Source organism: Bos taurus, chromosome 17, assembly GCF_002263795.3.
Source record: "Bos taurus isolate L1 Dominette 01449 registration number 42190680 breed Hereford chromosome 17, ARS-UCD2.0, whole genome shotgun sequence".
Taxonomy (NCBI): Eukaryota; Metazoa; Chordata; class Mammalia; order Artiodactyla; family Bovidae; genus Bos; species Bos taurus.
Window position 1 is genome coordinate 551,595 of NC_037344.1, and position 288,358 is coordinate 839,952.

Consider the following 288,358-nt stretch of genomic DNA (forward strand, 5'->3'; position numbering starts at 1 on the left):
GAAGCGATTTAGCATGCACACATAGTTAGATTTTTACCTGGTTTAACAACAAAATACAAATTATCTTGATTAGTGAAAGTTTCTGTGCTGTGACAGGAAACTTGGCAGTGGTATTTTCCTGTTAAACTCATATATCATTCATTTGGATAATACTATTGAAGGCTAACTTATCAAATTATTGATCAAGACAAAGGCAAAAAAGAAAGCTAACACTTTGTTTTACATGACAGACTCAAGAACCAATAATTTTTTTGCTTTCATTTTAAGTTCAGCTGTTCAAATGGAAGCTTAGAGTTACAGACTTAGATAAATAGCAATATATATCTGAAGAATTTATAGAGTTTTAGTAGAGTACAAGCACTAACCTACTCCAATGTTAAAATCTTAAACTGAATTATTGGCAAGCCCAAACTTTGGAGAGAATAATCAGTCACCTCTGACTGCTTGGTTGACAGTACCTGGAACAGTATATCATGATTACTATGGTACATTTTGACTCAAAATGATAACCAGGAAGGGCTTAAGGCCCAGCAATAATGACACCAAAATAGTATGAGTGAATGTAGAGACCTAGTCTAGAGCTGCTTTATCAAGTATGAAAGTGACTGGCTACATGTAGCTACTGATGCAATTGATAGCATAAATTATAGAACATGTTCATCATTACAGAAATTCTTTTAGAAAGCACTGATTGGTGACAAAAGGACTAAATACAAATTTTTCTGTAGAAGAGGCTGAGGCATTCTGTATTGCCTCAGAGAGAAAAACTTTACTAGGAAAGAAAGTTATAGAATTCTTTTTTAATAGCTCAAACTTTGAAAGTACTTTATAGCCATTAGAGTTTGTTGCTTGCTTCTTCCTTGATGGTTTAGGCAGCAGCTGCTGCTGCTGCTAAGTCACTTCAGTCGTATCCGATTCTGTGCGACCCCATAGATAGCAGCCCACCAGGCTCCTCCATCCCTGGGATTCTCCAGGCAAGAACACTGGAGTGGGTTGCCATTTCCTTCTCCAATGCATGCATGCATGCTAAGTCGCTTCAGTTGTGTCCAACTCTGTGCAATCCTATGGACAGCAGCCCACCAGGCTCCTCTGTCCATGAGATTCTCCAGGCAAGAATACTACAGTGGGTTGTCATTTCCTTCTCCAAGGCAGCTGCTATAGGATCATTAATCAGTATTTCACAGAAGAAATCCCTGAGTTGAGGGAAAGTTTGAACAGGGTTGTTTCCAATGATACTTCCAGCTCTGCCCATGATTCTAATGGAGATATTTTAACTTATTGTTATAATCATTTTCATATGGTTACAGGGTTTTATCTCAATTGATCCTACTTGTACCACTCCAATCAGGTCCATACCAAGCTGCTCAGCCCTGCAAAGAACCTTATGCTCTCTTGCCTCTTGGCACTTTAATTTTCTCTTCTTTATCCCTAGAACAGTCTTTCATCTCCAAGATCTGGCTAATTCCCATGCATTCTGTCTCAGATCAGGCATTTCTGATGATCATTTTCTGATCTCTTCTCTCCAAGTCTGATATGGGTACTTTTCTGATGTACTCGACACTGTTCTTTCCCTATCATGCCACTGAGCATATTGCATTGCAAAGGCCAATTTGCTTGTCTTTAAAATTTCCCTCAATGTCTGTTGTAGTGGTTATTTTACTCACAGTAGCCTTCTCAGTTCCTACACAGTGTCTGGGGGTACTAGGAAAGCTAAATAAAATGAAAATATGACTATTTCTCACTGAAACCAGAATAGGTTGACAAAAATGCTAAGAAGAAAACTGATTTCAATGTAAATATTAAGTGGATGAATATTTAGTCATTGTTGAACAAAATGACACCACCCTTATGGCAGAAAGTGAAGAACTAAAGAACCTCTTGATGACAGTGAAAGAGGAGAGTGAAAAAGTTGGCTTAAAGCTCAACATTCAGAAAACTAAAGCCATGGCATTGGGTCCCATCACTTCATGGAAAATAGATGGGGAAACAGTGGCTGACTTTATTTTTTGGGGCTCCAAAATCACTGCAGATGGGTGACTGTAGCCATGAAATTAAAAGACGCTTACTCCTTGGAAGAAAAGTTATGATCAACCTAGACAGTGTATTAAAAAGCAGAGACATTACTTTGCCAACAAAGGTCTGTCTAGTCAAGGCTATGGCTTTTCCAGTAGTCATGTATGGATGTGAGAGTTGGACTATAAAGAAAGCTGAGCACAGAATAATTTATGCTTTTGAACTGTAGTATTGGAGAAGACTCTTGAGAGTCCCTTGGACTGCAAGGAGATCCAACCAGTCCATCCTAAAGGAAATCAGTCCTGAGTGTTCATTGGAAGGACTGATGTTGAAGCTGAAACTCCAATACTTTGGCCACCTGATGTAAAGAACTGACTTATTGGAAAAGACCCTGATGCTGGGAAAGATTGAGGGCAGGAGGAGAAGGGGACGACAAAGGATGAGGTGATTGGATGGCATCACCTACTCAAAGGACATGAGTTTGAGTAAACTCCAGGAGTTGGTGATGGACAGGGAGGCCTGGCATGCTGCAGTCCACGGAGTCGCAAAGAGTTGGAACGACTGAGTGACTTGACTGAAGACGATTTATCCCAGAAATATCAGTTCAGTTCAGTTCAGTCTCTCAGTCATGTCCAACTCTTTGCAACACCAAGGACTACAGCATGTCAGCCTTCCCTGTTCATCACCAACTTCAGGAGCTTGCTCAAACTCATGTCCATCAAGTCGGTGATTCCATCCAACCATCTTATCCTTTGCCATCCCCTTCTCTTCCCACCTTCAATCTTTTCCAATGAGTCGGTTCTTCACATCAGGTGGCCAAAGTATTGAAGTTTCAGCTTCAGCATCAGATCAGTCGCTCAGTCGTGTCTGACTCTTTGCGACCCCATGAATCGCAGCATGCCAGGCCTCCCTGTCCATCACCAACTCCCGGAGTTCACTCAGACTCACATCCTCGAGTCAGTGATGCCATCCAGCCATCTCATCCTCTGTCATCCCCTTCTCCTCCTGCCCCCAATCCCTCCAAGCATCAGAGTCTTTTCCAATGAGTCAACTCTTTGCATGAGGTGGCCAAAGGACTGGAGTTTCAGCTTTAGCATCATTCCTTCCAAAGAAATCCCAGGGCTGATCTCCTTCAGAATGGACTGGTTGGATCTCCTTGCACTCCAAGGGACTCTCAAGAGTCTTCTCCAACACCACAGTTCAAAAGCATCAATTCTTTAGCGCTCAGCCTTCTTCACAGTCCAACTCTCACATCCATACATGACCACAGGAAAAACCATAGCCTTGACTAGATGGACCTTTGTTAGCAAAGTAATGTCTCTGCTTTTGAATATGCTATCTAGGTTGGTCATAACTTTCCTTCCAAGGAGTAAGCATCTTTTAATTTCATGGCTGCAGTCACCATCTGTAGTGATTTTGGAGCCCAGAAAAATAAAGTCTGTCAATGTCTCCATTGTTTCCCCATCTATTTGTTATGAAGTAATGAGACCAGATGCCATGATCTTTTTTTTTTTTTTTTTGAATATTGAGTTTTAAGCTAGCTTTTTCACTCTCTTCTTTCACTTTCATCAAGAAGCTCTTCAGTTCCACTTTGCTTTCTACCATAAGGGTGGTGTCATCTGCATATCTGAGGTTATTGATTTTTCTCCCAGCAATCTTGATTCCAGCTTGGGCTTCATCCAGCCCAGCATTTCACATGATGTACTCTACGGATAAGTTAAATAAGCAGTGTGACAATATACAGCCTTGACATCTTCCTTTTCCAGTTTGAAACTAGTCTGTTATTCTATGTCTGTTTCTAACTGTTGCTTCTTGACCTGCATACAGATTTCTCAAGAGGCAGGTCAGGTGGTCTGGTATCCCCATCTCTTTTAGAATTTTCCACAGTTGCTCCACAACTGTCAAAGGCTTTGGTATAGTCAATAAAGCAGAATTAGATGTTTTTCTGGAACTCTTTTGCTTTTTCTATGATCCAATGGATATTGGTAATTTGATCTCTGGTTTCTCTGCCCTTTCTAAATACAGCTTGAACATGTGGAAGTTCTTGGTTTACGTCCTGTTGGAGCCTGGCCTGAAGAATTTTGAGCATTACTTTGCTAGCGTGTGAGATGAATGCAATTGTGTGGTAGTTTGAGCATTCTTATGCATTGATTTTCTTTGGGCTTGGACTGAAAATTGACCTTTTCCAGTCCTGTGGCCACTGCTGAGTTTTCCAAATTTGCTGGCATATTGACTGCAATACTTTAACAGCATCATCTTTTAGGATTTGAAATAGCTCAGCTGGAGTTTCATCACCTCCACTAGCTTTGTTTGTAGTGATATTTCCTAAGGCCCATCTGACTTTGGACTCCAGGATGTCTGGTTCTGGCTGAATGATCACAGCATCATGGTTATCTGGGTCGTGAAGATCTTTTTTTGTATAGTTCTTCTGTGTATTCTTGCCACCTTTTCTTAATATCTTCTGTGCTTTATTGAGCCCATCTTTGCCTGAAATGTTCACTTGGTATCTGATTTCTTGAAGAGATCTCTAGTCTTTCCCATTCTATTGTTTTCCATAATTTCTTTGCACTGATCCCTGAGGAAGGCTTTCTTATCTTTCCTGGCTGTTCTTTGGAACTTTGCATTCAGATGGGTATATCTTTACTTTTATCATTTGCCTTTAGCTTCTCTTTTCTCAGCTATTTGTAAGGCCTTCTCAGACAGCCACTTGGCACATCCTAGAAATATAAAGCTTAGTTTAACATTCCCAAGCCAATAAACATCATGTTAATAGAATAAAAGAATAAAAACCATCTCAATGGGTGGAGGAAAAGTTATTCTACAAAAATCCAGCAGTATCATGATGAAAAAGCTCAACAAACTAGCACTAGAAGAGAAATACCTCAACCTGATAAAGGGCATCAACACAAACCCTACCAAACATCTACCACAGCTAGCATATTTAATGAGGAAATACTGATGGCTTTTCCTGTAAGATCAGAAACAGAACAAGGATGTCTGCTCTTGTCATTTCTATTTGTCATAGTAATGGAGGCTCTGGACAGGCTAATTGAGCAAGAAAAAAAAAAAAAGGTATCTAGATTGGAAAAGAAGATGTAAATTTACCACCGTTTGCAGATGGGATAATCTTTTATTTTAAAAAAGTCCTCAACTAAAACTAGTTAGAATAACTAATTAGTTATAACTAATAATTATAACTATTAGTCAATTGAAAGTAATCAGAATAACGATCCCATGGACTGTAGCTTGCCAGGCTTCTCTGTCCATGGAATTCTCCAGGCAAGAAAACTAGAGTAGGTAAACCATTCCCTTCTCCAGGGGATCTTCTCAACCCAGGGATCAAAAATGGGTTTCCTTCATTGCAGACTGCTTCTTTACCATCTAAGCCACCAGCAAAACCTTTTAACAAGAACTAAATGGGTTTATCTAGGATTTAGAGTACAAGAACAATATACAAAAATAAATTGTCTTTCTATGCACTAATGAAATCAAGCAGGACCCTGAGGGGCCCTCCCGCATACAAAAGCCCTTATTTGTTCCTTGTTTCTTGTTTGCAGAGAAAGGCTTTAGTCTCCCAGGGGCATCCCCCGAGCTACAAAAGCATAGCTCAAGAATTAATGATTGAAAATATACAGACATATATGACAAAAATAGCAGGCCAAGAGAACTGCTAACAATTTAAACAGTGAATCAATCATACGACAATCACAGAATCTTTAGTTTTCCCACTGAAGGGCGTAGACAACAGTGTCAGATAGATACACATTCCTAAGCTGCTTTGCACAGTTCAAGAGGCTAGAAGCTGAGATCAGGTGTTGCCAGAGCTGATTTCTTCTCAAGTCTGCTCCATGAGCAACATTCTGAGGGAAAGTCTGTTTCACCCCTGTCTCCCAGGTTGTGGGGGATATTCCAGTCTCTGGTGTTCTGTGATGTATATTGATAGATGCATCCCTCAGATCTATGCTTTCACATTCACAGTGTTCTGTGTGTGTGTTTATGTCTTTTTGTCTAAATTTCCCCTTTTTATAAGGACACCAATCCTATTGGATTAGGAAAGTGAAAGCAAAAATGAACATGATAGTGTGGCTCAGTTCTGTCCAACTGTTTGCGACCCCATGGACTGTAGCCCACCAGGCTTCTCTGTCCGTGGAATTCTCCAGGCAAGAATACTGGAGTGAGTAACCATTCCCTTCTCCAGGGGATCTTCCTGACCTAGGAATCAAACCTAGGTCTCCTGCATTGCAGGCAGATTCTTTACCATCTGAGCCACCAGGGAGGCCACTGGACTAGAGACTTACCCTAATGACCTGATCTTAACCTGATCTTCAAATACCCTATTTCCGACTAAGGTCACATTCACAGATCCTGGCGGTTAGAACTCCAAATTCTTTTTTTAGGGGGCGGAGTATTACAATGCAGTAAGAAACAGTTAGGACATTATTATTTTCTTTCTTTTTCTTTCTATTTCTTCTAAATAGAGGCCAAGATGTAAGAATCTTGTTTCCTTCTAAAAAAGTCACTGCATTCTCTTTTTAAGACTTCAAGACTGTAATACAGAGAGAAGATCTTCTCCTTTTTAACCTCCTGTTAGCTTGAATACTTACTTGGAAGACACGGAACTTTTCCAGATGAAATTTCGGAATGTTTCTGTGTCCTTCAATGACCTTAAAAGTAATTTAATTTAGTCACCTTTCTAGACTTGAGTTTCTTTTATGTAATGATAGACATGAAACAGGGCTTGGAACTGGGACCATCCAATTCCAAGAACAATTCAAGTAGCTCCCTTTCCAACTGGTGACAGTATTTTACTTGAAGCCCTGCAGTTTGAGGAAAGGGCATAAGAACTGCAGTGTTCCCTGGTTTGGAGCCAGTTTATTGTGAGGCCTGTCTGTGTCACCTTGGGTGGTTGCTTAACTGAGTCTTTGTTTCTTTGTGTATAAAATGAGACTATTAATGCTTACCTTGCACAGTTAGCTAAAAAAAAAAAAAGCTTTTTTAAAATAGCAAAGTACCCAATACAAAACAGAAACAAGACCAACAAAAAGCTGCAAATTAAACAAAGCAACTGAGATTTGATTTTCCAAATTAATTGACCAATGTTTCTCAAATGCACCATCAAGGAAATTAAAAGTTTGGAACCAATACTTATCCTTTTCATTGCAAGTTCTGTTTTCCCACAGACACACCAACTGAGCTTTTTTTTCTGTTAAGTGGTGGGTAGATATACTCACTAAATTAAATTGATATAAGTATAAAATGCACATTTAAACTAAAAATAGTTATTAGTTCACAATATTATAACTAAGCAGATTTATTAAAAATAAAACCCTGAAAAATTTGTCTTCAACTCTTTTTTACTTCCTTTTCCCCCTGCTTTGGTCTTGCTGTGCAGCACATGAGATCTTTGTTCCCCTAATCAGGGATTGAACCTGAGTCCCCTGAAATGGAAGCAAGGATTTCTAACCACTGAACTGCCAAGAAATTCCTGATATTTCTTCAATTTGACTGGAAATTGTATGCTGCAATGATGTTTTTCAGCCATTTTGTCAGTTTTTCTTATTTTAGTCTAAAGAAATCATTTTTTATTTTTCAGTATCTCTTACAACACTGCAAAAATGAAAGTGATGTTCCTTCTATGCTGAATTGAAAGCATAAAATAAGTCTGAAACTAGATGGTCTAGGTGGCTATTCCCCCAGATGATCGCACTGACAAAAGTGAATAGTCTTCTTAAACTGTGTTCATTCTATTCCACTTTATTTTTACCTTCCCTCTCTCCTTTCTTCTTTCCCTTCCTTTCTATTTACTTATGCTGCTTTTAATTCAGCTTATTTAAATTGCAACAAAGGGGGAACTGATCACTTCACCTACTCAGGACCTTATAGTCAGTGGACTACATTCCAGGTTCCCTTTGGTTTCAGGTGTATTTCTACACAGACTGACTGAAGTGATAGTGAGAACGGGGTCCTTTCTCAAGCTCATAACACTATTCCTCTTGGATCTGCATATGTCCATAACCATGGGCTGCTTCCTGTGGTAATGGAAATGTTACAGCTTAGTGAACATAGATTTTGAACAAGTTAATTTTGAATTGATAAGGCTTAACTTTACTGGTGGTATCCATTATCAACTAAGACACAGAGCTTGATGTTTAAGAATTTATATATTCTTTCAGGAAATTTTTACTTAGTTTTAATTATATATCAAACTCTGCTAGGCACTAGGATAGTCTAGGAGGCATGAGAGAGTGTTTCCTATCTTCATAAAATGTATATATAAGGAAGATTAAGGTTGATTAAACAAACATTAATAATTATGAAGGAGCTCTGAGAAGGAAGAGAGGCACAGGGAAATTTGTTGACACAGAGTAGCAGGATCTTTCTTGCCTGATGAAGGCTGTTAGAGAAGGTTCCCATAGAAAGTAATGTTTACCTGAGACCTGAATGCATGATGGCAAGTTATCCAGGAAGAGGGGGGAGGGAGGGCAGGAGGGGATGAGTCATCCAAATCAGGGGACCTTGTGCTAAGATCTGATGGTGAGACTATGGATTACATTGCCACCCACCGAGAGAAGGATGGAAGCAGTAGGGTGAAGGTCAGAGAGAAAAACCTTGTTTGTGCTTGGGAGGTATTTTAGGCAAGGGAGCTTGCCCTTCCCTGAAGCCAGTAACTAGAAGTCAGGTGAGTGGAAAGATAATTAAGAGATGTGCAGTTCATGTTTCATCAGAGCACCTGTTACCACCACTGATTCCCTCTTTCCTCTCCTATGTAATCCCATCAGTTCAAGGTACCATTTATTTGGTGCTGTCGCCCAGAGCCTTTTGGCTGCCCAGTTGAACCTGGGCAAGTCATAGACATCCAGGGGTAGACATTAAATGGTTAACTAAATAGAAGAGACTGGGAGGCAGCCTAAACAACATAAGGAGATAAAAACTTCTACAAGCTCTGTGTTAATCAGTTTTGTATTCTTCACTGACCGCATTCCACCAAGTAACTACCAAGCACATGGTTCTAAATAAAAGTTTGTCTAGTGAACAAATGAATGTAAAGCCCTTTAGTACTGCATGGAAATAAAGCCATGTTTCTCTACCATCTTGCTTTCATCACTTCCTATACATATAAACTTATACTAATTATTTATAGTCTACACACCTTTGGAAAAGGAAATGGCAACCCACTCCAGTATTCATGCCTGGAAAATTCCATGGACAGAGGAGCCTGGCAGGCTACAGTCCCTGAGTCACAAAGAGTCGAACACGACCGAGCACTTGTCAGCAGCAAACCTTAGTCTTCTTATTTGTAAAATGCAGTAAAATGATGAAAGATTAAAAACAACAATTAGTACAGTGTTTAGTTCAAAGATTTTATATATTGAGACTACTAGAAATCATATTCTTCTTTTACAGGTAAATTGGTTATTTCCCCGAAATCTTTAAAGTCTAAAAGACATAAAGTTTTTGTGGACTTAATTTAAAATGTTAGGACATGTCTTACTTTTCAGCAAATGTTTATCATCTTCTTTACGGATTAGATTTTAGCTGCCATCAAGACGCTCACCTTCTCAAGGGAAAAGAAACAACCCAAGTAAAAAACATCAACTTTTGCTGAGTGTGAAGAGAGAAATGAGCCCAAAGCCTGACAAGTGGTAACAGGAGTGCCTGGGAGATCTAGGAAAGGAGATGGTAGAGAGGAAATAGGGGAAGGAAAGGAGAGGGGGGCAGGGAGAGGTGATGGGGGAGGCGAGACACAGGAGGGATGTGCTGTGCACATCTGTGCATTTTTGATTTCTGAGCAACTTAGCTCACACCATAAAGATCTTATTTATTTACAAGACTGATTAATTTACAATATTTAAAAGTTTATAAGATGGCCAACTTATAAGTGCTGCACTCAATATGCCAGCAAGTTTGGAAAACTCAGCAGTGGCCACAGGACTGGAAAAGGTCAGTTTTCATTCCAATCCCAAAGAAAGGCAATGCCAAAGAATGCTCAAACTACAACACAATTGCACTCATCTCACATGCTAGCAAAGTAATGCTCAAAATTCTCCAAGCCAGGCTTCAACAGTATGTGAACCAACAACTTCCAGATGTACCAGCTGGATTTAGAAAAAGCAGAGGAACCAGAGATCAAATTGCCCACATCCATTGGATCATCGAAAAAGCAAGAAAGTTCCAGAAAAACATCTACTTCTGCTTTACTGACTATGCCAAAGCCTTTGACTGTATAGATCACAACAAACTCTGGAAAATTCTTAAAGAGATAGGAATACCAGACCACCTGACCTACCTCTGTATGCAGGTCAAGAAGCAACAGTTAGAACTGGATATAGGATGATGGACTGGTTCCAAATTGGGAAAGGAGTACCTCAAGGCTGTATATTGTCACCCTGCTTATTTAACTTATACGCAGAGTACATCATGAGAAACGCTAGGCTGGATGAAGTACAAGCTGGGATCAAGATTGCCAGGAGAAACATCAATAACCTCAGATATGCAGATGACACCACCCTTATGGCAGAAAGTGAAGAGGAACTAAAAAGCCTCTTGATGAAAGTGAAAGAGGAGAGTGAAAAAGCTGACTTAAAACTCAGCATTGAGAAAACGAAGATCATGGCATCTGGTCCCATCAGTTCATGGGAAATAGATGGGGAAACAGTGTCAGACTTTATTTTTTTGGGCTCCAAAATCACTGCAAATGGTGACTGCAGTCATGAAATTAAAAGGTGCTTGCTCCTTGGAAGAAAAGTTATGATAAACCTAGACAGCATATTCAAAAGCAGATACATTACTTTGCCAACAAAAGTCTGTTTAGTCAATCTATGGTTTTTCCAGTAGTCATGTTTGGATGTAAGAGTTGGACTATAAAGAAAGCTGAGCACCAAGAATTGGTGCTTCTGAACTGTAGTGTTGGGGAAGACTCTTGAGAGTCCCTTGGACTGCAAGGAGATCCAACTAGTCCATCCTAAAGGAAATCAGTCCTGAATATTCATTGGAAGGACTGATGCCGATGCTGAAACTCCAATACTTTGGCCACCTGATGTGAAGAACTGACTTATTTGAAAAGACCCTGATGCTGGGAAAGATTGAAGGCAAGAGGAGAAGGGGATGACAGAGGATGAGATGGCTGGATGGCATCATGGACTCAATGGACATGAATTTGAGTAAACTCTAGGAGTTGGTGATGGACAGGGAGGCCTGGCATGCTGCAATCCATGGGGTTGCAAAGAGTCGGACATGACTGAATGACTGAAATGAAGATAGCCAACATCTCATCTAAAGAGAAAACCAGTCATCTTTTGTGATACTTGTCTGATGAGAGTGTGGCATTTGATTTTTTTTTTTTTTTGGTAACGTCATTCTCAAACGTAATGGATGTAAAAAATTAGCAGAAAAATTAAGACCTATAAAGCAAAGCATTCCTGTAGCTACTAGGGTCTAGCATAATATTTTATGTTTTTGTTATCTTTTTTATTATATTTCTGGAATGTTGTTTAAAATAGCAGAGTATATCATTTTAAGTTAAAAGTGGTGGCGGCGAACACCATCACCACATTTTATAGTTGTTAAAGACATATCACAATTTATCATTGACAAAGCCTGAGGAACAATTTCTTCATGGAAGGAGAGGAGTAGGCAGAAAAAAAATTCATTCTTGGCTCCAGTAACATATTAAGCCTCTAGATTTATAGTATGTTTTTCTAAAATATAATGATTCAGATCCAAAAGATTAAATGAAGGAGTAACTGTAAAATATATCTTTGAATTATAATAATTCCGTTTGACCCAGTGTACCCTTGCTTTGGAATTTATCCTCCATAAATTTAGGTGACTGGTCTCTAAAATGTGGATAATGAAATGAGGTCATTGTGAGAATCAAGTTAGAAAATGCAGGAGAAACACTTTGTAAATGTTACAGATTTTATTTGTTGTTGTTGTTATGCAACTGTGTATCTCAAATAAGATATATGAAGAGATTCTTCAGTTTGATTTAGGACTAGTCTTCCAAATTTCCCACACTTATCACAAAGTAGATGAAGTTCATTAAACTTCTAAGACCCTTGAATAGAGAAATTACCAGATTTTCACCTGCCTTACATTTTCATGTTTTCTTCCCCTCTTCCTCTTATTTTTTCATTCTCCCCCTTGCCCTCCTCTCTCTCTCACTATTTCTCTCCTCCCACCCCAATCTTTCTCTCTTACACAAATCCCACCTAGGTTCTCAGCTACACTCTTTTCCTTTCGCCATGGGATTTCCCCTAAAGAGGACAGTCTACTAAGGCACTCATAAGAAGATATGACTGGCCAGCAGAGCCTTCTGGGCAGCCACCACTCCAGACCTCCTGGCCCCTCATCTCCTAGTGAATTAGTCTGCCCTCTCCCTCTCTGGATGCAGAGTCATGGAGTAAATCATGCAACTGAGAGAGGAACAAGCCAAACCGTTTTCTTCTTTAACTTGGAGCAAGACTCAACCTATGAGTTACTTTTCAACAAAAAGGCCAACCCCAGTCCTATGTAAGGGGTGTAGGAGAAGTCTGATTTAACTTCAAAGACTGATCAATCCACACCGAGGTGCACAATAACAGTGACTGCAACTGTACCATGTTAAAGTCATAGATGTCTATGAACAGTGTTTGAGCATCCACTTGATGAATGTGCAATACTTTTTTTTTCTCGCAAAAAATGACGTGACTGACTGCTCACCCACCCACAGGATGATGTAAGTCATTCCTTCAGTGGGTTTGTTGTCATTCACAAAGCTTCTTTGAAATTAAAGGTACAGTCTTGGTAATGAGTGACAAATTTGCTTGTTGACTTTCTTGTTTTCCTCTCTGTAGCAGAGTCATCAGTCAGCCTCAATTTCAATCTCATTAGTACCTTGGTCTGTCCCTCTAGAAGCAGAAGCTTCCAAATGTTGGCCAAGGCAGAAGACACCTTAACTTATATGTGTGGGTGCAACATATATTTATTTATATTAATAACTTTGAGTTTACAGGAAAGTGGGCAGCTTCCACATATAAGAGACTGTTTCACTTTGACATTTCACATGTTCTATAAAGGCGTTTTCCTTGTGGTTCAGAAGGTAAAGACTCCACCTGTGATGCAGGAGATCCAGATTCGATCCCTGTGTCAGGAAGATCCCCTGAAGAAGGGAATGGCTACCCACTCCTGTATTCTTGCCTGGAAAATTCCATGAACAGAGGAGGCTGGTGGGCTACAGTCCATGGGGTGGCAAAACTAAGAGGTGAACAACTTTCTTTCTTGGACATTTGAGATTTAAAAAGATACAAAAAATATTATGTAATAGACAAGGCATGTTTATTGTTTGTAATGAGGAGTTTCAGTACTTCTTCATGATCTACATAATGTTTAATATTCCTGAGCTCCATAAAGTTGGCATCCTGTGTATGAAGTTGTTATGAATTATTCATGTTGATTGGCTTCCAGCAGTTGAAGGGAAAACCAATCATTCTTTGAGAGGTTTACATGATGGAAAATGACAATTTGATTTTCATTTCAGTAATTTGGTTTCCAAAGGTAAGAACATCATAGAAAAATCTACCTTTCTCTTCTGCATATTATATGTGAGATGCGGTTGACTTAAACTGACCATATGAACAACAACAATGTTGACAAAGATAGGAACTACGTTGAAGAATTACACAGATAAAATGAGATCACTGGCAAATGTATTGTTACATGCAAGCAACTTAGTGCATGTGGTTGATGAGTGAAGAGAAAACTGGTTGTGTCAAACCAAGGAAGGGAACCTGCAGAAGAATGAAAGAGCCCAGGAATTCAGTGAGTAATCAGAGCATTAAAAACACAGGTATTAGTCTCAGTGCCAAAAGTAGAAGGCAGCTGGAAGCAAGTTAGCAGTTTATCCACTGCCTGCAAGCATGTTGAGTCCCATTGGCCGTGGCTCTCTTTTTGCTGGGCTGTGGAGGCAAACACACAAGCCAGGCTAGTCTCTGTCTCTCAGTGGGAGGGAATGGATAAAGGACTCAACGTTAGGAGTGACAAACGGAGAGGTGATAATTGATACCGTAAGCAAGGATAAGGTCACCCAGACGGAGCATGTGAAGAGGGAGCAGGACAGTACTCCCAAGTGTGGACCTGAGGAAGCACAGGCAAGGCCAGGGGATGTTCAGTCTGGGTTGGGGGCAGAACCCACAGAGGAGAATTCACGTGGGAGAGAGGATGTGCTGTGAGAAAGCTGAGGTGTTTGGATGATAACTAATGGGGAAAGTAAAAAGTGAGAATTTCAGTGCTTTCTAGAGGAGAGAAGAGAGTTGCTCTCTCTTTGCAAGGACAGCAGACAGCTGCAGTTTCAGGAGGCAGGAAGAGTGCTTGGTGGGGAAGTGAGGGCAGGCGTAGGTTAGTAGATCGAGGTTGGACTAGGGAGGAGAAAGGGACAGACAGCACAGGGGTAAAGGAAGAGTAGACATAAATGTGTTGTGGTTTGAGGGGAGATGGTGCAGGAATTTGAGAGAGAAAAGGTGCTAGTGAAAGAAGCAGGAGGAGCACAAAAAGTGAGCTAAGGGAATTCTCTGAGGGAGAGGATCACAGCTTTGGCATTGATCCACTGGGTGATGGACAGGACAGGATGGTGGATGGCATAATCCAGGTGAATGAGGAAAAAGGTGGTTTTGGCAACAAGATTAGAAACTGAGGTTAACCGCTGATAAGAGGAATAATCTTCAGGGGAGGATGTTGCCATAGTCCAGGCAAGGAATAACCAGAGCCTGTGCTAAGGCATTATCTGGGAAGATAAACAGAAAGAATAATTTTAGAAGATAGGAATATAAGAAAAGCAGGATAGCCCACCTGTCCAACATAGCTGTCACCAGCCACTTGTGAGTTGTGAGCTCAGGAAATATGGGTAGTCTGAATTGTGCTGATGTGCTATAATGTAAATTACACAAGCGATTTTGAAGACTTAGAATGAAAAAATTTTATTAATAATTTATGCTATTTTCAAGTTGAAATGATAGCATTTACAATATATTGGGTTAAAATTATTATTAAAATTAATTTCCCCTCTTTCCTTTTTAAGAAACATGGCTACTAACAAGTTCAAAATTACATATATGACTCATAATATGTTTGTGTTGAGTTGTGCTGCTGGGAGATCAAAAATACTGGGGTGGCCACTGGGATACAGAGAAATTGATATAGATAGAGCTGTAGAAGGGGCTTTCCCAGTGGGTCAGTTGTAAAGAATCCACCTGCCAATGCAGGAGACATGAGATGCAGGTTCGATCCCTTAGTCAGGAAGATCCCCTGGAGAAGGACGTGGCAACTCACTCCAGCATTCTTGCCTAGAGAATCCTACAGACAGAGGAGCCTGGTGGGCTACAGTGCATGGGATTGTAAAGAGTCTAACACGACCGAAGCGACTGAGCACTAGAGCTATAGAATGCTTCCCAGGTGGTATTTGCCAAAGCAGGAGATGCAAGAGACAAGAGTTTGATCCTTGGTCTGGAAGATCCCTTGGAGGAGGGCATGGCAACCCACCCCAGTATTCTTGCCTGGAGAATCTCATGGATAGAGGAGCCTGGCAGGCTACAGTCCATAAGATCTCCAAGAGTCAGACAGGACTGAAACAACTTAGCACCCACACATAGATCTGTACAATAACACTGATAAACACTTTGGATTATATTTAATTTGAGCTGGTTATTAGGTTTTAGGCTGTGATATCTGTAAATGGGAGTTTTATCTTGCTGATTCATGTGGTAGGTTCAGAGTGCCCTGGCTGTTACCTGTCTGCGTGGTACATCCACCCACTAAGCTGATACAACTGGAATACGCAGTGGGTATTTAATGAAAGAATCAGGTAAAGAGGAGAGTCATTTTTCAAAAAAAGAAGAAAGCACACTTTAACTTATTTGAGCTTAAAACGTAAGTGTCCAGTTATTCACCTGTTGGTTTTGGTTGTTGGGATGAGAACTCCTCACCATAATGTGTTTTCTACCATTACAGTTTTAGTGTCAGATTTTTGAACAAATCTAAAAGCAGTATCTTTTGAGATTTTTTTTAATCTTTTCCTCAGTCCTTCACTGTTTTCTTATTCATACCCAATTCCATTTTTAAAATTCAAGTGCTTCCAAGGTATTCAACATTTTTCTACTCTTGTATTTATCAGTTTACTCAGTTTTGTTTTGTTTTATTAATTACACAGTGACAAGTAAAAGTGGCATGAATATTTTGGTGACACTTGCCTGATGCTTGTTTGCACACAACCCAATGATGAGAGAAATGAGAAATGGGAAAAATGGGAGACCCATGAGACCAGATGCAGCCCTGGTCAATTCAGGGACACAGGCTTCATGGTGTTGATGGAGAGAAAGTCAAGCAGAGTTTGATCAGAGAATTTCTCCAGGGCTTGCCAGGAAAGCCCTGCAGTGTGTTGGGAGTTCATGGGAAGGAGGAAGGATTCTGAAGTAGGATGACTGAATGGTGCTGCCAGGCCAGTGAGAGTACTGGCCACTGACCATGACTGGAGGCTGTCCTAGCAGGAAGAGAAGGAGCTCAGAAGGCTTCTTTACTGAGCACTCCTCTTGTACCCACCAGCTGGGAGGCAGGGGAGTGAAGTAAAGTCACTCAGTTGTGTCTGACTCTTTGCTACCCGTGGTGTATAGCCCACCAGGCTCCTCTGTCCATGTGACTTTCCAGGCAAGAATACTGGAGTGGGTTTCCATTTCCTTCTCCAGGGGATCTTCCCAACCCAGGGATCGAACCCAGCTCTCCCACATTGCAGGCAGATGCTTTAACCTCTGAGCTACGGAGGATGGCTATAAAGGTGGAGCTCAGCTCTGTGGACCAGAAGCTGAGCTCACTGCAGTCTCTGCTGGCCCAGAGGCCCTTCCCTGAGGTGCTGTCTGGCCTGGGCGCTGTCGAGCTACATGAGGATGAGTGTGGGGACCTGAAACTTGCTGCCCTCCTGATTCATGCCCACCCATGGGGCATCCATGTGCACTCTGTGTCAGAAAGAGAACAGTGTGGTTGTTGAGATCTTTTACAGAAAATGAAGTGAGTTTACATGGAGATAAATTCTTATTTATTCAGCATGGAAGCTAGGGGAGAAAAAGGCTTAGTTCCTTTTCCATCTTCTAGTGCCTGCCAGCATTCCTTGGTTTGGTGGCCTTTTCCTCCATCTTCCAAGCCAGCAGCATACCATCTTCCCTCTTTGACTCTGCTTCCCTCTGCTTGCATTATTATGAGTTCATGAAATGCTGTGTCCCTTATGATAGGGAGAAGTCATGGAGCAGCTTCTAGGAATAAGCAGACCTGGGATTAGAATGCTGTCTGTCAAACCTCAACACTAGTCTCCTTAACTGGACAGTATTCCTCTAATCCTATTATGCACCACAGTCCCCCTGAGAGAATAGGGGTGGGGTGAGCTTGCTCAAATGCAGACTTCTAAGCACCAGCCCCAGAAAATTGTATTCAACTGGTCCAGAATGTGGCCATGCTCACCAGGTGATTCTGATGTGTAAAGTTTATGAACCCTGAAGTTCAATACAACCTTGCCTCTACGGGGAACCACAGAGGAGGGCCAGGCTGGAAGGGGTCCTGTTGAGTGAGGAGTGGAGCTGGAGAGGGAAGAGTTGGAGCCATCCTGTATGGAAGGAAAATCAAACACAGTAGGCACTGCTAGAGGTGCTCTGAAACAAAGCCTCAAGGCCACCGAGGAAGTGATTCTGGATGGAATCTAACATTTTGACCACTTACTGTCTTAATTCGAGCATCCAGAACATCTGCCCAATGTCCCAGAAACTCAAGACGCTTATTGGACCCTTACCCTAAATAATGCAGACATCCTATCCTTTAAGGAAAAATATCTCTTTCTTGCATCGAAGTCCATCATGATTTTTGCCAGAAAACTTTAACAACTTTGTGGCTTTTGCCTTCATACATCCCTGACTCCTACTCTTCCTGTGAACTCTTGGTTTTACCTGAATCCGTGTCTCCAGTATTGCATTTTCTAGGACTTCCAGATAACGCTTTTCTTATTTGCAACTCCTGGGTTTCTTTGTTGACACCTGCAAGAGGCAATGGTAAAACTGAAGGAATCTTATGACTCACTTGTTAAATACAGTCATTATTTATTAAAAAATAAATTATATAAACTTACAATTAAATAAATTATATGAAAAACTTACAGATGTACAAGCTGGCTTTAGAAAAGGCAAAGGAACCAGAGATCAAATTGCCAATATCAGTGGGATCATAGAAAACACAAGGGAATTCCAGAAAAAACATCTACTTCAACTTCATTGACTAGGCTAAGGCCTTTGACTGTGTGGACCACAACAAACTGTGGAAAATTCTTAAAGTGCTGGGAATATGAGACCACCTTACCTGCCTCCTGAGAAATCTGTATGCAGGTCAAGAAGCAACAGTTAGAACTGGACATGGAACAATGAACTGGTTCCAAATTGGGAAAGGAGTACCTCAAAGCTGTATATAATCACCCTGCTTATTTAACTTACCTGCAGAGTACATCATGTGAAATGCCAGGCTGGATAAAGCACAAGCTGGAATCAAGATTGTTGGGAGAAATATCAGTAACCTTAGATATGCCGATGATACCACCCTTATGGCAGAAAGTGATAAGGAACTACTAAAGAGCTTCTTGATGAAGGTGAAAGAGGACAGTGAAAAAGCTGGCTTAAAACTCAACATTCAAAAAAATTAGATCATGGCATCTGGTCCCATCACTTCACAGAAAATAGATGGGGAAACAATGGAAACAGTGACAGACTTTTCTTGGGCTCCAAGATCACTGTTGATGGTGACTGCAGCCATAAAATCAAAAGATGCTTGCTCCTTGGAAGAAAAGCTATGACCAACCTATACAGCATATTAAGTAGCAGAGGTGTTACTTTGCCAAAAAAGGTCTCTATAATCAAACCTATGGTTGTTCCAGTAGTCATGTATGGATGTGAGAGTTGGACCATAAAGAAAGCTGAGCGCAGAAGAATTGATGCTTTTGAACTGTGGTGTTGGAGAAGATTAACGAGAGTCCCTTGGACTACAAGGAGATCCAACCAGTCCATCCTAAAGGAAATCAGTCCTGGGTGCTCATTGGAAGGACTGATGCTGAAGCTGAAATTCCAATACTTTGGCCACCTGATGTGAAGAGCTGACTCATTTGAAAAGACCCTGGTGTTGAGAAAGATTGAAGGCAGGAGGAGCAGGGGACGACAGAGGATGAGATGGTTGGATGGCATCACCCACGCAATGGACATGTGTTTGAGTAAACTCTGGGAGTTGGTGATGGACAGGGAGGCCTGGCGTGCTGTGGTTCATGGAGTCACAAAGAGTTGGACACGACTGAGTGACTGAACTGAATTGAACTGAACTGAATACAAGGTTTCGGATATAGGAAGAGACAGTTTCTGGATTTGAAAATAATAGAAGTGATGCAGGAAGTGAAGCCTCAGGGGGCTTAAATATGCTCATATAGATGTTCAGAAGTGACACAAAAAACAGATCTCTTTCTTCCTTGTGTGTGTGTGCATATATATGAATAATTTAAAATGTGCCTTCACACTAGATTTATCTATGAATGCACAGGGTCAAACATATTAAATGCTTAGCATGCAAGATTTTCTATCTAGCAATCAGGATGGGTATATAACCTTTTACATAATTGCCTATGAAACTACAAAAAATAATTACACTCCAGTGAAGCTGACCTACACCTAAAATTGCCCAGAAATTCAAAAACAAAGTTTTAATTCCTGTGAATTGATTTCTTGTTTTATGTGGTGTGATTCCGTGTTTTGGTAAACAGGAACTTTTCTCAAAAAGAAAACTTCCAGAGTTGCAGTATTTGAGATTTTCAAAGCATGTTCATCAATCAAACATCAAAATAAAAAATACCTGGGTTCTTACGAAAACCTGGAACCTTGTTAATACCTGAATCCCATCTCTGTATTGGTGGGTGCTTAGGAATCTGCACATTGTACAAATTCTCTAGATGACCCTGCTGCACTTGAGTGAATCAAAATATTTCATTTTAATAGATAAAGAAAACAAACTTCTAAGGTTCTTCCAAAAGATCCCTTTCAAGTGAGACCACAGCGCTGGCAGGATCTCACCTGTTTACAAAAAAGCAAAAAACAAAACAAAACAAAACAAAACCCATAAAACTGAGATTTGGGAGAAAATAGAAAATACACCCTTTGTTTGAAGAGAAACTTAAGGTCAACACAGGACTTCACCAAACCATATGCTGTTTACATGTGTTGTCACTAGTATATGACCCATCTCGCCACAAATTAGTGTGGTTACCTTAAATAGCTAACCTGAAAATCTTAACCTTCCACTGCTGAAGTTATTGGTTTTAGCTACACTGTTTTTTTTTTTTTTCTAGGTTTACTAGGTTGTTCTTTTGGGCATGATTTTAGAAATCTAATTATAACTCTGGTTTCAAACTCTTGAACCATGTAATCAAACTGAGATTGGTCACTGAGAAAAATACAGGGTTCTTAGCTCTGCCTAAATTGACAAGGTACGTGGCCAGGTCCAAATTCAACTGAGTGGCATGTCTTTACAGTGTCAGTTCATCCCCCCAAATTCAAAAAGGATCCATGCTGCTGTCAGAAAGTTTTGAAACCAGCACCATTTTTTCTTTTCTTTCTTTTTTATGAATCCATTCCCAGGAGAGAGTTTTTATTCAGTGCAGTGCACTGTTAGGGGGAAAAAGAATGAGTTAAGACAAAAAAAAAAGTCTAACATAAAAAATTACCCATATGATGTCTATTTTTCCTGCTTGGTTGAAATACCCAATGGATTATTTACTTAGATTTGTGCTATTATTGAATCCAAAAGGCAACCTCTTCAGAATAACGTTTGCTCTACTACAAATTCTGTGTAAAGGCTAGGTATCTAAAGCTATAAATGATTTTATATTTTTGCAATAATTATGGGAGGGGAATGGAGATATTATCTTTCATGATCAGAGTTTTCTTTCTGTAACAGTTTTGATCTTTAACTTTTTTTCTTGGAAGAAGATTTTCTAACCCCAGTCAAGCCTTCAGATGACTGCAGTCCTGGCGGCATCTTAGTTACAACCAGGTAAGAGACTGAGCCTGAACCTACCGGAAAAGCTGTTTTGGAAAGATTTAACCTTAATACCCAACTAAATCCCTTGACCATCGCTCGGGCTGTACTCTGCTTTCCCCACAGGAATTACAGAAGGGGGTTGACACAGGCACTGGCAGATGACATTGTCTTACTCTTTTCCTTCCCCGCTGGAAGAACCCAGGTATGTGCATAAATACAATTAAAGACACTATCTGCAAATCGATAGAACGCATTTTCAGTTTCTTAAACCTCTAAATCCAAGTGCCCAGTGTTCTGTTTTTCAGACAGACCATGCAATCAATTAACAGCCAACCTGTGGGTTTGTGTTTGAACTATCAATACAATTATTAAAGACACGTCACAGGCAGAAGGCAAGTGGCTGCCTTTGTGTTTCTTTCTTTTTTTTTTTTTCCTGGAATATTATCTAGTCTTGGGAACATCAAGATGGAAACCTGGTCGTCTTGGAACTGATGGCACGTTTAAAAGACTCTAACAATCTCAGAATGATTTCCCCCCAACAGGCACTGTCACGGGTCTCTCAATGATGACAGCAACGTGCCCACATCCGACCTTAGCTGTCATCTCACCTGGGTCCTAGCGGCGCCATTTGATTCTGACGTGGCTCCAAGCCCACAAACAGCATAGCGGCCCCCGGTTGGCCGCGAATCCGGCCGGCGGCGCCGCCCTCCCTGCCCCGCCCGTGCGCCTCGCCGGGCTCCGCGCCGCCTCCCTTGCGTCCCGCACTCGGCGGCGGTGCGTCCTGCGCTCCTCTCCTGCTTCGCGGTCCCTGCTTAGATCTTCGCTGCCCTCCCCGCTCCAGGCCGCCGGGAGGCGAGTCGAGGGGACCCGCAGGCCGTGCACCCCGAGGTTCCGGGCCCAGAGGAGGCCGCACAGGAGACGCGGTACGCGATGGCCCGGCGAGGGGGCTGCGCGCTGCTGGTGCTGTGCGGCTCGCTGGCCGCCTGTGCCTGGCTGCTGGGCGCCGAGGCCCGGGGGCCTGGGGGCCCTGTGGCGGGCGCAAGGCGGCGCCGGCGGCCCCAGGAGGACGGCATCTCCTTTGAGTACCACCGCTACCCAGAGCTTCGTGAAGCGCTCGTGTCCGTGTGGCTGCAGTGCGCCGCGGTCAGCAGGATCTACACGGTGGGGCGCAGCTTCGAGGGCCGCGAGCTGCTGGTGCTCGAGCTGTCCGACAACCCCGGCGTCCACGAGCCGGGTAAGGGAGCCGCGCGGGGTGGCCCGGCGGTGGGAAAGGAGGGCGAGAGGCACCCGGGGTGGAAAGTGTACGTGGGGGGAGGGCTGGGGCTGGGATTTGCCAAGCCCTGTCGGCTGGCTGTCCTCCCCAGCCTTGCACACCCCTCCCCCTGGGTAAGCCCAGGCCGGAGGGGCTGCCTCTGATGGAGGTGGGAGCGCAGCAAGCAAAGCTGCGCCCCCGCAAACCCGCTGTCACCCCCCACTTCGCTGTGCCTAAGACCGTAGGGAATAGCTGTGAGGCCTCAGGAAGGAGGTCGTCCTTCCTTGCAAGCTGGAGTAGAACGGTAAGGTGGAGAAGGCAGGGTCTGAGGAAATGAGGAAAAGTCATTTATCATTTGTTTCCTAATTTCCAGAGGGCCAGTTTATTGGCCTTGGAGGCTCTAGGTGTCCATCTCTACCTGTATGTGCGTGTTAGGTAACGCGCACTGCTGGGATGTTAAGGATCTTGGTAACGCTGGCGGGTAGAGGGTGATAAAGCCGCCTCTGGCAGGCATTCCGATTTCAAAACTGCACACAGTCTTTCTAAGGAAAAAGGAATATCCCCCCCGCCCCCCGCCCACCCACCTTTTTTTTTTTTTCTGTTCTAGCCCTTGGAGATGAGTAGTTTGCGATCAGGATTTTATTACAACGGATGTTTCCATATGACCATCTTATTCATCTTCCTCTTGAGTGTGTTAGGGCACGTTTTAATTTATGTTAAATGTTACGCAATTGGTATTAATAAAGAGATATCTTGAAAAATGTTTTTGGTTCTTCTTTTTCTTTGCTCTTTGAAAATAACATAACTTTTAAGGCCTGGTCTTCTGACCATAAAGGTTAAAGTAATCTGGGCTAATTACATCAGCATGCTATGCTTTTTTTTTTTTTTTTAATGACAAAGAAAGCAAGAAAACAGGTAAAAACTCTCAAATGTAGGGCCAGAATAGTTTTATAATGATATTTATTATATCATTATATAATAATGGGATTAAAATTGAGATGGGATTAAAATATGTGATCCACGGAGACACTTTGATCTTCAAACGGAAGGAGTATGGTCTGATCAATAGTAAATTTTTAGTAAAATGGGAAACATTTCTTACCTTCAAATAATGTAAATGGAAAGGTTTGTATAATTTTGCCATCAAAACCCTAAAACTAGATCCTGGAAAACATTTTCAGTGGTGCTGTCTGATGCTAGTAACTATTGAAGGTGGGAGAAGAAGGGGAGGACGAAAGATGAGATGGTTGGATGGCATCACCGATGTGATGGACATGAGTTTGAGTAGGTTTCAGGAGTTGGACAGGGAGGCCTGGCCTGCTGCAGTCCATGGGATCGCGAGGAGTGGGACATGACTGAGCGACTTAACTGAACTGAATGCTCTCTAGCAGGATTCAGCATGTAGAATCGGAAATTTGGAAAGTTAGTTTCATATTTGTATCTGAAGATAAAGAAAAATTTTATATGTGAAAACTCATCTTCAGTTATTTTAGATAATTGAAGTCAAGACATCTTAGGTTTAAAGAGAATCTAAATATTTGTGATTCTCCTGCCTATTTAATTGGAACCTTTGGTTATTCTATCATAGATTGCTCCTCAGATTTTGTTGTTTCTTCAAAGAGATCATATGAAAGCAAATGTTAACTATTTGTTGTCTTCAAGTTTAGAAACAAAATTGTAAAGTGATATTACTGTTAAAATGTGATATGCTTTTGAAAATGAAAACCATAATTCTTTTGCTTAAATATCTGAACTGTATAGTCTGTCAAGATCTGCAGGTCCCTTTTCCAGCTCTAGGCTCCTTGGGGTAGATCTGTGTCTCCAGCACCTAGGGCAGGTCTGGGACACAGCAGGCACTCAGGTCACATTAGGGAAAAAGATGAGTCAGTCATTTGCTGAATAACACAATGCCTTCTATGTTTTGTTCCTTTTAAACACAAAATACAGCAACTTAACTCATTTTAAGAAAGCAAATAAATATTTTACATTACCTGCTTTACTGCTTGTTAAATGAAGGAAACTAAGCTCATGGTATTACTTAATAAATAGAATACAAAATGTCTACCAGTTATATTCCTAAAGGTTGCAATAAACTGTTATGAGCCAGCACGAAAAACATGGGGTGATTTCCCCCTCCACCATCTTTTAAGAAGAGATGAACAGGTTGGAAATCTTCAGGGAACTAATTAAAAAAAAATTGAGTAAATTTTAAAGATCTTATTGACTATTTGGTGATTCACGAATTGAACATCATTCAATCTAGCAGATAGAAAGATGTTCCTAAGATTTGTGCAGAATGAAAGACTTATAGGTAGATGGGAGCTGGAACAAGGAAGTTACACTAGGCAAAAAATGGGTTGCTTATTGCAAAGTTACTCCCTTTTACAGGATGTTGTACTGATCACAGGATTCCTAATTGATTGGGTTAAGATTTCATTTCTGAAAGAGCCAAAACTGTAATTTAGTCTTGGTTTGGTCTTGTGAGGCTTTAGCATGAACAACTCCATGTGGTGCCTATTGTCTTTTCTCAACAAATTATTTATATATTTGGCTGCATCTGGTCTTAGTTGGTCAGGTGTGAGTTTGCCCTTTGGCACATGGACTCTCCAGTTGTCGTGTGTGGGTTCCAGTAATTGCAGCATGCAAGTTCTTTAGTTGAGGCACGTGAGCTCAGTTGCCCCAGGGTTGTCCTAGAGCACTGGCTTTGGGTGCAGAGATCTGATCAGTATATGAGCTTAATAGCACTTGTGGGAATTAACTTTTAGGAAGTTTTGAATGAAGGGATGTAGTTACCATTCTTAAACGGCCTTCATATTCCTTTTTAGATTAAAATATTTTAAGGAATGAAAAGGAATTTTCATACTTATTTTGAGATAGAAATGGATTAATTCAGTGTTTTGAACATCCACACACTAGGTGAGCAAACTTACATAGGTTGTATAGTGATACACAGGATGGTCCTTGCCCTGTGAGAGATTGAGAGTTGGGAGGTTGCAGGACAGTTTAAAGGTCATTAGGGCTTCAAGAAGGGAGTGGGAGGCCCAGAGAAAGGAGACTATGGACATTAGGTCAGGGGCATTTGGTTACTGAAGAACAGATGATGAGAAGGCAGGGATATACTGATTACTGAAATTTACCAATTCCAATGTACCTCAACTGTTTTCATATTATAAGTGTTTTGGGGAGAGTTGAAATAATGTTTCTGATGAAGCTACTCAGAAATAATGTTTAACTTAACAAATTTGTTTACTTGACTTAAACATTGATGAAGTTTCCCATATTCATTTTATCTTCCAACATGAGCGAGGTATCACGTGTCTTCTTAATCTAAATTATTTTTCTGAACTTAAAAAAATTGTATATCATGCCCAAATATTTAGTATCACCATAGAAAAACTCTCCCCAAATAAGACATCAAGCCTTTCTCTGTGGTAGAAGTTGACGTGGTTAGATTTGCAGTTATGGACAGAGGGTGTTCTTTCATCCCACCACCTCCATTCCTAAGTGGGAAAAAAATGATCATCAGACTTGTTCGGCACCAGACCATGGGCCGAATTTGAACTGATCTTCTGAAAATGATCTATTCTCTCAGGTATTCTGCATTTGAATTCATCAAAAGGGAAAGTAAATTCTATTTGGAACTGGTGAGGGAGGAATATCAACATCTATTTTGACCAGCTGGATGCTGGATCTCAGTTATCGTTTTCATTACTTTGGAGGACTGAACAAATCTGCTGGAGGAGGGTGATGGGTTTAGCCGTTCTCAGAAGACCTGTACGTGGTCTTGTCCCCAGTCTCATCTCCTCACACGTTGTGAATCTGGACTCCAGACCTGGGACTGGGATAGAGCCTCAGCTAAGATTTAGACTCTGCACTCAGATGTGTTCCCTTGAGATATACCTGCCAAACCTGTTCTTGTTTCCCATTTTTCCTTCTGTTTGCTTATATTTTACACATTTAAAATATTTCTACATATAGGGGCTCATATGCTTGAACCCAAATATATGCTTTCCTAGGCATACATATTCATCATTGCAGTACTCATAAAAGAAACCATTATCAATTTATGTCTAAGCAATGGAATCTGTTTTCCCAGACCACTCCTCTCAGGGCTAAACATGAGTTAAAATTAGTTTGTTTAAAGCTCTTAATTCTTTTACATGTAGTTTAACATTGCTCTTGGGGAGTAAGTCTGATTTATAGCTAAAATGTTATCTTAGAAATGTTCTTTAGGGCATAAACTCTCCCCTCTCCAAGTCTGGAATGATTATTTTGGACTTGTTCCTCCCCAAATCTGTTCAGATTTAAAGTGTATGAATGCCAGTGTGCATTTGCCAAATATTGTGATGGAACATTAAATGCTGTCAAAATTTCTATACAACTCAAAAAAAAGTGGGGATTTTGGTTATTTTGTATGGCCTCTTTTAATACTAGATTGGGGTGAATTAGTGGGAAATGCTTACAGCTGAGAACACCTTACAACTGGTGAATATTGATGTTAGATTCCGGAGAAGGATCTAAATGTACTACATGTGGTCAAGAGTTATTTTTTAGACCCAAGTGAGTCACTGTAGCTCTTGCCAGAAATAATGTATTGGATTGACTTGTGACTGGCTAAAGGAAGAGAGGAAATTGAGCTGGCCCCTAACCTTGTATCAGATAAAATAAGTGTCTTTCTGTGAAAACTGATTTGAGAGGCAGCAAAGGAATCATCTGCCAGCATCTCCCTCATTGTGTAGCACAGAGAATATTCCTATACTCATCTTTATAGTTCTTTAGAAGAGCTATTTTTGACAAATACAAAAACAGTTCCAGAAGTAGTGACACATGACTGGCTTTTCCCAAAGTGTACTCAATGGAATATTAGTTAAGCTTGGTTTGAAAAGGATTAGGTAAACAAAGATGAAAACGTTTGCATGTGGCAAGACTTGAAATATGATAATGTGTGTTTCAAACCTCCAACTGTATACCCTACAGTATTTTCACCATTGAACTTCTTTTTGTCCCCAAGGAGGTTATCTTGTACCTGGTATTACACTACTTTGAAAAGCATAGCACTCAGTCAGTCAGTCAGTTCAGTCACTCAGTCATGTCTGACTCTTTGCGACCCCATGAACCGCAGCACGCCAGGCCTCCCCATCCTGGAGTCCACCCAAACTCATGTCCATTGAGTCAGTGATGCCATCCAACCATCTCATCCTCTGTCGTTCCCTTTTCCTCCTGCCTTCAATCTTTCCCAATATCAGGGTCTTTTCAAGTGAGTCAGCTCTTTGCATCAGGTGGCCAAAATATTGGAGTTTCAGCTTCAACATCAGTTGTTCCAATGAACACCCAGGACTGATTTTCTTTACGATGGACTGGTTGGATCTCCTTGCAGTCCTTATTATTATTCCTTTTCATATTTTGAGGGATTTGCTTGATAATTCTTTAGCAGAGACACTCAAATAAGAAGTTCCTCAGGGATGTGGCAGAGAAGGCAATGGCACCCCACTCCAGTACTCTTGCCTGGAAAATCCCATGGACGGAGGAGCCTGGTGGGCTGCAGTCCATGGGGTCGGTAAGAGTCAGACACGACTAAGCGACTTCCTTTTCACTTTTCACTTTCATGCATTGGAGAAGGAAATGGCAACCCACTTCAGTGTTCTTGTCTGGAGAATCCCAGGGACAGGGGAGCCTGGTGGGCTGCCGTCTATGGGGTCGCACAGAGTCGGACATGACTGAAGCAACTTAGCAGCAGCAGCAGCAAGTGTGACTGATGCTATATTGACACGTAGACTAAAATATCATATAGACATGTAGATTTTGTCTAAGTCTTGATGACAGCGGGATAATCATGAGTGGAGCAGTCATTTTACATTATTTTAAATTTCACTTGCATCTATAGAATCCCTTCATTTTAATTGTTTTTATCTGTAGCTTTTATCAGAAATTAAAGAATTTTCTCTTTTATCTAAGTGGCTTATATGAAAAATCACTTCTCAAAATTTTTTTTTCAGAAAATTTTCTTGGGCTATTATTTTTTTCTTTAAATATGGTCATATATTCCACCAGGATTTTAAATATTTGGCCATATTGCCTTTCCTTTCATGAGGATTCTGCTTAGGTACCCTCTGAGATGAGTTTGGAGACTTAATGGATGGATGTAGCCTTTTCTGTTCTACTCCACCCCCCCCCCCCCCGCCCCCGCTTCCTCCTCTTCTGTGGGTATTAGAATAAGAAAGGGTCATCATCTGGATATCAGCTGGGAGGCTTCCTCTGATAAATGTGGGGCTTCCTTGGTGGCACAGATGGTAAAGAACCTGCCTGCAAACGTGGGAGACCTGGGTCCGATCCCTGGGTCAGGAGGATCCCCTGGAGGAGGGCCTGAAAACCCACTCCAGTGTTCTCGCCTGGAGAGTCCCAGGGACAGAGGGGCCTGGCGGGCTGCAGTCCACAGGGTCACACAGAGTTGGACACAACTGAAGTGACCTAGCATGCACAAACCCACGTTGTCCTGGCTCATTTACTTCATGGCTCCCCATAATAGTCTCCAGTTTGGTCTTAAATAAACAGCTTTTTCATACCTATCACAGGTGAGGAATTAGATAATATTTATCTTCATGGGGACTTAAAGATCCAAGGAGAGTTTGCTGGTTGTTGAAAAGAGGTATTTAAGAGAAAAATTAGAAATGTGGATTGTCTTGTTTTTTAGAGACCTTGTCACAATGATCTTAATTCCCTATTAAAAAGCGCATAAATTGCTGTACTTAAATTTTGAAAAATCTTAGTGAATATAGTAAGAACAGTTACACTGTAAAAAAGGTAACTTCAGGTGTTTATTTTTTAAGGAAGTTATTTTTAACAGCTGTAGAAGGAACAGTTTGAGTCTTAAAATAATGCACATTTTGGTTAAGTCTGTGCAGTCATCCTTCAGTATCCATGGGGAATTGGTTCATCTGTGTATTTTACACATTCTCACGTACTTTTCAAACCCAACTTAGTGCCTAATTTGTCATTCTTCACTGTTGCCTGTGGACGACCTGGAGAAATCTCATTGACAGAATTAATTTCACTCTGTTGTCTACATGAGGTGCTGTATGTTGAGGACAACTCTAGGTCTTGAACTAATGGTAAAAGCCATGAAATATGTGATAAATGTCTTTAATATTTCTGAGACATCTTTTACATTATTTCTAAATCTTTTGGTGTGCTTTTCATAGTTGATTCAAATGGCTGGATGGCACCTTGTATTATTCTAACAAACATTTTCCCTTCTCTTTGGACTCTGTTTCAGTTTGCACAAAGTATATTTTTAAAAATGACACATAACTTTCAGAAACATCAAGCATTTTTCCTGAATAGTTTTAAAACTTGTATTGTTGCTGTTGTTTTTTTAACATTGAGGCTGAATCGTTGGCTGTAGTAATTCTATGCCATGTTTGCACAAGGAGAGGGCATGAATTAAAACGTGTTTCTGAAATGAATCTACAGAGGGTGAGGCTGGATGGTATTTCCCCCAAAATTTATAAAGATAATGTGTTTATAGCCTCTGTAAAGACAGTAGCATAAGCAAACCATTCATACCCTTACCAGCATTTTCAAGAGGCCAAAAAGGCTTTCCTTTGTAGCTAGTTCATGTCAGACTTTCCATGATGTCCTGTTTCCAGACCAAGGTAGTAACACTTTAGTATTTTTATATCATATTAACCTTGCAGGTATCAGTTCAGTTCAGTTCAGTCGCTCAGTCATGTCCGACTCTGCGACCCCATGAATTGCAGCGTGCCAGGCCTCCTGTCCATCACCAACTCCCGGAGTTTACTCAAACTCATGTCCATTGAGTCAGTGACGCCATCTAGCCATCTCATCCTCTGTCCTCCCCTTCTCCTCCTGCCCCCAATCCCTCCCAGCATCAGAGTCTTTTCCAATGAGTCAACTCTTCACATGAGGTGGCCAAAGTATTGGAGTTTCAGCTTTAGCATCATTCCTTCCAAAGAACAACCAGGACTGATCTCCTTTAGAATGGACTGGTTGGATCTCCTTGCAGTCCAAAGGACTCTGAAGAGTCTTCTTCAATACCACAGTTCAAAAGCATCAATTCTTCTGCATTCAGCTTTCTTCACAGTCCCAACTTTCACATCCATACATGACCGCTGGAAAAACCATAGCCTTGACTAGGCAGACCTTTGTTGGCAAAGTAATATCTCTGCTTTTGAATGTGCTGTCTAGGTTGGTCATAACTTTCCTTCCAAGGATTAAGCGTCTTTTAATTTTGTGGCTGCAATCACCATCTGCAGTGATTTTGGAGCCCCCCCAAAATAAAGTCTAACACTGTTTCCACTGTTTCCCCATCTATTTCCCATGAAGTGATGGGACCAGATGCCATGATCTTAGTTTTCTTAATGTTGCAGGTATAAATCACCCTAATTGTACAAATTACCAAGAAAACTCAAGGCATTTATTCACTAGACATTTGGAAATACCAGATAGAAATGCTTCTAAACCAGTTCACATTTAAAACTCAAACTCTTGAATAGTGCAAGGCAGAATGAAGTGCATCTTTCGTTACTGTGTGTGCTATTATATTTGTATCTGTAATGTACTTTACAAGAATAGCCAAGTGCCTGCTGTTTTAGTGCCATTCTGAACACTGAAGAGATACTTAGAAAAGGAGCAGCACACAGCAGTTTTTAACAGGGTACTTAATATGAAGGAATAATTCAAATTCTACGGTAAAGTTGACAGAGATATCAAAGGAAGGTGTTCAGAAGGATGTGGGGATTTGAGCAGGTCTTAAAGGATGAACCACATCTGGAAAGAAGATGAGAGGACTTCATTCTGTGCCAGTATAAGATCATTTTGCATCTTATGTCTTTTTCTCCACTATCCCAATGGTGGTGTCCTAGCTATATTCAGTTAGCATTGTGACATATAATTATATTCCATTAATGTGAAATAATGACACATTCCATTAACTTGAAATTTCTACCTTGTTAGAGATAATATAGTTTTTGGGGTGTTGTCCTTTAGGGTTGATTTCCCTCATCAGGAGGATAAAACTGTTTGAGATGGAGGTTATGATATATATATGCTTCTGAACTATGGTGTTGGAGAAGACTCTTGAGAGTACCTTTATTTCTAGTATTTCAATTTGCGCTGCCTTCTCTTTCCCCCACGGTGCCTGTAAGTCTATTCCCTACGTCTGCATCTCCAGTATCATTTTTCTAGATTTCATATATATGCATTAATATGGATTGCAAGGAGATCCAACCAGTCCATCCTAAAGGAGATCACTCCTGGGTGTTCATTAGAAGGACTGATGTTAAAGCTGAAACTCCAATACTTTGGCTACCTCATGCAAAGAGTTGACTCATTGGAAAAGACCCTGATGCTGGGAGGGACTGGGGGCAGGGGGAGAAGGGTACGACAGAGGGTGAGATGGCTGGATGGCATCACCGACTCGATGTTCATGAGTTTGGATGGGCTCCGGGAGTTGGTGATGGACAGGGAGCCCTGGCGTGCTACAATTCATGGGGTCGCAAAGAGTCTGACATGACTAAGCGACTGAACTGAACTGAACTGAAGTATATACAGAAAATCTTATCTTTCTTGGCAGTAGAATCCTTTCTCAAGGAAGAAACAAGCTTTTGTTGAAAGGCTGTTCTGATGAACTCTTTTGAGATCTGGGTCTTTGGAGCTCAGGAACAGGCTAAGTTGAATAAAAAGAAGAGGCATATTTTCAGAGGCTTGGTGGAGAGTCAGAGAGGGACAGAAAGACAATGTCTCAGGAGAACTTTGGGGAAAACAGACATTGTGAATGGAGACATCACAGAATCTTCTATGCTCTGTGATGCTTTGTATGGTAGGTTGCTTTGGGAGATGGGATGAAGTACTTAATCTTGTTTCATTATCGCCAAAACCAGAGGTTGTCCAAGGAAAGACAATTACACAGCAGTTATGAAACAAGAAATTATTAACCTTATTAACAAAGATCAGATACACACTATACCGCAGTGCTTCCTAGAAGCCATAAAGGCATTTTTTTGGAATGTCAGCCAGATGTCCCCCATTCTACTGATCATTTACCTTATACTTCCAGGTTCCTGAGTTGTGTATTCCAAATTGGAATCCTGATCCCAAGAGAATGCTAGGTGAGAGCCTTTGGGTTATGGTTGTAAGCCAGTTTGAGATTTGTGCAGCAAGCAGAATGAATCATATGTTGTATTAGTGGAGGTTAAGTGCATGGAATATAAATAACTGAAATTGGGTGAGGTTTCCTTTCAGAAAAATAGTACTTGTATTGACCTGTTCAAGTGTCTACATTATATTTTGATGTGAAAAAAGTTGTTTTTACAAAAGAGGATTACATATTTATTGAGAATTTTTCTAACCCATCAGCATACAGTTTCTTAAAGAACTTTATTTCCAGTATTTCAATTTGTCCTGCCTTCTCCCTCCCCCATGGTGCCTATAAGTCTATTCTCTATGTCTGCATCTCCAGTATCATTTTTCTAGATTTCATATATATGCATTAATATGGACTGCAAGGAGATCCAACCAGTCCATTCGAAAGGAGATCAGTCCTGGGTGTTCATTATAAGGACTGATGTTAAAGCTGAAACTGCAATACTTTGACTACCTCATGCGAAGAGCTGACTCATTGGAAAAGACCCTGATGCTGGGAGGGATTGGGGGCAGGAGGAGAAGGGGACGACAGAGGATGAGATGGTTGGATGGCATCACTGACTCGATGGACGTGAGTTTGAGTAAACTTTAGGAGTTGGTGATGGACAGGGAGGCCTGGTATGCTGCGATTCATGGGGTTGCAAAGAGTCGGACACAACTGAGCGACTGAACTGAATTGAACTGATGATATTTATTTTTCTCTTTCGGACTTACTTCACTCTGTATGACATAGGTTCATCCACATCACTACAAATAACCCAATTTTGTTCCCTTTATGGCTGAGTAATAGTCTATTGTATATTTGTACCACATCTTCTTTATTCACTCATCTGTTGATGGATGATTAAGTTGCTTCCATGTCCTGGCTGTTGTAAATAGTGCTGTAGTGAACATTCAGGTACCTATGTCTTTTTGCATTATGCTTTTCTCAGAGTATATGCCCAGTAGTGGAATTTCTGGGTCATATGGTAGTTTTATTTATAGTTTTTTAAGGAACATCCATTCTGTTCCTCATACTGGTTGCATCAATTTGCATTCCTACCAACAGTGCAAGAGGGTTTTCTTTTCTTTTTGGCATTAGATTGGGAAACTACTGTATAGCACAGGGAAGTAAGCTCGGTGCTCTGTGATGACCTAGATGGTTTGGATGGAGAAGGGTGGAAGGGAGGCCTAACAGGAAGGGGATTTATGTATACATATAGCTGATTCACATGTTGTACAGCAGAAACTAACACAACATTGTAAAGCAATTATACTCCAATTAAAAATAAAAAGAACTTTATATCCATATTTGTGAATATTTTATAACACATTACAATGGTGTAAGAATTATTGATATTATGTTGCATATCTAACAAATAGCCTATAGTAAAAGAATAAATATATATAAGAACTATGCTTAGAGTAAAGTGTGTCCTTAAATTATTATTCAGGGAATAGTGGAATTCAAGAATATTTATAAAATATAGTTGGAATTTTTTGTTTTGTTTCTTGCCATTTGAGAAACTCTACCAAGATGAATAGATGATAAAAATTCTGTTGGTAGTTTGTAATCAGGATATGGACAAACAAGAAACATGCCCATATCTTCAGGCTGATGTTTGTATGAGAGGTTGTATTCTCATGAGCAGGAAGGGGGCTAATAACAGTGAAATGACAAGATAGTTTCAGTTAATTTGGGGTAAATAACTTACCTTTTGATGACCGTGTTATTTCAGGTGAAAGTGTTTGGTCTGAATGATTCAGATAATTACTTAAATCTTCTTTTGGTCTGTGTACAGTCATAGCTGTTGGGCATTAGGAGAGTGGGAGCCCAGAGCCTAATCAGGTGCAAGGGCAGGAAGAAGGTTGGGGAGCGACAGTTCTGTGTGTAGTAGGGGTCAGTAAGTAATGCTGGGATCCTTTGGGCAGTTTTATTAGTAGCCATTTCTTTTTGTCAGACTAATAAACAGTGACTTATTACCATCATTTCCAAGTCCTTTTATGTAAATGGATTAGAATAAAGAGAAAAGACTGTGAATCAGGTTTCATTTTTTTCTTTCTGTTAAGTATATATTCAGTTTAGAAGCTAAATAGACACTTAGGATACACCTTGAAATCATAAATGCTGTGCATTCTATGTAGTTCAAAGGTATTAGCTATTGTTTCCCATGTAGGGAATTGTACAGGACCCTTGGGAAATGTTAATTCTAGAAGGTGCTAATCCATTACGTGCAGGACCCATTGGTGCCTGGAGTACTTCAGAAGCAGGATATGACGACTCAGTCACGCATGCATGGGCCAGAGAGTCTGGCTAATTCTGAGATGTGGAATTCTGGCCTTCTCTTAAGTATGATAAATAAAAAATTATATCGACCTCTATCCAGTCAGTTGTTCTAGACCATTTTTTCTCCCCACAAAAAGGAGGCACCTCAGAGATGTTCCATTTACTTTGCTCTTTTCTCCTGCCTTCAAAGGGAAAGTGTGTGTGTGTGAGTGCATGTGTGTGTGCTTGTGTGTGCACATACATATGCGCTCTTATGCGGAAATTTCAAATACAACAGTTTTCATGAAAAAAACTTTTCAGACCACTAGCTGTATTTTTTTGTACGGTGAGGTTTTTGTTTCCTGGGACGAGTTCTGAAGTCATCTTTCGTTAGGGGGAGGTGACAGAGGTGATGTAGGAGCTGTCAGTGTCACAACCATGGTTTGTGGCCTGGCGTCAGTCTGTCTGTTGTAGCTCCTACAACTTGGCTTTGAGGTATCTCCTAGGAAGTGAGCCGTCAAATACAGGAAATCTCAGATAGGAAATTAAGGTAATAAAAGATGGCTAAAAAGATTAAGACAGACTGAAATATAACAAAATAAAAGAAGGAAGTGAGGCAAACGTAAAAAAGAAAAATTAGGAAACAGTAGAAGAAAAAAATCAAATTTAAAGATGAAATAGAAAGATTAAAGAGAAAATTTAAATGTTGCAAAATGTACAATGAATATATTTTCCCCCCTCATAGTTAAGTAATGCTCAGTACATAGCAAGTACTATTTAAAAGCTTAACTCATCTAATCCTCAACCCCTGTGGAGTTGGTACTATTATTATTCCTATTCTATAAATTAGGAAGCTAAAGCACAGAGAGATAAGTGATTTATTCCTTTACCTGAGAGATCACAGGCTTGTAAGTGGCAAAACCAAGATATGAAAAATGTATTTATATATAGCTACATTGTTAGTTAAAAATAAAAATAAGTACATTAGACACCATTTGCTTCATCCTCTTTCCTTCTTCTGAATTATCTCCTTCTTCTCACCTTTCTTTCATTTTGGAAAATTCTTCTTACCATGTGATTTGAGTGGGAGTTGCTGCCATGTTCTAAGATACCCTGTGTCCTTGCTTCCAAAATAAGCCCCCTCTCCACCTCACCATCATATCTTGATTCTACAATGTATTTACAAACATTATTTCAGATTCTCTGCATTTTCATGAGGTAAAATAAGATCATTTTCCTTGGGCAAATTATCATTTCAACTTAAATATGAAGCTCTTTTAAAAATAAGATTTAATTGTTACTTTGAATGTTCATATTAGGTATCTCAAGTAATAATAAGAATGTCATTCTGGTCTTACCACATTATTTATTTCTTTGCTTATTCTCTTTAATCAGATATAATAACAGACTGATAAGAGTATGTACAAGTGAAAATTTTCTAAGGCAGTAACATTTGTCATTATATTTACAACTATTAGCTTGCAAGTATGTGCACATAAATTTATATACACAAAAACACCTTTAAATGGAATGTGTTTATCTAGGAAGTCAATAAAGTTAGAAACTGAGTGTAAATAAATATTTTTAAGTGAAAGGGCAAATGGGTAGGTCTGATTTGAGATGAGTGAGAAAATCTAGGCAGTTCTTTTAGCTGAAGTATGATCATCATAAGCTTGGAGGATACTTAAATTTTAAGATGGGTGGCCCTTTTAACCTGAAAATCCAATATTTTTTCTGAACTAGATGTTGCCATGGTGACAGGATGGCTTAGCAACTGAAGACTAGTTTCATTGGTTGAGTGTCTGCAGACTTGCTTGCTGAGTAGCATTAATATGTTGCCTCCTGCTGTTTTTTATTGAGGAGACCATCTGGCATTAGCTGTTTCAAAAGGTACAGTTCTGTTGGATAATGAATATGGGATGACACACTGAGGTGTTAGAAACAGGTTTTGCCTGCATTAGTTGTTTTAAGAAATAAGTGACTAAGAAATTCTACTTCAAATCACTGCCTATTATAGCCAATTAGTAATTCATAATTCTTGGCTATGAGACTAGAAATTAAAAAGCTTTATTTTTGAGCTTTACATATACTACATAAATAACATATGTTACATATATTTAATTCCCTAAATACACACCTTCACATGGTCACATTAATTTTTATATATCTAAAAATGTACCTATTCAATAAAACATCCTCTCACACGGTATTTTTTAAAATAATGACTGCCGAGGATGCTTAATAGGTTAGAGCATGAATAGTTGGAAGTGGAGGAAGTGTTCTGCTGCAACACTAACCTTTTTGTTACCCATCAATCAAACCGAAGTTCTTGAAAGACTAGTCTTCATCGCACTTTCCTTCTGAACGCCTAACAGTGTGGCTTGCACTGCTTCTCTCTATTGAAACTGTTGGATGAAGGGGACTGGTGACCCCTTAACAGGGTGTCCTTATGTCCTGGTTTGCACAGGACAATATTCCATGATCCTGAGGTATTTGCTACTGGAGCTCTCTTTCACTCTCAAAACTGTCCAGGTTTGGATGACAATTTCTGAGTCACCCTAGCTCTTAACTAAAAATTTCAGTGAGCAGTTTTCATTTTTTATCTTACCTGACCTTATTTAAATTTTTTGCTTTATGAGTTCATCATGATCTTTTACTGTGACTTGAAATTCCTTTTCTTTGACTTGTGCTGAGTACCTCTCCTGGTTCTCCTCATATATTCGCAGTCACTTCCCAGGTCCCTCTTTCTTCTCTTCAGCCTTCAAGTGGTAGCATTGCTCAGAGTTCTGTTCTTGTTTTTTCCTTCTTTCTATTATACACTTTCTCTGTGGATATGCTCATTCTTAGAGATAGGTACAGCTAACCTAAGCCAATGACTGCAAAATATTGATCTGATTTCTCTTTTTAAAATTTCAGGTTTATATATTCATCTGCCTAGTGGACACTTTCACTGTAAGTGAAATTCAACACATGGTAGAGAATTTGAATGTTGGAGTAAGGGAGACATAGGTTGCCAGCTGTCCCATTTAATTGTTTAGAAACCTTGCCGAAGATATTTAAACTCTATGTGACTCAGTGTTCATTCTGTAAAACCAAGAAACCTCTCAAGCATGATTTATGTGGGGAGAGAATGAGATAGCACATGTAATATGCTAATAATGGCTCATGGCACACAATCTTTAATAAGTATTGGGAATTACTATTATTCCTCAAACCTTATTCTCCTCCCATATTTCCCATCTTGATAAGATGCAGAACACCTGCCTATCTGAGTGCAGGCAGGTTCATGTTCGAGAAGACAACTTATTAGAGCTGCATTAAGTAAAAGCTAATGTTTGCATACGGGTGAGGAGGCAGTGTGGAGTGGTATGAAAAATGTTAGAGAAGTTTATTTTTGTAAAATGCACAAGTTGAAATAGACAATCACTAGGGCCCCAGCTCTGAAATGTTGTCATTACTATTAATGTGACAATGATTTAATTTTTGAAAATTTAAATTGCATATATACCATAGGGATGTATTTTCTGACTTGCTAATGACATAAAAAGATAAAGTCAATGGCCCCTTGAACTCACATTTTTAATCTTATTTTCATCTTTTTAAAAATTTCCTTTGATACACTGTAATTAAGAAGAATATAATTGAACTGACATCACAGTTTTGTCCCTGAGATTTCAGTCATATTGTTCTCAAACTCTATCCTAAAACTTGCTTCTTTTATTTTAATGGCTGAAGCCTTACTGTTATTATTATTTTTACTATAGTATATTTATTACAGTAAGTTTTGTTTATTGAGAAAGATATCACACACCAAACAATTCACACAGTGTATTCACAGTTCTGTGCAGCCATCACCACAGGCAATTTTAGAGCATTTTTATTTCCCTAACGAGGAACCCTGTACCCATTAGCAGTCATTTTCCATTTCCTCATTTCCTACAGCCCTTGGCAATCATTAATCTACTTTTTGTCTCTATGGATTTGCCTTTTCTAAGTATTTCATATATATAGTGTCATACAATGTGTGGTCTTTTGTTAACTGGCTTCTTTCATTTAGCATAATATTTTCAAGATTCATCCATGTTGTAGCATGTATTAGTACCTAATTCATTTTTATTGCCAAATGATATTTATTTATGTGAATATTCCACAGTTTAGCCATTCATCAGCTGATAGACTTTTGGATTGCTTTCTACTTTTTGGTGATATGAACAATGCTGCTATGAACATTCATGTACAAGTTTTTGTGTGGACATATGTTGTCATTTTTTTACATACAGTCCTAGCAATGAAATTGCTGGGTCATATTGTAACTTTTAGTTTAACATGTTTAGGAAATGCTTGACTGTTTTCTAAAGTGGCTGTACCATTTTACATTCCTCCCATCAATATATGAAGGTTCTGATTTTCCTATATCAATAGCTGGTTATTTTATGTCATTTTGACATAGTCATTCTACTAGGTATGAAGTGGTATCTCATTGTTATTTGATTTGCATTTCTCTAACAATTAATGATGCTAAGCATCTTTTCATGTGGCTTTGGTATGTCTCTTTTTTCCCCTTCATGGATCACAGCCTTGTTGTGGCGAAGGGGCTTGTGCAACTCAATGAAGCTTTGAGCCATGCCAAGCAGGGGCACCCAAATAGGTCTTAGTGAAGAGTTATGACAAAATGTGATCCACTGGACATAGAAATGGCAACCCACTCCAGTATTCTTGCCTAGAGAACCTCGTACAGTGTGAAAAGGCATAAGATTCAACACCAGATGATGAGCCATGCCCAGGTTGGAAGGAGTACAATATGCTACTGGGGAAGTGCATGTGCGTGCTGTTGCTTCAGTCATGTCTGACTCTGTGAGATGCTATGGACTGTAGCCCACCAGGCTCCTCTGTCCATGGGATTTCCCAGGCAAGAATACTGGAGTGGGTTGCCATTTCCTGCTCCAGGGTTTATTTACTATAAAGTTGGCCCCAAAGTTCGGGTTTTTCATAACATTTTATGGAAACCCAAATGAACTTTCGGGCCAACCAGTATATTTCCAGGAACTGACACATGCTATTCACAAAATGACCTGAACTAGCTGAGAATTTCATCCCTCACTGGCATGGCATCACTTTTCCCAGGAGCTAACTGCATCACATTTAGTACCTCTTTCATACCATACAGCAGTTTGTAAAAAGTAAGAAGGCCTTACTCTTCTTTTCTCAGGAACCTGTCAGGAGCATTAATGACTATCTCCCTCACTGTGATTCTTACCTGAGCACATCTGATTGACAGGAGAGGATAGCACTTGGCTGAGTCTTCCTAGAGACTGCCATGCAAACCAGCTTCCATTCCACCCTTGAAAGCAACTCTTAACTCACACTTTCATCTTTGCTTCATTCAAATACTGGGAATATTAAAGATGGGAGTAGACTTATTGGAGAGTATATTTCAGGGCAAGCCTTCTGCTGAGTTAATGCTACCTGCTAAAATGATGCTTATGCTCAAATGAGGGAGCTTCTTATTGCAAAATTCAACCTTAAAATGAAGAAAGTAGGGAAAACAACTAGGCCTTTCAGGTATGACCTAAATCAAACCCCTTATGATTATACAGTGGAGGTGATGACTAGATTCATGAGATTAGATCTGGTAGAGAGAGGGCCTGAAGAACTATGGACAGAGGTCTATACATTGTATAGGAGGCAGTGACCAAAACCATCCCAAAGAAAAAGAAATGAAAGAAGGCAAAGTGGTTGTCTGAGGAAGCTTTACAAAGAGCTGAGGAAAGAAAAGTGAAAGGCAAGAGAGAAAGGGAAAGATACGCTCAACTGAATCAGAATTCTAGAAAACAGCAAGGAGAGATAAGAAAGCCTTAAATGTAAAGAAACAGAGGAAAACAATAGAATGGGAAAGATGAGAGATCTATTCAAGAAAATTGGAGATATCAAGGGAACATTTCATGCAAGGATGGGCACGATAAAGGACAGAAATGGTAAGGACCTAACAGATATAGAAGAGATTAAGAAGAAGTGGCAAGAATACACAAAAAACTATACAAAAAAGTCTTCATGACCTGGATAACTACGATGGTGTGGTCACAAACCTAGAGCTGGACATCCTGGAGTGTGAAGTCAAGTGAGCCTTAGGAAGCATTACTACGAACAAAGCTAGTGAAAGTGGTGGAATTCCAGTTAAACTATTTAAAATCCTAAAAGATGATGCTGTTAACAAGCTGCAGTCAGTGTGTCAGCAAATTTGGAACACTCAGCAGTGGCCACAGGACTAGAAACTGTCAGTTTGCATTCCAATCCCAAAGAAAGGCAATACCAAAGAAGGTTCAAATTACCATACAATTGTGGTCATTTCACACGCTAGCAAGATAAGATTCAAAATCCTTCAAGCTAGGCTTTAACAGTATGTGAAATGAGAACTTCCAGATATGCAAGCTGGATTTAAGTTGTCAATATTCATTGGATTATGTAGAAATCAAGGGAGTTGCAGGAAAACATCTATTCTAAAGCCTTTGACTGTGTGGATCACAACAAATTGTGGAAAATTCTTAGGAACACCAGATAGCCTTACCTGTCTCCTGAGAAAAGTATGAGGGTCAAAAAGCAACAGTTAGAATCGGATAGGAACTGGTTCAACATTGGGAAAGGAGTATGACAAGGGTGTATATTGTCACCCTGCTTATTTAATATATGCAGAGTACACCATGTGAAATGCTGGGCTGGATGAATCACAATCTGGAATCAAGATTGCCAGGAGAAATATCAATAATCTCAGATATGCAGATGATACTGCTCTAATGGCAGGAAGTGAAGCGGAACTGGGCTTACCTGATGGGTCATCGGTAAAGAATCTGCTTGCAGTGCAGGAGATGCAGGAGACTTGAGTTCGATTCCTGGGTCGGGAAGATCCCCTGGAGCAGTGCATGGCAATTCACTACAGTATTCTTGCCTAGAGAATCCCATGAACAGAAGAGCCTGGTGAGCTACAGTCCATGGGGTCATAGAGAGTCAGACATGACTGAAGCTACTGAGCATGACTGAGCATGCACACATGTGCAAAAAGGAACTAAAGAGCCTCTTGATGAGAGTGAAAAGGCTGACTTGAAATTCAACATTATGAAAACTAAGATCATGACATCTGGTCCCATCACGTCATGGCAAACAGAAGGGGAAGTAGTAGAAGCAATGACAGACTTTATTTTCATGGGCTCCAGATTTTATTTTATAAACCACTGCCCATGGTGAGTGCAGCCATGAAATTAAGAGACACTTGCTCCTTGGAAGGATAGCTATGACAAACCTAGATGGTTTGTCTAGGTTTATTAATTAATGTATTAATAATTATTAATAAAAAGCAGAGACATCACTTTGCTGACAAAGATCTGTATAGTCAAAGCTTTGTTTTTTCCAGTAATCATGAACTGATGTGAAAGTTGGACCATAAAGAAGACTGAGTGCTGAAGAATTGATACTTTTGAATTGTGGTACTGGAGAAGACTCTTGAGTGGTCCTTAGATTGCAAGGAGATCAAACCAGTCAATCCTAAGGGAAATCAAGCCTGAATATTCATTGGAAGGACTGATGCTGAAGCTGAAGCTCCAGTACTTTGGCCACCTGATGGGAAGAGCTGACTCATTGGAAAAGACCCTGATGCTGGGAGAGATTGAGGACAGGAGAAGGGGGGCAACAGATGATGAGATGCTTGGATGGCATCACTGACTTCTCTGGTAGCTCAGACAGTAAAGCGTCTGCCTACAATGTGGGAGGAAGGAAAGAAGGAAAGTTGCTCAGTCGTGTCTGACTCTTTGCGACCCCATGGACTGTAGCCTACCAGGCTCTTCCTTCCATGGGATTCTCCAGGCAAGAGTACTGGAGTGGGTTGCCATTTCCTTCTCCAACAATGCGGGAGACCTGGGTTCAATTCCTGGGTCGGGAAGATCTCCTCGAGAAGGAAATGGCAACCCACTCCAGTATTCTTGCCGGGAAAATCCCATGGACAGAGGAGCCTGGTAGGCTACAGTCCATGCTGTTGCAAAGAGTTGGACATGACTGAGCGACTTCACTTCACTTCACCAACTCAATGGACATGAGTTTGAGCAAACTCGGGGAGATAGTGAAGGACAAGAAAGCCTGGCATGCTGCAGTCCATGGGGTCAGAAAGAGTCGGACATGATTTAGTGACTGAACAATGACAACATGGTGTTTGAAAGTGTTCCCATTTCATTCTTTCACACGTAGCTGTCCAGTTTTCTCAGCACCACTTATATGCAGGCAAGCATACAAGCTGTTTCTTTCTCCAGGCGATCTTCCCAACCTTGGGATTGAACCTGGGTCTCCTGCATTGCAGGCTGATTCTTTACTGTCTGAGCCTCCAGGGAAGCCCACTTACTGAAGAGACTGTCTTTCACCATTGTGTTTTCTTGCCTCCTTGACTCTGCAATTCCACTCTTGGGCACATAATCAGAGATAACTGTAATTAAAAAATATACATGCACCCCAGTGTTAATTGCAGTATTGAATAGATAAAAGGAGGTAGTGTACAAATACAAGGAAGTATTTATTACTCAGCCATAAAAACAATCAAATAATGCCATTTACAGCAACACTGATGGACCTACAGATTATAATAATAAGTGAAGTTAGGGAAAGACATATCATATGATATGGCCTATATGTGGATTCTAGAAAGAACACTGATGAAATTATTTACAAAATAGAAATAGACTCAAGTACATAGAAAACGAACTTATGGTTACATAGGAGTAGGATAAATTAGGAGTTTGGGATTAAAATATACATATGGCAACCTACTCCAGTACTCTTGCCTGGAAAATTGGGTGGACAGAGGAGCCTGGTGGGCTACAGTCCATGGGGTTGCAAAGAGCAACCGAGTGACTTCACTACACTGCTATATATAAAATAGATAACTAAAGAAGTCTACTAAATATCTTATAATAACCTACAATGGCAGGGTATTAAAAAATATATATATGTATGTATAACTGAATCATTTTACTGTACACCTGAAATTGATGCAACATTGTAAATCAACTATATAGCAATACATTTTTTAAAAAAAGTAAAAAAGAAACCCACCTCAAGTCTTTGCTTCCAACTGCTGAAATCACAGAGCAGAAATGTATTTTCTTACATTTGTTTTGTCACAACTTTTCCTACAGCAGGTGAGCTGCTGAGTACATAGGCAATCTCATTGTGGAATGGGTGGTGGTTCAGGAGCAGTTGCTGGAAGAAGTGTAGCGAGAGCAGCTAGACTGTGAATCTGATTCAGGAAAGTAATGTGAGTGAGGCTGATTAGAATCTTCTAACCCACAGTCAGTTTCAGTGAATTGATGCCATTTGTATGACAGACTAAAATTAAATATTGGACTTAATTTGATGATTCTCTTTGGCTTTAAGTCCTTCAAAGTACAAATGAAATCTTGATAAAGAAAATATGAAAAATAGAAGATTTTCTAAGAAGTTTTTTTTGGGGGGGTTATTACTTCTTTTTTTAATTTTTTTTTTTTTATTGAAGGATAATTGTTTTATAGAATTTTGTTGTTTTCTGTCAAACCTCAACATGAATCAGGTGTAGGTATACATGTATCCCCTCCCTTTTGAACCTCCCTCCCATCTCCCACTCCATCCTACCCCTCTAGATTGATACAGAGCCTCTATTTGAGTTTCCTGAGCCATACAGCAAATTCCCGTTAGCTATATTTTACAAATGGTAATGTAAGTTTCCATGTTACTCTTTCCACACATCTCACCCTCTCCTCCCCTCTCCCCATGTCTATAAGTCTATTCTCCATGTCTGTTTCTCCATTGCTGCCCTGTAAATAAATTCTTCAGTGCCATTTTTCTAGATTCCATATATATGCATTAGAATACAATATTTATCTTTCTCTTTCTGACTCCACTCTGTATGATAGGTTCTAGGTTCATCCACCTCATCAGAACTGACTCAAATGTGTTCCTTTTCTAAGAAACTTTGAAATTCTATGATAACCTCATCCTGCAGTAAACATGAATGGACTAGTCTTTATTGTTTTATACTATAGTTTATTTAGATTTTATGCTCACCTAGTAATCTTCATATTGCTGAGTTCTGTAAATTCATTGCAGAAGCAATATTAATGGAATTTATATAATCTCAGGATTGAGTACTGGTTGCCTCTATATCTATCAACCATACAAGGCTTTTTTTAAATTAATTAATTTAAAAAATCAGGGATCTTAGTAGATCAGTCTTGAACTGTATGAATGATCTACTGAGAAGAACAATTTGATAAAAAAAAATGGTCACTGAAGCCAAGAGCTTTGAACTGATTCCTTTTTGATGTAGGCTGATTATTAATGGTCCTATTCACAGTTGTGCCCAAAGAACTCGCATCCCCTCTGGGTGAGTTAATTAAAGAGACCAGTAACTCTGTCAGCTGCCGAAGACCCAGCTATTAATGGAATTTATTTTTTAGTATACATTTGGATGGTTTTTTGTCATCCCAAAAAGTGCTGAAATAGAATCTCAGTACTATTTGATTTAAGAGGCAGAAGTTTTATAAGTTTTAGCTATTGAAAAAAAAGAAAAGATAACTAAAGGAAGTGGATCAAATTTGTTTTCACATTTATTCCTTCCCCAGATGGAGGGTGGAATAATTTATTAGCAGATGTTTGAAAGCCTTAACTAAAAACCTGGGCTTCCCTAGTAGCTCAGATGGTAAACCATTCACTTGCAATGCAGGAGACTTGAGTTTGATACCCGAGTTGGGAAGATCTCCTGGAAAAGGAAATGGAAGCCCACTCCAGTATTCTTTCCTGGAGAATTCCATGGACAGAGGAGCCTGGTGGGCTACAGTCCATGGGACTACAAAGAGTTGGACAAGACTGAGCGACTAACATACAAAACTAAAAACCTGGGATTAATTTAGAGAATGAGAAAATCTTGCTCTAAATTTTTTTCCATTCATGGTGCTACCTTGCCTCTTAGGTACATTGTGTGTGTGTATGTGTGTGTGTGTGTTGGCATTCTCTTTCTGTGGGTGCTACTGTATTTGAGGCTAAATAACAACAGTTCAGGAGGAAGTCTGGTTTGGGGGATGTCAAAGGTAATTTCCTGACTGCACAGGGAGATGAATCCAGGACCAACGAGTGTGTGAATGGAAGCCGTTATAGTCTTTCAGACGTGAAAGATATAGGGAAGTGATTAGGATCTTGACCACACTATCACTTAAGATAAAAATCTAACTCATTGTTTTTGAGAATTGGCCTTTTTCTTCTCTGGAGGAAATATTAACCACCCCCACCTTTTTGTCTTCTGTGAAAATAAATTAAAACAACTGTTATTAGAAAGGAAGCTTTTTTAGCCACATAAGAAAGGCACTGCCAGTGCTTGTTTATTTAAAAAATGACTTTATCAACTCTGCTTCTTTTACTCCATCTTTCCCATCTTTCACACCTTTCCCACTTTCTCCCTCCCTTTCCTCCTTTCCCTCTCTCCCTTCCTCCTAACTCCTTGCTACGTTTCCCCCTCAACTTCCTGTGACCCCTTGTTTCATTGTTTATCTCATTCTGGAGTTCACAAGTCAACCCTCTAGTAGAATCCACTTGATATTCCATACAGTTGGCCAGTCAGTACCACAGAAATTGCTAAATGATTGGCCAACAGTGGCCTCCTTAGTGTCTTTTGAATGAGGATGGACACCAGTGTTCTCCTCTTTTTTAGGTATGGCCACTTGAATTCTAATTCTTTATGGTACACAGTGGAAACCTTGTAATGTGCTTGAAGCCACTTTTTCATGGGTAGCACCTGTCAGGGGATAGGGTACATGGCAAACACATTTTGTTTATATGATCAAATGATTTTTTCAATAATTGTATTCATAGTGAAGTTTGCTCTTATTAGTGTCTTATGAGTTGTTCAGTGGATTCTGGCCCTGCTGGATGAAGCACTACACCTGTTCCTGATGATTGGAGGAGAAAACCTTTCTTTACTGGAAGGAGTGGAGAAAGCAAGTGTGCAGAACAGTAGGGTCTGAGTGTCTAAATTCCTGCATGAGAATGAATCCCTCTCTTCAAATATAAAAGTATTTTCTTTCTATGATGGAACCATCTTTTTTGTACTCATTCACAACTTTTGGCACAGCAAGCAGCTGCCATCATCTGAGCTAGTATGTCTCACCCAAGGGACAGCTCTTCTGGTGAAACAATATCTGTCCACGACCACGGCAGGTGCAGGTGATGCTGGAGGGCATTTGGGTCCGAGCCAGCCTGAAACTGAGGGTTTACAAATACATTCAACAGGTGGGGTTTTGTTTGAAAGAATGGAGCACATAATGGAAAAGTTAAGAAAGAAACGAAAGAGAAGGATGTACCACCCAGAGGGATGGTATGGGGAGGGAGGTCGGGGGCGGTTCAGGATGGGGAACATGTGTATACCTGTGGCGGATGCATGTTGATGTATGGCAAAACCAATACAATATTGTAAAGTAAAAAATAAATAATTAAAAAAACTTATTTCAATAAATATATTCAATGAGTAAAAAAAAAAGAGAAAGATGTAAACTTCCTTTTTATGTTTAACACAATAGATGCGCTATTAACAAACATTGTGGAATTTTTTTAGTATAGTGTTAGTGGGGGAAATTGGAGACATTAAATATATTTCATAGTTACAGTGACTCCTCACAATTACATATGAGTGCTCAGTGATTCAGTTGTGTCTGACTCTTTGTGACCCTATGGACTGTAGCCTGCCAGGCTCCTCTGTCCATGGGGTTCTCTGGGTAAGAATACTGGAATGGGTTTCCATTTCTTCCTCCAGGGGCTATTCTTGACTGGTGGATCTAACCTGTGTCTCCTAAATTGACAGGAAGATTCTTTACCACTGAGCCATCTGGGAAGCTCTCAGATAGCCAAAATCATCTTGTAAAAGAAGAGGAACTCATTACAATTACATAGTCCTTTATAATTTTCAAATTAATTTTAACATTAATAAGCACTTACTAAATACCAGGCACAATTCTAGATACTAGAAATAAGGCCATAAATAAAACAGACATTCTTTCATTAAATCCTCTCAATAAACTGTGAATTAGGCACCAGTATTACCTCTATTTCACATATTAGGAAACCGAGGCACAGAGAGGTGACATAACTTGCCCAGAGTTTCACAGAGGAAGCAGAGAAGACAGTGTTGACACCCAGACTTTTTACCCCAAGTCTGTGCTCCCAGGTGCTGCATACCCAGTTCATGCAGTCAGCCCTGCCACTGTGTGCTGTCTTAGCCATAACAATAGCCCATGAGGCAAGCAGGGCAAGTATTTTTCTTCACATTGAAAACATATGAAAAGATAAAAAAATTAGAAAGTGCTGTATTTGAATTGCTACATCAAGGAGAAGTTCTGGGGCCTGCTCCTTTATCTCTAGCTTGGTTAATGCCCCAGGCTCCTTGTTGGCTTACCAGCCTCCAATCAGCATGACCTCCTTCCCCATTCTCCCCACTGTTGAAGAGTATTTTCTGCCAAACATAGATCTCGACAGTTCCTCTGCTCAAAACCCTCCAGTGATCTGCCTGTACTCTGGTCAGATTCAAACTTCTTAGCAGGCTCTCTATCTCTCAATCTCTGTCTCTTTTAATTGAAATTTAATTGACATATAACATATAATGAGAGTCTGTGGGACTTTGTAATCAGATGTCTCTTAATTGAATCCTGGCTTTATCACTTACTACTTTTGAGACTTTAAGCCAGTTACTTAACCTTTCTGAGATTGTTTTCTCAAATGAAAAAGCAGGGATGACTAAAATGGCTTGGAAACTTTTCTGTGGGAAACTGACTTGTTAACAGATAATTATGGCACATAATGCATATTATAGGATACTGCTGTGGGAACACAGAGGAGCAGCAACCAGTGCAGCCCAGAGTCCAGGAAGCTGCCACTGAAGTCTTCATCTTCCTTAAAGCATCTGGCATAGATATGCCTAGAGATACTAGACATTTATTTTTCTGAAAAGTGTAGTCCAAGGTCTTTCTGAGCATTGGGATAGGGCAAGTGATCTTCCATTCATGCATATTTATGATTCTAAGTTAAATTATTAATAGCACTTGGAGAATACTGTTTCTAATATGGGTAAGAAGATGTTCAGTTTGAAACATTTTCTGAACTTGCTTATAGCTTACTGGGAAAAAAAGTCTTAGCTTTATTATTTCTTGAAAGATTTGTTTACTTTTCCTAGAATAGAATAGCAAAATAAAATCATTAAGGATTTAGAATTTTTAAAAGTGTGTAATTTGCATTTTAAGCTTTTACTCTTTCATTGGTTCTCCTAAAATAACTTGAGGAATTATTCCTTGAAGAGGCTTTATGTATCAAATTGGTCAGATGAACATATTTTGAAAATAGTTCTGCCTTTTTCGGTAATATATATTTTGTTCTAAAGAAAGTTTTTTTTATTATAAATAAAAGCAAAGTTATAAATTTTAAAGAGTCTTGTAATGAATAGGATGACCTGCCTTAAAGAAGGGTGAATTTAAATAATAAGTGTAGTTGTATACAACCTAAAGCCAGATGTTCTTATTTGAAAAACAAAATTTGTTAGGCTTCTAAGAATAGCTTTTATGTAAGAAAAATAACAACAATAATGCAGTCAGGAAGGTAAGAATATTTTTTCTGAATAAATTGTGTGTGTGTTAAAAAGCTGAAAAGTGTTCCTTTGAAGGCTGCCTGGCTCCATCGTTACAGTAGTTTGATAAAAATCCAAATTGGTTTGTACTGTTTATCCAAAGAAATGTTGGCAAAAATAACCTGGGTGGCCATACATACATATATATATATATATATATATATATATATATATGTGTGTGTGTGTGTGTGTGTATGGTAAAGTGAATCAGAAAAATGTACCCAGAAATAAAATTGAGCTTAAAAAGTACCACGTCACATGACTGCACCAATAGTTGATCATTTGCGGATGATAATATTTGCATTTTGAAGTGAATCTTAGTGACTTTTTGAGACACTTTGGACTATAGCCCACCAGGCTCTTCTGTTTATGGGACTTTTCAGGCAGGAATACTGGAATAGGTTGCCATTTCCTCTTCTAGGGGGTCTTCCTGACCCAGGGATGGAACTCGCTTCTCCTGAGTCAGTCAAGTTCAGTTCAGTCGCTTAGTCGTGTCCAACCCCTTGCAGCCCCACGGACTGCAGCACGCCAGGCCTCCCTGTCCATCACCAACTACCAGAGTTTATTCAAACTCATGTCCATTGAGTTCATGATGCCACCCAACCATCTCATCCTCTGTCGTCCCCTTCTCCTCCCGCCTTCAATCTTTCCCAGCATGAGGGTCTTTTCAAATGAGTCAGTTTTTTGAATCAGGTGGCCAAAATATTGGTGTTTCAGCTTCAGCATCAGTCCTTCCAATGAATATTCAGGATTGACTTCCTTTAGGATGGACTGGTTGGATCTCTTTGCTGTCCAAGTGACTCTCAAGAGTCTTCACCAACATCTTTGTTCAAAAGCATCATTTCTTCAACTCTCAGCTTTCTTTATAGTTCAAATCTCACATCCATACATGACTACTGGAAAAACCATAGCTTTGACTAGATGGACCTTTGTTGGCAAAGAAATGTCTCTGTTTTTTAATATGCTGTCTAGGTTGGTGATAACATTTCTTGTAAGTAGCAAGCGTCTTTTAATTTCATGGCTGCAGTCACCATCTGCAGTTATTTTGGAGCCCCAAAATAAAGTCTGTCACTGTTTCCCCATCTCTTTGCCAAGAAATGATGGAACCAGATGCCATGATCTTAGTTTTCTGACTGTTGAGTTTTAAGCCAACTTTTTCACTCTCTTTTTTCACTTTCATCAAGAGGCTCTTTAGCTCTTCTTTGCTTTCTGCCATAAGGATGGTGTCATCTGCATATCTGAGGTTATTGATATTTCTCCCAGAAATCTTGATTCCAGCTTGTGCTTCATCCAGTCCAGCATTTCTCATGATGTACTCTGCATATAAGTTAAATAAGCAGGGTGACAATATACAGCCTTGAGGTACTCCTTTCCCAATTTGGGAACAGTCTATTGTTCCATGTCCAGTTCTAATGTTGCTTCTTGACCTGCATACAGATTTCTCAAGAGGCAGGTCAGGTGGTTTGGTATTCTCATCTTTGTAAGAATTTTCCACAGTTTGTGGTGATTCACATAGTCAAAGACTTTGGCATAGTCAATAAAGCAGAAATAGATGTTTTTCTGGAACTCTCTTGCTTTTTTGATGATCTAGCCAATGTTGGAAATTTGATCTCTTGTTCCTCTGCCTTTTCTAAATCCAGCTTGAACATGTGAAAGTTCACGGTTCATGTATTGTTGAAGCCTGGCTTGGAGTATTTTGAGCATTACTTTACTAGCATGTGAAATGAGTGCAATTGTGTGGTAGTTGGAGCATTCTTTGGCATTGCCCTTCTTAGGGAATGGAATGAAAACTGACCCTTTCCAGTCCTGTGGCCACTGCTGAGTTTTTCAAGTTTGCTGACATATTGAGTGCAGCACTTTGACAGCATCATCTTTTAGGATTTGAAATAGCTCAACTGGAATTCCATCACCTCCACTAGCTTTGTTTGTAGTGAGACTTCCTAAGGCCCACTTGACTTCACATTCCAGGATGTCTGGCTCTAGGTGAGTGATCATACCATAATGATTATCTGGATCGTGAAGGTCTTTTTTGTATAGTTCTTCTGTGTATTCTATCTGGGACCCTCACGTTTAGAGGTCAAGAAAATCAAGAAGAGACAATATAAGAAATTGTGAAGGAATGGAACATGAATCAGGTAGGAGGAAAACCAAAAGAGCATTTTTGCCGTTCTCCAAGGTTATCACGTAATACTATGTCTTGTCAAAAAGTCAAGTAACTACTATATGGTCTTTTTCTCCTCTCCCTTTACAAAAGCTTTCAATACTTAAAGTTGCTAGAACATATCAATACAAAATACAGATCTTTTTGTTTAACTCTCCAATCTTTAGTCCATGGGGTTGCAAAGAGTAAGTGCCAGATTGGAAGGACAGGAAGCCAATTTTTGTAGCAATGTTAATACTAAGATGAGTTTTCCAGTTATTACCTCCATGTTATAAGTTAACTCCAAGTTAATATGTTTGAAGGAAACATTGGTCTAGAATCTTTGTTACATCCTTAGCCTTGCTGATCACAAATCTTTAACAGCTAAAATCAGTGAAAAAGTTAATAGTGCCAAACCTCAAAGTTTCTCTGCATCATTGACTTCCTGACTGGGGAAACCTTTGCAGAAAGTTTTTAACAGGTTTCTGTGGTGGTGAGCTAATCTTCTTCTGATGTGGGGGTAACAGATAGGATTGTATAAGTTGTTCTCTGCTGCTGCTGCTGCTAAGTCGCTTCAGTCGTGTCCGACTCTGTGCGACCTTATGGACTGCAGCCTACCAGGCTCCTCCGTCCATGGGATTTTCCAGGCAAGAATACTGGAGTGGGGTGCCATTGCCTTCTCCAAGTTGTTTTCTAGGGAATGATTATGTAAGAACTGACTTGTTCAGTTCAGTTCAGTCGCTCAGTCGTGTCCGACTCTTTGCGACCCCGTGAACCGCAGCACACCAGGCCTCCCTGTCCATCACTGACTTGAGTAGTCTTTTAAAACTACCCTGCTACCCGGAAGGTAGTTTTAATAAATTATTTTACCACCTGAATTAAATATAGCAAAATGAAAGCATCATTATTTAGGGTAGCTGTCACCACAGTCTTTAATATTTTCTCAGTGTTATTTTCCTTGAAGATATGTTTTGAGGTAATTAACAATAATAATACTTAAATTTTCAGAAGTACAAACTTTTGGGTGAACATTTATAGTCTGTGTCTGTCTCTGGTCCCCTGCGCTGTCTGTGTTTACTCGCTCAGTCATGTCCAACTCTTTGTGACCCCATGGACTGTAGCCCACCAGGATCCTCTGTCCATGGGGATTCTCCAGGGAAGAATACTGTAGGGTGTTGCCATGTCTTCCTCCAGGGGATCTTCCCAATCAAGGGATTGAACCGAGGTCTTCTGTATTGCACTGCAGATTCTTTACCGTCTGAGCCTCCAGGGAAGCCTTCTGGTCCCCCAGCATCACCTAATTATTTCATAACTTGAAAGTACATAATTTCAATTTTGTAGATAATAATGTTGTATAGATCAAAATTGTCATTTTGTCTTCCTTGTAAAGAAAATGGGAGAAATGAACTAAATTTCATTAAAAAGTGAAAATGGAAGTGAGAGTTGCTCAGTGGTGTCCAACTCTTTGCAACCCCATAGACTATATAGTCCATGGAATTCTCCAGGCCAGAATACTGGAGTGGGTAGCCGTTCCCTTCACCAGGGGATCTTCCCAACCTGGGGATCGAACCCAGGTCTCCTGCATTGCTGGTGGATTCTTTACCAGCTGAGCTACAAGGGAAGCCCAAGAATACTGGAGTGAATAGGAGTGCATAGCCTATCCCTTCTCCAGCAGATCTTCCCCACCCAGGAATTGAACCAGGGTCTCCTGCATTGCAGCTGGATTCTTTACCTACAGAGCTATCAGGGAAGACTAGATAAACTTCACCATGCTATTATATATAAGCCCTCAAAGAAGACAGGCTCTTTGGTTGAGTGTGTAGCTTAGTTTGTTTTTTTTTGCTTTTTTTTTTGATCTAGATCCACTAGATTTAAACAGTAGATATAAAATAGAGAGAATATGAACTTGGCTTGAGTTCTCTAGTTCTATGCATGGCACTCATGCTTTTTTGGAGACTTAAGTGCTGGTCCAGGTGAGCACATTCGCATCTGTATTCCCTGCCAGCTTGGCCACCATCCATACTACTGTGCTAGCTCAGCCATAACTTTAATTGAGACCAAGTCAGTGCCTTCCAGTTCAGTGCAGGGAAACTCTGGCCTTTTTAGTACAGCTCAGACTGATCTTCCATGCTGTGTGATGGAGGGAAAAGTGTATCCACGGAAGGTGTAACGAAGCTTGGTCCTGACTCTGCCTGCCTCCCTCCACTTTCCTTCCCTGGTGGCTGTCTGCAGTCTAGCTGTCATCACAGGCCTGGTTCCCGGGGCCTGCTCTCCTCACACTCACTTCCACGTGAGGACACAGAATACGTTTTCCAGTTTTCATTAGCACAGCTCATGGCACGGCGAAGCACTCACACATGGGAAGTTAGAGGCTTTGGGGTAACAGATTGGAAACCAGCGAGAGAAGGAAATGCTATAGGCAGTTTAAGCCCTTCCATATAACTTTGTCTGCACAGCCCCCAAACGCTCCAGTTCCAGGCTTTGCACATGCTGTTTCCCTCTTCACAGTCTACTCTTCCTATCTTTGTCTGACTAGCTTCTTCTTACTCTTTAGATTTCAGAGTAGGTAAGATTCCCCCAGTTCCCAAGGTCTGGCTTAGATTGCCCATAGAGACTCTAGTAAACCCACAGCTGCCTGTTCATCACCCTGTTTTGCAGTCACACATCATATTAGGCCTTCTGCTTGCAGAGGTAGGCATTTTGTCTGTCTTTTCCAGCACTGTATCGTCAGCACCCAGAACTGTGCTTGAGGCACAGTGGGCACTTAAATAATTTATGGTAAACAAGAAAAGTCAGAACTGTAAATCATTTTCTGTTCAGTATTAACAAAGTCCGACTTTTTTAAAAGTCTAAGTGAGTCAAAGTGAATGGGAGTTCAGAAAAACAGAGCTGAAACTCTGCCATCTGGTTTCCTTTCACCTTATTGGATGATGCTTTCTTGATTGTAATGTTTCAGGATAGGGATTGGATTTTATTTGGAAAGCTGGTAGGTTTCTTATAAAAGGTGTAAATTGACCACTGAATTCAAGAGGCAGAGAGATAGGGCATTTTCTCAGACTTGAAGATAATATGGAATGGGGTAGCTGGTGCAGGGTGAGTGGCAGTTGTTGTGTTTATGATTATGAAAATTGGAAAACTGTCCATTCTGTTTAATTTGAACTTTTTTTTAAAATAAGTGAATTTCCTAAAAGGCATATGTAGCCATAGGAAAATGTCTGGACTCAGTCAAATATGGTTCTCTTGATATTATTGGATGACATTTGATTTAGAGACAGTTATATTATTTTTTTCTTATTTTAAAATTTATTTTTAATTGGAGGATAATTGCTTTACAATATTGTGTTGGTTTCTGCCATATATCAACATGAATCAGCTATAGGTATATATGAAAGAAAAGAAAGTGAAGTCACTCAGTTGTGTCCAACTCTTTGCGATCCCATGGACTGTAGCCTACCAGGTTCCTCCGTCCATGGGATTTTCCAGGCAAGAATACTGGAGTGGGTTGCATTTTCTTCTCCATGAGATCTTCCTGACCCAGGGACTGAACCCGAGTCTCTCACACTGTAGGCAGATGCTTTATCATCTGAGCCACCAGGGATAGGTATATATAGAACTATATTATTGAGCAACATTTATGGGCTGGGACTTGATATGGATTATTACCTTCTTTAATACAATAATCTATTGAGGTGTGAATTTTACTTTAGAGATAAGAAAACAAGCTCAGAGGGACCAATTAGCTTTAGAGTTGCAAAACTAATGAACAATAGAGCTGGGCGCTATTCACTTATTCAGTCATAAACAAAATTTGTTGGCAATTAGTTTTTCATCACTGGCTTTATGTTTTTCAATGGCAACAAGTACATTAAATTTAGAACCTCCTAGATTTTATTCCAGAAAAAGCTATGTAGAAAAGAGCACTAAAATAAGTAGATAATGTCAGTATAAGGGAGAAACGTCACGATTTAACTCATCCAAAAGTGTCTAGGGCTGTAAGTTCTGTAACTTCTGTTATAACTTTAATATGTTGTCTCTTTAACAATAACTTTAATATGTTGACTCATCAGCCCCTGGAATAATGCCTGGAACATGGTGGACACTTAATAAGTAATTTATGGTGGAGGAGAAAACTCAAGTCAAGCCCATAAATCATTTTCTACTCAGTATTAACAAAGTCTGATACTTTCCCCCATGGTTCTGTGTAAGGTATTTCACTGAATGTAAGTTATGAAGGACTTTAAGAATCAAATTCATATGATACTGTTACACTTGGGCTTCCCAGGTGGTGCTAATGGTAAAGAACCCACCTATTCTTATGCAGGAGACATAAGACTTGCGTTTGATCCGTGGGTTGGGACGATCCCCCAGAGGAGGGCATGGCAAAACCACTCCATTATTCTTGCCGGGAGAATCCCATGGACAGAGGAACCTGATAGATTACAGTCCACAGGTTTGCAATGAGTCGGACATGACTGAAGCGACTTAGCATACACTCACGTTGTTATACTCACTGTTGGAATAAAATTCTGAGGGGAACTAAGTTTCTTGTTCTCTACACCTTTAAGACAGAGGATACAGATGTAACAGTTGTTTAGAATAATAGATAGAGGAAGTAATACGTATGTTGGCTTAAAACACAAGTATCATCAGCTGGCAGCAAGGCAAACACGTTTTATGTGAATAAGAACTTAGCCCATTGATTGACATACAAGATCCATTGGAAAAACCAGGAACACATGAGTGGGAAGAGCTGAGACTTGATCAGATTGGAGCAGCTCTCCAAAAATACAGAAGGCCAGGAGGTGGTGAGAAAAATGCCAGACAACTGATTGCAGAAATGAAGCAAGCCAAGAAATGTTCTATTTGGCCTTAACAGAGGCATATGGTGACAGGAAGTATTCAGTGAGGGGTAATTGTGCTAAAAATCACAGACTGTAAAATTATTCATCTATATTTTGAGGTTTGGGGAAAAAATTAAAACTTTGGCTAGTGTTTATTAAAAGAAACAGTAATAGTACCAAAACAGACGATTAAGTGTGTATTTGTGTCAGGATAACAGAAATGTGATATATGTTATTCCATTAGAGGTTTTGTTTACTTAGAGACTGTGACCAAAATTATTTTAAAAGTTTTGTTTATCACATTTTTGATGTAATAAACAATTCCTCTAAGAATGGCAATAGGATGGCAATTTTAATTTTTTAACTGAAAGAAAATACAAAATGTTTTTGGACTTTTTTTCTTTAGAAAGGCCTTTGGTATGGGATATAGAAAATGAGAAATAAAAATATTGAGGCTTAAGGTACAGAATTTTAATTAAAAAGTTGAGGGGAAAATATAGCAGGGAGAATGGATCATTTGGCATGGTATTGGGAGAATTTGAAAAAAATTCATTCAATGTTTTAAGATAGACACAGTCAAACACTTAGAATTGGGAATAGGTTTTAAATAAAGGACTTACTTGTCTATGCTTAATTTTTAAAAATTGAAATGTAGTTGATGTACAATATTATTTCAGGTATACTACATAATGATTTGACATCTAAGTACATTATGAAATGATCACTATGATAAGTTCATTAATCATCTGTCCTCATACAAATTTATTAAAATGTTATTGACTATATTACTTATGCTCTATATATCATTTTAGGATTTATATATTATGTAACTGGAGGTTTATACTCTTAATCCCCTTTACCAGTTTCCTCCACCCACTCCCACTGCCTTCCCATTTGGCAACCACATTTGTTCTCTGGATCTATGAGTCTGTTTTCATGTTGTTTTGTTTCCTAGATTTCACATATGAGATCGTACAGTATCTGTCTTTCTCTGACTTATTTCACTTAACATAATGCTCTCTAAATCCATCCATGTTGTCATAAGTGGCAAATTTCATTTTTTATGACTGATTAATATTTAATTGTGTGTGTATATATATATATATATATCAATCACATTTCCATTATCTATTGATGGACACTTAGGTTTCTTCTGTATCTTGGCTTTTAGAAATAATGCTGCATTCTACATAGGGGTGCATATATCTCTTTGAATTAATTAATGTTTTTGCTTTCTTCAGAAAAAGAGCAATTACTAAATTGTGTCATAGTTCTTTTAATTTTTAATGAAAATTTTAATTAAAATAGTTTTTAATTTTTGGAGGAAACTCCATGCTATTTTCCATAGTAAACTGCTGCACCAGTTTACATTCCCACCAGGAATCATTAGGGTTCCCCCCGCCTTTTATTGCATTCTCACCAGCGCTTGTTATTTGTTGTCCTTGAAGATAGATATCAGGTGACATTCTGAAAGTGTGAGATGGTATTTTGTGGTTTTGATTTGTATTTCCTTGTTGGTTAGTGATGTTGAGCTTTTTTTTTTAATGTGCCTGTTGATGATCTGTATGTCTTCTTTGAAAAGTGTCTATTCGGATCCTTGCCCATTTTAAAATCAGATTGGCTGTTTTTTGACATTGAGTTGTAAGGTCTTTGTATATTTTGGATATTAGCCCTTTATCAGGCATATAATTGGCAAATATCTTCTCCCATATACTAGGCTGAGTTTTCATTTTGTTGGTACTTTCCTTCAGTGTGTAGAAGTTTTTTAGTTTGTTGTGTTTCCATTTGTTTATTTTTGCTTTTGTTTCCCTTGCCTCAGGAGAAAAATCCAAAAAGAATATTTTAAGACCAGTGTCAAAGAGTGTACTACCTATGTTTTCTTCTAGGATTTTTATGGTTTTAGGTTTTACATTTAATCCATATTTGAGTTTATTTTTGTACATGGTGTGAGGAAGTTATCCGATTTGATTCTTTTACACTTAGCTGTCCAGTTTTCCCAGTACTGTTTATTGAAGGAGCTGTCTTTTCCCCTTTGTACATTCTTGCTTGCTTTTTTACAGATCAATTGACCATATACATGTGGATTTGTTTCTGGGCTATTCTATTCCATTGATCTATGTGTCTGTTTTTGTGCCAGTACCATAATGGCTTGATTACAATACTGCTGTAGTATAGTTTGAAATCAGAAGTTTAATACCTTCAGCCTGTTTTCACTTCATAAGGTTATTTGGCTATTTGGGATCTTTTGTATTTCCATACAAATTTTAGAATTATTTGTTTTAGTTATGTGAAAAATGACTTAGGTATTTAGATAGGGATTGCATTGAATCTATAGATTGTGTTGGTTAATATGACCATTTTATTTTAATTCTCCCAATCCATGAACACAGTATATCTTTCAATTTGTTTGTGTTGTCTTAAGTTTCTGACTTTAGACAGAAGTTTCTGACTTAAAGTGACTTTAAGACTAAAAGTCATTAGTCTTTTAGTTTTCTGAGTATTGAGTCTTTTACCTCATCAGCTAGATTTATTCCTAGATATTTTATTCTTTTTTATGTAATTGTAAATGAAATTGTTTTCTTAATTTCTCTTTATGATAGCTCATTCTTAATGTATAAAAATGCAATAGACTTCTATATATGGTATATACATATTATATATAATATAATACTGTTTATTATATTGTAATATAATAACACAATATTATTATATACAATATAATACTGTTAATATATATAATATAACACATACTATAATATATATACAGTGTATATTATATATTACTATATAGTATATATATAATTATATAATATATATACTATATATATTATATATAGTATATATATTATTATTAATATTAGAAGTATATGTACTTCTAATTCTATATCCTGCAACTTTACTGAATTCATTGATGAGTTCTAAGGCTTTTGGTAATGCTTTTAGGATTTTCTATATATAGTATCAGTCATGTGCAAACAGTGACAGTTTTACTTCTTTCCAATTTGGATTATTTTTATTTCTTTTTCTTCTCTGAATTATGACTTCTAATATTTTCATTTTTCCCAGATTCATTCTTTGATGCATTTTCAGTCAGTATAAAAGGGGATATTTTTGCTACATGACAAAATGATTCTACAGCCAACATCACAGTCAATGGTAAAAAGCTGAAAGCATTTCTTCAAAGATAAGGAACTAAGAAGTGCTTTCAGCTTTTTACCATTGACTGTGATGTTGGCTGTAGAATCATTTTATCATGTAGCAAAAATATCCCCTTTTATACTGACTGAAAATGCATCAAAGACTGAACCTGGGAAAAATGAAAATATTTTATATCTTTTGTTTCTCAGAAAATTCTAACAGTTTATTAATATTGGTAATATACTTTTTATTATAGTCATTCCTATATAAACAATGCTTTTATTGCTACTGTGGATGAATTGCCTTTCAATAGTATTTTAAAGTTGTTATTGCTGGAGTATAAGAACTGTTAATTTTTATATATGTATCTTGTTTTTGGCCATTTTGCTTACATCTCAAACAACAGTTCAGGTGATCCTTTCATTTTTTCTGAATATACAGTATAATTTGTATATGATGTTTGCATTTTCTTTTTCAGAGTTTACGTATCTTAATTTATTCACATGTGTATAGTAAAAGTTAAGAATTTCTAGTGTATTGTTATATAACAATACCTTTAGGTATCTCTTTCCTCTGACTTTTAAGGGAATGGCTCTGTATCACTGCATGATGGTCCATGTGCCTACTTGAGCGTGTAAATGACTATACTTCTACACTTGCAGATTCAATATGTTAAGCCTTAATTAGCTTTTAATTAGTTTTATCAAATGTTTTGACTTGAAGTAATTTTTTATTTAAAAGATATTGCAAAAAACTCTGACTGGGGTGGGTTGTTCTAATATATTCTGTTTTCTGATGTTTCACTTAGATTTTTATGTCTATTTTCATAAAGGAGATTGGCTTTGTCAATGAAAAATGTTGCCTGCTGTATCAGTCACAAATGGTGTTGTAGCCTTCAAGCCATCACATTACAGCTGCCCTAACAGTGAGCCTTAAGAGAACTCAGGATAGAAACAGGATGCCCCACCATCTAGCAGTCAGGCACTGCAGTTACCCTCCTTCTCACTTGTGGACCTGAGGCGATTCAGGATGGAGAAAAGCAGGATACTGACCCTAGAGAGCTAAGATGCATATCAAAGGAATAATTTAATAAACCCTGAGTCTTGCATCTTCCTATACATAGAAAAAGGTCTTCCCTGGTGGCTCAGTGGTGAAGAATCCACCTGCCAAGGCAGGAGACAGAGGGGACATGAGTTCAATCCTTGTGTAGGGAAGATACCCTGGATAAGGAAATGGCAACCCACTCCAGTATTTTTATCTGGAAAACCCCACTGACAGAGGAGCCAGGTGGTCCACAGTCCATGGGGTTGCAAAGAGAAGGACACGACTTAAGTGACTGAGCATAAGTACGATAACAAAGAAAAGTATTAAATTCATTAACTTGAGATGTCTGATTGTCTTTAATTAACAGTAATCTTTTGATGTTCTGACTACCTGGTCTTGGTTGCAAAAACTCCTATGTATCCTGGATCCTCCCTTCCCTCTTCAGAGCTGTCTCTCAGAGCTACTGAGAGCCTGTATCCCTGGCTTAAGTCCTCATATTGTCCCCAATAATTCTCAGCTTTTAGGTTGTGCATTTTTTTTTTTCAGTTGGCTTTTCTATTTTATATAATTTTTGTCAGATTTGGAATTAGGGTTGTAATTTATTTTCAGAAAATCATTTAAGGAGATCAACATATTTATTAATGTAATAATAAATGTATTTAGGTCTGTATCATATAAGAAAATTACATTTCTTAACACTGTGTGATTATCTACTCTTTCCCTTTAATTGCCTAAGACTGACCAAATTAAGCATGGCAAACACTTAAGTGTTGTAGTAAAGTAAAACGTATTTTACCATCTAAATCTGTTTTTTTTATGCTCCCCTCATAGTTGGATCTGGAGACTTTTCATTGCTGTGCTCTGTAGGCTGATGGTTTCTTTGGGGAAGGAAATAATAGATATATTGAAGGGTTTACTTTCAGGATGTGCATGCCTGACTCCTTGTCCTCCAGTGTGCAGAGAAGGGACTGAATCTTAATGTTTATGTCCCTGTGTGACTGATCAGCAAATAGCCTCTGCCCCATTCCATTTCCTGGACTTGGCAATTTAAAGTTCCTGTCCCTGTGTCTCACTGAAGTAGGGATCATTTCCAGTGGGTGAATTCCCTTTTCTTCTCCAAGTTTGCCCAAAGAACCCCTAACATTTGCATAACAAACCCCCTATCCTTCTCACTTTAAAAAGAGAAACACTTGAAATTTGTCTCTCTTCAAAGAGCCTTTTTTTTTTTTTTTTTCAAACAGCCTGTCTTTTTAGCGGGAGAAAGGATAATATGAATTATAGTTGTGGATCCTCACTTAAAATTTGATTTAGGCTAAATATTTTGTGATTACATTTTCATCCATCTTATAACCCTAATTAATATCACATCCTGATTTAAAACAAAAGTTAAAATGAGAAGGTAGCATTTTCTTATTGTGTTCTCCCATTTTAATTAATGTGTGACTGTGCATAGCATTTCATTTTAGCACATTTTTCTCTATATATTATTTCTATTTTTCTAATTTATTATTTCTGCTTTTTTTCATTAGTAGTTTGCTAGAAGTTTGTCTAGTACAAGATTTTGCAAGCTGTTCTCAGAATACTAAAAAAGAGGGCAAATAAGCTTGGTAAATTGCAGTAAATACCCTCCTTGAGGATTCAAAGTACTTATTAACATAAGAAAAGATCTGAGATGTTTTAAAGTAAAAGAGAAAACTCCTGGTCTATTTAATGTTTTAAAGAACTTAAAAATAAAGAACTTATTTGTGTAGAGGAAGAGTTTCTTGGCACAGTTACTGACTTTTTCTTAACACCAGTTTGGAAAGTGTTAGTCTATTTCATCCCTTGAGAAAGGAATGGCAACCTACTCCAGTATTCTTGCCCGGAGAATCCCATGGACGCAGGAGCCTGGTGGGCCCCGATCCATGGGGTCGCAAATAGTCAGACATGACTGAGCGACTATTTCATCAACATTATTCTTTCTTCAAAAAAGGAGCTTTGGAATTTGTTTATTCAATTCACAGTTTTTCCATCGTATTTGTTTAGTTTTACTTATTTTTAAAGAAAATTTCCATCTTTTTAAATTTTTAAATGGGTTTTTCCATTTATTTTAATATGTAAATATGAAAAAATAACGATAATATCTCTGAATACATATACCTTTGACCAATCCCAACTCACTAAATCCTGAGTTAAAGTTGCTCTGTCCTGTTGGACTCTTTGCAACCTCGTAGATTTTAGCCTGTCAGGCTCCTCTGTCCACGGAATTCTCCAGGCCGGTATACTGGAGTTGGGTAGCTGTTCCCTTCTCCAGGGAATCTTCGCAACCAAGGGATTGAACCCAGATGTCCCACATTGCAGGAGGATTTTTTACTATCTGAGCCACCAGGGAAGCCCAAAAATACTGGAGTGGGTAGCCTGTCTCTTCTCCAAGGAACTTCTTGGCCCAGGAATCGAACTGAGGGTCTCCTGAATTGCGGGTGGATTCTTTACCAGCTGAGCTACCAGGGAAGCCCTAAAGGGACCAATCCTAAAGGTTTTGGTAAAGCAAACTCATTATTGCTATTTTATTTTTAATTTTTTCTTTAAAAAACTTATGCAATTTTTTAGGAAAAAAGTTTCAAACTTTCTAATTTTATTTGTTGCTGTTCAGTTGCTCAGTCTTGTCCGACTTTGTGACCCCATGGACTACAGCATGCCAGGCTTCCCTGTCCTTCATTATCTCCTGGAGTTTACACAAACTTATCTCCATTGAGTTTGTGATGCCATCCAACCATTTCATCCTCTGCATCCTCCTCTCTTCCTGCCCTCAATCTTTCCCAGCAGGGTCTTTTCCAGTGAATCAGCTCTTTGCATCAGGTGGCCAAAGTATTGGAGTTTCAGCTTCAGCCTTGGTCCTTTCAATGAATATTCAGAGTTGATTTCCTTTAGGATTGACTGGTTTGATATCCTTGCTGTCCAAAGGACTCTCAAGAGTCTTCTCCAGCACTGTAATTTGAAAGCATCGGTTCTTTAGCACTCAACCTTCTTTATGGTCCAACTCTCACATCCATGAAAGACTACTGAAAAAAACCACAGCTTTGACTATACAGACCTTTGTCAACAAAGTGATGTCTCTGTTTTTCTTTTTTAAAAAATTGTTATTTATTTTAATTCGAGGCTAATGACTTTACAGTAGGTGGTCGTTTTTGCCATACATCGACATGCATCAGCCACAGGTGATGTCTCTTCTTCTTAATACACTGTCTAGGTTTGTCATAGCTTTCCTTCCAAGGAGCAGCATCTTTTAATTTCATGGCTGCAGTCACCATCTGCAGTAATTTTGGAGCTCAAGAAAATGAAGTCTGTCACCATTTCCATTTTTTTTCCTATTTGCCATGAAGTGGCAAGGGGACTGGATGCCATGATCTTAGATTTTTGAATGTTGAATTTTAAGCCAGCTTTTTCACTCTCCTCTTTCACTTTCATCAAGAGGCTCTTTAGTTCATCTTCGCTTTCTGTCATTAGGATGTTGTCATATGCATATCTGAGGTTATTGATATTTCTCCTGGCAGTCTTGATTCCAGCTTGAGCTTCATTCAGCCTATTTCATGTGATGTACTCTATATATAAGTTAAAAATAAGCAGGGTGACAAGCCTCTTTTCAAACTTTTTATTAATTGCCAGTTTTGTTGTATGGTTATTAGAGAATGTGATCTATAATTTTATTTATACAACTTTGCCTTTTAAAATTACTCAGAAATTTGTCTATGACCAGTTATGTAACTAGTCATTATGTTTCATTTGTATGCTTAGAAGGTGAATTCCTTATTTCTAGATTATCAAGTTGAATATGTTTTCATTAATATTTATCTTTCTTTTTAAAAATCTCTGCTGTTCTTCTTTTTGTCTGCTTGACTTACTGAAAACTGATTAAAGTTGGTTGGTCTCTTTATGTAGTTGTCCTTTGACAGTTTTCTACTTATATCTCCTAAGGTGTTTTTGTATGTACTTTTCTTGATGCGTTATTCAGACTTATATGTACTCAGTAATATTGTGACTTCAAAATATGACTTCCTTTTAGAAAAAGTTAAAGTCAACTCTGCAGACTAGCTTACTTTCTTATTTTTTGATTTGCTTTATATGCATTATACATATTCTTTTAAAAAATATTTCCAAGTCATTTTATTTTAGGTATACTTATCAGAAGTTGTAGAGTTAGTTATTTCTCGTCACATCTTAGGCTTTTTATCATTTTGATATTAAATATAAAAGATTGATATTGATTGCCATAATTATAATGCTTAATCTTGTCATTCTTTTATTTTCTATTGCTATTTGCTTTCTATTCTGCATTTTGCAACAAGGGTCATCATCTTTTAGTTTCTATAATGATTTAAAAAGTAGAAATCTTTTTAATTCCACTGTTGCTGACCATAAAGATAATATAGATTTATAATCTTTTTATTAATATAAAAATATAAATTCTCTTTTAATATTTATTGGTTCTTTGTATTTAACTTATGAGTTTTTACTTTGATTTTTCAGCTTCTATACTTTTTATCTTTTCATACTGTTCTGTTCATGGGGTTCTCAAGGCAAGAATACTGAAGTGGTTTGCCATTCCCTTCTCCAGTGGACCACATTCTGTCAAATCTCTCCACCATGACCCGCCCGTCTTGGGTTGCCCCACGGGCATGGCTTAGTTTCATTGAGTTAGACAAGGCTGTGGTCCTAGTGTGATTAGATTGACTAGTTTTCTGTGAGTATGGTTTCAGTGTGTTTGCCCTCTGATGCCCTCTTGCAACACCTACTGTCTTACTTGGGTTTCTCTTACCTTGGGCGTGGGGTATTTCTTCACGGCTGCTCCAGCAAAGCCCAGCCATTGCTCCTTACCTTGGACAAGGGGTATCTCCCCACTGCTGCCCTTCCTGACCTTCAATGTGGGATACCTCCTCTAGGCCCTCCTGTGCCCGCGCGGCTCTGGGTAACTCCTCTCGTCGCGGCTCCTGGCCTCCGGTGTGGGTTGCTCCTCCGGGCCGCCGCCTCTGGCCTCAGACGTGGGGTAGCTCCTCTCGGCCGTTCCTGCGCCATCACAGTCTGGTACTCTCGGCCTCTGCCCCTGACCTCGGATGCGATGAAATTAAAAGACGCTTACTCCTTGGAAGGAAAGTTATGACCAACCTAGATAGCATATTCAAAAGCAGAGACATTACTTTGCCAACAAAGGTTCATCTAGTCAAGGCTATGGTTTTTCCTGTGGTCATGTATGGATGTGAGAGTTGGACTGTGAAGAAGGATGAGCGCCGAAGAATTGATGCTCTTGAACTGTGGTGTTGGAGAAGACTCTTGAGAGTCCCTTGGACTGCAAGGAGATCCAACTAGTCGGAGATCAGCCCTGGGATTTCTTTGGAAGGAATGATGCTAAAGCTGAAACTCCAGTCCTTTGACCACCTCATGCGAAGAGTTGACTCATTGGAAAAGACTCTGATGCTGGGAGGGATTGGGGGCAGAAGGAGAAGGGGACGACAGAGGGTAAGATGGCTGGATGGCATCACTGACTCGATGGACATGAGTCTGAGTGAACTCTGGGAGTTGGTGATGGACAGGGAGGCCTGGCGTGCTGCTATTCATGGGGTCGAAAAGAGTCAGACACGACTGAGCGACTGATCTGATCTGATTGATCTGATACTTTTATCTCGTTAAGAAACTGCTGCTGCTGCTGCTAAGTTGCTTCCATCATGTCCGACTCTGTGCGACCCCATAGACGGCAGCTCACCAGGCTTCCCTGTCCCTGGGATTCTCCAGGCAAGAACACTGAAGTGGGTTGCCATTTCCTTCTCCAATGCATGAAAGTGAAAAGTGAAAGTGAAGTCGCTCAGTCGTGTCCGACTCGAGCGACCCCATGGACTGCAGCCTAGAGGCTCCTCCGTCCATGGGATTTTCCAGGCAAAAGTACTGGAGTGGGGTGCCTCCGCCTTCTCTGTAAGAAACTGCTACAGTTCCTTTTTTCTTACTGTATTTTCTTGTTCTTGAGTTAATTTCAAGTCTAAGCTATTTATAAAAGTCTGTTCAAGCAATATTTCAGATTAATATTCCCTTATGTGCCTACAGGGTGAAAACTTTGCCTGATTCTTGTTTAGGAAAATATTTAATAGAAAATTTAACCTGCCTGTTTCTTGGATAAAGATGAGCCATAAATGAAAGACAATCTGTCAGAGTTGTTAAGATATCGACAATGTACTTAAAATCGTGCAAAGATTGCTCAAAGTCAGATACTTTTAAAAGTAAAATATTTTTCTAAAAATTTACTTAATACCAATAAGTCTAAGTAGATGTTTTAAATTAGTGGTTTTCAAGGGGAGATTGCTCCCCAGGGAACATTTATGAATGTTTGGAGACATTTTTGGTTGTCACAACTCATGGGGAGGTTTTACTGCCATCTATTGTGTAGAGGCCATCAGTTCATTTCAATTCAGTTCAGTTGCTCAGTTGTGTCAGACTCCACCACCCCATGAGTTGCAGCACCCTAGGCTTCCCTGTCTATCATCAACTCCCGGAGTTCACCCAAACTCATGTCCATCAAGCCGGTGATGCCATCAAGTCATCTCATCCTCTGTCGTCACCTTCTCCTCCTGCCCCCAATCCCTTCCAGCATCAGAGTCTTTTCCAATGAGTCAACTCTTCACATGAGGTGGCCAAAGTACTGGAGTTTCAGCTTCAGCATCAGTCCTTCCAAAGAACACCCAGGGCTGATCTCCTTTAGAATGGACTGGTTGGATCTCCTTGCAGTCCAAGAGACTCTCAAGAGTCTTCTCCAACACCACAGTTCAAAAGCATCAATTCTTCAATGCTCAGCTTTCTTCACAGTCCAACTCTCACATCCATACATGACCACAGGAAAAACCATAGCCTTGACTAGATGGACCTTTGTTGGCAAGTAATGTCTCTGCTTTTGAATATGCTATCTAGGTTGGTCATAACTTTCCTTCTAAGAAGTAAGCATGTTTTAATTTCATGGCTGCAGTCACCATCTGCAGTGATTTTAGAGCCCCTTAAAATAAAGTCTGACACTGTTTCCACTGTTTCCCCATCTACTTGCCATGAAGTGATGGGACCCAATGCCATGATCTTAATTTTCTGAATGTTGAGCTTTAAGACAATTTTTTCACTCGATGATGCTAAACATCCTATGGGGCACAGGACAGCCCTGCAATGATAAATAATCTGATCCCAAAGGGCAATAGTGCCATAGTTATACCTTCTTTAGCTTGCTGCTTCTAAGTTGCTTCAGTCGTGTCTGACTCTGTGCGACCCCATAGATGGCAGCCCACCAGGCTCCCCCATCCATGGGATTTTCCAGGCAAGAGTACTGGAGTGGGGTGCCATTGTCTGGGGTATCTTAAATTAAGTGTTTATGTACAGTAGTAAATTTTTTTATAATGTTGATGTGCATTGTATAATTTTTGTAAGATAGAAGGAGAAATCCAAATACCTATCAGTGCCTGAATGAATTATTTGAAGGCTTTAGCAATAAACTTTCTGTATTATTCTCTGTATTTTGGATTTCCGGGCTCTTACTAGCTATGATCTAGAGTTTTCAGCCAAGTCAAAATAACTGGTAATTTTCCCACACTGAAAAGACTTCTCTTGGGGAATGCCTTTCAAAACTAGAAATTTAAGGCTCTATTTTAGTGGCTCAACCAAAGCCTTTGTAAATCTATCACTTCAGTTCAGTTCAGTTGCTCAGTCATGTCCAACTCTTTGCGACCCCATGAATTGCAGCACGCCAGGCCTCCCTGTCCATCACCAACTCCCGGAGTTCACCCAAACTCACGTCCATCAAGTCGGTGATGCCATCCAGCCATCTCATCCTCTGTCATCCCATTCTCCTCCTGCCCCCGATCCTTCAGAGCATCAGAGACTTTTCTAATGAGTCAGCTCTTCGCATGAGGTGGCCAAAGTACTGGAGTTTCGGCTTTAGCATTAGTCCTTCCAAAGAACACCCAGGACTGATCTCCTTTAAAATGGACTGGTTGGATCTCCTTGCAGTCCAAGGGACTCTCAAGAGTCTTCTCCAACACCACAGTTTAAAAGCTTCAATTCTTCAGTACTCAGCTTTCTTCATAGTCCAACTCTCACATCCATACATGACTACTGTAAAAACCATAGCCTTGACTAGATGGACCTTTGTTGGCAAAGTAATGTCTCTTCTTTTGAATATGCTATCTAGGTTGGTCATAACTTTTCTTCCAAGGAGTAAGCGTCTTTTAATTTCATGGCTGCAATCACCATCTGCAGTGATTTTGGAGTCCGCAAAAGTAAAGTCAGCCACTCTTTCCAGTGTTTCTCCATCTATTTCCCATGAAGTGATGGGACCAGATTCCATGATCTTTGTTTTCTGAATGTTGAGCTTTAAGCCAACTTTTTCACTCTCCTCTTTCACTTTCCTCAAGAGGCTCTTTAGTTCCTCTTCACTTTCTGCCATAAGGGTGGTGTCATCTGCATATCTGAGGTTATTGATATTTCTCCCAGAAATCTTGATTCCAGCTTGTGCTTCTGCCAGCCCAGCGTTTGTAATGATGTACTCTGCATAGAAGTTAAATAAGCAGGGTGACAATATACAGCCTTGACGTACTCCTTTTCCTATTTGGAACCAGTCTGTTTTTCCATGTCCAGTTCTAACTGTTGCTTCCTGACCTGCATACAGATTTCTCAAGAGGCAGGTCAGGTAGTCTGGTATTCCCACAGAATTTTCTACAGTTTATTGTGATCCACACAGTCAAAGGCTTTGGCATAGTCAATAAAGCAGAAATAGATGTTTTTCTGGAACTCTCTTGCTTTCTCAGTGGATGTTGGCAATTTGATCTCTGGTTCCTCTGCCTTTTCTAAAACCAGCTTGAACATCACAAAGTTCACAGTTCACATATTGCTGAAGCCTGGCTTGGAGAATTTTGAGCATTAATTTACTAGCGTGTGAGATGAGTGCAATTGTGCGGTAGTTTGAGCATTCTTTGGCATTGCCTTTCTTTGGGATTGGAATGAAAACTGACCTTTTCCAGTCCTGTGGCCACTGCTGAGTTTTTCAAATTTGCTGGTATATTGAGTGCAGCGCTTTCACAGCATAATCTTTTAGGATTTAAAATAGCTCAACTTGAATTCCACCACCTCCATTAGCTTTGTTTGTAGTGATGCTTTCTAAGGCCCACTTGACTTCACATTCCAGGATATCTGGCTCTAGGTGTGTGATCACACCATCGTGATTATCTTGGTCTTGAAGATCTTTTTTGTACAGTTCTTCTGTGTATGCTTCTGTTAGGTCCATACCATTTCTGTCCTTTATTGAGCCCATCTTTACATGAAATGTTCCCTTAGTATCTCTAATTTTCTTGAAAAGATCTCTAGTCTTCCGCGTTCTGTTGTTTTCCTCTATTTCTTTGCATTGATCACTGAGGAAGGCTTTCTTATCTTTTCTTGCTATTGTTTGGAACTCTGCATTCAGATGTTTATATCTTTCCTTTTCTCCTTTGCTTTTCACTTCTCTTCTTTTCACAGCTATTTGTAAGGCCTCCCCAGACAGCCATTTTGCTTTTGCATTTCTTTTCCACGTGGATAATCTTGATCCCTGTCTCCTGTACAATGTCATGAACCTACGTCCATAGTTCATCAGGCACTCTATCTATCAGATCTAGTCCCTTAAATCTTTCTCACTTCCACTGTATAATCATAAGGAATTTGATTTAGGTCATACCTGAATGGTCTAGTGGTTTCCCCTACTTTCTTCTATTTAAGTCTGAATTTGGCAATAAGGATTCATGATCTGAGCCATAGTCAGCTCCCGGTCTTGTTTTTGCTGACTGTATAGAGCTTCTCCATCTTTGGCTGCAAAGAATATAATCAATCTGATTTCGGTGTTGACCATCTGGTGATGTCCATGAGCCACATTTGTCTGTTACCCCCACGTGTTTCTTGACTTCCTACTTTTGCATTCCAGTTCCCTGTAATGAAAAGGACATCTTATTTGGGTCTTGGAGGTCTTCATAGAACCATTCAACTTCAGCTTCTTTAGCGTTATTGGTTGGGACATAGACTTGGATTACTGTGATATTGAATGGTTTGCCTTGGAAATGAACAGAGATCATTCTGTCATTTTTGAGATTGCATCCAAGTACTGCATTTTGGATTCTTTTGTGGACCATGATGGCTACTCCATTTCTGCTAAGGGATTCCTGCCCACAGTAGTAGATATAATGGTCATCTGAGTTCATTTCACCCATTCCAGTCCATTTTAGTTCGCTGATTTCTAGAATGTCAATGTTCACTCTTGCCATCTCCTGTTTGACTACTTCCAATTTGCCTTGATTCATGGACCTAACATTCATTCTTTCTGAAGTTATTTCTCCACTGATCTCCAGTAGCATATTGGGCACTTACCAACCTGGGGAGTTACTCTTCTAGTATCCCATCATTTTGCCTTTTCATACAGTTCATGGGGTTCTCAAGGCAAGAATACTGAAGTGGTTTGCCATTCCCTTCTCCAGTGGACCACATTCTGTCAGACCTCTCCACCATGACCCACCCATCTTGGATGGCCCCACATGGCATGGCTTAGTTTCACTGAATTAAGACAAGGCTGTGGTCCATGTGATTAGATTGACTAGTTTTCTGTGATTATGGTTTCAATGTGTCTGCCCTCTGATGCCCTCTCACAACACATACCATCTTACTTGGGTTTCTCTTACCTTGGATGAGGGGTATCTCCTCACAGCCGCCCCTCCTGACCTTGAATGTGGAGTAGCTCCTCTCAGCTCTCCTTAGCCTGCCTTGTAAATCTATAAATACTGTTTTTTTTTCAAGAAGTGTGTGCAGCAAACTTCTGTATTTTTTAAAAAATAAAATTTAAGGCCAGGTTTTGGAGAAATTCTTTTTACTAAACTACAGTTTCCAAAGTTAGCCTTTGTTATTTATGGTGATTCATTCTGTTTAAACAAGTAGGAAAAATGCTAAATCCAGCATCTAGTTATATTGAGTATGTCATCTCAGGTGCTCTATGCCACCTGCTCCCTGTTTCTTTCCTTGCTCTCTGAAGTGTGGTGCCCATCCCGCCCTCTCTACCAGCAGCATTGGCAACACCTGCTTTACACGTGCAGTCTCTCAGGTTCCAGACAGACTCACCGCATCAAAGTCTCTGAGTTAACAAGGTCTCAGGTAATTTCTATGCACAGTAAAGTTTGAGACACCTCTTTTGTTGGTCTTGGTTCTACTTTCAATTTCAGTTGTTTAGTTTATGTAAGAGGCTTTCCTGGTGGCTCGGTGGTAAAGACTCTGCCTGCAAATGCAGAGGATGAGGGTTTGATCCCTGGGTCAGCAAGATCCCTGGAGAAGGAAATGGCAAACACTCTGCCTGGGAAATCCCATGGACACAGGAGCCTGGTGACCTGCAGTCCATGGGGTAGCAGAAGAGTCAGGCATGACTTAACTAAACAAAAACAACAGCAGTTTATGTAATGTTAAATTGTGTAAAGTGAAAATGTTAGTCACTTAGTCATGTCTGACTCTGCGACCCCATGGACTGTATCCTACCAGGCTCCTCTGTCCATGGAATTCTTCAGACAAGAATACTGGAGTGGAGGATTCCCTTCTCCGGGGATCTTCCCGACCCAGGGATTGAATCCGGGTCTCCTGCATTGCAGGCAGATCCTTACTGTCTGAGCCACCAAGGAAGCCTCATAATTTCTGTAAGCTGCCTCAAATTCTTTTAGACATAGGAAGAAACAAATATCTGTGTCCATCTTAGGTGGGGCATTTCTGGTTTATAAAAGAAAGACATCAACACAGTTGGGAAAATGAAAAACATAAATAACCACAGCAGTGCTTTGGCATTACTCCTTTTTTGCCCTGTTTCCATGCATATGTGTATATAGATATTATAGTTTTGTCTTGCCTTTTTAAAGCATTTTATCAGAAACATCTCCTCAACCATTTTCTACAGGGATTTGGAAAACATATTAATGGTTGCATAATATTCCATTTTGTGGATGTAGAATAATTGTTTTGTGAAGAATACTTTCTGAATTAAAAAAAAAAATTACATGGACATGGGGTAAGAACCTACAAAATTTTTTGATTTTTTGTTTCTGAATACTAGATCCTCTGAAGTAGACCCTATCTTCTACAATGTGGACAGAACTCCCTACTGATGATGCTTCATCTCTCTAAGACTCTGTCAGGAGTGTCCATTGTCCCTGTCATGTGAATGTACATGAATATAACTCATCTCAGTATTGTTCATGAAATTTCCTCTAGCAGTAGGGGATAGTGATTTAGAATCTCCAACAATCTCAGGGGGCACTCTTAAGCACCCATACCTTGTACATTTGATATTTATTTTAGGTTTAATTTTCTTCAAAAAAATCATATGAATTTATATTGCATTCTCTTGCATTTATTACTTACTAGTGAAATGAACTCTTTCCTTAAGATTTTATGCTTTATGCTGTACTTTCTTACTCCTTGGCCAGTTTGAAGTATCCCAGTGTGAAAACACTCAAAGAATGACCTACTGCTCAAAGAAAAAAGATCTATCTGTAATGGGAGATAATATTTTCTTTGACATCACACATAAAGACAGCTTGTTTCCCATATACATTCATTACCCATTGTATTAGTTTCCTGTGGGTTATGTAACAAATTTGGTGGTTTAAAACAACAGAAATTTATTCTCTACAGTTTTGGAGGCCAGAATTTTGAGATTAGTATTACTGAGCCGTAATAAAGGTGTTGGAAGGGCCAGTGTTCCCTCCGGAAGCTCTAGGGGTGAGCCCCTTCCTTTTCTGTTCCAGAATGTGGTTGCTGCCAGCATTCCTTGGCTTGTGGCCACCTCACTCTAGTATCTGCCTTTGTAGTCACATTGCTTTCTTGTCTTTTGTATGTGGTATCTCTTCTTACAGCATATGGAATCACTCATGCTGAGCCCCACATCACCAAACCAGACTTAATTATAGTTTCAGGTCTCTTGGAAATGGAATCTCTTTTTTTATTCTCTTTTTTAAAAATAATTTTTAATTGAAGGATAATTGCTTTACAGTATTGTGTTGGTTTCTGCCAAACATCAACATGAATCAGCCATAGGTATACATATGTATCCTCCATCTTGAACCTCCATCTTGAACCTGGAGGTTCACCCCTCTAGGTTGTTTCAGAGCCCTGGTTTGAGTACCCTGAGTCATACAGCAGATTTGGAAATGAAATCTTCACCAGTCAATTAGGAAGCACCTGTCAGCACTAGTAGGTAATCTGCCTGATAGATCTCTGCCATTCACTGAAGGAAAGTAATTTTGCATGACTGAGCAACTTCACTTTGACTTTTCACTTTCATGCATTGGAGAAGGAAATGGCAACCCACTCCAGTGTTCTTGCCTGGAGAATCCCAGGGACGGGGGAGCCTGGTCGGCTGCCATCTATGGGGTCACACAGAGTCGGACACAACTGAAGTGACTTAGCAGCAGCAGCAGCAACAGGGTTTAGTGTCCTAGCTATAGTTTGCCGAGAATCCTCCTCAATTAGAAAATCCCGCTCAATCCTCCTCTGGCCTGTGATGCTTAAATGCTGAGTGAATCGTGTCTGACTCCTGCCTAATGCTTTCACAGCTCATGGGAGTAAATTGGAAATGCCTATGTCTTTGGTCTACTTATGATCCCCTTCTTTCTTGATCATTGTAAGCCAGTCCTTTTGGCCTTATGTCAGTGAGATCCTTGAAAGCTCCAAGCTCCTTCCTGACTTGTGATCTTTACATAAGTTGTTTTCCTTTCCATGGAAAACTTAACTTTCTTAACTCCCACTCAACCTTCTGCTCTCAGCTTAAATATCACTTTGCAAGGGAAATTGTCCCTATCCCCCTAGACTAATTTAGGTTCTTTATGCTATGTCCATACTTTTAAAAAATGGTTTTTAGTTGTAGTTTTAATGAAACAACACTTGTGTCATTGTTTGTCTAACATTTAGCCTCTTACTAAGGAGTGAAACCTGAGGGTCAGGAAACATGTCTGGAGTTTCAACTATGAATTCTCAGCATCAAATAGTGTGCCTTTAGATTAGGCAGTTAGCAAGTATTTGCTAAATAAATAAATGTACAATTGTTATCTGTATATGTGAAAATTGATATTAGAGAAACTGTTTCTAGTTTCTAGTATGAAGGTGAAACTTGATATGTAACCATGGAGGACACACAGATTTTTACAACGAAAACATTTTTTTGCAGAGGCTGAACTGTATGAGACTGCCTACATTTGACTATTCTTGACCTGCAAAAAAGGTGGTTTCTTGTGTCTCAACCTAATGTGCCCTCTTTCTCATAGTTCTCTACTTTCAGCACCTATAGATCTCATTGGAACCAACAAACACCAACATGGGATCACAGTGCCCACCTGGACTATGTTGCCATGAACATTGGGTTTAATGAGCTCCTGATGGAGATGAAGCTCTGGAAGTAAGAATGAGGGAATCGGCTAGTAGGGTTTGAGCAGGTAGAAGAGCTGTAGCAACACTTGGTGATTGATGTATGCTAACAAAAGATCTTTGTAGCTAGTTAGTCAAAACTATAGGAAAAAACATGGAAAAGTTATAGTCTCATAACTTTTCTCATAATCTATATAGCCTCTGTGAAATGAAAAGGACCATGATTTTGCACATTATGACTTTCTGGGTGTTGTGCTGAAAGTTTTACTTCCATTTTAGGTTTGAAGGATTCGTTAACAGAACAGAAGAAACCACATGTTACATACATAAACAATTTCAATTTTTTATAGAAGATTTGACCTAATTTCAATATACAATCATTAAAAGAAAAGAAACAATAGAGAGAAGTAACAGTGTACATATCATCAAATTGGGCTTATCTTCAGACTTAAATGGAGAAGGCGATGGCACCCCACTCTAGTACTCTTGCCTGGAGAGTCCCATGGATGCAGGAGCCTGGTAGGCTGCAGTCCATGGGGTCGCTAAGGGTCGGACACGACTGAACGACTTCACTTTCACTTTTCACTTTCATGCATTGGAGAAGGAAATGGCAACCCACTTCAGTGTTCTTGCCTGGAGAATGCCAGGGACAGGGGAGCCTGTTGGGCTGCCATCTATGGGGTCGCACAGAGTCGGACACGACTGAAGTGACTTAGCAGCAGCAGCAGCAGTCAGACTTAAAAACGGTGCTGAGAAGTCCCTTCCTTAATAGCAATCTGGAGTCCCACTTGGGAAAGGGTCCCAGGTTGTGCATCCACCCCCTGGATAAAACTTCAAATTGCAGTTTCAGGGACTCCTGATTATAATCCCAAGCCTCAAACTGATATTATCATCAGTTTGCACACAGAAGTTTCAGCTCTGGGTTTACTTTAACCTTTTTACAAGGCTGTTTTTTTCACCTGGTGATTCATAGGATTTTGTTAGACTTTGAGTATTGGTCAGAACTTCAGGAGATGAGGAATTCCAGGACTCACTCCCTTCTTATCTAAAGTGCCACCTGACTTGCTGTGCTTGTGGGCAGACACGGAATCCAGGCAGTGTCCAGGCACATCAGAGGCCTGCTCTCCTGCTTCTGAAGCCTGAACAGAGCTTCCCCCATTTAAAGTTCCCAAACTCTGGGAGAATTGAAATGCTAATGCTTTTGGGGCTGTAGAAGAGAATACAACTTGGAAAATAATTCAGAGATGCAAAGGAAGAAAGGATGAAAGCTTGAGCTTGGGTTTTTACAAAGACATATATAGTTAATTCATTAGTGGAAGAGGTCATAGGTTGTTTAGTCATAGAAAATGATTATACCTATGATGCAAAATATTAAAAATTACCTAAAGTTTTGGAAATATGAGTACTGTTACCTCTTGTGTGCCCTCTTAGCTTTATGATTCATAAAAGGTACAGAAGGGGAGAGAAAAATAATATGTATAATAATACATTTGAATACATTTTATATGCCATAATTGATACCAAGTGTACTGACATTTTTTCACTTCATTGGTGCCATGCCCCTCACACATTTTGGATATTTATCTGTGCCATTTTACTGGAAGACCTTTGTGTTGGAGTCTTCACTTTCCTTCCTGTTGAATAAATTACAATTAAGTTTTTCTCCTTCAGCCCCACTGAAGGTTACTATCTCTGACTGTGAGACTGTCAGGAGCCATGTTGCTGATACAGTAGTGATTGGATTAGTAGTTGCTCTTGCTGGTCATTTCTTCCTTCTTAAAACAAACACTTTTTTTTTAAAATTTAAATTTATTTATTTTAATTAGAGGCTAATTACTTTACAATGTTATATTGGTTTTGCCACACATCAACATGAATCTGCCATGGGTGTACACGTGTTCCCAATCCTGAAGCCCCCTCCCACCTCCCTCCCCATACAATCCCTCTGGGTCATTCCAGTGCACCAGCCCCAATCTTCCTGTATCCTGCATCGAACCTGGACTGGCGATTTGTTTCTTATATGATATTACACATGTTTTAATGCCATTCTCCCAAATCATCCCCCACCTCCTTCTCCCACAGAGTCCAAAAGACTGTTCTATATATCTGTGTCTCTTTTGCTGTCTCGGACACAGGGTTATCATTACTATCTTTCTAAATTCCATATATATGATTTGTATACTGTACTGGTGTTTTTCTTTCTGGCTTACTTCACTCTGTATAATAGGCTTCAGTTTCATTCACCTCATTAGAACTGATTCAAATGTATTCTTTTTAATGGATGAATAATACTCCATTGTGTATATGTACCACAGCTTTCTTATCCATTCATCTGCTGATGAACATCTAGGTTGTTTCCATGTCCTGGCTATTATAAACAGTGCTGTGATGAACATCAGGGTACACATGTCTCTTTCAATTCTGGTGTCCTCAGTGTGTATGCCCAGCAGTGGGATTGCTGGGTCGTATGGCAGTTCTATTTCCAGTTTTTTTAAGGAATCTCCACACTCTTCTCCATAGTGGCTGTACTAGTTTGCATTCCCATCAACAGTGTAAGAGGTTTCCCTTTTCTCTACACCCTTTCCAGTATTTGTTGCTTGTAGACTTTTGGATCGCAGCCATTCTGACTGGCATAAAATGATACCTCATTGTGGTTTTAATTTGCATTTCTCTGATAATGAGTGATGTTGAGCATCTTTTCATGTGTTTGTTAGCCATCTGCATGTCTTCTTTGGAGAAATGTCTATTTAGTTCTTTGTCCCATTTTTTGATTTGGTAGTTTATTTTTCTGGAATTGAGCTGTAGGAGTTGCTTGTATATTTTTGAGATTAGTTGTTGGTCAGTTGCTTCATTTGCTATTATTTTCTCCCATTCTGAAGGCTGTCTTTTCACCTTGCTTATAGTTTCTTTTGTTGTGCAGAAGCTTTTAATTTTACTTAGATCCCATTTGTTTATTTTAGCTTTTATTTCCAATATTCTGGGAGGTGGGTCATAGAGGATCCTGCTATGATGTATGTCGGAGAGTGTTTTGCCTATGTTCTCCTCTAAGAGTTTTATAGTTTCTGGTCTTATGTTTAGATCTTTAATCCATTTTGAGTTTATTTTTGTGTATGGTGTTAGAAAGTGTTCTAGTTTCATTCTTTTGCAAGTGGTTGACCCGTTTTCCCAGCACCACTTGTTAAAGAGATTGTCTTTAATCCATTGTATATTCTTGCCTCCTTTGTCAAAGATAAGGTGTCCATAGGTGTGTGGGTTTATCTCTGGGCTTTCTATTTGTTTCCATTGATCTATATTTCTGTCTTTGTGCCAGTACCATACTGTCTTGATGACTGTGGCTTTGCAGTAGAGCCTGAAGTCAGGCAGGTTGATTCCTCCAGTTCCATTCTTCTTTCTCAAGATAGCTTTGGCTATTCGAGGTTTTTTGTATTTCCATACAAATTGTGAAATTATTTGTTCTAGCTCTGTGAAAAATACCGTTGGTAGCTTGATAGGGATTGCATTGAATCTATAGATTGCTTTGGGTAGTGTACTCATTTTCACTATATTGATTCTTCTGATCCATGAATATGGTATATTTCTCCATCTATTAGTGTCCTCTTTGATTTCTTTCACCGGTGTTTTATAGTTTTCTATATATAGGTCTTTAGTTTCTTTGCTGCTGCTACTGCTAAGTCGCTTCAGTCGTGTCCAACTCTGTGCAGCCCCATAGATGGCAGCCCATGAGGTAGATATATTCCTAAGTATTTTATTCTTTTCATTGCAATGGTGAATGGAATTGTGTCCTTAATTTCTCTTTCTATTTTCTCATTATTAGTGTATAGGAATGCAAGGGATTTCTGTGTGTTGATTTTATATCCTGCAACTTTACTATATTCATTGATTAGCTCTAGTAATTTTCTGGTGGAGTCTTTAGGGTTTTCTATGTAGAGGGTCATGTCATCTGCAAACAGTGAGAGTTTTACTTCTTCTCTTCCAATTTGGATTCCTTTTATTTCTTTTTCTGCTCTGATAGCTGTGGCCAAAAGTTCCAAAACTATGTTGAATAGTAATGGTGAAAGTGGGCACCCTTGTCTTGTTCCTGACTTTAGGGGAAATGCTTTCAATTTTTCACCATTGAGGATAATGTTTGCTGTGGGTTTGTCATATATAGCTTTTATTATGTTGAGGTATGTTCCTTCTATTCCTGCTTTCTGGAGAGTTTTTATCATAAATAGATGTTTTATCATAAATGGATGGATTTTGTCAAAGGCTTTCTCTGCATCTATTGAGATAATCATATGGCTTTTGTTTTTCAATTTGTTAATGTGGTGTATTACATTGATTGATTTGTGGATATTAAAGAATCCTTGCATCCCTGGGATAAAGCCCACTTGGTCATGGTGTATGATCTTTTTAATGTGTTGTTGGATTGTGATTGCTAGAATTTCGTTAAGGATTTTTGCATCTATGTTCATCAGTGATATTGGCCTGTAGTTTTCTTTTTTTGTGGGATCTTTGTCAGGTTTTGGTATTAGGGTGATGGTGGCCTCATAGAATGAGTTTGGAAGTTTACCTTCCTCTGCAATTTTCTGGAAGAGTTTGAGTAGGATAGGTGTTAGCTCTTCTCTAAGTTTTTGGTAGAATTCAGCTGTGAAGCCGTCTAGACCTGGGCTTTCGTTTGCTGGAAGATTTCTGATTACAGTTTCAATTTCCGTGCTTGTGATGGGTATGTTAAGATTTTCTATTTCTTCCTGGTCCAGTTTTGGAAAGTTGTACTTTTCTAAGAATTTGTCCATTTCTTCCACGTTGTCCATTTTATTGGCATGTAATTGTTGATAGTAGTCTCTTATGATCCTTTGTATTTCTGTGCTGTCTGTTGTGATCTCTCCATTTTCATTTCTAATTTTATTGATTTGATTTTTCTCCCTTTGTTTCTTGATGAGTCTGGCTAATGGTTTGTCAATTTTATTTATCCTTTCAAAGAACCAGCTTTTGGCTTTGTTGATTTTTGCTATGGTCTCCTTTGTTTCCTTTGCATTTATTTCTGCCCTAATTTTTAAGATTTCATTCCTTCTACTAACCCTGGGGTTCTTCATTTCTTCCTTTTCTAGTTGTTTTAGGTGTAGAGTTAGGTTATTTGTTTGACATTTTTCTTGTTTCTTGAGGTATGCCTGTATTGCTATGAACTTTCCCCTTAGGACTGCTTTTACAGTGTCCCACAGGTTTGGGGTTGTTTTGTTTTCATTTTCATTCGTTTCTATGCAAATTTTGATTTCCTTTTTGATTTCTTCTGTGATTTGTTGGTTATTTAGCAGCGTGTTGTTCAGCCTCCATATGTTGGAATTTTTAATAGTTTTTCTCCTGTAATTGAGATCTAATCTTACTGCATTGTGGTCAGAAAAGATGCTTGGAATGATTTCAGTTTTTTTTTTTTTATAATTTACCAAGGCTAGCTTTATGGCCCACGATGTGATCTATCCTGGAGAAGGTTCCATGTGCACTTGAGAAAAATGTGAAATTCATTGTTTTGGGGTGAAATGTCCTATAGATATCAGTTAGGTCTAACTGGTCTATTGTATCATTTAAAGTTTGTGTTTCCTTGTTAATTTTCTGTTTAGTTGATCTATCCATAGGTGTGAGTGGGGTATTAAAGTCTCCCACTATTATTGTGTTATTGTTTATTTCCCCTTTCATACTTGTTCCTATTTGTCTTACATATTGTGGTGCTCTTATGTTGGGTGCATATATATTTATAATTGTTATATCTTCTTCTTGGATTGATCCTTTGATTATTATGTAGTATCCTTCTTTGTCTCTTTTCATACCCTTTGTTTTAAAGTCTATTTTATCTGATATGAGTATTGCTACTCCTGCTTTCTTTTGATCTCTATTTGCATGGAATACCTTTTTCCAGGCCTTCACTTTCAGTCTGTATGTGTCCCCTGTTTTGAGGTGGGTCTCTTGTATACAACATATATAGGTGTCTTATTTTTTTATCCATTCAGCCAGTCTTTGTCTTTTGGTTGGGGCATTCAACCTATTTACATTTAAGGTAATTATTGATAAGTATGATCCTGTTGCCATTTAGTTTATTGTTTTGGGTTCAAGTTTTTGTGTCTCCTGTCTAGAGATTATCCTTTAGCATTTGTTGGAGAGCTGGTTTGGTGGTGCTGAATTCTCTCAGCTTTTGCTTGTCTGTAAAGCTTTTGATTTCTCCTTCATATTTGAATGAGATCGTTTCTGGCTACAGTAATCTGGGCTGTAGGTTATTTTCTTTAATCACTTTAAGTATGTCTTGCCATTCTCTCCTGGCCTGAAGAGTTTCTATTGAAAGATCAGCTGTTATCCTTATGGGAATCCCCTTGTGTGTTATCTGTTGTTTTTCCCTTGCTGCTTTTAATATTTGTTCTTTGTGTTTGATCTTTGTTAATTTGATTAATATGTGTCTTGGGGTGTTTCTCCTTGGGTTTATCCTGTTTGGGACTCTCTGGGTTTCTTGGACTTGGGTGATTATTTCCTTCCCCATTTTAAGGAGGTTTTCAATGATTATCTCCTCAAGTATTTTCTCATGCTCTTTCTTTTTGTCTTCTTCTTCTGGGACTCCTATGATTCGAATGTTGGAGTGCTTAATATTGTCCTGGAGGTCTCTGAGATTGTCTTCATTTCTTGTAATTCATTTTCATTTTTCCTCTCTGATTCTTTTATTTCTACCATTCTATCTTCTATTTCACTAATCCTATCTTCTGCCTCCGTTATTCTACTATTTGTTGCCTCCAGAGTATTTTTTGATCTCATTTATTGCATTATTCATTATATATTGGCTCTTTTTTTTTCTTCTAGGTCTTAGTTAAACTTTCTTGCATTTTCTCAGTCCTTGTCTCCAGGCTATTTATCTGTGATTCCATTTTTGTTTCAAGATTTTGGATCATTTTCACTATCATTATTTGGAATTCTTTATCAGGTAGATTCCCTATCTTTTCCTCTTTTGTTTGGTTTGGTGGGCATTTATCCTGTTCCTTTACCTGCTGGGTATTCCTATGTCTCTTCCTCTTGTTTATATTGCTGAGTTTGGGGTGGCCTTTCTGTATTCTGGCAGTTTTTGGAGTTCTCTTTATTATGGAGTTTTCTTGCTGTGGGTGAGGTTGTATTGGTGGCTTGTCAAGATTTCTTGGTTAGGGAAGCTTGTGTCAGTGTTCTGGTGGGTGGAGCTGGATTTCTTCTCTCTGAAGTACAATGAAGTGTCTAGTAACAAGTTATGACATGTCAATAGTTTTGGAGTAACTTTGGGCATCCTGTATATTGAATCTCAGGGCTGTGTTCCTGTGTTGCTGGAGAATTTGCTTGGTATGTCTTGCTCTGGAACTTGTTGGCCCTTGGGTGGTGCTTGGTTTCAGTGTAGGTATGGAGACATTTGATGAGCTCCTGTCGATTAATGTTCCCTGGAGTCAGGTGTTCTCTGATGTTCTTAGGATTTGGACTTAAGCCTTCTGCTTCTGGTTTTCAGTCTTATTTTTACAGTGGTCTCAAGACTTCTCCTTCTATACAGCACCACTGATAAAACATCTAGATTAAAGGTGAACAATTTCTCTGCAATGAGGGACACCCAGAGAGTTTCACAGAGTTACATGGAGAAGAGAAGATGGAGGAGGGAGTTAGAGGTGCCCTGAATAAAATGAGGTGGAATCAAAAGAGGAGAGAGCAAGCTATCCAGTAATCACTTCCTTATGTGAGCTCCACAGTCTGGACCACTCAGAGATGTTCATGGAGTTATACAGAGAAGAGAAGAGGGAGGAAGGAGACAGAGGTGGCCAGGAGGATAAAAGGGGGGAATGAAAAGGAGAGAGACAGATCCAGCCAGTAATCCGTTCCCTAAGTGTCCTCCACCATCTGAAACACACAGAGATTCAGAGAGTTGGGTAGAGAAGAGAAGGGGGAAGGAGGAGACAGAGGTGACCTTGTGGAGAAAAAGGAGAGTCCAAAGGGGGAGAGAGCAGTCAAGCCAGTAATCTCACTCCCAAGTAAAAATGGGTACTGAAGATTGGGTTCTTAAAGGTACAAAATTGATAACAAATACCAAAAAGCAAAGATTAAAATTCTAGAGTAGAGGTTGGTTTTTCGAAAATACAATATTAAAGAAAAGAAGAAGAGGAAAAAAAAAGTCACAAAAGTTATTTAAAAAATACATTAAGTTTGCTTTAAAAATAGTCTTTTTTTTTTTGAAAAGCAATAGTAGGTTATAAAAATGAAAACTAAAGGAGTAATAGAGGACTTAAAAATTTAAAAAAAAGTTAAAAAAAGGAAAAGAATGATTGTAAAAATAGTAAAAATGTATCTAGGACTTTATCTAGTGTTATGGGCAGTGTGGGGTCAGTTCATTTTCGAAGAGTTCCTTGATCTGGCTTATATTTCTCAAGATCTATAGACCCCTTCCTATGTAGTTGGTACTAACTACAGGCTTTTAATCTATTGCACCTGTCACTTCCAAGGCGGTTCCCTCAGTTTTAGCTTCTTCTGTTTGCTGGTGTCTTCAGTGTCTGATTTCCACCCTGACACAAGGAAGGTGGTGGTGGACACTTTTTTGGGGGGGGGGGAGGGCGGAGCTCACTTGTTCAATTGCACTGTGGGGAGGGAGGGACGCTGCAGACAAATAACACTGACGTGTGCTCGTAGTGTCTCAGCCACACTGGGCCTGCCCCCGTTCATGGCGGGTGCACCCTCCCTGCCCACACAGCTCAGGCTCTAGTTTGCTCCGCTGCAAACCGTCCGAGGCTGGCCCTGGGCTGCATGCACCTCCCAGGTCTAAGCCGCTCAGGTTCAGGCATTTGGGTAGTCCTCAGTGGCGCAGACTCCGTTGGGCCTGTGTTTTGTGCCCTTTCCAGCTCTGAGCAGCTCGGGTGATGAGGTGTTTGGCAAGCTTGGTCACTGAGACTTATCACCTCTCCCATCCCTGCCGCTCGGTTTTCTGGGTGTACAACCGGCAAACCTTCTCAGGTGGATGATGACTGTCCAGAACCCCAAGAAGTCTTAGTTAGCAAAGAAGCCTGCTTGCAGTTAGGTAGATAATGTCTCTCTGGGGCTGCAATTGCCCCCTTTTGGCTCTGGCTGCCCTCGCCTGCCTCTCACCGGAGGGGGATAGGCTGGTCTGCAGCCAGCTAGCTCTGCTCAGTCCTTTGTTCTATGAGTGGGCCTGGCAGTGTCTTAGGTTAGGGCTTTTCGTGTGGTAGTTATCCCATAGTCTGGTTTGCTAGCCCGTTGGTTCGTTCAGATTGCCCTTTGGGGCATTCAGGCGCAGTCCTTACTATAAGCAACGCAACCCGTGCCTCCCTGCCCAGCCCGCGATTGCTAGTGGCAGGTGCAGGCGTCTGTTGTGCTTCTATGCTGGGGGAGTTACCGTTGGGCTCTTAATCTGTGGGTTTTAATTATTTACTTATTTTTCCTCCCTATTATGTTGCCCTCTGTGCTTCCAAGACTCGCCACAGACTCGGCAATGAGAGTGTTTACTGGTGTTTGGAAACTTCTCTCTTTTTAAGACTCCCTTCCTGGGACAGAGCTTCATCCCTACCTCTTTTGCCTCTTTTTTTGTCTTTTATATTTTTCCCACCTCCTTTCGAAGACAATGGGCTGCTTTTTTGGGTGCCTGATGTCCTCTGCCAGCATTCAGAAATTGTTTTTTGGAATTTACTCAGTGTTTAAATGTTCTTTTGATGAATTTGTGGGGGAGAAAGTGATCTCCCCATCCTACTCCTCTGCCATCTTAGGACCAACCAACAAACACTTTTTGACATGGTTTCTTAGTTCTCTTTTCTCATTAGCTGATTCTTCTCTATTTGCTTTATAGTTCCTCAACTGCTGCTGCTGCTAAGTCGCTTCAGTCGTGTCCGACTCTGTGCGACCCCATAGACAGCAGCCCACCAGGCTCCCCTGTCCCTGGGATTCTCCAGGCAAGAACACTGGAATGGGTTGCCATTTCCTTCTCCAATGCATGAAAGTGAAAAGTGAAAGTGAAGTCGTTCAGTCGTGTCCGACTCCTAGCGACCCCATGGACTGCAGCGCACCAGGCTCCTCCGTCTATGGGGTTTTCCAGGCAAGAATACTGGAGTGGGGTGCCATTGCCTTCTCCGAGTTCCTCAACTACCCAAACTCAAATGTTTAGAGTATCTGGGACTTTGTCCTTGAGCCTTTTCCTCTGTATACATTTCTTTATTCAGTTACTTTGAAACTCATTTTGATTCGTATGTAGTAAAAAAAAAAAAATTACTTTTGATGATATTCCTGAGCGTGTGCACTCACACACACACACACACACACTTCATCAAAGTCCTCCCAACACAATGCACTTTGATGTTTTCTTTTCTCTTTTCTAATTCATTAAGCATTCTCTTCACATCCACTAAATTCATTGCAGTACACACTTATGAGTCACAACTTGTTGTTGATAAAACATTTTTCTAAGTAGGTCTCACACAGTGCCACAGCTTTGGATGCCACTTTTGTGCTGATAAATACCTAAATACATAGGCAGTTTTCACTTTGCATAGCAATGTAGGATCATAAAAATGACTGGCCGTAAAGAGCAGTCTTAATGAATAATGGGAAAAGTTACAATCTTTAAAAATTTTTGTTAAAACTTAAAAAACTCTTACTCCTGAAATATATAAGGAAATGAAAAAATAGTAAGCTCACTACTATTTTAGTGTGAAGACTGGGCAGAGGCAGAGATGCTTGGGCTGACTTCCAGTGTGAGGACTAGTCCCTTTCACAATGGGTGATTTGGCACAGGCAGTTCTGACTAATGTGTCCTGGTATTTTAAAAGAGTAAGTGTATTTTTCAAAGGTGTCTGATTTGCAGCCGGGGAGAGACTTAAACCTTCAGAGAATATGGCTCTTATAATTCTGACATAGAAAAAAAGAATATTGAGAAAGCATTTCATTTGCCTATTTCACTAAAGATGTTTTTGGGTAAATAGTCTAGTTTCACGTTTCTAAAAAAAACCAACCTAGAAACCAACCCAGTTAATAACCACCACCAAAAATCCCCCACCTCCAAATAACAAAACGTAAAAACTGGCTGTCCAGTAATTGCCACTGGATCATAGAAAAAGCAAGAGAGTTCCAGAAAAACATCTACTTCTGCTTTATTGACTATACCAAAGTGTTTGACTGTGTGAATAATAAGAAACTGGAGAATTCTTCAAGAGATGGGAATACCAGCCCACCTGACCTACCTCTTGAGAAATCTGTATGCAGGTCAGGAAGCAACAGTTAGAACTGGACATGGAACAACAGACTGGTTCCAAATAGGAAAAGGAGTACATCAAGCCTGTATATTGTCACCCTGCTTATTTAACTTATATGCAGAGTACATCATGAGAAATGCTGGGCTGGAAGAAGCACAAGCTGGAATCAAGATTGCTGGGAGAAATATCAATAACCTCAGATATGCAGATGACACCACCCTTATGGCAGAAAGTGAAGAAGAACTAAAGAGGCTCTTGATGAAAGTGAAAGAGGATAGCGAAAATGTTGGCATAAAGCTCAACATTCAAAAAACTAAGATCATGGCATCTGATCCCATCAGGCAAATAGATGGGGAAACAGTAGAAACAGTGTCAGACTTTATTTTTTTGGGCTCCAAAATCACTGCAGATGGTGACTGCAACCATGAAATTAAAAGACGCTTGCTGCTTGGAAGAAATGTTATGACCAACCTAGACAACATATTAAAAAGCAGACACGTTACTTTGCCAACAAAGGTCTGTCTAGTCAAAGCTATGGTTTTTCCAGTAGTCATGTATGGATGGATGTGAGAGTTGGACTATAAAGAAAGCTGAGCGCCAAAGAATTGATGCTTTCGAACTGTGGTGTTGGAGAAGACTCTTGAGAGTCCCCTGGACTGCAAGGAGATCCAATCAGTCCATCCTAGAGGAAATGAGTCCTGAATATTCATGGGAAGAACTGATGTTGAAGTTGAAACTCCAATACTTTGGCCATCTTATGTGAAGAACTGACTCATTTGAAAAGACCCTGATGTTGGGAAAGATTGAAGGCAGGAGGTGAAAGGATCGACAGAGGATGAGATGGTTGGATGACATCACTGACTCAATGGACATGAGTTTGAGTAAATTCTGGGAGTTGGTGATGGACAGGGAGGCCTTCCATGCTGCAGTCCATGGGGTCACAAAGAGTCAGACACCACTGAGTGACTGGACTGAACTGAGTAATTGCAAAGAGTGACCTTGGGTTAAGCCAACTTTAAAATTTGTCAAGGCAACAAAAAGATCATCTGAAAAGGGAAATAGATAACGTAGAAGAGAGGAAAAACCATAGACTTAACTGGGGAAGGACAGTAGACCATGTCCTTGTTTTTCATTTTGATTTATGAGTTAAGAGGAATTCACTTCCTACTTAAATTGTTAAAAATAAATTATTCATGTAAGAGCCACCTGTGTTCTTTATTGCTGATTTATCCATATGGGTAAAACAATATGTTGTGGCAGAACTGGCTGCAGCCATTTTTTATGTCTTTTTGAAGATTTTACCTCAGTTTTAAACTTATTTCTTATGTGATGAAAAGTTTATGCTGCATTTCCTATTCATAAAAAATTCAGAGAGACTAACAATAAAAGGATGCTGTTACTAATGAGAATATAAATTTGCAGTTGATGCTAGAATTTTCTGTATACCAGAAGCTTGGGGCAGCCATCTGATTAGGAAAGGAGAACAGATTTCTTAAACTGAGAAAATGTCAATGTTCTACAGAAAAGAATGTTGAGGTGATGGGGAGCTGATGGACTTACGAGACAGCTACACTTCCCCAGATCAACTCATTAACCTGATGAATGAACCAAATACTATTTTCCTGTTTGAAGATTTACTTCTATGCTTTCTAGGTTTTTTTAGATTTGAATACCTTAGCTGAAAGACTATTGCTTTCATACTATATTTATGCTGTTATGTTGCTTTACATAAGACTTCCATACCAGCCTTTTTTTCTTGTTCAGTTTTTCCTGCAAAAGCACAGTGTGTTTATGTGTGTTTTCTGTTTTTATTTTCCATATATCTTTCCCAGGTTTTCAAAATACTTCTCATGCAGTGATGTCTTTAACCACAAAGGCCCCTAATGATTTTTTCAGTGCTGAATCAGTGGGAGACAGGAAGACTGGTGGCTTTAGAGTTAATCTTCACCATCACAGAAAATAACTTTGTTTACTTATTCAGAATTCAGATCATCTAAGTCCCTCTTATAACATGCATGTTAGCAAATGAAAGTATTACCAAAGTACTCAATTTGCAGCAGAAATGAGCCAAGCATAAGTTTCATAATTCCCTCAGCTTCTGCCATGCTGCTGCTGCTAAGTCACTTCAGTTGTGTCCGTGGGATTTTCCAGGCAAGAGTACTGGAGTGACAGCTACTGTCATACCCCCTCCCTAACTGGTTTCTGGAATACTGGTATTGCTTTCAAGGTTTTGGGAAATGTCACTGATTTTATGATTCATAGAAACACCATGGGAATGAACAAGAGTAAAATTTTATAATAATTTCTATATAATACTTTACGCCTTATCCACTTTACAGGATATGCTCTTCATATCTTCCCACCTGAGCTATGTTATAGTATCACTATGACCTATTCAGTTCTGTTCAGTTGCTCAGTTGTGTCTGACTCTTTGTGACCCCATGAACTACAGTATGCCAGGTCTCCCTGTCCATCACCAACTCCTGGAGTTTGCCCAAACTCATGTCCCTTGAGTCGGTGATGTCATCTAACCATCCCATCCTCTGTTGTCCCCTTCTCCTCCTGCCTTCAATCTTTCCCAACATTAGGGTCTTTTCAAACGAGTCAACTCTTCGCATCAGGTGGCCAAAGTATTGGAGTTTCAGCTTCAACATCAGTCCTTCCAATGAATATTCAGGACTGATTTCCTCTAGGATGGACTCCTTGCAGTCCAGGGGACTCTCAAAAGTCTTCTCCAACACCACAGTTTAAAAGCATCAATTCTTTGGTACTCAGCTTTTTTTATAGTCCAACTCTCACATCCATACATGGCCACTGGAAAAACCATAGCCTCACCTAGATGGCTTGCTTGACAAAGTAATGTCCCTGTTTTTTAATATGCTATCTATGTTGGTCATAACTTTCCTTCCAAGGAGTAAGTGTCTTTTAATTTCATGGCTCCAATCACCACCCGCAGTGATTTTGGAGTCCCAAAAAATAAAGCCTCTCACTCTTTCCACTGTTTCCCCATTTATTTGCCATGAAGTGATGGGACCACATGCCATGATCTTCATTTTCTGAATGTTGAACTTTAAGCCAACTTTTTCACTCTCCTCTTTCACTTTCATCAAGAAGCTCTTTAGTGTTTCCTCACTTTCTGCTATAAGGGTGGTGTCATCTGCATATCTGAGGTTATTGATATTTCTCCCAGCAATCTTGATTCCAGCTTGTGCTTCTTCCAGCCCAGCATTTCTCATGATGTACTCTGCATATAAGTTAAATAAGCAGGGTAACAATATACAGCCTTGACGAACTCCTTTTCCTATTTGGAACCAATCTGTTGTTCCATGTCCAGTTCTAACTGTTGCTTCCTGACCTACATACAGGTTTTTCAAGAGGCAGGTCAGGTGGTCTGGTATTCCCATCTCTTTCAGAATTTTCCACAGTTTCTTGTGATCCACACAGTCAAAGGCTTTGGCATAGTCAAGAAAGCAGAAATAGATGTTTTTCTGGAACTCTCTTCCTTTTTTGATGATCCAGCCAATGTTGGCAATTTGATCTCTGGTTCCTCTGCCTTTTTAAAAACCAGCTTGAATATCAGGAATTTCACGGTTCACGTATTGCTGAAGCCTGGCTTGGAGAATTTTGAGCATTACTTTACTAGCATGTGAGATGAGTGCAATTGTGCGGTAATTTGAGCATTCTAACCTTTAGTAAATGCTAAACTCAGTGTTGGGGGAATTCCAAGGACTGAGCAAGAAAATATGGCCACATCTGTCTCGTATCTCCAACGGGCAAATACTTGCCTTGAGGCACTTGCCCTAAGACCTGTAAATTCTTGATCAGGACTGGCTACTGAATGTCTGATAGCCCCCTCTGAGTTAGGGACTTGATTCCCAGTGTGGCTTCTATGCTCCTTATTGCAGGGAGAGCATCAAAAATCATCAGTATGATACAAATCTTAAAATCTACCCCCTACAATCTAATCTCATCAGTAAAAGAATATAAAATGCTGTACCTTAAAGGAACTGCAGGGTGTCACTGGATGGAAAACTTCATCAGTACAAAGACCATCCAAAGGGAGACAAAGCAAGGGAGATGCAGGTGCTGAACCATCCCTTCCATTCTCTTACTGCTGTTGTTCTAATCATTGATCATCTCTCTTGCTAAGAGAAGGGAGTAAATTCTTTTTCTGGGGGATGGGTGAGGTAAGTAAATTTTTATTATTCAAGTAGCATTTCTTGTTTGGCAGAACCTTTTAAAATTTCCCTACTAAGGAATGTTTCTTTCTATGCAAAACGATGAAGTTTTATTCTAAAATATAACTACAGCTTGTGCTTGTTTGTCCACAGCACTATTTCTGAACTTCCTTCCGATATTCCTCAAACCTTTTTTTTTTTTTTTGCAATGCAAATAAACTCAGCATACAAGGAATTAATAATAATAATAATAAAGCCAAATTCAGTTTCCATATTGTTATAAACAAACAAAAATATTCTTCCATATGTGTTCAATACTGTGTTCTTCAATATGGTAGCTGCATACAGCTATTAAAATTAAGTATAATTAAAAATTCAGTTCTCAGTTGCACTAGCTACATTTTTGGTGCCCTCGTGTTACTATAGTGGACAACACAGATATAGGAGATTGCCACCAGTACAGAAAGTTCTACTGGACTGAGATAACAGAGGAATAGGCAGATTTTGTATAAACACTCCTTTTATTCTCCAGTAAAAATATAGTTGAGTCAACCTACAGTTGTGTATTCATATCTGATTCTGTGCTAGTGAATCAGAGCTCTAGGAGAAGCCTTTATGTTACTTTGAGGAAGAGCAATGAAACATAAGAGTGATCCCAGAATTTAGAACCCTAGGTCTGAGAGACTTGAAGTTTCATGAAGGCAAGGTCTACATCTGCTTTGTTTTCCACTGTGACCCCAGGGCCTGGCTCATAGCAGACACTCAGTTAATACTTCTGTGAATGAATAAATGAAAGAGCTTAGCAAAGACCAATTAAAGGGGTTCTAATACCAGACCACCTGACCTGCCTCTTGAGAAATCTGTATGCAGGTCAGGAAGCAACAGTTAGAACTGGACATGGAACAACAGACTGTTTCTAAATAGGAAAAGGAGTACGTCAAGTCTGTATATTGTCACCCTGCTTATTTAACTTATATGCAGAGTACATCATGAGAAATCCTGGACTGGAAGAAACACAAGCTGGAATCAAGATTGCCAGGAGAAATCTCAATAACCTCAGATATGCAGATGACACCACCCTTATGGCAGAAAGTGAAGAGGAACTCAAAAGCCTCTTGATGAAAGTGAAAGAGGAGAGTGAAAAAGTTGGCCTAAAGCTCAACATTCAGAAAATGAAGATCATGGCATCCGGTCCCATCACTTCATGGGAAATAGATGGGGAAACAGTGGAAACAGTGTCAGACTTTATTTTTTGGGGCTCCAAAATCACTGCAGATGGTGACTGCAGCCATGAAATTAAAAGACGCTTACTCCTTGGAAGGAAAGTTATCACCAACCTAGATAGCATATTCAAAAGCAGAGACATTACTTTGCCAGCAAAGGTCCATCTAGTCAAGGCTATGGTTTTTCCTGTGGTCATGTATGGATGTGAGAGTTGGACTGTGAAGAAGGCTGAGCGCCGAAGAATTGATGCTTTTGAACTGTGGTGTTGGAGAAGACTCTTGAGAGTCCCTTGGACTGCAAGGAGATCCAACCAGTCCATTCTGAAGGAGATCAGCCCTGGGATTTCTTTGGAAGGAATGATGCTAAAGCTGAAACTCCAGTTCTTTGGCCACCTCATGCGAAGAGTTCACTCACTGGAAAAGACTCTGATGCTGGGAGGGATTGGGGGCAGAAGGAGAAGGGGACGACAGAGGATGAGATGGCTGGATGGCATCACTCACTCGATGGATGTGAGTCTGAGTGAACTCTGGTAGTTGGTGATGGACAGGGAGGCCTGGCGTGCTGCAATTCATGGGGTTGCAAAGAGTCGGACATGACTGAGCGACTGAACTGAACTGAACTGAAGTACAAAGATGTGGGCCTCTCCTGAGGTTTGGATCATTTTTAAGTTTCTCTAGGAATTCTGAGAAGGAGCATGTTAAGAGTCATTGGAAGTTCCTTCCACATAGAGGTCAGGATAAAGAATTTAGCAAGCAGCGTTTTTCTGAGTGCTTTCTCCTCTTCCTCTCTTTTCTCCTACTCCCCTCTCTCCTCCCTCCTCTCCACCATCATCACTATTATCAAATAGTTAATATTTTGAGGCATTTATTACATGCAAGCCACTATCCTAAGTGCTTTTAATATATTTTTAAATTTAATCCTCCCAATAACTCTATGAAGTAGGTTTTATTGTTATTCCAGTGTCCGAGTTGAGGAAACTGAGGTACAGGGGATGAATACCTTACCCAAAGTCTGCTGCTGCTGCTAAGTCGCTTCAGTCGTGTCCAACTCTGTGCGACCCCATAGATGACAGCCCACTAGGCTCCTCTGTCCCTGGGATTCTCCAGGCAAGAATACTGGAGTGGGTTGCCATTTCCTTCTCCAATGCATGAAAGTGAAAAGTGGAAGTGAAGTTGCTCATTCGTGCCCAACTCTTAGCGATCCCATGGACTGCAGCCTACCAGGCTCCTCCATCCATGGGATTTTCCAGGCAAGGGTACTGGAGTGGGTTGCCATTGCTTTCTCCTACCCAAAGTCTCCCAGCTGGTAAATGATGAAACACAGAAATCTAGCCTGTCTACCTCCAGTACTTGCATTTTGACATTATCTTCTTGACAGTCCATTTGGGTTTGAAACGTATTAGGCAAAGAAATAGCTTTTAATTGAGATGGAGTTTTAGGGATGATTATGACCAAGTAGGGAAAAGAGTTCACAGGTTTGATGTAATCCCGCTTGTTTCCTTTCTCTTTTGTTGCTCTTTTTTTTTTTTTTAACTAATGAGAATAAAAGTGATTTTAACTTTGTCTACATTTATGTTATTTTTCCCTTTCTTCTAATAGTATGTAAATTTATTTTACTTTTTTGTTTTTTTCTCTTTTCAGGCTCAACAAAACTTAATTAATATTTCCTATTGTATTGGTTGATTTTTGCTTATAGCTTTGAAAATTTCCCACCTTCTTTTGCTGATTTTAGTATTTTCTTTGCATTTGAAAAAATAAAGGGAATGACAAAAAGTTAACAGTTTTTAAAAAATGGTGGCAATAATAAGTTAGATATAGTAGTGGAAAATATATTCCTTTCACCATTATATATCCAGGAATATATTTAACAAGAAGGGTGCAGCTTCTATGTGAGGAAGGATGTACAACATTATTGATAAGAGTTGAATAAATGAAAACTGAATTCACAGGAAGACTTAAAATCATGAAAGTAGTAATTCTTCCAAAATGAACGTGCATTTTTAATTAAATTCCAACCACAGTCTTATGTTTCCAAAATGAAGGAAATTATTTTCACTTTTATGTGAAAGAATGAATGTACCAGAATTCTAGAGACTGTCTTAGAAAATGAAAATTATATTGTATTACCAGCTGTTAAAATATACTTTTAAGATTATCTGATCAAAAAACATGATATGAAATCCAGAAACTAGTAGAAAAGAAAAACATCCAGAAATAGATTTAAGTTATATATGGAAATCTAATTTGTGATAAATGTCTAATTTAAATTCAGAGGGAAAATATTATAGGCTTCCAATTATGGTCTCCATCTGGAATAAGATAAAGTTAAAAGCTATTTCGCATCATATATGTGTGTGTGTGTGTGTGTGTGTGTGTATGTATAAATTTGAGGTAGAATAAAGATCTAAATACAAAGATTAAAATGATAAATAGAAGAAACTTTAGAATTACATTTGTTTAATTTTCCTTAAAAGAGAGGAAAAATCCAGATGCCACTTAAAAAGAGTTGAAAATTTTTTGACTAACAAAATTAGTAATTTCTGTGTGGGAAATATATGACAAAAAGTAAAAAAATAAGTCTAAACTGAGAAAATATTTGCAAGACTGCATGATAAACAAGCAATTTGTACTTAATGTGCAATGAGCTTCTATAAAACAATAAGAAAAATAGAAATATGATGAAAAAAATAGGCAAAGCCTGCAATTATACAGTATTTAAGATGGAAGGCAGATGGCCAGTACAAATGTATGAAATATATAAAAGAGGTTCAACTTCTGTAATAAAAGAAATTAAAATTAAATCAAAATTATTATTAAAATTAAAAATAGACAACAAGCTCCATTGCTGGCAATGGTATGGGTAAACAAATACTGTCATATATTGCTGATGGGTGTGTGAATTACTGTAACTTTTTGGAAGAAGCTATTGAAGTATACATATCTATCCGTGTAAATAGACCTGTGCAAGTTTTTGGTTGTTTTTGATTTCGTGCAGTTTCATGTGCATTTTTTCTGTTTGTTTTTAGTTATTAATTCTGTTCCCAGAAAAGACATTCTTTTCTCTTGTTGGGCTTGGGATATAATTATTTTTCTTTTTTCTGAGCTGTTAAGCAGTTAGAAAATCTTTTTAGATAGAAACTTTTGATACACATGATGATTCATATCATTAAACTTGAAATAAACAGACAACTGTTTATTTTGTTCACTAAGATATGTTCCCATAAGAATGTTTTGACAAGATATCTCAAACCATCCAAATATACAATCTTAAATAGCTTTAAAAGAATCATGAATAAAATCAATGATAACAAAAGTAATGACAAGGTTCAATATAAAATTTTATGTTGATATTTTGGGACTCTAGATATGGTTTATTTGTGATCACATGAAGTTAAAAGTAATTAGCTAATATTTAGGACATTATTTCTTCATTACCTTTTAACTGAAGCCAGGTAACTCATAAAAACATTTCAATTTTTTTTTTTTTTACTTTTGAATGCTTGTAGAACAATTATTTAAATTAACATTAAAGAATCCCTAAGGGAAGGAAAAGGTAAAGTACTAATACAAACTAATATTAAGAATTATATAAGATCAGAAATATCTAGTCTTTTGGGGGCCCATGTGAATTTGTTTAGTTGTCTACTTGTCCTTATATGATTTTGTCCCTTATTTTACTAACCTTTTTTCTTCATTGCAAAAAAAAATTTTTTTTCTATAGGTCTTAGTCTCTGAAGAAATACAAAGAGTAACGGAAAATGGGTGAGATGGAGTGGGAGGTAAAGTTAGAATAGTTTCAATGAGTGAAAATCATGAAAGTACTTAATGAGAAAACTATAAACAAAATAAAATATTATAGTACATGTCCTGAAGACTCTACTCATAATTTATTCATAACTTTATTAAAAATATAGCTCAGTGCATAATTATTTCATGTATATTTAAAAGTTAAACATTGGATTTAGAATTGAGAAGAGCCGTTTGCTTTCCTATGATCTGAATAGTTCCAGAGTGTTTAGGGTTATTTCAGGAAACCCTGTAATAGTCTATCATCTTTCTGCATCTAACGGGTTCAGAATACACCAGCAGATAGTTTTTTAGTCACACAGTTTAGCATTTATAGTGAATCTTAGACCCAAGGCCGTGTCATGGCCTCCAGAATTATGCTGTATGCCTTTGGGGTGGTAGGCACTCAGGTTGATTGGAGTAAGCCAACAATAAGAAAAAGCACTCAAGTTATTATTTAAAAGTCATTCTCTCTTATTATCTCCTTCTCTCCCCTATTCTTGATTTCAGAGGTTTCAGATAGTCTTCCCACATTGAAAGAGTGGTCCACAGACTAACAGCATGGTATCAACAGGGAGATTATTAGAGCTTCAGGCTCTCATGCCCCACCGCAGAGCTACTGAATTGGAATCTACATTTTAACAGGATCTCCGGGCCATTCACATGCATATCCAGGCTCAGAGAGCCTGCTATATGGGATAGGTTGACAGTAGGCTGAAATTATTATCTACATTCCTGGAAAGATTGGTTAGTTTTCCAAATCCACTTTGGTTCCATAGTTCTTTGAAAGATCCAAGCACAACCTCATATTCCTGTTGGAAGCTTCTAGCCTGTATATGTCTTGGGTAGGGAAGATTGTTCATATCATAGCAATGTTTTTAATGGGTAATGTTACTTCCATTTATTGGTTACCTATTATTCATTTTGGATGGTGCAAAATATCTATATATTTTCTTATTTAACCCTCTCAAAAAGTCAACGAAAGAGGTTTTAATATGCCAATTTACAGAAAAGAACACTAGGGCTCAGAGAAGGTGCAGAAGTTTATATATGTTAGAGCTGAAATTCAAACCCAAGTTTGTCTTACCCAAGTGCATGCTCCCCACTTTCCCAAATTTTTAAACAATACCAAATTGCTTTCATGTTCTATCTGCAGGAAGGAAGTACACATAATAGTCTCCTGTTTGTTTAGAAGGGAAAACAAGCCTATGTACGAGATTAATATTTATGGTGGCTATGCTTTTCCCTCTTTCCTGACATGTAATTCCCTCTTTCCATACATTGTTTAGTATACAATTCCTTACATTTGTAAGATCTTTACATACTTTTGTGGATTATTTTCTTGCAAATGTGAGGAAAAAGAATTCATAGTGTTGTTTTAAATCAACTTCTCAAAAAAAGTTTCTGACCCATAAATTGTTAAAAACTATCACCCTACTTGGGTTATATTCTGATGGAATTAGCTGTTGGAATTCCCACCTGTCTGGTGTCATTATTGACCTCCTCCCACCACTAGACTTTCCCTGTACCTGCCTCCTTAACCACTCCTTCTCAATCCTGGGAGTTCATCAGAATCATCTCTAGATCCTTTAAAAAATACATGTGTTCAGCCTCTTCCTCAAATCTTTTGAAGTAAGATCTATGATTATGAAGCTCAGAAATCGGTATGTATAGGAAGCCCACAAGTGATTCTGACCTACAGAGCTGTTATGTCAGCATACTTTTCTTTAAAGACTTTGAAAAAAACGAAGATACTTCATGCATTCCCTGATATGGAAATATCTGGAGGGAGACCTGGAGTAGACCCAGCCCTCCCACAGGTGAGGCATAACTGGCTAGGTGCTGGCTTCAGTGCTGAGGCAGCAGAGAGACCCAGGCTCTATTTGATCCTTTTCTCATCTTTAAAGATTCTACTGTATTGCTCATTTCTTCTGAGACTGATATACGTTTAGCATTGCAAGTCGTTAGTTATGATGTTGAAAAAAATAACATCTTAAAGATGTTTGACAAGTAAATTTGACTTTTGAGTTTTTTTTTTTTTTTTTCCTGATTGAATTGAAAAGAAAGTTCCAAGGAGTTTCTGGTGAGGGACTGATCAACTAAACTTTTATGTTGCTGATTTTGTTTTAGGTAGTGCTCATGCTTGTGCTACCACTTTATCTGCTTATTAGCAAATTGAGGGTTTTCTTCATCATTCATCCATGTCTGCTAGAAATGCTTGGCATTTTCCACCCACACAGATTTTGTTCACCCTCTCAAATATTTATTTTTGAAATAAGATGAACTCTTTATTCATGGGCATTCGTGGGAATAGACTCATGTTTTTCCATTACATTTGTGATCATGTCTTAGTTCACTATGATGATTCATCATTTTCTCTTTCAGAGAACTATCAAAATTATCACGTATCATATATTGAGGGCTGTGATTTGTATAGTACAAGTTTAGATGCTCGAATACCAATAGCTTGTCAAAGGTCCTATTTCAATGGAATCATAGGATGATGTTTCAGAGACCATCCAGTCCAACCTCTATACCATGTCTCTGAGATAGCTTTGTGCCTTCCAGAGGAATTAATGACTTCATCCCAGACATTCTATCTTCCAACAGCTCTAGCTGAAAGATTTGTTCTTCACCTGTGTTAAATGCTCCCTGTTGGAACCTTCTAGTTTCAATTCTAGTTTTGTCCTCTGGACTTTTGCAGAATCAATTAAATCCTTCCCCGCATAACAACTTTAGGAAACTTAAATTTCAAACTTTAGAAACTTGATGCTACATCTAATCTTCTCAAGATACGAAGTGAATTCTTCATGAGCATTGTTTTTCAAATAGACATACAATCACAGCCAAATATGTTAGAGAGCGAGTAGGCAAAGACTGAATCATAATCACTTGTCTGAAACTAGGTCCTTTCCTGTTTCTTTTCTTCTAGTGCTAATTCTTTTAATTCTATTCTGTTTCTGGCCTCTTAGATAAATTTTTCCTTATAGTTTATTTTATTTGATAAGACTACTGGTGAAAGACAGCAGAATCTTCTGAGTTATCTAAAATAACTAGAAATTAATACTTTTAAAGGATGCTTTAAGGTCAAAAAGCCATTTTTAGTAAATGAATGCACAAATACACCCTACCAAGCTTTTGAGGAGATCCATAATTGTTGTGGTGCTTTAAAGCAATTCTCTGATGACAGAAAGATTATCTATCATGAGACTACATCATTAAAACAATATCTGCCTTATCTCATTTCTGTATTAAAAGTCTCTTTGTTCACTTCAAGATGTTTTTAAGTCAAAGGTTTTTCTGAATCTAAAGGTTTTTGTGGGCAGTCTCTTCTCAGTAATTATAAAATGTTTCACATTACTAATTTTAAATACTGATTTCTGTGAGTGGGCACAGAAATTATATTGCCTTATCCATCGTAAAGATAGCCTTGTAGTTCAAGACTGTAAGAAGAACAGAGGAACTTGGAAGACATGAAATTGCTGATAAATATCTTAGAAAAACTATTGAATAGGTTAAAGTTAAATTTTTTTCATTGATTTATTGTGGCCAAATTTAGAGCAAAGGGTCCAGTGAATTAGTAACTGCTAGGATAATTAACTCAGCCCCAAAATATTCCCCACTTCTCTCTACCTTTCCTTCCTCCTAGAATGAATGAACAATGGTGCAATGCTTTGGAAAACAGGTCTATTTCAGTATAAGAAAAAAAAAAAAATTGGAACCTCTTTCAATTCTTCCTGTATAAAATGAAACATAAAGACAATAGAGTAGAAGCTAATCTGATTATATTTCTTATTATGTGTTTGAAAAGCCTTCAGACTGTCTAGGCCTCAGATTCCCCTTCTGGAAAACTTATGAAGAAACTGAGAGTCATACATCCCAAATAATTGCTCTCCATATGCAGTGGTATGCTGGAATATGTTTGTGCTGGTTTATGAGGGCTATTTTTTACTATTCAGTAAATTTGTGGGCAAATTGACCTCAGGTATATAGCTTCAAATTGGCTATGGTGGGAGTATTTACAGCATGGAAATTAGCAAATGCTACAGATCAGAGCTGGCTATTAAATATTTACCAGCTTCTCATTGTAATCTAGCATTCTCGTGTGAAAACAAATATTTTAATTAAAATATTTATTTTTCCTTTCCTTCTTTCTTTGCTTCTCATAGCTTCTGTAGAAGAGGAATCTAATTTTATAACCATAGTCACTCTCTTCCATTGTTTATTTGCATTTCTTTTAGGAATTTGCTTAGCATTTTAGGTTACTATGATGTGCTAACACAGGAGCCAATTAATGACTATTATTTGTCCACAAGTTCTAGGAAACTTGCAGGGTTCATTCTGTAAGAATTGTTTACAGGCTATAATATGTTAGGATGTCAAACAATTGGAAATCATTACTAACACTAATGTCTTAATCTTAGGGTTTACCACTGAGGGAGGAAAGTCATTGATTAAAAGGCCATCTGTTCCAAAGGTGTGTCTGATTTGCTTACACAGTGAGTCAAGTCAGTTCAGTGACTGTGCTGCTTGTGTAACTGTTTATCTGTTTCTCAAAATCATTGATTATGTTCTCATTTTAACATGATGTCTTTGAGAAACGGGGTTTTAGTTTTGGATGCTATAGGTATTCAGTAGTGTGTTTAATATATTACATGTACCAGGGGACATGTATTTGGAATTGTCCCTAGCTCTAATAACTGTGTAATCAGTGAGTTAAGTATATGGAGGTATTTGAGAATTTCCCTGGTGGGGGCTTCCTTGCTGACTCAGATGGTAAAGAATCTTCATGCAGTGTAGGAGACCTGAGATTGATCCTTGGGTCAGGAAGATCCCCTGGAGAAGGGAATGGCTACCTACTCCAATGTTCTTGCCCAGAGAATTTATATGGAGTAGAACATGGCAACTCACTCCAGTATTTGTGCCTGAAAAATCCCATGGACAGAGGAGCCTTGTGGGGATACAGTCCATGGGGTCCCAAAGAGTCAGACACAACTGAGCACATATATTTACTTCAAATGAGTGAAATAATATTTTGGTAATAATTTGATGTTGGAGGATTAATCTTGGTATGAGTTCCATTTCTATTTTCAGGATGAAAGATGAAGGGTTTGTTACTATCATCAAGTTCTTTCTTAAAGTATCCTTAGTCTGCCTATTTTTTCTATATAGTGATGCTGCTGCTGCTGCTGCTAAGTCACTTCAGTTGTGTCCGACTCTGTGCGACCCCATAGACAGCAGCCCACCAGGCTCCCCCGTCCCTGGGATTCTCCAGGCAAGAACACTGGAGTGGGTTGCCATTTCCTTCTCCAATGCATGAAAGTGAAAAGTGAAAGTGAAGTCGCTCAGTCGTATCCCGACTCTTAGCAACCCCATGGACTGCAGCCTACCAGGCTCCTCTGTCCAGGAGGGATTTTCCAGGCAAGAGTACCGGAGTGGGTTGCCATTGCCCTACACCTCTTAAATAGAACTTCACAATTTACCACCCACTTTCACATTTATCGCATTTTCCACTAGATATTTTCCCTCTGCAGGTTTCTTCCCATAAAGTCATTAAATAACTGACTCTAAGATATAAAGGAGCCTTAAAATATTTGATCACTTATTCTACCCAGTAGTTGGCTTGTCTGTTATTTCCAGGAGGAAAACATATTAGAGGGACTAATTGGGTCAAATAAGGAGGTGAAAGGTTTTTTTGTGGAAAAGGTAGGCAGTATTATTTTTTTACTTTTACCCATTTGTTTGGTCATTTTGTTTCAGGCTCAGCTGATTGAATATGGATTCTGCTTCATGGTCTCTCTGGTCATTAATTACTCCTATTTGGGGATTTGCCATTCTGCTGTCAGCTGTAGACTTCACTCAAATGCTGAGCCTAAAGATGTGGTAGAAAATACTTACGTTTTATTTTTAAAGCAATAGAAATTCCTTCCTCCCTTTCCCCTCTCCTTTCTTCCTGATTTAGTTATTCAAATCATATCAATACACGTGGGAAAAATTAAGAGTTTAAAATCATTTGTTTCCTCCAGTTTAGTATTTATTATTTCTGACTTCAATAAAAGTTTGGATCTTAGGTTTAAAAATCCTTGTAAGTTATTCTTATCTTGTTCTGACAGATCCACTCAGGTGCATTCTGAGACACAGATGAGAAAGACAGAAACAGCCGACCCAGACTGAATGTGGTTTGTGAGTTGACTGTCTTTTAATGCTGGCCTAATTGAGGATTGTGTGCCTGGAAAACTGATAGTACACAAAATTGAGGAAACATTAATGCCACAGGGAAACTATACTTCCTGAGCCAATGTGATGCAGCCTGTGCAAGTGTGATTCCTCACCTGCAGAAATACTTAACAGGGTAACTACTTCATAAAAAGATACTGAGTAAAGTAAGATGAAAGTAAAAACAACCATCCCCGAGTGTACAGGGAAGCGTGGCTGCTGCCTTTTCTTCTTGTTGCCAAGAGAGAGATAAGCCCTTGCCCGGGTACACATGCGTCACCAGTTATGTCCACGAGGAATGATGTCCATGTTAAACCTTGGATCTGGTAAACAGGAATACATATGTCATCCTGTTGTAAACTCCATCTGTATAGCCACAGAAAACAAGTGCTGAGGAAAAGCTCTCACTCTTTTGTTAAACAAATTGAAAGTAAATTGACACAGAGAAGCTTATTTCAAGTCTAAATTCTTCCATTTTATGTCTATTTCTGGATTAAAGATTATGAAGGCAAAGTTTCTTCAGAATCCTTTGTTTGGACTTTACAGCAAAAACAACCTTAGGGAGCTGTTTGCCTGGAGAGTTTTTATGGTTCTCTGTGATCCTGGAGATTAATCTTCCTAGGATATCAGCAGCTGTTCACAACACTCCTGCCTTCATTCCCAAATAAGAAATTCCATTCCTGCCTGAGAATGTGAGATAGGGCAACAAATGCTGAGGCCTCAGGCTTGACTTCCCTGACACTGCCTCAGGCCCCCTTCAGTTATTCAATTATTCCTCTCACTATTCCAGAAAGGAACATCTCAAGGGCAAGTTTTACTGTTAGCTATGCTGCTGGGATCATCGGATTTAGAAGAACACTATTCGTTTATTTACTTAATAATGAATTTAACTATTCTCTCACTGTGTCTCAGACTCAATGCCAGGCACAGGTGATAAACATGTAAGCTGACATGGACACCATCCCATTATATACAGTGTGGGGTGGGGATTAAACATATAATCACTCTGATTAATGTACATTTCCAACTGAGGTATTAAAGATAACAAAGGAACTGAACTGTGACAAAAATGCTCTAAGGAAATCATAGTTACCATAATCATAGAAATGAGAGAGCAAAATGTGTGTGAGGAGTAAAGAGCATCACAGAAAGAGCCCTGTGCTGAAGGAAGTATGGCTGGAAGATGGGAGAGGAGATGGTGCTCAGGAGACACCAGAGTCCTCAGGCCAGACCCTTCATTCAGAAATGAGACAGGGAAATCAAGAAAGTAAAGTGAGGATTTATTTAAGTAAGAATATGCTCTCAGAGGGAGAGCTGGCAGACAAGAGAGTAGCTGGGTTTCTTTGGCAAGCTGGTTATGAGGGGCATAAAATGAATGGGTGGAATATTCATTAGGGAAGAAGTTTGGAGGGTCTTCTTCCTTGATTTTCACCCCACCTCCACCTTTCCAAGAGGAGGAGGGATTTTTGTCCTTATTTAGCTTAGATTAGAATTGTTATGGCATCAGTGCATGATGGGTACTTCTTAGCTTCTAGGCTAATTTTATTGTAATGAGCAACAGGTTACATTTGGACACTGGAGATTCTTGCCTTTTCCTACCTTTCTTTGTCTGCCTCAAAATGTGTGGTTTCCTGTCAGTCTGAAGGTTCCTCCTTTTTTTTATGTGCCCATGGATGTACACTGTTTACAAGATGCATGGTGTCCTGCCACCTGGCTCATGCTCCCCTTTTTCTGCTCATATCCAGTTACCTGCCTGCTGTAACACTATGGAGAACTTTGGTGTTTATGGTACAGCCCAGTGGGAAGTTAGCTGCTGGATTTTCATGTAGAGGGAATCAGATGAGGACTGTATTTTGAAAAGTGTCAACTTAAAAATGCTCACAACTTAAAGTTGAGAATTATATTTTATTCAGTGGGAATTTTTAGAACTCCAAGCCCAGAAGATGGCATCTTAGGTAACCCTGAGAGAACTGCCCCAAGGAGGCACGGGGAGGAACCAGGTTATTCAGAAGTTTTGCAACAAAGGGCAGGTAGTCTGAACATCAAAAGGTTATAGTTAATTAAAGAAAACCATGGATGGATGTTCTGACATTGTACAGGAGACAGCGAGCAAGACCATCCCCAAGAAAAAGAAATGCAAAAAAGCAAAATGGCTGTCTGAAGAGGCCTTACAAATAGCTGAGAAAAGAAAAGAAGTGAAAAGCAAAGGAGAAAAGAAAAGATATACCCATTTGAATGCAGAGTTCCAAAGAATAGAAAGGAGAGATAAGAAAGGCTTCTTTAGTGATCAGTGCAAAGAAATAGAGGAAAACAATAGAATGGGAAAGACTAGAGATGTCTTCAAGAAAATTAGAGATACCAAAGGAATATTTCATGCAAAGATGGGCACAATAAAGAACAGAAATAGTATGGACCTAACAAAGAAAGAATATATTAAGAAGGTGGCAAGAACACACAGAAGAACTATACAAAAAAGATCTTCATGACCTAGATAACCACGATGGTATGATCACTCATCTAGAGCCAGACATTCTGGAAGGTGAAATCAAGTGGGCTTTAGAAAGCATCATTACAAACAAAACTAGTGGAAGTGATGGAATTCCAGTTGAGCTATTTTAAATCCTAAAAAATGATGCTTTGAAAGTGCTGCACTCAATATACCAGCAAATTTGGAAAACTCAGCAGTGGCCACAGGACTGGAAAAGGTCAGTTTTCATTGCAGTCCCAAAGAAAGGCAATGCCAAACAATGTTCAAACTACCACACAATTGTATTCATCTCATACGCTAGCAAAGTAATGCTCAAATTTCTCCAAGCCAGGCTTCAACAAGTTCAACAAGTTCATACATGAACTATGAACTTCCAGATATTCAAGCTGGTTTTAGAAAAGGCAGAAGAACCAGAGATGAAATTGCCAACATCCACTGGATCATCAAAAAGGCAAGAGAATTTCAGAAAAACATCTATTTCTGCTTTATTGACTATGCCAAAGCCTTTGACTGTATGGATCACAATAAACTGTGGAAAATTCTGAAAGAGATGGGAATACCAGACCACCTGACCTGCCTCCTGAGAAATCTATATGCAGGTCAGGAAGCAAAAGTTAGAACTAGACATGGAACAACAGACTGGTTCCAAATTGGGAAAGGAGTACGTCAAAGCTGTATATTGTCACCCTACTTATTTAACTTATATGAAGAGTTCATCATGAGAAATTCTGGGCTGGAGGAAGAACAGGCTGGAATCAAGATTTCTGGGAGAAATATCAATAACCTCAGATATGCAGACGACACCACCCTTATGGCAGAAAGTGAAGAGGAACTAAAGAGCCTCTTGATGAAAGTGAAAGAGGAGAGTGAAAAAGTTGGCATAAAGCTCAACATTCAGAAAACAAAGATCATGGCATGCAGTCCCATCACCTCATGGGATATAGATGGGAAAACAGTAGAAACAGTGGCAGACTTTATTTTTTTGGTCTCCAAAATCACTACAGATGGTGACTGCAGCCATGAAATTAAAAGACACTTACTCCTTAGAAGAAAACCTAGACAGCATGTTAAAAAGCAGAGACATGACTTTGCCAACAAAGGTCTGTCTAGTCACAGCTATGGTTTTTCTAGGAGTCATGTATGGATGTAAGAGTTGGACTATAAAAAAGCTGAGTGCAGAAGAATTGATACTTTTGAACTGTGGTGTTGGAGAAGACTCTTGAAAGTCCCTTGGACTGCAAGGAGACCCAACCAGTCCATCCTAAAGGAAATCAGTCCTGAATGTTCATTGAAAGGACTGATGTTGAAGCTGAAACTCCAATACTTTGGCCACCTGATGGTAAGAGCTGATTCAGTGGAAAAGACCCTGATGCTGGGAAAGATTGAAGACAAGAGGAGAAGCGGACAACAGAGGATGAGATGGTTGGATGTCATCACCGACTCAAAGGACATGAGTTTGAGTAAACTCCAGGAGTTGGTGATGGACAAGGAGGCCTGGCATGCTGCAGTCCATGGGTCGCAAAGAATTGGACACAACTGAGTAAGTGAACTGAACTGAACTGAAAGAAAACCAGTCATTCCCAATTAAAGAATTTATCACTTCTCTATGTATGGGAAGGTGCAAGAGTCTGGGCTCACTGAAATCATTCCTTTCATATGTACCTCACCTATCTGGGGCCAGTATATTATGTTTTTCACATCCTGAACTCCCTTGGGTTCATCGTATGGAGTGGCTGCAGTCTGATGAGTGGTAGATCCCAAGTATTTTTCTCCTTCCTGAGTGCCCTTAGGGCTCACCAGCTGTAACCACTTGGAGGGCTGTAACCACTGCTGACTGCGACATCTTTGTTTATTGATATGGCAGAAAATATTTCATTTCTCAAAAAATAGATCTGGCCTTGGGAGGGAAAAGGGCTAGAGAGAGGCTAGAGCAGTGGTGGCAACATTTCATCTTGGGGACTTGAAGCTGGTTCATTATGGATCCAACATTTCTTTCTTCTTCATGGTTGCCTCCTCCCTCCTGACTGCTGTCTGCATGTCTGCACCCTCCTCCAGACCTTGCATTCCTTGAGTTTAAGAGTGCTGCTTTATTTGCTTTGGGGGCCCCTTACTGTCTGACACTGGGATTTGCATATTTGCATACATTCAACAAATGCTGTATTTGAACTACGACTCTTCCTTATCTCATGTGTTGTGCTGTGCTTACTCGCTGAGTTGTGTATGACTCTTTGTGACCCCATGGACTGTAGCCCACCAGGCTCCTCTGTCCATGGGGATTCTCCAGGCAAGAATACTGGAATGGGTTGCCATGCCCTCCTCCAGGGAATCTTCCTAACCCAGGGATTGAACCCAGGTCTCCCACATTGTGGGCAAATTCTTTACCGTCTGAGCCACAGGGGAAGTGCTAAAAGATCATAGCCCTTCTATATTCTGGTGGTAGCATTATCTAGCAATCAAATTTATTCCTGAAGACCAAAGAAGTATATAAAAATACACTTTATTTTCTTTTGCTAACTCACATATGCCTTGTACTTTATTTCCATATATGAATATCTTCTATAAAATGACCTTTACAATCCTACCTCTATGTCAGCCTAAAGCATTGCTGTTGTCATTACTACCTTCTTACAAATATAATAAGCATATTGGGAGAGATTTGTTTCTGAGATTTTCTACATAGTTAAAGAAGCAAAACCACACTGGAAATTTTCTGACTCTGGAAACAAATAAAGCAGTGATATGGCATGGCGCCACCTGAAGCAGACTGGAAACTGCATGCTCTATGCCAGAGCATTCAAATTCAAACACGAGTTTAGGCTCTGGCAGCCAAATTTGGCTGAGTGACTGAGTTTGCTATTTCTCCTTTAAATCATTAAAGAATTTTTGCTTTTTAATCCAGAAGAGTAATAGAAAATTTCAGTGTGTTCATTATGGGTTGTGGGCCAAGGTCTTTTGAGTGACTGAAGCTTCCAAGTTGTATTGGGGTAAAGCAACATGACCAGAAAGCCTCCAACATTGCAATCTCCTCAAATACTTTGGGGAGGTAGGCTTCTAAGACCCCCTGGCATCCTGGTTTCTGTTTTCTCTTGGTCCAGTCTCAGTGGACTGTGGTAGCTTCCCCTGTACCTCAGTCCCGCCAACACACACACTGAGAGAGTGAGTTTGACAGAAAGGTACAAGATTATTATGACTTGAAATCAGAAGGAAAGAAAACTTGCTTTCCACATACATACCTTCTGGACGAGTCCCTGAGTGTAGTTTTATGGAGACTTTCCTTCCAAGTGAAAAATGAAGGTCATATAAATATAGCTCTGACTGCTCCCACCTGATCCTTAGGTTAGGATTAGCTTCAGCTCAGGCTGAGAAGTCACAAGGGACATGGTTTCTAAAGTTAGTGGTCACTCAAATCACACAGAAAATATTTAGATAATGTATTTCTGAGAGAAGGATAATTCCAACTTCTTTTTTTTTTAAATGGGAAGGTCTTTTCCACTGCAGAAATTGGGCCTGTTTGGATGGGTGAAGCAGAAAGGATCAGAACAACAGATTAATTCAGATTATTTTGCAGCCATGCTCGGCAGTTTTATTACTCCTTATAAAATGCAGTGGAATGGGCAGCATGATTTATGTTTGAATTCTGGGCCCTTCAAGGAAACTTATCTTCTTTTCCTGCATTTCTATGATAATGATAATAAGTGTCTTCAGTATTTTATTGAGATTTTGCAAAGAGAAAACTAGATTATTTGAGGTAAGTCTTCTCACAATGACAAGATAATGTGATATGATAATGATATTTAAAAAATTATAGCAGTGTCCGCTGCGCGACCCGCCCCCGGCCCCGCTTGCTGAGGTGCGCGCGGCAGTGGTGGCGGCGGGGCGGCGGCGCGTGGCAGGTATTTAAAAAAAAAAAAAAAATTATAGCAAACACATGGCACTTGTTTGTTTGTTTTTCACTCATTATTTCACTTAGTTCTTACAGTAACATTGTGAGGTAGAATCTAGTATTTCATGTATAAATGGGGAAATAGAGCCACAGAGAGCTAAAATAACTACTTGAGGCCAGCCAGTAAGAATTGCTGCCAGGATTTGAACACACACAGTCTGATTCTAGAAGTTAGTGCTTTCAGTCATGATGGTTAAAAAAAAAAAATGTAGATTTTTTTAACTAAATGAAGAGACCAACATTTGAGTCCTGGGTCTATTGGCTGTGTAACTGAGGTAAGGCCTCTTAAGCAGTCTGAATTTTAGTTTGCTTACCTTAAAATAGAGGTGGATAATAATACTTATTTTAAGATGTTTGATAGGGGCTAAATAAGAAAGCATGGAAGTTCAGTGTTTAAGGATAGAAGGCACAGAATGTACTATTATTAGTTACTGGGGGTAGAGTGCTATATGTGTCCACTCTGGCTGCCGTAACAAAATGCCACAATGGACACTTGTTTTCTCACAGCTCTAGAAGCTGGGATTCCAAGGTCAAGGTATCTGCAGTGTTGGCTCCTAGTGAGGCCCCTCTTCCTGGCTTTTAGGTAGCTGCTTGCTTTTCTTCATGCATCTGAAGAGAGAGGGTGGGTAGGGAGGATTCTTTGGTGTCTCTTCCTCTTCTTTTTTTTTTTTTAACTTTTTATTTTATATTGGAGTATAGCCAATTAGCAAAGTTGTGGTAGTTTCATGTGGACAGCAAAGGGGACTCAGTCATACATATATGTGTATCCAGTCTCCCCAAACTCCCTTCCCATCCAGGCTGCCACATAACTTTGAGTAGAGTTTCCTGTGCCATACTTAGGTCCTTATTTTGTTATCCATGATATATATAGCAGTGTGTACATGTTGATCCCAAACTATCTAACAATCCCTTCCCCATCTTTCCTCCCCAACCCCTATAACCATAATTTTGTTCTCGATGTGAGTCTGTTTCTATTTTGTAGATAAATTCATTTGTTTCATTTCTTTTTAGATTCTGCATATAAGGGATATCATGATGTTTCTCTTTATCTGTCTAACTTACTTCACTCAGTATGACAATATCTGTGTCCAGCATGTTGCTGCAAATAGCATTATTTCATTCTTTTTCTTGGCTATTGTAAATATTGCTGTAATGATGCTTGGGGAGCTTGTATCCTTTAGAACCATGTTTTTCTCTGGATATATTCCAGGAGTAGAGTTGCAGGGTCGTAGTGTAGCTCTATTTTTAGTTTGTTAAGAAACCTCCATACTGTTCTCCATAGTGGCTGTACCAACTTCCATGCCCACCAAGAGTATAGGAAGGTTCCCTTCTCTTCACACCTCTCCAGCATTTATTGTTTATGGATTTTTTTATGATAGCCATTCTGACTTGTGTGATATTTCATTGTAGTTTTGCATTTCTCTAATAATTAGTGATGTTGAAACTCTTTTCATGTGGCTCTTGGTCATTAGTATGTCTTTGGAGAAATGTCTATTTAGGTCTTCTGCCCAGTTTTTGATTGGGTTGTTTGTTTTGATGATACAAAGCCTTATGAGCTATTTGTAAATTTTGGAGACTAATGCATTGTGGGTCACATCATTTGCCAATATTTTCTCCCAATCCATTGGTGGTCTTTTTATTTTACTTATTGTTTTCTTGTTGTGGAAAAGCTTTTGAGTTTAAGAGGTCCCATTTGTTTATTTTTGTTTTTATTTCCATTATTCTTGGAGATAGATTGAAAAAGATATTGCTGTGATTTATGTTAGAGAGTGTTCTGCCTATGTTTTCCTCTAGGAGTTTAATAGTGTCTAGACTCTGATGCTGGGAGGGATTGGGGACAGGAGGAAAAGGGGACAACAGAGGATGAGATGGCTGGATGGCATCACAGACTCAATGGACATGAGTTTGAGTGAACTCCGGGAGTTGGTAATGGTCAGGGAGGCCTGGCGTGCTGCGATCCATCGGGTCACAAAGAGTCGGACACGACTGAGCGACTGAACTGAACTGAACTGAAGTCTCACATTTAGGTCTTTTATCCATTTTGAACTTATTATTTTTTTTTAAATGTGGCTTAAAAGAATGATCTAGTTTCATTTTCTTACATGTAACTGTCCAGTTTTCCCAGCACCATTTATTAAAGAGACTGTCTTTCCATGATTCTTTAGTTTTGCCTCCTTTGTCATAGATTAATTGACCACAGGTGCATGGGTTTATTTCTGAGCTTTCTATCCTATTCCACAATACCTTACTGCTTTGAAGGCTATAGCTTTTATAGTCTGAAGTCCGGGAGCTTGATTCTTCCAGCTCCATTTTTCTTTCTCAAAATTGCTTTGCTTATTAGAGGTCTTTTATGTCTCCATGCAAATTTTAAGGTTTTAGTTCTGTGAAAAATGTGATTGGTAATTAGATAAGAATTGCATTGAATCTTGTAGATTGCCTTGGGTATGACAGTCATTTTGATGATATTGATTCTTCCAATCTACAAACATGGTATATCTTTCATTCGCTTATGTCTTCTTCAGTTTCTTTCATCAACGTCTTATAGTTTTCAGAGTACAGGTTTTTTATTTTTCTCATTAGATAGGTGTATTCCTAGGTATGTTATTCTTTTTGGTGCAGTGGTAAATGGGATTGTTTCTTGAATTTTTCTTTCTGAACTTTCATTGTTAGTGTATAGAAATGCAAGATTTCTGTGTATGAATTTTGTAATCTGCAATTTTACCGGGTTCCTGGATGAGCTTTAGTAGTTTCCTGATAGCATTTTTAGGATTTTCTATGTATAGTATTATGTCATCTGCAGACAGTGACAGTTTAACTTCTTATTTTCCAACTTGTATTCCTTTGTTTCTTTTTCTTCTCTGATTGTTGTAGCCAGGACTTCCAAAACTATGTTGAATAAAAGTGGTGAGAGTAGACATCCTTATCTTGCCCCTGGTCTTAGAGGAAATTCTTTCAGCTTTTCACAATTGAGTATGATGTTAGCTGCAGGTTTGTTGTATATGGGCTTTATTATGTTGAGGTATGTTACTTGTATGACAACTTTCTGGAGAGCTTTCATCATAAATAGCTGTTGAATTTTATCAAAAACTTTCCCCACATCTATTGAGATGATTATATGGTTTTTATTCTTCAATTTGTTGATGTGGTATTTGCTGATATTGAAAAATCCTTGTATCTCTGGGATAAATTCTACTTGGTCATGGTGCATGATCCTTTTAATGGATTGTGGATTCAAAATTCTAATATTTGTTAAGGATTTTTGCATCTATGTTAACCAGTGATATGCATGTGCGCTTAGTTGCTCAGTTGTGTCTGACCCTTTGCAACCCCATGGACTGTAGCTCGCCATGCTCCTCTGTCCTTGGGGATCCTCCAGGCAAGAATACTGGAGTGGGTTGCCATGCCCTCCTTCAAGAGATATCCCCAACCCAGGAATCAAACCCAGGTCTCCTACATTGTAGGCAGATTCTTTACAGTGATATTGGCCTGTAATTTTCTTTTTTGTGATATCTTTATCTGGTTTTGGTATCAGGGTGATGGTGGCCTCACAGAATGAGTTTGGGAATTGTTCTGCCTTTGAAGTTGTTCTGGAACATTTTCAGAAGTGAAAGGCTCTGGCTGCAAGCTGTGAATGACACCAGGATTCATGGCCTCTGGAGGAGAGGATTTTGATCCACAGGCAGTGATGAGGCTTGATCACTCGGAACTTTTGTGTAGCAAAGTTTTATTAAGGTATAAAAGAGATAGAGAAAACTTCTGACATAGACATCAGAAGGGGACAGAAAGAGTGCCCCCTTGCGAGCTCTTCAATTCAGTTCAGTAACTCAGTCATGTCCAACTCTTTGTGACCCTATGAATCGCAGCACGCCAGGCCTTCCTGTCCACCAACTCCCGGAGTTCACTCAAACTCACGTCCATCAAGTCAGTGATGCCATTCAGCCATCTCATCCTCTGTCATCCCCTTTTCCTCCTGCCCCCAATCCCTCCCAGCATCAGAGTCTTTTCCAATGAGTCAGCTCTTCACATGAGCTCTTAGCAAAGCGTTATATACTTGTTAGCTTTAAGCGTTAGTCGCTCAGTCGTGTCCGACTCTTTGCGACCCCATGGACTGCAGCCCACCAGGTTCCTCTGTCCATGAGATTTTTCCAGGCAAGGATACTGGAGTGGGTTGCTATTTCTTTCTCCAGGGGATCTTCCCAACCCAGGGATCGAACCCAGATCTCCTGCACTGCAGACAGATCCGTTAGCAAGCTGCTAATCAGATAAAAGAAATGTCTCAAGACTGAAAGAGTTGCACATGGCCCCCTCACCTACAACATGTATTTTGAGATAGCACTGGCACAAGGGGAGTAGTCCTGGGCCATAAAACAATTGACATGAATCTTGAAGAAAGGCAGATTTCCAAGCAAATACATAATTCATTAACATCGCTTAAGAAAAATATTTCCATGAGAAAAATGCATGGGTTTGCTCAAGGTTTGAGAAAAGTTAAATTCATGCAGAACCAGGTGTCATCATGACAGCACAGAATTAGAAGAGAAAAAAATGTCTACCACTTGCAGTTTATTTCCTCCTGCTGCTTGTGGACCCCTGGCCTTCCTACATGACTGTTAATCCTCTTAGAAGGATACATGCTAAGTCCTCTCTAAATGTTTGATAGAGTTCAACTGTGAAGCCAACTGGTCCTGGACTTTTGTTTATTGGAAAATTTTAAACCGCAGTTTCAATTTCAGTGTTGTGATTAGTCTGTTCATGTTTTCTATTTCTTCCTGATTCCGTCTTGGGAGACTTTATCTTTCTAAGAATTGTCCATTTTTCTTTCAGGTTGTCCATTTAATTGGCATACAGTTGCTGGTAGTAGTCTCTTGTGATCCTTTGTATTTCTATGGTTTCAATTGTAACTTCTTTTTCTTTTCTAACTTTCTTGATATGAGCCCTCTCCCTTTTTTCTTGAAGAGTCTGGCTAAAGTTTTATCAATCTTTTTTATCTTTTCAAAGAACCAGCTTCAAGTTTCATCGATCTTTGTTATTGTTTTTTTGGTCTCAGTTTCATTTATTTCTGCTCTGATCTTTATGATTTATTTCCTTCTACTAACTTAAGGTTTTATTTATTCTTCTTTCTCTAGTTTTAGATGTAGGTTAAGTTGTTTCTTTGAGACTTTTCTTGTTTCCTGAGGTAAGATTGTACTGCAGTAAACTTCCCTCTTAGGAATGCTTTTGCTGCATTCCATAGGTTTTGAATCAGTGTGCTTTCACCTTCATTCGTCTCTAGGTATTTTTTGATGTATTCAGTGATCCATTGGTTGTTTAGTAGAATATTGTTGAGCCCTGATTGTTTGTGTGTTTTTTTTTTTAATTTTTTTCCTATAGTTTATTTCTAATCTCATAGTGTTGTGATCAGAAAAGATGCTTGATATGATTGCAGTTTTCTTAAATTTTAAGGCTTGCTATGTGGTCTAGCATGTGGTCAGTCCTGGAGAATGTTCCATGTGCACTTGAAAAGAATGTGTAATCTGCTGCTTTTGGGTGGAATGCTCTATAAATAACAATTAGGTCCATCTGGTCTAATTTGTCATTTAAAACCTGTGTTTTCTTATTGATTTTCTGTTTGGATGATCTACCCATTGATGAAAATTGGGTGCTGACTTCCCTCACTATTATTGTGTTACTGTTAATTTCTCCCTTTATGGCTGTTCTTATTTGCCTTATATATTGAGATGCTTCTATGATGTGTGCATGTATACTTACAATTGTTAAATCTTCTTAGATTGATCCCTTGATCATTATGTGGTGTCCCTTTTTGTCTCTTGTAACAGTTTTTGTTTTAAAGTCTATTTTCTCTGCTATGAATATTGATTTTCCAGCTTTCATTTGATATCCATTTACATGGAATACCTTCTTCCATCCCCTCATGTTCAGTTTGTATGTGTCCCTAGGTCTGAGGTAGGTCTTTTATAGAAAGCATATATAAAGATATTGTTTTTTAAATCCACGCAACCAGTCTATGTCTTCTGTTTGGTGCATTTAGTACATTTATATTTAAGGTAATTATTGAGATGTGTATTCTTATTGCCATTTGCTTAATGTTTTGGATTTGTTTTTTGGTTCTTATCTCTTGTGGTTTGATTACCATCTTTATTTTTGTGTTTGCATTGCTTTTTCTTTTGTGTGTGTATATCTGTTGTAGCTTTCCTGTTCCCATGAGGTTTTGATATAATAGTTTGAATGTGTAGAACCTCTGTCTATAGTTCTTCAGGCACTCTGTATATCAAATCTAATCCCTTCAATCTATTTGTTACTTCCACTGTATAATTGTAAAGGATTTGATTTAGGTCATACCTGAATGATCTAGTGGTTTTCCCCACTTTCTTTAAGTCTGAATTTTGTGATAAGGAGTTCATGATCTGAGCCACAGTCAGCGCCCAGTCTTGTTTTTGCTGACTGTATAGAGCTTCTCCATCTTTGGCTCCAAAGAATATAATCAATCTGATTTTGGTATTGACCATCTGGTGAAGTCCAAGGATAAAGTCGTCTCTTGCTACGACCAGTGCTTTCTCTTTGCAAAATTCTGTTAGCCTTTCCCCTGCTTCATTTTGTACTCCAAGGCCAAACTTGCCTGTTACTCCAGGTATTTCTTGATTTCTTACTTTTGTATTCTAGTCCCCTATGATGAAAAGGACATCTTTTTTTTTTTTTTTTTGGTGTTAATGCTAGAAGGTCTTGTAGGTCATCATAGAACTGTTCAACAGGGAAACAGTCAGAGTTCCAAAGAATAGCAAGGAGATATAAGAAAGTCTTCCAAAGTGATCAAGAAAAGAAATAGAGGAAAACAACAGAATGGGAAAGACTAGAGATCTCTTCAAGAAAATTAGATACCAAGGGAATATTTCATGTACAGATGGGCACAATAAAGAACAGAAACTATATGGACCTAATAGAAGCAGAAAATATTAAGAAAAGGTGGCAAGAATACACCAAAGAACTATACAAAAAAGATCTTCATGACCCAGATAACTATGATGGTGTGATTACTCACCTAGAGCCAGACATCCTGGAATGCAAACAAGTGGGCCTTAGGAAGCATCACTACAAACAAAGCTACTGGAGGTGATGGAATTCCAGTTGAGCTATTTAAAACCCTCAAAGATGATGCATGAAAGTGCTGCACTCAATATACCAGCACATTTGGAAAACTCAGCAGTGGCCACAGGACTGGAAAAGGTCAATTTTCCTTCCAATCCTAAAGAAAGGCAATGCTAAGGAATGTTCCAACTACCATGCAATTGTACTCTTCTCACACACTAGCAAAGTAATGCTCAAAATTCTCCAAGCTAGGTTTCAACAGTATGTGAACTGAGAACTTCCAGATGTTGAAGCTGGATTTAGAAAAGGCAGAAAAACCAGAGATCAAATTTCCAACATCCTTTGGACCATAGACAAAGCAAGAGAGTCCAGAAAAACACCTGCTTCTGCTTTATTGATTACACCAAAGACTTGACTGTGTGGATCACAACAAACTGTAGAAAATTCTTCAAGAGATGGGAATACAGACCACTTTACCTGCCTCCTGAGAAATTTGTATGCCAGTCAAGAAGCAACAGTTAAAATGGGACATGGAAGAACAGACTGGTTCCAAATTGAGAAAGGGGGTATTTTGAGGCTGTATATTATCATCCTGCTTACTTAACTTGTATGCAGAGTGCATCATGCGAAATGCTGGGCTGGATGAAGCACACCCTGGAATCAAAATTGGTGGGAAAAATATCAATAACTTCAGATATGCAGATGACACCAATCTTATGGTAGAAAGCAAGAGGAACTAAAGAACCTCTTGATGAAAATGAAAGGGGAGCATGAAAAAAGCTGGCTTAAAACTCAACATTCAAAAGCAAATATCATGGCATCTGGTCCCATCACTTTATGGCAAATAAGGAAACAATGGAAACAGTGAAGACTTTATTTTCTTGGGCTCCAAAATCACTGCAGATGGTGACTGCAGCCATGAAATTGAAAGATGCTTGCTCCTTTGAAGAAAAGCTATGACAAACCTAGACAGTGTATTAAAAAGCAAAGACATTACTTCCAACAAAGGAAGTAATGTCCATCTAGTCAAAGCTATGGTTTTTCCAGTAGTCATATATGTATGTGAGAGTTGGACCATAAAGAAAGCTGAGTTTTTTTATGCTTTTGAGCTGTGGCACTGTAGAAGACTCTTGAGAGTCCCTTGGACTGCAAGAAGATCAAACCAGTCAAACGTAAAGGAAATCAGCCCTGAATATTCATTGGAAAAACTGATGCTGAAGCTGAAGCTCCAATACTTTGGCCACTTGATGAGAAGAGCTGACTCATTGGAAAAGACGTTGATCCTGGGAAAGATTGAAGACAGGAAGAGAAGGGGACAATAGAGGATGAGATGGTTGGATGGCATCATCAAGTCGATGGACATTAATTTGTGCATGTTCTGGGAGGTGCTGAAGAACAAGGAAGCCTGTTGTGCTGCAGTCCGTGGAGTCACAAATAGTCGGACATGACAGAATGAACTGTACTGAACTGAATGTGTAGAATTATTTTTCCTTAGAATTGCTATTCTCTTTTCTGCCTAGAGAAGTCCTTTAGCATTTGTTGTAAAATTGGTCTGGTGATGCTGAGTTCTCTTAGCTTTTAGTTGTGTGTAAAGCTTTTTATGTCTCCATCAAATCTGAATGAGATTCTCACTGAGTAGAGTTTTCTTGGTTATATATTCTTCCCTTTCACACCTTTACATATATCATGACACTCCTTTCAGCTTGCATCGTTTCTGCTGAGAATTAGTTGATGGCCCTATGGGAGTTTCCTTGTGAGTTATTTTTCGTTTTTCCCTTGTTACTTTTAATATTTTTTCTTTGTCTTAGTTTTTGTCAATTTGATTAGTATGTGTCTCAATATGTTTCTCCTTGTGTTTATCCTGTGTGGGATTCTCTGTGCTTGCTGGACTTGGTTGACTGCTTCCTTTTCCATATTAGGGAAGTTTTCAGCTCTCATGACTTCAAATATTTTCTCATGTCCTCTCTCTCTTTTCTCCTTCTGGGACCCCTATAATGTGAATGTTGGTGAATTTAATGTTGTCCCAGAGGTCTCTTAAGCTATCTTCATTTCTTTTCATTCTTTTTTCTTTATTCTGTTCTTCAGTGTGATTTCCACCATTCTTTCTTCCAGGTCACTTATCTGCTCATTTGTCTCAGTTATTCTGCTATTGATTCCTTCTAGTATATTTTTCATTTCAGTTATTGTATTGTTCATCTCTCTTTGTTCTTTAGTTCTTCTGGGTCTTTGTTAACTTTTTCTTGCATCTTCTCAGTCTTTGCCTCCATTCTTTTTCCGAGATCCTGGATCATGTTCACTATAATTATTCTGAAAAAAAAATTTGTTTTTTTTTTTTTTTGGAAGTTTGCCTATCTCCACTTCATTTAGTTGTTTTTCTGGGGATTTTATCTTGTTCCTTCATCTAGGACATAGTCCGCTGCATTTTCATTTTGTCTAACTTTCTGTGATTGTTGCTTTAATTTTGCAGGCTCTAGGATTGTAGCTCTTCTTGCTTATGCTATCTCTATCTTCATTTTCTTATAAGGGCAGTAGTCCTTCTGGGTTATGACCTCATTTAACCTTAATTACCTCATTAAGGGTCATATCTCCAGATACAATTACATTCAAACTTAGGATTTAGACTTTTGATTTTGGGGGTCAAAATTCAGTGTACAATAAGTGGGAGATTGGGAAGAGAGAACTCAAAAGATGGAAGGGAAATGTTAAGTATTTTGTGTTTAGATTAGATTTCTTAGACATCAACTGTGGAGGGCAAGGAGTTTTATTCTTTGTGTAATAAGTTAGTAACTGTACAACTTTTTTTACACTGTTATTTGCCTTCTCTTTGGTATGATAGAAAAAAGTTTCTATATTATTTATTTTTGGGCTTTTAGGTGAGCCTGAATTTAAATACATCGGGAATATGCATGGCAATGAAGCTGTCGGACGGGAGCTGCTCATTTTTCTGGCCCAGTACCTGTGCAATGAGTACCAAAAAGGGAATGAGACAATTGTCCAGCTGATCCACAACACCCGAATCCACATCATGCCTTCTCTGAACCCTGATGGCTTTGAAAAGGCAGCATCTCAGGTGGGTGTGGGTCAGATCACAGCAGAGCATGAATTTTTTTTTAAGGTTTGTACATATATACTTATAGTCAAGGAATATATGCTCACATGAAGCTTACAGAGAGTGCAAGGCTGAATATAAGTGATATGGTGTTCTGTTTCTGGGTAAGAAAAAAGTTCAGAAGGTAAGGAATGATGGGTGAGGGTTTCTTCCATAGAAATTCCAAATGAGAATTTTATAAGTCAATATTTAATTTTTTGGTTATTGTTGTTAAATGAATCATATTTATTCATTCATGTTTGTCACTAGGTAACTTTCTTTCTAAAAATCCAGAAGTTTGACAGCTATCTACTCCCATGTATTGAAGAGTGATGCCATTGCTGTTTCTAAATTAGATGATATTATATTGCCATCTACTGAAATCAAGGATTTTTGGCTAGATAATGTTTTATGGATGCTTAATCCTATTCTTATCTATTGATATACATGATCCATAAAGTAAAAAAAAAAAAAAAAAAAACAAATAAACAGAACAAAGCCTTCCTAACATAAATAAAAAACTAATTTAGTAAATTTTAACTGTTAGAGAAACTGGGTAGTAATTATGTTTTCATAATTATGTGTGCTCCCTTTTTGTTTGGACAGGAATGCAGGACATTTTATTTGTTGTTTTCTACAGTTTGAAATAATTTTTGTGTTTAATGGGAACATATTAAAGTATATATTTAGTATGTTAATCTATAGCTAAGAATTTGTTTTGTACATTAAAAATAAAAGATCCAATTACCATTTGACCTTGTAAAAAACCCAAACAGTGAATTTCTGTAAGTACAATGTTGATATAATTTCTAAAGTTATGAAGAGAAAAATTCTAGTATATTCTAGTACATACAGAATTAAATTACTGACTATTTTAAAGTGATATTTAGGACTGTCAGGATGGACAAAAAACTGTCATTGCTATTTTTTGTCTTATAGATTTCAATTCCTCACAGTCTAAGCTATCTGAACTTACCTGACTTTAAGAATATGTGCATTATCTCTGTGTTAGAGATTTAGTATTAATAGTAAAACAAAAATGGAATATAACTGAATATTCTAGAAATTTGTTAAGTTCCTGGATTATATCATTGGTGAAGTGAAGTTTTTAGAATTAAGCAGAAAATTTTCAATTTACAAAGTTGAAACAAAAGTTACAGGGCTTACACTTTTTCATTAAGACTATAAGAGAGAGGTAATATGTAAATAATTCATGTTAAACTCATTTTAAGTGCCCAACCTTCTTTAGTAATTTATTCTTTCAAATATTTGTAAGTAGATTGCTGTGGTTTTCAGAGACAGTGAGCATTTTACTTAAACAAAGTAATGAGTAGTGTGCTGTGAGGCATGCCATCTACATTAATAGCTAACATATATGCAGTTTGATGTTGAATATCTTGTATATATAATTAACATTTAAAATATTGTTCATTGAGAATGTTTTGAAAATATCCATAAAAAATGCTTTAAACCCGATACTTTCATGTGTGTATCAGTTAGATAATAAAATGTCACTGTAGGAGGATATTGTTGAAATGAATAGTCTTATAAATTATTTTAAAAGCCATTAATGAAGACTTTAAATAAATGATAACATTAACAATAAATAACTGATGATTTTCCTCTGATTTTTTTTTCTAGCTTGGTGAGCTGAAGGACTGGTTCGTGGGTCGAAGCAATGCCCAGGGAATAGATCTGAACCGGAACTTTCCCGACCTGGACAGAATAGTTTATATTAATGAGAAAGAAGGTGGTCCAAATAATCATCTGTTGAAAAATCTGAAGAAAATTGTGGATCAAAACACAAAGGTAGAGAACATGTATGGTTTTCTTGGGTTCTGTTCCTCCAGCCTAAGGAAATACATCTATTATCTTCATAACAATGAAGGATGCAGAAGTGTCATGAATGCTTGTATGGGACACGTCCCTGTGGCTGTGAAAGTCAAGGCTGGGGGCCTGGGGCCTGGAAACTAGTCCTGCCACTAGAATTGGTCATGAATTTATGACATTGAATGTAACAATAAGGGAAGGAGGGAGGAACCCAGTTGTCTAGAAAGTGTTTTTGGCCTATTTAGGAGCCCTTTATCAGCACAAGGGCGCGCGGGAGCAGTGGGGCCATGCTGCGGGCCTGGGCCATGGCTGCCGCCGATGCTGAGGTGGTTCCGGCGAAGGGGGAGACCACGCAGGACTGCGGCCTGGGAGCCGAGCTGCCGAGCGAAGCTCCGTCAGTAAAGAATCTGCCTGCAGTGTAGGAGATCTGGGTTCGAACCCTGGGTTGGGAAGATCCCCTGAAGAAGGAAATGGCAACCCACTCCAGTATCCTTGCCAGGAAAATCTCATGGACTGCAGGCTGCAGTCCAAGGGGTCACAAAGAGTCAGGCACGACTGAGCGACTAACACTATCAGCACATTTGATTTGCTTCTCCTACAGCATTTTACACTGTTGACTTTTTCTTCTTTTCCAGAACTTTCTCCTGCTTTGCACAACTCTACTTTCTTCTACCTCTTCTAGTACCTTTTAAATCACTTCTGAGTTTCTTTCCCTGCTTCTTCTGCCTTGGCTTAAACACTGGCCTTTAGGGTCCCATTTGCTACCCTTATTTCTCTCCCTGGGTTTCTATCCTCTTCTGTACCTTCAGTGTGTTGTTGATCATACAGATTCTACCAGATCTCTTTACTTACTCAGTCCCTTTATGTGGTGACATCTAGGGCTTCAAACTTAGCATGGCCAGAAATAAATTTTTTCCTGAGTAAACACTATTCTCTCATTTGCTCGATCATCAAGACCTTGAATTTTCTGTCTGTCACCACTCCCTACACATGTTACCAGATCTTGGTGACACTCTCAGCCTCTCTCTTCTCTGAAAACTCAGGCCCTATGGTCTTCTGTTCTGATGAGGAAAGTAACCCCCATCCTTGTTTTGGGTTCAGCCTCTCCCAACTCCTTTCAGTCTTCTCAAATTCCTCCGGAGTGATTTTCATACAGAAATAAATGCTCTATTGGTTAAAAACTCTAAACTTCTCAGGTCTCCATTGCTCCAAAGAATAAAGTAAAAACTCAAAATGTGAGGCCACTGTGATGATTTAGTGTGAAGATTCTGGAGGCAGCCACCTTGGTTCAAATGTTGGTTCTGTCCTTGCTGTATGAGTTTTAGAAAGTTATTTAACCACTGTGTGCTTCTTTGTCTTCATTTGAAATATGGAGATAATTGTAGTATCTATTGCATAGAGTATCTATGCATTTGAGAGGATTGAGTGAGTTAGTACATATGAAGGGCTTGAGGCCAGGATCTAGAATTCTTACTACTGTGTCGGCATTGTTTCTCAGTGCTTTATTATGGACCACAGGGTCAAATGGACACACACCCACCCACTAAACATTGAGTTTGAAGCTTATACTGTTTGAATGCTGTTTTTAGTTCCATGGAGGGGAGGTGAGCCCATTGTGGAGGAATGGCGAGGACTACTGGTCCCTCTGCCTCTTGTGTCTTTCCTGGCAATTCCACTCTTACTTATCAACTTCTTCTAGTACCTTTCTAAGTGAGAGATTGGAAAGGACAGCCATTTTATTATAACTCCAGGACCATTCAAATTTCCCTTGGCCCCTAGCAGCTGCCAGCTCAGCCACTCCTTAATCTGGCTTTGATATGCCATGTACTCCTTAAATGTACCATCTTCTAATAACTTTATATCTTCATATGTGTGCTTATTCCAGCTGTTTACAGTGCTTTTCACTTCCCTTCCATATCACCTCCTCTGTGAAGCCTTTCTCTGCTCTTCCAGACATTCTGTTAAGCCTGCCTTTATGTTCTTTATATATACTTCCAGCCTGGTGTTTATAGTTATATAGAACTTTATATATGTCATATATATGTCATATGACATATGTCATATGTCATACTACTTGTTTATATAGCTGTTTTTCTTTTGGATTTTAGATTTCAGTCCCTTGATTACAGGAATTAGAATTCCTATTTTAATCTAACATATAGTAGGCTTAAAGCCTATTATGAATGAGTTCAATCCAGCCTGGCAAGCATATCACAACATCTGAAAACCGGCTGCTGGAGCTCCAGACATGCACTCAGCACATGGCTGGGATACTTGTTAGAAGATCCAGGAGAAAGAGTCTCAGATTATTTGTATAAAATTCTTAAAATTTTCCTGTCTATATTTAGAATTCATCCTAGAAACCTGGACTGAGTCTATAAATGGGGATCAGTCTTTGAAAGGGCTGCCTGGGGCCAAGGATTTTGGCAGAACATGATAAATGGGTGACTTAAACGCTCTTGCCTCTGAGTCACAGGTCTTCATTTTTTCTGCTCCTAAACCAATTTTCCTGGGAGAAGGGAAGGCTAGAAAAGAAAAGGTCAGGGGTAATCAGAAGGGAAAAGAGGATAGTCCTGTGTGACATGGCATAAGACAGAAATGAAAAATTGTTCTGGAAGCTTAGTGTGGCTATCTTCCCAAATTTTCCCCATTGCCCATGCTGTCTGTTACAACTAAGAAATGAGAGCATCTTCTTCTGTGAGAGCATTAAAATCACAACTAGCTGTTGAATGACCATCAATAGGAGGACACTGGAACCCACCACAAAAGGATACTCCACATCTAAAGACAAAGAAGAGACCACAGAGAAATGATAGAAGGAGTGCAATCATGATAAAATCAAATTCCATACCTGCTGGTGGATGACCTGCAAACTGGAGAACAATAATACCAAAGAAGTTCTCTCACTGTTGTGAAGATTCTGAACCCCACATCAGGCTTCCCTGCCTGGGGATCCAACAAAGGGACTAGGAATTCCCAAGGAACTTGACCTTGAGGGCCAGTAGGATTTGACTATAGGACTTCCACAGGACTGGGGGAAACAGAAACTTCAGTTTTGGAGGGCACAAATAAAAATCCTGTGCACACCAAGACCCAGAGGAAAGGAACAGTGACTTCACAGAAGACTGAACCAAAATGAAGGGTTTCCTGTGGAGGTGTGGGTCAGCAGGGGCTCACCACAGGGACTAGGACACTGGCAGCAGTAGTCTGGGATGGTCTTCCTTGATGAAAGCCCTCTTGGAGGTCACCATTAACTCTACCATAGAGCCCATAGACCCCAGGGCTGGGTTGCTCAGGCCAAACAACTATCAGGGAGGGAGTGCAACCACACCCATAAGCAGATAATTGGATTAAAGCTTTACTGAGCAAGGCCCTGCCCACCAGAGCAAGACCCAGTTTTTCCCACTACCAGTCCCTCCCATCAGGAACCATACACAAGCCTCTTAGCCTCTTCCATCAGAGGGCATACAGAAGAAGCAAGAAGAACCACAGTCTCATAGCAGCTAAAACAAAAACCACATTACAGAAAGCTAATCATGATAGAAAAGGCAGAGGAACCAGAGATCAAATTGCCAACATCCGCTGGATCATGGAAACAGTAAGAGAGTTCCAGAAAAACATCTATTTCTGCTTTATTGACTATGCCAAAGCCTTTGACTGTGTGGATCACAATAAACTGTGGAAAATTCTGAAAGAGATGGGAATGCCAGACCACCTGACCTGTCTCTTGAGAAACCTATATGCAGGTCAGGAAGCAACAGTTAGAACTGGACATGGAACAACAGACGGGTTCCAAATAGGAAAAGGAGTACATCAAGGCTGTATATTGTCACCCTGCTTATTTAACTTATATACAGAGTACATCATGAGAAACACTGGACTGGAAGAAGCACAAGCTGGAATCAAGATTGCTTGGAGAAACATCAATAACCTCAGATATGCAGATGACACCACCCTTATGGCAGAAAGTGAAGAGGAACTGAAAAGCCTCTTGATGAAAGTGAAAGAGGAGAGTGAAAAAGTTGGCTTAAAGCTCCACATTCAGAAAACAAAGATCATGGCATCTGATCCCGTCACTTCATGGGAAATAGATGGGGAAACAGTGGAAACAGTGTCAGACTTTATTTGGAGGGGCTCCAAAATCACTACAGATGGTGACTGCAGCCATGAAATTAATAGACGCTTAATCCTTGGAAGAAAAGTTATGACCAACCTAGATAGCATATTGAAAAGCAGAGACATTACTTTGCCAACATTGGTCCATCTAGTCAAGGCTATGGTTTTTCCAGTGGTCATGTATGGTAGTGAGAGTTGGACTATGAAGAAAGCTGAGAGCCGAAGAACTGATGCTTTTGAACTGTGGTGTGGGAGAAGACTCTTGAGAGTCCCTTGGACTGCAAGGAGATCCAACCAGTCCATTCTAAAGGAGATCAGTCATGGGTATTCTTTGGAAGGAATGATGCTAAAGCTGAAACTCCAGTACTTAGGCCACCTCATGCGAAGAGCTGACTCATTGGAAAAGACTCTGATGCTGGGATGGATTGGGGGCAGGAGGAAAAGGGGATGACAGAGGATGAGATGGCTGGATGGCATCACCAACTCGATAGACTTGAGTGTGAGTGAACTCCGGGAGTTGGTGATGGACAGGGAGGCCTGGTGTGCTGCAATTCACAGGGTCACAAATAGCTGGACACGACTGAGTGACTGAACTGAACTGAACTGAACTGAATCATGATGAAAAAGCAGAAAGTTATGTCCCAGATGAAGGGAGAAGATAAAACCCCAGAAAGATAACTAACTGAAGTGGGGACAGGCAACCTTCCAGAGAAACAATTCAGAGTAATGAATAATGAAGATGGTCTAGGATCTTGGGAAAACAATGGAGAAGATGTGAAGGAAGCAATAACAGAATAACTGAGGCAGAAAGATAAATGACCTTGGGGACAAAATGGTGGAAATCACTGCCACAGAACAGAATATAGAAAAAAGAATGAAAAGAAATGAAGACAGTCTGAGAGACCTATGGGACAATATTAAATGCAGCAATGTTTGCATTACAGAAGTCCCAAAAGGAGAAGAGAGAGAGAAAGGTCCTGAGAATATATTTGAAGACATAATAACTGAAAACTTCCCTACCATAGGGAAGGAACTAGTCAACCAAGTCCAGGAAACACAGAGAGTCCCAGGCAGGATAAACCCATGGAGGAACACATCAAAGCACATAGTGATCAAATTAACAAAAATTAAAGACAAAGATAACATATTGAAAGCAACAAGGGAAAAACAACAAATAACGTAAAGGAACTCACATCAGGCTGATGTCTCAACAGAAACTCTACAAGCCAGAGGAAATGGCATGATACATTTAAACTGATGAAAGGGAAGAACCTACAACCAAGAATACTCTACCCAGCAAAACTCTCCTTCAGAGTTGATAGAGAAATCAAAAGCTTTCCAGACAAGCAAAGGTTAAGAGAATGAGGCACCACCAGACCAACTTGAAAACAAATGCTAAAGGAACTTCTCTGGGCAGGAAACACAAGAGAAGGAAAAGACCTACAGAAAATAAACCCCAAACAATTAATAAAATGGCAACAGTATCATGTATATTAATAATTACTTTAAATGTAAATGGGTTAAATGCACCAGCCAAAAAACATAGATTGACTAGGTGGATGAAAACATGTGCATGTGTGCACTTCCACTTACCACATCACTCTACTTGACCCCAAAATTGTATGTAATTATTTTACATTGTTAAGTTAATCATGTTACTATTATGGCTTGCAATTGTAATTATCTTTTACTTTTTGTCTATTGCTTATGAAAACTGATAAACATCTTATACTATTGTATAAAAAAAAGAAACTAAGCAACGAGAAAAAGAATTATTGTTACCAATCATAGAACAATCATGAAATAAACTCATGTTGACAGGATATTAGATTAACAGTTTTAGTGAAAATGCTGTCATTTTCAGCCAGCACTGCCATCCTTTTCCCCAATGGAACCTATATAATATTTCTGTAAGCTTTATATTAGATATTTTCATATATCTAGTTTAAGAAATACTTTAAAAAGATGCATGTTCATGAAACTTAAAAAAAAATTAGAGCTTTTATTTTAAAAAGTCTCTTTGCCAATACCTTTCCTGGGTATTATAAAGGTAATAAAAAGAGAAACATATAAAAAATAAGTTTTGAACTCTTTTCAGGAACAGAAGCAAGATTTGTTTATATTTTACTAAATCTTCAGTAAATCGGCTTTAATCATGGATGATATTGCCCATGTCTGCCTTATCTCCTTTTTCCATCTTTGTTAATTAGGCTTAGACAGTGTTTTGATATGGCCCGGTTCAAGATACATAGTAGGCATTTCATTAATGTTATTACACATCACCCCTTTCTCACTTCACTCTTAGCCTTTTAATGCTTTGTAGGTATGTCCAGTTCAGTTCAGTCTCTCAGTTATGTCCAACTCTTTGCAATGCCATGGCATGAAGCACGCCAGGTCTCCCTGTACATCACCATCTCCCAGAGTTTACTCAAACTCATGTCCATTGGGTCAGTGATGCCATCCAACCATTTCATCCTCTGTCGTCCCCTTCTCCTCCTGCCGTCAATCTTTCCCAGCATCAGGGTCTTTTCAAATAAATCAGATCTTCCCATCAGGTGGCCAAAGTATTGGAGTTTCAGCTTCAACATCAGTCCTTCCAGTGAACATTCAGGACTGATTTCCTTTAGGATAGACTGGTTGGGTCTCCTTGCAGTCCAAGGACTGTCAGGAGTCTTCTCCGGCACCACAGTTCAAAAGCATCAGTTCTTCGGTGCTCAGCTTTCTTTACGGTCCAACTCTCACATCCATACATGACCACTGGAAAAACCATAGCCTTGACTAGACAGATCTTTTTTGGCAAAGTCATGTCTCTGCTTTTGAATATGCTATCTAGGTTGGTCATAACTTTCCTTACAAGGAGTAAACGTCTTTTAATTTCATGGCTTCGGTCACCATCTACAGTGATTTTGGAGCCCAAAAAAATGAAGTCTCTCACTGTTTCCACTGTCTCCCCATCTATTTGCCATGAAGTGATGGGACTGCATGCCATGATCTTCGTTTTCTGAATGTTGAGCTTTAAGCCAACTTTTTCACTCTCCTCTTTCACTTTCATGAAGAGGCTCTTTAGTTCTTCACTTTCTGCCATAACGGTGGTGTCATCTGCATATCTGAGGTTATTGATATTTCTCCCAGAAATCTTGATTCCAGCTTGTTCTTCCTCCAGCCCAGCATTTCTCATGATGTATATAAGTTAAATAAGCCGGATGATGATATATAGCTTTGAGGTACTCCTTTCCCAATTTGGAACCAGTCTGTTGTTCCATGTCCAGTTCTAACTGTTCCTTCCTGAACTGCATACAGATTTCTCAGGAGGCAGGTCAGGTGGTCTGGTATTCCCATCTCTTTCAGAATTTTCCACAGTTTATTGTGATCCAGACAGTCAAAGGCTTTGACATAGTCAATAAAGCAGAAGTAAATGTTTTTCTGGAACTCTCTTGCTTTTTTGATGATCCAGCAGATGTTGGCAGTTTGATCTCTGGTTCCTCTGCCTTTTCTAATATGAGCTTGAACATCTGGAAGTTCATGGTTTGGTTCACATACTGTTGAAACCTGGCTTGGAAAATTTTGAGCATTACTTTACTAGCATGTGAGATGAGTGCAATTGTGTGGTAGTTTAAGCATTCTTTGGCATTGCCTTTCTTAAGGATTGGACTGAAAGCTGACCTTTTCCAGTCCTGTGGCCACTGCTGAGTTTTCCCAATTTGCTGGCATACTGAGTGCAGCACTTTCACAGCATCATCTTTTAGGATTTGAAATAGCTCAAATGTAGGTATGTAGGTTCTGTGTTTATATATATCTATAGATATAGATAGGTATGGATACAGATACATACCTATAGATATAATTAATTTATAACATTATTTAATTTGAAGCATACAACATATTGATTTGATATTTGTATATATTGTGAGATGATTGTATAACAATCTAGTTAACATTTATCACCATACATAGTTACACTTTTTTTTTCTTGTTTGTAATGAGAACTTTTAAGATATTTTCTCTTAGCAACTTTCAAGTATACAATACAGTATTATTAACTATATTATCCATGCTATACATTACATGTCTAGGATTTATTTTATAATCCAAAGTTTTTAATTTGCTTCTGGCAACCATCAGTCTCTTCTCTGTATCATTAGAAGGTGAAAGTTGCTTAGTCAGGTCTCACTCTTTGTGACCCCATGGACTATATAGCCCATGGAATTCTCCAGGCCAGAATATTGGAGCGGGTAGACTTTCCTTTCCCCAGGGGATTGTCCCAACCCAGGGGTCGAATCCAGATCTCCTGCATTGCAGGCGGATTCTTTGCCAACTGAGCTATGAGGGAAGATGCTGTATCATTAGAGTGGTAGATGCTGTATCATTAGAGTGGTTTTAAAACTATAGAGTTGTAGGAATGAAGGATTAAAAAGGCAGATTCTTTATTTACAGTAGTCAAGATATGGAAGCAACAGATATTAGATAAAGAAGCACACACATACATACACACATAATGGAAAACTACTCAACCATAAAAAAGAGTAAAATGTTGCCATTTACAACAACATGGATGGATATGGACAGTATTAAGTGGACTAAATCAGGCATAGATAGATAAATACTGTATGGTATCACCTATTTGTGAAATCTAAAATATAAAACAGACTAGTGACTATAAGAAAAAGGAGGAGACTCACAGATATAGAGAACTAGTGGTTACCAGTGTGGAGGGGGAGGGGGAAGGGGAAGAGATAGATAGGGGTAGGGGATTACGAGGGTCAAACTACTATGAATAAAATAAATAAGCCACACGGATATATTGTACAGCACAGGGAATATAGCCAGTATTTTATAATAACTATAAATGGAATATAACCTTTAAAAATTGAAAATCACTATGCTGTATACCTGAAACTCATGTAATATTGTACATCAACTATATGTCAATTAAAAAATTCAGATTCCTGTGAATGTTGAATCAGGAAGTCTGGGGTATATATGCAATGGGGTTGAGTTATGGAAAGGAACATACATTTTTACCAAGTCCTCCAGATGCTCTCTTTGCTCTTCTGAACCTCTCTGAGCACAGGGTCCCTTCTGTTCCCTGGAGTTCCTCCTGCTGAATCATTTCTCATCTGCCCTCGAGGTCTTCAGTCTGGTTATGTCCACCATTGTCTAGGCTCAGTATATGGGCCTTGGCTTGGATTGCATCCAAACAATGATTACATCAAATAATTATATTAAATACTTGCCTTTAGTGGCTAGAGTTGTGAAGAATATAGAATAAACATGGCTTTGATATATTTTAAGAGCCAAGCTATATAATTATAGAGCATAACATTTGAACTATAGTTATAGTCTCTCAATGAAAGTTTAAAAAATAGGTTATATTTGGCTTTAGATTCTGTTAAGGACTGGCTTAACCAGCCCCATTTAGGGGTGCTCCAAAGCCACCTCTATGGATTAGTTAAATATGTGATTACAGTACTGAGGATAGTTCAGCATTTAGTCAGCCTAAAAGACTCTATTAATAGTCAAAGAGAAATTAAGTTTAACTGATCAAATTGTGGAGTTTGTTTGTTTTTGAACATTTAGTAACATGAACAGTGTATACAGTATATGTAAGAAATAGTCTCTGTATAGGAACTAACAGTAGGCAAAAATCTAGTAGTCACATACTATTTTGTGTACTCAGGACTGTATTATTTTTTCTTTTTCTCTTTTTAAAAAGCAGGTTTATTAACATATGATTTACATAACATAGAACTCACCCATGTGAAGTATATAATCCAGTGGTTTTTAGATATTCTGTCCCTAAGAACAATGTGAACCATATTTCCAGTGGGGCGGGGGGAGCGGGGTGGGAATCAAATAAAAAAGGTAATTGGGAGTTTGAGAGTCTTCCTAGTTGCTATTAAAAACACATCACATAAAAGTGTCAAGCTTTTGGCTCAGATTAATTCTTTGGTGTAGATTTCTTTCCTCCTTTGTTTTGCTTCCAAGGTAAGAGGGGCTGTGAATCTTTCAAAAGACCACATGAATTCCTAAATTGCTGTTGTCTTAAATTTATATTAAAAAAAAAAGAAAAAAATAAATTTGAGATGATCATCCCAAAGTACATTATTTGGTGGTGAAATCTGAAAAAGACCCGATTTAATTTTTTTATAGGAAAAATGTTGAAGTTGTTGAAGGGAATTGGAGAAATAGTATACAAAACTCAGAAAGAAAATCTACCACCTTTCTTGAGTTGAACCACCATAAAGAAGAACCTTGTTTGGCTCAGCTATTTTCTTTTCTCCTTGTCTTATCATTATTATTAACAAGTTCAGATGGAGATGTACCCAAATTTGTAAATGATTTGTATGCTGTTTTTCAAGTTACAAAGAAAGAAAACTGGCAGCTTTTAAATAGAACTTTTAAGGAAATAGAAATATTTTTTATTATAAGTCTGAGAAAGATAGAGATGAGGAATGCTCCTCTTTTCTTTTTTCTATGAAAACAATCACAGAGTGCTTGGAATATGACAAGATTTCAGTTGTCATTGTTCTTACCTTTTATATGTCTTTTCTGTCAAGTGACCCCACCAACGACTGTCACATTTAGAATCCTTTTAACCTCTAATCTTTAATATAGCTTGCTCCTGAGACGAAGGCTGTCATTCATTGGATTATGGATATTCCTTTTGTGCTCTCTGCCAATCTTCACGGAGGAGACCTTGTGGCCAATTATCCATATGATGAGACGAGGAGTGGTAGGTGTTCTTCCTGTTTCTATAATTCATTCAAGGTTTACAATTACTTTACAAGGGTTTATTGAATGATTTCTGTAATATTCTTTTAAGGAACTGGTTGTTCAGTGATTTTGCCTATAGAAATACATCTGTTGAACTGGAATATCCCCTGTTTCATGTGGCATTGGTATATATCTGGCAACAAAAGACTGTAATTTTTTTAAAAAAAATTTAAATGAAGAGAAACATAATTACTTAGGTAAGAGAAAGGGGAAAAACGAAAGTTGTGAACTTGGGTAACTCTTGGATTCCGATAAATGGAGGAATAACGGATCTATGTAGCTTTATGTACAAGACAGCTTAAAACTGAAGGCAAACTTTTAGAACTCCATCAGGGGCCCATGAATATCTCTGCATGTGTCTTATTATGCATTCACACTTCTACATTTGGAACTGTTTCTTGGTGGTGTCAGGGAGAAGAAGTGATGCTTTGATTTTCTTTAACTAGTTTTAGCTAATCTTCAGACACAGCAAACTTTAGCCAGATAGATGTTCTCAGCTTAATTTTTGTTGTTCCAAGAAATTACCCTTTTTGAATAAATTTTCAGGAGACTTTGAAGAGTTAGGTCTTTGTAATACAGGATATTGTTGTTGTTCAGCCTCTAAGTCATGTCTGATTCTTTGTGACCCTGTGGACTGCAGCATGCCAGGCTTCCCTGTCCTTCACTGTCTCCCGGAGTTTGCTCAAATTCATATCCATTGAGTTGGTGATACCATCCAACCATCTCATCCTCTGTCATCCCCTATTCCTCCTGCCCTCAGTCTTTCTTAGCATCAGAGTCTATTCTAGTGAGTCAGCTCTTCACATCAGGTTGCCAAAGTATTGGAGCTTCAGCTTCAGCATCAGTGTTTCCAATGAATGTTTAGTGTTGATTTCCTTTAGGACTGACTGGGTTGACCTTCTTGCTGTCCAAGGAACGCTCAAGAGTCTTCTCCAGCACCACAATTTGAAAGCACCCACACAGGAAACTTTTGAAATTTAGACTTTATGGTTCGTCAATAGCTTGGAAATTTAAAGGACTGGCATATTTGATAATACAGAATAAGAATACTGTGTACCAAAATAGATATTATTTATTTCAGTAGTAGGAGGTTTTTAAAAACTGTAAATTCAGATACTGAAGAATATGTGTGACAGTGGTTCACAGTGCCTATTGGATTTGTACAGGTGCAATTTATAAATTAAAAATTTTAACAATGGAAATCTCCTTACTGTCTTCCCAAGTCCAATTTACTATGTGCTTATCTCTTTTCTTGTGAAGCTTTCAATTCATTAGAAGAATGTACATTCTACTCAATTTCTACTTTGCAGTATCAGCAGTGGACCTTATAAAACCTGAAAGAAAACTAAGTGTAATTGCTGAGTACTTAAGCCTTCACTCCTTTCCCATAGTGATGTAGCTAAAAATGTATCAGCAGGAGATCAACACTAAATCAATCTCCAGAAAACATGCAGTACTAGTTGGTTTGTGTCAGTTTCTTTAGTGTTGTGGCTTTGTTTTCCAGGTAGTGCTCACGAATACAGCTCCTGCCCAGATGACGACATCTTCCAAAGCTTAGCTCGGGCATACTCATCCTTCAACCCCCCAATGTCGGACCCAGATCGGCCCCCATGTCGCAAGAATGATGATGACAGCAGCTTTGTAGAAGGAACGACCAATGGCGCTGCATGGTACAGCGTGCCTGGAGGTGAGTTTCCCTTTCACTCTTCATGTGAGTAGTGACTTTTAAAAAATAATTACCATTTATATGTAGCTTTTGAACTGTGGTGTGGGAGAAGACTCTTGAGAGTCTCTTGGATTGCAAGGAGATTCAACCAGTCAACCCTAAAGGAAATCAGTCTTGAATACTTATTAGAAGGATTGATGCTGAAGCTGAAACTCCAGTACTTTGGCCACGTGATGAGAAGAACCGACTCATTGGAAAAGACCCTGATGCTGGGAAAGATTGAAGCCAGGAGGAGAAAGGGACAAGAGAGGATGAGATGGTTGGATGGCATTACCGACTCAATGGACATGAGTTTGAGATGTAGAAGAGATGTAGGAAAGGAACTGAAGATATCCACTGGGAAAATACAAATTGAACATTGTTAATTACCCTAGTTTTCAAATTCTGGCCTTAGGGAACAAGATACCATCATGATTATATGTTAGTCATGCTTTGACATATGTAAATGTGTATTTTAGAGGGCTGGCTTTGGCCTCTAGCATATCTTGGTTCACATACCTTTTGTTTTTATTTAATAAGTTCCACTTCATATGGGATGTTTATTTTGTATTCATTACTGCAGTAAGTTCTATTATCAGTTCAGGAAGCTCTACACATTTTATTGAGTCTGGACATGGAAAAACCCACCTCAGCACAGCTGCAGGAAGCAGTTCTAGACATCAAGGCAGCTCTTATGGCTCTCTGTTCGAGTATGAACTTTGAAGAGCTCTCATTTTTCTGGCTACCTGGATCACTCACAGTTGTGTAGTATCACCTCTAACAAGGATAAAGAGTGAAATGTAAAGATACCATTTTTTTCCTCTGCCTAAGAACAATTTTCTGTGGCCCACCTAAAAGAATAGTGAAAAGAGAATTAGGACAGTAGCAGTACTGGCTAATTATAGGACTTGTTTGGTTTAATACGCTTTTTTTTTTTTTCTTTTTTTGGTTGAATTATGCCTTGATAAATATATTCTTTCAGATATTTTCTTTATTATATATGTTTATCTTGTTTTATTTAAAATTGAGATAGTTGATGTACAATATTATGTAAGTTACAGGTGTACAACATAGTGATTCAGAATTTTTAAAGGTTGTACTCAATTTCTTTGTGCTCAGTTGCTCAGTCATATCTGACTATGTGTGACACCATGGACTGTAGCCTGCTAGGCTCCTCTATCCATATGATTTTTTCAGTCAGGGATATTGGAGTGGGTCGCCATATAAAATATTGGCTGTCTTACCTATGGTATAAAATATATCCTTGTAGCTTATTTATTTTATATGTAATAATTTGTACCTCTGCTGCACTCAATATGCCAGCAAATTTGGAAAACTCAGCAGTGGCCACAGGACTGGAAAAGGTCAGTTTTTATTCCAATCCCAAAGAAAGGCAATGCCAAAGAATCCTCAAACTACCACACAATTGCACTCATCTCACACGCTAGAAAAATAATGCTCAAAGTTCTCCAAGCCAGGCTTCAGCAATACATGAACCATGAACTTCCAGATGTTCAAGCTGGTTTTAGAAAAGGCAGAGGAACCAGAGATCAAATTGCCAACATCCGCTGGATCATGGGAAAAGCAAGAGAGTTCCAGAAAAACATCTATTTCTGCTTTATCGACTATGCCAAAGCTTTTGACTGTGTGGATCACAATAAACTGTGGAAAATTCTTCAAGAGATGGGAATACCAGACCGCTTGACCTGCCTCTTGAGAAACCTATATGCAGGTCAGGAAGCAACAGTTAGAACTGGACATGGAACAACAGACTGGTTCCAAATAGGAAAAGGAGTACGTCAAGGCTGTATATTGTCACCCTGCTTATTTAACTTCTATGCAGAGTACATCATGAGAAACACTGGGCTGGTAGAAGCACAAGCTGGAATCAAGATTGCCGGGAGAAATATTAATAACCTCAGATATGCAGATAAAAACACCCTTATGGCAGAAAGTGAAGAGAAACTAAAAAGCCTATTGATGAAAGTGAAAGTGGAGAGTGAAAAAGTTGGCTTAAAGCTCAACATTCAGAAAACGAAGATCATAGCATCTGGTTCCATCACTTCATGGGAAATAGATCGGGAAACAGTGTCAGGCTTTATTTTTTTGGGCTCCAAAATCACTGCAGATGGTGATTGGAGCCATGAAATTAAAAGATGCTTACTCCTTGGAAGAAAAGTTATGACCAACCTAGATAGCATATTGAAAAGCAGAGACATTCCTTTGCCAACAAAAGTCCGTCTAGTCAAGGCTATGGTTTTTCCAGTGGTCATGTATGGATGTGAGAGTTGGACTATGAAGAAAGCTGAGCACCGAAGAACTGATGCTTTTGAACTTTGGTGGTGGAGAAGACTCTTGAGAATCCCTTGGACTGCAAGGAGATCCAACCAGTCCATTCTAAAGGAGATCAGTCTTGGGTGTTCTTTGGAAGGAATGATGCTAATGCTGAAACTCCAGTACTTTGGCCACCTCTTGTGAAGAGTTGACTCATTGGAAAAGACTCTGATGCTGGGAAAGATTGGGGGCAGGAGGAAAAGGGAACAACAAAGGATGAGATGGCTGGATGGCATCACCGACTTGATGGACGTGAGTTTGAGTGAACTCTGGGAATTGGTGATGGACAGGCAGGCCTGGCATGCTGTGATTAATGGGGTCCCAAAGAGTCAGACATGACTGAGTGACTGAACTGAACTGAATCTCCTTCCCCAATCTTTCCCCTCCCCTCCTTGCTGTCTCCATTGGTAACCACTAGTTAGTTCTCTATATCTGTGAATCTTTTTTTTTTTCCTTGTTATTATATTCACTGCTTTATTTTTTAGATCCCATGTATAAGGGACATACAGTATTTTTCTTTCTCTGTATGACTTATTTCACTAGGCATAATACCCTCCAAGTCCATCCATGTTGTTGCAAATGACAAATTTTCATTCTTTTTTATGGCTGAGTAGTGTTCCATTGTGTATATATACCACATCTTCATCCACTCATCTGTTGATGGACACTTAGGTTGCTTTCATATCCTGTCAAGTATAAATAATGCTGCTTGAATGTTGGGGTGTATGTATATTTTTGAATTAGTATTTTTGTCTCTTTTTGGATGTATGTCAGGCTATATGGTATTTCTATTCTTAGTTTGTTCAGAAAGCTTCATACTGTTTTCTGTAGTATCTGTACCAATTTGCATTTCCTACAACAGTGTTGGAGGGTTCTTCTCTGCATTCTTGTCCACTGATGTTATTTGTGTTCTTTTTGAAGATAGCCATTCTGACAAGTATAAGATGATATCTCTTGTGGTTTTCATTTGCATTTCTCTGATGACTAATGATGTTTAACATCTTTTCATGTGCCTGTAGGCCATCTGTGTGTCTTCTTTGGAAAAATGTCTATTCAGATCTTTTGCCCATTATTTAATCAAGTTTTTTTTTTTTTTTGAAACTTATCTTGAGTTGTATGAATTCCTTACATATTTTCAATATTAGCTCCTTATCCAATATATGATTTGGAAATACTTTCTCTCATTCCTTAAATTGCCTTTTCATTTTGTTGACTGTATCTTTTGCTGTGCAGAAGCTTTCAGTTTGATGCAGTCCCACTTATCAATTTTTGCTTTTGTTACATGTATTAAGTTGGTGCAAACAAAATTGTTTCAGACTGTGAATTTTAAATTATAATTAGGCTCAAATACATGTTTATTAGTCAAAATAGGAACCATTACAATCAACACATTTTTGCCAACAAGAAATAAGTTTGTTTATTCTTAAAACATAAAAATCCATGCTTTGGGATTCAGCAAACTCTAGGAAAGCCTTTTCTGCCTCTTGCTGGTTGTGGAAGCATTTTCTTTGTAAAACGTTATTGAGATTGATAGCTTATGGTGTTTGGTGCCAAGTTTGTGGTCTCCGAAGGAGAAGATTTAACTCTGGAACCAACACAGTCTCAGTCACTCAGAGCTTTGTGCAGCAACATTTTATATAACTGATAGGACAGAGAAAGCTTCTGACATAGAAGCTTCTGACATCAGAAAGTGGTAGAAAGAGTACCCAACTCACTAGTTGAAGCAGAGCATTATATACTTTTCAACTGGAGGCTGAGAATAGATAAAAAGAATACCTCAAGGTTGTAAAAGTTCTACCAGACCCTCTCCCAAGGCATGCATCCTGAGATAACTTCAGTACAAGCTTAGCCAGAAGGAATAAGTTCCTGGCAATATATTTATGAATGAGATATATTGTTACTGAGAAACAGTTTCCCAGACAAGATTTGTTACAATTATAATCATTAACATAGAGCCCAAGAAAAGCATAATGGGGTCTAAGAAAAGCATTTTCCTTGAGTAAAATGTATGGCTGCTGTATATTCATTAGCTCCAGATCTAAAGAAAAGCCAGTTCTTTTGGGCAAGATGCATTGTTGCACAAGGCTTAAGGAAAGCATGAGTGAGAATATTCACCTTCTCCTTAAAGGGCCCTGGACTGCCTATCAACCTGCTTACCTCTCTCAAGATGCTTGAAGAAGTGGTAGATGGTTGGCAAGAAGTCAGATGAATATGGTGGATGAGGCCAAACTTCATAGCCCAGTTCATTCAACTTTTGAAGCATTTGTTGTGTGATGTGTGGTTGGGTGTTGTCATATAGAAGTATTGGGCCCTTTCCATTGACCAATGCGAGATGCAGGCATTGCAGTTTTCAGTGCATCTCATTAATTTGCTGAGCATACTTCTCCGATATAATGGTTTTGCCAGGATTCAGAAAGCTGTGGTGGATCAGATGGCAAAAGACCACTAAACAGTGACCATGATCTTTTTTTGATGCAAGTTTGACTTTAGGAAGTGCTTTGGAGCTTCTTCTTGGTCCAACCACTGAGCTGGCTATTGCCAGTTATTGTTGTGTAAAATCCACTTTTTGTTGCACATCACAATCTGATTGAGAAATGATTCATTGTTGTTACATAGAATAAGAGAAGATGACACTTATAAAATGATTTTTTAAAATTTTCAATCAGCTCACTTATTGAACTTTTTCACCTTTTCAATTTGCTTCAAATGCCTCATGACTGTAGAATGATTGATGTTGAGTCTTCATCAACTTCTCATGTAGTTGTAAGAGGGTCAGTGTTGATGATCTTATCAGTTGGTCATTGTCAACTTCCAAAGGCCAGCCACTGTGCTCCTCATCTTCAAGGGTCTTGTCTCCATTGTCAAACCTCTTGAACTACTGCTGCATTGTATGTTCATTGTGAAGAAAGCTGAGCGCTGAAGAATTGATGCTTTTGAACTGTGGTGTTGGAGAAGACTCTTGAGAGTCCCTTGGACTGCAAGGAGATCCAACCAGTCCATTCTGAAGGAGATCAGCCCTGGGATTTCTTTGGAAGGAATGATGCTAAAGCTGAAACTCCAGTACTTTGGCCATCTCATGAGAAGGGTTGACTCATTGGAAAAGACTCTGATGCTGTGAGGGATTGGGGGCAGGAGGAAAAGGGGATGACAAAGGATGAGATGGCTGGATGGCAACACCGACTCGATGGACATGAGTTTGAGTGAACTCTGGGAGATGGTGATGGACAGGGAGGCCTGGCGTGCTGCAATTCATGGGGTCATAAAGAGTTGGTCACGACTGAGCGACTGAACTGAACTGAACTAGCAGTTCCTGTGCTAAATGCATTGTTATTGCAAGTTGTCTCCACTGCTTTATGACCCATTTTGAACTCAAATCAGAAGATCACTCAAATTTGCTTTTTGTCTAACATCATTTCTATAGTCTAAAATAAATATAAAATAAACAGCAAGTAATGGCATTAGCAAAAAACATAAAGCTAGACATTGCACAGTAAAATTATGTATAACATAACCACATTTATTTAAGAATGCATTCCAGTATCAAATGACAAAATTCAACAATGCAAAACCACAAACACTTTTGCACTAATCTAATACTTTTGGTGTCATACCCCACAAATTTAGTTAAGACCAATGTTGGGAGTTTTTTCTCTGTTTCCTTCTAGGAACTTTATAGTTCAAAGTCTTGAATTTAATCCTTTAACCCATTTTAAATTAATTTTTGTGTTAGTGTAAGATAAAAGTCCCATTTGTTGCTTTTACAGGTATGTATCAAGTTTTCTCAAAACGTTTTATTAAAGAGACTATCTTATTTCCATTGAGCATTCTTGGTTCTGTTATCAAATATTCAGTTCATTTCAGTTCAGTCGCTCAGTTGTGTCCGACTCTTTGCAACCCCATAAATTGCAGCACACCAGGCCTCCCTGTCCATCACCAACTCCCGGAGTTCACTGAGACTCACATCCATCGAGTCAGTGATGCCATCCAGCCATCTCATCCTCTGTTTTTCCCTTTTCCTCCTGCCCCCAATCCCTCCCAACATCAGTCTTTTCCAGTGAGTCAACTCTTCGCATGAGATGGCCAAAGTACTGGAGTTTCAGCTTTAGCATCATTCCTTCCAAAGAACACCCAGGACTGATCTTAGTTGGCTGTATATATCAGGGTTTATTTCTGGGCTCATTCTTGATTTTGTTCAGTGATATGTGTCTGTTTTTATGCTGATACCAAACTTTTGATTATTTTAGTTTGGTAGTATGACTTGCAATGCAGGTAGCCTGGGTTCAATCACTGGGTTGAGAAGATCCCCTGGAGTAGGAAATGGCTACCCATTCCAGTATTCTTGCCTGGAGAATTCCATGGACAGAGGAATCTGGTTGGCTACAGTCCATGGGGTTGCACAGTTGGACATGACTGAGTGACTAACACTTTCACTTTTCACTTGAAATAAAGAAGTTCTTATTTTTTCTTTGTTCTTTTTTTTCAAGATTGTTTTGGCTACTCAGTGTCTTTTGTGATTCTATATGCATTTTAGGATATTTTTCTGCTAGCTATGTCAAAAACGTCATTGAGATTTTGATAGGGATTGTATTCAATCTATAGACAGTTTTGAGTGCTATGGATATTTTAACAGTATTAAATTTATGAACATCGGGTATCTTTCCATTACAATTGTACCTTCTTTCATTTCTTTTTTTTTTTTTTTATCACTGTCTTATAGTTTTCTTTGTTCAGCTCTTCCATCTCCTTGGTTAAATTTGTTCCTAAGTATTTTATTGTTTTTGTTGCTATTGTGAGATTGATTTCTTTATATGTTTGTTGGATAGTTTTTGTTAGCAGATAGAAATGTAACTGATCTTTGTACGTTGATTTGGTATCCTGAAACTTTAATGAGTTATTTTATTAGTCCGAATAGTTTTGTGTGTGTGTGTATGTTCTTGGTAGTCTCTAGTGTTTTCTTTATATAAAGTCATATCATTACAGACAGAGATAATTTTACTTCTTCCTTTCTAACATGTGTGTCTTTTATTTATTATTCTTGCTTCATTTCTCTGGCTAGGACTTCTAAAACTATATTGAATAGGAATGGTGAGAGTAGACTTCCTTGTCTTGTTCTTGATCTTAAAGGAGAAGCTTTAAATCTTTCGACATTGAGTATGTTAGTTGTGGAATTGTCATATATGGACTTTATTATGTTAAAGTATGTTCCTTTTCTACCCAACCTGTTGAGAGTTTTTATCATTAAAACATGCTGAATTTTTTCAGGTGATTTTTCTTCATATTTTGAGATGATCACTTAATTTTTATCTTTCATTCTATTAATGCAGTGTATTATATTTGTTGATTTGTCTTTGTTGAACCATCCTTGCATCCTAGGGATAAATTTCACTCAATCATGGTGTATGATGTTTTTTATGTGCTGTTGAATTCAGTTTGCTAATTTTTTGTTGAGAATTTTTGCATCTTTATTCATCATGATAATTAGCCTGTAATTTCTTTTTCTGTAGTATCCTTATCTGGCTTTGAAATCAGCATTATGCTGGACTTGTAAAAAAAAGTTTGAGAGTGTTCCCTTCTCTTCAGTTTTTTTTGGAAGATTTTGATGAGGATTGATGTCAATTCTTCTTTAAATGTTTGGTAGAATTCATCAGTGAAACCTGATTCTGGGCTTTCCTTTTTGCAAAGTTTTTGATTACTGATTCAATTTCCCTATTAGTAATTGATTTGTTTTGATTTTCTGTTTCTTCCTGGTTCAGTCTTGGTAAGTTGTATGTTTCTGGGAATGTATCCATTTCTTCTAGGTTGTCCAGGTGTTGGCTTATAATTGTTCACAGTCTTTTATGATCCTTTGCATTTCTATGGTATTAGTTGAAATGTCTCCCCTTTCTTTTATTCTTGGTAAGTCTAACTACAGCTTTGTCTATTTTATCTTTTTCAAAAACCAGTCATGTGTACCCATGGCTGATTCATGTTAATGTGTGGCAAAAAAAATCACAATATTGTAAAGCAATTATTCTCCAATTAAAATAAATAAATAAATAAATAAATAAAATATAAGAGAAAATAAAAAAAACAGCCCTTAGATTTATCTTTTCTTTTATTTATATTTTTTTATTTTTATTTATCTTTATTTATTTATCTTTTCTTATCTTTTCCCTGCCTGTATTTCATTTATTTCTGCTTTGATCCTTGTTATTCCCATCCTTCTGCAATTTTGTGCTTGATTTGTTCATTTTCTAGTTTTCTTAAAGTGTAAGATTAAATAATTTATTTTACATATTTCTTTTTTCTTTTAAATGTAAGCATTTATCATAATAATTTTCTTTCTTAGGATTGCTTTTGCTACATCTCATAAGTTTTGGTAGGTTGTTACTATTTTCATTTGTTCAAGATATTTTGGTTTCTCTTTGACTTGTTCAAGTGTGTGTTGTTTACTTTTCTACATGTTTGTGAATTTTCTAGTTTTTCTCTTGTTATGATTTCTAGTTCTGTACCATTGTGGTTGGAAAAAATAGTTGGCATGATTTCAGCCTACCCTAGTCTGCTGAGATTTTTTTTGTAACCTATGATATGATCTATCCTAGAGAATGTTCCATGTTGGATGGCTTGTTCTGTATGGCTATTAGGTTCATATAATATAAAGTATAGTTCAAGGCCAGTGTTCCCTTGCTGAGACTGTATGGATGGTCTAGTTATCCATTATTGGAAGTAGGATACTGAAGTCCCCTACTGTTATAGTACTGTGGTCATTCCTCTTTTCAGACCTATTAGTATTTGCTTAATATATTTAAATACTCCAATGTTGAGTGTTTGTGTATTTTTGATAGTTGTATCATCCTTTGATGAATTGACCCCTTTATCAAAATATAATGATATTTGTCTCTTATTACAGTTTTTGGCTTAAACTGTATTTTGTCTGAGAAAAGTACTGCTACCTCTTCTCTCTTTTGGTTTTCATAAGCACTGAATATCTTTTGACATCCCTTCGCTTTGAGCTTATGTGTGTTCTTAAACCTGAAGTGAGTTTCTTGTAGGCACCACATAGTTGGGTCTTGTTTTTTTTTTAATCTATTCAGCTACTCTATGCCTTTTGATTAAAGAATTTAATCTGTTTACATTTAAAATAATTATTGATAGGTAAGGCCTTGCTGTATTGTTGTTTTCTGTTTTGAAGTTACCTTGTTCCTTTCTTCTTCTCTTGCTGTCTTTCTTTATGAATTGATGATTTTCTACAATGGTATGCTTTGATTCTTTTATCTTTACTGTTTTTGAATAGGTTTTTGCTTTATGGTTACTATGTGGCTTACATAAAACATCATATAGTGTAATAGTCCATTTTAGGCTGTCAACAACTTAACTTTGATTGCAAGCAAAACTTTACCCCACATTTTATGTTTTGATGTCACAATTTACATCTTTCCATTTTGTGTATCTATGAACAGATTATTGTAGCTATACTTATTTTTAATATTTAAAAAACTTTATAGTAAAGTGAATAATACACTTTCATATTACAGTACTAGAATATTCTGAATCTAACTATATACTTACCTTTACCAATGTGTTGTATGTTTTTATATGTTTTCATATTACTAATTAGGTTTCTTTGGCACTAAGCTACCCCACCTTAGGGAAGGAGGTGATACAGGTAAAGTGAAACTGTTCCTCTTCCTCACTTCAACGTGTCCAGTCTTGAATTTTTTTCTCCAATAGTGTGCTTTAACTTTTCCATTAAATTCCTGAACTTCCACAAACACATTCTATTCATGGGTAATTGTTAAGATTTGTATTTTTGGGGGGAGGGAAGACAGTAGAAAATTCCTGCTTCACCTTTTTGATGATGTCACTCTCCTGTTGTCTTTGAAGTTGATTCCAGCACTGTGGAATGTAGCTGATACTTGCTTTAGGACTATCAACAGCAATGCATTACACTAAATGACTGCTTGTGCTTGTGAAGTGGTAACTATCCCCCAAGTATGTTGTTCCTTCTCATATAGTAGGTGATTTCACTTGCAATTTCCCACAGTCTCCTCAAGATGCATGGATTGGTACAGTATTTACCTAGCTGTCAGCAGAACAGTCAGTGTGGGTTCTAGTCACCACATGCATAATTTAACTTTTCATTTGGTGTTTTGGCAGGAATGCAAGATTTCAATTACCTCAGCAGCAACTGCTTTGAGATTACTGTGGAGCTTAGCTGTGAAAAGTTTCCACCTGAAGAGACTTTGAAGAACTATTGGGAGGATAACAAAAACTCCCTCATTAGCTACATTCAGCAGGTAAACCCAGTCTCCAGCATAAAATAGGAGGTCTAAGTGCACAATAGTAACTTGGTGAACAATAGTCTCCTAAGAGGATCCCAGACTATATGAATCCACCTGACCCAAAGTAAGAATGCTACATTTGGAAAAATGCATCAGTCATGATTCAAATAGTCTTTCATTTGTAATTGGTTTTTTAGTTCATGAATATTTGCTGAGAACTGATTAAACTGGAGTTATGGAAAGGTAGGGCGACACCCTCTTTTCTTTCATATTGCATTAATTAAGGGCAATCCTAGGATACTCCTCTACCCTGATCACCTTGGATTTGTCAGACATTCCAGGTAGGACCAAATCTAGAATGAAGTAAATGAAGCACCCAGGGTGAAAAATTTAATGAGCCATTCACTCCCAGGGTTATGCAGGTGTAGGATCAGCACCTAGGAGTGAAAGTCTCCTTATGCCTCACTTGTCACAGCCCAGACTCAACTGGAGATGAGGTAATGGCAATGATGGGTAAGTTACATTTACTGGGCATTAACTCTTTCCCTGGCATTATCCTAAATGCCTTACATGTAGTAATTGATTAATTTACTTGTCACAACTCCATAAGGAACGTTATATCATCAGCAACATCGTCTTATTTTATTCCACCACCATTATCATCCATGAATTAAAAATAAGAAATCAGAAGCACAGAGAAGTTAAACAACTTGCCTGAAGTTATTCTGCCAGAATCCAGGCTGTCTAGTTCCAGAATCACCATGCTGTATTGCCTCTCATGACATAAATTTAGATCTTTAGCAGAGAGTCACTGTACAGAAATTTGTAGAATCTCACCACGTGTCAGAATGAAATACCTACCTGTTCAGACTTGATCCAGGCCAGTTCCCTGTAGCCCCACCCCTATGTACTAGGTAGAGACTGACACCAGGGGCAGTACTGTTGGGAAAGACCTAAGGACTCTGTTCTTTGCTTGCAGTGCCTTGACAGTTTCACTTTCCATTCTGTATGTGGCCATTTACATCCAAAGTCAGGAAGAGTAATGTTAGTTTCATATACTGGCAGGTAGTATAGACTGATTTTTAAACTAATTTGATATAAACAAATGCTATTATATAGATAAGTAGCTATTTGCACATACATGTACATATAAACGGGCTTCCCAGGTGGTATTAGTGGTAAAGAACCTGCTTGCCAATGCAGGAGACATAAGAGATGCAAGTTTGATCCCTGGGTCAGGAAGATCCTCTGGAGAAGGCAATGGCAACCCACTCCAGTGTTCTTGCTTGGGAAATTCCAAGGACAGAGGAACCTGGTGGGCTACAGTCCATAGGGTTGCAAAGAATAGGACACCACTGAAGTGACTTAGCTCATACCCACAGGTACATAGAAATATATACACGTGAACCCAATACATTAAAAATGTGAAATCAGCTTAAGAATTCTTTTACACTTGTCAAGTATCCATGCTGCTGCTGCTAAGTCACTTCAGTGGTGTCTGACTCTGTGTGACCCCATGGATGGCAGCCCACCAAGCTCCCCCGTCCCTGGGATTCTCCAGGCAAGAATGCTGGAGTGGGTTGCCATTTCCTTCTCCAATGGATGAAAGTGAAAAGCGAGAGTGAAGTTGCTCAGTTGTGTCTGACTCTTGGCGACCCCATGGACTGCATGGGGACATAGAGACAGCCTACCAGGCTTCTCTGTCCATGGGATTTTCCAGGAAGAGTACTGGAGTGGGTTGCCATTGCCTTCTCCACAAGTATCCATATACCTTACCAAAAGGTATTATCATGGAAGAGATACAGTCATGACAGTTATAAAAAAACATCCATTATACAGGATTTTTATGTCAGTGGAATTAACATAAAAGTGCATGTTAACACAAAAAGATATTTTCAACAACAAAGCTAAAGATAATTAGCTATGTTGATTCTGAAAAAACTTGAGTGGGCACCCTTCTAGAATGTTGTTTGAGGAGAGCTATATTTGGATGGATATTTTAAGAGCAAAATTTAAAAGTAAAGTTGTAGGCTGAGTAAGTAAGATGGGGCTATTTGGTGTGTTCTTTGCTTAGATAGCAAAGAATGCTTCCTTAATTCAATGCTTTTCATTTTATTTATTAATTTTTACAGCAAAAATGTATTAAGCTACTTTTGTGTCCTGCTGCTGCTGCTGCTAAGTCGCTTCAGTCATGTCCGACTTTGTGCGACCCCATAGATGGCAGCCCACCAGGCTCCGCCGTCCCTGGGATTCTCCAGGCAAGAACATTGGAGTGGGTTGCCATTTCCTTCTCCAATGCATGAAAGTGAAAAGTGAAAGTGAAGTCGCTCAGTCGTGTCCGACTCTTAGCGGCCCCATGGACTGCAGCCTACCAGGCTCCTCCGTCCATGGAATTTTCCAGGCAAGAGTACTGGAGTGGGGTGTCCTAGGCACCCTATAAGGCTCTGGGGAGAGTGTGTTTCATCTTAAGTTCAGATATCAATACCTAACTACAAGAGAGGATGATAAATGCTAAAATAAAGAGCAATGGCAGTACACAGAAGGGTCCTTAACCCAGTGCTGCCAGTTCAGAAAAGGCTTCTTGGAGCTATGCTCTAGGATTCCCTACAGTTGATGTCAGTAAAATTATTACCCCATCAACAATTAAAAGAAAATGTTCAGCTGCTATTTAAGTTCTTATTCTAATTTATTTATTTTTGACTGTGCTGAACCTTCATTGCTGCACATGAACTTATTCTAGTTGCAGTGACTTGGAGCTACTCTCTAGTTGTGGTGTGCAAACTTCTTATTGTGGTGTCTTCTCTGGTTGCAGAGCATGGGTTCTAGAGTGTGCAAGCTCAGTAGTTGTGGTGCCCAGGCTCAGTTGCTGTGGTGCATGGTTATGGCATGTGGAATCTTCCTGGACCAGGGGTTGAACCTATGTTCCCTGGATTGGCTGGTGGATTCTTAACCACTAAACTACCAAGGAAGTCCTATCTTAGTTCTTGAGAAAAATTGCACTATAAAACAAAACCCAAATGTGTGCCATCAGAAAGAGTAGAATGATTGTCATATTTATGGTGACAGTTGCATTACTTAATCTAAAAGCTGTATCAGTTTATGTAAGAATCAGCTGAAAACAAGAGGGATCAGATGATACAGTCCTGTTTTATGCCACTTGAAATGAAAGTTTTATCTGTCGACAGATCCCTGTGACCCATCCTGGTGTGACATCACTATTATTGTACAGAATGTATGGAAGCAGTAAGATTGGTATTTGCAGTGAACTCACACCAGCTTGCCTCAAAGGACACTCCAGATTAGGGAATCAAAGGCTGGTGGAATATTAGTGAAGGCTTCCAGAAGTTCTGTGTTGAAATTATTTCACGACAGTGGAATATAGTAGTGATAAATAATTGAACACCTGGGCCTAAAATCTAATCATTGACTAGTTTTATAACAGATGGAAAAATAGGTGATTCAGTTCATTTCAGTTCAGTCGCTCAGTTGTGTCTGACTCTTTGAGACGACAGGGACTGCAGCATGCCAGGCCTCCCTGTCCATCACCAACTCCCGAGGGCTACCCAAACTCATGTCCCTTGAGTCAGTGATGCCATCCAACCATCTCATCCTCTGTTGTCCCCTTCTCCTCCTGCCGTCAATCTTTTCCAGCATCAGGGTCTTTTCAAATGAGTCAGCTCTTCGCATCAGGTGGCCAAAGTATTGGAGTTTCAGCTTCAGCATCAGTCCTTCCAATGAACACCCAGGACTGATTTGCTTTAGGATGGACTGGTTGGATCTCCTTGCAGTCCAAGGGACTCTCAAGAGTCTTCTCCAACACCACAGTTCAAAAGCATCAGTTCTTTAGCACTCAGCTTTCTTTATAGTCCAACTATCACATCCATACTTGACTACTGAAAAAACCATAGCCTTGACTAGATGGACATTTGTTGGCAAAGTAATGTCTCTGTTTTTTAATATGCTGTCTAGGTTGGTCATAACTTTCTTTACAAGGAGCAAGCATCTTTTAATTTCATGGCTGCAATCACCATCTGCATGATTTTGGAGCTAAATAAATAAATAAATAAAGTCAGCTGCTGTTTCTCTATTTCCCATGAAGTGATGGGACCCGATGCCATGATCTTTGTTTTCTGAATGTTGATCTTTAAGCCAACTTTTTCACTATCTTCTTTCACTTTCATCAAGAAGCTCTTTACTTCTTCTTCTTCACTTTCTGCCATAAGGGTGGCATCATCTGCATATCTGAGGTTATTGTTATTTCTCCCAGAAATCTTAGTTCCAGCCTGTGCTTCATCCAGCCCAGTGTTTCTCATGATGTACTCTTCATATAAGTTAAATAAGCAGGGTGACAATATACAGCCTTGATGTACCCATTTTCCTATTTGGAACCAGTCTGTTGTTCCATGTCCAGTTCTAACTGTTGCTTCCTGACCTGCATACAGGTTTCTCAAGAGGCACATCAGATAGTCTGGTATTCCCACAGAATTTTCCACAGTTTATTGTGATCCATGCGGCTTTGGCATAGTCAATAAAGCAGAAATAGATGTTTTTCTGGAACTCTCTTGCTTTTTCCATGATCCAGCAGATGTTGGCAATTTGATCTCTGGTTCTGCTGCCTTTTCTAAAACCAGCTTGAACATCAGGAAGTTCACAGTTCACATATTGCTGAAGCCTGGCTTGGAGAATTTTGAGCATTACTCTACCAGCATGTGAGATGAGTGCAATTGTGAGGTAGTTTGAGCATTCTTTGGCATTGCCTTTCTTTGGAATTGGAATGAAGACTGACCTTTTCCAGTCCTGTGGCCACTGCTGAGTTTTTCAAATTTGCTGACATATTGAGTGCAGCACTTTCACAGCATCATCTTTCAGGATTTGAAATAGCTGAACTGGTATTCCATCACCTCCACTAGCTTTGTTCATAGTGATGCTTCCTAAGGCCCACTTGACTTCACATTCCAGCATGTCTGGCTCTTGGTGAGTGATCACACCATTGTTATCATCTGAGTCATGAAGATCTTTATTGTATAGTTCTTCTGTGTATTCTTGCCACCTCTTCTTAATATCTTCTGCTTCTGTTAGGTCCATACCATTTCTGTCCTTTATTGAACCCATCTTTGCATGAAATGTTCCCTTGGTATCTCTAATTTTCTTGAAGAGATCTCTAGTCTTTCCCACTCTATTGTTTTCCTCTATTTCTCTGCACTGATCACTGAGGAAGGCTTTCTTTTCTCTCCTTGCTATTCTTTGGAACTCTGCATTCAAATGGGTATATCTTTCCTTTTCCCCTTTGCTCTTTGCTTCTCTTCATTTCACAGCTATTTATAAGGCCTCATCAGACAGCCATTTTGCTTTTTTGCATTTCTTTTCCATGGGGATGGTCTTGATCTCTGTCTCCTATACAATGTCACGAACCTCGATCCATAGTTCATCAGACACTCTATCAGATCTAGTGTCTCAAATCTATTTCTCACATCCACTGTATGATTGTAAGGGGTTTGGTTTAGGTCATAACTGAACGATCTAGTGGTTTTCCCTACTTTCTCCTATTTAAGTTTGAATACAGCATAAGGAGTTCATGATCTGAACCACAGTCAGCTCCTGGTCTTGTTTTTGCTGACTGTATAGAGCTTCTCCATCTTTGGCTGCAAAGAATATAATCAATCTGATTTTGGTGTTGGCCATCTGGTGATGTCCATGTGTAGAGTCTTTTCTTGTGTTGTTGGAAGAGGGTGTTTGCTATGACCAGTGCGTTCTCTTGGCAAAGCTCTATTGGTGATTAGGAGATCCAATTCAATGATTGGTTGAGAAGAAATCTATTGCAGAGCCTTAAAAGGGTGTTTTTAGGACCTCGAGTTGTAAAGTTAATCAACGTAAATAGTTTTCTAAGAAGAGCTCCTATGCAATAGCCATGGAACTGTCTAGTTCTCAAAATTTCCAAAGAATTTTTCAAAGAATGGTTCATGAGCACTTGCCTCAGACTCATCTAGATTATTGTTAAAAATGAGTTTTCAGTCCCAACACTGAATCACATTCCTTGAAGGGCAAGACCCGAGTCTCCATTTCAGCAAGCCCTCTGGAGGACACTTAAGTATTTGAAGATTTAAAGGTTATTGACATTAAACTATTCTAGCGACAATGAAAATTTAATTTTTTTTTTTGTTTTTAGCCTTGCTTGATTGAAATGTCTAGGATCTGGGGAAGGAGAATTATAGGAAGAACAAGTGTAGTAAAATAACTTGCCCAGATATGAGTGAAATTTATTAATAAACTTCTGGGGTTTCTTTTGCAAACACCATAAAGTAACTGTTTTCCAGTCTGCATTCCTGTGGAGTCCTAGTAGCCCATAACATTTCCATTGAGGTTTATTCCTATAGTGGAAAATTTCAAACAGAAAAATAATGCTCCATAATTGGCGTATCATACATTTATTTATTTAACCATCAGGTTGGTTTGTTTCTCACCTTTGGTTCTTGTCTCATAGTAACAAAGATTTAGAAAGATGGACTAAAGGGTTTGAAACAACAGAAAAGTTGCAGTTCAGTTATAGCTCAAGCAGACAGAATATTTATTAAAGAGACGTGGAAGTGGGCCAACCTGAAAGGAATCATAACAATCCCTCTTGGCTTCTCCTTTTATACTTCCTGTCTCTTCCTCTTGGTTCTGTCCTGTGCAAAATAGGGCCTGTACTCACCACCTATCAGGAAAGAGCATACCCTCAAGGCTAGTTGGCACTTGCAAGTTACACAGCCACAGTCTCTGTTGTGCATGTCTTTCCCATCATTCAGTTTGTACAATCAGATATATGTATATATGAACACATACATATTTATGACTATGTAAAAATTCATAAATCCATACATATTATGAGTATTTATGAGCGCTTAATGGGCTCCTAGCTGTTTAAGGTTACTTGAAGAAGCCCTTGTGGTTAGTTTGTATTCACTATGTGCCTAGGGTGCATGTGCAGGAGTTGGAAAAGTCTCTGTGGTTATTTTTGTAGCATATCTGTGAGCTCTCCTGGGTGTGTTTAGGATGGGGTTTAGAGATCAGCTTGCATCCTTTTCGGCTAGGCCACTGCTTGTTGCTCATGCCTAATTTCCTACCTAACATAGCTATTTGTTAATCACATACTGTAATTTAAGTCTTGGGTTGCAGAGGCAGAAAAACATACAATTATGAATATTAATGGGTATATTTATACCTAATGTAGGTGAATTATATGTTTTTGAAGTGATTGATTTATTTTTTCAATGATGAGGACATTTTAAACATATATCAGGATTAGAGTGCCCCAAGATGAATAAATTAATCTCTACAATTTTTCTAATACTTTTACCATGTGAATTTCATTAAGAAAGCTAACTTCTCTTGTTTCCAGTAGCTAAATTTCAGTCTCATTCAATTTTGGTTGGCTAATCCATAGGTGAATCTTGGGGAAAAGATTAAAAATATCTTTTTGTTTTAAAATTGTGTTTACTCTCTTCTCACTTTACTGGTTGCCATTAAAATTATTATTATTACTGCAAATGTATCACTTTTTACAAAAATGTTTATTTGGCTGCATTGGATCTTAGTTTTAGTACATAGGATTTTCGATCTTTGGCATGCAGGATTTTTTAGTTGTGGCATGTGGGATCTAGTTCTCTGACCAGGGATCAAACTCAGGCCTCCTGCATTGAGAGCACACAGTCTTAGCCACTGAACCACCCGGAAAGTCCCTGTATCACTTTTTTACCATGAGTAAATTGCGTTTAGAGAAAAGAATTATGTGTTACTTAAAGAGTTTTGCTTTTTTTAAAAAAATAGAAAATTCAAAAAAATTTTACTAGTATACAAAGGGTATCTCTTTGATAAAAAATTTTACCACTGCCATATTTATTCTCCAGTGACAAAGGGTCACATGAGATTTATTCTATTTTCTGTAGGAAAATATGTAAATATCATCAATAGCAAAAGAAAATTTATTTTCTGGGGTCATATGAGTGAAGAGCAACTGGAGTGGGGTGGATGGTGTTTTGCTAAATTATCAAGATTGATAGATTATCATTTGATATTCCAGAAGCAGTACTTTCTCAAAGACCTTAAGTGACCCTACTTTACTTCAAATACATGTTGACTTGGTTGAATTATCATTTAGAAATAAAATTGTTTTTGTAGTTTTCATTGTAGTAGTTAGTTGATGACAGCAACTTAATTCAATAGCTTGTTCTCAACATAAACTCTTCTTTTTTATTAATAAACCCAGTTTTCAGTTAGTAAGTTCACTGACTTTTCATGCACTGATTTTCAACCAAAATAACATTATTAGTGGGTTTAATGCAAAAATATTCACAGTATATATATATATATATATATATATCTTTTTATCTAAAAGGAACAAGTATTGAAGGGCTATAATGTGATATCTTGTTAACTGATACGTGGCATATAAAGTATACATAATTAACCAAATTTAAAATAGAAAGCAATGAAATATGTTCAGACCAGAACTGTTTTACACATTGACAGGTTTTTTGTTTGTTTGTTTGTTTTGGTAGTTTGGAAGGTACTTCAAAGTCTTATTTGACTCAGAATAAGATATCAATTTTCCAGGGGTTACTTCTCATTTGTCTACTTGAGAAAAAGCAGAGTAAAGAATGTACAAAAAATTCAGTGACTTTTTGAGCTTGTTTTGATACCTAAACAATAGAAATCTGCAGTATTTTGCTAGAAAATAAGGAGATGTTTGATATGAAGCATGTTTTTAGGTTGTTTCTAATACAAATTTTTTTGGTTATTCTTGACCATCACAGATACACCGAGGAGTTAAAGGATTTGTCCGAGATCTTCAGGGTAACCCAATTGCTAACGCCACCCTCTCTGTGGAAGGAATAGACCATGATGTCACATCTGGTGGGTGTTCTTTGCTGTGATCAGAGGCTCTAGTATTGCATATGAGACCGTGGCTACTTCTTAGCGTAGTTACATTCTTATACTGTTCTATGCAAAGCAATTAAATGCCTCATGTCTCTTTACACTCTCTCCAGCTTTGATCTAGTTAAATTTTTATCTGGGGAACAGGTCAGGTAGTTACTTAGGAGGGCTGTGAGGCAGGGCCGTCTGTGAGACTCTTTGCAGTTGTCAAGTCAAAGGAAGATGAACCAGCTGGAATTAAAATGCTGTATCCTAATGATCTCTCCTAAGAAGGGCTTCCCTGGTGGCTCAGAGGGTAAAGTGTCTGCCTGCAATGCGGGAGACTTGGGTTCGATCCTTGGGTCAGGAAGACCCCCTGGAGAAGGAAATGGCAACCCACTCCAGTACTCTTGCCTGGAAAATCCCATGGAGAAGTCTGGTGGGCTACAGTCCATTATCGCAAAGAGCTGGACACGACTGAGCGACTTCACTATCACTTTCAAGAAGAGATTCTAAAGAGCTGTTAATTGGTGGACCTCAGGAGGGAGCAGAAGAGTAGGAAGGAGGTCAACTGCCTGTGTTTTGTTGTCTAGGATGTCCCATCCATTTCTTCATTTAATCTGTGTCATAAAGCCATATGTATCCAAGGCTGAAAAGGACCTTACAGGATTGAAGTTTATGTTAGTTGTTTCTAGGTTTAAAGCCCTCTTTCCATTTTCCTAGTTTGGGGGGAATGATGTGTTTTTCTGGCAAACCTATCTACTACTAGCAAGTCGCTTCAGTTGTGTCCGACTCTGTGCGACCCCACAGATGGCAGCCCACCAGGCTCCGCCATCCCTGGGATTCTGCAGGCAAGAACACTGGAGTGGGTTGCCATTTCCTATCTACTCCTGTTAATAAACATCTCTCCAACTCATTTTAGTGTAATTCTCATTTGTTGGTATCTTATCAAAAACAATAATATCTTTTTAGCTATAAACTCCATTTATACATGTTTCAAGACCTTAGCATTAGTTAACCTTTAAATTAGTGCCCAAACATCCTATACCATTAACTCTTATTTAACCTCCACATTTATAATTTGTATTTTTTAATCTTGAATATTTGTTTTCTAAAAATCCATTTATTTATTCAAACAACAATGCTTTTCAACACCCGATGAAGTGCCAGCCCACCTTCTGGACCAATATGCCAGAATCTGTGCCAAATTATTGCTCCCTTCACCCCTGGGGCGGGACTTCTTGAAGGACCTAGGCCGTGCACCCTATGGCCACAAGCAACTGCTTTTGTTAACATTAGTAACATATAAACATTATTTTCTCTGCATTCCAGATGTGAAAATTTTAGGAAAATCTCACGTTGGCAGTATAAATAGGTAGAAAGGAATGAAATCTGAGGAGCAGGTTCTGGGACTAGCTTTTTTAAAAAATAATTTATTTTTTATTGAAGGATAATTGCTTTACAGGATTTTGCTGTTTTCTGTCAAACCTCAACATGAATCAGCAATAGGAATACATATCTCCCCTCCCCTTTGAACCTCCCTCCCACCTCCCTCCCCATCCCACCGCTCGAGGATGATACAGAGCCCCTGTTTGAGTTTCCTGAGCCATACAGCAAATTCCCATTGACTGTCTATTTTACATATGGTAATGTAAGTTCCATGTTACTCTTAACATACATCTCACCCTCTTCTCCCCTCTCCCCATGTCCATAAGTCTATTCTCTATGTCTGTTTCTCCACTGTTGCCCTGTAAATAAATTCTTCAGTATCATTTTTCTAGATTCCATATATATACATTAATATAAGGTATTTATCTTTCTCTTTATGACTCACTTCACTCTGTATATGTTCTAGGTTCATCCACCTCATTACAACAGACTCAAATGCATTCCTTTTTATGACTGAGTAATATTCCATTGTGTATATGTACCACAACTTCTTTATCCATTCATCTTTCGATGGACATCTAGGCTGCTTCCATGTTCTAGCTATTGTAAATAGTGCTGCAATGAACAATGAGATACATGTTTCTCTTTCAATTTTTGTTTCCTCAGGGTGTATGCCTAGAAGTGGGATTGCTGTGTCATATGTGGTTTTACTCCTAGTTTTTTTTTTTTAGGAAATCTCCATACCATCTTCCATAGTGGCTGTATCAATTTACATTCCCAGCAAAAGTGCAAGAGCATGCCTTTTCTCCACTCTGTCTCCAGCATTTATTGTTTGTAGGCTTTTTGATAAGGGCCATTCTGAGCAGTGTGAGGTAGTATCTCATTGTAGTTTTGATTTGCATTTCTCTAATAATGAGCAATATTGAGCATCTTTTCATGTGTTTGTTAGCCATCTGTATGTCTTCTTTGGAGAAATGTCTGTTTAGGTCTTTTCCCCACTTTTTGATTGGGTTGTTTGTTTTTCTGGCATTGAGTTGTATGAGCTGCTTGTATATTTTGAACATTAATCTTTTATCAGTTGTTTCATTTGCTATTGTTTTCTCCCATTCTGTGGGTTGTCTTTTCACCTTGCTTATAGTTTCCTTTGCTGTACAAAAGCTTTTAAGTTTAATCAGGTCCCACTTGTTTACTTTTGTTTTTATTTCTGTTACTCTAGGAGGTGGGTCATAGAGGATCTTGCTTTGATTTATGTCATCGAGTATTCTGCCTATGTTTTCCTCTAAGAGTTCTATAGTTTCTGATCTTACATTTAGGTCTTTAATCCATTTTGAGTTTATCTTTGTGTATGGTGTTAGGAAGTGTTCTAATTTCATTCTTTTATATGAAGCTGTCCAGTTTTCCCAGCACCATTTATTGAAGAGGCTATCTTAGCCCCATTGTATATTCTTGCTTCCTTTGTCAAAAATAAGTTACCCATGGGTGCATGGGTTTTTTCTGGGCTCTCTATTTTGTTCCATTGGTCTGTATTTCTGTTTTTGTGCCAGTACCATACTGTATTGATGACTATATCTTTGTAGTATTATCTGAAATCAGAAGATTGATTCCTCTAGCTCCATTCTTCTTTCTCAATTCTGCTTTGGCTAATCAGGATCTTTTGTGTTTCCATATGAATTGTGAATTTTTTGTTCCAGTTCTCTGAAAAATACAATTGGTAATTTGATAGGGATTGCATTAAATCTGTAGATTGCATTTGGTAGTATAATTATTTTTACAATATTTATTCTTCCTACCATAAACATGGTATATCTTTCCATCTGTTTATGTTGTCTTTGATTTCTTTCATTAGTGTCTTATAATTTTCTGTGTACAGTTCTTTTGTCTCCTTAGTTAAGTTTATTCCTAGATATTTAATTCTTTTTGTTGCAATGGTGAATGGGATTGATGCTTAATTTCTCTTCCTGATTTTTCATTGTTAGTATATAGAAATGAAAGTAATTTCTGTGTATTGATTTTGTATCCTGCAACTTTGCTAAATTCACTGATTCACCCTAGTAATTTTCTGATACTATCTTCACAGTTTTCTATGTACAGTATCATGTCATCTGCAAACAGTGAGAGCTTTACTTCTTCTTTTCCAATCTGGATTCCTTTTATTTCTTTTTCTTCTCTGATTGCTGTAGCTGAGACTTCAAGAACTATGTTGAATAATAGTGGTGAAAGTGGACACCCTTGTCTTGTTTCTGATCTTAGAGGGAATGCTTTTGGTTTTTCACCATTGAGAATAATGTTTTCTGTAAGCTTATCATATATGGCCTTTATTATGTTAAGGTAGGTTCTTTCTATGCCCATTTTTTGAAGAGTTTTAATCATAAATGGGTGCTGAAATTTGTCTAAGACTTTTTCTACATCTATTGAGATTATCATATGGTTTTTATCTTTCATTTTGTTAATGTGGTGTATCACATTGAGGGATGTCCATATATTGAAGAATCCTTACATCCCTGGAATAAACTCAACTTGATCATAGTATATGAGCTTTTTGATGTGTTGCTGAATTCTACTTGCTAAAATTTTGTTGAGGATTTTTGCATGCATGTTCATCAGTGATATTGGCCTGTAGTTTTGTTTTTTGTATTGTCTTTGTCTGGTTTTGGTATCAGGGTGATGGTGGCCTTGTAGAATGAATTTGGAAGTGTTCCTTCCTCTGCAATTTTTAAAAAGAGCTTTAGAAAGATAGGCATTTGTTCTTCTCTAAATGTTTGATAGAATTCTCCTGTGAAGTCATCTGGTACTGGGCTTTTGTTTTTTGGGGGAAATGTTTGATCACAGCTTCAATTTCAGTGCTTGTAATTGGGTTGTTCATAATTTCTATTTCTTTCTGGTTCAGTCTTGGATAATTGAACTTTTCTATGGATCTATGGATTTCTTCCAGGTTATCTATTTTATTGCCATATAGTTGTTCATAATAGTCTCTTATAATCCTTTGTATATCTGCATTGTCTGTTGTAACCTCTCCTTTTTCATTTCTAATTTTATTGATTTAATTCTTCTCTGTTTTTTTCTTGATGAGTCTGGCTAAGTGTTTGTCAGTTTTGTTTATCTTCTCAAAGAACCAGCTTTTCATTTTTATTAATCTTTACTATTTCATTTCTTTTTCATTTATTTCTGCTCAGAGCTTTATGATTTCTCTCCTTCTACTAATTTTTCTTTTGTTGTTGTTGTTCTTCTTCTTCTTTTTCCAGTTGCTTTATGTGTAAAGTTAGGTTGTCTATTTGATATTTTTCTTTTTTCTTGAGGTAGGATTGTATTGCTATAAGCTTCCCTCTTAGAACTGTTTTTGCTGCATCCCATAGGTTTTGAGTTGTTGTGTTTTCATTGTCATTTGTTCCTAGAAATTTTTTTTATTTCCCCTTTGATTTCTTCAGTAACCTGTTGGTTATTTAGAAATGTGTTGTTTAATCTCCATTTGTTTGTGTTTCTTACAGGTTTTTTTTTTTTTTGTAATTGACATCTAGTCTCATAACATGTTTTCATCAGAGAAGATGCTTGATACAATTTCAATTTTCTTAAATTTACTGAGTTTTGATTTGTGACCCATGATGTGGTCTATCCTGGAGAATGTTCCATATGCACTTGAGAAGGTGTATTCTTCTGCATTTGGATGAAATATCCTGAAGATATCAATAAGATCCATCTCATCTAATGTATCATTTAAGACTTGTGTTTCCTTATTAATTTTATGTTTTGATGATACGTCCACTGGTGTGAGTGGGGTGTTAAAGTCTCCTACTATTATTGTGTTACTGTCAATTTCTCTTTTTATGTCTGTTAGTGTTTTTCTTATATTTTGAGGTGCTCCTATGTTGGGTGCATAGATATTTACAATTGTTATGTCTTCCTCTTGGATTAATCCCTTGATCATTATGTAGTGTTCTTCCTTATCTCTTGTAATCTTCTTTATTTTAAGGTCTATTTTGTCTGATATGAGGATTGCTACTCCAGCTTTCTTTTGCTTCCCATCTGCATGGGATATATTTTTCTGTCCTCTCACTTTTGGTCTGTATGTGTCTTGAGGTCTGACGTGGATTTCTTGTAGACAGCATATATATGGGTCTTTTTTATTTTTGGTATCCATTCAGCCACTCTGTGTCTTTTGGTTGGAGCATTTAATCCATTTACATTTAAAGTAATTATTGATATATATGTTCCCATTGCCATTTTCTAATTGTTTGGGGTTGATTTTGTAGGTCTTTTTTCTTCTGTTGTGTTTCTCGACTATATAAGTCCATTTAACACTTGTTGCAAAGCTGGATGGTGGTACTGAATTCTCTTAACTTTTGCTTTTCTGTAAAGCTTTTTATTTCTCCATCAATTTTGAATGAGATCCTTGCTAGGACATTAATCTTGATTGTAGATTTTCCCCTTTCAGTACTTTAAATATATCCTGCCATTCCCTTCTGGCCTGCAGAGTTTCTGCTCAAAGATCAGCTGTTAAGCATGTGGGGTTTCCCTTGTATGTTACTTATTGTTTCTCCCTTGCTGCTTTTAATTGTAGGGAATATGCTTCCCTGGTGGCTTAGACGGTAAAGTGTCTGCCTGCATACAGGAGACCCAAGTTTGATCACTGGGCTGGGAAGATCCCCTGGAGAAGGAAATGGCAACCCACTCCAGTACTCTTGCCTGGAAAACTCCATGGACAGAGGAGCCTTGTAGGCTACAGTCCATGCGGTCGCAAAGAGTCAGACACGACTAAGTGACTTCACTTCACTTCACTTTGCTATGCACAAGCCTGTACTATAATTAATAGAGCCTCTTTGAAAAATAAGAATAACTTTCTCATTTCCCCCAGGCGAAGGGCTGGGAGCAGTGAAAGGTCCATCGTGGAAAGACATCTTGAAAACAAGATGTTGAAGTTCTGATGTGACTGATGGAAAACCATTAGTGACTGTTCCCATAAACAGAGCCTTGAGGTAGATGCTGAGAAAGTGCATCACTAGCCAAAGGGCTAAACAAAGTCATGAAAGGGCTGAAGGTTTGACACTGAGGACTGTGCATTGTATATCTTTATCCCCAATCTGAGATTGTAAAGAATAGATATCTCTAGAGCATGAGTAAAGAAGTAGAAATTAACAATAAAAGGCATGCGAGGATTAGGATCTGGGCTTTGGACTGCTATTGGCATCAGCCCCCTGATCCCCACTTTATTTCTGAGTCTTATTTTTCCTTATTCTTCTGCATCACCACTCCCTCAGGTCGGTTCGTTGTTGGGCTGGTCCCAACATTAATATTTTTCTTTGTGTTTAGTCTTTGTTAGTTTGATTAGCATGTGTCTTGGCATGTTTCTCCTTGGGTTTATCCTGTATGGGGCCCTTTGTGCCTCTTGGACTTGGTTGATTATTTCCTTTTCCATGTTGGGGATAATTTTCAACTATAATCTCTTCAAAAATTTTCTCATACCCTTTCTTTTTTCTCCTTCTGGGACCCCTATAATTCAAATGTTGGTGAATTTGATATGGTTCCAGAGGTCTCTGAGACTGTCCTCAGCTCTTTTAATTCTTTTTATTTTATTCTGCTTCTCAGAAGTCATTTCCATCATTTTATCTTCCAGCCCACTGATTTGTTCTTCTGATTCAGATATTCTGCTATTGATTCCTTCTAGAGTATTTTTAGTTTCAGTAATTGTGTTGTTTGTCTCTGTATGTTTATTCTTTAATTATTCTAGGTCTTTATTAATTGATTCTTGCATTTTCTCCATTTTATTTTCAAGGTTTTGATCATCTTTACTATCATTATTCTGAATTCTTTTTCAGGTAATTTTCTTATTTCCTCTTCATTTATTTGGACTTCTGTGTTTCTAGTTCCTTCATTTGTGCAGTATTTCTCTGCCTTTTCTTTCTTTCTTTTTTTTTTTTTTTAGGTTACTGTGTTTGAGCTTTCCTTTTTCCAGGCTTCAAAGAAAGTTGAATTCTTTCCTTGAAGAAAGTTGAATTCTTTGTTGCTTTTGGTTTCTGCCTTCCTAAGATTCATCCAGTGGTTTATGTGAGCTTCATATAGGGTGAGATTTGTGCTGAGTTTTTGTTTGCTTGTTTGTTTGTTTTTCCTCTGATTAGCAAGGCTGAGTGAGGTGGTAATCCTGTCTGCTGATGATTGGGTTTGTATTTTTGTTTTGTTTCTTGTTTAGATGAGGCATCCTGCACAGGGTGCTCCTGGTGGTTGGGTGATGCTGGGTCTTTTATTAAGTGGTTTCCTTTGTATGAGTTCTCACTATTTGATACTCCTTAGGATTAGTTCTCTGGTATTCTAGGGTCTTGGAGCCAGTGCTCCCACTCCAAAGGCTCAGGGCTTGATCTCTGGTCAGGAATGAAGACCACAAGTGATTTGTTATATCATTAAGTGAGATTAAAACAAATATCCAAAAATGAGAAACCAAAGATGAATCCCAGACAAATGCAGTTACAAAACCAGGCAAATAATAGTTAAAATAATAGAATATAAACATATACATATACACCCATGAGCAAAGTGAAAACAGTCCAACAAAAATAAAGTACAGTAGATTGATCTGGCAAACAAAGGAAATCAAAGATTATATTTACCAGTTAAGAACAATACTAACTTATGCACAAACTGGAAAACAAAGCTAAAGCAAGGTGCCAAGTTGGGAATAAAGCAGTGAAAACAAAACTAACAAATATGTTGAGAGGAAAGGAAAGAAAGAAAGAATAGGTATGCAAAGTTAAATAGAGGTATATGAAGAGGATTTATATACATTAAAGATTAACTGCAAGGGGAAGAGAACAGTAGGAAAGGCAAATAAAAGGAATAAATGTAGAAAAAGTATAATAGGTTTAAAAATTTCATAATTAAAATTATAAAAAAGAGAAAAAAAGTAAGAAGAAAGAAAAAAGAGGGGGAAAGGGGAAAACTCTACAGAACTGCAAAAGTCCAGTGTAGAGGCAAAGGTTTATAACAACAATAGAAAATGTGACTGAATACACACATATACATATACACCCATAAGCAAAATCCAAACAGCCCTCCAAAGATAAAGTACAGTAGATTGACCCAGCAAATAAAAGAAGCCAAAAACTACACCTACCAGAACAAAACTAATTAAAGCACAAACTGGAAAACAAAACTAAAGCAAGCTGCCAAGTGGGGAATAAAGCAATGAAGATAAAACTAACAAATATGTTGAGAAGAAAGGAGAGAAAGAAAAGAAAGAAAGAATAGATATGCAAAGTTAAATAGAGGTAGAAAAAGATTTATATATGTTAAAGATTAACTGCAATGGGAAAAGAACAGTAGGAAAAGCAAACAAAGGAATAAATGTGGGAAAAAATAATAGGTTTAAAAAATTAAAAATTAAAATTGAAAAAAGAGGAAAAAAGTGAGAGAGGAAAACACAGAACTGCAAAACCCAACCTAAAGGCAGAGGTTTATGACAACAATAAAAAATGTGACTGAGGAAAAAAAAGAAAAAAGCTCAAAAGCTTAATTGGATTTCTTAGTGCCAATAAAATCGACAACTACAACAGAGGGGGGGAAAAAGGAAAAAAAAAAAAAAAAGAATCTACAGAATAAGTAAAAATAATAATAATAAATGTTTTTCTTGAGTCACTGCTGTAAGAGTCCTTTCCCGTGCTAGGAATCACAGTCCACCTTACCTCCCTAGGATGCCCTCCAACACTGTGCTGATCTCTGGACTTGCTGTAGGGGCTGCTCAGATTCTAATCTGGTCCTACTCTTGTGTGTTCGTGCCTCCAATGTCCACAGCTATCAGAGCTAGTGCATTTTCTTTTGTGGGCACTCTCAATGGCCTTTTATACATTCCATAGATACAGAGTCTACTTAGTTGGTTGTGTGGCTTTAATCTGCAGCTTGTACAGCTGATGGGAATGTTTTGAATCTTTTTTCTTAGCCTCGCTACCTCTGGGTTTCAGTTGCGGTTTTATTCCCACCTTTGCATGTGGGTCGTCCACTGGGGTTTAACTCCTGAGGCTGCCCTGGACTTGGGTCTGCCCCAGTGAGGGCCAGGTGTGAAGGTGGTGCAGCTGCTTGGGTCGCAGGGGTTCTGGCAGCACCAGGTACTCAGGGGGGTTGGCGGCTAGGGCTGCAGGAAATATAGTGCTCTAGAAGGGTATGGCAACTAGTCTTGGCCAATACGCTCCAGTATTCTTGCTTGGAGAACCCTCTCTCTGACAGAGAAACCTGGCAGACCACAGTCTACAGGGTCGCAAAGAGTCGGACATGAACGAAGTGACCCTGTGTGCATAAATGCAGGACTATTTTTTTTTGCCTGTGGCATCTCTTCCCCTGTGAGAGTTGAGGGTGAACATGGTGCAGCTGCTTGGGTTTCGGGGACCCTGGTGGCACCAAGTGTGCAGGAACACAGACTGCTTCCACTGCAGGAGGTAGGCCCTATCAGAGTCTTTTTCGAGCCTCTTGTAGCTGGTGATCAGAAGGCCTCTTTGGCCAGTCTTTCTTCACAACTCCACCCATTCGGGCACTTAGAAGGCTCCTTTGCCTGGGGTCAGGCACATAGAGGGGCCCCCCTGAAGGGTCATACTCTGTAGATTGGCACATGGGACACTTAAAGGGTCACTCTAGGTGGGTTCCTACTCTGCAGTTTGGCGCATCAGTCACTGAAAGGAGTACCCTGCGTGGGGTCCTACTCTGTAGTTCAGTGAAGTCAGGTTTTTGATGGGCCAGCCTCTCTGTTGTTCAGCTGCCAATGCTGACATGTGGGGAGAAAGAGGCTATGGTGATGGCTCCACCCACTATGCGTGACTCAGCAGTATCGCCTTGCTTCCATGGTTGCCTGGCTTTCTTCTACCGGCATTTCTCACCACTATCTCCTCCCTCACATCCCCTCAATCCATATCTCTGCAGTCAACCACAGCCCTCACCCTGGCATTGCTCCACAATCCCTAAACTCCAGCTCCCAGCAGCTGCCCCTTCCAGGAGACCAGCATTCCTACTCGGGGTATGTATGGCTGTGGCAAGGACTGTCTGATTCTCATTCCATTTAGGCTGCCACAGATCAGCTGTTTCACTCTCGGCCTTAAATGTTTCTCCTCTGACTCAGACAATTGCCCCAATGTGGGGATTGGACCCCTGCTTCAGTTCCCCCACCCACCAAAGGCAGGTCCAGTCCTACTAACACTCCTGTTTCCCCCCCTAGTTCCTTCACCCTACCGAATTTTGTGTGGTTCTACATATTCTTTTCCACTGGTCGGGTACTCCTGTCCAATCTCAGCTGGTGTTCTGGATGCACTTCTGTGTCTGAAGGTGTATTCCTGATGTATCCATGGACAGAGATGTACTCCACGTCCATCTACTCCTCTGCTATCTTGTTCTCCCTTGACACTGCAGCTTTTCAAGGGCAGCATAGGGTAGTAAGGAGAAACAAGCAATGGGTCAGTGGAGTCAAAGGTGGAGAGAAAATGTAGTGCCTTGTCCGGGAATCCTGAAAGTGTTTCAGGACAGATGAAATGTGAAATGTCAGGAAAGATGCACCTTTGAAAGAGGCAGTGTGGAGTCTTGATGAGTCTATTTCAGTGGACTGTGGAGGATGAGGAAAGGGCCTGAAATGGAGAGTATTGACAAGTCTTTCTAGAACTTTTGCTGTAAACTGAAGAACAGAAATGAGACACTAGCTTAAAGGAGATGTAGAGTCCAGAGAGGAGAAGAGATGGTGATGAGAGTTTATTTTTTTCTGATGGTTTCCATATTCACAGTGAAATATTAATACAATGTGAAGCATCAACTAAGAGTGAGGATGAAGAGGATGCTGTACAAGTGTTAAGAAAAGGGAAAATTCCACTTGGACCTTGCTATTCAGAATGTGGCCCCTACCAAGATTGAATTCAGCAATCACCTGGAACTAGCTAGAAATGCAGAATCTCAGGCCTCATCCCAGATCTAGGGAATTAGAATTTGCTCCTTACTGTTTCTCAGGTGATTGATGTGCACTAACCTAAGATACAGGAAGGTGAAAGGACTTTGGAGGAAGACAGGGCAGGACCAGGGCCTTGTGTTTGTAGACAGGGGACAGCTCATCATCGGTGTGTGTTTTCCTGCAGCCCCTTGCAGCCACAGAGGCAGGCAGAGAGTAGAGGGGTGGGTGTTTCCCAGTGCTGGTGGCTTGCCAGGCATATAAGCAGGTGGGGAACAGCACATCAGTTGAAGGAGACATGTGAGTGGATGACTAGGGGGTCTGGGAACCTAAGCTGCTCAAAGAGAGGATGGAGGTACAGGAACACAACTCTGCTTAGAAATCCTCTGGAAAGCTGGTAGAAAATGCAATCCTAGAAAGCATGCCAGCTATTCTGAGTCTTTATAAATCTAAATTCTAACATGTCCCTCAGGATTTCCAAAGAAGTGCCATCGGGTCACACTTTGTGAGATACTGACCAGACTTTCAGATCTTCAGATCTTCACAGCCAGATGGCAGCAAGAATCAAATCAAAATGGTGCCAGCAGCTTGGGGACTTGAGAATATCCATTAATCTGTGTTATTTCTGACGTGAATATGATGATTCATTATATTAGAAGATTCATTAAATAACATTAGTATCTGTAAAACTGCTATAAAAAATGATGCCTTCTAGAGAGTGTCATACTCTTTTCAATGGAATTTCATTAAATTCTATAAATAACTAAAGACAGAGAATAAAAATTGAATTTAGGTGGCATAACTATGAATTTCTCATATGTGCCTGTGACTTGATATTCTGTTCCCTACAGCAAAGGATGGTGATTACTGGAGATTGCTCGTCCCTGGAAACTATAAACTTACAGCCTCAGCACCGGGCTATCTGGCAATAGCAAAGAAAGTGGCAGTTCCTTATAGCCCTGCTGTCAGGGTAAGTGATTGTGATAATAGCTAAAGTTTATTAAACACTTACCATAGGTCAGGCATATTTAATCATTATATTTAGCTTTCATAATAACTCTATGAGGTAGAGTTATTATTACCCTGTTGTCCATCTGTTAAAAGAGAAAACTGAGGCCTTGAAAAGCTAAGTGACTTGCCGAAAGGCTCAGTGTTTAATTTAATACCACTCAATGTGAAACTTTGTTACCATTTCTCAATTTCTGAAGAGATCCACAAAAAAAATAAAACTTAAAAAAAGTAAGGTTTTATTTGCTGATCTTGATTTATATCTAAATAATGTTCTGTTTGATTTATCTTTTTATCCCAAACAGCTAGTATCATACCTTACTCAATGAGGATTTTGAAAAATAAATTAGGCTTGCAACATAATTTTAGGCATTAACTAAACATCTATTAAGCACATACTATGAGCAAAGTCAGGTCCTTTATGATAAGAACTATAAAATATGATACTTATTTAAGTAGATGCCATTTATTGATATTTTACTACTAAGGGTGATAATGATGAGACCAAAAATCTCATAGATCATGATTTTACTATTATCCTTGTAATATATTACTATGGAATGGCCTACAGGATTTCCAATTAAAAGCTTTACTTGAAAAGAATTTATTATATTTTTGGTTATATACCCTAAGTTTGGCAATAAATGCTCGGTTTTGCAAGCTAAATATCTTGGGTTTTTAAGTGATCCTTTGGTTTTGATTGTATGTGTTTATTAGGCTGGATATGTATTAAAATCAGGAAGTAAATTTGAACAAATAAATCCTGGAAAAATGTGACTTCAGAGTCAGGTTATAAAAGATTTCATTTTGACCCTTGACCTTTCTGCTATGTGTTAATTCAAAGAGGTGTTGAGTAGTCACATTCTTAAATAACCATAGAGTGCCCGATGAACTATGGAATGAGGTTCATGACATTGTACAGGAGACAGGGATCAAGACCATCCCCGTGGAAAAGAAATGCAAAAAAGCAAAATGGCTGTCTGGGGAGGCCTTACAAATAGCTGTGAAAAGAAGAGAAGCGAAAAGCAAAGGAGCAAAGAAAAGATATAAGCATCTGAACGCAGAATTCCAAAGAATAGCAAGAAGAGATAAGAAAGCCTTCCTCAGCGATCAAAGAAAAAGAGGAAAACAACAGAATGGGAAAGACTAGAGATCTCTTCAAGAAAATTAGCGATACAAAAGGAACATTTCATGCAATGATGGGCTCGATAAAGGACAGAAATGGTATGGACCTAACAGAAGCAGAAGATATTAAGAAGAGGTGGCAAGAATACACAGAAGAACTGTACAAAAAAGATCTTTATGACCCACATAATCACGATGGTGTAATCACTGACCTAGAGCCAGACATCCTGGAATGTGAAGTCAAGTGGGCCTTAGAAAGCATCACTACAACAAAGCTAGTGGAGGTGATGGAATTCCAGTTGAGCTATTTCAAATCCTGAAAGATGATGCTGTGAAAGTGCTGCACTCAATATGCCAGCAAATTTGGAAAACTCAGCAGTGGCCACAGGACTGGAAAAGGTCAGTCTTCATTTAGATCCCAAAGAAAGGCAATGCCAAAGAATGCTCAAACTACCTCACAATTGCACTCATCTCACATGCTGGTAGAGTAATGCTCAGAATTCTCCAAGCCAGGCTTCAGCAATATGTGAACCGTGAACTTCCTGATGTTCAAGCTGGTTTTAGAAAAGGCAGAGGAACCAGAGATCAAATTGCCAACATCCGCTGGATCATGGAGAAAGCAAGAGAGTTCCAGAAAAACATCTATCTCTGCTTCATTGCCTATGCCAAAGCCTTTGACTGTGTGGATCACAGTAAACTGTGAAAAATTCTTAAAGAGATGGGAATACCAGACCACCTGATCTGCCTTTTGAGAAATCTATATGCAGGTCAGGAAGCAACAGTTAGAACTGGACATGGAACAACAGACTGGTTCCAAATAGGAAAAGGAGTACATCAAGGCTGTATATTGTCACCCTGCTTATTTAACTTCTATGCAGAGTACATCATGAGAAACGCTGGACTGGAAGGAACACAAGCTGGAATCAAGATTGCCGGGAGAAATCTCAATAACCTCAGATATGCAGATGACACCACCCTTATGGCAGAAAGTGAAGAGGAACTAGAAAGCCTCTTGATGAAAGTGAAAGTGGAGAGTGAAAAAGTTGGCTTAAAGGTCAACATTCAGAGAACGAAGATCATGGCATCCGGTCCCATCACTTCATGGGAAATAGATGGGGGAACAGTGGAAACACTGTTAGACTTTCTTTTTTGGTGCTCCAAAATCACTGTAGATGGGACTGCAGCCATGAAATTAAAAGACGCTTACTCCTTGGAAGGAAAGTTATCACCAACCTAGATAGCATATTCAAAATCAGAGACATTACTTTGCCAACAAAAGTTCATCTAGTCAAGGCTATGGTTTTCCTGTGGTCACATATGGATGTGAGAGTTGGACTGTGAAGAAGGCTGAGCACCAAAGAATTGATGCTTTTGAACTGTGGTGTTGGAGAAGACTCTTGAGAGTCCCTTGGACTGCAAGGAGATCCAATCAGTCCATTCTGAGGGAGATCAGCCCTGGGACTTCTTGGGAAGGAATGATGCTAAAGCTGAAACTCCAGTCCTTTGGTCACCTCATTCGAAGAGTTGACTCTTTGGAAAAGAGTCTGATGCTGGGAGGGATTGAGGGCAGGAGGAGAAGGAGATGACAGAGGATGAGATGGCTAGATGGCATCACTGACTCGATGGACGTGAGTCTGAGTGAACTCCAGGAGTTGGTGTTGGACGGGGAGGCCTGGTGTGCTGCGATTCATGGGGTCGCAAAGAGTTGGACACGACTGAGCTACTGAACTGAACTGAACTGAGTGGCCAAATCAAAGATCTCTTAGCTCCATGTGGAATGGAGCATGGCTATCTCATGGGCCCAAAGAGGTTGCATATTTTAAATAGTCCTTTGTGGAAAAATATATGAATTCTCCATAGACCTGATTAGGATGCCTGGTCTACAGGCAAGTTGAGTTCCTGGGTTACTGATCTTCATGGTGGTTTGGAGGTGTGTGTATTTCCATCAGTTCTTTCACAGATGCAAGATTCTGGAAAACAGAACCCTGTAAAAGCTACATTTAAAAAAATTTGTTTTTTTTTAATTAGAGGATAATTACTTTACAATATGTGATGGTTTCTGCCATACATCAGTATTAATCAGCCATAGACAGAGTGAAGTAAGTTAAAAAGAGAAAGACAATATATATTAATGCACATATATGGAATCTAGAACAGAGAAGGCAATGGTACCCCACTCCACTACTCTTGCCTGGAAAATCCCGTGGACAGAGGAGCCTGGTGGAGTGCAGTCCATGGAGTCACTAAGAGTCAGACACAACTGAGCGACTTCACTCTCACTTTTCACTTTCCTGCCTTGGAGAAGGAAATGGCAACCCACTTCGGTGTTCTTGCCTGGAGAATCCCAGGGACGGGGGAGCCTGGTGGGCTGACGTCTATGGGGTCGCACAAAGTTGGACATGGCTGAAGAAACTTAGCAGCAGCAGCATGGAATCTAGAAAGATAGAACTGATGATGATCCTACTTGCAGGGCAGCAAAGGAGACACAGGCATAAAGAACTGAGTTTTGGACGCGGTGAGGGAGGAGAGGGTGGGGTGGTTTGAGAGAAGTTACATCTTTTTATGGGAGAAAAGACTGCCTTTAAATAATCTGCCTATAAATAATCTGCTTTCCAATAATCCTGAGCATGTGCATGTGCTAAATTGCTTCAGTCATGTCCGATTCTATGCGACCCTATTAGATGAAAGCACATTTCAAACATAATGACTTTTGATATTCTTTTTCCCTAAAAGTATCTTTTTGGTTATCATGAGAGATTTTTTACGATTTACTTTTATTCAGATGGCTAGATTGAGATTATTCTAATAAACTTTAAACCTGTTCATTTTTAATTTTAGTTTTTAAAAGTACACAATCAATTTGATAATAATATATTATTATTTTCTCCTTTAGGTTGATTTTGAACTGGAGTCATTTTCTGAAAGGAAAGAAGAAGAGAAGGAAGAATTAATGGAATGGTGGAAGATGATGTCAGAAACTTTAAACTTTTAAGAAGGCTTCTAATTAATTGCTTTTAATCTATATAATGTATGTAGTATGATGTAATGTGGCCATTTTCTTTTAGATTTTGTGCAGTTAATATTTAACATTGATTTATTTTTCATCATTTAAATATTAATAGACATTACTTAAAATAGACTCTTAGGTTAAAATATAAGAACTTGGTCTATAACATTCATTTTCGTATATATGTGATACAGAGGACTGTAGAAGAGATTTGAGTGATTTTGCCATGTTAGGCTTAGATACAATATTCCATATGTTATTTACAATATAGAACTTTTTGAGTAATTCTAGGTTTTAAAAATTAGTGAGTCCACTTATGGTTGCTGTAGGGGAAGAAGAGATATGGAGTCTGGGATCAGCATGTACACACTGCTATATTTAAAATGGATAACAAACAAGGTCCTACTGTATACTACAGATAACTCTGCTTAGTGTTATCTGGCAGCCTGGAGGGGAGGGATATTTTGAAGAAAATGGATACATATATATGTATGTTTGAGTCCCTTTGCCATACACTCAAAACATCATAACATTGTTAATCAGCTAAACTCTAATATAAAGTAAAATTTTTTTAAAATCCTAAAAAGAAGAAAGGAAAATGTATTTGAAAAAGCATCTGTGCAATGGATAGAAGGGGAGAGTAAACAAGGGGTACTTTGACGTGATAAAAGCTAAAAGTGAAAAAAAAGATAAAATAGAGAGTCCCTTTAATTAATGTAATTGGTGACAGTGTCACATAATGAAGCCATTGGAAAAGTCAATAGCTACAGCTTGAGTTGTCAGCACTATACTGCAAAACTTAAACAGTCCCGTATTGATCATCATTGTGTAGTGTGCTGTCTAGCTATAGAAGTATGATCTTGTTAATGCATTCTTGATGGGAAAGTTAAAGTGAAGGTGTTCAGTCGTGTCCAACTGTTTGCGACCCCATGGACTGTAGCCTACCAGGCTCCTCTGTCCATGGGATTCTCCAGGCAAGAGTACTGGAATGGGTTGCCATTTCCTTCTCCAGGGGATGTTCCCAACCCAGGGATTGAACTCGGGTCTCCTGCACTGTAGGCAGACGCTTTACCCTCTGAGACACCAGAGTAAGTATACTTGATGGGAATAAAATGTAAATGTTTAGTGAGAAGTTTTATGAAAAGAGTGGAAATTGATTTCTTGCTTGTATACATTGGTGCAATAGTGTTATATTATTCAGTGTGCTAACACTACTTTAAAGTGTAGGGTTTTTCTTGGTTGTAGATTGCCCCAGAATTGCATTCTAAATGAATAAAGGTTAAAAAAAGTCCCTATGGTATGTATTTTAATTCTTTTTATTTTTTTGGTCTACAGTTTTGATCACGTGATAAAAAATGTATTCCCTTGAGAGCAGCCTCTCATTGGTTCATCTTCTATAATTTTAAATTTGTTAAGTGACTGCTGTATGCCAAGCACAGTGCAAGCACTGCATGCACTGTGTACATTATTTTGGTGGTCAAAATGTGATTCCATGGATCAGGTGTGTACATAAACTTTAAATACATATACAGAAAAATGAACATGTAATTAAGCATTGTGATGAGTAAAGTTATAGGAAGGACTAGTGTGTGGATAAAGAAATGTCAGAGCAACTTGCTTTAGACTAGATTCGGGGATAGCTTCTTAATGCAAGTTAAGCCCATACTTAGACTATGAGTTCAGTTCAGTCAGTTCACTCTCTCAGTCATGTCTGACTCTTTGTGACCCCATGGACTGCAGCATGCCAGGCCTCCCTGTCCATCACCAACTCCCAGAGTTTACTCAAACTCATGTCCATTGAGTCGGTGATGCCATCCAACCATCTCATCCTCTGTCGTCCCCTTCACCTCCCATATTCAATCTTTCCCAGCATCAGGGTCTTCTCAAATGAGTCAGCTTTTCACATCAGGTGGCCGAATTATTGGAATTTCAGCTTCAGTATCAGTCCTTCCAATGAATATCCAGGACTGATTTCCTTTAGGATGGATTGGTTGGATCTCCTTCCAGATGAAGGGAGTCTCAAGAGTCCTCTCCAACACCACAATTCAAAAGCATCAGTTCTTTGGCACTCAGCTTTCGTTATAGTCCAACTCTCACATCCATACATAACTACTGGAAAAACCATAGCTTTGACTAGACGGACCTTTGTTGGCAAAGTAATGTTCCTGCTTTTTAATAAGCTGTCTAGGTTGAACTGTGGAGTTGGAGAAGACTCTTGAGAGTCCCTTGGACTGCATTCTGAAGGAGATCGGCCCTGGGATTTCTTGGGAAGGAATGATGCTAAAGCTGAAACTCCAGTACTTTGGCCACCTCATGCGAAGAGTTGACTCATTGGAAAAGACTCTGATGCTGGGAGGGATTGGGGGCAGGAGGAGAAGGGGACGACAGAGGATGAGATGGATGGATGGCCTCACTGACTCGATGGACATGAGTCTGAGTGAACTCCGGGAGTTGGTGTCGGACAGGGAGGCCTGGCATGCTGCGATTCATGGGGTCACAAGCAGTTGGACATGACTGAGTGACTAAACTGAACTGAACTGAGGTTGGTCATAACTTTTCTTCCAAGGAACAAATGTCTTTTAATTTCATGACTGCAGTCATCATCTGCATTGATTTTGGAGCCTCCCAAAATAAAGTCCGTCACTGTTTCCACTGTTTCCCCATCTATTTGCCATGAAGTGATGGGACCAGATGTCATGATTTTAGTTTTCTGAATGTTGAGTTTTAACCTAGCTTTTTCATCTCCTCTTTCACTTTCATCAAGAGGCTCTTTAGTTCGTTGCTTTCTGTCATAAGAGTGGTGTCATCGGTATATCCGGAGAAGGCAATGGCAACCCACTCCAGTACTCTTGCCTGGCGAATCCCATGGACAGAGGAGCCTGGTAGGCTGCAGTCCATGGGATCGCTAGGAATCGGACACGACTGAGCAACTTCACTTTCACTTTTCACTTTCATGCATTGGAGAAGGAAATGGCAACCCACTCCAGTATTCTTGCCTGGAAGATCCCAGGGTGGGGAGGAGCCTGGTGGGCTACTGTCTATGGGGTCTCACAGAGTCGGACACGACTGAAGCGACTTAGCAGCAGCAGCAGCAGCATCTGCATATCTGACTGAGGTTATTGATATTTCTCCCAGCAATCTTGATTCCAGCTTGTGTTTCATCCAGTCCAGCATTTCTCATGATGTACTCTGCACATAAGTTAAATAAGCAGGGTGACAATATACAGCCTTGTCATATTCCTTTTCCGACTTGGAACCAGTCTGTTGTTCCAGGTCCAGTTCTAACTGATGATTCCTGACCTGCATACAGATTTCTCAAGAGGCAGGTCAGGTGGTCTGGTATTCCCATCTCTTGAAGAATTATCCACAGTTTGTTGTTATCCACACAGTCAAAGGCTTTGGTGTAGTCAATAAAGCAGACATAGATGTTTTTCTGGAACTCTCTTGCTTTTTCCATGATCCAGCGGATGTTGGCAATTTGATCCCTGGTTCCTCTGCCTTTTCTAAATCCAGCTTGAACATGTGGAAGTTCACAGTTCATGTATTGCTGAAGCCTGGCTTGGAGAATTTTGAGCATTACTTTGCTAGCGTGTGGGATGAATACAATTATGCGGTAGTTTCAGCATTCTTTGGCATTGCCTATCTTTGGGATTGGAATGAAACTGACCTTTTCCAGTCCTGTGGTCATTGCTAAATTTTCCAAATTTGCTAGCATATTGAGTGCAGCACTTTTACAGCATCATATTTGACGATTTGTAATAGCTCAACTGGAATTCCATCACCTCCACTAGCTTTGTTTGTAGTGATTCTTTTTAAGACCCACTTGACTTCCAGGATGTCTGGCTCTAGGTGAGTGATCACACCATCGTGATCATCTGGGTCATGAAGATCTTTTTTGTGTAGTTCTGTGTATTCTTGCCACCTCTTCTTAACATTTTCTGCTTCTGTTGGGTCCATACCATTTCTGTCCTTTATTGTGCCCATCTTTGCATGAAAATTTCCGTTGGTATCTCTAATTTTCTTGAAGAGATCTCTAGTCTTTCCCATTCTATTGTTTTCCTCTATTGCTTTGCATTGATCACTGAGGAAGGCTTTCTTATCTCTCCTTGCTCTTCTTTGGAACTCTGAATTCAAATGGATATATCTTTCCTTTTTTCCTTTGTCTTTCACTTCTTTTATTTTCATATCAGTTTGTAAGGCCTCCTCAGACAACCATTTTGCCCTTTGCATTTCTTTTTCTTGGGGATGTTCTTGATCCCTGCCTCCTATACAATGTCATGAACCTCTGTCCAGAATTCTTCAGGCACTCTGTCTATCAGATCTAAGACCTTGAATCTATTTGTCACTTACACTGTATAGTCATAAGGGATTTGATTTAGGTCATACCTGAATGGTCTAGTGGTTTTCACTACTTTCTTCTATTTAAGTCTGAATTTTACAATAAGGAGTTCATGATCTGAGCCACAGTTAGCTCCCTGTCTTGTTTTTGCTGACTGTATAGAGCTTCTCCATCTTTGGGTGCAAAGTATATAATCCATCTGATTTTGGTGTTGGCCGTCTAGTGAGGTCCACGTGTAGAGTCTTCTCTTGTGTTGTTGGAAGAGGGTGTTTGCCATGACCAGTGCGTTCTCTTGGCCAAACTCTGTTAGCCTTTGCCTTGCTTCATTCTGTACTCCAAGGCCAAATTTTCTCCTTACTCCAGGTATTTCTTGACTTCCTCCTTTTGCATTCCAGTCCCCTGTAATGAAAGACACTTTTTTTTTTTTTTTGGTGTTAGTTCTAGAAGGTCTTGCAGATCTTCATACAACCATTCTACTTCAGCTTCTTCAGCTTTATTGGTTGGGGCATAGCCTTGAACTACTGTGATATTGAATGGTTTGCCTTGGAAATGAACAGAGATCATTCTGTCTTTTTTGAGATAGCATCCAAGTACTGCATTTCGGATTCTTTTGTTGATTATGATGGCTACTGCATTTTTTCTAAGGGATTCCTGCCCAAAGTAGTGAAATAATGGTCATCTGAGTTAAGTTCACCCATTCCAGTCCATTTTAGCTCACTGATTCCTAAAAGTCAACATTCAGTCTTACCATTTCCTGTTTGACCACTTCCAATTTGCCTTGATTCATGGACCTAACATTCCAGGTTCCTATGTAATATTGCTCTTTACAGCATCAGACTTTACTTCCATCACCAGTCACATCCATAACTGGGTGCTGTTTTTGCTTTTGCTCCGTCTCTTCATTCTTTCTGGAGTTAGTTCTCAATTGATCTCCAGTAGCATATTGGGCACCTACTGACTAGGAGTATGTGTGAGCAATGCAGAGTTACTTAGTATGCATTTGTATGTATGGTGGTGGTGATATGGTTGAGCAATGCTTCAGGTTGATGATGGTTTTCAGTCACTAGTTTGTGTCCGACTCTTTGTAATATCATGGACTGCAGCACACCAGGCTTCCCTGACCTTCACCATCTCCCAGAGCTTGCTCAAACTCATGTCCATTGAGATGGTAATGCCATCCAACCATCCCACCCTCTGTTGCCCTCTTCTCCTCCTGCCTTCAATCTTTCACAGCATCAGGATCTTTTCCAATGAGTTATCTCTTCATAACAGGTGACAAAATATTGGAATTTCAACTGCAGCATCAGTCCTTCCAATGAATATTCAGGGTTGATTTCCTTTAAGATTGATTGGTTTGATTTCCCTTCAGTTCAAGGGACTCTCAAGAGTCTTCTCCAACACTACAGTTCAAAAGCATCAATTATTCACCACTCAGCTTTCTTTATAGTCCAACTCTCACATCCATACCTGACTACTGGAAAAACCATAGCTTTTACTATATGGATTTTTGTCAGCAATGTGATGTCTCTGCTTTATAATATACTGTCTCGGTTTGTCACAGCTTTTCTTCCAAGGAGCAAGCATATTTTAATTTCATGGCTGCAGTCACTGGCAGCAGTAATTTTTGAAGCCCAAGAAAATAAAATCTGTCACTGTTTTCATTTTTTCCCCATGTATTTGCCTTGAAGTTATGGGACTGGATGTCACAATCTTAGTTTTCTGAATGCTAAGTTTTAAGCCAGCTTTTTTCTCTATCCTATTTCACCCTCATCAAGAGTCTTTTTAGTTCCTCTTCCCTATCTACATATCTGAGGTTGTTGATATTTCTCCCAGAAATCTTGATGCCAGCTTGTGATTCATCCAGTCCAGAATTTTGCATGAATGTACTCTGCATGTAAGTTAAATAAGTAGGGTGACAATGTACAGCCTTGATGTACTCCTTTCCCAGTTTTGAACCAATCCATTGTTCCATGTACAGTTCTATCTATTGCTTTTTGACTTGCATACAGGTTTCTGAGGAGACAAGAAAGGTGGTCTGATATTCCCATCTCTTTAAGAATTTTCCACATTTTGTTGTGATCCACACAGTCAAAGTCTTTAGGATACTCAATGAGGCAGAAGTAGATGTTTCGCTGGAATTCCCATGCTTTTTCTATGATCCAACAAATATTGACAGTTTGATTTCTGATTCCTCTGCCTTTTTAAAATCCAGCTTGTACATCTAAATGTTCTCATTTCACACACGGTTGAAGCCTAACTTGAAGGATTTTGAGCATTACCTTGCTAGCATGTGAAATGAGCACAACTGTACAATAGTTTGAACATTCTTTGGCATTGTCCTTCTTTGGGATTGGGATGAAAACTGACCTTTTCAAATCCTGTGGCAACTGCTGAGGTTTCCAAATTTGCTGTCATATTCAGTGTAGCACTTTAACACTGTAGGTGAGTGACTACACCATCGGTTATCCAGGGCATTAAGACCTTTCTTGTATAGTTCTGTGCATTCTTATTACCACCTCTTCTTAATCTCTTGTTCTTCTGCTAGCTTACCATTTCTGTCTTTTGTCATGCCCATCTTTGCATGAAATGTTCCCTTGGTAGCTCCAGTTTTCTTGAAGAGGACTGTGGTCTTCCCCATTCTATTGTTTTCCTCCATTTCTTTGTATTATTCACTTAAGGCTTTCTTATCTCTCCTTGCTATTCTCTCAAACTGTGCATTCAGTTGGATGTATCTTTACCTTTCTCCTTTGCTTTTTACTTCTCTTCTTTCCTCAGCTATTCATGAGGCTTCCTCAGACAACCACTTTGCCTTCTTGCATTTCTTTTTCTTGGGGATGGTTTTTGTCACTGCCTCCTATACAAAGTTATGATCCTCTGTCCCTAGTTCTTCGGGCACTCTACCAGCTCTAATCCCTTGAATCTATTCATCACCTCCACTGTATAATTATAAGGGATTTAATTTAGGTCATACCTGAATGGCCTAGTGGTTTTCTCTACTGTCTTTAATTTAAGGTGGGTATAGGTTTTTTATTACATAGTTTTAACCATTGTAATAGCTGCAAAAATATATACTGGCTTAAACATGATAGAAGTATATTTCTTGCTCAGATACCTGTACTGAGCAGAAGACAGAAAGATTAGATGGCTTTTCTCTACCTTGGCATTCTGAGTCACGTTCTGACAGATGATCTGCCATCTTCCACATGTGGCCACCAAGTTGCTGGTGTTCCTCTTCATTGTAGCCAGTGGGAAAGAGGAAAGACCATGGAGGAGCAGGTTAGGGTTGCCTGTATGAATCAGGCCTGGCAGTAGTATATGCTACTTCTGCTCACATAATATTGCCTAGAATTGTATCTTCTGGTCATAATATTTGCAAGAGAATCTAGGCAACGTAGTCCATCAGCACACCTCGGCTGGTGAAGGAAAACTTGATATTTGGTGAGCATCTGCAGTCTCTGCTAGATAGAAGGAACAGCACATGTAGAGGCATCGGGGGTAGGAAAGAACATGGATTGCTGAAGGAATAGAAAGGGAGGTGGGAAGTCAAGGCCAGGTAAGTCAGCAGGCATAAAGTCATGCAGGACATTATGGACCAGAATTGAGATTATGGGGTTTTGATTTTAGAATCACTGAATGGTTTTAAGCTAGAAGTAGTAGTTGCTCGTCACTCAGTCATGTCTGACTCTTTGCAACCCCATGGACTGCAGGATGCCAGGCTTCCCTGTACTTAACAATCTCCCAGAACTTGCTAAAACTCATATCCATTCAGTCAGTGATTCTATACAACCAGTTTGTCCTCTGTTGTCCCCTTCTACTGTCCTCAATCTTTCCCAGCATCAAAGTCTTTTCCAATGAGTTGGCTCTTCCCATTGGGTGGCCAAAGTATTGGAGTTTCAGCTTCAGCATCAGTCCTTCTGATTAATATTCAGGGTTTATTTCCTTTAGGATTGACTGGATTGATCTCCTTGATGTCCAAGGGACTCTCAAGAGTCTTCTCCAACACCACAGTTCATGAGAATCCATTCTTCAGCGCCCAGCCTTCTTTATGGTCAAACTCTCACACTCATGCATGACTACTGGAAAAACCATAGCTTTGACTGTATGGACCTTTGTTGACAAAGTACTGTCTCTGCTTGTCAATGCATTGTCTAAGTTCGTCATTTATTTTCTTCTGAGAAGCAAATATCTCTTAACTTCATGGCTGCAGTAACCAGCTGCAGTAATTTTGAAGCCCAGGAAAATAAAGTCTGTCAATATTTCCATTGTTTTCCCATCTATTTGCCATGAAGTGATGTAACTGTATGCCATGATCTTAGTTTTTTGAATGTTGAGTTTTAAGCCAGTTTTTTCACTCTCCTCTTTCACCTTCATCAAGAGACTTTTTAATTCCTCCTTGATTTTTGCCATAAGGGTGGTGTCATGTGCATATATGAAGTTGCTGATATTTTTCCCAGCAATCTTGACTCCAGCTTGTGCTTCATCCAGCCTGGCATTTCACATGAAGTACTCTGCATATAAATTAAACAAGCAGGGTGACAATATACAGCCTTAATGTACTCCTTTCCCAATTTGGAACCAGTGCATTATTCCATGTCTAGTTCAAGTTGTTGCTTCTTCACTGCATACAGGCCTCTCAGGAGGCAGGTAGGGTGGTCTGGCATTCCTATCTCTTGAAGAATTTTCCAGTTTGTTGTGACTGACACAGTCAAAGTCTTCAGGGTGGTCAATTAAACAGATGTAGATGTTTTTCAGGGATTCTCTTGCTTTTCTATGATCTAAAGAATGTTGGTGATTTGATCTCTGCTTCCTCTGTCTTTTTAAAATTCAGCTTGTGCATCTGGAAATTCTCAGTACACATACTATTGAAGCCTAACATGGAGGATTTTGAGTATTACCTTGCTATCATGTGAAATTAGCACAATGGTACTGTAGTTTGAACATTCTTTGGCACTGTCCTTCTTTGGTATTGTAATGAAAACTGACCTTTCCCAGTGCTGTGGCTACTCTGAGTTTTCTAAATTTGCTGGCATATTGAGTGAAGTACTTTAACAGCATCATTTTTTTAGGATTTGAAATAGCTCAGCTGAAATTCTATCACTTCCCTTAAGCTTTGTGCATAGTGATGCTTCCTAATGAGGTAGAAATTGCTAGGCAGGCAGGCAGTGTAGGGCTCTTTGATCTCGGTCTTTTTTTCAGTAAACATCTCACTCCATAACCTAAAGCTATACCCTTTGTTTCAGTTTCCTGACTTTCAGAGCAATTCATCTTCAGTCCTGGTAGACCATAAAACACTCAGATTCTGGACAGGACAACCATTAACTCCTGGCCCTCTTATCTAAAAGAAAAACAACAGGTAGACCGTCAACTTTTGGCCTATATCTGGTCCTTTGTGGAATGGCCAGGGTTATAAGGTAGGGTCACAGGACGGTAACTCAATGTCATAAGAGACTTAGAAACTGGGAATCAAAAGAAGCCATAAAAATATCATGTTAAACATTTTAAAATGTTTGGTTAGAAATGGCATATGTTATGGACAGGAACCAACCATATCAATACCAAATGTACAGATCAATACTAATGAGGATATAAGCTGCTGTTAGCCCCACCTTTGGGGGACACTTTGCCCACTCTCAGTGTCTATGCTGAGAGATTTGTACTTTCTTTTAAAAATAAATCCTATTTGCTGGCTACTGTAAAATTTATGTGTTTGTGAAGTTCATTCTTTTGCCCTGGAAAGAACTTGGTTTCCCATTTCACTAAGGCCAATTTGAGTTCACATTCCAGGATGTCTAACTCTAGGTGAGTGATTACACCATCATGGTTATCTGGGTTATTAAGATCTTTTTTTTGTATAGTTCTTCTGTATATTCTTGCCATCTCGTCTTAATATCTTCTGTTTCTTTTAGGTTCATAACATTTCTGTCCTTTATTGTGCCCATCCATGCATGAAATGTTCCCTTAGTATCTCAAATTTTCTTGAAGAGATCTCTAGTCTTTCCCATTTTATTGTTTTCCTCTATTTCTTTGTGATCATCACTTAGGAAAGCTTTCTTATCTCTTCTTGCTGTTCTTTGGAACTCTGTATTCACAAGGGTATATCTTTCCTTTCTCCTTTGCCTTTCACTTCCTTTCTTTTCTCAGCTATTTATAAAGCCTCCTCAGACAACCATTTTGCCTTTTTGCATTTCCTTTACTTGAGGATGGTTTTGATCACTGCCTCCTGTACAATGTTCAGCTCAGTTCAGTTCAGTCACTCAGTCATGTCCGACTCTTTGCGATCCCATGAGTTGCAGCACGCCAGGCCTCCCTGTCCATCACAAACTCCCGGAGTTCACCCAGACTCAAGTCCGTCAAGTCAGTGATGCCATCCAGCCATCTCATCCTCTGTCATCCCCTTTTCCTCCTGCCCCCATCCCTCCCAGCATCAGAGTCTTTTCCAATGAGTCAACTCTTCGCATGAGGTGACCAAAGGACTGGAGTTTCATCTTTAGCATCATTCCTTCCCAAGAAGTCCCAGGGCTGATCTCCTTCAGAATGGACTGATTGGATCTGCTTGCAGTCCAAGGACTCTCAAGAGTCTTCTCCAACACCACAGTTCAAAAGCATCATTTTTTCAGCGCTCAGCCTTCTTCACAGTCCAACTCTCACATCCATACATGACCACTGGAAAAACCATAGCCTTGACTAGATGAACCTTTGTTGGCAAAGTAATGTCTCTGCTTTTCAATATGCTATCTAGATTGGACATAACTTTCCTTCCAAGGAGTAAGCGTCTTTTAATTTCATGGCTTCAGTCACTATCTGCAGTGATTTTGGAGCCCCAAAAAAGAAAGTCTGACACTGTTCCCACTGTTCCCCATCTATTTCCCATGAAGTGATGGGACCGGATGCCATGATCTTCGTTTTCTGAATGTTGAGCTTTAAGCCAACTTTTTCCACTCTCCAATTTCACTTTCATCAAGAGGCTTTTTAGTTGCTCTTCACTTTCTGCCATAAGGGTGGTGTCATCTGCATATCTGAGGTTATTGATATTTCTCCCGGCAATCTTGATTCCAGCTTGTGTTTCTTCCAGTCCAACATTTCTCATGATGTACTCTGCATAGAAGTTAAATAAGCAGGGTGACAATATACAGCCTTGATGTACTCCTTTTCCTATTTGGAACCAGTCTGTTGTTCCATGTCCAGTTCTAACTGTTGCTTCCTGACCTGCATACAGGTTTCTCAAGAGGAAGGTCAGGTGGTCTGGTTTCCCATCTCTTGAAGAATTTTCCACAGTTTCTTGTGATCCACACAGTCAAAGGCTTTGGCATAGTCAATAAAGAAGAAATAGATGTTTTTCTGGAACTCTCTTGCTTTTTCCATGATCTAGTGGATGTTGGCAATTTGATCTTTGGTTCCTCTGCCTTTTCTAAAACTAGCTTGAACATCAAGAAGTTCATGGTTCACATATTGCTGAAGCCTGGCTTGGAGAATTTTGAGCATTACTTTACTAACGTGTGATATGAGTGCAATTGTGCGATAGTTTGAGCATTTTTTGGCATTGGCTTTCTTTGGGATTGGAATGAAGACTGACCTTTTCCAGTCCTGTGGCCACTGCTGAGTTTTCCAAATTTGCTGGCATATTGAGTGCAGCACTTCCACAGCATCATCTTTCAGGATTTGAAATAGATCAACTGGAATTCCATCATCTCCACTAGCTTTGTTGTAGTGATGCTTTCTAAGGCCCACTTGACTTCACATTCCAGGATGTCTGGCTATAGGTCAGTGATCACACCATCGTGATTATCTGGGTCGTGAAGATCTTTTTTTGTACAGTTCTTCTGTGTATTCTTGCCACCTCTTCTTAATGTCTTCTGCTTCTGTTAGGTCCATACCATTTCTATCCTTTATCGAGCCCATCTTTGCATGAAATGTTCCCTTGTTATCTCTAATTTTGTTGAAGAGATCTCTAGTCTTTCCCATTCTGTTGTTTTCTTCTATTTCTTTGCACTGATTGCTGAGGAAGGCTTTCTTATCTCTTCTTGCTATTCTTTGGAACTCTGTATTCAGATGCTTATATCTTTCCTTTTCTCCTTTGCTCTTCACTTCTCTTCATTTCACAGCTATTTATAAGGCCTTCTCAGACAGCCATTTTGCTTTTTTGCATTTCTTTTCCATGGGCATGGTCTTGATCCCTGTCTCCTGTACAGTGTCACGAACCTCATTCCACAGTTCATCAGGCACTCTATCTATAAGATCTAGGCCCTTAAATCTATTTCTCACTTCCACTGTATAATCATAAGAGATTTGATTTAGGTCATACCTGAATGGTCTATTGGTTTCCTTACTTTCTTCAATTTCAGTTTGAATTTGGCAATAAGAAGTTCATGATCTGAGCCACAGTCAGTCCTGGTCTTGTTTTTGCTGACTATATAGAGCTTCTCCATCTTTGGGTGCAAAGAATATAATCAGTCTGATTTTGGTGTTGACCATCTGGTGAGGTCCATGTATAGAGTCTTCTCTTGTGTTGTTTGGAGAGGGTGTTTGTTATGACCAGTGCATTTTCTTGGCAAAACTCTATTAATCTTTGCCCTGCTTCATTCTGTATCCAAGGCCAAATTTGCCTGTTACTCCAAGTGTTTCTTGACTTCCTACTTTTGCATTCCAGTCCCCTATAATGAAAAGGACATCTTTTTGGGGTGTTAGTTCTAAAAGGTCTTGTAGGTCTTCATAGAACCATTCAAGTTCAGCTTCTTCAGCGTTACTGATTGGGGCATATACTTGGATTATTGTGATATTGAATGGTTTGCCTTGGAAACGAACAGAGATCATTCTGTCATTTTTGAGATTGCATCCAAGTACTGCATTTCGGACTCTTTTGTTGACCATGATGGCTACTCCATTTCTTTGAGGGATTCCTGCCCGCAGTAGTAGATATAATGGTCATCTGAGTTAAATTCACCCATTCCAGTCCATTTCAGTTCGCTGATTCCTAGAATGTCGACATTCAGTCTTGCCATCTCTTGTCTGACCACTTCCAATTTGCCTTGATTCATGGACCTGACGTTCCAGTTTCCTATGCAATATTGCTGTTTACAGTATCGGACCTTGCTTCTGTCACCAGTCACATCCACAGCTGGGTATTCTTTTTGCTTTGTCTCCACCCTTTCATTCTTTCTAGAGTTATTTCTCCACTGATCTCCAGTAGCATATTGGGCACCTACCGACCTGGGGAGTTCCTCTTTCAGTATCCTATCATTTTGCCTTTTCATACTATTCATGGGGTTCTTAAGGCAAGAATACTGAAATGGTTTGCCATTCCCTTCTCTAGTGGACCACATTCTGTCAGATCTCTCCACCATGACCCGCCCATGTTGGATTGCCCCACAGGCATGGCTTAGTTTCATTGGGTTAGACAAGTCTGTGGTCCTAGTGTGATTAGATTGACTAGTTTTCTGTGAGTACAATGTTACAAACCTGCATCTGTAGTTCTTCAGGCACTCTATCAGATTTAATCCCTTGAGTGTATTTGTCACTTCCACTGTATAATCATAAGGGATTTGCTTTACATCATATCTGAATGGTCTAGAGATTTTCTATACTTTCTTCAATTTAAGTCTGAATTTTGAAATAAGGAGTTCATGATCTGAGCCACAGTCAGCCCCAGTCTTTTTTTTGCTGACTTTATGGAGCTTCTCCATCTTTGACTGCAAAGAGTGTAATCATCTGACTCGGTGTCGGCCGTCCGGTGGCGTCCGTGTGCAGTGCCACCTCATGCAGCAGTCCACAGTTTGTGGTGTAAGTCCTCTTGGGGGAGGTCGCCATCAAACCCACTACAGAGTCGCCAAGTGGTGACCCAAAGACTGGAGAACAATTATACCAAAGAAGTTCTCACACTGCTGGGAAAGTTCGAGGACCCACAACAGGTTTCCCAACCTGAGGATCAAGTGAAGGGGTTGAGAACCCGGGGGAATTTGACTTTGAAGTTCAGTTGGATTTGATTACAGAACTTCCATAGGACTGGGAAAACAAAAACTCTTGGAGGTCACAAACAAAACTTTATGCACACCAGGGCCAAGGGAGAAGGAGCCGTGACCCCACAAGAGACTGAGCCAGACTTGTCTGTGAGTGTTTGGGAGTCTCTGGCAGAGATGTGGGTCAACAGCAGCCTGCTTTGGGGTCAGGGACATTGACTGCCTCGGTCCTGTGAGGACTAGTATAAGTCCTTTTAGAGGAGGTTGCCATTATCCCTACCATACTTTGGCCTCAAGCCAAACTACAGGGAGGGATCATAGATCCATCCATCAGCAGAAAAGTGGATTAAAGATTTACTGAGCATGGTCTTGCCCACCAGAGCAGTTTTCCCCACAGCCAGCTTCTCCCATCACAAGCCTCTTATCCTCATTTATCAGAGAGCAGAAAGAATGAAAACCACAATCACAGAAAACTAACAAAACTGATCACATGGATCACAGCCTTGTCTAACTCAACTATGAGCCATGCTGTGTAGGGCCACTGAAGACAGATGGGTCATGGTGGAGAATTCTGACAAAATTCACTGGAGAAAGGACTGACAAACCACTTCAGCATTCTTGCCTCGAGAACCCCATGAACAGTATGACAAATCAAAAACATATGACACTGAAAGTTGAACTCCCCAGGTTAGTAGGCACCCAATATGCTACTGGAGAAGAGTGGAGAAATAGCTCCAGAAGGAATGAAGAGGCAAAGCCAAAGTGGAAATAATGCCCAGTTGTGGATATGTCTGGTGGTGAAAGTAAAGTCCAGTGGTGTAAAGAAAAATATTACATAGGAACCTGGAATGTTAGCTCCATGAATCAAGGTAAATTGGAAGTGGTCAAACAGGAGATGGCAAGAGTGAACATTTTATGAATCAGTGAACTAAAATGGACAGGAGTGGGCAAATTCAGATGACCATTATATCTACTACTGTGAGCAAGAATCCTTCAGAAGAAATGGAGTAGCCCTCATAGTCAGGAAAAGAGTCTGAAATGCAGTACTAGGGTACAATTTCAAAAATGACAGAATGATCATGGTTCATTTCCAAGGCAAAGCATTCACTATCACAATAATCCAGGTATATGAACCAACCACTAATGGCAAAGAAGCTGAAGTTGAATGGTCCTTTTCATCATAGGGGACTGGAGTGCAAAAGTAGGAAGTCAAGCGATACCTGGAGTAACAGGCAAGTTTGGCCTTGGAGTACAAAATGAAGTTGGGCAAAGGTTAACACAGTTTTGCCAAGAGAACGCACTGGTCATAGCAAACACCCTCTTCCAACAACACAAGATAGGAAGGGACAAGATCTAATTTAAGTTTAAAAGGTTCTTCTTGCTGCTGTGTACAGGGTAGAAGGAAGAGTAGAGACTAGTCAGGAATTTGTTGCAGGGTCTAGAAGAGCAGTAACTTGGATCATGTTTTGGCAGTAGAAATAAGAATATGTGGGAGGTTTGCAGTGTATTTCAGAGACAGAATTGACAGGCCTTGGTGAGAAATTGGATGTGGGTGATGAGGGGGAGGCAGGTGTCACAGGTGACATCATGTTTCTAACTTGATCATGAATATGTGGCTTGTGATATATTGGAGAAGCAGAAGATTTGAAAAGGTGAGAAGAAAAAAATCCAATATAGGAAATGTTAAGCTTATTTTGCTTATACTTATAAGATACCCAAATAGAGATGTTGAGTTTGTGGCTGCCTAGTCTCTGTGTGAAGCTCTAAAAGATGCCTGAGTTTGGAAATATAAATTTGAATTTAATTGGTGTATAAATAAAGAGCTATTAATTATACAAATCCAGGGCAGTTTTGAGAATGAAAGGGGTACAATTAATTTTGCCAGGACAGGAAATACAATTCAGAACTGCATGGGGCAAGATTGAGAGTAGGTTCCCCTACATATAGATGGTATACAAAGTCATATAAAATCATGGGAATGTATAAGATCCCCCAAGAAGAGGCCATAGAGATAGAAGGAAGTAAGACCTGGACTGATTTCTGAGGAACTTCAGAATTCTGCTCCTTGTGGTTCATATCAGATAGGATAAGTTAGGCTATGATGTAGTAAGAAACAACCCTAAGTCTCAGTAGTTTAACTTAACAGTAATTTCATGGTTACATGACATTACATAGGTCTATGTAACTCTCCAGGAAATTTGTCCCTGCACGTAGTGATGCTCCTATGGAATGTTTCTGGCCTGCAGCTCTGCTGTCTCAGCATAAAGCTTCCTCAGTCTTTAGTTTTAGTCATAGGAACATACCTGAAGTCACTTCTGCCCACTGCTCAAGACTTCAGCCCTTAGCCTTGTTGATCCAGAGAGCTTGGTGAACATCACTGTCTACAGCTTAGTCTTCCCTACTGGCCTTCAACATACCTTTGCACATCTTTTTCCAAATATATATTTCATCTAACTCCTCCACAGAGGAGGCAGTTTAAAAGTCACATCAAATCAAGGCTTTGAGCTTCAAGTTGGGAATTTTTGAGGAATCCCATGATAGCCTCTGTATCAGACATGCATATGGTCACTCTTGCTCCAGAAAATTGTGAACTAAAAGGCGAGATTGTATGCATCCCTCACACCCATCATACAATGATGGAACACAATACACTTCCTGCAGAATGATGAGGAGTAAGATGTGCCCAGTGTTTATTGGTCCTCAACAATTCTGAAATCTTGCTGAACGAATATTTTATAGGCCTTTCTTTGGGGGATGAAGAATGTTTTTGTCCTCAGAATTGATTCTACACTTTGGAAAGCACTTCCTCTTATTGTTCCCTGCAGCCATGACCTTGCCTTCTTGTAGGTTTTTCTCATTCACTCAGGATCTAAGTTGACAGAGGCCCCACCTAGCACTGCTCACTATCTGGAATATGGGACCTCCAGGTCACTGCAACAGAGGGTGAGAGAGACCCAAGAACCAAGAACAGACTTACCTTGGACTGTAGGTGGCATATCAGCTGTGTTTACAATTTACTGGGCAGTGTAGAGGATACAGAAAATATTGCAAATATCATGTCTGTCTCTGCCACAAGGCCATGCAGGCCAACTTGTCACTCATTTAGCAGTTGGAAGGAAGGTTTTAATTTGATGTAGTTCTTTCATCACAATCACTTATGGTTCCCTGGTAGCTCAGCTGGTAAAGAATCAGCCTGCAATGCAGGAAACTCTAGTTCAATTCCTGGGTTGGGAAATTCCCCTGGAGAAGGGATAGGCTACCCACTTCAGTATTCTTGGGTTTCCCTGGTGGCTTAGACAGTCAAGAATCTGCCTGCAATCCAGGAGACTGGGGTTTGATCCCTGGTTTGGGAAGGTCCCCTGAAGGAGGGCATGACAACCCACTCTAGTACTCTTGCCAGGAGAATCCACATAGACAGAGGAGTCTGATGGGCTACAATTCATGGGGTTGCAAAGAGTCAGACATGACTGAGCAACTAAGCAAAAACATACAATGGTTATAATACAGGGTTTCAAAGGTCTGCACTATCTTGGTCATGGTCTCAGCATGCTCAGATTTTATCTGATAAGCAATCTAGAATTGGATCAAAATCTGTGTAACTCAAGGAAGATATGAGCCATGCCATGCAGGTCTACCCAAGAGGGATGGGTCATTGTTGGAGATTTCTGACAAAATGTGATCCATTAGAGAAGGAAATGGCAAACCACTTCAGTATTCTTGCTTTGAGAACCCCATGAACACAGTGAAAAGGCAAAAATATATAACATTGGAAGATGAGCCCCCTCAGGTCAGTAGGTCTCCAATATGCTACTGGAGAATGGCAGAGAAAGAGTTCCAGAAGGAATGAAGAGCCTGGGCCAAAATGGAAATGTTGTCCAATTGTGGATGTCTCTGGAGGTAAATGTAAAGTCCAATGCTGTAAAGAAAAATATTGAATAGGAACCTTGAATGTTATGTCTGTGAATCAAGGTAAATTGGATGTGATCAAGCTGGAGATGGAAAGGGTAAACATCAACATTTTAGGAATCAGTCTAAAATGGACAGGAATGGGCAAATTCAGATGACCATTATATCTACTACTATGAGCAAGAATCAAATAGGATATGGGGAGGGAGAAGGGTTCAGGATGGGGAACACATGTATACCTGTGGCGGATTCATTTTGATATTTGGCAAAATTAATACAATTATGTAAAGTTTAAAAATAAAATAAAATTTTTTAAAAAATTAAATAAAAAAATAGAGTAGGCCTCATAATAAAAGAAAAAAAAAAAAAGAGTTTGAAATGCAGTACTTGGATGCAATCTCAAAAATGACAGAATGATCTTAGTTATTTCCAAGACAAACCATTCAATATCACAGCAATCCAAGTCTATGCCCCAACCAATAAAGTCAAAGAAGCAATGCAAAAGGAGGAAGTCAAGAGATAACTGGAGTAACAGGCAAGTTTGGCCTTGGAGTACAAAGTGAAGCAGGTCAAAGGCTAACAGAGCTTTGCCCAGAGAAAGCACTGGGCATAGTAAACATCCTTTTCCAACAACATAAAAGACAACTCTACACATGAACATCACTAGATTGGCAACACCAAAATCAGATTGATTATATTCTTTGCAGCTGAAGATGGAGAAGCTCTCTACAGTGAGTAAAAATAAGATCTGGAGTTGATTGTGGCTTAGGTCATGAGCTCCTTATTGTAAAATTCAGACTTAAATTGAAGGAAGTAGAGAAAAACACTAGGCCTAAATCAAACCCCTTATGATTATACAGTGGAGATGACAAATAGATTTAAGGGATTAGAGTTGGTAGACAGAGTGCCTAAAGAGCTATGATGGAGCATTGTACAGGAAGTGGTGACCAAAACCATCCCCAGGAAAAAGAAACGCAAGAAGGTAAAGTGGTTGCCTAAGGAGGACTTACCAATAGCTGAGAAAGGAAGATAAGTGAAAACCAAAGGAGAAAGGAAAGGCTATACCCAACTGAATGCAGAGTTCCAGAGAATAGCAAGAGGGGATAAGAAAGCCTTAAATAATGCAAAGAAGTAGAGGAAAACAATAGAACGGGAAAGACTAGAGAATTTTCAAGAATATGGGGGATACAAAGGGAACATTTCATGCAAAGATGGGCTCAATAAAGGATGGAAATGGTATGGACCTAATAGAAGAAGAAGAGATTAAGAAGAGGTGGCAAGAATGCACAGAAGAACTATAAAAAAGGTATTAATGACCTGGATAACCATGATGATGTGGTCACTCACCTAGAGCCAAACATCCTGGAGTGTGAAGTCAAGTGGGTCTTAGGAAGCATTACCACCAATAAAGCTAGTGGAAGTGATGGAATTCCAGCTGAGTTATTTCAAATCTTAAAAGATGGCACTATTAAATTGCTGTACTCCACATGCAAGCAAATATGGAAAACTCAGCACTTGCCACAGGACTGGAAAAGGTCAGTTTTCATTCCAACTGCAAAGAAGGACTGCCAGAATGTTCAAACTACCATACATTTGCACTCATTTCACATGCTAATAAGATTACATTCAAAATCCTTTAAGCTAGCCTTCAACAGTACATGAAAGGAGGACTCAATGTACAAGCTGGATTTAGAATAGACAGAGGAACAAGAGATCAAATTGTCAATATCCTTTGGATCATAGAAAAAGCAAGCTAAATTCCAGAAAAGATGTCTACTTCTGCTTCATTGACTATCCTAAAGCCTTTGATTGTGTGGTTCACAACAAACTGTGGAAAATGCTTAAAGAGACGGGAATACCAGACTACCTTTCTTGTCTCCTGAGAAGCCTGTATTCAGGACAAAAGATGGAGATGAAATGACAGACTGATTCAAAATTGGGAAAGGAGTACATCAAGATTATATACCGTCACCCTGATTATTTAACTTACATGCTGTGTATATCAAGGGAAATGCTGGGCTGGGTGAATTACAATGGGAATACATCATAGGAAATGCTGGGCTGAATCAAGACTGCTGGGAGAAATATCAACAACCTCAGATATACATATGATACCACTTTAATGGCAGAAAGCAAAGAGAAACTAAAGAGCCTCTTGATGAAGGGAAAAGAGGAGCATGAGAAAGCTGGCTTAAAACTGGCATTCAAAAATCTAAGATCATGGTATTTGGTCCTATCACTTCATGGTAAGTAGATTTGGAAATAACGGAAGCAGTATCAGATTTTATTTTCTTGGGCTAAAAAATCACTGCAGATGGTGACTACAGGCATGAAATTAAAATATGCTTGTTCCTTGGAAGAAAAGCTATGACAAATCTAGACAGCGTTTTGAAAAGCAGAGATATCATTTTGTCGACAAAAGTCTGTATAGACAAAACTATGGTTTTTCCAGTAGTCATATATGCACATGAGAGTTGGAACATAAAGAAGACTGAGCAGCAAAGAACTGATGCTTTTGAACTGTGGTTCTGGACTCCAAGGGTGAGAGTCCCTTGGATTGCAAGACAATCAAACCAGTCAGTCCTAAAGGAAATCAACCCTTAATAGTCATGTGATAGGCTGATGCTGAAACTGAAGCTCAAATACTTGGGTCACCTGATACAAAGAGCTGACATGATGCTGGGAAATTCTGAGGGCAGGAGAAGTGGGCAACAGAAGATGGGCTAATTGGGTGGCATCTTAAATGTCACTTTCTCCAATTAGTTTATCAATAATAAAGTTGACAGTTTAACATGTTAGTCTTCTGTGTCTTATTTTTCAGTTGGTTCTAAACACAACAATGGAAGAAATGGATATTATGTATTGAATCCCTAAAATCTTTAAGAGACATAAATAATACGTTCGGTGTGGCTTTTCTTTTTTTCCTTTTTTCCAAAAGTGAAATTTTTTTTCCAAAGGTGAAATTGGACCAGCATCTCTTGCATTCTGAATAGTGTACTTCTCTTATTTCCAAGATGATACTTACCTTTTTTTGGAGGTTATGTCACATTTGTGCCTCACATAAACTTAGCATAAATGTAAACTCTGATTTGATTTGAAAGTACAAGTTAGAGCAGAGAAGAACATGAGGGATATGAGAGCTGAGGGCTAAGCAAATCAAACCATAAACAACAAGACCAAATTATTTTAGGTAACCAAAATCAGGAAGGGAGAAGACTAGGCAGTTGATTTTTAATGAAATAATGAACATACGTGAACTTTGTTTTTTCCTCATTGACAATGAAAATCAGACATTACTACAGAAGGACTCTCCACTCACATTTTGATTTTCAATTCATCCCAAGATAAACTTGCAGGAAGGGAACTTTAAACTTTGATGTTCATATAGTCATATTTTATTTATACTTCTGAAATCTTTCGACAATTTTATGTTCTGGGAGACTAAAAACTTATCACTTTTTCCAAAATATGACTCAACTTCTCTTTCAAAACTCATGAGGGTCATCTTCTGTTGGGATTGGATGGCATTCAGGGGGTCTACCTCAGAAAAGTCTGATAGAATAGCACTGAATTTCAGAATTCACTTTATGTATATACTACTTCCTGCTTTTGCTTTTCTTAGGTAAACATTCATTCTAGGTACTTACGAATGTTCTGATTCTTTATCCTTCATTTATTTCTACCAGACAGCCAAAGAATCATCTCAATTATAACTTCTGTTTGTAGCATAGTGTCATATTGAATGCATACCTTTAGTTTCATGTGATTAATTTAAATCATCACAAACTCCTGGATGTTTTTAAAGACAATGGAAAACTCAGTTGGGTTAAGGATCCTCATTGCAACCCAAGCAGATTTTCAAATATCTGTAATGGCTGAGAAAAGAAAAATCACCTTGGTGAAGCTTGTAGGAAATGTTTATGATGCCAGGGGCTACAAGACTGGTTTTAAATTGCTTTAGATTTGTTTAGGTTGCTTCGCTTTCTTTTGACTCTTGTAGTTTTTAATATATCTTAGCTTCTTCCCCCCCCCCCCTTTCCCTTGTTTTTACTTCTCATTTATTTTCTTTGACATTTTCTTCATCAATTACCAAATGCTCATCCCATCCTGCAGGCTCTCCCAGAGAGCCAAATAGCACATCTCCAGGGTCTATGTCCATGGCTATCATCACTGTACTCATCAGCATTACATCAGTAGCATCCTCACCACTACTGCACATGCATCTGTGTCACTGTCCATGACAGGCATTTCAAAGTATTAAATGCCATATTTGGAAGCCATGCCACAGCACTGTAAGACAGAAATGTCTCAGCATTTCTATTTAACAAATAAAGAAACAGATGCAGAACTTAAATTCCTCACTTCACACAGCTGGTAAGTGACAAACCAAGATTAACACTTCTGATTGCTTGACCCTGAGCTTGCCATGTTTCCTTATTTTTCTAGCATGACCTAGAAAGAGTTGTATTCTTCCTGATTAAGCATACTGTTGTTCTATTTTTTTGACTACTTCACATATGCTTACTGCTATACTTTGGGTTTCTGGGGAGTATTTATTATCTATTCTGAAAAATACCCTTTAAAGATAATTTTAGAACATTTTGCAAATAATTATAATAAGCTTATGTTTGACAGCTTCTTGCTACATGGAATTAGTGTGAATCGATTAGTTCCATCAAGCTCCTTGTGGACATGGTAATGTTTGGCCCTCACATGAATTCCGTAGAGAGATGCATTTCAGGATTTACAGGACATGTCAGTAACTGATAACAAAGCAGGGCACATGAGGAAATGAGAGCTTGACACCACAAATGCCTCTTATTCTCCATTTCCTGGGAAGCTGACCAACCACTGGCTCTGGTTTCAGAAGTTGTCTTTCTTGACATTGCATTCAGGATAAGCTACAGCAAGAGTGGATGGGAGGGTATGAAATGAAATAGTAGAGTCCCTAAAGTCAGGTAGAAATTGATATATCAACACTTCACTAAAGGGATGAAGGGACCCTTAATGTTAAGTCTGCTGTCCTTGAAGAGAGAGGCTTATGTTCCTGGATGAAGATTCTCAGTCAGTTTGCCATTCTATGAGGCAGGCTGGCAGAAAACACCTGTGATGCACATATTAAATGAATTAATGTGTAATGCATTTTGAAAACTGCCTGGCACGTAGCAAGTGCTCAAAATGTAATTATTATTTCTCAAAAATGTGTTATTATTACCCAAAGATGTTTTATACCACTGCTTTTATTGCAAGATAAGTTACTAGATTTGGTACTGAGAAACTGGAATCATGGAAAAATCTCAGGTAAAAGACCCACAGGTTGGATCAGAACTTGGAAACGAGATGAAAACCTAGTTATTAGAAGTGCAATGGTATAATACTGAGATGGAGATAAGACTCTTAGAGTTGTTTAAATATCCCTCTGTTAGATCAGGATCAGTCCAGGTAGCCAAAGTTGATTTGAGTCTGATCATGATATCAGTGGGCAGAAAAGGGAAAGAGATGTGAGCCTCATGTAAAAGGATCTTCTTTTTAGTGTCAACTATAGTGGTATTTGAATAACTGAAAATGGTCTAAAATAATTATTGATATTTTTCTACTCATTGTTGTATTTAATTAGCAATCATAAAGCCAGAATGATAAAATGAAATAGAGCAATAAAACCATAATAAATCAGTACTTCAAGATTTGTGAGGTTAGTGTTCAGCCTGCATTTTGAAATCTTGGTACTTCTGAAATGTCATCAGCTAAACATCCATGTTGAGAGGCCAGTGATGGAACATGGTGGGACACAGAGTTACTGGGCATGAATGTCTATCCTCAGGTATGTTTTGGAAGGATGATGATATAGAAAAGGAAGGCACGTGTTGTCAGGTAAGCAGGCTGACCTTGAATAAAGGTGTCCCAACATTGACACACAAATATGATCAGAGTCTAATCAACAGCAAGCAATCCATTTGACAAATTTAGAAAACTTACAAGGAAGAAAACACTGATGAAACAGACACAATAATCTGGCCCTTCTTACTTAACACAAAATGTACCTACTATAATTGTTGTAAAACTGGGCAAAATACAGTCTTTTTCTGATATTTCTTTTCAGAATTAAACAGTAACTAGCTATGTGTTCATTGACAGAAAACCTATTCATGGACTCTAAAAACCTGACTAATGAATATTTACTAAATTTCTAAGAAATCACGAACTTATTACCACAAAAGGAAGTATAACAAGTACAAAATATGTAAACCAAAGGTTGAGTTAGTCAAACTTCATGAGATTGAATATCATAATAATGCATTCTTCTTATTGTTCTGATTAGATGACAGTTTTCCACTGAACCTTTTGGCTAAAATTTCTGTTTCTTCTCACCCACATTTACACTAACATTTACTCTAGAAATTCCTGAAAAATAAAGTCTGACACCACCAGGCATACATCCATCCCTGTGAAAGGTTGTCACTATGAGCTGTGAATGACCTTGGTATTCTTGGCCTCCAGAGAAGAGAAATTCCATCTGGGGCCATTGACAAGGCTTGATCACTCAGAGCTTTTGTGTAATAAAGTTTTAATAAAGTATAAGAGAGATAGAGAAAGCTTCTGACATAGACATCAGCAGGGGACAAAAAGAGTTCCTCCCTTGCTAGTTTTTAGCAAGAAGCTATATACCTATTCAGTTCAGTTCAGTCGCTCAGTCGTGTCTGACTCTTCGCAACCCCATGAATCGCAGCAGGCCAGGCCTCCCTGTCCATCACCAACTCCCGGAATCCACCCACACTCATGTACATCGAGTTGGTGATGTCATTCAGCCATCTCATCCTCTGTCGTCCCCTTTTCCTCCTGCCCCCAATCCCTCCCAGAAACAGGGTGTTTTCCAATGAGTCAACTCTTCGAATGAGGTGGACAAAGTATTGGAGTTTCAGCTTCAACATCAGTCTTTCCAATGAACACCCAGGACCAGTCTCCTTTAGGGTGGACTGGTTGGATCTCGAAGTCCAAGGGATTCTCAAGAGTCTTCTCCAACACCACAGTTAAAAAGCACCAATTCTTTGACGTTCAACTTTCTTCACAGTCCAACTCTCACATCCATACATGACCACTGGAAAAACCATAGCCTTGACTAGATGAACCTTTGTTGGCAAAGTAATATCTCTGCTTTTGAATATGCTATCTAGGCTGGTCATAACTTTCCTTCCAAGGAATAAGCGTCTTTTAATTTCATGGCTGCAGTCACCATCTGCAGTGATTTTGGAGCCCCACCCCCCAAATAAAGTCTGACACTGTTTCCACTGTTTCCCCATCTATTTCCCATGAAGTGATGGGACCAGATGCCATGATCTTCGTTTTCTGAATGTTGAGCTTTAAGCCAACTTTTTTGCTCTCGTCTTTCACTTTCATCAAGAGGCTCTTTAATTCCTCTCCACTTTCTGCTATAAGGGTGGTGTCATCTGCATATCTGAGGTTATTGAGATTTCTGCCGGCAATCTTGACTCCAGCCCATCGTTTGTGCTTCTTCCAGCCCAGCGTTTCTCATGATGTACTCTGCATATAAGTTAAATAAGCAGGGTGACAATATACAGCCTTGACGAACTCCTTTTCCTATTTGGAAGCAGTCTGTTGTTCCATGTCAGTTCTAACTGTTGCTTCCTGACCTGCATATAGGTTTCTCAAGAGGCAGGTCAGGTGGTCTGGTATTCCCATCTCTTTCAGAATTTTCCACAGTTTCTTGTGATCCACACCGTCAAAGGCTTTGGCATAGTCAATAAAGCAGAAATAAATTTAGCAAGCTGCTAATTAGAGAAAGGAAATGTGTCAAAACTCAGATAGTGGCACCAGGTCCCTCACCAAAAACATACATGTTTAGATAGCATTGGCACAAGTGGAGTCATCCCAGGCCATAAAACAACTGACATGAATTTTGAAGAAAGGCAGATTTCCAAGCAAACACATAGTTTCATTAACATAGCTTAAGAGAACATTTCCATGAATAAAACCTACTGGTTTGTTGAGCCATTATTAGTTCTGAGTCTTAGCCAGAACCAGCTTGAAGAAAGGTAGAATCTAAAGTAACTACATTTTCATTTGTTTCTATGCATATTTTGGTTTCCTTTTTGACTTTTTCCATGATTTGTTGATTATTCAGAATCATGTTATTTAGCCTCTATACGTTTGCATTTTTAATAGTTTTTCCCCCTGTGGTTGACATCTAGTCTTACTGTATTGTGATCAGAAAAAATGCTTGAAATGATTTCAATTTTTTTTTTTTTTTTTTGAATTTACTTAGACGCGATTTATGGCCCAGGATAACAATGACAACACAAACCTATGGGATTCAGTAAAAGCCGTGTTAAGGGGAAGGTTCATAATATTACAAGCTTACCTCAAGAAACAAGAGAAAAATCAAATAGATAACCTAACTTTACATTAAAGCAACTAGAAAAAGAAGAAGTGAAGAACCCCAGGGTTAGTAGAAGGAAAGAAATCATAAAAATTAGGACAGAAATAAATGACAAAAAAACAAAGGAGACTATAGCAAAAATCAACAAAACGAAAAGCTGGTTCTTTGAGAAGATAAATAAAATAGACAAGCCATTAGCAAGACTTATCAAGAATAAAAGGGAGAATAATAAAATCAATACAATTAGAAGTGAAAATGGAGAAATCACAATAGACAACACAGAAATGCAAAAGATTATAAGAGACTACTATCAGCAACTATATGCCAATTAAATGGACAACTTGGAAGAAATGGATGAATTCTTAGAAAAGTATAACCTTCCAAAACTGAACCAGGAAGAAATAGAAAATCTGTACAAACCCATCATAAGGACAGAATAGAAATTGTAATAAAAAAATCTTCCAAGAAACAAAAGCCCAGGACTAGGTGGCTTCACAGGTGAATTCCACCAAACATTTAGAGAAGAGGTAACACCTATCCTACTCAAACTCTTCCAGAAAATTACAGGAGAAGGTCAACTCCTAAACTCATTCTGTGAGGCTGCTGCTGCTGCTACTGTTACTGCTAAGTCACTTCAGTCGTGGCCGACTCTGTGCAACCCCATAGACAGCAGGCCGCCAGGCTTCCCCGTCCCTGGGATTCTCCAGGCAAGAACACTGGAGTAGGTTGCCATTTCCTTCTCCAATGCATGAAAGTGAAAAGTGAAAGTGAACTCGCTCAGTCATGTCCAACTCTTAGCGACCCCATGGACTGCAGCCTACCAGGCTCCTCTGTCCATGGGATTTGCCAGGCAAGAGTACTGGAGTGGGGTGCCATTCTCCGTCTGTGAGGCTACCATCACCCTAATAACAAAACAGACAGACACCACAAAAAAGAAAACTACAGGCCAATATCACTGATGAACATAGACGCAAAAATCCTCAACAAAATTCTAGCAAACAGAATCCAACAATATATTGAAAAGATTATACATCATGACAAAGTCAGCTTTATCTCAGGGATGCAAGGATTCTTCAGTATTTGCAAATCAATGAATGTGATACACCAGATTAACAAATTGAAGGATAAAAACCATATGATTACCTCAATGGATGCAGAGAAAGCCTTTAGCAAAATTCAACACCCATTAAGACAAAAACTCTCCAGAAAGCAGGAATAGAAGGAACATGCCTCAACACAATAAAAGCCATATATAATAAACCCACAGAAAACATTGGTAAAAAAATTGAAAGCATTTCCCCAAAAGTCAGGAACAAGACAAGGGTGCCCACTCTCACCACCACTATTCAACATAGTTTTGGAAGTTTTAGCCACAGCAATCAGAGAAGAAAAAGAAATAAAAAGAATCCAGATTGGAAAAGAAGAAGTAAAATTCTCACTGTTTGCATATGACATGACCCTCTACATAGAAAACCCTAAAGACACCACCAGAAAATTACTAGAGTTAATCAATGAATGTAATAAAGTTTCAGGGTATAAAATTAATACACAGAAATCCCTTGCATTCCTATACACTAACAATGAGAAAACAGAAAAAAATTAAGGAAACAATCCCATTAACCATTGCTACAAAAGGAATAAAATGCTTAGGAATAAATCTATCTAAAGAAATAAAATACCTATATATAGAAAACTATAAAACACTGATAAAAGAAATCAAAGATGACAGAAACAGATAGAGAAATATACCATGTTCATGGATCAGAAGAATCAATATAGTGAAAATGAGTATATTATCCAGGGCAATCTATAGATTCAATGCAATCCTTATCAAGTTACCAATGGTATTTTTTCACAGAACTAGAACAAATAATTTCACAATTTATATGGAAATACAGAAAAACTTGAATAACCAAAGAAATCTTGAGAAAGAAGAATGGAACTGGAGAAATAAACTTTCCTGACTTTAGACTATACTACAAAGCTACAGTCATCAAGACAGTATGGTACTGGCACAAAGACAGGAATATAGATCAAAGGAACAAAATAGAAAGCCCAGAGATAAATCCACACATCTATGGACACTTCATCTTTGACAAAGGAGGCAAAAATATACAATGGAGAAAAGACAATCTCTTTAACAAGTGGTCCTGGGAAAAACTGGTCAACCATTTATAAAAGAATGAAACTAGAACACTTTCTAACACCATACACAAAAATAAACTCAAAATGGATTAAAATTTTAAATGTAAGACCAGAACCTGTAAAACTCCTAGAGGAAATCACAGGTAGAACACTCTCTGACTTAAATCACAGCAAGATCCTCTATGATTTACCTCCCAGAGTAATAGGAATAAAAACAAAAATAAACAGTTGGAACCTAATTAAACTTAAAACCTTTTGCATAATGAAGGAAACTATAAGCAAGGTGAAAAGACAGCCTTCAGAGTGGGAGAAAATAATAGCAAACAAAGAAATTGACAAAGAATTGATCTCCAAAATATACAAGCAGCTCATGCAGCTCAACACCAGAAAAATTAATGATGCAGTCAAACAGTGGGCCAAAGAACTAAACAGACATTTATCCAAAGAAGACATATAGATGGCTAACAAACACATGAAAAGATGCTCAACATCACTCATTATCAGAGAAATGCAAATCAAAACCACAATGAGGTACCATCTCATGCCAGTCAGAATGACTGCTATCAAAAAGTCTACAAACAATAAATGCTGGAGAGGGTATGGAAAAAAGGGAACCCTCTTAACACTGTTGGTGTTAATGCAAACTAGTACAGCCACTATGGAGAACAGTGTGGAAATTCCTTAAAAAACTGGAAATAGAACTGCCATATGACCCAGCAATCCCACTGCTGGGCATACACACTGAGGAAACCAGAATTGAAAGAGACGCGTGTACCCCAATCTTCATCGCAGCACTTTTAAAGCAACCTAGATGTCCATTGGCAGACGGATGGATAAGAAAGCTGTGGTACATATACACAATGGAATATTATATTACTCAGCTATGAAAAAGAATGCATTTGAATCAGTTCTAATGAGGTGGATGGAACTGGAGCCTATTATAAGTCAGAAAGAAAAACACCAATACAGTATATTAACGCATATATATGGAATTTAGAAAGATAGTAACAACAACCCTATATGTGAGACAGCAAAAGAGACACAGATGTAAAGAACAGACTTTTGGACTCTGTGGGAGAAGGTGAGGGTGGGATGGTTTTAGAGAATAGCCTTCAAACATGTATATTACCATATGTGAACAGATCACCAGTACAAGTTTGATGCATGAAACAGGGCGCTCAAAGCCAGTGCACCAGGACAACCCAGAGGGATGGGATGGGGAGGGAGTTGGGAGGCAGGTTTGGGATTGAGGACACATGTACACCTGTGGCTGATTCATGTCAATGTATGGCAAAAAAAAACACCACAATACTGTAAAGTAATTAGCCTCCAATTAAAATAAATAAATTAATTTTAAAAAGATAAAGTAAATACATAGTTCATTAACATAGCTTAAGAAAAACATTTCCATACCAAAAAATGCATTGCTTAGATCAAGGTTTGAGGAAAGTTAAATTCAGGTGGTACCAGGTATCATCATGGCAACATAGAATTTTAAAAAGAAACCTTTTAAGTTTGTATAGAGAAGGAAAAAAAAATATATATCTAACACTTGTAGTTAGTTTTCTCCTGCCACTTAAGAGAGAGAGGAAAAAAAAGTCTGACACTTGCAGCCTATTTTCTCCACTTGGGGATCCCTAGCCTTCCTGCTTGTTACCTTCTCATCTGCCCTTGCAATGAAACAGTCTACAAGCAGCTGGCCATAGTCATTTGCCCATAGCTATCCTTCACTCCAGAAACATACCTGCAGCTTTTCTTCTACGTTTTTTTGTTTTGTTTTTTTTTAACCTTAAATTTGAAGAGCAAGATGGTGAGGGAAAATGTTGAGCCTGACCAGGAGGGATCTGTGCAGTTGCTGCCCTGGTTCATCTGATCACGTGAAATGTGGCTTGGAATTTGGGGTGTGGTCCCTGGAGGAGGGCATGGCAACTCACTCTAGTATTCTTGCCTGGAGAATCCCATGGAGAGAGGAGCCTGGCAGGCTGCAGTCCACAGGGTTGCAAAGAGTCAGATATGACTGAAGTGACTTCGCATGCTGGCACGAATGCAGGGAAGATTAGAGCAGCGGTGGTGCAGCATTTTTCACTTTAAACCTGAAAGGTTGTTGCTGACTCACGAAAAGATGCCAGGATTCTTGGCCTCTGGAGGAAAAGAATTCAATCCAGGGCCAGAGATGAGGCTTGGTGTCTCAGAGCTTTTGTGTAATAAAGTTTATTAAAGTATAAAGGAGATAGAGAAAGCTTCTGACATAGGCATCTGAAGGGGACAGAAAGAATACCCCCATGCTAGTCTTCAGCTGGATGTTATATAGTCATTAGCAGTCTGTTAATGTGGAGAAGGCAATGGCACCCCACTCCAGTACTCTTGCCTGGAAAATCCAATGGACGGAGGAGCCTGGTGGGCTGCAGTCCATGGAGTCGCTGAGGGTCGGACACGACTGAGTGATTTCACTTTCAATTTTCACTTTCATGCATTGGAGAAGGAAATGGAAACCCACTCCAGTGTTCTTGCCTGGAGAATCCCAGAGACGGGGGAGCCTGGTGGGCTGCCATCTATGGGGTCGCACAGAGTTGGACACGACTGAGGTGACTTAGCAGCAGCAGCAGCAGCAGTCTGTTAATGAAAGAAAGGAATGTCTTAAAACTCAGAATGGCACCAGCCCCTCATCCATAAGATGTATTTTGGGATAATCTCGGCACCAGGTGATTCATCCAGGGCCATAAAACGATTGACTTGAATCTTGTAGAAGAGCAGGTTACCATACAATAGTTTCATTTACATAGATTAGGGGAACAATATCTGAGTATAACATACTGGTTTGTCAAGTAGGTTCTGAGCCATTAGGGGGAACCGACTTGAAGACAGAGTCTGGGGTAAATGCATGGTACATTAACATAGCTTAAGACAAACATTTCCATAAGAAGAATACATAGGTTAACTCAAGCTTTGAGAATAGTTAACTTCAGGTGGAACCAGGTGTTATTATGGCAACACAGTATTTTAAGAGAAACCTCCTTTTAAATTTGTAGAAGGGGGAAAATGGGATAATTTGAGAAGGGGGAAAAATATATCACAATTTGTTTCCTCCTGCCGCTTAAGAGAGAGATAAAAATGTCTGACACTTGCAGCCTATTTCCTCCTTTTGGAGACCCCTGGCCTTCCTGCCTGTTACCCTCTCATACTTAAAATATATTTCCCTGTGCATTAAATATACAGAGGTATTTTAAAGCCAAGTACATATGTGTGTACTTGGTGTGTTCAAATTAGCCAAGATGGAGTGTTCAGGCTCTCTCACCCCACGTTCTGTAAATAATGACTATGTAACAGCTGAGATCACATAGTACTGCACATGAATGCCATGAGGTCATGGCTTGGTCATGAGCTGCTTTGCGGTGTAGGGATATATGAACTCCACCCAAGAAAGAAGCGGCTTTTTTTTTTTTTTTTTTTCCGCTGTGTCATGGCTGTGTCTGTTGGGTCAGCCAAGAGAGGAGAGACTATAGTGTATCTACTGCTATGGCTAGAGATCTCTTCAAGAAAATCAGAGATACCAAAGGAACATTTCATGCAAAGATGGGCTCGATAAAGGACAGAAATGGTATGGACCTAACAGAAGCAGAAGATATTAAGAAGAGATGGCAAGAATACACAGAAAAACTATACAAAAAAGATCTTCACGACCGAGATAATCACGATGGTGTAATCATGGACCTAGAGCCAGACATCCTGGAATGTGAAGTCAAGTAGACCTTAGAAAGCATCACTATGAACAAAGCTAGTGGAGGTGATAGAATTACAGTTGATTTATTTTAAATCCTAAAAGGTGATGCTGTGAAAGTGCTGCACTCAATATGCCAGCAAATGTGGAAAACTCAGCAGTGGCCACAGGACTGGAAAAGGTCAGCTTTCATTCCAATCCCAAAGAAAGGCAATTCCAAAGAATGCTCAAACTACTGCACGATTGCACTCATCTCACACACTAGTAAAGTAATGCTCAAAATTCTCCAAGCCAGGCTTCAGCAATATGTGAACCGTGAACTTCCTGATGTTCAAGCTGGTTTTAGAAAAGGCAGAGGAACCAGAGATCAAATTGCCAACATCCGCTGGATCATGGAAAAAGCAAGAGCATTCCATAAAAACATCTATTTCTGCTTTCTTGACTATGCCAAAGCCTTTGACTGTGTGGATCACAAGAAACTGTGGAAAATTCTGAAAGAGATGGGAATACCAGACCACCTGACCTGCCTCTTGAGAAACCTGTATGCAGGTCAGGAAGCAACAGTTAGAACTGGACATGGAACAACAGACTGGTTCCAAATAGGAAAAGGAGTACATCAAGGCTGTATATTGTCACCCTGCTTGTTTAACTTATATATTCAGTACATCATGAGAAATGCTGGGCTGGAAGAAGCACAAGCTGGAATCAAGATTGCCGGGAGAAATACCAATAACCTCAGATATGCAGATGACACCACCCTTATGGCAGAAAGTGAAGAGCAACTCAAAAGCCTCTTGATGAAAGTGAAAGTGGAGAGTGAAAAAGTTGGCTTAAAGCTCAACATTCAGAAAACGAAGATCATGGCATCTGGTCCCATCACTTCATAGGAAATAGGTGGGGAAACAGTGGAAACAGTGTCAGACTTTCTTTCTTTGGGCTCCAAAATCACTGCAGAGGGTGACTGCAGCCATGAAATTAAAAGACGCTTATTCCTTGGAAGGAAAGTTATGACCAAGCTAGATAGCATATTGAAAAGCAGAAACATTACTTTGCCAACAAAGGTCTGTCTAGTCAAGGCTATGGTTTTTCCAGTGGTCATGTATGGATGTGAGAGTTGGACTGTGAAGAAAGCTGAGCATCGAAGAATTGATGCTTTTGAACTGTGGTGTTGGAGAAGTCTCTTGCGAGTCCCTTGGACTGCAAGGAGATCCAACCAGTCCATTCTGAAGGAGATCAGCCCTGGGATTTCTTTGGAAGGAATGATGCTAAAGCTGAAACTCCAGTACTTTGGCCATCTCATGCGAAGAGTTGACTCATTGGAAAAGACTGTGATGCTGGGAGGGATTGGGTGCAGGAGGAGAAGGGGACAACAGAGGATGAGATGGCTGGATGGCATCACTAACTCGATGGACGTGACTCTGAGTGAACTCCAGGAGTTGGTGATGGACAGGGAGGGCTGGCATGCTGTGATTCATGGGGTCGCAAAGAATCAGACATGACTGAGAGACTGAACTGAACTGAACTGATTTTCACTGCTTATTATTAGAGAAATACAAATCAAAACTACCATGAGGTATCATCTCACACCAATCAGAATGACTAACACCCAAAAACTACAAACAAGAAATACTGGAGAGTGCCAGGAGCCGGTGAGGCATTCCGCTCATGACAAAGGTCATGAGGAAGGAGGCTCGGCATACGCAAAGGCGGGATTGAGCCTCAGGAGTCCGCCCGGATATTCTCGAGCATTTTCCCCCCAAAAACCAGAGTCTGCCTACTTTATTGCTTTGTGCTCTCACCTCTGACTTTACTGGGGGCTGTCCCCTATCACCATCTCTCTCTCTGTGTCAAAGAGTTAACTTACAGCTCCAATTAATAAAGTTCCTGGGCAATTAGGAGTGTTTAAATCCAAACCCCTCAGATGGCTCTCTAACTTGCCTGACAAGTTTACCCGGACTCCTGCAGCTATGCATATGATTGTTTACAGTCTCCTAGCCTCCAGAGGCAAGGGAAGCTTAAGATATTCAAATAGCTTAGAGCCTCTCAGAGAGTTAAAAACTGTCAGAATAAACTAGTAAAGGATTTCATTGATGAGTCAATGCTTGTTGCCAAGTTTTCACATCCCCTGAATTGTATCCTTGAATGTGTATTAATTAATAGTTGGTATATAGAAAAAAATAAGTAGTGGCCTTGGTGTTAGTAACTTTAGACCCTTAAGGTAATAAATTCTTTCCTTTGTTGTAAACCCATTACACATCCGCCCTATAGGAATGCAATTTTATCTTTGGAAGATGGTGCCAAACCTTAAAATAATTACTCTTAGAGAAAATAAGTCTTTGTTGATAAGTCCTTGTCAAGAGTCATAAAATGTTAGTAGGCCTTCTGGCCAGAAGATGATGTAAATCACCTAAACCATTTGTATACGATAAATTTGCAGGAAAGAAACCTTGGTTTTTGATAAGAATCAAAGACTGCTGACTTTGCATCCCCTATTATCCTCTATGTGTAACTTAGGGTATAAAAGCCCCTGTTAAAAATAAAGCTATGGGCCTTGTTCACCAACGCTTGGTCTCCCCATGTCATTCTTCCCTTTAACTTCCAGCTGAGTCTCCATCTGGAGCGTGGAACCCACCACGCTTACTAATTATGCCTGGACTGCTAAGACCCACTCGAGAAGTTGTCTAGGGTGAGGCACCTTCCGCTATTCGAGAGGGCGCCTGCGGCCTACGTAAGTGGTGCAAACTTCTTGTCTTGAAGTTTTATTGGTCTCCCGCGTAAACCAAGCTACTCAGCCTCTTTTCTCCACTGAATTTTCCTACTGAGCTATCCTCATTCTATCATTCTTTATATCTCTAATTAGCATATAAATAGTCGCCTAGGCCATCTCTCCTTCGAATACCCTGGATCAGCTGGGGCTGGTCCCCAGCAGGAGAGGGTGTGGAGGAAAGGGAACCATCTTGAACTATCGGTTAGAATGCAAATTGATATGGCCACTATAGAACAGTCTTATGGACTCTGTGGGAGAGGGAGAGGGTGGGAAGATTTGGGAGAATGGCATTGAAACATGTAAAATATCATGTATGAAACGAGTTGCCAGTCCAGGTTCAATGCATGATACTGGATGCTTGGGGCTAGTGCACTGGGACGACCCAGAGGGATGGTATGGGGAGGCAGGAGGGAGGAGGGTTCAGAATGGGGAACACATGTATACCTGTGGCGGATTCATTTTGATATTTGGCAAAGCTAATACAATTATGTAAAGTTTAAAAATAAAATAAAAATTAAAAAAAAAAAGAATAGCATAGAGATTCCTTTAAAAATTAGGAATAAAACTACCATACGATCCAGCAATCCCACTACTGGGCATATACTCTGAGAAAACAATAACTGAAAAAGACATGTTCCCCAGTGTTCACTGCAGCACTATTTACAAGAGCTAGGATAAGGAAACAACTTAAATGTCCATCAACAGATAAATGTATAAAGAAATTGTGGTATATATACACAATGGAGTATTTCTTAGCCTCAAAAAGGAATGCATCTGACTCAGTTCTAATGAAGCAGATAAACCTAGAGACTGATATATAGAGTGAAGTAAGTAAAAAAGAGAAAGACACATTATTATATTAATATATTATGCACATTATGGAATATATATGCATACATTAATGCATATATATGGAATCTAGAAAGATGGTCCTGATGGACCTAAGTGCAGAGAAAACATTAAGAACAGACTTGTGGACACTGTGGGGGTGCTGCGGGGGTAAGGCAGGAGAGGAGAGTCAGTGGGATGAAGTGAGAGAGCAATATTGAAACATACATAAGCACAAACCAGTTGTAAAATTAGATAGCCAGTAGAAGCTGGCTGTATGATGCAGAGAGCTCAAATCCAGTGCTCTGTGACAACCTAGAGGGGTGGGATGGTGTGGGGGGTGGGAGGGAGGTTCAAGAAGGAGCGAACATATGGAGTTCCAGTATGTGAGACCTTGACCATAATAACTTTGATAAAGTTTGCTTAAAAACATTTTCACATATATAATAAATCGTCCTGTGAGGTAGACCTTGCAGGCATGATATCTTCATTTTTCAGATGAGAAACCTGAGGCTTACAGAAGTTAAATGGCTTGCCCTAGATCATACAGCTGATGAGGGCTGAAGCCAGCTCTTCTACCAGTGCTTGACCCAGTGGGCTTTCTACTGTGGTGGACTAGTTCTCCTGACAGTAGAGACTGTCTGCTCTTGAGGATATTGTACAATGAGAATTATCAAAGAACTCTTTGGAATGTGGGGTTTGGAGGCAGTAACTACTTACAATATTTGAGCCAGACACAGAAACTACTCTAATTTAGCAGAAATCTCAAAGGATTCTCTAAAGTGGGACTTTTTGAATCTAGAAAATTGTTTCATGTTTTATAAATTAAGGCCTAAAAATCATAAGATCAACATGATTATTCTCATTTAGCTGAGAAAACTGAGTCTCAAAGATGTTAAGTAATGTGTAGTAAAGATTTTGGACTTGCCCAGAGAGAGCACTGACCTTTGCCCCTGATTTCTGGGAGTTGCCTCTATATTACTCTGGTAGAATGTCTTTGTTTATGGTGGTGGCTGAACACACCTGATGGTCTTAACGTGGGAGTTGCAAATACCACAGAGACAAACCATGTGATTTAGGGTGGGGAGCAATGTATTACAAAGAATTAGTGACCTGGATGCTGAGTTCAGCCACAAAGGCAATCAATCAATCAGTCCTGTCTAGGTAATAAAGTCCCCAAAAAACTCTGAAGTGGAGACTTGCAGGAGCCTCCCTGGTTGGCAGTACTCTGTGTATATCATCACACATGGATGCTGAGAGGAGAGCAATGTCATGAGGGTGATAGAAAGTTCACTTTTGTAATACTTCCAGACTCTGTCCTTTACATCAATTCACTTTCTGATTTTAATATGCATCCTTGCCTTGTAATAAACCATAATCATGAATATAAGGCTTCATTTCTGAGTCCTTCTCCTGACTATCATACTTGAAGGTGGTTTGGGAATTCTCTGAACTTGGAGTTGCTGTCAAAAGTAAGGGTGGTTCTATTTCCAGTTTTCTAAGGAATCTCCACACTGTTCTCCATAGTGGCTGTACTAGTTTGCATTCCCACCAACAGTGTAAGAGGGTTCCCTTTTCTCCACATCCTGTCCAGCATTTATTGCCATACGACCCAGCAATCCCACTGCTGAGCATACACACCGAGGAAACCAGAATTGAAAGAGACACGTGTATCCCAATGTTCATCGCAGCACTGTTTATAATAGCCAGGACATGGAAGCAACCTAGATGTCCATCAGCAGATGAATGGATAAGAAAGCTGTGGTACATATGCACAATGGAGTATTACTCAGCCATTAAAAAGAATACATTTGAATCAGTTCTAATGAGGTGGATGAAACTGGAGCCTATTACACAGAGTGAAGTAAGCCAGAAAGAAAAACACCAATACAGTATACTAAGGCATATATATGGAATTTAGAAAGATGGTAATGATAACCCTGTATGTGAGACAGCAAAAGAGACACAGATGTATACAAAAGTCTTTTGGACTCTGTGGGAGAGGGAATGGAGGGGGGATTTTGGAGAATGGCATTAAAACATGTATAATATCATATGAAAACAAATTGCCAGCTCAGGTTTGATGCAGGATACAGGAAGCTTGGGGCTGGTTAACTGGGATGACCCAGATGGATGGTATGGGGAGGGAGGTGGGAGGGGGGTTCAGGATTGGGAACACGTGTACACCCGTGGTGGATTCATGTTGATGTATGGCAAAACCAATACAATATTTAAAGTAAAAAAAAAAAAGTAAGGGTGGTTTTCTGTGGACTTTCCCCTCTAACTTTGCAGATGGTGTCAGAGGTCTTGGGAGCCTAGAGGACTATGTCCTTGAACTTTGCAGTTTGAATAACCCCAGGTAAGTGACCTGTTCAGAGTCACCAGAGCCATAAATGGATCTCAGATACTTACAAGTACATATAACTACATATGTAAGCCAAAATGTTGCTAATCACTTACTGTATTGTATCCTACCAGGAATATCCCCAATAGGGCAGAAATTGCAAAAGCATCTTGCAATCAGAGTATCTAGAAAGTGGAGGAATACAGAAAAATCAGTCCATCAGGGCATGAAACAACAGCACTGAAAAGGAGTAGCTTGGGAGATCTTGAAGTTGGATCAAATGGCACATGGCAGCAGGTACAATGAACAAGTTGACTGCTTCATAGGTTTTCTGGCAAACTCCTAGCACTTATGTAGTGCTTCCTTCCATCAAAGGCAGAGGTTGCTAAGCATTTCATCCCAAGAGCTGATGGGCCCAGATATGGTAGTCAGAGACTCTGGTTTTAGATTTTAAGTCTGATTGCTATAGGGTTCTAGGCTATACTAAGCCCTTGCAGTGAGTTATGAGATGAAATTATCACACATACATTTTCCTCCATGGATCCTAAATTTATTGCTGTTTCCTGAAATTTAAAAATTTCCGGAGAAGTACAGCTGCATTAACAGAGTTCTCACTTTGAAGTTAATGTTGGGTGTACTATGGCACAGCAAAACAGTCCCCTCAACAAGTCTCCTACTGAAAAGTGTCCAGCAGCACCAGAGATTGAGGGTATGAGTCACCCATTCTTTCTCTTCACAGAGAAAGCAGAAACAATCATAACCCTCCAAAAAGTCTGCTGTAATACTTGCCTTAACTTTAAGGCTTCCCCACCCCCCCCCCCCCCCCAGAAAGCAACCAGTTTAACATTTTGACTAAATGAGATAATTCAGTCCAATGGCCTGGTTCTATTAAAAGCAAACTTTATAGTTTAATTAATTTTACTGAGGTTAACAGTGATTTATAACGTTACATAAGTTTACATGTACAACACTGTATTTCTACTTCTGTATACTTTACATCATCACCAAAACATTTACTTTCCATGCAGTTAATGTCCTCTACCCATTTTGCCCTAATTCCCATCTCTCCTTGCTCTGGTAACCACTACTTTCTTCTCTGGACCTACATGTTTCTCATTTTAAAGACTGAATAATAGTTAATTTACAATATTATATTATTTTCAGGTATAAAATACCTTAATAGGATTATTACAAAACAATGGCTGTATTTCTCTATGCTATACAATATATACGTACATGTATGGTAATGTGCTAAATCACTTCAGTTGTGTCTGATGCTTTGCGATCCTATGGACTGTATATTGCCAGGCTCCTCTGTCCCTGGGGTTCTCCAGGCAAGAATACTAGAGTGAGTTGCCGTGCCCTCCTCCAGGATACAATATATCCTTATAGCTTATTTATTTTTACATAGTTGGTTGTTCCTATTAATCCCTTACCATTTCTCCACGTCTCCACTTCTTTATCCCCATGGTAACCACTAGTTCATTCTCTATATCTGTGAGTATGTTTCTGCTATATTTTTATTCACTTGTTTTATTTTTTAGATTCACATAAAATATTCATCTTCCTTTGTCTGACTTACGTCACCAAACATATTGCCTCTATGTCCATCTATGTCACTGTAAATGGCATAATTTCATTTTTTATGGCTAAATAATATTCCACTTTTACATACATATTGTTCACATCTTTATTCATCTGTTGATGGACAGACACTTAGGTTGCTTCCATATCTTAGCTATTGTAAATAATGGGCTGTGAACTTTGGTGTGAGTGCATCTTTTCAAATTAGTGTTTTCATTTTCTTAAGTTATATAGCCAGGAGTGAAATTGCTGAATCATATAGTGTTGGGGTCTAGTCCCAGTAGGATCTAGGGATACCCTCGGGATGAATGGCGTCGGGAAGAGAGATGAAAGTAAAAGGAGAGAGAAAGAGAGAGAGAGAGAGAAAGAATGGCACAGGGAGACCATGCTCTGATGAAGCCGGGTCTGCTGCTTTATTTTCAAAAGGAGCTTTTATACCCTGAGTTACACATTTCCAGAAGTGAAAGATACAGAGTCATGCAGAGTCAGCTCAACACTACATCAGTTTGACCTTCATCGGGACCAGGATGTTTTTTGCATACCTTTCCATTTACAAGGGTCTTTCTGTTATGCACATTATCTTCTGGCCCGGAGGCCTATTGACATTTTATGACTTTTTTGGATAAAGGTTGGTCAACCAGAAAACTTGTTTTCCCTTAAAGTGTTTCTTCTTTATTTTTTTTAATCTGTGTCTCCCTCAGAAAGTATTAAATAAAGTTACATTCTTATGGAGCAAAGGTGCAGTGGGTTACAACAAAGAAAGAACTTATTAACTCAAGGGTCTTATGTTGCTAATGCCAAGGCTGCTGCTTGGTTTTTTTTTTTTTTTTTTTGCATACCAACCATATTAACTAATGCAGTCCCAGGTGCACATTGGGTAAGGGACAAGGAAACTCGGTAGCAAACATTGGCTCAACAATGCAATATTATTCTAATAAAGCTTTTTTTTTTTTTTTAATCGCTCGAAGGTTATGCTTGGGGTGTTATGAACAATCATGTGCGTTAGTTGCAAGAGTGTGGATAAACCTGCCAAGCAAGCTAAAATAGTAACAGAGGGGTTAAAGTTAAAATGCTCCTTTCAAGCCTAGGAGACTTATTAACTAGAGCCCTAAGTTGATTTTCTTCGGAGAAAGGTGGTCGAGGATAGCCCCCTATTAATGTCAGAAGAGTTGGTGAAAGGCATAATATAATAAACAGTAGACAGGCAGATTTTGGTTTTGGGGTAGATGCTCGAGCAGGTCCAGGGAATCCCTCGAGTCCTGATCCACCTTTGCCTGTCAGGTCTTCTCTGCATGACCTTTGTCATGGGTGGGAACTCCCGTGGTGGCCCCCAGCATCTCCCCATTTTTTATTTTTTAAGACAGCCAGATGTAATTAATCATGAGCTTTTGAGTGTTCTGTCAAAGAGTTCTGACAATACAAGGAAGAATAATTATGAGAAGCAGAATTAGAGAGGCCACAGTGGCATAGATAGACAGAATGTTTTTTTCTTTTTTTTTAAATAGAGTTTGAAAATGTATGAAAAAAAGTCATTTGTTGTTCCTGTGGCAGTAAAATCTAATCGGGAATGTTTTATAGTCTTTATCTGATTGTGAAGCTTTTTAAAATCTAAACTAATGTTGGAGCTATTTTATACTCCTGAAATGTGGTTTTAAATTTTTTCCCAGTTATAATCTGTCTCGTTTACTTTTAGGGATGTTACACAAATCCACCCGTAGTTGGCATGACAGGACAGTGTCTATTTTATTTTTAATGCCTGTAATTCAGTCAATATGTATTATTGCTTCTTTCTGGGCGTCTATCTCCGTCTCTGGTTTTTTATCTATAACTTCTTATGTTGTCAGCACTAAAGAGACATTTTTTAGACACAGTATTAACATATTGAGCAGTATGCACTTGTTGAGTCAATGACATTGTCGCCACAGTGACAGAGGTAATTGTAGTTATTAAAGCTGATATTCCCAAGATAAGTAAGCCACAAACCGTCGTGATTGCATCAAATCTTGTAATTGTTGCAATAGAGCAAGACCATAGTTATCATACCAATAAGTGGTTACAGTCACAGGCACCATAAAATAGGGTGGACGTTGTAACACTACAAAGAAGCAAACATTATATTGAGGGTTCAAACAAGATGAGAGCATACATTGTTCACAAGATATTATATTAGGTCTACTTCTCTTTTACTGACTGCTTTGGCCTTGATCACTATGTCTGTATTGTAAAACGCCTGTTGTGGGTGTACTGGGGAGCAGCTGTAGGTGTCGGCCCAGGGGAGCAGTGTCCCCAGCAGCAGGAGGCAGAACGTGAGCCGCTGGCTGTGGGCCGTGGCGCCTATGGTGGGCAGAGGGGCGGGGGTCACAGACTCGGGCTAGCCGCCACCACCTGGGCTCGGGGTGCTCTCCTCTCGCCGGCTGGAGCTGCACTGGTCTGGACAGCACTCTGTGGGCGTGCTCTCTTTTCTGGCCCTCACTCACCGCACAAATTTTTTTGGCTCTAGGTCTCAGGGTGCAGTGAGGACGATGCAGGGCACGGCTGGTGGCATGGAGGTGAGAGCTGGCTGGGGGGTGGTGAGTGAGCGAGTGCACGTGCGGCGGACCTGGTGTCTGGAGGACTGTGACATGAAGAATTAGTCTGTCTGGGATCCAAATTGGAGAATCTGTGTCCTGAGGAAAAATACAAGCATACCCTCGCCCACAAGTTAGCAACACATCTGGCCCTATTTATTCTCTGGTAAGGAGGTCTTTTCACTTGACCAGGGGCCGAGTCATAGCTCCTTCTGGAATCTAGTGTCTCATCATTGTAGTCTGTCTCTGTGTGTCTATGTTTAAATGATTAATCATAAAAAAAGCATGGTGTAGAACATGATGTGGGGAGGAATACTTAAATTTTTTTTATCTTAATTTAGCTATTTGATTTTTTAAAGTCTGGTGTGTCCTTTCCACTATGGTTTGACCGTGGGGATTATAAGGTATTCTTGTTGAATGTTGGAAAATTGTTGACAAAATCTCTTAAAAACAGCAGAAGTATAAGCTGGGCCATTATTTGTTTTTATCTGTTCAGGGAGTCCTATTTGGGAAAAGCATTGAAACAAGTGTTGAATTATATTTTTTACTGCTTCACTTAATCTAGCAGAGGCTATAATAACATGAGAAAAGGTAACATGTACAAAGCACAGTTTTCTAAAGGCCGGGATATGAGTTACGTCCATTTATCAGCATTAGGCCTAAGGCCTCAGGGATTTATTTTTAATGGTGGAGATGGATTAAATATTGGGCAATTTGGACATAACTTAATTATTTATCTAGCTGTTTCCCTAGGGATATAAAATTCATACCTTAAACCAACTGCATTTTGATGGTGAATTTTGTGAGAATTTTTGGCCTTGTCAATCTTTTTATGTAAGTTTAAAGCAATTATTTTAGTTAATGCATCTGCCAAAGCATTTTTTTTTTTTTTTAAATAAAGGGCTGGGCAAGCCGGAATGGGCTCTAATATGTCTCACAAAATATTTTTTATCTCTGTGTTTAATCTATTTTTGTAAATCAGATAACAAGGAGAAGATAGTAGTTTTATTTTTTTGAATATTAGCAGTCTCTATATGAGGAAACAACCTTACAATATATCGGGAGTCAGTCAAAAGATTGAAGGTGTGGTCTCCTAAATGTTGAAAAGCCTAAATAACTGCTTGTAACTCAGCCCTGACATTTTATTTTCTTGAATTAAAAGATCCTTCAAAGGCCTTAGAGCTGTAATTTCCTGCACCCAAAAGGCTAGATCACTAGATCCAAATGTTCTGTGGCCCCTAGCTTGAGAAGTCAAGTTTTTTGTGTGTGATAATAAGGTAAAGTAAAAGCTGTGTTACTCTTTGACCTTTATTAATTTGTACAGTTTTGGTAGGCGGTGAGATAAAAACTTTAATTTCTCCAATATAATCAGAATCTACTATACCAGGCGCCACTGAAATTCCTTGAAAAGAAAGTGAGCTACGCACACTTCTTACAAATCTTACAATGTCCTCAGGTAGGGGGCCAGCCACTCCCATTGGAATTGGAGTAACCGGCACATCAGGGGTTAATATTGTTGCTAAATCCCCTTACCGTTTTGCTTCTCTCCTAGCCTGGGTGAGGCCCCCCTGACGGGGTTTTCTTTAAGGAGTATATTGTGCACTAGTCTGCTTTAAAAGCTCTTTTGTTCGAAAAAACTTTTATCTTCCTCAGGCTTAGGCAACACTTTGGGAGGCTTTGGGGGCAAAGTGGGGAACTCCTGGGCCCTGGGAGGTGCAAACAGAGGCGGCGATCACTTTAAATCAGAAAGTGGTGGATAAGTTTTTAAAGGTTTGTGCAGAGGGGGAGGGGGCTCGCCAGGGCGCCTGGCCACAGCGCCCTGTAAGCCCTCTCCTTCTTTAGGAGGTAGAGCATAGTCTTTCTCTCTCTCTCTCTCTTTTTTTTTTTTGTCAATGGCAGAAAATATGATCTGTGCAGAAAGTGGAGACCCACCACCATCTACCACCATAGCCTTCCCCATAGACTATCTAACAGCCTCATGACGGGGGTCCAGGACATTTCTAATCACATTTTAAAGAGCAAAGGCATCTACAGGAACCTTTTTTGGCCCAAGCAAAGTATAAAACAAACAGAAATTTAGACAGTCTTCCTGTGCTTTCTTTAATGTCTCTATGGGCTAACATGTGAAGTAAGATTTCAATAAACATTTGTCTATTCTTAGATGCAGAGCAACCCATCCTTCTAGAGAATATTCTTATTCATTTTGTACTCTCTTCACCCTGCTGGCAGTTAGGCAGGTACAATCTTAACCACCCTGCATTACAGTCTCAAATTACTTACCCCTGAGATTCACGAGCAGGATCTAAAGCATCCCTAATCATATTCCATAGAGAAAAGGTGTCAGTGCAGTTCAGTCACTCAGTCGTGTCCGACTCTTTGCAACCCCATGAATCACAGCACGTCAGGCCTCCCTGTCCATCACCAACCCCCGGAGTTGACTCAGACTGACGTCCATGCCATCCAGCCATCTCATCCTCTGTTGTCCCCTTCTCCTCCTGCCCCCAATCCCCCCCATAATCAGAGCCTTTTCCAATGAGTCAACTCTTCCCATCAGGTGGCCAAAGTACTGGAGTTTCAGCTTTAGCATCATTCCTTTCAAAGAAATCCCAGGGCTGATCTCCTTCAGAATGGACTGGTTGGATCTCCTTGCAGTCCAAGGGACTCTCAAGAGTCTTCTCCAACACCACAGTTCAAATGCATCAATTCTTCGGCACTCAGCCTTCTTCACAGTCCAACTCTCACATCCATACATGACCACTGGAAAAACCATAGCCTTGACTAGACGAACCTTTGTTGGCAAAGTAATGTCTCTGCTTTTCAATACGCTATCTAGGTTGGTCATAACTTTCCTTCTAAGGAGTAAGCATCTTTTAATTTCATGGCTGCAGTCACCATCTGCAGTGATTTTGGAGCCCCCTAAAAATAAAGTCTGACACTGTTCCCACTGTTTCCCCATCTATTTCCCATGAAGTGATGGGACCAGATGCCATGATCTTCTTTTTCTGAATGTTGAGCTTTAAGCCAACTTTTTCACTCTCCACTTTCACTTTCATCAAGAGGCTTTTGAGTTGCTCTTCACTTTCTGCCATAAGGGTGGTGTCATCTGCATATCTGAGGTTATTGATATTTCTCCCGGCAATCTTGATTCCAGCTTGTGTTTCTTCCAGTCCAGCATTTCTTATGATGTACTCTGCATAGAAGTTAAACAAGCAGGGTGACAATATACAGACTTGACTTACTCCTTTTCCTATTTGGAACCAGTCTGTTGTTCCTTGTCCAGTTCTAACTGTTGCTTCCTGACCTGCATACAGGTTTCTCAAGAGGCAGGTCAGGTGGTCTGGTATTCCCATCTCTTTCAGAATTTTCCAGAGTTTCTTGTGATCCACACAGTCAAAGGCTTTGGCAGCCAATAAAACAGAAATATATGTTTTTCTGGAACTCTCTTGCTTTTTCCATGATCCAGCAGATGTTGGCAATTTGAGCTCTGGTTCCTCTGCCTTTTCTAAAACCAGCTTGAACATCAGGAAGTTCACGGTTCATGTATTGCTGAAGCCTGGCTTGGAGAATTTTGAGCATTACTAGCATGTGAGATGAGTGCTATTGTGCGGTAGTTTGAGCATTCTTTGGCATTGCCTTTCTTTGGGATTGGAATGAAAACTGACCTTTTCCAGTCCTGTGGCCACTGCTGAGTTTTCCAAATTTGCTGGCATATTGAGTGCAGCACTTTCACAGCATCATCTTTCAGGATTTGGAATAGATCAACGGGAATACCATCACCTCCACTAGCTTTGTTCATAATGATGCTTCCCAAGACCCACTTGACTTCACATTCCAAGATGTCTGGCTCTAGTTAAGTGATGACACCATCGTGATTATCTTGGTCATGAAGATCTTTTTTGTACAGTTCTTCTGTGTATTCCTGTCACCTCTTCTTAATATCTTCTGCTTCTGTTAGGTCCATACCATTTCTGTCCTTTATCGAGCCCATCTTTGTATGAAATGTTCCCTTGCTATCTCTAATTTTGTTGAAGAGATCTGTGGTCTTTCCCATTCTGTTGTTTTCCTCTATTTCTTTGCATTGATCACTGAGGAAGGCTTTCTTATCTCTTCTTGCTATTCTTTGGAACTCTGTATTCAGATGCTTATATCTTTCCTTTTCTCCTTTGCTTTTCGCTTCTCTTCTCTTCACAGCTATTTGTAAGGCCTCCCCAGACAGTCATTTTGCTTTTTTGCATTTCTTTTCCATGGGGACTTTTTCTGGGCCATGTAAAGTGTAATAAGCTTTTAGCTGCTTCCCTACCTTTTTCCAGGTATCTAAGTTTACAGTGCCCTCTTCTGGAAAACAAGGACATTGCTCTTGTACAAATGTAAAAAAGGATTGAATACTAGCTTTTTTTTAACTTTAATTCTTCTTTTATTTAAGAATTGTAAGACTACTCCAAAAAGAGTTGTCATTCTTTTGACTCGTTGTTACCCTTGTCAGTGATTTCTGTTGTCAGTGATTTCTGTCTTTTTTACTTCTGTCTATGTGAAAAGATTCCACTACCCACTCGTCTTCACCCTACCTATCTTATGCAGCGGGGTCTGCAGCACCCTGGGTGGGGTACTAGCTGTCCTGAAAAACTGAACAATGGGGAGACTTACCCTCGGGTCCCTGTTCGGGTGCCACTTGCTGGGGTCCAGCCTTAGCAGGATCGAGAGATACCCTCAGGATGAATGGCATCGGGAAGAGAGATGAAATTAAAAGGAGAGAGACAGAGAGAGAGAGAGAGAGAGAGAGAATGACACGGGGAGACCATGCTCTGATGAAGCCGGGTCTGCTGCTTTATTTTCAAAAGGAGCTTTTATACCCTGAGTTACACATTTCCAGAAGTGAAAGATACAGAGTCATGCAGAGTCAGCTCAACACTACATCAGTTTGACCTTCATCGGGACCAGGATGTTTTTTGCATACCTTTCCATTTACAAGGGTCTTTCTGTTATGCACATTATCTTCTGGCCCGGAGGCCTATTGACATTTTATGACTTTTTTGGATAAAGGTTGGTCAACCAGAAAACTTGTTTTCCCTTAAAGTGTTTCTTCTTTATTTTTTTAATCTGTGTCTCCCTCAGAAAGTATTAAATAAAGTTACATTCTTATGGAGCAAAGGTGCAGTGGGTTACAACAAAGAAAGAACTTATTAACTCAAGGGTCTTATGTTGCTAATGCCAAGGCTGCTGCTTGGTTTTTTTTTTTTTTTTTTTGCATACCAACCATATTAACTAATACACTCCCAGGCGCACATTGGGTAAGGGACAAAGAAACTCAGTAGCAAACATTGGCTCAACAATGCAGTATAATTCTAATAAAGCTTTTTCTTTTTTTAATCGCTCAAAGGTTATGCTTGGGGTGTTGTGAACAATCATGTGCGTTAGTTGCAAGAGTGTGGATAAACCTGCCAAGCAAGCTAAAATAGTAACAGAGGGGTTAAAGTTAAAATGCTCCTTTCAAGCCCAGGAGACTTATTAACTAGAGCCCTAAGTTGATTTTCTTCAGGGAAAGGTGGTCGAGGATAGCCCCCTGTTAATGTCAGAAGAGTTGGTGAAAGGCATAATATAATAAACAGTAGACAGGCAGATTTTGGTTTTGGGGTAGATGCTCGAGCAGGTCCAGGGAATCCCTCGAGTCCTGATCCGCCTTTGCCTGTCAGGTCTTCTCTGCATGACCTTTATCATGGGTGGGATCTCCCGTGGTGGCCCCCGACAATATAATCCTTCAGTTTCGGTTATTTCTATTTTTTAATTGGAGGAAAACTGCTTTACAATGTTGTGTTGGTTTTTGCCATACAGCAATGCAGATAGGCAGGTACATATAATTATACTTATAGCACTTCACTCTTGAGTCTCTCACCCTTCAACACATCCTACCCCTTTGCAGTGGGAACCTTCTACAGGTAATTTCAGAGTGCCAAGCTGTGCTCCCCATGTAGTACAGTAGCTTCTCATCAACTATCTGTTTTCCATATGGTGGTGAATACATGTCAGTAATGCTTTTTCCATTTGTGCCAATCTTTCCTTCCCTCACTGTGTCCACAAGGCTCTGCACGTCCATTCCATCCCTGCAAATAGATTTATCAATATCACCTTTCTGGTTTCCATATATATGCATTAATATGTAATAATTTTTTTTCTTTTTCTGATTTACTTCACTCTGTGTAACAGACTCTAGGTTCACCCACCTCACTAGAATGGACAAAAATTCGTTCTTTTTTATGTTTGAGTAATGTCCCATGGTATATATGTACCACGACTTTTTTTTATCATCTGTTGATGGACATCTAGGTTGCTGCTATGTCCTAGGTATTGTAAATAGTGTTGCAATGAACTTTGGGGTACAAATGTCTTTTTCAGTCATGGTTTTCTCAGGGTATATGCTCAGTAGTGGAATTGTTGGGTCATATGGTAGTTTTACTCATAGTTTTATAGGAATCCCCATGCTGCTCTCCATACTGGCTGTATCAGTTTGCATTCCCACCAACAGTTCAAGAGGGCTCCCTTTTCTCCATATCCTCTCCAGCATTTATTTTTTGAAGATTTTTTTGTGAAGGCCATTCTTATAAGTGTGAGGTGATACTTCATTATAGTTTTGATTTGCATTTCTCTAATAATGAGTGACATTGAGCATCTTTTCATGTATTTATTATCCACCTGTATGTCTTCTTCAAAGAAGTGTCTGTTTAAGTCTTCTGCCCATTTTTTGATTGGTCTTTGTTTTTCTAATATTGAGCTGTAAGAACTGCTTATATACTTTAGAGATTAATCCTTTGCCAGTTGCTTCATTTGCAATTATTATCTCCCATTCTAAGGGTTGTCTTTTAATCATTTATTGTTTCCTTTGCTGTGAAAAAGCTTTTAAGTTTAATTAGGTATCATTTGTTTATTTTTCTTTTCATTTCCATTCCTCTAGGAGGTGGGTCAAAGAGAATCTTTCTGTGATTTATGTCAAAGAATGTACTGCCTATATTTTGCTATAGAAATTTATATTTCTGGCCTTCCATATAAGTCTTTAATCCATTTTGAGTTTATTTTTGTGTATGGTGTTAGAAAGTGTTCTAATTTCATTCTTTTACATATAGCTATCCAGTTTTCCCAACATCAATGATTGAAGAGTTATCTTTTCTCCATTGTGTATTCTTGCCTCCTTTGTCAAAGATAAGGTGCCCATAGGTGCATGTGTTTATCTCTTGGCTTTCTAGCCTATTCCATTGATCTATATTTCCATTTTTGTGCCAGTATGATGCATCTTGATGACTACAGCTTTGTAGAATCGTCTGAAGTTAGGAACATTGATTTCTCCAGTGCCATTCTTCTTTCTCAAGATTGCTTTGGCTATTTGGGGTCTTTTGTGCTTCTTTTTGTGAAAATTTTTTTCTAGTTCTGTGAAAAATACTGCTAGTATTTTGAAAGGAATTGCATTAAATCTGTACTTTGGATAGTATAGTTATTTTCACAATATTGATTCTTCCAATCCAAGAACAGGTATATCTCTCCATCTTTTTGTGTTGTCTTTGACTTCTTTCATTAGTGATTTACAGTTTTCTGCATATAGTCTCTTTAGATAGATTTATTATTAGATATTTTATTTTTTTTTGCTGCAGTGGTGAATAGGATTGCTTCCATAATTTCTCTGTCTGATTTTCAATTGTTAGTGTATAGGAATGTAAGGGATTTCTGAATATTAATTTTATATCCTTCCACTTTGCTAAATTCACTGATTAGATTTAAGTAATTTTCTGATAGCATCTTCAGGATTTTCTATGTATGTTATTATGTCATCTGCAAACAGTGAGAGTTTTACTTTGTTTTCAATCTGTATTCTTTTCTTTTTCTTTCCCGATTTGCTGTGGCTAGAACTTTCAAAACTATGTTGAATAATTGTGATGAGAGTGGGCACCCTTGTCTTGTTCCTGATCATAGGAAATGTTTTCAGCTTTTGACCACTGGGAATACTGTTTGCTGTGGGGTTTTGGTATATGGTCTGTATTATGCTTCCCTTGTGGCTCAACTGGTAAAGAAACCACCTACAATGTGGAAGACCTGGATTGAAATCCTGGGTTGGGAAGATCCCCTGGAGAAGGGAAAGTCTATCCACTCCAGTATTCTGGCCTGGAAAATTCCACGGAGTTGTCCATGGGGTCACAAGGAGTCAGACACAACAGACCAACTTTCACTTTCACTTTTATTATGTTGAAGTATGTTCCTTCTATGCTTACTTTCTGGAGAGTTTTTTTTTTCTTTTATAATAAATGGATATTAATTTTTGTCAAAACCTTTCTCTGCATCTATTGAGAAGACTGTATGGTTTTTATCTTTCAACTTGTTAGTATGGTTTTTTCACAGTGATTGATTTGCATATATCATAGAATCCTTGCATCCCAGGGATAAAGCCCACTTGATCATGGATTCTGTTTGCTAGAATTTTGTTGAAGATTTTTGCATCTATGTTCATCAGTGACATTGGCCTGTAATTTTTTTTTTTTGTGATATCTTTGATTTCTATGTCAGGGTGATGTTGGCCTCATATAATGAGTTTGGAAGTGTTCCTTCTTCTGCAATTTTCTGGAAGAGTTTGAAAAAGATAGGTATTAGCTCTTTTGCTACAATTCACCTGTGAAGCCATCTGGCTGTGGGCTTTTGTTTGTTGGAAGGTTTTTGATCACAGGTTTGATGTCCATGCTTGTGATTGGTCATTCAAAATTTCAATTTCTTTCTCATTCAGTTTTAAAAGGTTATACTTTCCAAAGAATTTTTCCAATTCTTCCAGGTCATCTATTTTATTGGCATAGTTGCTCTTAGTAGTCTCTTACGCTGCTGCTGCTAAGTTGCTTCAGCCATGTCCGACTCTGTGCAACCCCATAGACGGCAGCCCACCAGGTCCCCCTTCCCTGCCAGGCAAGAACACTGGAGTGGATTGCTATATCCTTCTCCAATGCATGAACGTGTAAAGTGGAGGGGGGTGGAGATGGAGATGGTGATGGATACATCAGTGCCCTGAAGAACAGCCCCCGCCTCCACCAGTGCCCCATGGTTCCCGGACACTGACTAGCCATGACAAAACTGCTTAGTGGTATCCCCAGAAATATTGATTTGAGGTTGGATAATATTGAAAAGCTCCTGACCACTCTTTCATTACCAAAACCTTGCAGCTGAGGCCCACCCATGAGTCCCCCTCAGTAAATCCATCAGATGTCTCTCAGATAGCCATAAAAGACCCTTTCGAGTTGATTTTGACCACATATTTGCCTGCACTTTATGGAATATGAAACTATCAAACCAAATCAACGTTGCTGCTGATTCAAGAGTCTTAGAGGCAGAAAACTAAACATTGGAACATTTGTGAGTGTATGAAGAATTCTAATAGGACATCAATTGTTTTTTTTTTTTTTAAACAAAACACTTTTTTTTTTTTAGGGTATTCAGAACCCTATGGAAGTTGTGTGCAGTCTTCAGACTCAACACCTGTCTTCACTTCCCCTGGGGAAAGCCCAGGTACATGGTAGGCACTTTCCTTCCAGTCTGAATATGAGTGCCCAGACTTCCCCAGCAGAGAAGGGCCTGGATCCAGGGCTGCTGTGCCAGGAAAGTTACACCTGCAGTGGGACTGACGAAGCTGTCTTCGAGTGTGATGAGTGTTGCAGCCTGCAGTGTTTCCATTGTGAGGAGCAACTCCATTGGCAGGAGCACCTGAGAAACCATGAGCGGATCAGACTCAAAGCTGGCCATGTCCCTTACTGTGACCCCTGAAAGGGCTCCAGTGGGCACTCTCCAGGTGTGAAGCAGAGGGCAGTGGTGAGGTGCCAGACCTGTAAAATCAGCTTGTGCCTGGAGTGCCAGAAGAGGACTCATTCTGGGGGTAACAAAAGGAGGCACCCCGTTACTGTGTACCATGTATCTAAGGTCCAGGAGTTGCTGGAAGAAGAAGGGACGGATGAGGAGACCAAGAGGAAGAAGATGACTGAGAAGGTTGTGAGTTTCCTCCTAGTAGATGAAAATGAAGAAATTCAGGTAATGAATGAAGAGGACTTCATTAGGAAATTGGACTGTAAACCTGATCAACATCTAAAAGTGGTTTCCATTTTTGGAAATACTGGGGATGGGAAGTCTCATACCCTCAACCACACTTTCTTCTATGGCCGAGAAGTTTTCAAAACCTCCCCTACCCAGGAGTACTGCACTGTGGGAGTGTGGGCAGCATATGACCCAGTCCACAGAGTAGCCATGATAGACATGGAAGGGCTCTTGGGAGCTACAGTGAATCTAAGCCAGAGAATACGGCTGCTGCTTAAGGTCCTGGCCATCTCAGACCTAGTCATCTATCGAACTCATGCAGACCAACTGCACAATGACCCCTTCAAGTTCCTTGGAGATGCCTCAGAAGCTTATTTGAAACATTTCACTAAGGAGCTGAAGGCTACCACTGCCCACTGTGGCCTGGATGTCCCCTTGTCCACCTTGGGCCCTGCTGTTATTATGTTCCATGAGACTGTGCACACCCAGCTGCTGGGCTCTGATCACCCCTCTGAGGTGCCAGAGAAGCTCATCCAGGACCTGTTCTGGAAGCTGGGCCGCTTCCCGGAAGCCTTCAGTTCCACTCACTACAAGGGGACGAGGACCCACAACCCTCCCACTTTCTGGGCTTCAGCATGCTCTGGAGAAGCAACTGGAGAACAATACAACCCATCCTCCCTGGCACCCGGGCGTCATCTTCAAAGCCCTGAAGGCTCTGAGTGACCACTTCAGTGGTGAGATCCCCAATGACCAGATGGCGCACAGCTCCTTTTTTCCAGACGAGTACTTCACCTGCTCCTCCCTGTCTCAGCCGCGGGGCTGGATGTAAGAACAGCATGAATCACAGGAAAGAAGAGGTACCTAATGAAGCCAAGATCTGCTGCAGATATTCCCACCAGTATGACAACCAGGTTTTCACCTGAAAGGCCTGCTACGAGAGAGGCAATGAAGTCAGCGTGGTGCCCAAGATGGCTGCTTCCACTGACTCCCCCTGGATGGGTCTTGCAAAATATGCCTGGTCTGGGTAGGTGATTGAATGTCCCAACTGTGACGTGGTCTATTGTAGCTAGCAGTACTGGTTTGGGAACCAAGATCCTGTGGCTACGGTGGAGTGGACAGAGATTGTGCACGTGTGGCCTGGAACCGAAGGATTTCTGAGGACAACAACAAAGCTGCCCAGTGCCTCTTGGACAGGATGAACTTCATGGCTCAGTCGGTGTCTGAGCTTAACCCTGGGCCCACCAAGGCTGTGACGTCCTGGCTGACAGACCAGATTGCCCCTGCTTACTGGAGACCCAACTCCCAGATCCTGAGCTGCAACAAATGTACTACATCCTTTAAAGATAACAACACCAAGCATCACTGCCGGGCCTGTGGGGAGGGCTTCTGTGAGGGCTGTTCGTCCAAGACCCAGCCGGTGCCCAAGCGGGGCTGGGACCCTGCGCCCGTGCGGGTGTGTGACAACTGCTATGAAGCCAGGAATTCCCAGTTAGATGTTACTGAGGCACAGGGGGATGACAAAGGTGGGACGCTGATCACTTGGAAGGTGGGTGAGGCCATGCAGAACACTTTAGGAGCCTTGGTGAGAGCCACTGACATACCACTAGGTCTGGTGAAGGATGCGGCCAAGCAGGTGTACTGGGTCCTGGACCATGAAATCCTGCACTGCCACAGCTACTGGAAGGAGTTCAGCATCAAGCTCTTGAAGCACCACTGCCGGGCCTGCGGACAGGGCTTCTATGACGAGTATTCCTACGACCACTGGGCTGTCCCCTCGCGAGGCTGGGACCATCCTGTCAGAGTCTGCTTTAACTGAAATAAAAAGCCCAGTGATCTTTAACCGCCCCCCCCCCCCAAAAAAAAAGGAAAGTGTAAAGTGAAAGAGAAGTTGCTCAGTGGTGTCTGACTTTTTGCGACCCCATGGACTGAAGCCTACCAGGCTCCTCTGCCCATGGGATTTTCCAAGCAACAGTACTGGAGTGGGTTGCCATTGCCCTCTTCAAGTCTCTTATGATCCTCTGCATTTCTTAATTGTCTGTTGTCATTTCTCTTTTTTCTTTTCGAATTTTATTGATTTGAGTCTTCTCAGTTTTTTTCTGGATGAGTCTGGCTAATGGTTTGTCAAATTTGTTTATTGTCTCAAAGAACAAGCTCTTAGTTTTATTGATCTTTGCTATTGTCTTCATTTTATTTACTTCTGCTCTGATCTTTAGGATTTCTTTCCTTCTACTAATTTTGGAGTTTTTGGTTCTTCTTTTTCTAGTTGCTTTAGGTGTAAAGTTAGGTTATTTGATATTTCTCTTATTTCTTGAGGTAGGCTTGTATTGCTACAAACTTCCGTCTTACCACTACTTTTATTGCATCCCATAGGTTTTTTAGTTGTGTTTTCATTGTCATTTGTTTATAGGTATTCTGTTATTTCTTCTTTGATTTCTTCAGTGACTCTTTGGATTTTCAGAGCATATTGTTTAGCCTCCATGTGTTTGTGTTTTTTACAGGCATTTTCCTGTATTTGACATCTAATTTTATAGCACTGTGGTCAGAAAAGATGCTTGAAATAATTTCAATTTTTAAAAAAATTTACCAAGACTTATTTGTGACCCAAAATGTGATTAATCCTGGAGAATGTTCCATGTGTACTTGGAAAAAAGTGAAATGAACTCTTTGGATGAAATGCTCTGCAGATATCAATTAGGTCCAACTATTCCTGCATATCTTTTAAAGTTGTGTTTCTTATTAATTTGTTTGTCTGTCTGGATGATCTGTCCATTGATGTGAGTGGAGTGTTAAATCCCTCACCATTATTGTGCTACTTCTGAGTCACCTTTAAGAACTGTTGGCATTTGCCTTATGTATTGAGATGCTTCTATGTTGGGTGCATATATATTTATAATTGTTATGTCTTCTTCTTGGATTGATCACTTAATCATTATGTAGTGTCCTTCACTGTGTCTTGTAATGGTCTTTATTTTACAGTCTATTTTATCTGATATGAATATTGCTACCCCTGCTTTCTTTTGATTTCAATTTGCATGGAATATCTTTTTCCATCCCCTCACTTTCAATCTGTATATATCTCTAGTTATGAAGTAGGTCTCTTGTAGACAGCAGATATAGGGGTCTTGTTTTTATGTCCTTTCACCCAGTCTACTTCTTTTGGTTGGATCTTTTAATCCATTTACATTTAAGGTAATTATTGATATGTATGATTTTATTATCATTTACTCTATTGTTTTGGGTTTGTTTCTGTAGGCCTTTTCTTTCTGTTTCCTTTTCTAGAGAAATTTCTTTAGCGTTTGTTATAAAGCTGGTTTGATTGTGCTGAATTCTCCTGACTTTTGCTTATCTGTAAAATTTTTTATTTCTCCTTTGAATCTGAATGATACCCTTGCCGGATAGAGTAATCTTGGTTACAGGTTTTTTCCCTTTTATCACTTTAAGTATACCCTGTTACCCGCTTCTGGCCTGACAAATTTCTGTTGAAACATCAGCTGTTAGTCTTATGTGGATTCCCCTGTATGTTATTTGTTTCTTTTTCTTTGTTCTTTTTAATATTTTTCTTTGTGTTTAATTTTTGTTAGTTTGATTAATATGTTCCTGAATAATATGTTTCAATTAATATGTTTGATTGGCTTATTTCTCTTTGGGTTTATTTTTTATGTGTCTCTTTGTCTGTCTGGACTTGGATGGCTATTTCCTTTCCCATGTTAGGGAATTTTTTGACTATAATCTCAACAAGTATTTTCTCATACCCTTTATTTTTCCCTTATTCTTCTGGAACCCTTATGATTTGGATGTTTGTGCACTTAATGTAGTCCCAAGAGCCTCTGAGGCTGTCCTCATTTTTTTTTTAATCCTTTTTTCTTTATTTTGCTCTGCTTCAGCTATTTCCACCCCAGCTCATGTATCTGTTTTTCTGCTTCAGTTATTATGTTACTGGTTTCCTCTAGAGTATCCTTTGTCTCATTCTGTTGTTTATTGCTGATTGTCTGTTCTTTGTTTATTCCAGATTCTTGTTAAATATTTCTTGTATCTTCTTGATCCATGCCTTCATTCCCTTTGTGTCTCTCTTTTACTTCCAAGATTTTGGATCATCTTTCCTATTTTTACTCTGAATTATTTTTCAGGTGGGCTGCCTGCTTCTTCTTCATTTGTTTATCTTGTGGGTGTTACCATGTTCCTTCATCTATTGCATGTTTCTTTGTCTTTTTATTTTGTTTATGTTTGTCATCTCCTTTCTGCTGGCTGAAAGAATATAGTTCCTCTTATTTGTGGTGTCTTCCCCCCATGAGTGGGGTTGGACCTTGCTAAGCTTTCCTGGTTGGGGGGACTTGTGCTTGTGTTCTTGTGGTTGGAGCTATATTTTGTCTTTCTGAAGGGCAGTGCCATGTCTAGTAGTGTGTTTGGGGGTTTCTGGGGATTTGGTATGCTTTTGGGTAGACTGTCTGCTAACAGGATTTTGTTCTTGTTTTACTGAAAGTTTGACCTGAGGCATCTGGCATTGGAGCTTGCTGTTCTTTGGGTTGAACCTGGTCTTAGAGTTGTGACAGAAGCCTTTGTGAAAGCTCTCACTGATTAATGCTCCATGGGGCAGGAGGTCTCTGGTGGTACAAAGTCCTGGACTCAGGTCTCCCTCTTTGGAAGTTCACACCCAACTCCTTACTGTAGCACCAAGATTTCATAGGCCACACAGCACAGAAGACAAGACTCCAAGACTAATGGTAAAAGCAACACTTAACAGCCAATATCAGCCAAAGAAACTTACACACTTACAAAGAGTAAAAAGAGAAAAAGAAAGAATTAAAAACAAGAATCAAAAAAGAGAGCAATCAAGTCAATAAACAAACCCATAAGTGAAAATGAATACTAAAAACTAGATTAGCAAAAATACAAAATCAAAAACATGGAAAAAATGCAATATAACAAAAAAGCACTTTTTGAAAATCTGGGTTTCATTCGGCATTCAGAAGGTGTTCTGTAGGAGTTGTTCCACATGCAGATGTATTTCTGATGTATTTGTAAGGAGGAAGTTTATCTCCCCATCTTGTTTCTCTGCCATCTTCCCATCGACTCTATTTTTAGCTTTTTGAGGAACATCCGTACTATTTTCCATAGCAGCCTCATCAATTTACATTTCCACTAATAGTGTATGAGTGTTCCTTTTTCCCCATCTCTTCATTAACACTTACTATTTTTTATCTTTTTGATGACAGCTATTCTGACGTGTAAGGTGATATCTCATTGTGGTTTTAATTTGCATTTTCCTAATAATTAGTGGTGTGAGAACACTTTTTCATGTGCCAGTTGGCCACCTTCATGTCTTCTTTGGAAAGTTGTCTATCAGATCTTCTGATGACTTTTGTTCTTTTGTTGTATGAATTCTTTATGTATTTTCTATAAAAATTTTTATAGTAATATATTATATGTGTATAAATATATATTGTATATACTAACACATAAAATATATCACTTGCAAATATCTTCTCCCATTTGGTAGGTTGTCTTTTTTTTTTATTGATGGTTTCCTTTGCTGTGCAGAAGCTTTTTAGTTTGATGGAGTCCCATTAGTTTATTTTGGTTTTATTTCCCTTGCCCATTTCTCCTATAGGAGAAATATCTAGAAAGATACTAAAAGCAAATATTTGAATGAGTTATTTGACTGTGTTATCAAGTAGAGTGCATCTTAAACTTATCAAAAGGTCTGAGTATGGAGTCATGGAAATTAAGGAAATGATGGATAAAAATATATTGCCGGGTGTCCACTACTCACTGGCCACTTTCCCTACTTTTCCAGAGTTTTTCATGATCCACACAGTCAAAGGCTTTGGCATAGTTAGTAAAAAAGAAGTAGATGTTTATCTGGAACTCTCTTGCTTTTTTGATGATCCAGTGGATGTTGGCAATTCAATCTCTTGTTCCTCTGCCTTTTCTAAATCCAGCTTCAACATCTGGAAGTTCTCTGTTCATGTACTGTTGAAGCTTCATTGGAGAATTTTGAGTATTACTTTGCTAGCATGTGAGATGATTGCAATTGTGCAGTAGTATGAACATTCTTAAGCATTGCCTTTCTTTGGGATTGGAATGAAAACTGACCTTTTTCAGTCCTATGACAAGTGCTGAGTACCAGACCACCTTACCTGCCTCCTGAGAAATATGTATGCAGGTCAAGAAACAACGGTTAGAACTGGACATGGAACAGTAGACTGGTTCCAAATTGGGAAAGGAGTATGACAAGACTGTATATTGTCACCCTGCTTATTTAGCTTATATTCAGAGTACTTCATAAGAAATGTTGGGCTGGATGAAGCACAAGCTGGAATCAAGATTGCCAGGAGAAATATCAATAACCTCAAATATGCAGATGACATCACCTGTATGGCAGAAAGTGAAGAGGAACTAAAGAACCTCTTGATGAAAGTGAAAGAGGAGAGTGAAAGTGGCTTAAAACTCACCTTTCAAAAAACTAAGATCATGGCATCCGGTCCCATCAGTTCATGGCAAATAGATAAGGAAACAATGGAAACAGTGAGAAACTTTCTTTTCTTGGGCTCCAAAATCACTGCAGAGGGTGACTGCAGCTGTGAAATTAAGAGACACTTGCTCCTCCTTGGAAGCAAAGCTATGCCCAACCTAGACAGCATATTAAAAAGCAGAGACATTACTTTGCTGACAAAGGTCCATCTAGTCAAAGCTACGGTTTTTTGAGTAGTCATGTATGGATATGAGAATTGGACCATAAAGAAAGCTGAGTGCTGAAGAATTGATGCTTTTGTACTGTGATGTTGGAGAAGACTCTTGAGAGTCCCTTGGACTGTAAGAGGATCAAACCAGGCCATCATAAAGGAAATCAGTCTTGAATATTCATTGGAAGGACTGATGCTGAAGCTGAAACTCCAACACTTCAGCCACCTTATGCAAAGAACTGACTCATTGTAAAAGACCCTGATGCTGGGAAAGATTGAAGGCAGGAGGAGAAGAGGACAACAGGATGAGATGGTTGGATGGCATCACCGATTCTATGGACATGAGTTTGAGCCAGCTCCAGGAGTTGGTGATAGACAGGGAAGACTGACATGCTGAAGTCCATGAGATCGCAAAGACTGGGACATGACTGAGGACTGAACTGAACTGAACTTCCCTACTTTATCCTCACAGTGGCCTGCTGAAACTTGTAAACTTCCCTGTTTTACAGCTACAAACTAAGGCTCAGTAACTTGCCAAAGGTTAGAAAAAATGGCAGAGAGAGCACTGAAACATAATCCTTTACTACCAAATTTCAATCTTCCCATTACTTCACACTATCTACTTGTTACAAATACAAATGTAATTTAGAAACATATTGCACTGATGGGTCATCCCAGTGGACAATTCTTTGAGGATTTTAAGTAAGAAATTCTGAGGTACTAACTAAATTATTATCCTGATTCATGATTTGTTTGTGTGTGTGTATCTCCATGTCCCAATGTTGTCCAAATGTTAAAATTCAAATAAATTCAACACATATCTACTAAATATTAATTTGTCTAACCATATTTTCTTCTTTTCATAGGAATGAGTAGTTTCAATTTATAAACAGCAGTAACAGGTTAGTTCATTTATATTTTCTTCATTATATGGTTTATACCCAGAATTGTGTTGGTACTATTTCTTGAACATAAATATATTTTATTTTTAAATGATTTACGTTTTATGATGTATGTGTTAAGTATTAATAATAGGCAGCCTGGAGAGGCATGATAGATTATGTTACTTTAAAATAAAAAAATAATTGATTTAATGTTTTTTTTTTAGTTTTTAAGTTAGATTTGTAGGCTAGGATGAAGTTGGAAAGAAGGTTTTTTGTTTTTTTTTTTCCCCCCTAAGTACAGTGCTCAGTTATTCTTAGGTAATAAGGTGAAAAAATTCTGTGTATCTTAGCAGGGCAATGGCAGCTTTTTATGGCTAGGATGACATAAGAAACCTGCTTTTACCACATGATCAACTGCATTTGATGCCGACAAACTCACACCTGCATATTTCTGGGGCATTCATGATTAAGATTTTAAGATTGCTTAAGATTTTTGGCCTGATCTCTTAAAAGACTGACTTCTGGTCTATCCTTTATCTCTTGTGGGTTATGGTTTTTTTAATGAATGATGCAAAGGTATGTTCTGTTTTTCTTTCTAGGGAGGAAGTTTCACCAAGGGTCTACAACTTGGAGAAAGAATGGAATAACTGCGTATCTTTTCAAGTACATCTCAGTGTGTATGGTTTTTGTAATAAGATCTATAGCACTATTTTTCTGTGAGAAATAAGTATACATCAGTCTGAAGAAATAATAAATAGAGAATCCCTTGTATCTGTTTATAAAGTAGAAATATCTTCATAACTCATTATCCTTGCTTCTGTGTCATGCCTACTTTGTTCAAGGGAGTCTATTGTCCTGCCCATGGTGTAAGCTCATATGCAAAATTTCAAAGTCAGTATTTTTATCATATTTTACGCTATATTCATTACCTTTTTGTTAGTTCACTTAATAAAATATGGCATACAAATAATAAGAAAAAGCATACTTTTTAGAAAGTAAAATGAATGTGTTCTAAAAACTTTTGAGTTTCAAGTCTCACTGATTTGGGATTCACCGTGGCACCCCCTTGGCTTCCAAAAGAACTGCAGGCCAAACTGGCCTTGCAAGTTGCACCAAGAGGTCTCTGAAAGGCTAACAACACATTTGCATTTAGCTGTTCTTTCTCTTAAATACACGTATTTTTCATGTGTGCAAACACGTGTTAGTGTCCACAGCCTTGAAATTCTGTGAGGCCAGCCCTACTCTTCTCCTCTTTACTTTCTGAATTACTCAACATTTTTCTGCTCTCACAACCTTGTAACTCTTTCATTGAATGTATCACACTTCAGTAAATTTTTGTTTATATACTTATGCCCAGTGTAAGCTTGATACAGACACCATGCCCTCATTTTTTAATTGAAAAAAATGTAGCATAATAGTTTCTCAAGAAATATTTGATTAACTGATGTGCATGGTATATTATTTACTGGAGGCAGTAGTGCAGTAGTTAGAAGTCACAAGTCTTTGGGACTTCAGTGTCGGTTCTGGATCTTTATTCACTAGCTGGTCTTACATTTTTTTTTTTAAAACCTGATATATAAAATATGAGTTTGCCACTTGCTGAGACAGAGTTTGCTATATCAGTGTATTCTCTTGGCAAAAATCTGTTAGTCTTTGCCTGCCTCATTTTGTATTGGAAGGCCAAATTTGCTTGTTACTCCAGGTATCCTTGACTTCCTACTTTCGTATTCCAGTCCCCTACTATCTTCGCTTTCTCTTTCTCTTTGCTTTCTGCCCTAAAGAAAAGGAAAGTGAAGTCGCTCAGTAGTATTTGACTCTTTGCGAACTCATGGACTGTAGCCTACCATGCTCCCCTGTCCATGGGATTTTCCAGGCAAGAGTACTGGATTAGGTTGCCATTTCCTTCTCCAGAGGATCTTCCTGACCCAGGGATCGAAACCGGGTCTCCCACAGACCGGTCAGTAGACGCTTTACTGACTGAGGCACTTTGTCTCTATCAGCTCAAATATATAGCACAACTTCAGTTAGTGAGTCACTATTATTTATTAAATGTTTATGGTATCAGTTAAGTTCAGTTGCTCAGTCATGTCTGACTTTTTGCAACCCCATGGACTGCAGTACACCAGGCTTCACTGTCGATCACCAGCTCCTGGAGCTTGCTCAAACTCATGTGCATCGAGTTGGTGATGCCATCCCTCCATCTCATCCTCTGTCGTGCCCTTCTTCTCTTGCCTTCAATCTTACCCAGCATCAGAGTCTTTTCCAATGAGTCAGTTCTTTAATCAGGTGGTCAAAGTATTGGACCTACAGCTTCAGCATCAGTCCTTCCATGAATATTCAGGACTGATTTCCTTTACGATGGACTGGTTTGATCTTCTTGCAGTCCAAGGGACTCTCAAAAGTCTTCTACAACACCACAGTTCAAAAGCATCAATTCTTCGGCGCTCAGCTTTCTTTATGGTCCAACTCTCACATTTATACATGACTACTAGAAAAACCAGAGTTTTGATTAGAAGGGCCTTTGTTGGCAAAGTAATGTCTCTGCTTTTTAATATGCTGTCTTGGTTGGGCATAGCTTTTCTTCCATGGAGCAAGAGTCTTTTAATTTCACGGCTGCAATCGTGATCTGCAGTGATTTTGGGGCCCAAGGAAAGAAAGTCTCTCACTGTTTCCATTGTTTCCCCATCTATTTGCCATGAAATGATGGGACCAGATGCCATGATCTTAGTTTTATGAATGCTGAGCTTTAAACCAACTTTTTCATTCTCCTCTTTCACTTTCATCAAGAGGCTTTTTAGTTCTTCTTCACTTTCTGCCATAAGGGTGATGTCATCTGAGGTTATTGATATTTCTTCTTACAATCTTAATTCCAGCTTGTGCTTCATCCAGCCCAGTGTTTCTCATGATATACCCTGTATATAAGCTAAACAAGCAGGGTGACAATATGCAACCTTGTCGTACTCCTTTCACAATTTGGAACCAGTTTGTTCCATGTCTGGTTCTAACTGTTGCTTCTTGGCCTGCATTCAAATTTCTCAGGAGGCAAGTAAGGTGGTCTGGTATTCCTATCTCTTGAAGAATTTTCTACAGTTTGATGTGATGCACACAGTCAAAGGCTTTGGCCTAATGAATAAAACAAAAGTAGATATTTTTCTGTGATGCAACAGATGTTAGCAATTTGATCTCTGGTTCTTTTGCCTTTTCTACATCCAGTTTGAACATAAGGAAGTTCTCAATTTACATACTGCTGAAGCCTGGCTCGGAGAATTATGAGCATTACTTTGGTAGCATGTGAGATGAGTGCAGTTGTGTTTGAACATTCTTTGGCAGTGCCTTTCTTTGGGATTTGAATGAAAACTGACCTTTTCCAATCCTCTGACCTCTGCTGAGTTTTCCAAATTTGCTGGCATATTGAGTACAGCACTTTCACAGCATCATTTTTAAGGATTCATAATAGCTCAATTCGAATTCCATCACCTCCACTAGCTTTGTTTGTAGTGATGCTTCCTAAAGCTCACTTGACTTCACATACCAGGATGCCTGACTCTAGGTCAGTGATCACACCATCGTGATTATCTGGGTCGTGAAGATCTTTTTTCGTATAGTTCTTCTGTGTATTCTTGCCACCTCTTTTTAACATCTTCTGCTTCTGTTAGGTCCATACCATTTCTTTCCTTTATCGTGCCCATCCTTGCATGAAATATTCCCTTGATATCTCTAATTTTCTTAAAGAGATCTCTAGTCTTTCCCATTCTACTGCTTTCCTCTATTTCTTTGCATTGATCACTGAGGAAGGCTTTCTTATCTCTCCTTGCTATTCTTTGGAACTCTGCATTCAAAGGTGTATATCTTTCCTTTTCTCCTTTGCCTTTAGTGTCTCTTCTTTTCTTAGCTATTTTAAGGCCTCCTCAGACAACTATTTTGCCTTTTAGAATTTTTTTGGGGGTATTGTCTTGATCCCTGCCTCCTGTACAGTGTCACAAACCTCTGTCCATAGCTGTTTAGACACTCTATCAGATCTAAACCCTTGAATCCATTTGTCACTTCCACTGTATAATCGTAAGGGATTTGATTTAGGTCATACCTGTATGGTCTAGTGGTTTCCCTACTTTCTTCAATTTATGTCTGAATTTTGCAATAAAGAGTTCATCTTCTGAGCCACAGTCAGCTCATGGTGTTGTTTTAATTGATTGTATAGACCTTCTCCATCTTTGGCTGGAAAAATAATAATTAATCTGATTCAGTATTGGTCATCTGGTGATGTTCATGTGTAGAGTTTTCTGTTGTGTTGTTGGAAGAGGGTGTTTGCTATGACCAGTGTGTTCTCTTGGAAAAATTCTGGTAGCCTTTGCCCTGCTTCATTTTGTACTCCAAGGCCATATTTGCCTGTTTATCCATGTAACTCTTGACTTCCTCCTTTTGCATTCCAGTCCCCTATGATGAAAAGGACATCTTTTTTTTGGTGTTAGTTCTAGAAAGTCTTGCAGGTCTTCATAGAACCTTCAACTTCAGCATTACTGGTTGGGGCATGGACTTGGATTACTGTGATATTGAATGATTTGCCTTGGAAATGAACAGAGATCATTCTGTCATTTTTGAGATTGCACCCAAGTACTGCATTTTGGACTCCTTTGTTGACTATGATGGCTACTCCATTTCTTATAAGGAATTCTTGCCTGCAGTAGTAGTTGTAATGGTCATCTGAATTAAATTCATCCATTCCAGTCCATTTTAGTTTACTGATTCCTAAAATGTTGATGTTCACTCTTGCCATATCATGTTTGACCACTTCTAGTTTATCTTGATTCATGGACCTAACATTCCAGGTTCCTATGCAATATTGTTCTTACAGCATCAATCTCCAGCTATATCTACACCTGGGCGTTGTTTTTGCTTTAGCTCCATCTCTTCATTCTTTCTGGAATCATTTCTCCACTCTTCTCCATTAGCATATTAGGCACCTACCAACCTGGGGAGTTCTTCTTTCAGTGTCATGTATTTTTACATTTTTGTACTGTTCATGGGGTTTTCAGGGCAAGAAGACTGAAGTGGCTTGCCATTTCCTTCTCCAGTGGACCACGTTTTGTCAGAACTCTCCACCATAGCCTGTCTGTCTTTGTTGATCCTACATGGCATGGCTCACAGTTTCATTGAGTTAGACAAGGCCGTGGTCAATGTGATTAGTTTGGTTAGTTTTCTGTGATTGTAGTTTTCATTCTGTTTGTCCTCTGATGGATAAGGATAAGAGGCTTATGTAAGCTTCCTGTTGGGAGAGACTGACTGTGGGGGAAACTGGATCCTGCTCTGCTGGGCGGGGCCGTGCTCAGTAAATCTTTAATTCAATTTTCTGTTGATGGGCAGGGCTGTTTTCCCTCCCTGTTCTTTGACCTGATACCAAACTGTGGTGGAGGCAATGAAGATAACAGGACCTCCTTCCAAAGGTCCCATTCACACACTGCTGCATTCAGTGCCCCCAACCCTGCAGCAGGCCATGGCAGACCCACCCCTCTGCCAGAGACTCCTGGACACTCACAGGCAAGTCCAGGTCAGTTTCTTGTAGGGTCACTGCTACTTTCTCCTGGATCCTAGTGCACACAAGGTTTTGTTTGTGCCCTGCAAGAGCCTGTTTCCCCAGTCCTGTGGAAGTTCTGTAATCAAATCCACTTGCTTCCAAAATCAGTTTCCCTGGGGGTTCTCAGTCCCTTTTCCAGATCCCCCTTTTGGAAAATCTGTTGTTGTTCCTAGAACTTTCTTAACAGTGTAAGAATTTATTTTTTTAATTATAATTATTCTGCAGTTTGTTGGTTGTCTGCTTGGTGGTTCTGTGGTGGGGTTAATGGCAACCTCTTCCAAAAGGGCTTATGCCATATGCTGTGTGACCCAGGTCTGTTGCACCCTGAGCCCCTGCCCCTCTGACAGGCTACTGCTGACCTGTACCTCCTCAGGAGACACTCAAACTCTCACAGGCAGGTCTGGTTCAGTCTCTGTGGGGTGTCTGGGTCCTGGTGTGCACTAGGTTTTGTTTGAACCCTCTGAGACTCTCTGGTGGATATGGGGTTTGATTCTAAATGTGATTTCACCCCTCCCACCATCTTGCTGGGGCTTCTCCTTTGCCCTTGGATGTGGGGTATCTTTTTTTTGGTGGGATTCAACATTCTCCTGTCAGTGGTTGTTCATTAGTGAGTTGTAATTTTGGAGTTCTTGCAGCAGGTAAGAACATGTCTTTTACTTAGCCATCTAGTGTGTAGCTTGTGTGTAGTTTATGGTATATCAGACACTTTTCTAAGCTTTATTTTAAAATTTTGCTACCAAGACAAGGCAAAATAAAATCAGTTAATTACTCATTATTTACTAATGAGCTATTTAAGTAGATAATATTCAGTCTCTGCTTTTGGAGTTTCAATAAACACCTTAACTTACTGTCCCTTCTTATAAGAATATGTTGTTTACATGAGCTATACATCTAATGTTTGTGTCCCTACCCACAAAATTCATATGTTAAATCCCAATACCCATTGTAATGGTTTTTGGAGGTGGGGCCTTTGTGGGGTGATGAGGTCACAAGGATGTAGCAGTCATGAATGGATTGGTGCCCTTATAAAGAGACCCCAAACAGCTCCCTTATCTTTTCTGCCTTGTGAGAACACAGCAAGAAAAAAGCCATGTATGAACCAGAAAATGGGCAAGAGCCCAGATGCTGAACCTGCTTGTGTCTTGACCTCAAGCTTCCAGAACTTTGAGAAATAAATGTCTGTTGTTTATAAATACCAGTATATGATATTTTGTTATAGTAACTGAGTGGATTGAGGTAGCATTCAGTATCCATAACTGTAACAATCTTTCCCATGAGAAACATATTTAACTCCCTTGAATAAAAATGAAGGATGTCCTTGCTTTTCACAGTGGCAATAAGTTACTAGATTACAAGGCCTGTACCACCACCTCTGTTTCATTTTGTAAACATGCTTCCATCTCTCTGGAGACCTCCTTTTTCTTTAAATATATCCACACCAGATGTTAACCAGACAAGATGATCTTATAAGTGTATACCAATCCATTTTTGTTCATATAAAAGCAATTAAGTGAATGTATTCTAATTTCTGCATCACATTTTTCTTTATATGTTATCTTTAGAAATGTAGACATTATTAAGAAAAAGATGAGCCAATTAAAATATTTATTTTAAAATTATTAAATGTATTTGTTATATAAAGTAAGTGTGGTGAGAGATGAAAGGCAAATAAGATAGCAGTTTGGGCTTATTAGCCAGAAAAAATTATTCATAAGAAGCTGGTAATTTTCAAGGGCTTAAGTGTCAGTTGAGTGCAATACTGTAAATTTATTAGAAGATGAATAAATTTATGTATATGAGTATTTTGTGACTATCATTGATACCCAAATATGCATAAATATTTGTGTTCACATATATCTAAATGGAACTACACTGGTCCCAACAGTTTCTCTGCTTTGAAGTGGATAGAAAAGTGTTTCAGTTTCCTGACCAAAGCATCCCCTGATTGCCATGAAGCCAGAAGAGACATTAATGAATTACATCTCCCAAATAGGGTGTTTTATTCATGAGTACCATTAAAGTGGTTTATGAATCATGCAAAAGCTGTCAACTTGGTACAGAAAAAAGTGAAAATGAAAATCACGTCTGATTCTTTCAGACCCCATGGACTATACAGTCCATGGAATTCTCCAGGCCAGAATACTGGAGTAGGTAGCTGTTACTTTCTGCAGGGGATCTTCCCAACTCTGGGATTAAACCCAGGTCACCTGCATTGCAGGCATATTCTTTACCAGCTTAGCCACCATGGAAGCCCAAGAATACTGGAGTGGGTAGTCTATCCCTGCTCTAGCAGATCTTCCCAGTCCAGGAATTGAACCAGGTCTTCTGCATTGCAGGCGGATTCTTTACCAGCTGAGCTACCACGGAAGCCTTTTTTATTTGGTACAGGGAAGTTATAAAATACAGAAATCATTTTCCATGCTTGGACGTGTCAGGGGCAAGCTTTAGTTAGGAGGAGGTTCTAACTCAGCAGATTGTCTGGAAGGGATGTCCAAGGCAAAGCTTGATGAGCTGGATGTGTAATTTTTTTTTTAATTAATTTTTATTGAAGTATAGTTGATTTACAATGTTGTATTAGTTTATGCTGTACAGTTAAGTAATTCAGTTATATGTATATCCACTCCTTTTTAGATTATTTCCCCATACAGATCATTATGGAGTTTTGAGTAGAATTCCATGTGCTATACATAGGTCCTTATTATTGATAGTTATCTATTTTTTTTTCATGGTCACATGTGGCAAAACCAATACAATATTGTAAAGTAATTAACCTCTAATTAAAATAAATAAATTTATATTAAAAAAAAGATAACTATGATGAAGATGATATCTATTTTTTTAAAATAAATTTATTTATTTTAATTGGAAGTTAATTACTTTACAATATTGCATTGGTTTTGCCATACATCAACATGAATCTGCCATAGGTGTACACGTGTTTCCCATCCCAACCCCCCCTCCCTCCTCCCTACTCCCTCCCGGTACCATCCCTCTGGGTCATCCCAGTGCACCAGCCCCAAGCAACCTGTATCATGCATCAAACTTGGACTGGCGATTCATTTCATATATGATATTATACATGTTTCAATGCCATTCTCCCAAATCATCCCGCCCTCTTCCTCTCCCAGAGTCCAAAAGACTTCTATACTTCTGTGTCTCTTTTGCTGTCTCGCATATAGGGTTATCGTTACCATCTTTCTAAATTCCGTATATATGCGTTAGTATACTGTATTGGTGTTTTTCTTTCTAGCTTACTTCACTCTATAAAATAGGCTCCAGTTTCATCCACCTCATTAGAACTGATTCAAATGTGTTCTTTTTAATGGTTGAATAATACTCCATTGTGTATATGTACCACAGCTTTCTTATCCATTCATCTGCTGATGGACATCTAGGTTGTTTCCATGTGCTGGCTATTATAAACAGTGCTGTGATGAACATTGGGGTACACGTGTCTCTTTCCCTTCTGGTTTCCTTGGTGTGTATGCCCAGCAGTGGGATTGCTAGGTCATAAGACAGTTCTATTTCCAGTTTTTTAAGGAATCTCTACACTGTTCTCTATAGTGGCTGTACTAGTTTGCATTCCCACCAACAGTGTAAGAGGGTTCCCTTTTCTCCACACCCTCTCCAGCATTTATTGCTTGTAGACTTTTGTATTGCAGCCATTCTGACTGGTGTGAAATGATACCTCATTGTGGTTTTGATTGGCATTTCTCTGATAATGAGTGATGTTGAGCATCTTTTCATGTGCTTGTTAGCCATCTGTATGTCTTCTTTGGAGAAATGTCTATTTAGTTCTTTGGCCCATTTTTTGATTGGGTCATTTATTTTTCTGGAATTGAGCTGTAGGAGTTGCTTGTATATTTTTGAGATTAGTTGTTTGTCAGTTGCTTCATTTGCTATTATTTTCTCCCATTCTGAAGGCTGTCTTTTCACCTCGCTTAGAGTTTCCTTTGTTATGCAGAAGCTTTTAAGTTTAATTAGGTCCCATTTGTTTATTTTTGCTTTGATTTCCAATATTCTGAGAGGTGGATCATAGAGGATCTTGCTGTGATTTATGTTGGAGACTGTTTTGCCTGTGTTCTCCTCTAGGAGTTTTATAGTTTTTGGTCTTACGTTTAGATTTTTAATCCATTTTGAATTTATTTTTGTGTATGGTGTTAGAAAGTGTTCTAGTTTCATTCTTTTACAAGTGGTTGACCAGTTTTCCCAGCACCACTTGTTAAAGAGATTGTCTTTAATCCATTGTATATTCTTGCCTCCTTTGTCAAAGATAAGGTGTCCATAGGCATGTGGATTTTCTCTGGGCTTTCTATTTTGTTCCATTGATCTATATTTCTGTCTTTGTGACAGTACCATACTGTCTTGATGACTGTGGCTTTGTAGTAGAGCCTGAAGTCAGGCAGGTTGATTCCTTCAGTTCCATTCTTCTTTCTCAAGACTGCTTTGGCTATTCGAGGTTTTTTGTATTTCCATACAAATAGTGAAATTCTTTGTCCCAGCTCTGCGAAAAATACCGTTGGTAGCTTGATAGGGATTGCATTGAATCTATAGATTGCTTTGGGTAGTATACTAATTTTCACTATATTGATTCTTCCAATCCATGAACATGGTATATTTCTCCATCTATTAGTGTCCTCTTTGATTTCTTTCACCAGTGTTTTATAGTTTTCTATATATAGGTCATTAGTTTCTTTAGGTAGATATATTCCTAAGTATTTTATTCTTTTCGTTGCAATGGTGAATGGAATTGTTTCCTTAATTTCTCTTTCTATTTTCTCATTATTAGTGTATTGGAATGCAAGGAATTTCTGTGTGTTGATATTATATCCTGCAACTTTACTGTATTCATTGATTTGGTCTAGTAATTTTCTGGTGGAGTCTTTAGGGTTTTCTATGTAGAGGATCATGTCATCTGCAAACAGTGAGAGTTTTACTTCTTCTTTTCCAATTTGGATTCCTTTAATTTGTTTTTCTGCTCTGATTGCTGTGGCCAAAACTTCCAAAACTATGTTGAATAATTGGTGAAAGTGGGCATCCTTGTCTTGTTCCTGACTTTAGGGGAAGTGCTTTCAATTTTTCACCATTGAGGATAATGTTTGCTGTGGGTTTGTCATATATAGCTTTTATTATGTTGAGGTATGTTCCTTCTATTCCTGCTTTCTGGAGAGTTTTTACCATAAATGGATGTTGAATTTTGTCAAAGGCTTTCTCTGCATCTATTGAGATAATCAAATGGCTTTTATTTTTCAATTTGTTAATATGGTATATTACATTGATTGATTTGTGGATATTGAAGAATCCTTGCATCCCTGGGATAAAGCCCACTTGGTCATGGTGTATGATCTTTTAAATGTGTTGTTGGATTCTGATTGCTAAAATTTTGTTAAGGATTTTTGCATCTATGTTCATCAGTGATATTGTCCTGTAGTTTTCTTTCTTTGTGGCATCTTTGTCAGGTTTTGGTATTAGGGTGATGGTGGCCTCATAGAATGAATTTGGAAGTTTACCTTCCTCTGCAATTTTCTGGAAGAGTTTGAGTAGGATAGATGTTAGCTCTTCTCTAAATTTTTGGTAGAATTCATCTGTGAAGCCATCTGGACCTGGGCTTTGTTTGCTGGAAGATTTCTGATTACAGTTTCAATTTCTGTGCTTGTGATGGGTCTGTTAAGATTTTCTATTTCTTCCTGGTCGAGTTTTGGAAAGTTGTACTTTTCTAAGAATTTGTCCATTTCTTCCACGTTGTCCATTTTATTGGCATATAATTGGTGATAGTAGTCTCTAATGATCCTTTGTATTTCTGTTTTGTCTGTTGTGATCTCTCCATTTTCATTTCTAATTTTATTGATTTGATTTTTCTCCCTTTGTTTCTTGATGAGTCTGGCTAATGATTTGTCAATTTTTTTTTTTTTTGATCCTTTCAAAGAACCAGCTTTTTGCTTTGTTGATTTTTGCTATGGTCTCCTTTGTTTCTTTTGCATTTATTTCTGCCCTAATTTTTAAGATTTCGTTCCTTCTACTAACCCTGGGGTTCTTCATTTCTTCCTTTTCTAGTTGCTTTAGGTGTATTTAGGTATTTAGGTTATTTATTTGACTTTTTTTCTTGTTTCTTGAGGTATGCCTGTATTGCTATGAACTTTCCCCTTAGCACTGCTTTTACAGTGTCCCACAGGTTTTGGGTTGTTGTGTTTTCATTTTCATTCATTTCTATGCATATTTTGGTTTCTTTTTTGATTTCTTCTGTGATTTGTTGGTTATTCAGCAGCATGTTGTTCAGCCTCCATACTTTGGAATTTTTAATAGTTTTTCTCCTGTAATTGAGATCTAATCTTATTGCATTGTGGTCAGAAAAGATGCTTGGAATGATTTAAAAATTTTTTTTGAATTTACCAAGGCTAGATTTATGGCCTAGAATGTGATGTATCCTGGAGAAGGTTCTGTGTGCGCTTGAGAAAAAGGTGAAATTCATTGTTTTGGGATGAAATGTCCTATAGATATCAATTAGGTCTAACTGGTCTATTGTATCCTTTAAAGTTTGTGTTTCCTTGTTAATTTTCTGTTTCATTGATCTATCCATAGGTGTGAGTGGGGTATTAAAGTCTCCCACTAAATAAATAAATAAATAAATAAATAAATAAAGTCTCCCACTATTATTTTGTTATTGTTCATTTTCCCTTTCATACTTGTTAGCATTTGTCTTACATATTATGGTGCTCCTATGTTGGGTGCATATATATTTATAATTGTTATATCTTCTTCTTGGATTGATCCTTTGATCATTATGTAGTGTCCTTCTTTGTCTCTTTTCATAGCCTTTGTTTTAAAGTCTATTTTATCTGATATGAGTATTGCTTCTCCTGGTTTCTTTTGGTCTCTATTTGCATGGAATATCTTTTTCCAGTCCTTCACTTTCAGTCTGTATGTGTCCCCTATTTTGAGGTGGGTCTCTTGTAGACAACATATATAGGGGTCTTGTTTTTGTATCCATTCAGCCAGTCTTTGTCTTTTGGTTGGGGCATTCAACCCATTTACCTTTAAGGTAATTATTGATAAGTATGATCCCATTGCTATTTACTTTATTGTTTTGGGTTTGAGTTTATACACCCTTTTTGTGTTTCCTGTCTAGAGAAGATCCTATAGCATTTGTTGGAGAGCTGGTTTGGTGGTGCTGAATTCTCTCAGCTTTTACTTGTCTGTAAAGCTTTTGATTTCTCCTTAATATTTGAATGAGATCCTTGCTGGGTACAGTAATCTGGGCTGTAGGTTATTTTCTTTCATCACTTTAAGTATGTCTTGCCATTCCCTCCTGGCCTGAAGAGTTTCTGTTGAAAGATCAGCTGTTATCCTTATGGGAATCCCATTATGTGTTATCTGTTGTTTTCCCCTAGCTGCTTTTAATATTTGTTCTTTGTGTTTGATCTTTGTTAATTTGATTAATATATGTCTTGGGGTGCTTTGTCTTGGGTTTATCTTGCTTGGAACTCTCTGGGTTTCTTGAACTTGTGTGATTATTTCCTTCCCCATTTTAGGGAAGTTTTCAACTATTATCTCCTCAAGTATTTTCTCATGGTCTTTCTTTTTGTCTTCTTCTTCTGGGACTCCTATGATTTGAATGTTGGGTCATTTAACACTGTCCTGGAGGTCTCTGAGATTGTCCTCATTTCTTTTAATTCGTTTTTCCTTTTTCTTCTCTGATTCATTTATTTTTACTATTCTATCTTCTATTTCACTAATCCTATCTTCTGCCTCTGTTATTCTACTATTTGTTGCCTCCAGAGTATTTTTGATCTCATTTATTGTATTATTCATTATATACTGACTCTTTTTTAATTTCTTCTAGATCTTTGTTAAACCTTTCTTGCATCTTCTCAATCCTTGTCTCCAGGCTATTTATCTGTGATTCCATTTTTATTTCAAGATTTTGGATCAATTTCACTATCATTATTCCGAATTCTTTACCAGGTAGATTCCCTATCTCTTCCTCTTTTGTTTGGTTTGGTGGGTGTTTATCCTGTTCCTTTACCTGCTGTGTATTCCTCTGTCTCTTTATCTTGTTCATATGCTGAGTTTGGGGTGTCTTTTCTGTATTCTGGCAGTTTGTGGAGTTCTCTTTATTGTGGAGTTTCCTGTCTGTGAGTAGGTTTGTACAGGTGGCTTGTCAAGGTTTCTTGGTTAGGGAAGCTTGTGTCAGTGTTCTGGTGGGTGGAGCTGGATTTCTTTGCTCTGGAGTGCAATGAAGTGTCCAGTAATGAGTTATGAGATGTCAATGGTTTTGGAGTAACTTTGGGCAGCCTGTATATTGGAGCTCAAGGCCGTGTTCCTGTGTTGCTGGAGAATTTGCATAGTATGTCTTGCTCTGGAATTTGTTGGCCCTTGGGTGGTGCTTTGTTTCAGTGTAGGTATGGAGGCGTTTGATGAGCTCTTGTCAATTAATGTTCCCTGGAGTCAGGAGTTCTCTGGTGTTCTCAGGATTTGGACTTAAGCCTCCTGCTTCTGGTTTTCCATCTTATTTTTACAGTAGTCTCAAGACTTCTCCTTCTATACATCACCATTGATAAAGCATCTAGGTTAAAGATGAAAAGTTTCTCCACAGTAAGGGACACCCAGAGAGGTTCACAGAGTTACATGGAGAAGAGAAGAGGGAGGAGGGAATTAGAGGTGACCCAAATGAGATGAGGTGGAATCAATAGAGGAGAGAGCAAGCTAGCTAGTAATCACTGGACCGCTCAGAGATGTTCATGGAGTTATACAGAGAAGAGAAGAGGGAAGAAGGAGACAGAGGTGGCCAGGAGGATAAAAGGGGGGAATCAAAAGGATAGAGACAGATCCAGGCAGTAACCAGTTTCCTAAGTGTTCTCCACCGTCTGAAACACACAGAGATTCACAGATTGGGTAGAGAAGAGAGAGGGTAGGGAGGAGACAGAGGCGACCTGGTGGAGAAAGAGGAGAGTCCAAAGGGGGAGTTAGCAGTCAAGCCAGTAATTTCTCTCCCAAGTAAAAATGTGTACTGAAGATTGGGTTCTTAAAGGTACAAAATTGATAACAAATACAAAAAAGCACAGATTAAAAATCTAGAGTAGAGTTTGGTATTTCAAAAATACAATATTAAAGAAAAGAAGAAAAAAAAGAAAGAGGAAAAATAAAACAAAATCACAAAAATTATAAATATATATATATATATATATATGAAATTTGCTTTAAAAAATAGGGTCTTTTTTTTTTTTGCAAAGTAATAGTAGGTCACAAAAATTAAAATTAAAGGAGTAATAGAGGACTTAAAAATTAAAAAAAAATTAAAAAAAGAATGATTGTAAAAATAGTAAAAATATATCTAGGACTTTCTCTGGTGTTGTTTGTGGGTATTGTGGGGTCAGTTCATTTTCGGAGAGTTCCTTGGTCTGGCTTATATTTCTCAAGATCTATAGGCCCCTTCCCATATAGTCGGTACTAATGACAGGGTTTTAATCGATTGCACCTGTCACTTCCAAGGCAGTTCCCTCTGTTTTAACTTCTTCTGTTTGCTGATCTCTTCAGTGTCTGATTTCTGCCCTGACACAGGGGTGGTGGTGGACCCTTTCTTTTAGGCTCACTTGTTCAGTTGTGCTGTGGGGAGGGAGGGATGCTGCAAATAAATAACACTGGCTTGTGCTCGCAGTGCCTCCACCACACTGGGCCTGCCCCAGCTCACCGTGCATGTGCCCTCCCTGTCCACACTGCTCAGACTCTAGGTTGCTCTGCCGGTAACCATCCGAGGCTGGCCCTGGGCTGCATGCACCTCCCAGGTCTAAGCTGCTCAGGTTCAGGCACTCAGGTAGTCCTCAGAGGCGCAGACTCGGTTTGGCCTGCGTTTTGTGCCCTTCCCAGGTCTGAGCAGCTCAGGTGATGAGGTGTTTTGTGAGTGCGGTCTCTGCAACTTGTCACCTCCCCCGCCCTGCCGCTCGGTTTTCTGGGTGTACAACCAGCCCACATTCTCAGGCGAATGTTCACTGTCCAGAACCCCAAGAAGTCTTAGTTAGCAAAGAAACCTGCTTGCAGTTTGGTAGATAATGTCTCTCTGGGGCTGCGATTGCCCCCTTCTGGCTCTGGCTGCCTGTCACCAGAGGGGGATGGTCTGCAGCCGGCTATCTCTCTTCAGTCCTTTGTTCTGTGTGCGGGCCTGGCAGTGTCTTAGGTTAGGGCTGGCTTTGCGCCTGGTAGGTATCCCACAGTCTGGTTTGCTAGCCCAAGTTAGTTCCCTCAGATTGCCCTCACAGCATTCAGGCCCCGTCCTTACTCTAAGCCATGCAGTCCGCGCCTCCCTGCCCCACTCCCGCTTGCTAGTGGCGGGTGCAGGCGTCTGCACTGCTTCTTCACTGGGAGAGTTACTGTTGAGCTCGTAATCTGTGAGTTTTAATTATTTATTTATTTTTCCTCCCTGTTATGTTGCCCTCTGTGCTTCCAAGGTTCGCCACAGACTCGGCAGTGAGAGTGTTTCTTGGTGTTTGGAAACTTCTCTCTTTTTAAAACTCCCTTCCTGGGATGGAGCTCCATCCCTACCTCTTTTGTCTCTATTTTTTGTCTTTTATATTTTTTCCTACCTCCTTTCGAAGACAATGGGCTGCTTTTCTGGGTGCCTGATGTCCTCTGCTGGCCTTCAGAAGTTGTTCTATGGAATTTGCTCAGCGTTTAAATGTTCTTTTGATGAATTTGTGGGGGAGAAAGTGGTCTCCCCATCCTATTCCTCTGCCATCTTCTATCTATTTTATATATAGTAGTGACAGAGTTAATTCTTAGGTAGTCTGTGGTCTCTGAGGAGGAGAAAGGGGTATGGGGCTCTGGAGGGGGAAATGACAAACTTTTTTGTTTAATCCCAGAGTTAATGACACAACAAAACAACTTCTCTTGCTCAAGGGTGTTTTTCCTTAAGTTCTGAGAAGGAAATGGCAACCCACTCCAGTATTCTTGCCTGGAGAATCCCATAGACAAAGGAGCCTGGTGGGCTGCAGTCCATGGGGTTGCAAAGACATGACTGAGCGACTAACACACACACTGTACCAATGATTATATAACAAAGATGTATTCTGTTTGAGGACATGTTTCTCCTTAAGAAACTTTTGATTAATCCTGTCATTTTAAAGTGTATGTTGTGGGAGTGGGTCTGGTAAGGTCTTTCTATTGTTAGTTCTAATCCCATTATCTTAAAATGTAAGTTGTGGGAGTGGGTCTGGTAAGAAGTGTACAACCTAGAGACATGCTTTTGATTTAAACTCTGGGCTGGAAGAAGCTCAAGCTGGAATCAAGATTGCTGGGAGAAATATCAGTAACCTCAGATATGCAGATGACACCACCCTTATGGCAGAAAGTGAAGAGGAACTAAAAAGCCTCTTGATGAAAGTGAAAGAGGAGAGTGAAAAAGTTGGCTTAAAGCTCAACATTCAGAAAACGAAGATCATGGCATCTGGTCCCATCACTTCATGGCAAATAGATGGGGAAACAGTGGAAGCAGTGTCAGATTTTATTTTTTTGGGCTCCAAAATCACTGCAGATTGTGACTGCAGCCATGAAATTAAAAGACACTTACTCCTAGGAAGAAAAATTATAACCAACCTAGATAGCATATTGAAAAGTGGAGACATTACTTTGCCAACAAAGGTCCATATAGTCAAGGCTATGGTTTTTCCAGTGTTCATGTATAGATGTGAGAGTTGGACTGTGAAGAAAGCTGAGCACTGAAGAATTGACGCCTTTGAACTGTGGTGTTGGAGAAGACTCTTGAGAGTCCCTTGGACTGCAAGGAGATCCAACCAGTCCATTCTGAAGGAGATCAGCCCTGGGATTTCTTTGGAAGGAATGATGCTAAAACTGAAACTCCAGTACTTTGGCCACCTCATGTGAAGAGTTGACTCATTGGAAAAGACTGTGATGCTGGGAGGGATTGGGGGCAGGAGGAGAAGGGGACGACAGAGGATGAGATGGCTGGATGGCATCACTGACTCGATGGATGTGAGTCTGAGTGAACTCCGGGATTTGGTGATGGACAGGGAGGCCTGGTGTGCTGTGATTCATAGGGTTGCAAAGAGTTGGACATGACTGAACTGAACCGAATTGAATAACCAATTGGAAAAGCATACAACTCCCTTGCTAAGACTAGCGAGTGGGCACTCTCTGTCCTTCTGATGTCTATGTCAGAATCTCTGCCTGTTCTTTTTCACTGTAATAAACCTTATGCCACCCAAAAGTTCTGAGTGATCAAGCCTGGTTTTGAGTGATCCTGAAGCTAAATCTTTTTTGGAGATCAGGTTTCTGACATTGTTGTATTAGTAGTGTGTATATATCAATCCCAGTCTCCTAATTTATCCCTCCCTGCTTTGTCCCCCCAGTAACCATAGATTTGTTTTCTACATCTCTGACTATATTTCTATCTTGTAAGTAAGTTCATTTGTATCCTTTTCTACACTCCACATCACTTTTTGAACTTATTTATATTCCCACTATGCCAAAGCCTTTGACTGTGTGGATCAAATAAACTGTGGAAAATTCTGAAAAAGATGGGAATACCAGACCACCTGATCTGCCTCTTAAGAAATTTGTATGCAGGTAAGGAAGCAACAGTTAGAACTGAACATGGAACAACAGACTGGTTCCAAATAGGAAAAGGAGTACGTCAAGGCTGTATATTGTCACCCTGCTTATTTAACTTATATGCAGAGTATATCATGAGAAACCCTGGACTGGAAGAAACACAAGCTGGAATCAAGACTGCTGGGAGAAATATCAATAACCTCAGATATGCAGATGACACCAGCCTTATGGCAGAAAGTGAAGAGGAACTAAAAAGCCTCTTGATGAAGGTGAAAGAGGAGAGTGAAAAAGTTGGCTTAAAACGCAACATTCAGAAAACGAAGATCATGGCATCCGGTCCCATCACTTCATGGGAAATAGATGGGGAAACAGTGGGAAAAGTGTCAGACTTTCTTTTTTGGGGGGTCCAAAATCACTGCAGATGGTGACTGCAGCCATGAAATTAAAAGACACTTACTCCTTGGAAGGAAAGTTATAACCAACCTAGATAGCACATTCAAAAGCAGAGACATTACTTTGCCAACAAAGGTTCGTCTAGTCAAGGCTATGGTTTTTCCAGTAGTCATGTGTGGATGTGAGAGTTGGACTGTGAAGAAAGCTGAGCGCCGAAGAATTGATGCCTTTGAACTGTGGTGTTGGAGAAGACTCTTGAGAGTCCCTTGGACTGCAAAGAGATCCAACCAGTCCACTCTGAAGGAGATCAGCCCTGGGATTTCTTTGGAAGGAATGATGCTAAAGCTGAAACTCCAGTACTTTGGCCACCTCATGTGAAGTGTTGACTCATTGGAAAAGACTCTGATGCTGGGAGCGATTGGGGGCAGGAGGAGAAGGGGACAACAGAGGATGAGATGGCTGGATGGCATCACTGACTCGATGGATGTGAGTCTGAGTGAACTCCGGGAGTTGGTGATGGACAGGGAGGCCTGGCGTGCTGCGATTCATGGGGTCGCAAAGAGTCGGACAGGACTGAGCGACTGAACTGAACTGAACTGAACATTCCCACAAGCAGTGTAAGAGGGTTCCCTTTTCTCCACACCCTCCCCAGCATTTATTGTTTGTAGATTTTCCATGATGGCCATTCTGACCAGTGTGAGTGCAGTTTCTATTTGCATTTATCTAATAATTAGTGATGTCGAGAATATTTTCATGAGCTGTTTTGGTCGTTTGTATATCTTCTTTGGAGAAATAACTATTTAGAACTTTTGTCCATTTTGATTTTTTTTTCTTTTTCTGATAGTGAGCTGCATGTGCTGCTTATTTTGGAGATTAACCCTGTGTCAGTCACTTCATTTGCAAACATTTTCTCCCATTCTGTGATTGTCTTTTTTGTTGTTGTTGTTATGGTTTCCTTTGTTGTGCAAATCTTTAATTAGGTACCATTTGTATATATTTGCTTTAGAACTACCATGTGATTCAGCAATCCCACTCTTGACCATATAGCTGGAAAAAACCATAATTTGAAAAGATGCATGCACCCCAATATTCATTGCAATACTATTTACAATAGCCAGAACATGGAAGGAGCCTAAATGTCCATCAACAGGGGAATGGATAAAGTACAATGGGATATTACTCAGCCATAAAGAAGAATGAAGCAATGGCATTTGCAATGACATGGATGAGCCTAGAGATTGAAGTAAAGTCAGTGAAGTAAGTCAGACAAAGAAAAATATATAATATCACTTATGTGCAGTGCAGTGGTTTCAGACTTAGTCCACTGGGGTCCTCTGTCCATGGAATTCTCCAGGCAAGAATACTGAAGTGAGTTGCCAGCCCTCCTCCAGGGGATCTTCCCAACACAGGGATCAAACCTGTGTCTCTTAAGTCTCCTGCACTGGCAGGTGGGTTCTTTGCCACCAGCACGACCTGGAAAGCCCTATATGTGCACTTATATATGGGATCTAATAAAAGGGAACAAATGAACTTATTTATAAAACAGAATCACAGAGGTAGAAAACACTTATGGATACAAGGAGATATGGGAGAGGGAATTATATATACACAATACTATATATAAAATAAATAACTAATAGGAACCTACTGTATAGCACAGGAAACCCTGCTTAACACTCTATAATGACCTATATGGGAAAAGAATCTAAAAAAGAATGGATATATGTATATGCATAGCTAATTCATTTTTTCTGTACATATAAAACTAACATAACATTGTAAATCAGCCACACTCCAGTAAATTTTTAGAAAGTAAAGGAAAGGAAAAGCCCTGTGGAGATTTTACTGTTACTTTGCCTTTTAGCTGTGTGCTAGTCATATAGTTTTTCATCACTAGATGGCAATATAACACCAACAAAAAGCTAAGAAAAAAATGTTCCCCCCAATTTCAAAGCAAGTTTAATGTCTGCTATCACAGTTTAAAGACAACTGTCTTGAGAGGGGTAATTGTGTACTAGGAGTAAAAACAAAACAAAACACAAAAATTATCAAAAGTACACCAAATTAAAAAAAAAATAAAAGCGCAAAATCAGCTTGCTCTTAGGAGTAAAAAATTTTCTAACCTCTTTTCTTTCAGGCTTCAGATAATTCAGGCTTGTAACTTGATTTTTCTGTTTGGAATATGCTGAAATAATCCTATAACATTCTTCTTTCTTATCTTCAGAAGAAATTTCTTATTCTTGGAAGATACCTTCCAGATTCGAGCAAGCTTTTGAAGAAAGATTTCCATATTGAATTCTTTTGATTTATTTCTTTAGTGATACAGACAAACAAAAGAAGCTAATTTTGTAGTATATTGCTTCTAATATAAGTGCTATGGAGAAGTATAAAGCTGTGAAAGGAGAAAAACAGCACAGGGTAAGAATCTGCAATTTTTAATGGTGCAGTGAGAAAGGGTCTTTTTGAGAGGGCGAAGTGTGCCTGAAAACTTGAAAGAAATGTCCCTGGAGCAAGCAGGGACACATCTGGTGAGTTCAAGGAGCTGCATGGAAGCCAATGTGGCTGGAAGGAATAGAGAGATTTAGGGGACTTGTCAGAGAGGTAGTGAGTGGCACACCACGTAGGGCCTTGTAGTCCTTTGAAACACTATCTTGGTCAGAGCCAGGAGCTATGAATGTTCTGAATAGAGACATTATCTTACTTGTAAGAGGATCACTCTGGCTGTTGTGATGAAAGTTTTAAAGGATCAAAGAGGGAAGCCAAGATACCCAAAATTCAGAGAAATATTATAATAGTATGGATGTAGATGGTATTGAGAAGTGGTAAAATTCAGGCTAGTCTTTGAAGGTACAGCTAATAGAATTTCCTGAAGGATTGGATGGAAATTTTTTTAAATTATTTATTTTTTTAATTGGTTGAAAATTGCTTTGCAATTTTGTGTTGGTTTCTGCCATACAGCAATGTGACCCAGTCATAATTATACATATATCCCTTCCTTCATGAGCCTCCATTCCTTCCCCTCATCCCATCCCTTTAAGTCATCACAGAGCACCAGACTGGGCTCCCTGTGCTATTTAGCAACTTCCCACTAATTTCACTTATTTGACAATAATAACTTCCCACTATTTCACAAATGATAGTGCATATATATAAATGCTACTTTCTCAATTCACCCCATCCTCACCTTACCTGCTGTGTCCATAAGTCCATTCTCTACTAGGTTCATCAAGTACCATTTTTTTCTAGTTTTGGATGGAACATTTTTAAAGAGAGCAGGAGATAAAGAGAGGAGGTACAATCATTTGTCTGTTGGATAGGCATTTGATTTGACCAACTTAAAAGTAGAGGAGCCACTAATTGAGATGAGAGAGACTGAGGATGGGGCAGGTTTTGAGGTTAAGGACCAGGAATTCAGTTTAGGACATGTCAAGATTGAAGTGTGTGTTGATCATGCAGAGGTCAATATCTTGTCTCAGTTGGAGGTATACATTTATGAATTGACATCATTACCATTTCATGGTATTGAAAGTTACAAGCTGGATGAGTGAGTAGCTTAAGTCTGTGAAGGGGAATGGAAGTTTTCTCTGAAGAAGTGACATTTCAGAGGGCATCTGAAGGATGAAGAAATTAGCTGGTGGACAGTGATAGAAATAACTCTCCCCTCAATGGCATCACTAATCTACTAATCCACCAATGAAGTGAAAAATGGAGGAACAGACTGATAGGCTTTCTTTGTTAGATACCAGACAAAATTCTGGTGGAGAAAGAAATGGCAATGCACTCCAGTATTCTAGCTTGGAGGATTCCATGGACAGAGGAGCCTGGTGGGCTAAAGTCCATGGGGTTGCAAAAAGTTGGTTATATTAACACAACACACAGACAAGATTCTTGGAGTCAGAAGGTAACTTTCCTTTAATAGGCATATAAACTTTCAATGCAGTATTGAAGAAGGTGAAATCCTAGCACTTTTACTGATAGTTCTTAAAGAATTCTCAATGAAAATGAGGTGTAAGCATTATCATTGAAAATGACTTTGTACATGTGTGTGTGATAGCAGGAGAGGTCTGAGGGCAGTTGTTATCAGGTGATGCAGCACACATTGTCTCTCTCACTGGGAACAAAAGTATTCTGGGAACTGAGTGTGTATTCATCATTGTAGATAATAGTTTCTGAGAGTATGGGCCCTTGAGTCAGACTACTTGGGATTGAGTTTCAGGGCTGCCACTTACAAGCTGTGTAACTATAAGCAGATTGTTTAAGTTTTTGTGCTTTTATTGCCTGCTTTAGCAAAAACAGACATAAAGCTAGTTTTACCATGAAAATCAGATGAGAATATGAAAAGTTACTCAAAGCACTTGAATGATAAATAGTTAAGGCTTCAGTGGTAGGGCTTCCCAGGTGGCTCAGTGGTAAAGAACAAGCCTGCCAATTTAGGAAACATGACATGTGGGTTTGATCCGTGGGTTGGGAAGATTACCTGGAGGAGGGCATGGCAACCTACTCCAGTATTCTTTCCTGGAGAAGAGTCTGGTGGTCTACACTCCATGGGTTCACAAAGAGCAATTGAAGTGACTTAGCACACACAAGACTTTGATGGTCATAATCACACAGTGATTTTATTGCTTTGCATCACCAGGGAATTAAATTTTATGATGAAGAATATGGAAACAGTCAGACACATTTCTGGTTGAGAAAAATAGACTGTATTGGATACTAAAATATGTACTTACTATCTATCATGGCTGGCATGCTGCAATCCATGGGATTGCAAAGAGTTGGTCATGACTGAGTGACGTAACAACAGCATGATTTTACCTAGACTCTCAAATAAAAAGACTGAAAAATAAAGGCAGACTTACTACAAGTAAAGCACTGTACATGCATTATCTTATTTTATCTTTACAATACTGTATGGTAGGTATAATTTATCCCATTTTTTAGATTAGGAAACCAAAGCTTGGAGTCTTAACTAAAGATACAACCTAGTGAGTGGCCAATCCATGATATGAAAGAAGTCATCTTTCAAGCTCTTCAGACCATTATTCCATCTTTCTCCTTCTACAGAAACTATTTGCTTCAGGAGATCACATTTGAAGTATATTACTCATAACTGAAGGCTTTAAGATTGCGGTTCACATTTCAGGAGTAGGAAGAAGAAAACCACATGAGAACATACTTGTTATTTCGAATGATAATATAGACAAATGTATTCCCTGACACCCCCCACCCCTGCTTTTTGAAGGACCCAAGGTAATTATGTTTTTAAATTTGCTTCCATGAAGATTTTGAAACCTGGCAATTCTTTCATATCCACTTAAAATTTCCAAACAGAGTCAAACCTCTAAGTCATGGTTAGCCCAATAATGCCTGGAAAAGCTAGAGAGTCAGATTCTTCCTTCTCTGTTTCACTTATTATTAGTTCAGTCATTTGAGTACCATAATACCTTTGAACAATAACAAGATGACCCTTTCGCTGCCTTTATGTTTCCAGAAAAACTGGCTTGTGATTTAATCTATATAAGTCCATAGAATTTTCATGTTATTATTTTCTACAAATGCCTTTAGCCCCCTTCTGAAAATAGCCAAAATCTATACCGCTCAGCCCTCCTTGGCCTGGCTTAAAATAAGCTCTGCTAATGTTACTACTGCATGGGAGTGAAATGTTGTCTGTACACCATTTAGTTGTTTCCTTTTGCTTTGGAATCACTCCCAGTGCTTAAAGCTTACAGAATTTACAGCAGCAATTTTTGGTAGGGCATTTTGTTTCTAATGTAAAGGTTCTCATATAAAGTATCAAATTTCTTATTGCCTGAGAGACTAAAAATTTTAGGTAGATATTTATTGGTTAACTCCACGAGTTCTCCAGACATTACTCTCCTTATGCTGTCTTCTAGAATTACATGATTTGGGGTCCAAGAAGGCCACTTTTTGGACTATATTCAAATCCCATGCACATGTTTCTTTTTTGATCAAAATTTCTCCAACACAAATCAAACTTAGAAGATTCCTATAGGGAAGCTCTAAAACAATTCATCGGATGTGTATCATTCATTCTTTTCCTAAAGGAAATCAACCCTGAATATTTATTGGAACGACTGATGCTGGGCCTGAAGCTCCAATACTTTGGCTACTGGATGTGAAGAACTGACTCATTTGAAAAGACCATGATGCTGGAAAAGACTCAGGGCAGGAGGAAAAGAGAACCAGAGGATGAGATGGTTGGATGGCATCACCAGCTCAATGGATGTATGTTTGAGCAGACTCCAAGAGACAGTGAAGGACAGGGAAAGGAGCAGGCATGTCGCAGTCCATGGGGTTGCAAAGAGTCAAACATGCCTGAGCAACTGAACAAAAACAATATTTCCAGATGATAAGAATATGAACATATCAAATTACCATTTCCCACTGGATTTCATGTCAATGAGGTATGCTGCCCAAATAACATTTACTTTCTCCATAGTAAGTTTTGATTTCTGCACCTTGCCTATTGCCATTACTAACATGAAATCAAAATGTTCAGTTTGTTTACAGAGTTCATTTCTTTGTTAATTTATAGCATTCAAATACAGAAGCAGAAAAAGTTCTTTATTTTTAAAAATTAGCACAGAAAGTACAGTACAGAAAGTTGATTTACAATATTGTGTTAGTTTCAGGTGTACAGAAAAGTGATATATACATATATATATACACACACACACACACATAATTTATATGCATCCATTTTAGGTTATCACAAAATATTGACTACAATTCCCTGCATTATATAGTAAATCTTGTTGCTTATCTATTTTATGTGTAGTTGTTAGTATCTGTTTTAAACCAACTTTTTCACTCTCCTCTTTCACTTTCATCAAGAGGCTTTTTAGTTCCTCTTCACTTTCTGCCGTAAGGGTGGTGTTATCTGCATAGCTGAGGTTATTGATATTTCTCCCAGCAAGCTTGATTCCAGCTGTGCTTGATTCCAACTCATCGAGCCCAGCATTTTGCATGATTTACTCTGCAAATAAGTTAAATAAGCAGGGTGACAATATAGAGCCCTGAAGTACTCCTTTCCCAATTTTGAACCAGTACATTGTTCCATGTCTGGTTCTAACTGTTGCTTCTTGACCTTCATACAGATTTCTCAGGAGGCAGGTAAAGTGGTCTGGTATTCCCATCTCTTGAAGAATTTTCCACAGTTTGATGTGATGCACACAGTGAGTAAAGAAGAAGTAAATGTTTTTCTGGAATTCTCTTGCTTTGTCTATGACCCAATGGATGTTGGCAATTTAATCTCTGTTTCCTTTACCTTTTCTAAACCCAGGTTGAACATCTGGAAGTTCTTGGTTCACGCACTGTTGAAGCCTGGCTTGGGGAATTTTGAGCATTATTTTCCTAGTGTGTGAGATGAGTGCAATTGTGTGGTAGTTTGAACATTATTTGGCCTTGCCTTTTTGGGGTTGGAATGAAAACTGACCTTTCCCCGTCCTGTGACCACTGCTGAGTTTTCCAAATTTGCTAGCATATTGAGTGTAGCATTTTAACAGCATCATCTTTAAGGATTTGTAAGAGCTTAACTGGAATTCCATCACCTCCACTAGTTTTGTTCGTATGCTTTCTAAGGCCCACTTGACTTCACATTCCAGGATGTCTGGCTCTAGGTGAGTGATCACACCATCGTGGTTATCTGGGTCATGATCTTTTTTGTATAGTTCTTCTTTGTGTTCCTGCCATCTCTTCTTAACATCTTCTGCTTCTGTTAGGTCCATATCATTTCAGTCCTGTATTGTGCTCATCTTTGCATGAAATATTCCCTTGGTATCTCTAATTTTCTTAAAGAGATCTCTAGTGTTTCTCATTCTATTGTTTTTCTCTATTTTTTTTTTTTTTGCATTGACTACTGAGTAAAGTTTTTCTATCTCCCCTTGCTATTTTTTGGAACTCTGCATTCAGATGGGTATAGCTTTCCTTTTCTCCTTTGCCTTTCACTTTCTTCTTTTCCCAGATATTTGTAAGGCCTCCTCAGACAACCATTTTGCCTTTTAGTATTTTTTCCCCCCTTGGGGATGGACTTGATCACTACCTCTTGTACAATGTCACAAACCTCTGCCCATAGTTCTTCAGGTGCTCTATTGGATCTAATCCCTAATCTGTCACTTCCACTTTATAATCATAAGGGATTTTATTTCAGTCATACCTGAATGGTCTAGTGGTTTCCCCTGCTTTCTTCAATTTAAGTCTGAATTTTGCAACAAGGAGATCATGATCTGACTTATTAAAAAAAAAACTAAGATCATGGCATCTGATCCCATCACTTCATGGCAAATAGATGGGGAAACAATGGAAACATTGACAGACTTTATTTTCTTGGGCTCCAAAATCACTGCAGATGGTGACTGCAGCCATGAAATTAAAAGATGCTTGCTCCTTGGAGGAAAAGCTATGACCCAATCTAGACAGTATATTAAAAAGCAGAGACATTACTTTGCCAACAAAGGCTCTTCTAGTCAAAGCTTGGTTTTTCCAGTAGTCATGTATAAATGTAAGAGTTGGACCATAAAGAAACCCTAGAACTGAAGAATTGATGCTTTTGAACTGTGGTGTTGGAGAAGACTCTTGTGAGTCCCCTGGACTGCAAGGAGATCAAACCAGTCCATCCTAAAGGAAATCAGTCCTGAATGTTCATTGGAAAGACCGATGCTGAAACTCCAATACTTTGGCCACCTAATGTGAAGAACTGACTCATTGGAAAAGACCCTGATGCTGGGAAAGATTGAAGGCAGGAGGAGAAGGGGACAACAGAGGATAAAGTAATTGAATGGCATCACTGACTAGATGGACATGAGTTTGAGAAAGCTCCAGGAGTTGGTGATGGATAGGGAAGCTTGGTATGCTGCAATCCATGGGGTTGCAAAGAGTTGAACAGGAGTGAGCAAGTGAACTGAACTAGTATCTATTAATCCCATACTCCTAATTTATCCTCCTCCCACCCTTTTCCTCTTTGGTAGCCATAAGTTTGTTTTCTGCCTGTGATTCTATTTCTGTTTTCTTTATAGATTCATTTTTATTGCTTTTTAGATTCCACATATAAATGATACAATACTTGAGTCTCTCTAACTTACTTCACTTAGTATGATTTTCTCTAGGTCCATAGATTTGCTGCAAAAGGCAATCTCCATTACATATAGCTTCTTATATTAATTGTCCAGTGATGGGCAATTAGGTTGTTTCCATGTCTTGGCTATTGCAAATAGTTCTTTTTGCACTGGGGTACAAATATCTTTCTCAAATTAGAATTTCACCTTTTCTGGATATATGCCCAAAGGCCGAATTTCTGGACCATTTGGTAGCTCTATTTTAGTTCTTAAGGAGTTTTTATATGATTATCCATAGTGTCTGTACCACTTTACATGCCTATCAAGAGTGTCAGAGTCTACACCCTCTCTAGCATTTATTATTTGAAGACTTTTTGAGGATAGTCTTTATGACTGGTGTGAACCTTCTTTTTAAAAACGACACATGAAGCTATTAGAACTGATGAACAAATTAAGCAAGGTATCAGGATACAAGATTAACACACAAAAATCTATTGCATTTTTTTACACTACCATGAAATATGAGAAAGAGAGAGTAAAATAAAATCTCATTAAAACTGCATCAAAAAATATCTGGGAATAAACTTAACCAAAGAAGTGAAAGACCTATATGCTAAAAACCATAAAACACTGATAAAGGAAACTGAAGATGATTCAAAGAAATGGAAAGATAGCTCATGCTCTTGGGTTAGGAAGAATTAATATTGTTAAAATGACCATATTACCTAAAGCGATCTACAGATTGTAATCCCTGTCAAAATACCCATGTTAGTTCAGTCATGTCTGACTCTTTGTGGACATTACCCATGGCATTTTCATAAAATATGCAAGGAAAATACTCATGATGTTTTCATAAAACTAGAACAAATAATCCTAAATTTTATACAGAACCACAAAATATCCAGAATTGCCAAAGCAATTCTGAGTAAACATTTTAGTTTGATTTGTTTATTTTTGCTTTTCTTGCACTTGTGTGAGGAGATAGATTGAAAAAAATACTGCTAGGACAGATGTCAAAATCCTTTACTACCTATGTTTTCATTCAGGAGTTTTATGGTTTTAGATATGACATTTACAGCTTTAATCAATTTTGAGTTTTATTTATTTTTGTATGGTGTGTGAAAGTAATCCACTGCACATAATCTACTGCACATAGCTGTCCAGTTTTCCCACCATTATTTATTGAAGAAGCCGTCTTTCCCCCATTGTATAGTCTTGTCTCTATTGACTATATAGGTGTGTATTTCTTTCTGGGTTGTTTATTCTATTCTATTGATCTCTATATATCTATCTTTGTTCCAGTACCATACTGTTTTTTTTTTTTTTGTAAAGATAATTAAATTTATTTATTTTTAATTGAAGGATAATTCAATTAAATTGGTATACGTATATCCAAGGGATGGGGGAGCCTGGTGGGCTGCCATCTCTGGGGTCGCACAGAGTTGGACATGACTGAGGCGACTTAGCAGTAGCAGCAGCAGCAGCAGCATACATATGTCCCCTCCCATACTACTTTGATTACTCTAGATTTGCACATTTCAAACTGCAATTTGAAATTAGAAAGCATAATACCTATACCTCTTCCTTTGTTCTTCTTTCTCAATATTATTTTAACTATTCTTGTTTTTTTTTTTTTTTTTTTTTAATTTCCATACACATTTTAGCATTTTTGTTCTAGCTCTGTGATAAATGCCAGTGGAATTTTGACAGAGGTTGCATTGAATATATAGATTATGACGTGAGTCTCAGTGAACTCCAGGAGTTGGTGACGGACAGGGAGGCCTGGTGTGCTGTGATTCATGGGGTCGCAAAGAGTCAGACACGACTGAGAGACTGATCTGATCTCATCACCTAATCTATTTTTGATTCTTTCCAGTGTATTTTGAAATTTCAGTTATTGTAATCCTCAACTCTGTTTGGTTCTTCTTTGTATTTTCCAACACTTTGTTCTCTCTGTGTTTATCTACTGTTCTCCTGAGTTCATTGAGCATCTTGATGATCATTACCTTGAATTCTTTACTAGGTAGATTGCTTATCTCCACTTTGTTTAGTTCTCCCTGTAAAGTGTTGCTTTGTTTCTTTATTTAGAAAGTACTTCTTTCTCTCCCCGTTTTGCCTAATTGTATTTATTTCTATGTGTTAAGTAGGTCAGGCAAATCCTCAGATCTTGGAGAAATGGTCTTATGTATATGATGCTTTATGTGGCCCAGCAGCACTCTCTCTTATCACCAGAGCTATATGCTCGAGGTGCCACCCTGTGTGCTGTGTTGGCCCTTCTGTTGTGGTGGGGCTATTATGAGAGTGATAATGGGGGGCTGACCTTTGGCTTGGTTGGCTACTAGCCTACTAGTGGGTGGGGCTGGGATTCAGCACAGTTGGCTGTGGGGACAGGAGCCTAGCTCTTCAGTGTATGGGACTGGGTCCCTCTATGGCTGGCAGTTTGGCCCAGGGTGTCCCAGGACTGGTGTTGACTTACCTGTGTGTGAGTAAGCCTCTGACACTAATAAGTTAGAAGGACACCAAGATTGTGCTTGCCAGCACTAGTGGCCTCACGGTAGAATGAGATTCTCAAAATACTTGCCACAAGTGTCTGTGTCACCAGAGAGAGTCTCAGTTGTCTCTCCAGGAACCTCTCAAAGATCAGCAAGCAAGTGGGTCTGACAGACTCCTTTCTAATTACTGCCTCTGCACTGGGAGACTTGGAGTGTGTGAGATTTTGAGTGCGTCCTTTAAGGGCAAAGTCTCTGCTTACTATAGCCCTACATCTTTCTCCCATGCAAGCCCCCCTGGCTTTCAAAACTAGACATCCCAGGGCTTTGTCATTCTGGTGCACAACCTCTGGGTTGCAGTCCTGATGTGGGGCTTGGATCCATCACTCCTTGGTGAGAACCTCTACAATTGTGATTGATTATCTTCCTCTTTGTGAGTCATGGACCAGGGATATGGGTCTAGACTAGACTGGGACTCTGCCCCTCCCACTTATCTCAGTGTAGTTCCTTCTTCATATATTTTTTTGCAGAGAATCTTTTCTACTATTAGTTTTCAGGCCATTCTGATTGGTAGTTGCTCTGCAAATAGTTGTAATTTTTTTTAGTGTAACAGAAGGAAGATGTGAGGTCAGGGTCTTCTTACTTTGCCATTTTGCCCACCTCTCCAAAATAGCTATTATTTTAAAAGTTATTCTTTCTCTTCTTTTTCCTATTCTGAATCAAAGTGTGTGAGCACAGATTTTGATAGTCAGTAATCTTCCACATGTTTATGAGTTATACACAGTATTTATTGAAAAGACCTTGATGCTGGAAAATATTGAAGGCAGGAGGAGAAGGGGACGACAGAGAATGAGATGGTTGGATGGCATCACCGACTCAATGGACATGAGTTTGAGCAAGCTCCAGAAGTTGATGATGAACAGGGAAGCCTGGCTGGCTGCAGCCCATGGGGTCACAGGGAGTCAGACACAACTGAGTGACTGAACTGAACTGATTGAACTCTGTTAGGTATTATGAGAGATGTAGAAAATGACCAGATTCTATTTGACCCTCTAGCAATGTATAGCTTTGTATGAACACAGACATGTTCAGTTCAGAATATACTACTACCAGTGTGTGTCACAAAGAATTAAAAAATTCTTTGAGGGAAGAGATTAAAATCATGGGGAGCACATGTATACCTGTGATGGATTCATTTTGATATTTGGCAAAACTAATACAATTATGTAAAGTTTAAAAATAAAATAAAATTTAAAAAAATAAAATAAAATCAGCGGTGAACAAATGTTTTCCTCTATATCTTGAATGTGCTTCTCTTCTTACACAGTTACCGATAATTCCAATACAATTTTTCATAAAAACAAAAGTAAAAGCCCACAATATATAATAAAATGTCATTTATTTTCATAGCATTTTGAATAAAATACTCAAGTTTCTCTGGTGGCTCAGTGGTAGAATATTCACCTGCCAATGTAAGAGATGTGAGTTCTATCCCTGGGTGAGGAAGATCCCCTGGAGAAGGAAATGGCAATCAACTCTAGTATTCTTGTTTGGGAAATCCCATGAATAGAGGAGGCTGGCAGGATACAGTCCCTGGGGCTGCAAAAGGGTTGAAAATAGCTTCTCAACTAAACAGCAACAAACAAAATATGCAGTGGGAATAAGGATAGAAAATTAATTTTACCTGGGAGCTTCTAGGTGGTCTTTGTAAAGGCAACTCGACCTGAGAGTGTTTTGATGGGTGGAGATGGGAGAAAAATTTCCATAGGCAGACAGGAAAGCACTCTTGGGGAAATGAATGGCACACTGGGATGTGGCAGGGATTGAAGTTTGGCTGAAGAACAAAGTAAGTGAAAGCAGAAGACTGAGAGGCTGGCAGGTGGGTAGAGCTTTGTCCTGGAAGCCCTTCAAAATTAAGTGAAGGAACTGAGATGTTATTTCCTACTTCAGCAGTTCCCTAAGTCACATCTGCAATGTACTTGTCCAAGGAGATGCACTGAATGTGAGGTTCACATATCTGAAGATTCATTATTGACACTAAAATATTTAATTGTAAATAGAATTCATACAGTCAAGATTCTCACTTTACTTAATTTAATCTGGCATTTTCTAAAGGCTTGTGACCACAGGATCCTTTAAAAATAATAGTTTCTGGTCTTATGTTTAGATCTTTAATCCATTTTGAGTTTATTTTTGTGTATGCTGGTGCACTGGGGATGACCCAGAGGGATGGTATGGGGAGGGAGGTGGGAGAGGGGTTCAGGATGGGGAAAACGTGTACACCCGTGGCGGATGCATGTTGATGTATGGCAAAACCAATACAATATTGTAAAGTAAAAAAAATAATAATAATAAAAATAAAATAAAATAAAAAAATAAAAATAATATTATGAAAGGAAGTAACTTAAACCTACAGAAAACTACCAGTGATACATAACTATGTGCTGGGCACACAGTCTTTTGTGAGCTACATGTATTTGCCCATTTTAATCCTTATGACACTTCGTGTGGTAGGTACTGTTATTATTTATCTTCTTTTCATATATTGGAGAAGGAAATGGCAACCCACTCCAGTACCCTTGCTTGAAAAATTCCATGGATGGAGGAGCCTGGTGGGCTACAGTCCATGGGGTCGCAAGGAACTGGACACGACTGAGCGACTTCACTTTTCTTTTCACTTATGTGGAATTTGAGGCACAGAGAGGTTAAGAAATGTGTCCATTTCACAAGATAACAAGTAGTAACTCTAGGACTTGAACCTAAGTGGTCTGACCACAGGGCCCATGTTTATCATCAGTGTTATTAATGAACAGTGTCTCCAATGCTACAAGGTGATTTTGGAGTTCCTGAAGTTTTCTAAGCAAGAGAATGATATTATCATTAGGTTTAAAGAAGACAATTATAGTTGCTTTGCAAAGACTTAGAGGATGAGTAGGTTGAATCCATTAAGGAGTTATTTTTCCTTATTTTTCTATAAAATTTGTAAACACAGAAAAGCTGAAAGATAAGCACAATGAAAACCTGTATATGCAGCCTCTAGGTTCAATTCTTAACATTTTCCCATATTTTCTTTCTGTAGTTTTTCCTCCTGATCTATTTGAAGGTATGTTTCAGGCATCTTGCCTCTTCACTGTCAAATGCTTCAATACATGAATTCTAAAAATAAGGACATCTTATCATGTTATGTTAAAGTCTAAGTGAGAGGAACTAAACACCTAAGCTAGGGCAGTAACAAGACAAAGAAAGGCTGAAATAAGTGTGACTTACACATACTTTATAAGTATAAAAAATAAGTGTGACTTACAGTTACTTTTACATTTGAAAATTACATTCAGAAGATAATTCACTTAAGGGCTGGTGGACTTTGCCTCATATATGTCAATGTAAACTCCAAGAAGACAAGTTAATTTCTTAATGAGCTTAAGCAAAATACAATTTGAACAATAAAGTTAGTGTCAAAATACAATTCACATAATCTGTGTCAATATTTGATACAATTTATATTGATTAATGGACCTAACATTCCAGGTTCCAATCCGATAGTATTCTTTACAGCATTGGACTTTACTTCCATCACCAGTCACATCCACAACTGGGCACGGTGGATGCTCAGATATGCAGATGACACCACTCTTATGGCAGACAGTGAAGAAGAACTAAAGAGCCTCTTGATGAAAGTGAAAGAAGAGAGTGAAAAAGTTGGCTTAAAACCTCAGTATTCAGAAAACTAAGATCATGATATCCAATCCATAACTTCATGGCAAATAGACGGGAAACAATGGAAACATTGACAGACTTTATTTTGGGGGGCTCCAAAATCACTGCAGATGGTGACTGCAGCCATGAAATTAAAAGATGCTTGCTCCTTGGAGAAAAGCTATGGCCAACCTAGACAGCATATTAAAAAGCAGTGGCATTACTTTGCCAACAAGTGTCCATTTAGTCAAAGCTATGATTTTTCCAGTAGTCATGTATGGATGTGAGAGTTGGACTATAAAGAAAGCTGAGCACTGAAAAATTGATGCTTTTGAACTGTGGTCTTGGAGAAGATTCTTGAGAGTTCCTTGGACTGCAAGGAGATCAAACTAGTCAATCTTAGCAAATCAGTCCTGAATATTAATTTGAAAAACTGATGCTAAAGCTGAAGCTCCAATACTTTGGCTACCTGATGTGAAGAACTGACTCATTGGAAAAGACCCTCATGCTGGGAAAGATTGAAGGCAGGAGGAGAAGGGGATGGCAGACAGTGAGATGGCTCAATGGAATCACTGAATCAATGGACATGAGTTTGAGCCAGCTCTGGGAGTTTGTGATGGACAGGGAAGCCTGGTGTCCTGCATTTCATGGGGTTGCAAGGAGTTGGATATGATTGAGTGACTGAACTGAACTGATCTGATACAAATTCACTGATTCACATTATTATTAAGGCATAAGTGACTTCTAGCACTATATTAGATCTGGGTAGATGACACAATGACTCCACCATTGTATGTAGTGTAAAATGATCACCAAGTTCTTTGGCCAATTTCTTGATTGGGTCATTTATTTTTCTGATGTTGAGCTGCATGTGTTGCTTGTATATTTTGGAGATTCTTTGCCAGTTGCTTCATTCACTATTATTTTCTCCCATTCCAAAGGCTACCTTTTCACCTTGCTTATTGTTTGCTTCATTGTGCAAAAGCTTTAAGTTTAATTAGGTCCTATTTGTTTATTTTTCTTTTTATTTCCTTTACTCTGGGAGGTGGATCATCGAGGATCTTGCTATAATTTATGTCAGAGAGTGTTCTGCCTATATTTTCCTATAAAAGTTTTACAGTTTCTAGTCTTACATCTAGATCTTTAATCCATTTTGAGTTTATTTTCGTTTATGGTGTTAGAAAGTGTTCTAGTTTCATTCTTTTACAGGTGGTTGACCAGTTTACCCAGCACCACTTGTTAAATAGATTGTCTATTCTCCGTTGTATATTTTTTCCTCTTTTGTCAAAGATGAGGTGTCCATAGATGTGTGGATTTATCTCTGGGCTTTCTATTTTGTTCCTTTGATCTATATTCCTGTCTTTGTGCCAGTACAATAATGTCTTGATGACTGTAGCTTTGTAGTATAGTCTGAAGTCAGGCAGGTTGATTCTTCCAGTTCCATTCTTCTTTCTCAAGATCGTTTGGCTGTTTGAGGTTTTTTGTATTTCCATACAAATTGTGAAATTATTTGTTCTAGTTCTGTGAAAAATACCATTAGTAGCTTGATAGGGATTGCATTGAATCTATCGGTTGCTTTGGGTAGTAGACTCATTTTCACTATATTGATTCTTACAATCCATGAACATGGTATATTTCTCCATCTATTTGTGTCAATTTTATTTCATCAGTGTTTTATAGTTTTCTATATAAGGGTCTTTTGTTTCTTTGGGTATATTTATTCCTAAGTGTTTTATTCTTTTCATTTTAATGCTAAATAGGATAGTTTCCTCTTTCTGTTTTCTCCTTGTTAGTGTGTAGGAATGCAAGTTATATCTGTGTATTAATTTTACATCCTGCAAATTTACTATATTCATTGATAAGCTCTAGTAATTTTTTCAGGGAGTCTTTAAGGTTTTCTATGTAGAGGATGACAGAGTCAATTCCTAGGCAGGTTGATAAGAAGTCTGGGGTCCCCGAGGAGGAGAAAGTGGTTTGGGGCTCCTGAGGAGGAGAGAGGGGTCTGGGGTTCAAGAAGAGGAGATAGGGGTCTGGAATTCTCAAGGAGGAGGGAAGGACAAATGTCTTTTTCTTCCCCTTTACATTCCTTAGTCTTATTTACATAAAACTTTTTTTTTTTTTTAAGTAAACTAATGATTACACAACAAACAACTTAGTTTAAACTCTGTTCTAAGATTATATAAAACAATGTATCCTATTTGAGGACAATTTCTCCTTCCTTTTCATTATAGGGGACTGGAATGCAAAAGTAGGAAGTCAAGAAACACCTAGAGTAACAGGCAAATTTGGCTTTGGAATATGGAATGAAGGAGGGCAAAGGCTAATAGAATTTTGCCAAGAGAACGAACTGGTCATAACAAACACCCTCTTTCAAAAACACAAGACAAGACTCTAAACATGGACATCACCAGATAGTCAACAACAAAATCAGATTGATTATATTCTTTGCAGCCAAAGATGGAGAAGCTCTATACAGTCATCAAAAACAAGACCAGGAGCTGACTGTGGCTCAGACCATGAACTCCTTATTGCAAAATTCAGACTTAAATGGAAGAAAGTAGGGAAAACCACTAGACCATTCAGGTAGGACCTAAATCAAATCCCTTATGATTATACAGTGGATGTGAGAAATAGATTTAAGGGACTAGATCTGATAGATAGAGTGCCTGATGAACTATGGACTGAGGTTCATGACATTGTACAGGAGACAGGGATCAAGACCATCCCCATGGAAAAGAAATGCAAAAAAGCACAAGGGCTGTCTGGGAAGGCCTTACAAATAGCTATGAAAAGAAGAGAAGCAAAAAGCAAAGGAGAAAAGGAAAGATATAAGCATCTGAATGCAGAGTTCCAAACAATAGCAAGAAGAGATAAGAAAGCCTACCTCAGTGATCAATACAAAGAAATAGAGGAAAACAACAGAATGGGAAAGACTAGAGATCTCTTCAAGAAAATTAGAGATACCAAGGAAACATTTCATGCAAAATGGGCTCGTAAAGGACAGAAATGATATGGACCCAACAGAAGGAGAAGATATTAAGAAGAGGTGGCAAGAATACACAGAAGAATTGTACAAAAAGATCTTCACAACCCAGATAATCACGATGGTGTGATCACTCACCAAGACCAGACATCCTGGAATGTGAAGTCAAGTGGGCGTTAGAAAGCATCACTACGAACAAAGCTAGTGGAGGTGATGGAATTCCAGTTGAACTATTTCAAATCCTGAAAGATGATGCTGTGAAAGTGCTGCACTCAATATGCCAGCAAATTCGGAAAACTCAGCAGTGGCCACAGGACTGGGAAAGGTCAGTTTTTATTCCAATCCCAAAGAAAGGCATTGCCAAAGAATGCTCAAACTACCGCACAATTGCACTCATCTCATACGCTAGTAAAGTAATGCTCCAAATTCTCCAAGCCAGGCTTCAGCAATATGTGAACCGTGAACTTCCAGATGTTCAAGCTGGTTTTAGAAAAGGCAGAGGAACCAGACATCAAATTGCCAACATCCGCTGGATCATGGAAAAAGCAAGAGAGTTCCAGAAAAATATCTATTTCTGCTTTATTGACTATGCCAAAGCCTTTGACTGTGTGGATCACAAGAAACTGTGGAAAATTCTGAAAGAGATGGGAATACCAGACCACCTGATCTGCATCTTGAGAAACCTATATGCAGGTCAGGAAGCAACAGTTAGAACTGGACATGGAACAACAGACTGGTTCCAAATAGGAGAAGGAGTATGTCAAAGCTCTATATTGTCACCCTGCTTATTTAACTTATATGCAGAGTACATCATGAGAAACGCTGGGCTGGAAGAAGTACAAGCTGGAATCAAGATGGCCAGGAGAAATATCAATAACCTCAGATATGCAGATGACATCATCCTTATGGCAGAAAGTGAAGAGGAACTAAGTAGCCTCTTGATGAAAGTGAAAGAGGAGAGTGAAAACGTTGGCTTAAAACTCAACATTCAGAAAACGAAAATCATGCATCTGATCCCATCACTTCATGGGAAATGGATGGGGAAACAGTGTCAGACTTTATTTTTTGGGGCTCCAAAATCACTGCAGATGGTGATTGCACTCATGAAATTAAGACGCTTATTCCTTGAAAGGAAAGTTATGACCAACCTAGATAGCATATTCAAAAGCAGAGATATTACTTTGTCAACAAAGGTCTGTCTACTCAAGGCTATGGTATTCCAGTGTTCATGTATGTATATGAGAGTTGGACTGTGAAGAAAGCTGAGCGCCAAAGAATTGATGCTTTTGAACCGTGGTGTTGGAGAAGACTGTTGAGAGTCCCTTGGACTGCAAAGAGATCCAACCAGTCCATTCTGAAGATCAGTCCTGGGTGTTTTTTGGAAGGAATGATGCTAAAGCTGAAACTCCAGTCCTTTGGTCACCTCATGTGAAGAGTTGACTCATTGGAAAAGACTCTGATGCTGGGAGGGATTGGGGGCAGACAGAGAACGGGATGACAGAGGATGAGATGTCTGGATTGCATGACCGACTCGATGGTGAGTGAACTCTGGGAGTTTGTGATGGATAGGAAGGCCTGGCATGCTGCAATTCTTGGGGTCGCAGAGTCGGACACGACCGAGTGACTTAACTCTCTTCCTGAAAACCTTCTGACTAATCCTGATATCTTAGAATGTATATTATGGGAGTGGGTCTGGTAAAATCTTTCTATTGTTAAGTTCTAAGCCTGTTATCTTAAAATGTAAATTTGGGAGTGGGTCTGGTAAAATTTTTACAACCTTGCGAGATTATTTTGATTTATTTTACTAACTAATTAAAAAAACATATAATTCCCTTTCTTAGACTAGTGAGTGGGGCACTCTCCGCCCCCCTTCTTATGTTAATGTCAGAAGCTTTCTCTGTCTTTCTTTATACTCTAATAAAACTCTGCTACACAAAAGCTCTTGAATGATCAAGCCTGGTCTGTGGTCCTGAAGCTAAATCTCTGGAGATCATGAATCCAGCACTGATCATTGTAAACTCTCAAGGATCATGTCATCTGCAAGCAGTGAGAGTTTTACTTCTTTTCCAATCTTGATTCCTTTTATTTCCTTTTATTCTCTGATTGCTGTGGCTAGGGCTTCCAAAACTATGTGGAATAGTAGTGGTGAGAGTGGGCATCCTTGCCTTGTTCCTGATTTTAGAGGAAATGCTTTCAATATTTCGCTGTTGAGGATAATGTTTACTGTGGATTTGTCATATATGGCTTTTATTATGTTGAAATATTGTCCTTCTATGCCTGCTTGCTGGAGAGTTTTATCATAAATGGGTGTTGAATTTTGCCAAATGCTGTCTCTGGGTCTATTATGATAATCATATGGTTTTTATCTTTCAATTTGTTAATATGGTGTATCACATTGATTGATTTGCAAATATTGAAGAATCCTTGCATCCCTGGAATAAAGCCCACTTGGTCATGATGTATGATCTTTTCAATATGTTGTTGGATTCTGCTTTTTAGAATTTTGTTAAGGATATTTGCTGGGAAATTTTGATGAGAATTTTGTTGAGGATATTCCTCAGTGATATTGGCCAGTAGTTAGCTTTTCTTGTGGCATCTTTGTATGTTTTTCATATGAGGGTGATGGTGGCCTCACAGAATGTGTTTGGGAGTTTGCCTTCCTCTGCAATTTTCTGGAAGAGTTTGAGTAGAATAGGTGTTAGCTATTCTCTAAATTTTTGGTAGAATTCACCTGTGATGCCATCTGGTCCTGGGCTTTTGTTTGTTGGAATATTTTTGATTATTTTTGATTACAGCTTCAATTTCCATGCTTGTGATGGGTCTGTTAAGATTTTCTGTTTCTTCTTGTTTCAGTTTTGGAAGGTTAAACTTTTATAAGAATTTGTCCATTTTTTTCAAGTTGTCCATTTTATTGGCATTTAATTGCTGATAGTAGTCTCTTAAGATCTTCTGTATTTCTGTGTTATATGTTGTGATTTGTCCATCTCCATTTCTAATTTTATTGATCTGATTCTTCTCCCGTTTTTACTTGATGAGTCTGGCTAATGGTTTGTCTATTTCATCTTCTCAAAGAACTAGTTTTTATTTTTATTTTTGCTATAGTCTCTTTTGTTTCTTTTTCATTTATTTCTTCTCTGATTTTTATGATTTCTTGCTTTCTGCTTACTTTGGGGTTCTTTTTCTGGTTGCTTTAGATGAAAAGTTAGGTTGTTTATTTGATGTTTCTCCTGTTTCTTGAGGTAGGCTTGCATTGCTATGAATCTCCCTCTTAGCACTGCTTCTACTAAATCCCATAGGATTTTGGTTATCGTGTTTTCATTTTCATTTGTTTCTATGCATATTTTGATTTCCTTTTTTATTTCTTCCATGATCAAGCATATTCTTTAGCTTCCATATTGTTGTGTTTTTAATATATATATATATATTTTCCCCCACTGTAGTTGACATCTAATCTTACTGCATTGTGATTGGAAAAGATACTTGAAATTATTTCAATTTTTTTTGAATTTACCAAGGCTAGATTTAAGGTCCAAGATGTGATCTCTAATGGACATAGGTGTGAGTGGGGATATCAAAGTCCCCCACTATTATTGTATTACTGTTAACTTCCCCTTTCATGCTTGTTAGTGTTTGCCTTACATATTGAGGTGCTCCTATGTTGGGTGCATATATATTTATAATTTTATATCTTCTTCTTTGGATTGATCCTTTGATCTTTATGTAATATCCTTCTTTGTCTCTTATCATGATCTTTATTTCAAAGTCTATTTTATCTGATATGAGTATTGCTAGTCCTGCTTTCTTTTGGTTCCCATTTGAATGAAATATATTTTTGTAGCCCTTCAGTTTCAATCTATATGTGTCCCTAGGTTTGAGGTGGGTCTCTTGTAGACAGCATGTATAGAGGTTGTGTTTTTGTATCCATTTGGCCAGTCTTTGTCTTTTTTCTGGGGCACTTAGCCCATTTACATTTAAGGTAATTATTAATAAGTATGATCCAGTTACCATTTACTTTGTTGTTTTGGGTTCATTTTTATAAGACTTTATTGTGTTGTCTGTCTAGAGAAGATACTTTAGCATTCGTCAAAGAGCTGGTTTGGTGGTGCTGAATTCTCTCAGCTTTTGCTTGTCTGTAAAGTTTTGGATTTTTCCTTCATATCTGAACAAGATCCTTGCTGGATAGAGTAATCTTGGTTGTAGGTTTTTTCTTTTATCACTTTAAGTATGCCCTGCCATCCCCTTCTGGCCTGAAGAGTTTCTATTGAAAGGTCAGCTGTTATCCTTATGGGGATTCCCCGTGTATTATTTGTTGCTTTTCCCTTGCTGCTTTTAATATTTGCTCTTTGTGTTTGATCTTTGTTAGCTTATTAATATGTGTCTAGGGGTGTATTACCTTGGGTTTTTCCTATTTGGGACTCTCTGGGTTTCTTGGCCTTGAGTGGCTATTCCCTCCCCCATATTAGGGAAATTTTCAACTGTTATCTCCTCAACTATTTTCTCATGCCCTTTCTTTTTATCTTCTTCTTCTGGGACACCTATGATTCGAATGTTGGGGCATTTAACATTGTCCCGGAGGATTCTGAGGTTGTCTTCATTTTAAAAAATTCTTCTTTCTTTTTTCCTCTCTGCTTCATTTATTTCCACCATTCTATCTTCCATCTCACTTATCTTCTCTTCTGCCTCAGTTAATTGACTGTTGGTTCCCGCCAGCTTTTGATCTCAGTTATTACATTATTCATTATTGATTGATTCTTCTTCATTTCTTCTAGGTCCTTGTTAAATATTTCTTGCATCTTTTCAATTCTTGTCTCTAGTCTATTTATCTGCAGCTCCATTTTGTTTTTTAAGATTTTGGATCATTTTATTATCATTATCCTGAATTCTTTTTCAGGTAGACTCTCTATCTCCTTCTCTTTTGTTTGGTGGGTTTTTATCATGCCCCTTCACCTGCTGAATATTTACCTGCTTTTTCATTTGTTTGATTATTGTGTTTTGGGTGTCCTTTCTGCAGTCTGGAAGTTTGTGGTTCCTCTTAATTGCATAGTCTGCTTCCTCTAGGTGGGGTTGGACTACTGGCTTGTCAAGGTTTCCTGGTTGGGGGAGCTTGTATTTTTGTTCTGGTTTGTGGAACTGAATCTCTTCTGTCTGGAGTGCAATGAAGTGTCCAGTAGTGAGTTTTGGCGTTTCTATGGGTCTAGCATGACTTTTGGCAGTCCGTTTTTAATAATCTTGTTTTGTTGGAGAATTATTGTGGTGTGTGTCTTTCACTGGATCTTGTTGGCTCTTGGGTGAAGCTTGGTTTCAGTGTAGGTGCAGAGACTTTTGGGTGCACTCTTGTCTATTAACGTTCCCTGGAGTCTGGAGTTCTCTGATGTTCTAAAGTTCTGGAGTTAAGTCTCCTGCCTCTGGCTTCTGGTACTTCAATTACAGTTGCCCCCTTAGTCCATTCTTGCAGTTCCATCAGTAAAACCTGTTCTCCGTCTTTGGCTACAAAGAGTATAATAAATCTGATTTCAGTATTGACCATTTGATGATGTCCATCTGTACAGTCGTCTCTTATGTTATGGGAAGAGGGTGTTTGCTATGACCAGTGCCTTCTCTTGGCAAAACTCGGTTAGCATGTGCCTTACTTCATTCTGTGCTCCAAGGCCAAAGTTGCCTATTATTCCAGGTATCTCTTGACTTCCTACTTTTGCATTTCAGTCCCCTGTGATGAAATGGACAAGTCTTTTTGTGTGTGTGTGTGTGTGTGTGTGTGTGTGTGTGTGTGTGTGTGTGTGTTAGTTCTATAAATCTTGTAGGTCTTCATAGAACTGTTCAACTTCAGTTTCTTCAGCATTAGTGGTTGGGGGATAGACTTGCATTATTGTGATATTGAATGGTTTGCCTTGGAAATGAACAGAGATCATTCTTTTGTTTTTGAGATTGCACCCAAGTACTGCATTTCAAACTCTTTTGTTGACTATGAGAGTTGTTCCATTTCTTCTAAGTGATTCTTGCCCATAGTAGTAGATATAGTGGTCATCTGAATTAAATTTGTCCCTGTCCATTTTAGTCCACTGATTCCTAAAATGTCGATGTTTGCTCTTGCCATGTCCTGTTTGAACATTTTCAATTTATCTTGATTCATGGACCTAACATTCCAGGTTCCTATACAATATTGTTCTTTACAGCATTGGACTTTACTTCTATCACAAGTCACAGCCACAACTTGGTGTTGTTTTCACTTTTTCTCAGCCTTTTCATTCTTTCTGGAGCTATTTATCTGCTCTTCTCCAGTAGCTGATTGGGCACCTACTACCTGTGAGGTCATCTTTCAGTGTCATAACTTTTTGCCTTTTCATACTGTTTATGGTGTTCTCACAACAAGAATATTGAAGTGGTTTGCCATTCCTTTCTCCAGTGGACCACATTTTGTCATAATCCTCCACCATGACCTGTCTGTCTTGGGTGGCCCTACCGGGCATGGCTAATAATTTCATTGACTTAGATAAAGCTGTGATCCAAGAGATCAGTTTGATTAGTTTTCTGTAATTGTAGTTTCCGTTCTGTTTGCCCTCTGATGGACAATAAAGCATAGCAAATATGAAAATTCATTGATTCCATAATTATATTAGAAAGAAAGAGAGAAAAAGAGGGAGAAAGAGAGGAGAAAATAAAAGCTCCTCTGTAAATCTGTATTTTTGATGTTGATGTTCAGTCACTAAGTTGTGTCTGACTCTTTGAAACCTCATGGATTGCAACATACCATGTTCATTTGTCCTCCACTGTCTCCCAGAGATTGCTCAAATTCATGTCCATTGAGTCAGTCATGCTATCAAACCATCTCATCCCCTGGAGGGCCCTTCTCCTTTTGTTCTCAACCTTTCCCAGCATTAAGGTCTTTTCTAATGAGTTGGCTCTTTGAATTAAGGGGCAAAAATATTGGAGATTCAGCTTCAGCAACAGTCCTTCCAATGAATATTAAAGGTTGATTTCCTTTAGGATTTACTTCATGGATCTCTGCAGTCCAAGGGACTCTCAAGAGTCTTCTCCAGCACCGCAATATGAAAGCATCATTACTTTGGCAATCAGCCTTCTTTATGATCCAACACACACATCTGTACAAGACTACTGGAAGAACCATAGCTTTAACTACACTTTATCAGCAAAGTGATGTCTCTACTATTTAGTATACTGTCAAGGTTTGTCAAAACTTTTCTTCCAAGGAGGAAGCGTCTTTTAATTTCATGGCTGTAGTCACCTTTGGCAGTGATTTTGGAGCCCAAGAAATAAAATCTGTCACTGCTTCCACTGTTTCTCCATCTATTTGCCATGAAATGATTGAGACTCGCTCCAATGAACTTATTCTTTTGTATGTTGAGTTTTAAGCCAACATTTTCATTCTTCTCTTTCACCCTCATAAAGAGGCTCTTTAGTTCCTCTTCACTTCTTGCCATTAGAGTGGTATCATCTGCATATCTGAAGTTGTTGGTACTTCCTCTGGCAATCTTGATTCCAGCTTATGATTCATCCAGCTCAGAATTTCTCATGACGTACTCTGCATATAATTTAAATAAGCCGGGTGACAATATACAGCCTTATCATACTCCTTATCTAATTTTGAACCAATTCATTGTTTCTTGTCTGGTTCTAACTGTTGCTTCTTGACCTGCATACAGGTTTCTCAGGAGACAGGTAAGGTGGTCAGGTAGTCCCATCTCTCTAAGAATTTTCCATATTTTGTTGTGATCCACACAGTCAAATGCTTTAACATAGTTAATGAAGCAGAAGTAGATGTTTTTATGTAACTCCCTTACTTTCTCCATGATTCAGTGAATGCTAGTAATTTGATCTCTGGTTCCTCTTCCTTTTCTAAGCCAAGTTTGTACATGTGGAAATTCCTGGTTCAGGTACTGATGAAGCCTAGCTTGAAGGATTTTGAGCATAACTTTGATAACTTATGAAATGACCACAAATGTATGGTAGTTGGGACATTCTTTGGAATTGTCCTTCTTTGGGATTGGAATGAAAATTCACCTTTTTCAATCCTGTGACCACTGCTGAGTTTTCCAAATTTTCCGACATTTACTACAGCATTTAATGTCATCTTAAAAAAAATTATTCATCTAGAATTCTGTCACTGCCACTATATTTTTTCATAGGAATGCTGCCTAAGATCCACTTAACTTCACATTCCAGGATGTCTGGCTCTAGGTGAGTGACCACACCATCATGGTTATCTAGGTTATTAAGACCTTTCTTGTGTAGTTCTTCTGTGTATTCTTGACACTTCTTCTTAATCTCTCCTAATTCTGTCAGATCCTTACAATTTCTGTCCTTTATTTTGTCCATGCTTGTGTGAAATTTTCCCTGATATCTCCAATTTTCTTCTTTCTTCTCTCATCTCACCCATTCTATTGTTTTCCTCAATTTCTTTTCATTGTCCTTCTAAGAAGTCTTCTGATCTCACCTTGCTATTCTCTGGAACTCTGCATTCAGTTGGTTATATCTGTCCCTTTCCCCAATCTTGTCTTTTGCTTTTCTTCTTTCATCAGCTATTTGAAGCCTCCTCAGACAACCACTTAGCTTTGTGCATTTATTTTCTTTGGGTTGGTTTTGGTCACTGCCTACTGTATATTATTATGAACCTCTGTTCATAGTTCTTCAGGGATTCTGTCTATCAGATCTAATCCCTTGAATTTATTCATTACCTCCACTGTATAATCATAAGGGATATGATATAGGTCAAAGAAAGGCAATGCCAAAGAATGGTCAAACTACCACACAATTGCACTCATCTCACATGCTAGTAAAATAATGCTCAAAATTCTCCAAGCCAGGCTTCAGCAATACATGAACCGTGAACTTCCTGATGTTCAAGCTGGTTTTAGAAAAGGCAGAGGAACGAGAGATCAAATTGCCAACATCCGCTGGATCATTGAGAAAGCAAGAGAGTTCCAGAAAAACATCTATTTCTGCTTTCTTGACTATGCCAAAGCTTTGACTGTGTGGATCACAAGAAACTGTGGAAAATTCTGAAAGAGATGGGAATACAAGACCACCTGACCTGCCTCTTGAGAAACCTGTATGCAGGTCAGGAAGCAACAGTTAGAACTGGACATGGAATAACAGACTGGTTGCAAATAGGAAAAGGAGTACGTCAAGGCTGTATATTGTCACCCTGCTTATTTAACTTCTATGCAGAGTACATCATGAGAAACGCTGGACTGGAAGAAACACAAGTTGGAATCAAGATTGCCAGGAGAAATCTCAATAACCTCAGATATGCAGATGACACCACCCTTATGGCAGAAAGTAAAGAGGAACTAAAAAGCCTCTTAATGAAAGTGAGAGTGAAAAAGCTGGCTTAAAGCTCAACATTCAGAAAACGAAGATCATGGCATCTGGTCCCATCACTTCATGGGAAATGGGTGGGGAAACAGTGGAAACAGTTCAGACTTTCTTTTTTTGGGCTCCAAAATCACTGCAGATGGTGATTGTAGCCATGGAATTAAAAGACGCTTACTCCTTGGAAGAAAAATTATGACCAACCTAGATAGCATATTGAAAAGCAGAGACATTACTTTGCTAACAAAGGTCTGTCTAGTCAAGGCTATGGTTTTTCTAGTGGTCATGTATGGATTTGAGAGTTGGACTGTGAAGAAAGCTGAGTGCTGAAGAATTGATGCTTTTGAACTGTGGTGTTGGAGAAGACTCTTGACAGTCCCTTGGACTGCAAGGAGATCCAACCAGTCCATTCTGAAGGAGATCAGCCCTGGGATTTCTTTGGAAGGAATGATGCTAAAGCTGAAACTCCAGTACTTTGGCCACCTCATGTGAAGAGTTGACTCATTGGAAAAGACTCTGATGCTGGGAGGGATTGGGGGCAGGAGGAGAAGGGGACAACAGAGGATGAGATGGCTGGATGGCATCATTGACTCGATGGACATGAGTCTGAGTGAACTCCGGGAGTTGGTGATGGACAGGGAGGCCTGGGGTGCTGCAATTCATGGGATCGCAAAGAGTCGGACACGACTGAGTGACTGAACTGAACTGATACCTGTATGACCTAGTGTTTTTTTATTGGTGTCTTCAATTTAAGCCTGTATTTTGCAATAACGAGGTCATGATCTGAGCCATAATCAACTCCAAGTCTTGTTTTTGCTGGCTATATAGAGCTTCTCCCCCTTAGGCTTCAAAAAACATAGTCAGTCTGATTTGTCAATATTGACCACCTAGCAGTTTTCATGTGTTGAGTCATCTCTTGGGTTGTTGGTAAAGGATGTTTTCTATGACAAGCATGTTCCCTTGACAAAACTCGGCAGCCTTTATCCTGCTTCATTTTGTACTCCAAGGCCAAACTTGCCTATTACTCCAGGTATCTCTTGACTTCTTACTTTTTCATTCCAATCCCCAATGATGAAAAGGACGTCTTTTTTTTTTTTTTTTTTTATGTTATGTTATGTCCATAGGTCTTATAGTCTTCATAGATCTGTTCAACTTTAACTTCTTTGGCAATAGTGGCTCAGGCATAGACTTGAATTAATGTGATATTGAATGGTTTTCCTTGGAAATGAACAGAGATAATATTGTCATTTTTGAGATTGCACCCAATATTGCATTCAGTATTGCATTTCTGAATCTTCTGTTGACTATGAGGGGTACTCCATTTCTTCTAAGGGATTCTTGCCCACAGTGGTAGATATCATGGTCATCTGAATCAAATTCGCTCACTCTTGTCCATTTCAGTTAACTGATTCTTAAGATGTTGATGTTCAATTTTGCCTTCTCCTTCTTGACCACTTCCAATTTACCTTGATTCATGAAACTAACATTCCCACTTCATATGCAATATTGTTTTTTACAGCATTGGACTTTCATTAGACTCATCCAGAACTAAGCGTCATTTCTGCTTTGGCCCAGCCACTTCCATTAATCCCAGTGACATATTGGATACCTTCCAACCTGAAAGGTTCATCATATGGTATCATATCTCTCTGTCTTTTCATACTGTCCATGGGATCTCTTGGCAAGAATACTGGAGTGGGTTGCCATTTCTACCTCCAGTGGACCACATTTTATCATAACTCTTCACTATGATCCTTCCATCTTGGGTGGCCCTGCATGGCAAAGCTCATAGCTTCACTGAGTTATGCAAACCCCTTCAGCATGATAAGGCTGTGATCCATGAAGGGATCACAGTATGTCAGGTATTAATGCAGAAGGAATGATAGAATTAGAAATTTTTCTGTTTTGTAAATTTCCTAGTAAAATAATTTCATCGAAGAACATCTCTAAATGCCAATCAGATTCTAGGTTATTGAGTGACAGAGTATTGACATGGTTTCAAAGTCTCACACCGCATATCACTTGTTAATTCCAATGGGACAGCATGTACCTTTTACAGTGGAGAGATCTGGCAGCAAATGCTGTATAAAGTAGAGGCGCTCAGCCTTGCATCAATGGCCAAGACTAACATTGGTGTCATCAGGTGTGATGCAGTAGGTGATTACTCAGCATCACCTAAGTGGAATTCTTGATAGAAATGTTTGAGAGCCCCTTGGACTACAAGGAGATCCAACCAGTCCATTCTGAAGGAGATCAGCCCTGGGATCTCTTTGGAAGGAACGATGCTAAAGCTGAAACTCCAGTACTTTGGCCACCTCATGTGAAGAGTTGACTCATTGTAAAAGACTGTGATGCTGGGAGGAATTGGGGGCAGGAGGAGAAGGGGACGACAGAGGATGAGACGGCTGGATGGCATCACTGACTGGATGGACGTGAGTCTCAGTGAACTCTGGGAGTTGGTGATGGACAGGGAGGCCTGGCGTGCTGCTATTTATGGGGTCACAAAGAGTTAGACACAACTGAGCGACTGATCTGATCAGATCTGATTGAGGAAACAAATTCAGAAAGTGGAATATTCTGTAGAACAATCGGCCTGGATTCATCAAAAGATTCAGTGTCATAAAGGTCTGTGGGAGACAATGGAAGATGAAATGTACACATGGCATTCTAATATGTGGGTCTGACCATATCCTGAATGTTTAAAAAAGGTACTAAGAACGTATCGGGGACAAGCCATTTGAGTATGGCTTAGATATTGAATGTTGTTATTTAATTCAAGTAATGCTGTAATAGTGTTTGGCTGAGTGGGAGAATGTGAGGTGAGGTGTCCTGTTCACAGCTTACTTTTGGATGGTTTGGCAGAAGGTAGTATTTGTAGGTTTCTATATAGAGAAGTGGCATTGGACAAGACTCCTGAGAGTCCCTTGGACATCAAGGAGATCAAACCAGTCCATCCTAAAGGAAATCAACTCTGAATATTCATTGGAAGTGCTGATACTGAGGCTGAAACTCAAATACTTTGGCCACCTGATGCAAAGAGCTGGCTCACTGGAAAAGACTGATGCTGGGGAAAATGAATGCAAAAGGAGAAGGGGGCAACAGAGGATGAGATGGTTGGATGACACATCACCAACTCAATGGACATGAGTTTGAGCCAACTCTGGAAGATAGTAAAAGACAGGAAAGTCTGGCATGCTGCAGTCCATGGGGTCACAAAGAGTCAGACATGACAGAGTTACTGAACAACAACATAGAGAGAGATGAAGCAGATGCAACAAGTTTACTAACAGTGGGTGCCGGGGTCCAGCCCCGGTGGATCCAGGGAATTCGAAGCGGGGACGGCGTCGGCGAGGATCAGGAAACAATTGCTTAATTAAACGTTAATTAAGGATATAAAGAGTAATAGAATGAGGATAGCTCAGTGAGGAAATTCAGTGGAGAAAAGAGGCTGAAATAAGGATAGCTCAGTGAGGAAATTCAGTGGAGAAAAGAGGCTGAATAATTCAGCCAGAAGGTAAGAGAAAGAACGACATGGTGAGACCAAGTTTTGGTGAACGAGGCCCGCACTTTATTTTCCAAAGTAGTTTTTATACCTTAAGTTATGCATAGAGGATAATGGGGGAAGGGGTAGAGTCATGCAGTAAGCCAGGCTTTCTTCCTGCAAACTTATCATATGCAAAAGTTTAGGTGATTTGCATCATCTTCTGGCCTGGAGGCCTGTTAACATTTTAAGAAACTTATTTTTCTCTAAAGGTGATTATTCTAAAGTCAGGCGCCAGCCTCCAAAAAGCATTAGATAAAGTTGCATTCCTACAGAGCAAAGGTGTGGTGGGCTATAACAAGAAAAAGAATTAACTCAAGGGTCCCAGGTTATAAACATTAAAGCGACTACTTACACCAATTATATTAATCAATACACTGCCAGGGACAGAGCAGGTAAGGGATATGGAAACTTAGCAGCAAACATTGGCCCGACAAGTGAAAATCCCTTCACCAATACAATTTCTAATCAATCTTTTAACTGCTCAAAGGAATCTGTATTTAGACAGTTTAGAACATCTCATGCCTCTCACAGTTGGGAGGCTCTGAGCAATCACATGTGGCCAGAAAAACCTATTCAGGCAGGCTAGAGGACTTCCAAAGAAGTTTGTAGGTTGAAACACTGTCACACCCAGGAATTATTAACTGGAGCTGTAAGCTAACTCTTTTTTCAGAGAGAGGTAGTGGGGGACAGCCCCCCGTAAAGTCAGAGGTGTAGGTAAAAGCACAAAGCAGAAAGTAGGCAGACTCTGGTTTTGGGTGTAGATGGGGGACTTCTGAGGCTCGATCCCGCCTTTGTGTATGCCGAGCCTCCCTTTGTCATGGGCGGAGTTCCTCACGCTGGCTCCCGGCAGTGATAGAATTCCAGTTGAGCTATTCCAAATCCTGAAAGATGATGCTGTGGAAAGTGCTGCACTCAATATGCAATATGCACTCAATATGCAATATGCTGGCTCCCGGCAAGTGGGTTTATATAGGTAAATGATATACCAATGTTCTTTGTACTATTCTTTCAACTTTATATTGACGTGAACTTTTTCAAAATAAAAAGATACTGTCTACGAGAATCATTGAGAGAAAATATTTTTCCATCCTTTAAATTTTTTTGAATTTTTGTTTATTTTAATTGAAGGAAAATTAATTTACAATATTGTGATGTTTTTCTCCATACCTAAAAATGAATCAGCCATAGGCATACATGTGTCCCATCCCTCCTGATCCCCTTTCTCACTTCCCTCCCTACCCCACCCCTCTAGGTTGTCACAGGGCATGGGCTTTGGGTTCCTGACTACATATCAAACAGATAGCTTATGGTGAACGATGTTGGATTCATGATCTCTGAAGAAAAAGATTCAGCCTCAGGACCAGGGACCAGGCTTGATCACTCAAGAGCTTTTGTATAGCAGAGTTTTTATTAAAGTATGAAAAGGGACAGAGAAAACTTCTGACATAGACATCAGGAGGGGGACAGAGAGTGCCCACACTCACTAGTCTTATCAAGGTCTTATACACTTTTACCAGACCCGCTCCCAAAACATACTTCTTAAATTAACAAGATTAGAACTAACAATAGAAAGGTCTTACCAGACCTACTCCCACAATATAGGTTTTAAGACAACAAGATTAGTCAGAAGGTTCTTGTTAAGGATAAACAAAGCAAGTTCAGTTCAGTCGCTCAGTCATGTCCGACTCTTTGCGACCCCATGAATTGCAGCACCCCAGGCCTCCTTGTCCATCACCAACTCCCGGAGTTCACTCAGACTCACATCCATTGAGTCAGCGATGCCATCCAGCCATTTCATCCTCTGTTGTCCCCTTCTCCTCCTGCCCCCAATCCCTCCCAGCAGCAGAGTCTTTTCCAATGAGTCAACTCTTCGCATCAGGTGGCCAAAGTACTGGAGTTTCAGCTTTAGCATCATTCCTTCCAAAGAAATCCCAGGGCCTATCTCCTTCAGAATGGACTGGTTGGATCTCCTTGCAGTCCAAGGGACTCCCAAGAGTCTTCTCCAACGCCACAGTTCAAAAGCATCAATTCTTCAGCATTCAGCTTTTTTCACAGTCCAACTCTCACATCCATACATGACCACTGGAAAAACCATAGCCTAGACTAGATGGACCTTTGTTGGCAAAGTAATGTCTCTGCTTTCCAATATGCTATCTAGGTTGGCCATAACTTTCCTTCCAAAGAGTAAGCATCTTTTAATTTCATGGCTGCAGTCACCATCTGCAGTGATTTTGGAGCCCCAAAAAATGAAGTCTGACACTGTTCCCGCTGTTTCCCCATCTATTTCCCATGAAGTGATGCGACCAGAAGCCATGATCTTAATTTTCTGAATGTTGAGTTTTAAGCCAAATTTTTAACTCTTCTCTTTCATTTTCATCAAGAGGCTTTTTAGTTCCTCTTCACTTTCTGCCATAAGGGTGGTGTCATCTGCATATCTGAGGTTATTGAGATTTCTCCTGGCAATCTTGATTCCAGCTTGTGCTTCTTCCAGTCCAGCATTTCTCATGATATACTCTGCATATAAGTTAAATAAGCAGGGTGACAATATACAGCCTTGACGTACTCCTTTTCCTATTTGGAACCAGTCTGTTGTTCCATGTCCAGTTCTAACTGTTGCTTCCTGACCTGCATACAAATTTCTCAAGAGGCAGGTCAGGTGGTCTTGTATTCCCATCTCTTTCAGAATTTTCCACAGTTTATTGTGATCCACACAGTCAAAGGCTTTGGCATAGACAATAAAGCAGAAATAGATGTTTTTCTGGAACTCTCCTGCTTTTTCGATGATCCAGCAGATGTTGGCAATTTGGTCTCTGTTTCCTCTGCCTTTTCTAAAACCAGCTTGAACAACTGGAATTTTACGGTTCATGTATTGCTGAAGCCTGGCTTGGAGAATTTTGAGCATTACTTTACTAGCGTGTGAGATGAGGGCAATTGTGTGGTAGTTTGAACATTCTTTGGCATTGCCTTTCTTTGGGATTGGAATAAAAACTGACCTTTTCCAGTCCTGTGGCCACTGCTGAGTTTTCTACATTTGCTGGCATATTGAGTGCAGCACTTTCACAGCATCATCTTTCAGGATTTGGAATAGCTCAACTGCAATTCCATCACCTCCATTAGCTTTGTTCGTAGTGATGCTTTCTAACGCCCACTTGACTTCACATTCCAGGATGTCTGGCTCTAGGTCAGTGATCACACCATCGTGATTATCTGGGTCATGAAGATCTTTTTTGTACAGTTCTTCTGTGTATTCTTGCCACCTCTTCTTAATATCTTCTGCTTCTGTTAGGTCCATACCATTTCTGTCCTTTATCGAGCCCATCTTTGCATGAAATGTTTCCTTGGTATCTCTACTTTTCTTGAAGAGATCTCTGGTCTTTCCCATTCTGTTGTTTTCCTCTATTTCTTAGCATTGATCGCTGAGGAACGCTTTCTTATCTTTTCTTACTATTGTTTGGAACTCTGCATTCAGATGCTTATATCTTTCCTTTTCTCCTTTGCTTTTCACTTCTCCTCTTTTCATAGCTATTTGTAAGGCCTTCCCAGACAGCCATTGTGCTTTTTTGCATTTCTTTTCCATGGGGATAGTCTTGATCCCTGTTTCCTATACAGTGTCACGAACCTCAGTCCATAGTTCATCAAGCACTCTATCAGATCTAGTCCCTTAAATCTATTTCTCACTTCCACTGTATAATCATAAGGGGTTTGATTTAGGTCGTACCTGAATGGTCTAGTGGTTTTCCCTACTTTCTTCAATTTAAGTCTGAATTTGGCAATAAGGAGCTCATGATCTGAGCCACAGTCAGTTCCTGGTCTTGTTTTTGTTGCCTGTATAGAGCTTCTCCATCTTTGGCTGCAAAGAATATAATCAACCTGGTTTTGGTGTTGACTATCTGGTGATGTCCATGTGTAGAGTCAAACAAAGCAAGATACATGTTATATTGACCAAGACAAAGCAATGTAGAGAAAAAAAAAATGTTTGTTCTTTTCTTCTCTTTGAGAATCTCAGACACCTATCTCCTCTTCAAGAGCCCCAGATCCCTCTCTCCTCTTTGGGGACTCTGGGCTTCTTATCAACCTACCTAGAAATTGACTCTCTCAAAACTCCCACTGACTATTTTATCTTGTCTTCCTATACTTAGTCTTCATTATAGGAAGTAGAAGTTGTGCTTTGACTTATTAGTTTTGTCTCCTGTGTGGTGTTAAGCTCTAATGACTTCATCTCCCTCTATATCCCAGCAGTGATTAGAGTGATGCAGGAACAGCAAGTTTGGACTTCTAAGATACACTTTCTTTTGAGACTCATTTTTGATTGATATATAGCTTGGAAATTTGAGAAGATCTTGACTCATTATTCTTTACAGCTACAAGAGTAGGTTCCAGAAGGTTAGTAAAGAAATGTGATTAAAATACATGGCACATTCCTTACGATCCAGGGGAAGGCTGGAATAGGTAGGAGGGAATCATCTTGTAACTTATTACATACATGTCTGTCAGAATCATCACATACAGTGCATTTTATAGCATTTTGCCTATTTCCTTTTGTTGACAGAGCTTGGCAACCCTGAAAGGTAGCCATGCATTTTGAACTACTTCTTGCAAGGGATGTTCTTGGGTGCCTCTGCATAAGAAAAGTTGGTAGAAAGGAAAGAAAGCAGGGTTTATTTTCTCACAAATTTTATTCTCCAAAGACAAGAGAACAAGATAGAACTCAAGTCACAACTCTGTAGTTGTCATGAAAGTGACAGTCGCTCAGTCGTGTCTGACTCTGCGGTCCCATGGACTATACAGTCCATGGAATTCTCCACACCAATAATACTGGAGTGGGTAGCCTTTCCCTTCTCCAGTGGATGTTCCCAACCCAGGAATCGAACCGGGGTCTCCTGCATTGCCGGCAGATTCCCTGATATCTCAGTTGGTAAAGAATCCCACCTGCAATGCAGGAGACCCTGGTTTAATTCCTATCCCTTGGAGAAGGGATAGGCTATCCACTCCAGCATTCTTGGGCTTCCCTTGTGGCTCAGCTGGTAAAGAATCCGCCAGGAATGCAGAAGACCTGAGTTCAATCCCTGGTTTGGGGAGATCCCTTGGAGAAGCGAAAGACTACCCACTCCAGTATTCTGGCCTGGAGAATTCCATGGACTGTAGTCCATGGGGTCGCAAAGAATGGAACACAACTGAGCAACTTTCACTGTCCCAGGAAGGATAATCTTATTCAGGAAGTGGCTGCCCCTGTAGTTCTCATAGATCTTTTGAAAAAGTAACAAAATTTCATCAAACAATTGTAGGATGAAGGAGAAGATGTGGTATAATGAGATTCTTTGCTAAGTAGTGTTTTTGTATTAAAATGACAGATATAAATAATGGGCAACTTTAAATAAATTGGAAGAACTGATGCTGAAGCTGAAGCTCCAATACTTCAGCCACCTGATGTGAAGAATTGACTCACAACTGAGTGACTGACCTGAACTGAACTGAAGAGCAATGACATAGCAGATTGAAGATAAATGATGATTTGAAGGATGCTGGGATATACAGATTTTATTTGGTGTCACTGAGTGAATATACATTAAGGATTTGCTGTATACCAGGCACTGTGCCAATGCAGGTAAAATGCAATAAATGACATTGTGCAGAATCTGTTTGGGAACTGTCAATGACATAAGAACACATGTTTGGAAAAGGTTGGCTGTTTCCTGCTCTGATGGTCTGTGTAGACTGTCGTTACTACCCTCTTTTCCTAATAATCCATAAACAAAAGAGCTCTAGTCAATCGCTTCTTGGATTATTCCAATTTTGCCTCACACAATTTATTGGGGGAAATGAGCTCCATATGTTTAGTAAAGTTGTTCCGGAACTACTTCCTTTTTTGCTCGTATTTAGTATTTTGAGATTTGATGGTTTGTGTTTATGGTCAACAAATGCATGCTCTTCATGACTTTAACATCTTATTTAACACATACACTTTTCAACCATGTTGAAAGGCAAAACATTTTTAGTCCATAATAATTTTTTTTTAATACGTATGTGAGATGTGTTGAAAATCCTGGATACAATTATCCCAATCCTGATTCCTATAGGAAAGAATGTATAAATTTCCTTTAAGAAGTAGTTGAGAGAAACTTTTTGTTCTCTTGGATAAAAATACAATTAGAATTATCTTTGCAAAGTTCTAGATCAATGATTCAGGACTAATATATCACTTTTGCAGATGGGCTATTGGCATTGTCATGAATGATTGTCTGTGATTACAGAGATTTGACCATCCCAACATTTTGTTTTCTTTGTGGGATTTAACATCATTGATTTTATTTTATTTTTATTTATTTTTTTGGGGGGGGTTCCTGTTTATTTATTTATTTATTTATTTTTAACTTTGCAATATTGTATTGGTTTTGCCATATATCAAAATGAATCCACATCATTGATTTTAGTTTCTTTACATCAGCCATGATCAAAAAGTCTTAATGGGACTGTATGCAAACTGCATACTCATTAAAATGTTCTCTTTCTCTTATCAATAAGCTGCTGCTGCTAAGTCACTTCAGTCGTGTCCCACTCTGTGCGACCCCATAGACGGCAGACCACCAGGCTCCCCCTTCCCTGGGATTCTCCAGGCAAAAACACTGGAGTGGGTTGCCATTTCCTTCTCTAATACATGAAAGTGAAAAGTGAAAGTGAAATCGCTCAGTTGTGTCCAGCTCTTAGCGACCCCATGGACTTCACCCTACCAGGGTCCTCCATCTACGGGATTTTCAAGGCAAGAGTACTGGAGTGGGTTGCCATTGCTTTCTCCATCAATAAACTAAGGTCATTTAAATATTCTTAATCATTTCTTCTTTGATAGTATGTACTTTATAGAACATAGCTTATCATTTATTTTAGAAAAAGAAACAAGGCTTTATTTTGAACCTTACAACCAGTGTTGGACTTAGGCAACTGGTGAGACTTTCACTATTCTTTGCCAGCCATGTTTCATATCTATGAGTGCATATCCTAACTTGCTTCAGCCATAACCTACTCTTTGTGACTGTATCAACAGTGATCCATCAGGCTCCTCTGTCCATGGGATTCTCCAGGCAGGAATACTGGAGTGTGTTGCCATGCCCTCCTCCAGGGAAGTTTTCCTATTCAGGGATTGAACTTAGGTCTCTTATGTCCCCTCCACTGGCAGGGCAAATTCTATATTACCAGGGAAGCTCTTATTCCTTCCCATTCCCTTCCTTCAAATATTAAATTTAACTACCTGGCAGAAGAGTTGTATGTATAGATTCTAAGAAGAATTTTTCCACTTAAATATTTTAATTTTTGATGTTGATTTCCATTCTCTGATATCATTTAAATTATTATTATTCTATTCAGTAAATATGCCACTGTTTATTCTTAAGTTGTTGTACATTGCCTTTGCTGTTCACTACTATAGTAGCATTGAAATAGACATTTATGTAGTTAAAACTTTGAGCATATTCATAATAATTTCCTTAGGTTAAGGTTCTTGGATATGGAATTATCATATTAAAAGTAGGCACATCTTAAGGCTTCTTATTTATGTTGCCAATCATTATTATGTTATGATGCATGTTTCCTCTTATCCTCTACAAAAGTGGATGTTATAAGAAGTCTATGCTTGCACAAGATTTATTGAATTGAAATCTCAAGGGTGTTTAATTTCTTTTATTATTAGAGGTTTGAAAAAATTCATAAAATTTTGATTCTTACTTTTTTTTTTTTGGAAAAATACCCAATAAATCAGGTAATAAATAAATAAAATTTTCACCCAGTGATAAATCAGGGCCTGAAATATAACTTGTAAGCTTTCCAGGTGGTACCCAAGGAATACCTCTTCTCAGCACATAGAGTTTGAAAAAATAAGATATTCAAACACATGCTTTCTAGGAGCACATGATTTCTATCTTCCTCCCACTGACCCTGATTGATTTGCTAAAATTTATATCAATGTAAATATCTATTTAAACCATTCTTTAATTTCTTTTTGCATTTAATGTCAAATAAATATATACTTTAAGTATCAAGGAATGGTGACTAGGATAGCTAATAAAAGTTAAAGTAGACTTTGATCATTGAGTGTTTATTGTGGATCACTGAGTGTACATGAGACCACTCCTAGCAAGCAATGATAGTTGGCCTTTTACAAGTGTCTAGTGGCACAGATTCCCTTCAGCATCTCACAGGTAAGCTATGCAATCTACTCAGAGAAACATTAGCTGACCTTCCTTTTCTTCTTCTTCCTTTCCTTTTCCTCTCTTCAAAATATCACTTCATCTTTACCTCTTTCTCCTATTTTTTTTCCCTTCCTACCTTATCTATTATTTCCTCTTCTCTCACATTTCCTTCTTTTGTGATAGTATGTTTTCTGAAATAGTAGCTAATTTTTCCTTTATATCTTTTTTTCCTTTTGTTTTTCTCCATCCCCACTTATGGACAAGGTCATTCTGACTCACTTTGGTAAAGAAGGTCTCTAGTAAGACAGAAGTTTCCTCCTGGCTTGAGTTTCAGAGATTAAAGTCAACAAGTAAGAGGAAAGCATACCCAACTATAGCATGGAGTAGGTACATATGTGCACAAACACATGCCACATATATAAAAGCACATTTACAGGTATGTGTACTTACTTGCAGAGAAGGCAATGGTACCCCATTCCAGTACTCTTGCCTGGAAAATCCCATGGATGGAGGAGTCTGGTAGGCTGCGGTCCATGGGGTCGCTAAGAGTCAGACACAACTGAGCGACTTCACTTTCACTTTTCGCTTTCATGCATTGGAGAAGGAAATGGAAACCCACTCCAGTGTTCTTGCCTGGAGAATCCCAGGGGCGGGGAAGCCTGGTGGGCTGCCGTCCATGGGGTCACACAGAGTCAGACATGACTGAAGTGACTTAGCAGCAGCAGCAGTACTTACATGTGTAAGTGCATATATTTACATACAATATATATATATATATATATATATATATAAATAGAAGCTCAAGAATTGTCATAGAGTGAACAACCATATACATATCACTCAGCTTAAGAAATAAAGAATTCTACTAATATTGAAATATCAAAATGCCCCTCCTTTAATTGTATCTAGAGGAATAACATTATGTGAATCATTCCAACACATTTTCTCATATCATAATAAACATGCATACATGTATTCTCAAATCATTTTTTTACATACCAAACTTTACCCAATAGACTGCCCTCATATTCTTAGGGCTTGAAATCCACTTTATAACCTCTTTACTAGGTAGCTGGGTCAATTTGGGCAAATTATTTCATCCCTCTTATTGCAATTTCCTCATCTATAAGATAAGAACAATAATTGTACATATTATTACTATTGTTATATTTGTCAGTGACTCAGTGCCCCATATAATATTGGTGCATGTAGCTATATTTATTGTCACTGTCATATAGAGTTCCATTATATATGCATGATTAATGCCTCTATTAGAAAATAATTTTATTTATTTATTTATTTTTGGCTGTGCTGGGTCTTTGTTGCTGCATAGGCTTTTCTCTAGTGGCAGTGAGCAGGGGTTACTCTCTAGTTGCAGTGCCCACAAGGCTTCTCATTGAGGTGACTTCTCTTGTTGTGGAGTGCCAGCTCTAGAGCATGCAGGCTTCAATGTTTGTGGTACATGGGCTCTGTAGTTGCTCTAGAGAGCACAGATTGAGTAGTTGTGGCACATGGGCTTAGTTGCTCCGTGGCAATTCCCAGATCAGGGATTGAACCTGTGGCAACTGCATTGGCAGGCAGATTCTTTACCACTGAGTCACCAGGGAAGCCCTGATGCTTCAATTTCTTTTAAAAAAGCTTATTTCATATCGATGTCTCAATTTTAATGCTGATAGGTATTTGGGCTGTATTCAGACTTTGGCTGTTATTACTGAGCTTTACTGGTAAGAATACTTCTGTACAGGACTTGTTGGGCAAAGGCAAGATTTGCTGTGTGATTTTAGGATGTATTCCTAAGAAAATTCTTGGGTCATAG

General features: G+C 39.1%; 1 protein-coding gene and 1 pseudogene across 2 annotated transcripts; both read left to right on the plus strand.

The window, feature by feature from the left end:
• Window positions 1-21,774: 21,774 nt before the first annotated feature.
• CPE (carboxypeptidase E) lies at window positions 21,775-169,849 on the plus strand. 2 transcript variants are annotated; one of them, NM_173903.4, is made up of 9 exons: window positions 21,775-22,324; window positions 118,007-118,203; window positions 119,863-120,030; window positions 130,783-130,900; window positions 132,446-132,628; window positions 143,117-143,256; window positions 152,034-152,133; window positions 164,272-164,390; window positions 168,447-169,849. In NM_173903.4, the coding sequence occupies exons 1-9, from the start codon at window positions 22,021-22,023 to the stop codon at window positions 168,543-168,545; spliced, it is 1,428 nt and encodes a 475-aa protein (NP_776328.2). In that variant the 5' UTR covers window positions 21,775-22,020; the 3' UTR covers window positions 168,546-169,849. The 2 variants fall into 2 exon arrangements, with proteins under 2 accessions (NP_776328.2, XP_059731850.1); XM_059875867.1 differs by lacking the exons at window positions 152,034-152,133; window positions 168,447-169,849 and having other exon boundaries at window positions 21,845-22,324; window positions 164,272-164,386.
• Window positions 169,850-220,655: 50,806 nt separating this feature from the next.
• LOC618123 (zinc finger FYVE domain-containing protein 1-like) lies at window positions 220,656-222,993 on the plus strand (annotated as a pseudogene).
• The last annotated feature ends 65,365 nt before the right edge of the window (window positions 222,994-288,358 follow it).

What these genes read in the sequence shown, in the direction of transcription:
- CPE (NM_173903.4), top strand. Translation starts at nt 22,021, where the DNA reads ATGGCCCGGCGAGGGGGCTGCGCGCTGCTGGTGCTGTGCGGCTCGCTG. An exon ending in ATGGTACAGCGTGCCTGGAG is followed by an intron (nt 132,629 to 143,116) that starts GTGAGTTTCCCT and finishes GTGTTTTGGCAG; the next exon opens with GAATGCAAGATTTCAATTAC. An exon ending in CTTATAGCCCTGCTGTCAGG is followed by an intron (nt 164,391 to 168,446) that starts GTAAGTGATTGT and finishes TTTCTCCTTTAG; the next exon opens with GTTGATTTTGAACTGGAGTC.